This window comes from Schistocerca cancellata, chromosome 4 (genome assembly GCF_023864275.1).
Source record: "Schistocerca cancellata isolate TAMUIC-IGC-003103 chromosome 4, iqSchCanc2.1, whole genome shotgun sequence".
Taxonomy (NCBI): domain Eukaryota; kingdom Metazoa; phylum Arthropoda; class Insecta; order Orthoptera; family Acrididae; genus Schistocerca; species Schistocerca cancellata.
Genome location: NC_064629.1, coordinates 714,362,346 through 714,650,703, shown reverse-complemented (window position 1 = coordinate 714,650,703; position 288,358 = coordinate 714,362,346). Strand labels below are relative to the sequence as shown.

General features: G+C 41.4%; 1 long non-coding RNA gene across 1 annotated transcript; it reads left to right on the top strand.

Annotated features, from left to right (window-relative positions):
• The first annotated feature begins 33,897 nt into the window (after window positions 1–33,897).
• Window positions 33,898–35,139, top strand: LOC126185218 (uncharacterized). The gene is made up of 3 exons (XR_007536985.1): window positions 33,898–33,945; window positions 34,046–34,140; window positions 35,061–35,139. It is a non-coding gene; the product is annotated as an uncharacterized LOC126185218 (long non-coding RNA).
• The last annotated feature ends 253,219 nt before the right edge of the window (window positions 35,140–288,358 follow it).

Here is a 288,358-nt window from a genome sequence, read left to right as displayed (position 1 = left end):
TTAGATTAATACTAGTTCCATGGATCATGAATACGATATTTCGTAATGATATGGAACGAGTCAAATTTTCCAATACAAGGCATAATTAAGTTAATTTAACAACATACTTAAGTTAATATAACAACTTTTTCATTTTTTGTTTTTTATTTTTATTTTTTTATTTTTTATTTTTTTATTAATATTTTTTTGTTTTTTTTTTTAAATTTATATCTAAAAATTCCTCTATGGAGTAGAAGGAGTTGTCATTCAGAAATTCTTTTAATTTCTTCTTAAATACTTGTTGGTTATCTGTCAGACTTTTGATACTATTTGGTAAGTGACCAAAGACTTTTGTGCCAGTATAATTCACCCCTTTCTGTGCCAAAGTTAGATTTAATCTTGAATAGTGAAGATCATCCTTTCTCCTAGTATTGTAGTTATGCACACTGCTATTACTTTTGAATTGGGTTTGGTTGTTAATAACAAATTTCATAAGAGAGTATATATACTGAGAAGCTACTGTGAATATCCCTAGATCCTTAAATAAATGTCTGCAGGATGATCTTGGGTGGACTCCAGCTATTATTCTGATTACACACTTTTGTGCAATAAATACTTTATTCCTCAGTGATGAATTACCCCAAAATATGATTCCATATGAAAGCAATGAGTGAAAATAGGCGTAGTAAGCTAATTTACTAAGATGTTTATCACCAAAATTTGCAATGACCCTTATTGCATAAGTAGCTGAACTCAAATGTTTCAGCAGATCATCAATGTGTTTCTTCCAATTTAATCTCTCATCAATGGACACATCTAAAAATTTGGAATAATCTACCTTAGCTATATGCTTCTGATTAAGGTCTATATTTATTAATGGTGTCATACCATTCACTGTACGGAACTGTATGTACTGTGTCTTATCAAAATTCAGTGAGAGTCCGTTTACAAGGAACCACTCAGTAATTTTCTGAAAGACAGTATTGACAATTTCATCAGTTAAGTCTTGTTTGTCAGGTGTGATTACTATACTTGTATCATCAGCAAAGAGAACTAACTTTGCCTCTTCATGAATATAGAATGGCAAGTCATTAATATATATTAAGAACAGCAAAGGACCCAAGACTGACCCTTGTGGAACCCCATTCTTGATAGTTCCACAGTTTAAGGAATGTGCTGATCTTTGGATATTATGAGAACTACTTATTTCAACTTTCTGCACTCTTCCAGTTAGGTACGAATTAAACCATTTGTGCACTGTCCCACTCATGCCACAGTACTTGAGCTTGTCTAGCAGAATTTCATGATTTACACAATCAAAAGCCTTTGAGAGATCACAAAAAATCCCAATGGGTGGTGTTCGGTTATTCAGATCATTCAAAATTTGATTGGTGAAAGCATATATGGCATTTTCTGTTGAAAAACCTTTCTGGAAACCAAACTGACATTTTGTTAGTACTTGTTTGTTACAGATATGTGAAGCTACTCTTGAATACATTACTTTCTCAAAAATTTTGGATAAAGCTGTTAGAAGGGAGATTGGACAGTAATTGTTGACATCAGATCTATCCCCCTTTTTATGCAAAGGTATAACAATAGCATATTTCAGTCTATCAGGGAAAATGCCCCGTTCCAGAGAGCTATTACACAAGTGGCTGAGAATCTTACTTATCTGTTGAGAACAAGCTTTTAGTATTTTGCTGGAAATGCCGTCAATTCCATGTGAGTTTTTGCTTTTAAGCAAGTTTATTATTTTCCTAATTTCAGAGGGAGAAGTGGGTGAGATTTCAATTGTATCAAATTGCATAGGTATGGCCTCTTCCATTAACAGCCTAGCATCTCCTAATGAACACCTGGATCCTACTATATCCACAACATTTAGAAAATGATTATTAAAAATATTTTCAACTTCTGACTTTTTGTTCGTAAAGTTTTCATTCAATTTGATGGTAATACTGTCTTCCTGTGCTCTTGGTTGACCTGTTTCTCTTTTAATAATATTCCAAATTGTTTTAATTTTGTTATCAGAGTTGCTGATTTCAGACATGGTACACATACTTGTGGATTTTTTAATAACTTTTCTTAATATAACACAGTAGTTTTTATAATGTTTGATAGTTTCTGGGTCACTACTCTTTCTTGCTGTCAGATACATTTCCCTTTTCCGGTTACAAGATATTTTTATACCCTTAGTAAGCCATGGTTTGTTACAAGGTTTCTTACGCGTATATTTAACTATTTTCTTGGGGAAGCAGTTGTCAAATGCATTTACAAAAATGTCATGAAATAAATTATATTTTAAATTGGCATCAGGTTCACGGTACACGTCATCCCAGTCTAACTGCTGTAGGCTTTCCCTGAAATTTGCAATTGTTAAATTGTTGACTGAACGTACTACTTTGGAGGACTGTTTAGTATTGCTGAATGGAGCTATGTCATATATTGTAACTAGCTCTGCACCATGATCAGAAAGACCATCCTCAACAGGCTGAGCATTTATCTGGTTAAACTTATCTTGGTCTATAAAGAAGTGAGCTGCTATCCTTTACCACCCGAGTAAGAAAATCAATAACGGGTGTCAAATTGTAAGAACCGAGTAATACTTCAAGGTCATTTTTTCTATTACCCTCTTTCAGAGAATCTACATGAAGTCCCCACAAATAATAATTTGCTTCCCCCTGTCTGACAGATAGCACAACAAGGAGTCCAAATTTTTCAGAAATAGATGAAAATTTCCTGATGGGGACCTATATACAGTTACAATTATAAATGTGTCTTTATTTAATTTAAGCTCACAGGCACATGCTTCTATATGTTTCTCTATACAAAACTTTTTTGTTTCTATACTTTTTGCACAATGATGACTTTTGACATATATGGCAACTCCTCCTTTCTCCATATTTTCTCTCATTACATGTGCAGAGAGCTTATATCCACTTACATTTACCTTATCCATATCAGTAACAATGTGATGCTCAGACAGGCATAGTATATCTATTTCATCCTCAGCTTCTAAATCTTCTAAGCAAACCAGAAGCTCATCTATTTTATTCTTTAAACTCCCAATATTTTGATGAAATATACTTACATTATTTTTAATTATACTTTTATGAGAACCTTTCCTTATTCTAACATTTGCAGTACTCTCCTGTCTGAGTTTCTCATTGTGCTTAGGCCTAGTTGCTATACCAGTGGTCACATGGTGTTCAGAGAGGCAGATTATGTCAACTGGGTTGGGTGACTTTAATTCATCAATGCAATTACCTAGGACTGAGATACAACTTGGTGGAGATAAAATTTCTGGTGATTGGTGAAAATTTATAATTGACAGCTGTGATTGGTGATCCAATGTGCTAGAATTGTGCTGTTTAATTTCTTTCCTAAACTGAAGATTTGTTTCAAACCTGATCTCTCGTAGAACTTGACATCTTTCTGTCTTACCTATCCTAAAGAAGGTGCTGCTCCAACACCTGTAACCACTGGTATTTTACCATTCATGGCAGTGCCTCCCCCCCCTTAAATTTCCTGCTATTACCCCAGCCAGTTTCCCCTTCCCTTTCCTGTTGAGATGTAGGCCGTGCCTGGTATAGTCCCACCTACTGAGAGAATCAACAGGAACCACACCAATATGAGCCCCCGCACCCGACCCAAGCAGCCGTTCCAACTCCAAATTAACTCTCCCAACAGAAGAGTTCAAATGAGGCCGGTCATGGCGTTTCAGGACAGATACAAATTCAACACTGGTGTGTCTCGATGCCGACGCAATCTTCACCAGGTCACACTCTATACTGTACCCAGGATCTCTGTCGATGCTGTTCCCTGGCCCTCCCACAATAACCACGGTGTCTTCCCTGGTAAATCCTTTACAGAGTGAACCTAAATCCTCTGTCACCTGATGCAGACTAGCACTTGGTTTGAAAAAATTTGTGACCTGGTATTCTGGTCCTAATTCCTCCTGCAGAAGTTGGCCTACACCTCTGGCATGAGAACTGCCTAACAACAAAACTTTCTTCCTTTTCAATGGCTTTCCTATATTCTTTTTCAATTTCCTATTGAAAGTTTGTTGTGTCCTGTCTACACCTACCTCTGCTTGAGGCTTGTCAGTTTCTAACTGAAGCAACAGGTCAAACTTATTTTTGACATTCATCACAAAACTGTCAGACTTAGTTCTAGGCCTGTTCCTTCTGCTACCCGTTGCCACTTCCCACCTCTCTTTGCCCTTCTCCCTCCTTAACCTGTCCAGATCTTCCCTAGCCTGATCTAGCTCAGCCTGAAGGGCAGCAATTTTCCCCTCCTGTTCCACTATCTTCCTATCTCTGCTGCAAATCCTACAGAACCACTGATGAGCCTGATCCACTTTCCCAACACCCACGCCACTGCAGTCCCCCCAGTGAAAAAAACTACTGCATCCATCACACCAAATTCCGGAACTAACAATTCTACGGCAAGTCTGGCACTTCTCACTCATGGCAAAAATAATACTTTAGCTAGAATAAATCAATTAAATTACCGAAAATCAAAAAAAGACGTTACAAGAATTAAGCCTATTCACAAATGTATATAAGCAAGTTTCTGATTTAAAATTCCGCTGTTTTTCTGAGATCTGTATTAAAACAATGAAGGTATACGCTATTTATTTTATATTTCACTCGATGGAATGAAAAAAAGGACAATTAAACGAGATACTTTGATTCTTCAAAAACGTTACGAGAATTAGGTCTATAAACAAATGTATATAAGCAAGTTTCTGATATAAAGTTACGCTGTTTTTCTGAAATCTGTATTAAAACAATGAAGTTATACGCTATTTACGGTAGTTTACTTATTTGTTACCAAGAAATTAGTTAAATTACCGTGAAACAAGAAACAAACACGTTTACAAAATTTAAGCCTAAGCGCGACTTCGCGAAGTTACGATCTTTTCGTGTTTTCTGAAAAAAATACGCAAAGAAAAGTCAAACCTTTAACGGCAAGACTAAATGATACACTAATGCATGTATTTAATTTGTTGTCGGCGTTAAACTAAATTATATTCCTGTCTAAATCACTTAACTTTCTGGAAATGGTTTCTGGCGTCACTTACTCGGCGGCCATCTTGGAAGATGCCAGTGTATACCACGAATTTTAGGACCATTCCAGTGGGAATTCTCAAAATATATAGCATTATGCCATATTTGCACTTTTTATTTTTGATGTATCGGCGGAAAAGAAATTTCCACGCCAAAGGATCATTGATTCGTCCAGTGACAGTTCCCGTCCAGGGTAATACTCTTGGCTCATCCTTTCATTGAAAAAAAAATGATAACTGGACGTATTTTATACAACCTGTCGGATGGTTTTGTTTCGCCCTGTTCTGGATTTTCAGAAAAATACAATGCGCGTAGTATTAGAAGAAAACGATTTCGTGAAATAATATCGGCAATTCCTTTCACGTGAAATAAAGGGTCCTTTTTCTAATAGTCCTGCAACTTCCTCATCTTTACATTTCCCATGTGCAGGAAAACTCCAAAAAACACTAACAATTCGCCAACCGTCACATCTTTCCAACAATTTATTCGTAATTGTTCTTTGGTTGCCACAGAAAGGAATAATTCAATTACGTTTCGATTTGTTCCTTCTACAACTTTCAATAGAAATTCGTCCGTCAGCAAAAGACGAAAATAATCTAAGGGAGTGTTTCCTGTTGGTTGAATTAGCAGTCCCTCATTTTTTATAAAGGGGCAATTTACCATTCCAACTGGCTCGCTTTCCCATGCAACAATTGTATCAGCTACATTACCACTTGTCACCACTCCTTCTGCCCTTTCCCTGTCGCTTGGATTCTTCACAGCCATTTTTACAGTCTCATCTAAAGCAAACCTGGCTCCAACAGACTCTTCACTGGATTCCCACCCGTCCTCCCCACTGGCCAATTCCGTTTCCGAATCGCTTTCTTCTAATATTCGTAATTTATTTTTATTTATTTATTGTTCCGTGGGACCAAATTAAGGAGAAGTCTCCTTGGTCATGGAACGAGTCAATATATGAAATTATAACACAATATTAGAAACAGATAAAACGAAATATAAAAAAACATATTCAGGTGACAAGTCGTAAATTTAAATAAAGAAAATCAACAATGTAACACTGGAGTTTGCTTAATTTTTCAGCTCTTCCAGGAGCTCATCGACAGAATAGAAGGAGTGAGCCATGAGGAAACTCTTCAGTTTAGACTTAAAAGAGTTTGGGCTACTGCTAAGATTTTTGAGTTCTTGTGGTAGCTTATTGAAAATGGATGCAGCAGAATACTGCACTCCTTTCTGCACAAGAGTCAAGGAAGTGCATTCCACATGCAGATTGGATTTGTGCCTAGTATTAACTGAGTGAAAGCTGCTAACTCTTGGGAATAGGCTGATATTGCTAACAACAAGCGACATTAAAGAAAATTGCTGTGAGGGCAATGTCAGAATTCCCAGACTATTGAATAGGGGTCGACAAGAGGTTCTCGGACTTACACCACATACAGCTCGAACAGCCCGTTTTTGAGCCAAAAATACCCATTTTGAATCAGAAGAATTACCCCAAAAATAATACCATACGACATAAGCGTATGAAAATATGCGAAGTAGACTACTTTTCGTGTTGAAGTGTCACTTATTTCAGATACTGTTCTAATGGTAAATAAAGCAGCATTTAGCTTCTGAACAAGATCCTGGACATGGGCTTTCCACAACAACTTACTATCTATCCGAACGCCTAGGAACTTGAACTGCTCCGTCTCGCTTATAATATGCCCATTCTGTCTTATCAAAATATCGGTTCTTGTTAAATTGTGAGTTAGAAACAGCAAAAACTGAGTCTTACTGTGATTTAGCATCAAATTACGCGTATTTTCCGCAAGCTATGAACTTATTTCATGAACTACATTATTTGATACTGTTTCAATATTACACACATGATCCTTCACTATCAAGCTGGTGTCATCAGCAAACAGAAATATTTTTGAATCACCTGTAATACTAGAAGGCATAGCATTTATATAAATAAGAAACATCAGTGGCCCCAGCACTGACCCTTGGGGAACGCCCCACTTAACAGTGCCCCATTGGGACTGAACGTCACTACCACTCTCAATATTGCGGAGAATTACCTTCTGCTCTCTGTTCTTAAAGTAAGAGGCGAACCAATTGTAAGCTACTCCCCTTACTCCATAATGGTCCAACTTCTGCAGTAATATTTTGTGTCAACACAGTCAAAAGCCTTCGTTAAATCAAAGAAAACACCTAGCGTTCGCGACCTTTTATTTAATCCGTCCAAAGCCTCACAGAGAAAAGAGAATATAGAATTTTCAGTTGTTAAACCATTTCTAAAACCAAACTGAACATTTGACAGCAAATTATAAGAATTTAAATGCTCCAGTAACCTTGTATATACAACCTTCTCGATAACTTTAGCAAACACCGATGGCATAGAAATAGGTCTATAATTGTCAACATTATCCCTGTCTCCCTTTTTATAAAGTGGCTTCACTACCGAGTACTTTAATCGGTCAGGAAACCGACCACTCCTAAAGGAAAAGTTTCAGATATGGCTAAGTACTGGGCTAACATACATAGAACAATACTTCAGTATTCTGCTAGATACCCCGTCATATCCATGAGAGTTCTTGGTCTTTAGTGATTTAATTATTAACTCAATCTCCCTTTTGTCAGTATCATGGAGAAGCATTTCAGGTAACAGTCTCGGAACACTTTTTTCTAAGAGCGCTATATGATTCCCTGTTGGGACTAGGTTTCTATTTAGTTCACCTGCTATATTCAGAAAGTGATTATTAAATACTGTACATACACTCCTGGAAATTGAAATAAGAACACCGTGAATTCATTGTCCCAGGAAGGGGAAACTTTATTGACACATTCCTGGGGTCAGATACATCACATGATCACACTGACAGAACCACAGGCACATAGACACAGGCAACAGAGCATGCACAATGTCGGCACTAGTACAGTGTATATCCACCTTTCGCAGCAATGCAGGCTGCTATTCTCCCATGGAGACAATCGTAGAGATGCTGGATGTAGTCCTGTGGAACGGCTTGCCATGCCATTTCCACCTGGCGCCTCAGTTGGACCAGCGTTCGTGCTGGACGTGCAGACCGCGTGAGACGACGCTTCATCCAGTCCCAAACATGCTCAATGGGGGACAGATCCGGAGATCTTGCTGGCCAGGGTAGTTGACTTACACCTTATAGAGCACGTTGGGTGGCACGGGATACATGCGGACGTGCATTGTCCTGTTGGAACAGCAAGTTCCCTTGCCGGTCTAGGAATGGTAGAACGATGGGTTCGATGACGGTTTGGATGTACCGTGCACTATTCAGTGTCCCCTCGACGATCACCAGTGGTGTACGGCCAGTGTAGGAGATCGCTACCCACACCATGATGCCGGGTGTTGGCCCTGTGTGCCTCGGTCGTATGCAGTCCTGATTGTGGCGCTCACCTGCACGGCGCCAAACACGCATACGACCATCATTGGCACCAAGGCAGAAGCGACTCTCATCGCTGAAGACGACACGTCTCCATTCGTCCCTCCATTCACGCCTGTCGCGACACCACTGGAGGCGGGCTGCACGATGTTGGGGCGTGAGCGGAAGACGGCCTAACGGTGTGCGGGACCGTAGCCCAGCTTCATGGAGACGGTTGCGAATGTCCTCGCCGATACCCCAGGAGCAACAGTGTCCCTAATTTGCTGGGAAGTGGCGGTGCGGTCCCCTACGGCACTGCGTAGGATCCTACGGTCTTGGCGTGCATCCGTGCGTCGCTGCGGTCCGGTCCCAGGTCGACGGGCACGTGCACCTTCCGCCGACCACTGGCGACAACATCGATGTACTGTGGAGACCTCACGCCCCACGTGTTGAGCAATTCGGCGGTACGTCCACCCGGCCTCCCGCATGCCCACTATACGCCCTCGCTCAAAGTCCGTCAACTGCACATACGGTTCACGTCCACGCTGTCGCGGCATGCTACCAGTGTTAAAGACTGCGATGGAGCTCCGTATGCCACGGTAAACTGGCTGACACTGACGGCGGCGGTGCACAAATGCTGCGCAGCTAGCGCCATTCGACGGCCAACACCGCGGTTCCTGTTGTGTCCGCTGTGCCGTGCGTGTGATCATTGCTTGTACAGCCCTCTCGCAGTGTCCGGAGCAAGTATGGTGGGCCTGACACACCGGTGTCAATGTGTTCTTTTTTCCATTTCCAGGAGTGTAGAGCTGCTGACCACTTCAGATCTTTCTTTTTTAAAAGTTCTATAGAATTCCTAAGTTGACTGGTTTTCTCAGTTACACCAGGACGAAGGAAGAAGGAGGAAAGGATCTGTCGTGCGATAAGATAGTAACAACAACAAATACCGCTGCAATACATTGAGAAGCACTAAACACGACACACTTAAACCACGAACCAGTCCATAGCAGTAGTTGTCATCGGTAGATGTCAGAGATCGCTGAAAGACTTGCACATCCCGCGTGCTCATGTTCCGATGTTCAAATGCAACGCTCTAATCCCCTCATACACCACCAGCGCCAACGCTTAGAGGTCAGTGACAACTACCGACACGATCGCAGCCGAAGTCGTGACGCACGTGTATGACAGAGTGCACCATCCCAGGCCATGGAGGGCATCCGGGGATGACTGGAGTGGTAGGAATTCGGATGTTATCAACACGTCCAGCACAAATACCCATCACTTTGAATCTTCTCTCACACAACACACACGTCCGCTTCTATTCCTGCTGACCCAACACGCTGGTTACCTCGCTAGCCTCTGCTGCCACAGGCTAGATCAGACAAATGGGCGCATTTTTTGTACATAACTGCCCGTCACAGGTTGAGCTAATCCGTTACTTGCGGATGCCGACTCTTCGTAAGCAGCTCTGCCACCAGCCGCAGCCAGCAGCCGCACTGCACTGCGAAAGAAACAGCTGCAGCCTGGATGTATACAGTAATTCTAACAAGCTCCACCCCGACGTTAACTCCCCTACACCCAGTTCAAAAAATTCACTTTACCCTATCCGAGACAACGATGTTATTGATCATACACCTCGCATTTCTCACACAAAAATATCCTCATTATTCTACCCATCGTTTCCACCTGCGAGGCAGTACGTTATTGATTTAGAATTGACAGGCTAATTAATTAAATTGATCATGAGTCACTTTGCGTGGCGAGTAATTTTTCTTTTTCAGCAGTTGGTTTACGCTCATCAGGAAGCTGAAATAGAAATCCCTGGAGGGAATGCGATGTTCTTTTCGAGGAACACTATTAAGAACCGACATTTGAAGCTGACTGCAGGATTCTACCGCCGGCTACGTACATTTCGCGTAAGGACCGCGCTCTTTAAAACATGATAACTACGACTGTGTTACAATCACCCTGCATAAAAAGCCGTTTTGGGTCCACACATAGAAATTTATTACTCTGTTTTTGATGGCATCCACATTAAACACTCTTTTCTTATGGCTGTCGACGAAAAATGACTGTTTTCCTGGTTCCCGGTGCATCCAAGTCAACTTTTTCTTGAATTTCTCTTGCTGTGAAAGAGTCTTTGTCTGTGTCTGTTCATGTGTCATGGATGGCTCCCATAACCCAGAGTAGACCTGAGTTAACATTCCGAGTGTGGATCCACCACATGTTATATCCAGAGCAATGTTGAGATGCGGATCTACAGTATGCCACGTCTGGGATAGGGTTTGAAGGTTGGTCCGCTTTGTGTTTTATCTCTGGAGCGATGTTCAGAGGCTTGATCCACAGTACACCACCTCCAGGATAGGGTTTGAAGGTGGATCCACTGTGCGTTATATCCAGAACGATGTTCAGAGGTGGATCCTCAATATGCCACGTTCGGGATAGGGTTTGAAGCTGGATCCATCATGTGTTACGTCCAGAGATGTGTTCTGTGTCCGAAGTTGGATCCACCAGAGGGAGAACTGGACCATGGGAGCCCTCCGTGACACATGCATAGACACAGACGTACTGAAAAAAGGGCATATGCACTGCAACTGTAGAATATATGGTTGGAGGTGACTGGATGCATTCGAGTACAGTGCTGTACTATACCGTCCGACCAGAAAAATAGTGCATGCGCACTGGCTGTTGACAACTGTACTACATTTACAAGAAATTTTAGAGTATGTGGCGAGCAGTGGTGACATGATCACATGACAGGAGTGACATAAAATCAATAAAATTACACAAAAAGACGGAAAATACGAATAAACTGAAAGAAAATACGCGAAAATGCAGGGGAAATAAGGGAGCACTTGCATGTCTTCGACTAGCTGCAGAAAAATTCTTGTACGTGGAAACGAGTATGCGACGGCAATATAAATTCGAGTAAAAGTTGACATGGATGCACCGGGAACAAGGAAAACAGTCATTTTTCGTCGACAGTGATAAGACGGCTGGAAAAGAGTGTTTAATGTGGATGCCACCAAATACAGAGTAATAAATTTCTATGTGTTGGATCACAAGTATCATGGAGGAGCATTTAAGGTAACAGTCTCGGAACACATTTTTCTAAGAGCACTAAATGATTCCCTGTTGGGACTAGGTTTCTATTTAGTTCACCTGCTATATTCAGAAAGTGATTACTAAATACTGTACATATATGCGACTTATCAGTAACACGGAAATTCCCACTACGCACTGATTCTATATCCTCGACCTGTCTCTGCAGACCAGCCGCTTCCTTTACGACTGACCATATGGTTTTAATTTTATCCTGAGACTTAGCTATTCTATCTGCATACCACATACTTTTTGCCTTCCTAATAATATTTTTAAGCACCTTACAATACTGTTTGTAATGGGCTGCTGCATTTAGATTTTGACTGTTTCTAACATCTGATATAATTGCCACTTTGTTCTACAAGATATTCTTATCCCTCTATTCAGCCACCCAGGCTGCCTGTTTGTGCTAATACCCTGTTTTGAACGTTCTAACGGAAAGCAACTTTCAAAGAGCACGAGAAAAGTCTTGATAAAAGCATTATATTTATCGTCTACTGTATCAGCGCTATAAACATCTTGCCACTCTTGTTCCTTGATAATGTTTACAAAGGTCTCTACAGCAACTGGATCAGCTTTCCTAAACAGCTGATGACTATATTTAACACGTGTTGCAGCACAAAAATCTTTTAGAGTTAAAATTTGTGCATCATGATCTGAAAGGCCATTCACCATTTTGCTAACAGAATGCCCTTCTAGTAATGAGGAATGAACAAAAATGTTGTCTATGGTTGTTCTACTGTTCCCTTGCGTTCTCGTTGGAAAGAATACGGTTTGCATAAGATTATATGAATTAAGGAGGTCTACCAGCATCCTCTTCCTTGCCCAATCACTTATACAATTAATATTGAAGTCACCACATATAACTAACTTTTTGTATTTCCTATAAATTGAACCAAGAACCTCCTCTAGCTTTTGCAAAAATATTGTGAAATCGGAGTCTGGGGATCTATAAATAACAAAAGTTAGAAGTTTAGCTCCGTTAAATTTAACCACACCTGCACAACATTCAAACACCTTTTCAGTGCAGTACTTTGAGACATCAATTGACTCAAATGGGATGCCGTTTTTCACACACATGGCTACTCCCCTACACCGCAAAGAGCTCCTCGAAAAGCTGCCAGTTAACCAGTATCCTGGTAAAGGAAGCCTCTGAATTATCTCCTTATTTAAGAAGTGTTCAGATATACCAATAATTTCAGAGTCAACATCTATAAGCAGTTCACTAACTTTATCTCTAATACCTTGTATATTTTGATGAAATATACTAATTCCCTCATTACTCGGATACCTAAGCTTTGTCAAAAGTGGTTCCTTTGTTAGAGAGACTTCCCTTAAGCAGGAATACCTATCAGCTGACTTCAATCTAAAAAAGGTGCAGCACTAACACCCACTACTGTAGGAATTTTCCCATGAGTGATCCTACCAACCCCAGCTATGCTGTCACGTATAAGTTTTGCCAATCTCCCCTTCCAATACCTGTCGAGGTGCAGGCCATGTCTAGTGAAACCCGTCCTGCTGATAGACTCCACCGACACCACTGAAATGTGACCCATGCTTTCTGTCATCAGCGCACCCCCAAGTCTCATGTTATTACGCCTGACGGCTGTATTAAGATGAGGCCGATCGTGACGTTGAAACAGTTCCACGAAATGCACATTCGTGTTGCCAGTCTGAGTGGCTATCTTTTCCAGGTCACCATCTATGTCATACTCCCCATCCTTATCAATGCTATTAACAGCTCCACCCACAATCACTACCTGATCCTCTTTAGTAAAATCCCTACATAACCCCCCTATTTTAACAGTCACCTGAGCCAGTCCTGCATTAGGCTTCACAATGCTGGTGACCTGGTAATAATTCCGCATCCGTTAGTTTTTGTACGTTTACTGTGTCTCGTATTTTACGTTTCTTAGGTTCTGAAGGGCCCGCCGTGTCACGATTGTTTTCCATTTTCTGTCCCACAACAGAGAAAAACTTTAGGGAAAAAACACGAACGCCACCCGTAAAACTGAAAACAATACGTTCTTAGAGTGCCTGCGCAATAAACCACACCAAATGGCTGTGCCCGACTAAACCGTGGTGCCTCGTAACAGCTGAGTCTTTCGCCGCGCTGGCGCGTCACGCCATGTGCACCAGTATCGGCCGGGCGCGCTGGTGTGCTGATGGCAGCGAACGTGTTAACAAACCACTGGTCATAACCTTTTATGCAGATGAAGTTGACTTCCCAGTTTGGTACAGGGCTACTGACTTCTAAACACCGCCTCGTTCCTGTCGTGAAATGGTGACACCAGTCTCATAGTATAAATGGGAGTTCAAAATCGGTTGGATTCTTTTTAAAACTGTAGAATTATTACTGGTAGTTTGTTTATGTATTTGTTCTCTGTCGGTGTTCAACAAATGCGTTACCAATTTCGTACAACGCTTTTTTATAGCAAATTGTTCATGTAAAATTTATCCTACCATGTGGTTATGGGTCGATCTTGACGTGGATCATCTTCAACAGAAGTACGGACGCGTTTGAAGTCAGATGTCCATTTTGTTTTTATTGTTAGAAATAAAGGACCACACTACCGACAAACCTTCGGCGGGTTGAGATGAATTTCCGTTGGTGATAAAGCGACTATGGCGAGCAGTTCTAAGCGCTTTAGTCTGGAACTGCGGGACCGCTACGGTCGCAGGTTCGAATCCTGCCTCGGGCATAGTTGTGTGTGATGTCCTTAGGTTAGTTAGGTTTAAGTAGTTCTAAGTTCTAGGGGACTGATGACCTCAGATGTTAAGTCCCATAGAGCCATTTTGATAAAGCGACTGAAACTGTCGTAAGGTCTCATGGGACCAAACTGCTGAGGTCACCGGTCCCTAAGCTTATACACTACTTAATCTAACTTAAATTAATTTACACTAAGGACAACACACACACACACACACACACACACACACACACACACATGCCCATGGGAGGACTCGAACCTCCGACGGGGGAGCTGCGCGGACCGTGACAAGGCACCCTAAGACCGCGCGGCCAGCACGCGCGGCAAAGCGACTGAAACAAGCAGTTCTATGACGACACGATTTTTTCGTTTACCCATTTGAACCCATCCACCACCCACTCACCCACTCACACACACACACACACACACACACACACACAACACGACTAAATTCAAATAAACAAACGTATTTAACTGATCATCTTTGTTCTTGTCCTCGTATTTGTTTTTGCAATCGATTTTTCCTGTTTTTTACTAACTGATCATCATAAAGTTTTCGTTTTAACTTGTTGTTTCACCATAAGAGCTGCCATTTCGAATTTACATAATGTTTTGGAACTGCTATATGCAGTTACACTGAGCATGACTTAACAATGGTTAAGTAACGTAGAAGAGCTCAGTCCTGATGTTAATTAAGGAGTTATACAGTTTTTTTTTCAGGAATAAACACACGAGAAACTTAATTAAAATCAGTGATACTGGAATCCGCGCACCATTCTAAGCCTACATCAGCAGGTTCGATGGGAGAGAAAAGTGTTGCAGTTAGGGTGCCCAACTGATGCACGATTTCTATTCCCTCTTGTGCAATGGGAGAATATATTGTAGGACGAAGAACACTGAAATTGGCTCATAATTTTTCTGCTTTCTTAAGAAAGTAATCACCTGCTACATCTACTGATTGTTTGAGGTTATTTGTATTTCGTTTTCATCAGTAGGAACACTAATTTAGAACGTACAAAATAATGGGAGTTGTCAGTGCCTTAACTTCTTCAGATGATGAGTTGTGGTGACCCTATCTCCGACATAACACTTTTCTGTGAGATAATGCTGCTGCCATATTCCAGATTGGAAAAGTGCTTGCCTTTAAAGAAAACATTTGAGAATACTGATATTAATTTTGTGTTTTAGACTGAATGACACGTAAAGTTATGGGTGTAATTTTTAGAATATTGAGAATCAAATGAAAACAGTACAAGAGCATTTTATTTCCATAGAAAATATAAGCTAGGATTGTAACTATTAGAGATGGTTCACTGAGAGCAACGCTCTAATCACTGTTCTACAAAAGGAGAAATCAGCTATCTTTGAATATAATAATCAATAAATCGTCTTAAGGAACATGCTACTGCGAAATGTTTGGTGGCGCTACACCCCTGTTTCTGTGGGTTGATTAACGAAATGGTTATAGCTGTACCTGTAATCTCTGCACTGAAAAAATACAATAGGATAATGTCAAATCGGTGACAACCATTCCACTAAAGAAATTTCACTGACTAAGAGAGAAATAGAAGTTTTTTTTGACTTTGTTGTTTAATATATATATATATATATATATATATATATATATATATATATATATATATATATATATATAACCAACAGTTTACGTGTAGTGAGAAATGGGAAGAACTGATGCTACACTAAGTGCTATTCTTTTTTTTTTAAGTTGCAGTAGGTAGTAACTAGTAGAATTAAAAGACTGCGATACTGTTGTAAGTAAATAAGGCATGTCGCAGTTGTCTCTATGATGCAACCAACATTCCATTATGAATACTACATCTCCCCCGATGGAACGCCGTTTGTGGCAATGAGTTATCGAAAAATAGAAAAAAAAATGCTAGTTTTATAAGCTCTTTTATCCCGTGAGTACTCGTCAGGGACAATAAATCACTAACTTTGTTTTTCTTTGTTCTGTTTTCGCTCTTAATGTAGAAACTAAATCGATGTCTTTGTTCCAGAAGCTTTTGGGATTGTTACCGTAATTTAACGTACACATGTGCCGGGTTGATTGCTGTTGATATAACTGCGGTTTAAATTAAAAGTATTCAGGAATCGTACAGCTCCGCAATTTTTGAAATAATAAATTTCTCCCTTTGCCATTAACAATTGTCTTTTCTTATGTGCGCATAGCCTTGACCCAAGCGCAGAGTCGTTTCAGCATATCTACGTGTGGGCGGCTTGTGCAATATACAGTATCTTAATCTGCCTGGCCTTGCCTGCACGAAATTGACGCTGAATTTAAAAGCTTCACCAGACGCTATCAGTCACGAACAATGTCTTGGAGTTCGACATTTTATAACCCCAATAAATTTTTACATATATCAGCTAACTGCTCACTGTTCTAGAAAGACAGGATCTGCGACTGCGTGATACACCAATCAACAATAACGACAATTCATTGTTTTCTGTGGAAATAAGTCTACAAATGTAAACTTTTTGTTTTCTAGTATTCACATTTCGCTTTACCTAATTTAAAATTTTAACAGTTGTTGAAGAAGTAAAATATTTTCTGATATCCAAATACTCAGAAACAACTCTGTATTTGTATTAATGTATATAGCGGCTAGTTTTATGGGATTCACATTTCGCTTTACGAATTTAAAATTTTAACAGTTGGTGAAGAAGTAAAATATATTTCTGATGTTCAAATACATAGAAACAACCCTGTCTTTATATTGATGTATATAGTGGCGAGCTTTGCTGCGTGCGGTGAAGTGGAGTGGTTTGGGCCTCTGCCTGACGTGTTACTAGATGCTTTCTTAAACCAGTTTACCAACAGTTCTTTGTTATTTAGTATTTTTCATATTTGGAAAGTTCTAGAAATATCTTATATCTGTAATATTTGTATACTTTGGAATTTCGGTGTTTGTAGAAATACCAGCATTCTGGAATATTCGATTTTTGTATAGGTGGACTCTCCGTCCAAGAGGTTATTTCAGTTTCGCTGTACATCGGTAGCAGTAATAAATGTGCTTCCAGTGCTAAGTGTTGTATTTCGTTGATGACCCCGTCTTCGGATTTGGTCTTCATTGTGATTTCGACGTTTCAGTACTGCATACTGGCTTAGAGTGTCAACGACTTATCTTGGATGATTTCCTTTACATGCTTATTTCAGGTTGCACAATAATGAAAAGTAAACAATGTCTCAGATTAAGAAAACATTTTGACGATAATTTTATTAATTTCCACATCCGATGTAGCCTCGACGCATTTTTGATAAGCTTAACAGCATAGAAAAAACAACTATCTAGGCTCCTAAATGAAACTAGATCCGATTTCTGCCAGCAAAGACGGCACATTTGTGCTATGTAAAATTTTTGTTGGGGAAGAAACATCAAACTACAATGGCGAAGAACTCGAATAAGCCACTTGTACTAATACGAAACAACGTCCAATGTGTTCGAGCTCCTTCCACGTACACAAACATCCATTAAGTTTATTTGAAAAATCTGTAGTAATATATACAGTCTCCATACTCTTGGTTCAGTTCCATCAAAAACAGTTGCAACTGACGATGAAATAATGCGCGTGACTTCAGAAAATTTACTATTCGCATCACAAATTCCACCACATATTCCACACCTGCATATTTAACACAAAATGCTTCTTGATGTACCGAACAATGAAGCCTGTACAAATCGTCTGTCGATAGTTACAATTTTTGCTCTTTCATCGTCAACTAAATCTTCAAATTCTTTCTGTATGGTGTTGTAACGCTGTTTCATAGCAATTTTGCGGTACCCGTCGATTATGCAGACTGAGATTTCTCATCCTTCTCCTTTATGATTTATATCCTTTTAAAGGATCGTTAGCCGGTCTTACGTTGAAATACCTAGACTACCTCTTTTTAGGCAAATAACCATTGCACCTGTGAACTTCCTCTATACCACGAACAACACCACGATCCTGTCGAGCTCGAGAAAGTCGTGCCGACCAAAATAAGCCGCACTAAATTCTGGAACAAAGTGTCACATCGCACTTCTAAATGAAATGTCGCGCTATGCCAACGACCGAACAATACCGAGACATACCGAATAATGCCGGGAGAGGCCGAAACACGAACCACACACGGGCAGCACACTGTGCACATGTGAAGTTTTGCACGCCATGGCCGACCCTGCTACGCATGCTGAACTCATCCGTATTGTTTTGTAAGAACTAGGTTTGTGTCTGAACTAAGAGAGGGTCTGCTTCAGCGTTACATATAATGTGTAACAGTTATCAGTATTTTCGGTTATATAAAGCAGTTGTGTCATGATGTCGAGTCGAACTGTCCGAAAGACGAACTGTTATAGGCTTTTAATACTCACATTGGTGAAAAACATTGTTTTAGACTGCGACCATTGGTTAAACTTTAAAAGTAATAATCCAAAGAAATACTCGTAGTTCACATCTATTTAATTTTGTTTCACCACTGCTGTGACATCGAATGTGGTTTGCTTTTTACTGTTTACTCAAGCCTAGAGTACACGGCGACATTAGGTTGCAGGCCGGCCATTGCTCAAGCGCGCCGCACGTTTGCGCAACTCGGTGAAACTAAACATCTTCGGCGTGTTCCAACTTTGGCGACACTAGTTGCATGAATTTAGAGGTTATGTGTGTTCGTTGAGCGTAGACAAACTGAAATATGAAGTCGGAAACGGAGAATAATGTTCGCTTTTTGGATATCTCTGCTTTTCGTAGGCGTTTGTGGGATTTCAGTGATGCTCAAAAAATGTTCAAATGTGTGTGAAATCTTATGGGACTTAACTGCTAAGGTCATCAGTCACTAAGCTTACACACTACTTAAACTAAATTATCCTAAGGACAAACACGCACATCCATGCCCGAGGGAGGACTCGAACTTCCGCTGGGACCAGCCGCACAGTCCATGACTGCAGCGCCCTAGACCGCTCGGCTAATCCTGAGCGGCTCAGTGATGCTGATTACAAAAATTAGCAACATATTGCTGCTCCTGAGACCTTCATGTGCGATCATAACGTAGATGGTTTGACAATATCTGAGCTGCAGGGCAACATTTATTGAGTTAGGAGCACATATACAACTGAATTAAGAAAAATACAAACAAGTGTAATTCTAGCTGTGGCAATGCTCTCGTCTACATGACTAAAGTCCCATCGTTCGAGTTGGGCAACTCTTTGTTAAGCAATATTGTTGACAGGAGGGAAGGCTCTACAAATTCAAGAAGTTGCATTCTTTATTTAATATTCACCTATTTAAATCGTCGCTGCAGTACTCCCCATTCACATATGTTAGAATATTGAAATAATGCCACTGTACAGATCTACCTTCAAGAGAGTAGTTTGCGAACCATTCTCTTCTTAATATTGCCTGATTCGAATAATCATTGTTGCTAATGTTAATAGTTGTTACTGTAAATGTTAATAATTATTAGTGTTAATGAAATAGCGTCATCACCAAATAAAACCGTATCTTATAGCATTCCGAGTGTTCTCGATTGTAATGCACGCAATATGATATGTAATTTCAGGTCTGGCGACAGTGCTTCATGCATTACAGTACCTTTATTCCTTATCGCATAATTAACTCTATTTAGAAGAAACGTGAACAGTTCTGGTGACATTCTAAGATAACTAAAAAAACTTCTTGGATCTTCCATTATAAATTATTTCAGCAAGGATGCTGAGCAACCGAGCAGACGTCTTTTCTTCATCCAGTCACGAATCGAAACACATTTCTTATTTTTTTCTTATGCAGTGATTCCACGCAACAAGCTTTAACTCCATCACAACGTGTGCGACGTACAGCTGCCAAAACTTTCATTTCAGACACGACTTAGGGACCTACAAAACGACAAACTGAAGTGTAGACAGGTGTCGCCCGTGTCCACAGTCATATATGAAACCACTTGCGTGCACTCATTCCACGCAACGAGTGGCGCAACCCAATGTCGTCGTGTAAACTAGGCTTCATAAATATTAATATTTGTTAACACTGTTGCACTTTTTTACAATTATACGTCATTTTAATTTATAACCAGTCACATGATTGCATATTTTGATGACAACGTCACCTTTCATGCTTCCAACAATTTCATCTGCAATACGACTCTAATCAAGGATGTTCGAAATTTTGCATTTAATACACTCTAAGACAAAAAAAGACGCACAACGAAGGTATTACCCGACGGAAATCGGTAGATGTGATGTACATATACGGACAAACAAATTATTTCATTTCAGAAAAATTGGATGATTTATTGAAAAGAAAGAGTTTCACAAATTGAACAATCTCAATGACTGGAGTAGAATTGTCTTCAGTGATGAGTCCCATTACGAAATGAGCCCCTATGAGAAGCGAAGACGTGTCTGAAGACGTCACGGACAGCGGTGAGATACCAAGCTGACTGTCGCCAGTCATACGGCCCGACAACTAGGAATTAAAGGACTATTCCCCATACAACCACGAGTAATGGTCTGGTGTGCCAATTCTTTTCATAGAAGGACCAGTTTGTCATCCACGGCATCCTTACATTTGACAATATTCTATTCCTCGTTTTGTTGCCCTTCATGCAAGCCATCCTGGGCTTACATTTCAGCAAGATACTGCCTGCACGCACACAGTGAGAGTTTCTACTGTTTGTTATCGTGCTTGCCAAACCCTACCTTGATAAGCAAGGTGGTGGGATCTCTTCCCAGTTGAGAACGTCTTGAAGCAGGGCTCTCCAACCAGCTGCAGATTTTGATGATCTAATCATCCAAGTGGACAGAATTTAGATCGATATCCTTTGAGAGGATATCCAAAAACTCTACAATCAATGTCAAGCTGAATAACAGCCTGCATAAGGGACAGAGGTTGACCAATGCTTTACTGACTAAAATAGCTCAGTTTTTTGAAGCTCTTTCTCTTGAAAACATCATTCAATTTTTCTGAAACTGTAATCATTTGTTTGTATGTACATGTACATCACATCTACGATTTCTGTACCAATCGGATAATTTCTTCGTGGTGCGCCGTGAGGATTTTTCCTCATAGAGTGTATGTCGTCTTGGAAACCTTAATATCTGTATTTTTGATTAGACGACCTGAGCACGAAACGTTAGGTGCCTGAGGTGTAGGGCTACATCCATGTATTCAAGTAAATACAACGTTCAGCTTAATAAGATACATGAACGGGGATCTTTAATACCATTTTGTAGCACTGCAATCCATTGTAAGCACAAAAAGAGGTACAACATTCGAAGCTATTCAAAGTGGTGACCGTGTATAGTGATACATTGGTCCACGCGTGGAAGGAAAGAGTCCATCACTGATTCCAGTGTTGCCTGCTGTAGTGAATTACAAGCAAATACAACACGTTCCTGCATTGTCTCTGGAGTTGGAATATCACGATAGACACAGTCTTTTATGCATCCCCAAAGAAAAAAAGTCAGAGGACTCGACTCAGGAGATCGAGCAGACCAATCTACCGTTCCTCCACGAATCATTCATTTGGCAGGATAACGTCGGTACAGACCACGATGTGCATGCAAGGCATTATGGCTGCACATTCATTGCACTGGTACCATATAAGCATTCTATTTGTCAACTGCGCTTCATCCAGAAGACGAAGAAGATTTCGAGTGAGAAAATTGGCATATGCCCCGCTGTTTAGGTTACCACCAATGAAATAATGTCTAATAATTGTAATACCAAGGACCTCACACCAGACATTAGCTCTCCAGTGTCATGGATCTTCCACCTGCGTAGGCCATCACGCGTTTTAACTGGACCAATAAAGCACATTCTTTGTATTTGCATGTCTTTTGTTTCAGAAGGAAGATTCGTCACTGAGAAGAACACTGGAGAAACAGTTCTGGTTCGCTGAAATGCCCACTTAGATAACTGTACAGGATCCCGGCAATCATTCCCATGCAAACCTCGGTGTAAATGTAAATAATAATAATAATAATAATAATAATAACTTTATTCGACATCGAATAATCAGACAAAACCCCAGAAATAAAATAGTTTTAGAACATCATACAGATTATTCTTCTGAATACGTCAGTTCACAAATTAAAAACTAAAAAATTGTGTGTAACAATTTATATACAAATAAAATGTTACGAGTATTTATATTATCATTAGATCACTTGTGAATTTTTTAAAACTATGAGCTTGATATACTTACTAAGCACTTTCATATACAGTAGATAAAGTACTCATCTCAGGAATGTATTGGATTTTTAGTTAAAATTCTTTTTAGATGGTCTTTTAATTTGCTAGTAGGAAGATTTGTGAGACGTCAGGGTATTGGCTAGCTTCAGCCCAGCATGAAGGGCAATTTTTTCATATAAAACTGTTCTGCGGGTATTTCGATGAAATCTGAATTTTTGTCTTGCATCCCACTGGTGTAGGTCACTGTTGAAGTTTGGATTTATTGTTTTCACAAGCAGTATTGCTTTCAATACATACACACGTATAACAGTAAGCACACCTTATTTCGGAAACAGGTTCTGACGTTATTCTCTAGGTTTGCCACCACAAATAATTCTGATAATTTTTCCTGTAGTGCTAATAACGTGCTTAGGTTGGATTATGTTGTTACACACCATATTTGTACCGCACAGTTTAAATTTGATGAGAATGACGAATGATACGCAGTTTTTAGGACACACATATCTTCACAATATTTGCCAATTATGTTTATGGCAAATAAATTTTTGGACAACTTACAGGCTAAGGAATCTATATGCATGTCGCATTTGAATGTGATTCCCAAGGATTTTGTCCGTTTCTCCTTTTTTACAATGCCACTTCCTATTTGTTTCCGAGTGTTAAATTGCATTATAGCTGTCTTTGAAGCACTTACATTTAGATGATTTTCACTGAAATACTTGACTATTTCATTGGTTGCACTGTTACACAGAACATCCAGACTGTCATAGGCTTTGTGTTTGCGCACAAGTGTTATATCATCTACATACAATATTTTTTTAGAGATAGGAGAACAGAACTGTATATCATTAATGCAAATCAAGAAAAGAAGGGGTCCCAAGACTTGATGCACTCCATATTTGATATCAGTAATTTTGGATTTGACGGACCTGTTGTTTGTTTTAAGCAATAAAATTGTTTTCTGTTGCTCATATATGATTTTATTAATTCATAGCCAGTTCCTCTAACATCCAATTTCCACAGCTTGTCAGGTAATATGATGATTCTGACACAATCAAAAGCTTTTCAAATGGTTCAAATGGCTCTGAGCACTATGGGACTTAACATCGTAGGTCATCAGTCCCCTAGAACTTAGAACTACTTAAACCTAACTAACCTAAGGACATCACACACATCCATGCCCGAGGCAGGATTCGAACCTGCGACCGTAGCAGGCCCACGGTTCCGGACTGAAGCTCAAAAGCTATTACTAGGTCAAGGAACACTCCAGTAACATACTCCTTGTTCTCTATTGCAGTTATTACTTCGTCTATTAATTTTACTGTGGTTACTGAAGTTGACTTGTTTTCCATAAACCCAGTTTGATTTTTCAGTATTAAATTGTATTTATGCCTTATAAATTGCAGGCAAGACTGCGATGAAGCGATAGTTTTCAATATTGGTTTTATCACCTTTCTTGTAAGTCAGTGTTACTTGTGCTAGCTTTCGACTGTCTAGGAAACTATCCGATGCAATTACATCATTTACTGCTGTGGCCATGGCATCAGATATCTTGTCTATACACCTTTTTAATGTGTTGATAGATAATCCATCATAGACTGGTGAGTTTGTATTTTTAGTGACCCTATTATGTGTTTTATTTCCTTGCGACTACCTGGAGCCAAATATATGCTTTGTTATATATATATATATATATATATATATATATATATATATATATATATATATACTGAAGATTGTTGAAATGGCCATTCATGTGCTTTCCAACAGAATGAAAGTACTCATTAAAAACATTTGCGCACTGGTTTTGGTATTTGCTGGTACTCCATTTATAGCTTATGATAAGATCAATATTTGATTTGTCCTTAAAATCCCTAAAGCTATTTATTATTTTCGAAACAGCTAAGCCTGTGTCGGTAGATTTTCTTCGCATCGTGTCTACATATTTACTTTTAGTTTCTAGCAGCAGATCTTTATAATAATCATGATAATTCTTAACTTCTACCTTTAGTCTTTTATTATTGCCATTCTTTAGCATTGCACATTCGAAAAATCTACGTCTTTCTATTGCTGTTTTCTCCTCATGATTTGTCCAGTTATTTTTTGTGTATTTTGCAGTTATTTACTGCAAAGGTCATTTCTGGGCACATGGCATTGAAACAACAATAAAAATATGATGGAAATTCACTAAAAGCAATGCATTTACTTTGACACGATTGTGAGCTTTTTAGCATACTTGAGATGTTTAACATTGTCATGGCTGGTTCTTTTTGTCACATATTGTTTCTTTTTGTTGCTGACATGATTTTCAGCTTTTCACCTGTACAGCATGACAGTCAGAAATGGCAAGCTTCAGAAATGATGTATTGTACATAAACATGTAGTTATAATGTTGTCAATGCATGATTTGATGCTATTGACCTCTCTAGTGGGCTCATTTATCAGAAAAGTTAAGTTAAATTGAGCTAGTATTAGCACTAGTTTTTTCGTGCTAGAGTCAGTAGACGGAAAGTCAGTGTTTGTATCTCCAGTTAGTGTGATGATAACTCAGTCATTTTTATTACAGTGTTTACTGCCTGTGTCAACAAGCAGGCATTTAAGAACATCAAAGAAAATATCTAAACTACCAGATGGAGGGCTGTATAAACTTACACTTATGAGCCAAAACATTACGTCTACATGATAAATAACTTGTTTGTTCGTCTTTGAGACGAAATACATAATTGATTCTGCGGTTTGTTGGTAAGTTTGTGGAGGTATGTGGCATTAGATACCTACGGACAGATCATGTAATACGTGTGAGTAACGGGTAAGTGATTTTAGAGCGAAAGCTGTCTGAAACCCGAACTGGAAAGCTCTGACATATTTAGTGAGTCGTGGAACGTATATCGATAAGATTGATTAGAGCTCATAGGAGGGTGTTGACAAAAATATAGTCTCTTTTGCGGTCTAAGTTGAGTGTGACACTGAAGTCATTTGGTGGCGTATAACAGTTGTAAGTGAAACCAATTTAATTTTTGGCTGCTTTTACCGGCCACCCGATTCTGCTGTGAAAGTTCTAGAGTCATTCAAAGAAAGTCTTCAGTTAAAAGAGCGTAAATGGCCAAATCATGCAATATTAACAGCGCGTAAATACCCAGATCATGCAATATTAACAGCGCGTAAATACCCAGATCATGCAATACTAGTTGGAGGTGTCTTTAACTTATCTAGTATAGATTGGGATATCGATGGATTTATTGAGGTGTTACAGACAGACAGTCATGCGAAATACTTTTGAACACGTTCTCTGAAAAGTGTATTGAGCAGCTGGCTCGGCAGTGGAAATATCTTAGACCTTGTAGCTACAAATAGGCCGGAACTTATAGATACTGTCGGTATAGAAACGAGGATTAGCGATCATGATGTCATATAGCAACTATGATTACAAAAGTTAAGAAATCAGTCAAGAAGGCTGAGAGAGTGTTTCTGCTACACAGAGCAGATAAGCAGTTAAAGAGTCGAACTTAGACCGTGAACTGGCATCACTTAGTTCCAGTAAAATGGATGTAGAGGAATTTGGGCAAAGTTTAAGCCGATTGTAAATGGTGGGCTAGTAAGTGGATAAAGGATGAAAAGGACCCACCACTGTTTAATAACGAAATTCGAAGGACGCTGAGGAAGCAGAGGCTCTTGCACTCTCGTCTCAAAAGGGAACGCACAAATGACGACAAGCGAAGATTAGTAGGGAGTCATGCGTCTGTAAAAAGATCTATGCGTGAAGCATACAGCAACAACCACTGTCACTCTTTATCATAAGATCTGGAAGTGACCCAGAGAAAATTCTGGTCCTATGTAAAATCGCTAAGCGTGTCTAAGGTTTCTATTCAGTCCCTTGTTGACCAGTCTGGTGTGTCAGTTGAAGATAGCAAAACGAAAGCCGAAGCTTTAAATCTGAGTTTCAAGAAATCATTCACACGGAAGAATCATACAGAAATACCGTCATTTGACCATCGGACAGTCTCCCGTATGGATGACATAGTAATAAGCATCCCTGGCGTAGAGAAACAACTGAAAGATATGAAAGCAAATATATCAGCAGGTCCCGATGGAATCCCAGTTTGATTTTATGAAGAGTATTCACTGCATTGGTCCCTTAGCTAGCTTGAATTTATCAAGAATCTCTCGTCCAGCACAAAGTCCCAAGTGACTGAAAAAAGTGCAGGTGACTCCAGTATATAAGATGGGAAAATAATGGACCCGCAAAATTACAGACCAATATCCTGAACTTCGGTTTGCTGCAGAGTCCTTGAACATATTATCAGTTACAATATAATGAACAATATTGAGACTGAGAAGCTTATGTCCCTGAATCAACATGGTTTTAGAAAGCATCGCTCGTGCGAAACTCAGCTTGCCCTATTCTCACATGCTATACTGCGAACTGTGGATGAAGGGCAACAGGCACAGCCCATATTTCTTGATTTCCGGAAAGCATTTGACCCGGTGCCCCATTGCAGGTTGTTAACGAAGGTTCGAACATATGGAAAAAATTCACAGACATGTGAATGGCTCGAAGACTTCTTAAATAGCAGAAGCTATTATGTTGTCCTCGACGGTGAGTGTTCATCAGAGACAAGAATATCATCAGGAGTGCCCCAGGGAAGTGTGAAAGGACCGCCGTTGTTCTCTGTATACATAAATGACTGGCGGACAGGTTTGCCAGCCGCGCGGTTTAGGGTGCCTTGTCACGATTCGCGGGGCTCCCCCCGTCGGAGGTTCGAGTCCTCCCTTGGGCCTGGGTGTGTATGTTGTCCTTAGCGTAAGTTAGTTTAAGTTAGATTAAGTAGTGTGTAAGCTTAGGGACCGATGACCTCAGCAGTTTGGTCCCTTAGAACTTACTACAAATTTCCAAAAAATTTACAGGGTGCCCAGAAATCTGCGGTTGTTTGCTGATGATGCCGTGGTGTATGGTAAGGTATCGAAGTTGAGTGACTGTAGTAAGGTACAAGACGACTCAGACAAAATTTCCATTTGTTATGATGAATGGCAGCTTGCCCTAAACATAAAAAATGGAAGTTGATGCAGATCAGTAGGAAGATCAGACCCGTAATGTTCAAATACAGTATTACTAGTATCCTGCTTGACACAGTCACGTCGTTTAAATACCTGGGCATGACGTTGCAAAGCGGTATCAGATGGAACGAGCATATGAGAACTGTGATAGGGAAGGTGAATGGTCGACTTCGGTTTACTGGGAGAATTTTAGGAAAGAGTGGTTCACCTGTAAAGGTGACGGGCTGGCCGCAGTGGCCGAGCGATTCTAGGCAGTTCATTCCGGAACCATGCTACCGCTACGGTCGCAGGTCCGATTCCTGCCTCGGGCATGGATGTGTGTGATGTCCTTAGGTTAGTTAGGTATAAGTAGTTCTAAGTTCTAGGGGACTGATGACCTCAGATTTTAAGTCTCATAGTGCTCAGAGTCATTTGAACATTTGTAAAGGAGGCTACATACAGGACGCTGGTGCTACCGGTTCTTGAGTGTTGCTCGAGTGTTTGGGATCCGTACCAGGTCGAGTTGTAGGAAGACATCGAAGCAATTCAGAGGCGGGCTGCTAGATTTGTTACCGGTAGGTTCGAACAACACGTAAGTGTCACAGAGATGCTTCGGGAACTCAAAGGGGAGTTCCTGGAGGGAAGGCGACGTTCTTTTGGTGAAACGCTATTGAGGAAATTTAGAGAACCTAATATATGAAGCTGATTTCCGAACGATTCTATCGTCGCCAACATACATTGCGCGTAAGGACCACGAAGGTAAGATACGAGAAATTAAGGCTCATACGGAGGCATATAGATAGTCGTTATTCCCTCGTTCTATTTGCGAGTGGAACAGAAAAGGTTACTAGTAGTGGTACAGGGTGCCCTCCGCGACGCACCGCACTGTGGCTTTCGGAGTATCTGTGTAGATGTAGATGTAAATGCGAACGCTGTGATGGTGCCCGATAGCGACCCAGAAGGGTTCCACAGGATTTACATCAGGCGAATTTGGTCACCGAGACAACGATCAACGTGAGTTCACTACAATACTCCTGAAACAGCTGCAGCACGGTTCTGCCTCCGAGACAGGGGCAATTGCGCTGCTGAAAGATGACATCGCCGTCGGGGAAGACATCAATCATGAAGGGATGCTGGTGGTTCGCAGCTGTCATCGTGTCTTCGATTACTACCACAAGTAACAAGCAAGAGTAGGAGAATGTCTCTCGTAGCATAATAGCATAATATTGCTTCTACCGGCCTGCTTCTGTGCCGCGCTGAACGTTTCAAGCCACCGTTTACCTCGATGACGGCGTTTGTGGAGACGACCATCGACCTACGATAGCAAAAACGTTACTCACCCAAAAGCCGATACGTTTACATTGATCGATGATCTAATCCCGATGGCCCCGTGCCAACTGCAGTCGTAATTGACGATGTTGTTGGGTCAACATGTGAACACGTAAGAGCGGTCTGCTCCTGAACTCCATGTTCGACAATGTACACTGAACAGTGTGCTCCGAAACACTTGTGGGTGCACCAGTATTGTGCTCTTTCGGCAAAGGTGCCACAGATCACCATCTATCCTACGTTACAGAGCTGACAACCCTCCGAACCTCATGTTCTGTAAAGAGTCGTGGAAGTCCAACCATTTAGCGCCTAGTGGTAGTTTCACTGCCCGTCTACCTCTTTCTGTAGATTCAACGATAGCAGCACTTGAACATTCGACTAGCTTTGCCATTTTTGAGATACGAGTTCGCAGGCTTTGCGGAATAATAATCTGTCCTTTGATAAAGTCACTCTGTGGATTTTACCAAGGTGATTCCCATACGTCTCTGCTGCGCTTACATGCTTTTCATAGCGCGTCACGTATGCACAACGTCATCATGGGGCATCCAGCCTCGTGCTGGACAGTGGTCATAATGTTTTGGCCTATCAGTGTATAAGAATAACGTTCTCTTTTCTCCACTCGTAATTAATCGCTGGTAGTTATATTATACACTCCTGGAAATGGAAAAAAGAACACATTGACACCGGTGTGTCAGACCCACCATACTTGCTCCGGACACTGCGAGAGGGCTGTACAAGCAATGATCACACGCACGGCACAGCGGACACACCAGGAACCGCGGTCTTGGCCGTCGAATGGCGCTAGCTGCGCAGCATTTGTACACCGCCGCCGTCAGTGTCAGCCAGTTTGCCGTGGCATACGGAGCTCCATCGCAGTCTTTAACACTGGTAGCATGCCGCGACAGCGTGGATGTGAACCGTATGTGCAGTTGACGGACTTTGAGCGAGGGCGTGTAGTGGGCATGCGGGAGGCCGGGTGGACGTACCGCCGAATTGCTCAACACGTGGGGCGTGAGGTCTCCACAGTACATCGATGTTGTCGCCAGTGGTCGTCGGAAGGTGCACGTGCCCGTCGACCTGGGACCGGACCGCAGTGACGCACGGATGCACGCCAAGACCGTAGGATCCTACGCAGTGCCGTAGGGGACCGCACCGCCACTTCCCAGCAAATTAGGGACACTGTTGCTCCTGGGGTATCGGCGAGGACCATTCGCAACCGTCTCCATGAAGCTGGGCTACGGTCCCGCACACCGTTAGGCCGTCTTCCGCTCACGCCCCAACATCGTGCAGCCCGCCTCCAGTGCTGTCGCGACAGGCGTGAGTGGAGGGACGAATGAAGACGTGTAGTCTTCAGCGATGAGAGTTGCTTCTGCCTTGGTGCCAATGATGGTCGTATGCGTGTTTGGCGTCGTGCAGGTGAGCGCCACAATCAGGACTGCATACGACCGAGGCACACAGGGCCAACACCCGGCATCATGGTGTGGGGAGCGATCTCCTACACTGGCCGTACACCACTGGTGATCGTCGAGGGGACACTGAATAGTGCACGGTACATCCAAACCGTAATCGAACCCATCGTTCTACCATTCCTAGACCGGCAAGGGAACTTGCTGTTCCAACAGGACAATGCACGTCCGCATGTATCCCGTGCCACCCAACGTGCTCTAGAAGGTGTAAGTCATCTACCCTGGCCAGCAAGATCTCCGGATCTGTCCCCCATTGAGCATGTTTGAGACTGGATGAAGCGTCGTCTCACGCGGTCTGCACGTCCAGCACGAACGCTGGTCCAACTGAGGCGCCAGGTGGAAATGGCATGGCAAGCCGTTCCACAGGACTACATCCAGCATCTCTACGATCGTGTCCATGGGAGAATAGCAGCCTGCATTGCTGCGAAAGGTGGATATACACTGTACTAGTGCCGACATTGTGCATGCTCTGTTGCCTGTGTCTATGTGCCTGTGGTTCTGTCAGTGTGATCATGTGATGTATCTGACCCCAGGAATGTGTCAATAACGTTTCCCCTTCCTGGGACAATGAATTCACGGTGTTCTTATTTCAATTTCCAGGAGTGTACCTATACATGTCAAGGATGGAACTGATAATGTGTCAGAATACAATGTCACTGGCTTTAAGAACGCCTGTCTCCTGTTCAAACTGCCTTTATTGTATGAAACATATAGTTCTAAATTAATATAACACTGTACTGCGTCTACCGATATTGTAACTAATAACACATTATTGCAATTACTGTTCAGCAAACTTACATTCTCCAGAGATGAGTAGGATTTCTACCTTATCATCTTTGAAGTACATTGTACTCACACAAGCCTTCAACCGAAGACGGATGGCTGAATGACCGGTGCGCATTTTCCTAGTAAAAACTAAATTCCGTCCAAACAGGCCTCGTAACGCACAACGATTCCGACCGACCGCCGTTTCATCCTCATCCAATAGGCGTCAGTGGATGTGATATGGAGGGGCACGTGATCAGCACACCGCTCTCCCGACCTTTGCCAGTTTTAGTGACCGGAGCCGCTAATTCTCAATCAAGTAGCGTCTCAATTGGTCTCACAAAGGTTGAATGCACTCCACTTGCCAACAGCATTTGGCAGACCCGAACTGTCACCCATCCAATTGTTAGCCAAGTCCGACAGCAACTGACTTCCATGATTTAACGTGAACTGGTGTTATCACTTGCGGCAGGTCTGTTGGTGCATTTTTCTGGAGTTTCCACTCATTTACTGTCATCTCTAGAAGGTGGATCAGTTACGTTACCCGAGGCAAATTCTTTGTGTGCTAGTACAGGAAACTCAAATTCAGTTTCTCGTTACTTTTTTGGAAACGTCGTATTACGTGAATGATACATTGTGATACGTTTTTTAACAGGTCCTGAGGAGAGGAAATGGATTACAGAAAAAAATATAGGTTACTATTTAAAAAAAACATAGAGCTGTTTATAATTCGTAACAAACAATTTTTTTAAATTTGTGATAAGTTCCTATGTTACCAAACTGCTGAGTTCATCTGTCCCTTGGCTTACACACTGCTTAAACTAACTTATGCTAAGGACAACATACACACCCATGCCCGAAGGAGGACTCGAACCGACGGGAGGGGGGCAGCCAGGCGAACCGTGGCGAGACGCCATAGACCTCGCGGAGTAACAAACAAAGTTACAAGAAAGCCAATAATGTTGATTGATGTGTCCCTGGTAGCTAATACGATTTTGTTGATACATTTTTTATTTTGCTTCTGGACCAAAAGTTGTACGGGAGGTCAAGATAAATGGGACGTCCTGTACAGTACTGAAGAACCCATGGAGGCCAGGTCAAAGTTCGTGGACATACCGTACAGCGTTCACCGTCAGAGCTCTCCATAGACTACCCGGTCCATGCATGGTGGTAACTGAATACGACAAAAGTAGAGATGTGCGACAGAGGTAACGTGTAAGTGTCGGTGGTGACTCGTCACCAGTTGTAAATGCTGGAGCAATTATTTAAGGTGACGGAATTTGCTAGCGTATGATGTTAGTTTGTTGCCACGACTTAGCCACTCGACAGAATGCAGGCTGTTTACTAAAAAATTGGCTAAGGATTATGGAATATCCAGTGTTATGGTGAAAACTTTCCACTACTGTTTAATTTAACCTGTGATTTAATAAGAGATTAGGCGCCGGTTTTTATGTCCAGAAACGTTACGCCTTTATACAAATCCGACTCATATGAAAATTAACGCTGAAGTATCTGGCGCAGGCGCTTAAAAGGTAAAAGGTCCAGATATACAATAAACACTAAGTTTAAAAAACGAGTTACGAGAACACAATCTCCTTTTCTGGAAGTAAAGTATAAAACAGTCCTGAACAAAATAAACTCTTCTGGTTTGAATGCAAAACAGTACTCTAGGCTGAACTCCTAGTAATGGAGAAAGCTAAGAGTTCTTAATTAAAGTTCTTGGCACACTTAGTGCAGAAGCGAAGTCTTAAAGCCACTTGTTACAATAAACGTTCACAATAAGAAATTTTGTGAGTCTGTCAAAGCCGTATTCCCTGTCTCACTCGCTTCCCAACTACTGATTCCCTTTCATGCCCCTCGACTTTTATAACTGCCATCTCATTTCTGTACAAATTGTAAATAGCCTTTCGCTCCGTGTATTTTACCCCTGCCACCTTCAGAATTTGAAAGAGAGTATTCCAATCAACATTGTCAAAAGCTTTCTCTAAGTCTACAAATGCTAGAAACGTAGGTTTGTCTTTCCTTAATCTGTCTTCTAAGATAAGTCATAGATTCAGTTCTGCCTCACGTGTTCCAACATTTCTACGGAATCCAAACTGATCTTCCCCGACGTCAGCTTCTACCAGTTTTTCCATTCGTCTGTAAAGAATTCGTGTTAGTATTTTGCCGCAGTGACTTATTAAACTGATAGTTCGGTAATTTTCACATCTGTCAACGCCTGCTTTCTTTGGGATGGGAATTATTATATTCTTCTTGAAGTCTGAGGGTATTTCGCCTGTCTCATACATCTTGCTCACCAGATGGTAGAGTTTTGTCAGGGCTGGCTCTCCCAAGGCTATCAGTAGTTCTCATGGAATGTTGTCTACTCCCGGGGCCTTGTTTCGACTTAGGTCTTTCAGTGCTCTGTCAAACTCTTCACGCAGTATCATATCTCCCATTTCATCTTCATCTACATCATCTTCCATTTCCATAATATTGTCCTCAAGTACATTGCTCCCTGCCGCCGTCGAATAAGCAGCTGCCAGCAGCAAGTCGTATACTCTTAGCTCACTTATTTGTTACATAGTTTAATTCTTAATTTCTTTGCGTGTTTTGGGGTACTTGCATTGTTTAATTCATAAATTTTGGGCGTATTATAGTATTTGAGAGTTGTAGCATCGCGCTTTAGTACCTAAATAGTGTAAATTCGCGTAGTCGTCTGTCTTGTTTTTGCTTTGAACGGCCAGTGTCGGTTGGTCACAGCCAGTGTGCTCCCCAGGGGGGTTAAACTCATATAGGGATTTCCGGTAACACGATGTTGGTTTGGTCCCAGGCCACTTGGAGCGCTGCAAGTTTAGCAATTTATAGTATCGTGTTCCTATTGGATGACGTAGTCTTCCATAATTGTTTTTGGTATCGTAGCAACGTGATCGTGATTTTTCGTTTAAATTGCAGTGTAAGTATGTTGCTATTATTCTGCTTAATTTTTGGATGTATTCGTAATATTTGATGGTGTGATGATTCAGTATTTACTTTTTTACTTTTGTTTCATATAGAACACGAGGTTGTATCATCACATTACGTTCTGTGGACTCTTGTATATTTGTTCCTGCAAAGAAATACAATTTCCGTTGCTCAGTTTACTTAAAGGGTAAGTATATTTCTTATTTCTGTTCATATTTCCTTGTATTTCATAGAGAATCCCATGCTAGCAGCTTTTGACATAGTTGGTATTCAACTTTCCGAATCCTGTAATGGAATATAATTCTGGCTTTGATTCATCTTCCTTTTCGCCACGAAGTACTCTTAGTGACATAATAAGTACCATTTATTGTGCCGTTTACTACATACCAAATATTGGACGTGTTACAATTGATTCGTAATGCCTCGAGTGTGTTCTATTTCCCGTTTTCGACAGTAAATATTCTGTACAGTATATAACACTCTATCCAGGTAAAAAGTGTTTGTTGCTGTTGTATCTACAAAGGTTGTGTTCTCACATAATAAGACATTTGTTTGGAAGTCAGACAAAGCAGGTCCTTCAAGCAGTTGAACATTTACACGTATTATTGTGGCAATATCCAATGCAGTAGAATTCTTCTCGCACTTTAATGCTCAACACAATGTAATACAGATTTACAGCTGTAACTGTTACTGATAATGTACAGTTGAATTTGGTATCTACCATGGTATCTAGATGCTGAAATATACTGAAATGGTACAATAAGCAGTGTTTCTACTGCCTGATAGCACTGTTTAACGAAGTTGTGTTGAATATAGAATATAGTGCAACTACGCTCACGCAGTTATATATAGAGTGATGTGCATATCCGTAGTAGAAATGAGAATTTGTTTCGTTTTTTCACTATTTTGTAGCAATACCACATCAGATTACAAGCCATGATAACAGTTATCAATACTTCAGTACAGGATAGCTGCATTTAGACATAAGCTAATATGATTTTTGATAGTGAAATTAATTTCACATTGAGTTTTCTTTAACATTAATCAAGGTAAACCATACCTGATCTTTTTTCTCGTTCCCAATTTTTGGTTTGAATAACATTTCAGACACATGAGGATGGATCATACAGGAAGAGAAGAATCCAGTTTGAGATTGAAATACTCGTGCAAGTTTCCCAGATGCAGGAGTAGTTATTATGTAAAAACAAATTCCAAACACAAGAATAAACATTTCTATAAATTTCCAGTTGCATCAAAAAGTGAGACTTTAAAGAAGGGGAAATTGATCTGTAATATAGATGAAGGTGTGAACTGTAGTTATTATTATGTGTGTGAGGATCATTTTTATGAAGCAGATTTTGTGAACTTTACTAGACACAGGCTAAATCCTGATGTTATACCAAAGCACATGGAATTGGTGTTGTATCACCCTCCCCCCACCCATCTGTGTTACACTGGTGGTGGTGGTGGAGGAGGTGGCGGTTTCACCACATCGAGTGCAAATATAAGTGTGCACAAGGCAGGTCACAATGCAAAATCTACAGTAATACAACGAAGCAGTCCTCCTTTACAGAGCACAGATGATGGTGAGTACAGCTTTTTATCCTCACCTGTTTATGATGTTGAAAGTAGTCCAGGTATAATGGGATCTGGCGTTTCTAAACGTGATTTAACTCCAAGAAAACACAAAATGTATAAACCGCATAGAATTACAGTTTCCAGAGTGTGTAAACTGAAAAAACAGCTACAGAATGAGAGGAATAAATTGAAAATTCTAAAAGAGTTGTATGATGACAGGAAATTTCAGTTAATTGAAGAAGATTTGAATGATGTGACTAAAATTTTATTAATAGTCAGTTAAGAAATGCCAACATGCAGCCCACAGCAGTACGGTGGTCTATACAAGATAAGGCATTTGCTTTCTCTATTTATAAGCGTAGTCCCCAGTTGTACAGATATTTGGCCACATACTTCTCCCTTCCATCTGTCAGGCTGCTCAAGGGAGTGCTTTCCCACATACTATTTGATACAGGACTTAATCCAGCTTTATTAAACTTTTTAGCAAGGGAAGTAAGTAATGTGCATGAAAATGACAAGTATTGTGCTCTACTTTTTGATGAAATGTCTCTGGATGATGGTATGTACTATGATGCACACAAACAGCTAATCTATGGGTATCAGGACTTGGGTCATTTAGGACGTTCACCTGTAGCTGCTAGTCAAGCATTGGTTTTTATGCTGAAAGGCATTCACAGAACTTGGAAACAAGTTCTAGTATATTACTTTACCGCAACCACTTTCCACTACACCCATTTGAAATCACTCATTGTTCACATCATAAGTGAACTACAGAATATTGGGTTCAAAGTGGTTTGTACTGTATGTGACCAGAATGCAACAAACCAAAAGGCCTTTAAGCAACTGTGTGAAGCAAATTTGTTGAAGCCCAGTATATTTCATTTTGTCGTCAATAACCAACCAATTGTTACCATTTATGATGTACCACATCTGCTCAAAAACACTAGAAATTTTTTGATAGATAATAAAATTCAATTTGAACCTCACAAAGCAGCAAAGTTTGAGTACATCAGTACAGTGTTCTTTTTGGATAAAAAAAAAACGGTTCAAAACTCTACCCAAATTAAAAGCACAACACTTTAGCTTTTCTGATTCCCATGTCAAAAGGAAGGTAAAAGTTGCTGCTGCACAAATGAGCCATACTGTTGCAGCTGCAATTGAAACATATGTTTCTACTCACACATTACCATCTGAAGCTATACACACAGCTGAGTTTGTGGAAAAGGTAAATAATCTCTTTGATTCACTCAACAGTAACGACCAATATCCCAGAGATGGAAAACAATTTAGGTGTGCTTTATCAGAAAATTCGCCACATTTAGAAATGTGGTATAGCATGTTGAAGGAAATAGGCAGCTGGCAAATAATAGATTTAAAAACGGGAAGAAACAAGACTAATATGTTTAGCTTCATGAAAGGTTGGCAGATTACATTACAGTCTATTATTTTCTTGTGGAAGACCTTGAAAGTGGTTGGCTTTAAGTACTTAAATTTAAAGGCGTTCAATCAAGATGCTTTAGAAAATTTATTTTGTTGTATAAGACAGCATGGTATTGCTAATACAAACCGAACTTGTTTTCAGTTTGTACAAGCTCTGAAGACCTGTGTTGTCAATCATATGACTTTGCCTTTCAAAGCCATCAGTGTAAGTAACTGTGAAGATGATGATTACACTCCCTTGAGCAGTTAGTGTCACTTTTTGGCAGCTAGTGGTAGGAGTGAACATTTAAGTGAATGTCAGATGAATGACACTGATACACCTGAGCAAATTTATTCTTACTCAGATGGTATCATCGAGTCTGTAGAAGATCAACAATCCTTAGCCTATGTAGCAGGCTATGTACTAAAAGTGATAGATGTACCAGATGATTGTGAAACATGTAATACCAGTCTCTACTCCTCTGTTGTGACTGAAAATCATTTGTTTACCTCATTTAAAGAGAATGGTGAGGAGCATTCTCATTTGAAATATGCAAGTGAAAGAGTCATGATTTTCCTAAGGGCACTCCATGATCAGCTGTATGAGTATCTAAATAGTCATAGTCACACAACAAGACTACATGATAATTTTAAAAAAACATTTGTTCTGTCTCATACAACAATTTATAATAAACATGACATTGAAGAGAGACTTCTGAAGACAAGTATTCCATTTATAATATACTAGTATGTAAAAGAAAAGAAATTTACAAACAAGAGGAAATTGTGTATGCAACAACTTAAAAAGAAGTTCGAATCATGTTAAAAGACTTTGTATTTTGTTTATTATGTGTACAATGAGAGTGAGCTCCCTATACATATACAAATGTTGTGTTAAAAGCAGAGAATTACACGTTCTTGTATCAAAATCATGCCTTTGATTTGTTATGACAAAATCTGTTAATTCAGCAGGAACATAACTTAACACTTTCTAGATGTGATGATTGGATTCTAAAAGTATAATGAATAAAGTGCTGTCAAGGGGAATTTGTGTTAATTGTCAGTAGTGTACCAAACAAAGTTTTCAAAGAGGAAGTAAATAAATAAAAATGTTAAAAACAAATGTTGTACTAGCGTCTTCTTTCATTATTTAAACATGATGGGTGTTGCCAAAATAACAGCCAAGTTTGGGAAAAAAGAAAAAAAAACTTATGTGTTGCAGTTCATTTTCTTTGTATATCTCATTGGCAAAAACATTTTGGCTACATTCATGGAGTGTTTACCTGCTCTGCTCCCAATTTGTTTTTCAGTTGATCTAAAGTAGTATTTTGTGTGTTTCATAAATTTATTTGAACTGTGCAGAAGTTCAATTTCAGATGACTGAATATCCATAAATAGCAATCAACGGAAAAAAAAGAAATCGGATTTTGTAGACTTTACAGTACATCTTTGGTTTGTAGCACAGATTTTTTTGTAAATGCCCTCTTGGTTATCCATTAGCTGTGTAGTTATTTATTTGTGTAACCTACTATTCCACTTTAGATCATGCGAGTGGACATAATGTGCTTTAGGATATGTGGAAACGTAAAAATCATTTATATATGCATGCAATGTCAGATGATTTTTTAGTCTGACATGTGCTAAAGCTCGTTTATTTCCACATGATAATGGCCACACGGCCAAATTCGCAATATTGAGTTTTACAAAAAAATTTCACAGTCAAAAGGTGACGCCGTAATTTACGAAAATTTTCGCAATGTAAACTGCCGCTACGAGTAGTTAATGTTTGTTTTTTATTGAGATTTCTTTTATATATTACTTTGCAAGATCTCAAAAACCTTTATTACTGCACTATGCGGCCCACATTCAAAGATTAAATGAAAAATATTGTCATCTAATTTGCGTATTTAGAAATAAACATAAGAGATTTTCGCGCCATATTTTTTCGTATTGAAGTTCACAGCCAGGCCACAAGTAGCGCTGGTGTCGTTCTGTGTTTCCGTATAATAACGTGGTCTTTGCACTTCTACTATATTGGTGTTCTGTGGTGCTCCCTGCCGCCGTTGGATAAGCAGCTGCCAGCAGCAAGTCGTATACTCTTAGCTCACTTATTTGTTACATAGTTTAATTCTTAATTTCTTTGCGTGTTTTTGGGTACTTGCATTGTTTAATTCATAAATTTCGGGCGTATTATAGTATTTGAGAGTTGTTGCATCGCGCTTTAGTACCTGAATAGTGTAAATTCGCGTAGTCGTCTGTCTTCTGTTTTTGCTTTGAACGTCCAGTGTCGGTTGGTCACAGCCTGTGTGCTCCTACCGCCGTTGGATAAGCAGATGCCAGCAGCAAGTCGTATACTCTTAGCTCACTTATTTGTTACATAGTTTAATTCTTAATTTCTTTGCGTGTTTTTGGGTACTTGCAATGTTTAATTCATAAATTTCGGGCGTATTATAATATTTGAGAGTTGTAGCATCGCGTTTTAGTACCTGAATAGTGTAAAATCGCGTAGTCTCCTTCTGCCGCCGAGCAGTGTGACAGCAGTGTGCAAGTAGCAGCATTACTGCATTTAATAGGCAATCTTGTATTTTAATAACCGTTTAAATTTAGTGTCGAATTGTTTGTGCTCTCTGTAGATTAGTTCAGACGTTCTTTGCCCAACAGTATTTAGCATTGGATAGGGACTGCGACTGCTGTGTTCGGATGCGGGCTGAGTTGGCATCCCTTCGCTCCCAGCCTCAGGCAGTGTTGGCTTCAGTCACACAGCTTGAGGCTGTTGCCAATGGGCATCACTGTGGGCGTCCGGAAGGGGGTTTGTCCTGGACGGCCAGCTCATCCCATGCATCCCCTGATCGGACTATGGCTGTGGCTGCCCGGGATACTGCCCACATTGAGGCTGACCCCTCACCCGTGGTAGAGTGGGAGGTCGTCTCGAGGTGTGGCAGGGGCGAAAGACATTCCAGAGGGCTGAACGGAAGGCCTCTCCAGTTTATCTGACGAATCGGTTTCAGGCTCTGCCTCCGGCAGATACTGATCTTTGGCCAGACATGGCTGCTTGTCCTGTTCCAGAGGTTGCCCCTCAGTATGCAAGATCCGGGTAGTTGCAGAGGGTGGGCTTATTGGTAGTTGGGAGCTCCAACGTCAGGCGCGTAATGGGGTCCCTTAGGGATATGGCAGCAAGAGAGGGGGAAAAACCAATGTGCACTCTGTGTGCATACCGGGGGGAGTCATTCCAGATGTGGAAAGGGTCCTTCTGGATGCCATGAAGGGTACAGGGTGCACCCATCTGCAGGTGGTCGCTCATATCGGCACCAATGATGTGTTTCGCTATGGACCGGAGGAAATCCTCTCTGGCTTCCGGCGGCTACCTGATTTGGTGAAGACTGCCAGTCTCGCTAGTGGGATGAAAGCAGAGCTCACCATCTGCAGCTGCGTCAACAGGACTGACTGCGGACCTTTGGTACAGAGCCAAGTGGAGGGCCTGAATCAGAGGTTGAGACGGTTCTGCGACCGTGTGGGCTGCAGATTCCTCGACTTGCGCCATAGGGTGGTAGGGTCTCGGGTTCCGCTGGCTTGGTCAGGAGTCCACTACACACAGCAGGCGGCTACACGGGTAGCAGGGGTTGTGTGGCGTTGACTGGGCGGTTTTTTTTAGGTTAGATGGCCTCGGGCAAGTACAGAAAGGGCAACAGCCTCAAAGGGTGCGGGGCAAAGTCAGAACATGCGGGGACCAAGCAGCAATCGGTATTGAAATTGCAACTGTCGAAGCTGCGTTGGTAAAGTACCGGAACTTCAAGCGCAGATAGAAAGCACCGAAGCTGAAATCGTTATAGGTACGGAAAGCTGGCTGAAGCCAGAGATAAATTCTACCGAAACTTTTAAAAAAATTGTTCAAATGGCTCTGAGCACTATGGGATTTAACTTCTGAGGTCATCAGTCCCCTAGAACTTAGAACTACTTAAACCTAACCAACCTAAGGACATCACACACATCCATGCGGGAGGCAGGATTCGAAACTGCGACCGTAGCGGTCGCGCGGTTCCAGACTGTAGCGCCTATAACCGCTCGGCCACCGCGGCCGGCTCCGAAACTTTTACAAGGTTACAGACGGTGTTTAGAAAGGATAGATCGCATGCAACCGGTGGTGGCGTGTTTGTCGATGTTAGTAGTAGTTTATCCTGTAGTGAAGTAGAAGTGGATAGTTCCTGTGAATTATTATGGGTGGAGGTTACACTCAACAACCGAGCTAGGTTAATCATTGGCTCCTTTTACCGACCTCCCGACTCAGGAGCATTAGTAGCTGAACAACTGAGAGAAAATCTGGAATACATTTCACATAAATTGATTGAGACACTCAGATGTTTAGGACGGGTGGTAGGTACAGAGCATCGAGTGACATTATACTGAGTGCACTATCCGAAAATTATCTCGAGCAATTAAACAGAGAACCGACTCGTTGAGATAATGTCTTGGACCTACTGATAACAAACAGACCCGAACTTTTCGACTCTGTAAGCGCAGAACAGGGAATCAGTGATCGTAAGGCCGTTGCAGCATCCCTGAATATAGAAATAAATAGGAATATAAAAAAAGGGAGAAAGGTTTATCTGTTTAGCAATAGTAATAAAAGGCAGATTTCAGACTACCTAACAGATCAAAACGAAAATATCTGTTCCGACACTGACAATGTTGAGTGTTTATGGAAAAAGTTCAAGGCAATCGTAAAATGCGTTTTAGTCAGGTACGTGCCTAGTAAAACTGTGAGGGACGGGAAAATCCCCCCGTGGTTCAACAACAAAGTTAGGAAACTACTGGGAAAGCAAAGAGAGCTTCACTGCAAGTTTAAACACAGCCAAAACCTATCCGACAAACAGAAGCTAAACGATGTCAAAGTTAGCGTAAGGAGGGCTATGCGTGAAGCGTTCAGTGAATTCGAAAGTAAAATTGTATGTACCTACTTGACAGAAAATTCTAGGAAGTTCTTGTCTTACGTTAAATCAGTAAGTGACTCGAAACAGCATATCCAGACGCTCTGGGATGATAATGGCATTGAAACAGAGGATGACACGCGTAAAGCTCAAATACTAAACACTTTTTTCCAAAGCTGTTTCACAGAGGAAGACCGCACTGCAGTTTCTTTTCTAAATCCTCGCACAAACGAAAAAAATGGCTGACATCGAAATAAGTGTCCAAGGAATAGAAAAGCAACTGAAATCACTCAACAGAGGAAAGTCCACTGGACCTGACGGGATACCAATTCGATTCTACACAGAGTACGCGAAAGAACTTGCCCCCCTTCTAACAGCCGTGTACCGCAAGTCTCTAGAGGAACGGAAGGTTCCAAATGATTGGAAAAGAGCTCAAGAAGGGTCGTCGAGCAAATGCGCAAAACTATAGACCTATATCTCTGACGTCGATCTGTTGTAGAATTTTAGAACATGTTTTTTGCTCGCGTATCATGTCATTTCTGGAAACCCAGAATGTACTCTGTAGGAATCAACATGGATTCCGGAAACAGCGATCGTGTAAAGCCCAACGCGCTTTATTTGTTCATGAGACCCAGAAAATGTTAGATACAGGCTCCCAGGTAGTTGCCAGTTTCCTTGACTTCCGGAAAGCGTTCGATGCAGTTCCGCACTGTCGCCTGATAAACAAAGTAAGAGCCTACGGAATATCAGACCAGCTGTGTGGCTGGATTGAAGAGTTTTTAGCAAACAGAACACAGCATGTTGTTCTCAATGGAGAGACGTCTACAGACGTTAAAGTAACCTCTGACGTGCCACAGGGGAGTGTTATGGGACCATTTCTCTTCACTATGTATATAAATGATCTAGTAGATAGTGTCGGAAGTTCCATGCGGCTTTTCGCGGATGATGCTGTAGTATACAGAGAAGTTGCAGCATTAGAAAGTTGCAATGAAATGCAGGAAGATCTGCAGCGGATAGGCACTTGGTGCAGTGAGTGGCAACTGACCCTTAACATAGACAAATGTAATGTATTGCGAATACATAGAAAGAAGGATCATTTATTGTATGATTATTTGATAGCGGAACAAACACTGGCAGCAGTGACTTCTGTAAAATATCTGGGAGTATGCGTGCGGAACGATTTGAAGTGGAATGATCATATAAAATTAATTGTTGGTAAGGCGGGTGCCAGGTTGAGTTTCATTGGGAGAGTCCTTAGAAAATGTAGTCCATCAACAAAGGAGGTGCCTTACAAAACACTCGTTCGACCTATACTTGAGTATTGCTCGTCAGTGTGGGATCCATACCAGGTCGGGTTGACAAAGGAGATAGAGAAGATCCAAAGAAGAGCGGCGCGTTTCGTCACAGGGTTATTTGGTAAGCGTGATAGCGCTACGGAGATGTTTAGCAAACTCTAGTGGCAGACTCTGCAAGAGAGGCGCTCTGCATCGCGTTGTAGCTTGCTGTCCAGGTTTCTAGAGGGTGCGTTTCTGGACGAGGTATTGAATATATTGCTTGCCCCTACTTATACCTCCCGAGGAGATCACGAATGTAAAATTAGAGAGATTCGAGAGCGCACGGAGGCTTTCCGGCTGTCGTTCTTCTCGCGAACCATATGCGACTGGAACAGGAATGGGAGGTAATGACAGTGGCACGTAAAGTGCCCTCCGCCACACACCGTTGGGTGGCCTTCGGAGTATAAGTGTAGATGTAGATCGCCCTTGTATAGACTCTCTATATACTCCTTCCACCTTTCTGTCTTCCCTTCTTTGCTTAGAACTGGGTTTCCATCTGAGCTCTTGATATTCATACAAGTGGTTCTCTTTTCTCCAAAGGTCTCTTTAATTTTCCTGTAGGCAGTATCTATCTTTACCCTAGTGATATATGCCTCTACAGCCTTACATTCGTCCTGTAGCGATCCCTGCTTAGCCATTTTGCACTTCCTGTCGATCACATTTTTGAGACGTTTGCATTTTTATATTTTCTCTTTTCATCAATTAGATTCAATGTCTTCTGTTACCCAAGGATTTCTACCGGCCCTCGTCTTTTTACCTACTTGATCCTCTGTTACCTTCACTATTTCATCTCTCAAAGCCACCCATTCTTCTTCTGCTGTATTTCTTTCCCCCATTGTTGTCAACTGTTCCCTTATGATCTCCCTGAAACTGGTTTAGTCAGTTTATCCCGCTCCCATGTCCTTAAATTCCCACCTTTTTGCAGTTTCTTCAGTTTTTATCTACAGTTCATAACCAATAGATTGTGGTCAGAGTGCATATCTGCCCCTGGAAATGTCTTACAATTTAAAACCTGGTTCCTAAATCTCTGTCTTACCATTACATAATCTATCTGATACCTTCTAGTACCTTCAGGCTACTTCCGTGTGTACGACCTTCTTTCAAGATTCTTGAACCAAGTGTTCGCTATGATTAAGTTATGCTCTGTGCAAAATTCTACCAGGCGGCTTCCTCTTTCATTTCGTACCCTAACCCATATTCACCTACTATGTTTCCTTCTCTTCCTTTTCCTACTATCGAATTCCAGTCAACCATAACTATTTAATTTTCGTCTCCCTTCACTATCTGAATAATTTCTTTTATCTCATCATACATTTCATCAATCTCTTCGTCATAAGAGGAGCTAGTTGGCATATAAAGTTGTACTGCTGTCGTAGGCGTGGGCTTCGTATCTATCTTGGCCACAATAATGCGTTCACTAATCTGTTTGTAGTAGGTTACCCGAACTCCAATTTTTTATTCATTATTAAACCTACTCCTGCATTACCCCTATCTGATTTTGTATTTATAACCCTGTATTCGCCTAACCAGAAGTCCTGTCACTCCTGCCACCGAACTTCACTAATTCCCATTACATCTAACTCTAACCTATCCATTTCCTTTTTTAAATTTTCTAACCTACCTGTCCGATTAAGGGAACTGACATTCCACGCTCCGATCCATAGAACGCCAGTTTTCTTTCTCCTGATAACAACGTCCTCTTGAGTAGTCCCCGCCCGGAGATCCGAATGAGGGACTATTTTACCTCCGGAATATTTTACCCAAGAGGACGCCATCATCATTTAACCATACAGTAAAGCTGCATGCTCTCGGGAAAAATTACGGCCGTAGTTTCCCTTTGCTTTCAGCCGTTCGCAGTACCACAACAGCAAGGCCGTTTTGGTTAGTGTTACAAGGCCAGATCAGTCAATTATCCAGACTGTTGCCCCTGCAACTACTGAAAAGGCTGGTGTCCCTCTTCAGGAACCACACGTTTGTCTGGCCTCTCAACAGATACCCCTCCGTTGTGGTTGCACCTACGGTACGGCTATCTGTATCGCTGAGGCACGGAAGCCTCCCCACCAACGACAAGGTCCATTCTTCATTGGGGGGAGGGGAGGGGGGTCTTCCAATATTAGAAATCCTATTAATTTTGCTGTTGATTTTTTTCTCATTGAAGCTCATTTGTTTCTTCGTCACTTTTTGGAAATATACCATTTTAGTTATGATCTACTAAATTTTTCTCTTCTACTTCATATTACAAGCTACTAATCCTATATTCTACCTACTGTAGTTTTGTCATTAAATTTTACGTATTTCTCCTTCGCTCCATCGTAAAACCTCATTTCGTGTCACCGTGATCTATCGCCTCAATTCATGTTACAAATTAAGCATTACTCGTGTTATGCTTCTGTTTCAGCCTGCAACATTACCTGGTAGTTGCCGGTCGTTGTGGCCGAGCGGTTGTAGGCGCTTCAGTCCGGAACGGCGCGACTGCTACTTTCGCCGGTTCGAATCCTGCCTCGGGCATGGATGTGTGTGATGTCCTTAGGTTAGTTAGGTTTAAGTAGTTCCAAGTTCTAGGGGACTGACGACCTCCAATGTTAAGTCCCATAGTGCTCAGAGCCATTTGAACCATTTTGAACCTGGATTTTATTTTGAATCCACTGACTAGTAAACTAAGTATTTCATCACCTGATTTCAGTAGTTCGATATACACGTTGTCTGATATTGCATGGCTTTCTGAGTCGGCTAATGATTTAGTCACATACACACATATTTTAACTTCGGTTATAGCGGTGATTACTGCCTTATCTTTCAATATAACATCTTCTTCCAACGGGTCTTCCTGTTCGTCACTTAATTTTTCTCCTTTTTTACGTAAATATTTTTCTGTGCTTGGGACCCATCCATACATGTTTTGCGCTCTCTCATTCTCGGCTGGTCCTGCACCTCCTCTAAACCTCCATCCTTCGAACCTGTCTTCGCTCTAGACGCGCTCTTCTTCTTCTTCTTGTCCGCCTGTCCCTCTCTCTTCGTAGCATCTGAAGGTATAACTGCCATGGCCGTGGCTTCTCCTGTTTCTCTGTTCATTTCTCGATTCTTGTTCATGTCGCAGCCCGTGTTGCGGTGGTACATCACATAAGTTATCTGTTTGCATTTCTGGCTGCATATCCTCGCGTTCTGATTGCACAAATATGATTCTGGCCTGCTCCACCAAGTCAATTATTGTTCCTATTAAATGGCTACGTACTTTTCGTGGTAATCTTTGTACCACCCATCGCACAATATTTTTCTTTCGTAGTAAGGTGTTTCAGGACATTAATTTCTCTCCAATTCCTTTTCCAAGAACTCACGGTAAGCTCCATCCATTCTCCTATTATATTGCAAAAAACCCAAAGAAACAGCATAGAGTTTTCTTGTTTGGGAAAGCAAATAAAAAGTGTCATTAATGAATATCTTCATAGTCAGCTCCAAGTATTCACCGCGGGACAGAAAGATATTGAGCATCTTTGGTCGGAATTTAAAGGTATTGTCCACAATGTGCTAGAGAAGTATGTGCCTAGCAAAAGTATAGGGGAGGGAAAGGATCCATCTTGGTACAACAAACATATTAGGAAGTTGCTTAGAAAGCAGAGAATTTAACACAGTCGTTTTAAACGTAGTCATTGCCCCGCTGACAAACAGAAATTATGCGAAATGAAAGCAGCTGTCAGAAGGACATTAGGAAGTTGCTGAGGAAGCAGAGAATTTAACACAGTCGTTTTAAACGTAGTCACTGGCCCGCTGACAAACCGAAATTATGCGAAATGAAAGCAGCTGTCAGAAGGACAATGAGGGATTATTTTAACGAATTTGAAAGCAATATTTTATCTGCAGATTCTAAATAACCCCAAAAACTTGTGGTCGTACGTAAAATCTATGAACGCTACAAATAATTCAATACCTTCTCTTGCTGACAGTATGGATAATGTTACTGATGATGATAAACAAAAGGCCGAAATTCTAAACCTAGCCTTCAAAAACTCGTTTTCGGTAGAGGACTGCAGCACCATTCCCCCTTTCAATTATCGAACAAACGAAAGGATGGCAGACATAGTGTTTAGCGTATCTGGGATTGTAAAACAGTTAAGATCCTTAGACGCTAGGAAGGCATCTGGCCCAAACGGTATCCCCGTAAGATTTTATGTTGACTATGCTACAAATATAGCACCATTCTTATCCATCATCTATCAGAGATCACTGGAACAGCGGAAGGTTTCACGAGACTGGAAGAAGGCCCAGGTCATAGCAATCTACAAAAAGGGTAGAAAATCGGATGCACATAATTACCGGCCAATTTCACTGACATCGATATGTTGTAGAATCATGGAACATATTTTGTGTTCAGACATAACGACCTTTCTAGGCTCTGAGAAGCTCATCTGTAGAAACGAGCACGGTTTTAGGAAACAGCGGTCATGCGAAACACAGCTGGCCCTCTTTGTGCATGATATACAACGGGCTCTAGATTCCGGCTCCCAGGTTCATGTCATATTTCTCGACTTTCGAAAGGCGTTCGACTCAGTTCCGCACTGTCGCTTGCTACAAAAAGTGCGTGCTTACGGTCTATCCGATGACACGTGCGGTTGGACAGAAAGTTATCTAACAGACATGAAGCAGTATGTCGTCCTGAACGGGGTGACTTCAACAGAAACAAGAGTGACTTCAGGTGTGCCCCAGGGCAGTATAATATGTCCTCTGCTTTTTACGATTTACTGCAACGATCTGGTTGATGATATTGACAGTGGCCTTAGACTGTTTGCCGATGATGCTGTAGTCTGCAGGAAAGTTGTGAACAAATCATTGACGATTTTCAGAAAATAAATGCGTGGTGTAATGACTGGCAGTTATCTCTCAGTATTAGTAAGTGTAACCTACTTCGTATAACAAGGCGAAAATCCCCATTAATTTATTTATTTATTTATTTATGCATTTATTTTACCTGGCAAGATTAGGGCCTTCAGGCCCTCTCTTACACCTAACCAGGCATACTCAGATTCAACAAATTTCAGTTTCCACAGAACATTAAGGACATATAACATGTTATACAGTATTAATGTTACAGAAAAAATTAGAGATTATAAAAGTACTACAATGATAATTATAACAATCAAAAAGTAATTATAATAATCAAGAATAATAATAATAGTAATGACTATGTATAGGAAAGTGAACATATTTTTTCTTTTATGAATGTCAGTCCTATTGCTAGTTGGGAATTTTCTCGTTATATTCTTGCAGCTTGTGAGTTATTCTCATCAAGCAGAGACATAAGACGATAGAATGGGGTGAAAGACATATAGAAAAGGTGGATAAGTTAGAGGAGGAGAAATAGAATGGTAAAATTCGAAGCTATGATGGAGAGGAGAAAGAAAAAGATGAGAGGGGCACGACAATGGTGGCTATACCGTCCCTAATATGTAAGTCTTGAGTTCCCTCTTGAATGTTAAGTGGTTCTGGATAAGACGCAGATCACAGGGGAGCGCGTTCCATAGTCGTATGGCTGAGATGGAGAATGACACAGAGAAAGATTTTGTGTTATGTAAAGGTACAGCCAAGATGCTAGATGTATCCGATCTAGTATTGCGGTTGTGGAATGATGATAGGTGTTTAATGTGAGAAGATAAGTATTGGGGGCACCAGTGGCTAAGAAATCGTTGAAGTAAGCACATCGTGTGAAGATCGCGTGCCTTATGTGGGCGTATCCAACCTAGCTGGGAGTATGAAGAACTGATATGATCATACAACCGTATATTGCATACGTATCTAACGCAAGCATTCATCACTAGCTCGAGGCATCTCGAATTTTCACTATTTGTGCCGTGTTGAACTACATCACAGTAGTAAAGATTAGGCAAGACTAGTGTTTGGACTAATTTTTGTTTAACATGGGTTGGAAATATTTTTCTAAATTTTTGAATTGCATGTAGGGAGGAGAGCGATTTCCGGCAAGCTGTGACTGTTTGTTCTTCCCAGTTTAGGTGTTCATCCAAGATTATTCCAAGGTCTTTTACTGTTTTTTGGTATGGTAGTTGGGTACCATTGAGGAGTATTTGAGGGACTGTTTCGCGAAAGTACCGACTGATTAGCTTTGGATGAGATATAAGTATGACCTGGGATTTCTTGGGGTTTAGTTTCAGACCTAGGTTCTGTGCCCATCGAGAAACAGAGCAAAGATCTGCGTTCATACTCGCTACTGCGTCAGCAATGTTCTTGGGGCTTGCACTTATGTACAGTTGGATGTCGTCGGCATATAGATGGTAGTTGCAGGAGTGAATCACTGAAGAAATATCATTAATGTACAGTGAGAAGAGTAATGGACCAAGGACGGAGCCTTGGGGAACTCCAGAGCGCACGTTTTTCCATGATGACTTTTCCGACCCACAAATGACTTGTTGACTTCTGTTTTTGAGGTAGCTGTCGAACCAGTGTATAGCGCTGTTTGAGAAATTCAGCTGTTTCATTTTAATTAGTAATATATCAAAGTCAACTGTATCAAAAGCCTTGCTAAAGTCAAGCAGTGTTAGGATGGTAGCTTCACGTCTGTCCATAGCATGTTTAATGTCATCAGTTACTTTGATTAATGCAGTTGCTGTACTATGGTGCTTTCGAAAGCCTGACTGATATTTGTTGTGGATGTTATGAGTTTTGAGGTAATCCGTCAGTTGTTCATGGACGATGTATTCTAGGGCTTTAGATATTGCAGGTAGTATGCTGATCGGCCTGTAATCACCTGGCGACTTAGGGTTGTCAGTCTTGGGTATAGGTTGAATTAAACTTTGCTTCCACTCAGTAGGATATGTACTACTGACAAGAGACAGGTTGAAGATGTCTGTGATAACTGGAGTAATAGTGTCTCCGACGTTCTTAATCATGCCAATGCTGACTCCATCATTTCCTACTGCCTCGGAAGAGATTCTCATAATTGCCTTGTGTACTGTGCCAGTAGTTACATGTTTTAGGTAAAACTTGTCTCTCGAGAGATTGATATCTTGGGGCTGGTAATTTGTCGCTGCGTGGCAGTTTATAGCTGTTGAGAAGAAATCATTGAATTCTTCTGCAGACGCTTGATAAACAGCGTCAGATCTTCGCTTCCCTATACCGAAACTGCGCAGCTTTTTCCACAGTGCAGCAGGTTTTGTTATACCGCATACGACAGAGCGGGCATGTCTGATTTTGGCATTCCTCACGCTTTGCTTGGTTCTATTTCGGAGTTTCCTATAAGCTTCGTACGCCTCGGGAGTTGGGTTACGCTTGAAGGCCCTATGTGCAGCATCACGTTTATTCATTAACTGGCGCAATGCAGTGGTGAGCCACGGAGCGGGAGCTCTCTTTACCTTGACAGTGCGTTGAGGAGCATGTTTATCATACAGTGTAATAATTTTGCAACATAATTCCCGAATTTTTCCGTCTAAAGTCGGTTCATTGCTTATATCATGCCAAGGGATATCTGAGCAATCCTTTTGAAGAGCGTCATGGTTAACATTTTTTAGGTTTCTGTAGGTTACCAGGTGAGATTTTTCTTTGGTAGTATGCACTGAGTAATTTAAGAATATCACGTCGTGAGCAGAGAGTCCTGGAGCGGATGTCTGATTGGCGCGAATTATTTTATCTGGTCGCTTTGTTGCTATTATATCTATGAGTGTATGGCTGTGTGGCGTGTGATGAGTTGGGTCCAGCGGTGTTAAACTCATATCATTGGAGTGGAACAGTCTCCTTAGTTTTTCTGCAGAGGGAGATTTTAACTGTAAGTCGATGTTTGTGTCGCCCATAATGATTATGTGTTCATACAGTGTCACGAGCGAGGACAGGGCAGACTGAAAGGAGGACATAGCACCGACGTTTGGAGGTTTGTAGATTACTCCAATTAGCAGTTTCTGATTTGATGTGTTTATTTCGAAAAACAAGTACTCTGCTTCTCCTTCGCCCTTTGCATCCGATGTGCATAGTACAGTAGGTCTGAGATCAGAGCGAACATAGGCACCCACACCACCTCCGCGTCGTGTTTCACGATCTGCTCTTAGGAGAGAGTAACCATTGATTCGGATAGCGTCGGAAGAAATGTTTGGTTTCAACCAAGTTTCAGAGACGAGGATAACATGGAACAGCGATTGGCAGAACAGGTCACAGAACTCGTCGAAGTGAGCCGTTAGCGACTGGGCGTTCGCGTGGGCCACAAAGAGCCCGTCGCCGGAACCGGTCCGTCCCATTGTGGCCGCCTGTAGGACCGAGCGCGCTCCGTCTACCTGCTGGCCGGAAGAGGGACAAAAGCTGGATTTCGCGGGGGAAGACATGTTTACAGGTGTGTCCAAGGTCGTGACTGACTCAAGCGTCTGTGAGCTAAGGGTGAAAGACAAGCTGGAGGTATCGGAGAAAGGAGCAAAAAGAAAGATGGAAAGTGGCAGTAGTGGTTACGGAAAAGATAATAGTAGTAGTAGTGGTAGTGACGAGGATGAAAATGACAGATATAGAAAGGCGGTTTTAAGGAGATTCCTGTTAATGGACAATGTTAATTCCCGTTTGACTGATAATATGAATATGCATGAGCACTTATGATAGACAAATAAAGAAGCAATATTTATGTGAAACAATTGACTGATTTTAAAGAGAGTACTTATGGTGCTTATAGAAATAACAAAGCAATATTTACGTAAAAAAAATGAAAAAAAGAATAAAAATTAACTTATATTAACAGAGTACAATATGAGACTTTGTGTCTCGCGAGATTTCGCTCAGACTTTCAGTTCGGACATGTTCGTCACCGTTTTCCTCCCTCCTTCCGTCTTGACTACGATCCTGCCATCCTGGGTCCATACATTTTGAAGGCCGAACTGTGTGATCGCAGTGTTCAAAACTTTTAGTCTTTCGCGCGTCAGATCTTCCCTCAGGGTAACCCCACTCTTGGCGAGTTTTCTTTTCTGGGCAAACACTTCAGCTCTTTTTCGGTATGACACAAATTTAATTATTATGGGCCTGGGTTTCATGGCACCTGGTATCCTGCGCCCAACACGGTGGCTTCTGTCAATGTCGGTCACGTCGATCTGCACGCCAAGTTTCTCACGCACGAGGCTAATGGCCAGGTCGTCGGTGTTTTCACGATCGTTCTCAGCTACCCCGAACAAGCGCAAGCTGTTCCTTCGCTGATACTGCTCAATTTCATCGGTGGCCGCAGACAGTTTAACTTCTAGGTCGGCGGCTTTTTTCTCTTGTGCGGCCAGGGACTTTTTAAGAGACTGGATTTCGGTGCTGTTGCGCCCGACAGACTCTTGCAGTTTTTCCATGACCGCGGCCGTCACAGAGTCCGTGATGGACTGCACGATTACGTCTAGCGTGTCTTTACTGTGCAGCGCCGCACTCACCTGGGACCGGACGAGCTCCCCGATGTCGGGAAGCGAGGCCTCACCTGGCGCCGGAGACCGGGCGCCCGCGCTGCCTGCGCCCCTGTAGCCTCGCCTGCTGCCGCTTACTCGTGCTCTTCCCATTTTTCACTCACTTATCACTTATCACTTGTGGTAATCAACGGAGAACAACACACCACGGCAAGTAACACTTGTTTAGTCGTATGCACACGTTGTGGACTGCCGCACTTCTCTGTAACACCTTCAATGAGCGGAAAAACTCGCGAGCCAAAGAAACGCGCGTCACTCAGTGGCCGCCATCTTACTTTATGTACTAGTACAAAATAAATTCCCAGTCTTTGGAAGCGGTAACGTCTGTCAAGTGTCTGGGTGTGACTATTCGACATGATCTCAAATAGAATGATCTGATTACACAAGTAACGGGTAAGGCGAACTCTAGATTGCGGTTTATTGGTAGAATCCTGAAGCGATGCAGTCCTTCAACAAAGGAAATAGCTTACAATACGTTAGTTCGTCCAGTCTGGGAGTATTGTTCGTCTGTATGGGACCCTTACCAGTTGGGTCTGATTCAAGAGATTGAGAAGATCCAAAGAAGAGCGGCAAGATTCATGACTGGTACAGTTAGCCATCGCGAGAGAGTTACAAATCTCACAGAAAATTTGAAGTGGGACACTCTTGCAGGTAGACGGCGCACTAAACAGAAGGGGGTGCTCACTAAATTCCGAAATCCGATCTTCGCCGAGGATGTAGAGCATATTTTATTACCACCAACTTGCAAATCGCGCAATGATCACCATCTAAAGATAAGGGAAATAAGAGCTCGTACTGAGGTGTTCAGACAGTCGTTTTCCCTCGCGCGATCCGCGAGTGGAACAGAGAGGGGGGGGGGGGGAATATGACTTTGGCGCGAATTGTGCCCTCCTCCACACACCACTTGGGGGCTAGCGGAGTATGTATGTAGATGTAGAATGATTACATAATAGAATTTAGACTATCGTCTTGTTCTTGGTCCAATATTTATTTGCTTAGGAGTATTTTTTTTTTCAAATTTTGCATACGTTCATGGTCTAACCACGTAATTCAGGTTTTTTCATCCCATATTTCTGGCAATAACCCATGAAAATTTGTTATGAATGCAACGAGCTGCAACTTACCTTTGGGATCGAATTTACTGAATTTACAACTATGTATAAATTCCACTTGTGGGTTACTCTTGGCCGCTATTTCAGTTTGACTACTTGCTGACTTTGCTTCATTGCGTAGTTTGCTATTGACTACCTGTTCAACTTGTTGTTGAATGGTTCTTTCTGTACTTTCGCTACCATCTGGTTCGTGACTTCTACTTTTTGCTTGAGCTCCTTTATGTCTTTACTAGTTTCCTCTTGCTTTTGCACAGCTATATGTGCCAGAACTGCTACTGCATCTACTTCTTTCGTTACCTTCTCCTACTACTGTCTTTGATGTTCCTTTATTTTACTATTTGCGGTTTCCTGTTTCTCTAGTTGTTACTTCTTCATTTATTTTCTTTTATTCTTCCCTTACTTCCTTCATTTTCTCATCCGCCCTTTCCTCCCATGTTCAAACATTTCTTTGATATTCTCCTCTTGTTTCTCCAATTTTTTCATCAGTTTTCTCTAATATTGATGACTCGATTAATTTGCTTGACAAATTAACTTCTTTAATATCTTTCTTTTGTTCCCTCCGCATTTTTTCCCTTCCATTACTTGTTTGAGATCAATACTGGTTTCTACTCTTGTTTCTGGTGCTTCTAAGAATGCGTCATACCCACTATCTTTCCTCGCTGCTGCTGTATTGCTCCTTTCTGTTCTGGGTGTGCTCACTTTGTTATAAATGTTATTATCAGCATAACCTGAAGTTCCAAACGACCTATGCATATTGCTTTTAATGTCATGATAAATATTTGAGGTAGTTACGTGATACAGTAAGCTATCCATATCTGTGTAACACATTTTTAACATTTTTTTTGCCTCACATTTCTTCAACATTTACCTGTAATAGACATCTACGAGATGCGTTTTAGAAATATCTGCAACAGACGTTCCTACAACTATGGGTTTCTAAAAAATGTTAAGTTTACTTAATTAAATAGCTACCAAATTCTCCTTAAAGACAACACTGTGCTTGAAATTCGGACCTGTAATCAGAGCAACAGCTCCGCAGCTACCTTAGCAACTATTTTACTAGCTCTAAGTCACTTATTTTTCGCACATTCTGCATAGTTCATATGTCATATCCCAGAGTATTGATCATTCCTCCTGGGACAACTTCTAAACAGCTGAATTATTTGTAGCAGCTCCTCTTCTATACCAACAGCTTGCAAATAGTGATGTCACAGTAATCTGGAATTTTGTGGTCATGTTTTGTAGCTGCAATAAGAAGAAAATTCCGTGAACACTGCAGTCAAAAATAGGAAGTGAGAATACTGGTGGTAACAACCTTTACACTTATATTTTGAAGTTGGAGAGAGCTGTGCATGTACGACACTCGCACACAGAATAAGCAACGGTATCAGTGACTTACTAGTACTAGTGTTTGCTTTTAACATTTATCTTCTTGCTTTCTCAGCAAGGTCTTAGACAAGTCAAGACCTTTTGACGTCTGCACGTATGAATTCAAGCATTACTTGACACAGTCTCCAAATTTGTCACATTTCGCCAAGTCAACTTAAATGCACGTTCGGGAAGCGTTTGTCTCGTCAGCTATGAGCTGCGTAACTTAATGCAACAATTATATTTCCGACATTTGTAACGAAATTCCGATTCTTTCAGTGTTTCCATAACTTTTCGATAATTTTCAACACTTTTCGATATTTTTCGATACTTTACAAAATGGTTTGTAGCGATAACCAGTGCCCTCATAGAAACAATTGAATTTATAGGAATAGCTACTCGCTCTGTAGAATTATCGATGGGAGTTACATCTGATAATTATCTTGGTGTGCAAGTATGAATGTCTGAAAGTACTTCATGCAGACACAGCAAGCTACACTACGATTATGTGAGGAGATGTAGGGAGTGGGCACTCTTTGACGTGGCATCCAGTCACTTACACCCCATCAGCCACACTTAAATCTGAGAGTATAGGAGATTTGTGCATAATATGTTACTCAGAACTTGCAGGAGTTACGCCTCATATACTTCCAAAGATTAAATTTCAAGATAAGCCTCTGATGAATTCTGTTTTCATTGTTTTGATTACATCACCTGAAGCATCTTCAGAACATAATTTCTCAGTCAACTAAGCAATTCAGGATGGGTTAAACGTTTTTATCGTCAGTTCTTATTCCTCTGCTGCACGCATGTGCACTTCAGTTTGTGAAAGGTAGAGTCGTTGTTTTGGGCGGTTGGGGGGAAAGCTGTAAGATAAGTAGCATCATATAAGCGAACTCCTCATATGCTTCCTTCTGAATGTTTTGTGTCAGACTGAGTAAGAAGGGGAGAACGAAGAAAGCATGCACATCCACAACTCGCAAATCGAGAGTTGACAGTATGTACAGTAATTTAAGAGTTCACAATTTTACTGTCGTTAGCATTCGAATTAAGATCGCGTTTTTAAATAAATTACTTCATGGATTTTTTATTTTTCTTAACGGTAACAGATCTCATTACAGATGGAGGCAATGACGAGACGTTTCATCGTGTTGGGTGGATTTTGCAACAGAACACTGAGCACTGGCGTGAATATTTGTAAATAATGTGTGTAATGTTACAGATAACAAACGATATAAAATAGTATCTGTTGTTACTATCGATGAACTATGTTCAGTGCATCATGTCGGAGTAAAATAAAATGCTGGATATATTACTCACAGACTTCTCAGTTTTCATGGAAACACTGTTGACGATATGTTTATGCACTTCTTATGAAGTAATCAGGTTTTGTCGCGTACGTGGTATACACGGTGTTTGTGAAAGTGGATTAGAAACTTGTATTAATCCGAAATTAATGCAGTGAAGTGAACCATTACTGAAAAACTTCTAAAAAAATTCCCCACCCTCTTCTCCAACCCCCACTCTCGCATCACAGACAACATTATCTTCAGAATTCAGCGCATTTTACTTGGTATAGCGCAGAACTATAGTATACATTAAGTGAAAGTAAACGAACCGTTTTACATTTTTCCAGGAGTTATAATTAAAGTGCTACTAATCTCAGAGGTCCAATGTGGGCTGCAATTATCGTATGGCAGCAAAACGTGGTAGGCATTCTAATGCGTTAATGCAGGACCGATTTACGCTGAAAAAAATTAGTCCCAATTTGGGCCACCAGGTGTAAATCTGGCGCTGTGAATGCAAGAAAAACGTATAGAAATATTTCAGTATGTAACGGATTAGGAATGAGACGTGGACAGAAAAGGTCAAATAAGTGAGAACGGCATAATGTTGATTTTATTGTGTTCAATATGAGCACCGGAGACGTCGACAAGATGCTGTACAGCTCCAGATTTGCATCTGATGGCCCAAATTAAAACTTTTTTTTTTACAGCGTAAATCGGTTCCTCATTAACATATTAGAATATCTATCAACTTTCGCTACCATATGATAATTACTGCCCACGTTGGACTTATGTGAGCAGCTGCACTTTAATTATAACCACCTGGTACTTTCAGATATAGCAAAACAAAAATTGGTGATTGATTTATCTATGGAAATGACTGTAGTTTCAAAACTTTTTTCTCGTTAAGGTTTACAATACAAATAAAAATCGACTAGATTAGAGGTGGTGAGGGGGTAGATGGAACGGGAAAGAAGTTTACAATCATATGTTATCCAAAGTTGTTAATAACATTCTAAACATGAAGACATACGCCGCACGGGGTAGCCACGCGGTTTTGGGCGCCTTGCCATGGTTCGCGGCGCGGCTCCCCCCGTCGGAGGTTCGAGTCCTCCCTCGGGCCTGGGTGTTTGTGTTGTCCTTGGCGTAAGTTAGTTTAAGTTAGATTAAGCAGTGTGTAAGCCTAGGGAACGATGACCTCAGCAGTTTGGTCCTATAGTAACTTACAACAAATTTCCAAGACATACGCTATTTAGGTAACTTGGAAGAACGCTTGCAAGCGATATATATTGAAGGTGCGATTTTCACGTAGTCATACATCGATTTTCTTTACAGCGACGGCAACCTCAACGACAAAAGATTAGCAGCATGGATTATTGGTATAGCTTGCCAAGCAATCTCCATTTCAGGTGATCAATGGTTCAACTGATTTCTTAGAATTAAATTATGGTTGTCAGTGGGTGGATGGGTGAAAGTAAATGGATCAGTTTTTACTGTAAAAAGTAATAACACATTCAGAGGAGAAGCAAGACTGTAAATATAGTCACTGCTCGGTTCAGTGGCAGCTATATGTCACGATTTTCGAGAATGCGGCTAGGCTGGAACCTAATAGCATAGCTTTCATTGATCTACATCTACATGGATACTCTGCAAATCACATTTAAGTGCCTGGCAGAGGTTTCATTGAACCATCTTCACAATTCTCTATTATTCCAATCTCTTTTGCACAAGCACTGGGTCAGAACCCATCATACCTTTACAGTTGATACAACAGGAACGAAAACTGTCAAGCAAACGGTTTTGGATACTCATATGAGGAAGATAATTTTATTAGATGTCTTACAGCAGCAGTGGGACCCCTTATAACATAAAAGCTGATTTTAAAAATACCATATATCCAAACTAGGCCATAATAATTAATCTAAAATGCAAGTTGTGGATAAGTGGTAATATACATCGTACATTAAGAAAAAACGTCATAAGGTAGGAAAGGTAACAGTACAAATTATACCCCAAATATACGTCGCACTGCAGGCAAATTAGAGCCAGATAACGCACATTTTCCCGCAATTACTTACTAAAGCAATTAAAATTATCTTCTTCATATGAGTACCCAAAACCGTTTGCTTGACAGTTTTCATTTCTGTTGTATCAACTGTAAAGGTATGATGGGTTCTGACCAAGTGCTTGTGCAAAAGGGTATAACTAGAGTGAGATGTATTTTTTTGGGACAAAGCTTTTATACTTTTGCCGGCCGGTTGGCCGAGCGGTTCTAGGCGCTACAGTCTGGAGCCGCGCGGCCGCTTCGATCACAGGTTCGAATCCTGCCTCGGGCATGGATGTTTGTGATATCCTTAAGTTAGTTAGGTTTAAGTAGTTTTAAGTTCTAGGGGACTGATGACCTCAGAAGTTAAGTCCCATAGTGCTCAGAGCCATTTGAAACATTTTTTTTATACTTGAAAGAGAACACTGTTTCCTTCTACCGAAGTTCTGTTTGTATCATACGAGAAATTTTTCTATAAGTAATAGATGTGATAGTGGAGGTATCTACTAAGCTAGCGTATTTCATACACTTGTCTCTAGCCAACATATAATTAATTCTTCGCAATTTGTAACGGTAGTTTTCACTCACGAGTGCGTTAAACGATCTCTGCATCCACAAAGTGCTTTTAAAACATTCTGCTTTCATAATTACGATGATTTTTTTATTTATGTAAATTACTCACATGTCCCAACGGGGACGAATGAGATGTGTGTATCATCACGTCGTTAAATACGATAAAAAATTGTTAGTCTGCACCTTAAAAAAAATTATAACACAGTAACCGGCATTTTGACCTGCTATATTGTGACATTCATTGTATAATTACCACTATTTATGTATTTTCTTCTTGGTTTCTGTGGTGTCACCGCCAGACACCACACTTGCTAGGTGGTAGCGTTTAAATCGGCCGCGGTCCGTTAGTATACGTCGGACCCGCGTGTCGCCACTGTCAGTGATTGCAGACCGAGCGCCGCCACACGGCAGGTCTAGAGATAGATCCTAGCACTCGCCCCAGTTGTACAGCCGACTTGCTAGCGAAGCTATATTGACAAATACGCTCTCATTTGCCGAGACGATAGTTAGCATAGCCTTCAGCTACGTCATTTGCTACGACCTAGCAAGGCGCCATAGTATTTGATAATTAATATGGTGAAGCCTGTACAGTAACGAGAGATGTTCACCAATTGTGGATTAAAGTTAAGTATTCTACCAGTTACTCTTGTTTTGCTAGTCTTATTTCTCTGACCTGTTCCAGACCTCACGCCCGCCTGCGTGAGCTTAATCGCGTGCTTTTCGGCTTCCTCCAAACTCCGTGAATTGGCTCCTGCCAATTCACAACAGTTTCAATGTAATATTTTACGTAAATTAAGAACTTTATATCTCTGGCTCCCTACACCAGATGGCGGTTACCGTGTTATAGCAAATTCTGTTATATTTGATGTCCATGTCATGTTATTTGTGTATTTTTCTTCCTTACTAGTCCTATAATCTGACACCATATAATTTTACCTGTTGATTTTTTATTCTTACATGTTTTTTAAGTTGTTAGAAAATAACACGCCAGCATATGTTGGCAAGATGTGCATTTCCCCCTTTTTTGCTATGCGTTTTTAATGTGCAGTTTTAAAATTGAAATAGTCACGCCACATAGTGGGCGTTCCAAGACCCTGTTACACCGAAGTCTGCTGTATAGGTGAATGCAAACAGCGGCTTCAGTTATTGTGATCGTTTCTCAGTTTTTGTTACTGATAACAACTTGATACCAGTGCCTATGAGTTAAATTTGTACACTACAGGCATGTTCTTTCCAACAGTTGGTTTATACTCAAGTGTATTTGTGGTATTTGTTTTTTATTCACTGATCGCTATGTCAAATTTTTAAACATCTACCCTTCCTACCAACTCTAATCCCATCCTCCTGCCTCCTCCTCCTCAGGGCTCCCTCTCCTCCCCCTCCATTCTCCTGAGTGGCTTTCCCCTCCCTCTCTTGTGCTCCCCTTCAGTGTCTCTGCACTCCCTTCTCCCTTGTCTTCCCTCTTCATCTCCTGCCTCTTAGTACCCGCTGACGCCCCTACTCTCTTCAACCCGCCGCCTCCCCTGCTGCCTCTTGCTCTCTCCTCCTTTTCCGGCCTCTCCCTCGGCAGGTCCCACATGGCAGTTTTATTCTTCATCGTGTGTGCTCCAAGTGGGTTTTATGTGTGTTGTTCTGGAGTGTTTTTAATACTGTGGCCGACTTTTAACCTGTGCATGTGCCTTCAGTGTCTTCTTTGTGTTTTAAGAATCGCCAACTGTGTTTTTTTAACTTTATGACGACATTTTTAATTGTCCCCCCCCCCCCAGAATGTCTCCATGTCAGTGTATTTGTTACCTCCATTATCTGGCCTTACTCTGTTTTTTGTTCCCCTTTTTTATCGCCTTATATATGTAACATTTTATGCTTGTCTTAGTTGTCATGTCACTCGGCTGAAGAGCGGCGGATTGTGCTGCTGACAGCCATCCTCTGCCCATATGGGGCTGGGGAATGAAATCACAATAAAGGAACAAAAATGAAATTTTTAACCTCCAGCACTGGAGATGATCACTATGTGATTGAAAATCGATTTTGCTATCAATAAACCATCAATTTTACGGCCAACGCTGACCTTCCTTTTAACTTTTAATAATTTCCACAACGAAACTCTGTCTCGGAATATGACAGAAAACTCAAAGAGATTCTGGTCATATCTAAAGCACGCCAGTGGCAAGACGCAATCAATACCTTCACTGCGCGATAACAACGGTGAAGTCACTGATGACAGTGCCACCAAAGCAGAGTTATTAAACTCGGTTTTCCGAAACTCCTTCACCAAAGAAGACGAAGTAAATACTCCTGAATTCTAATCGAGAACAACTGCGAAGATGGGAAACATAGAAGTAGATATCTTCGGTGTAGCAAAGCAGCTTAAATCACTTAATAAAGCCAAGGCTTCCGGTCCAGATGGTATACCAGTCTGGTTGCTTTCAGAGTATGCTGATACAATAGCTCCATATTTAGCAATTATCTACAACCTCTCGCTAACAAAGTTCTGTACCTAAAGACTGGAAAGTTGCTGAAGTCACACCAATACCCATAAAGGGATATAGGAGCAATCCGCTGGATTAGACCCATTACACTAACGTCGATTTACAGTAGGGTTTTGAACATATACTGTATTCGAACATTTGAAGTACCTCGATGAAAACGATTTACTGACACATAGTTAGCACAGATTCAGAAAATGTCGTTCTTGCGAACCATAACTAGCTCTTTATACTGATGAAGCAATGAGTGCTATCGACAGGGGATGTCAAACTGACTCCATATTTTTAGGTTTTCAGAAGGCTTTCGGTCCCGTTCGTCACAAGCGTCTTATAACCAAACTGTGTGCGTATGGAATATCGCGTCAGTTGTGCGACTGGATTCGTGATTTCCTGTCAGAAAGGTCACAATTCGTAGTAATAGACGGAAAGTCATCGAGTAAAACAGAATTAATATCCGGCGTTCCGCAAGGAAGTGTTATAGGCCCTCTATTGTTCCTGATCTATATTAACGACATGGGAGACAATGTGAGTAGTCCTCTTAGATTATTTGCAGATGATGCTGTCATTTACCGTCTTGTAAAGTCATCAGATGACCAAAACGAATTGCAAAATGAATTAGATAAGATATCTGTATGGTGCGAAAAGTGGCAATTGCCCCTGAATAAAGAAAAGTGTGAAGTTAGTCACATGAATACTAAAAGAAATTCGCTAAATTTCGATTACGCGATAAGTCACACAAACCTGAAGGCTGTAAATTCAACTAAATACTTAGGCATTACAATTACAAATAACCTAAATTGGAGCGATCCGTGCGGTTCTAGGCGCTTCAGTCCGGAACCGCGAGACTGCTACGGTCGCAGGTTCGAATCCTGCCTCGGGCATGGAAGTGTGTGATGTCCTTAGGTTAGTTAGGTTTAAGTAGTTCTAAGTTCTAGGGGACTGATGACCTCAGATGTTAAGTCCCGTAGTGCTCAGAGCCATTTGAACCATTTTTTTTTTTTGGAGCGATCACGTAGATAATGTTGCGGGTAGAGCAAACCAAAGACTGCGATTAATTGGCAGAACACTTAGAAGGTGCAACAGATCTACTAAAGAGACTGCTTACACTACACTTGTCCGCCCTATTCTGGAGTATGGCTGTGCGGTGTGGGATCCGTATCAGGTTGGACTGACGGGTGATACTGAAAAAGTTCAAAGAACGGCAGCTGGTTTTGTATTACCGCGAAATACAGGAGATAGTGCCACAGACACGATACGTGAATTGGAGTGGCAATCATTAAAACAAAGGCGTTCTCTTTGCGACGGTACCTTCTCATGAAATTTCAATCACCAGTTTTCTCCTACGATTGCGAAAATATTCTATTGGCACCCACCTACATAGGGAGAAATGATGATCGCGATAAAATAAGAGAAATCAGGACTCGCACAGAAAAGTTTCAGTGCTCGTTTCTCCCACGCGCCGTTTTGGAGTGGAACGGTAGAGAGATAGCTTGAAGGTGGCTCATTGAAGCCTCTGCCAGGCATTTTATTGTGAATAGCAGAGTAATCACATAGATGTAGATGTAGATGAAGACTCATGTCATACTGCTGCGTGGTCTGAGGTTTGAGCGTCGTATTACATAGCAAATTACGAGCGTTGACCCAGCGGCTGTGCTTTGATGAAAACCTGAGCCATTTCTCTAATGCCTTGCTCCCTCGATGTCTTATGACCCTCTTTACAAGGAACACATCTGATTCACAGCTTTTCGTCTGTGTAAAAACTCCCTGCACTTTCTTCACCATCACCATCCTGAAAGGTCTCTACAATATCCGTTTCACGGCACCACCTCAACCCTGAGAGCCGTTTTGTGGCGTCCTTTCGATTTAAAGAATCAATTCCCGTGCCCCTAAGTTGGTGCTGTTCTCTTTTTCCTGTGAGAAGTCTAACCCGTGGAACTATTTCACAGCCGGCCGCGGTGGCCGTGCGGTTCTGGCGCTGCAGTGCGGGACTGCTACGGTCGCAGGTTCGAATCCTGCCTCGGGCATGGGTGTGTGTGATGTCCTTAGGTTAGTTAGGTTTAAGTAGTTCTAAGATGTTGAGTCCCATAGTGCTCAGAGCCATTTGAACCATTTTTGAACTATTTCACAATTGACAGATTAATATAATGCAAACAACTTGTCCTCTGTTTTTTCATTGAGAATTATTTCAAATTTCACAGATTAATGCAAACAACTTGTGCTCTGCATCTATGTTAGGAATTATTTCACATTTGGCATATTAATGCAAGCAACTTGTGCTTGCATCTTTATTAGGATTTATTTTATAATCACTTTGTGTACATACGTATACCATGTGCATGCTATTTTATCCTGTGTACTCTGCATTATCATGTTTCATTCCTAATCCCTTATGGTGTGAACGTACTTGCTGTTTTCCGTCTGCTATCGGTGTGGGTCTTGTACCTTGGTATAGGGTAACCAACTTTGGGAACCTATCAGTAAGCAAAGAGGTTTATCTCCACTGTCCGAGGGTAGGCTTTGGGTTAAGTTGGTGGCGGAAGGGACACTCTGGTCACTTCAGTTTTCCTGGGAGTAGATGTGGGCAAACTGAAAGACGTAACTGTTTCGAAACCAATGGTACAGTACAGTGTAATGTTTCGATACGCTGTTTCGAAACAGTGAAACAATTTGTGTTTTGTAAATTGACTTACACATTTTATCATCTTGAATGTGTACTGTATAATTATGTCCGGGAGGTGCGAGAGTGCTAATCATATCGCATAAACTATGAAACTTACACTTAGGTGTCTTGGCAGTTTCGTATTTCCTGCAGCAAATGCACTGCTTTCGTGTCGTGTGACTTTCAAACTTTTCAATTGGACAGAGTATGTATGTTTGACATAATAGATTTTGCCAAACACGTTTCCCTCTATTCTAGCTCCTAATGTTGATAGGTTTTATGAGTGAAAATCCGTATGTGCTCTTGAAAAGGTATATCATGAGATGTAATTTATTGAGATAGCATTCTGGGAAGCGAGGCACTGAATTAACATTTATGAGTGTGCCACTCACACTTTTCTTACAGTTAAATTTTCCGTTTTTTGTCACACAGAGCAGGCCTGCAAGGTCACTGATGCATACAGATCAAAAAATTATCGTAACAGACTGGAGCATATAACGCAATGGTCAAGTATGGCAGTTTTTCATCAAACATTCACAAGTCAGCTGAATACAGCTCTTTATATGTACACTTGATAGAAGCGGAAAACATGTTAAAATATTTTAAGGTAACTGAAATGCAGAGATCGGTATGTTTCCTTGAAGTATAAAATCCAAACTAAAATTTAAAACAGTTTATACAGTGAAATGCCCTTGTGATACCTACATCACGGCAGATCTGGCCCTACACCACTTACAATTCTTGCTAAAGAAGTTTGTCTGATGTACAGTGATTTGGAGATCACTCAAGTACTCACAACAAGCAGATATATTTTCACTTTATTGTAAACATCTCCAGGAAATCAGAGATGAAGTTAAGTTGCTGTTGGAACGCAATTTTTATCATAGTATACGAACGACAAAAACAGAAGTATCAAAGCACCATCGTTGAATTGCCTGAGAATTATTTATGATACACAAGTATTCAGACGCCTATATTGTGTGATAACCAAACATAGCACATTTACAAAAATAAGCACACAAACATATACATACATATATCAGATAATTATTCTCAAACCCATAAATAAACGTACTTAAAAAATTAAACTTACTGAATGTTGAAGAAAAACGTGTCTTCTATGTGCAACAAATCTGAGAAATATGTTCTTGTAAGGTAGTTATATGTAAGATTTAGTGGACTAAACAAAATAAAGACGGATACAAATTCAGTGCACATTGTCCAGAGAAGAACAGAATCAACTGAAATTTTACTGTTTCATTTCTGAGTAGATCTACTGTACCTATTCTAACAAGGGAACCTCCCCATCGCACCCCCCTCAGATTTAGTTATAAGTTGGCACAGTGGATAGGCCTTGAAAAACTGAACACAGATCAATCGAGAAAACAGGAAGAAGTTGTGTGGAAGTATGAAAAAAAGAAGCAAAATATACAAACTGAGTAGTCCATGCGGAGTATAAGCAACATCAAGGATAATGTGAGCTCAGGAGCGCCGTGGTCCCGTGGTTAGCGTGAGCAGCTGCGGAACGAGAGGTCTTTGGTTCAAGTCTTCCCTCGCGTGAAAAGTTTACGTTCTTTATTTGCGCAAAGTTGTGATCTGTCCGTTCGTTCACTGACGTCTCTGCTCACTGTAATAAGTTTAGTGTCTGTGTTTCGCGGCCGCACCACAAAACCGTGCGATTAGTAGACGAAAGGACGTGCCTCTCCAATGGGATGGGAACCGAAAACATTTGATCACAAGGTCATAGGTCAACCGATTCCTCCACAGGAAAACACGTCTGATATATTCTATACGACACTGGTGACGGCATGTGCGTGATATGACAGGAATATGTTGTCGACCCACCTAACTTGTACACTTGGCGAATGGGTAAAAAGATTCTTCTACCTTGCCCGATTTAGGTTTTCTTGTGGATGTGATAATTACTCCCAAAAAAGTGATCTCATCGAATGGACGGACGGACAGATTTTTTATTTTCAGACAATTATTAATTGTCTGAAAATAAAAAATTAAACTTCTCACTCTAGGGAAGACTTGAATCAAGGTCCTCTCGTTCCGTCGCTGCTCACGCTAACCACGGGACCACGGCGCTCCTGAGCTCATATTATCCTTGATGTTGCCTATCTTTCGCTTGGACTACTCAGTTTGTATATTTTGCTTATTTTTTTCATAGTTCCACACAACTTCTTCCTGTTTTCTCGATTGATCTGTGTTCAGTTTTTCAAGGCCCATCCACTGTTCCAACTTATAAGTAAATCTGAGGGGGGTGCGATGGGGAGGTTGTAAGTTGTAGTTTAGAAATATCATTTTCGATACTTTTTCGTTGAAGGACGGGATCGTCTGTCTTTTATTGTTTGCTCCTGCTTTGAAAATATGCGCTCACATAGAACAGAGGTGACCATACTACAAAGACATCGTTTCATTATTTCAAACAGCGAAGAAAACAACACACAATTTTCTTCCCACCACAGCAATGGATCTTGTGATTTGGCATCTTCATATATTTATCAAGCTCGACTATACTTGCAGCACGTGGATTATCTACACTTCGGATCAACCCTCCTACAGCTTGGTCAAAATCTTGCCAAATGTTGCCACTGTTAGAGTTGAATGTCCTCACCTCAACTGGTTTGGCTGGTGGTGGATTTTCTGTAGAACACCGAGTGGGTTTCTATTGTATTCCACAACATTTGTTAATTATGGCATCTTTTGCTTCTTTTAATGGATGCCCAGTTTTTGGAAATCCATGCTCCCTGAAGCGAGGATCCAATAAAGTTGCTTCACAAGCAATTGCTTTATCTGCAAACTTTTGAACGAGGCGGGTACAGATTGCATCATCAAGCTTAGCAATTACTGTTTTAATGGCTTCATTGCTGTAATCTGAGATTTTAAGTCTCAGACATTGACTTTGTAAACCTTTGCTTAATAAGACAACTTTTGACAAGGTTATATTTCTTTTTCTGCTAATTTCTGTTGTGACTCGCTCAAATGGAGATTGTATTTCACTAGATTTGTCAATAATTGACCAGTCTTCATTGGACAGTTTTGTCTATGAATCCAAGCTGAGGATGGTGAGGGTGCAAAGGCTGTTTGATTTTCAAAAGCCTGTCAACCATTTCATACATGGAATTCCATCTCGTAGGGCAATCTTGTTTCGGCGTTAAAATACAGAAGCCCATTTGCTTCTCAATATGTGTAATTTCTCAAATGCTCGAGGACTTCTTTTGAAAAATTCCACTACTGACTTCACTTTTGTCCTTGCTGTGTAATTGGTTCAAGACTTGCTTGCACAATTAAATTCAGTGTATGTGCAAAGTAAGCACTTGCCACCATTTGCACATCATCACTGCCTTCACCATATTAGGTGTATTATCTGTAGTGCAAGCTATAATTTTACTGGTAATACCCCAAGCTGAAACCTCATTTTGTACTTCATTGGAAATGTTTTCAGACGTATGCTTGTTGTGGAATTTAAAACTAGATAAGAAATATGACTTCAAATTGCAGTTTGCATCAATGAAGTGAGCAGTCACTGAAATATAATTCTCATTTTTCACAGATGTCCATCAAGCAGTCGTAATGCAGATGGAGGATACAGCTTGCACTACAGATCTTGTCGAACACTTGAGAGAGCAAGCTTTTGGAAACGGTTTTCCTACTGGGAGATATACAGTTTTCATTTAATAAATAAGTCATTTCTCTAAACTCTACACTTTCAACTACATTAAATGGAAGATATTCTTTAACAACAAGTATTAAAATCTGTTCGTCTATTATGGCTCGTTTGGGTGAAAGCACTGGTCTTGATGCAAATCCATTAATCTTTGTTTGTCTACCACACCTACGCAGAACTGAATCGGCAGATTCCTGTCAGATGCTGTCAAAGTTGAACTGACTTCGTCCTGCCCAGATTCATAAAAACTGTTTCGAACGAGTTTCACTTAAATTAATTGTTGGATGCTTATGTCGCAAATGTCTGTTTAAACAAGAGGTTGAACTACACTAATGACCATTAAAATTGCTACAGCACGAAGATGACGTGCTACAGACGCGAAATTTAACCGACAGGAAGAAGATGCTGTGATATGCAAATGATTAGCTTTTCAGAGCATTCGCACAAGGTTGGCGCCGGTGGTGACACCTACAACGTGCTGACATGAGGAAAGTTTCCAACCGATTTCTCATACACAAACAGCAGTTGACTGGCGTTGCCTGGTGAAACGTTGCTGTGATGCCTCGTGTAAGGAGGAGAAATGCGTACCATCACGTTTCCGACTTTGATAAAACTCGGATTGTAGCCTCGTTTAACTAGCAGTCGAGATTCAAAAATGGTTCAAATGGCTCTGAGCACTATGGGACTCAACTTCTGAGGTCATTAGTCCCCTAGAACTTAGAACTAGTTAAACCTAACTAACCTAAGGACATCACACACATCCATGCCCGAGGCAGGATTCGAACCTGCGACCGTAGCGGTCTCGCGGTTCCAGACTGCAGCGCCAGAACCGCGCGGCCACTTCGGCCGGCAGCAGTCGAGAAACCGGCATCTTATCCGCATGGCTGTAACAGATCGTGCAGCCACGTCTCGATCCCTGAGTCAACAGATGGGGACGTTTGCAAGACTACAACCATCTGCACGAACAGTTCGACGACGTTTGCAGCAGCATGGACTATCAGCTCGGAGACCGTGGCTGCGGTTACCCTTGACGCTGCATCATAGACAGGAGCGCCTGCGATGGTATACTCAACGACGAACCTGGGTGCATGAATGGCAAATCGCCATTTTTTCGAATGAATCCAGGTTCTGTGTACAGCATCATGATGGTCGCATCCGTGTTTGGCGTCATCGCGGTGAACGTACATTGGAAGCGCGTATTCGTCATCACCCGGCGTGATGGTATGGGGTGCCATTGGTTACACGTCTCGGTCACCTCTTGTTCGCATTGACGGCACTTCGAACAGTGGACGTTACATTTCAGACGTGTTACGACCCGTGGCTCTACCCTTCATTCGATCCCTGCGAAACCCTACAATTCAGCAGGATAATGCACGACCTCATGTTGCAGGTCCTGTACGGGCCTTCCTGGATACAGAAAATGTTCGACTGCTGCCCTGGCCAGCACATTCTCCAGATCTGTAACCAATTGAAAACGTCTGGTCAATGGTGGATGAGCAACTGGCTCGTCACAATACGCCAATCACTACTCTTGATGAACTGTGGTATCGTATTGAAGCTGCATGGGCAGCTGTACCTGTACACGCCATCCAAGCTCTGTTTGACTCAATGCCCAGGCGTATCAAGGCCGTTATTACGGCCAGAGGTGGTTGTTCTGGGTACTGATTTCTCAGGATCTATGCACCCAAATTGCGTGAAAATGTAATCACATGTCAGTTCTAGTATAATATATTTGTCCAATGAATACCCGTTTATCATCTGCATTTCTTCTTGGTGTAGCAATTTTAATGGCCAGTAGTGTACTTTTAAACGACAACACAAGTTACACTTAATTTCCTCAGAATTCATCTTCATAAAATAATCTCACACCGTGCTTTGTAACGCCATAGCTGAAGACAGAACAACCACCGCGAACGAAACTGGACTTGGAAGCAGACGGCAGAAACAACGGATACGCTACTGGGATTCGCACATTCCGTTAGTATAGTTAATATACCCATCCTGCTAATTTCCATCATTTCCATCATCAGGAATCATTGTGGATAATAGGCACAGTGACTATAGACTCATAAATAACGCCAAGTATTACGAATAAATAACAAAATATAACAGAAAGAATTGTTGTCTTTCGAGGTATTTCGGAACATCATTGTAAATTCACCATACTTCCCAGCCCTTCCCATTCACCATTACACTATCAGTGATACGTCAAACAGATTGCTTGCAATTACACTCCTGGAAATGGAAAAAAGAACACATTGACACCGGTGTGTCAGACCCACCATACTTGCTCCGGACACTGCGAGAGGGCTGTACAAGCAATGATCACACGCACGGCACAGCGGACACACCAGGAACCGCGGTGTTGGCCGTCGAATGGCGCTAGCTGCGCAGCATTTGTGCACCGCCGCCGTCAGTGTCAGCCAGTTTGCCGTGGCATACGGAGCTCCATCGCAGTCTTTAACACTGGTAGCATGCCGCGACAGCGTGGACGTGAACCGTATGTGCAGTTGACGGACTTTGAGCGAGGGCGTATAGTGGGCATGCGGGAGGCCGGGTGGACGTACCGCCGAATTGCTCAACACGTGGGGCGTGAGGTCTCCACAGTACATCGATGTTGTCGCCAGTGGTCGGCGGAAGGTGCACGTGCCCGTCGACCTGGGACCGGACCGCAGCGACGCACGGATGCACGCCAAGACCGTAGGATCCTACGCAGTGCCGTAGGGGACCGCACCGCCACTTCCCAGCAAATTAGGGACACTGTTGCTCCTGGGGTATCGGCGAGGACCATTCGCAACCGTCTCCATGAAGCTGGGCTACGGTCCCGCACACCGTTAGGCCGTCTTCCGCTCACGCCCCAACATCGTGCAGCCCGCCTCCAGTGGTGTCGCGACAGGCGTGAATGGAGGGACGAATGGAGGCGTGTCGTCTTCAGCGATGAGAGTCGCTTCTGCCTTGGTGCCAATGATGGTCGTATGCGTGTTTGGCACCGTGCAGGTGAGCGCCACAATCAGGACTGGATACGACCGAGGCACACAGGGCCAACACCCGGCATCATGGTGTGGGGAGCGATCTCCTACACTGGCCGTACACCACTGGTGATCGTCGAGGGGACACTGAATAGTGCACGGTACATCCAAACCGTCATCGAACCCATCGTTCTACCATTCCTAGACCGGCAAGGGAACTTGCTGTTCCAACAGGACAATGCACGTCCGCATGTATCCCGTGCCACCCAACGTGCTCTAGAAGGTGTAAGTCAACTACCCTGGCCAGCAAGATCTCCGGATCTGTCCCCCATTGAGCATGTTTGGGACTGGATGAAGCGTCGTCTCACGCGGTCTGGACGTCCAGCACGAACGCTGGTCCAACTGAGGCGCCAGGTGGAAATGGCATGGCAAGCTGTTCCACAGGACTACATCCAGCATCTCTACGATCGTCTCCATGGGAGAATAGCAGCCTGCATTGCTGCGAAAGGTGGATATACACTGTACTAGTGCCAACATTGTGCATGCTCTGTTGGCTGTGTCTATGTGCCTGTGGTACTGTCAGTGTGATCATGTGATGTATCTGACCCCAGGAATGTGTCAATAAAGTTTCCCCCTCCTGGGACAATGAATTCACGGTGTTCTTATTTCAATTTCCAGGAGTGTATACCTACATCAGATTTATGTATATGTCTAATAACTGTCGCTCTACGCCTTTTTTTATTCAAAATGTTGTAGGCTTACTTGCGTTTCTTAGTATGATTACGGTACTGGACATGAACAGAGAAGCGTAAGTTATAACAAAATATGTAATTTAACTGAATCATTTTCACATACTTATTATTTTGAATGTGAGTAGTGTGCGTTATTTTATTGTTTGGTTAGTGTTTATAAAGCAGATGTTACGCCATTTCGGAATAGGGCAGTCAGCTAGAAACGAAGCTTTATTTTCGGAGATCTTAAGCATCATGCTGTTGCTTGTCAAAAAGATTCCGACACTCTTGAAAGTGTTTGATGAAGTGGTATGTTAAATGTGTTTCAGTACCCGTGCCGGACACGTATCTCGTCCGACACAGAGAGGAATGAAATATCACTGTTTCGAAACAATTAGTCCGTTCCAAGCACAGGTGGAATGAAACAACCTTATTTTGAAACGACGATACAGTTTCTGTGTGTAGCTCGAGGTCGAATCTGGTCCGGTTATCCGAGATAGGAACGGAATGAAACACCACTGTTTCGAACCAGTGAACCATAGCCAATCCCAAACACTGAAACAGTTCCAAGAATCGATACACTGTATCGAAACATAGAAACAGTGGCCAAGTCTAGCTGGGAGCTCGCTCTCCAGCGACTGTTCAAAAAATGTTTAAAAAAATGGTTCAAATGGCTCTGAGCACTATGGGACTTAACATCTGTGGTCATCAGTCCCCTAGAACTCAGAACTACTTAAACCTAACTAACCTAAGGACATCACACACATCCATGCCCGAGGCAGGATTCGAACCTGCGACCGTAGCGGTCACGCGGCTCCAGACTGACGCGCCTAGAACCGCACGGCCACACAGGCCGACAGCGGCTGTGATGAAGGCACTCTGTCCTGGTGATTTCACTTCATATTTGTTAAGTACGGTCTTGGTCTTGTTAATTTCGGTTGAGAAATGTGTAAGTTTGCTTCAGACTAACTGGAGTGGTCTAATTTTCTCTTCCAGTTATTGATGGTGAAGTGCTGTGCTTACACATTTCAGGGAAATGTTAGAAGTGCCAGATTTAATAATTACTTCGAAGCCGCATTGTTCTTTCAGAACACTGCGTGGCGGAGAACGGCCAAGTAGATTGGTCTAAAGCCCTTTTAATATGGTTGAATGTGAGAATGATAGTGTCTTCGTATGCGTGTGCTATCTATGTTCTTTTCCTGACTTTTTTACGTATTTGAGATGTGGATTTGCCAGTTGATCTGTTTCCACATTTGTCTTGTAACGAGCCCTCAGCTTAGGACTCATTTACTAAATAAGTAAACTTTTTCTTGCATTTCATGTCTCCGTGAGTGATGGCTACTTTGCAACCTTTCTACATGATAATCTGCGTGATTTGTTGGTATTAGCGAGCTCCTTTGTTAGTGAGAACCACGTGGTATTCACTCAGCGAATACTCAGGTAAAGGTTGTTTGAGTGTCGAAATTTACATGTAATTGACTATTAGTTTGGTTTGCAGATGGAGTTGGCATTCATGTATAAATTTTACCGCCTTTACATTTCAGTGGCATTTTCTTGGATTCATTGTACTTACCGTGGGAACTAGTATGCTTTTTCCCTAAGTACCAAATTGTGTTCAAATTATCTTGTTTTCGATTCAGATTCAGCGTTAACCCAGCAGTAGGTACAGACCTCCTTGTCGTAGTTTCATTTATATAACTTTGGTGGAGGTCTGATCCAAACATATCTTATTCTGTATGTCTGTGAATGAATGTACGATACGTTCTCCTCCCTTTCCTCATGACTTTTCCGTGTAGCCTATGAAATTGTGAATTAATACGTAATGATTAAATTGTCATGTGATTTTCTGTTCAGGGACCAGGGAAATTTTGTGTATGTTGTCTCTCCTTGAGCCCAGCATATTCGCTTTATGACCAAATAACTTTGTATAGCTCTATGAATCCAACAAAGCTCCTTTACTAAACCATTTTATTTGAAATTATTCTCTTTTATTAATTCTGAGTGATGCATAATTTAAATTTTGTTGGTCATTCGCCTATAGAACCCTGAAATCAATTAATGCAGCGGTATAAATCTTTCCAGTCCAGTTTTCTTTATATGTACATATAGAGTAGGGTATGGGCCGCTGGCGACCCTGCAATTTAAATTTCAATCAATTTTAGAAGTAACTTTCTTTCTGAGCAGTAGTAGCACCTTCACATGATGTTATATATGACGCTCCCAGCCATAGTAGTCATCAAGAATCATTTAGAATGTAACAGCAATCACTTAGAACCTTACAGTCCTTTAAGATGTAAGTTCTCACATTCGCGTGCTGCACCTTGGAAACTGTATTTGCGTTCACCAATTTGGTAGGTAGAGCTTCTCAAACGCATTTTTTATTTCGAAGTGTGTACCAAATCACCTACATTGAACTTCAGCCTGTGTGGATTCGCCATCTTTATACACTTATATACTGTATTTAGAAGCCCATTATCCCTATATTAATAGGCCTCTTCTTAGGTGCAGGATGAGTAGTGCAGCTATACTCGTCAATGATTTGTGGTTGAATGTTTAATCGTTACTACCCTGGAAGATTAAACTGGTTTCACATCTGGTTCTTGATCTTCCTCTTCAACCGTTCAACAATATATTTTCCAAATGGGAGAATTTCGATTAGTAGTTTATCCAGTATCGTCCCATATCTGCTTTGAAATGCTTCATGTAAAATTCACATTAATGGTTGGTTTGAATGTTGGGACTGTATTTTGTTCCAGTCTGCAGGTATTGTTCAAAAACATCCACAACCTTCTTCCTCATCTTTATCTTCACAGGCAGAGCCCAAGCGAATTTGGAATATGTACACTCCCGGAAATTGAAATAAGAACACCGTGAATTCATTGTCCCAGGAAGGGGAAACTTTATTGACACATTCCTGGGGTCAGATACATCACATGATCACACTGACAGAACCACAGGCACATAGACACGGGCAACAGAGCATGCACAATGTCGGCACTAGTACAGTGTATATCCACCTTTCGCAGCAATGCAGGCTGCTATTCTCCCATGGAGACGATCGTAGAGATGCTGGATGTAGTCCTGTGGAACGGCTTGCCATGCCATTTCCACCTGGCGCCTCAGTTGGACCAGCGTTCGTGCTGGACGTGCAGACCGCGTGAGACGACGCTTCATCCAGTCCCAAACATGCTCAATGGGGGACAGATCCGGAGATCTTGCTGGCCAGGGTAGTTGACTTACACCTTCTAGAGCACGTTGGGTGGCACGGGATACATGCGGACGTGCATTGTCCTGTTGGAACAGCAAGTTCCCTTGCCGGTCTAGGAATGGTAGAACGATGGGTTCGATGACGGTTTGGATGTGCCGTGCACTATTCAGTGTCCCCTCGACGATCACCAGTGGTGTACGGCCAGTGTAGGAGATCGCTCCCCACACCATGATGCCGGGTGTTGGCCCTGTGTGCCTCGGTCGTATGCAGTCCTGATTGTGGCGCTCACCTGCACGGCGCCAAACACGCATACGACCATCATTGGCACCAAGGCAGAAGCGACTCTCATCGCTGAAGACGACACGTCTCCATTCGTCCCTCCATTCACGCCTGTCACGACACCACTGGAGGCGGGCTGCACGATGTTGGGGCGTGAGCGGAAGACGGCCTAACGGTGTGCGGGACCGTAGCCCAGCTTCATGGAGACGGTTGCGAATGGTCCTCGCCGATACCCCAGGAGCAACAGTGTCCCTAATTTGCTGGGAAGTGGCGGTGCGGTCCCCTAGGGCACTGCGTGTGATCCTACGGTCTTGGCGTGCATCCGTGCGTCGCTGCGGTCCGGTCCCAGGTCGACGGGCACGTGCACCTTCCGCCGACCACTGGCGACAACATCGATGTACTGTGGAGACCTCACGCCCCACGTGTTGAGCAATTCGGCGGTACGTCCACCCGGCCTCCCGCATGCCCACTATACGCCCTCGCTCAAAGTCCGTCAACTGCACATACGGTTCACGTCCACGCTGTCGCGGCGTGCTACCAGTGTTAAAGACTGCGATGGAGCTCCGTATGCCACGGCAAACTGGCTGACACTGACTGCGGCGGTGCACAAATGCTGCGCAGCTAGCGCCATTCGACGGCCAACACCGCGGTTCCTGGTGTGTCCGCTGTGCCGTGCGTGTGATCATTGCTTGTACAGCCCTCTCGCAGTGTCCGGAGCAAGTATGGTGGGTCTGACACACCGGTGTCAATGTGTTCTTTTTTCCATTTCCAGGAGTGTATTTTAGGACCACTAGAATTTACTTGAAATCTTTATTCGACAGTGAATATTCTCACAAAGTTTTGAGACCATCCTGCCAGAAATCATCCAGTCTATGTCGGTCTCTGCATCGAATGTTGGACATTATTTCATGTGGTATATGAACCACACAATATTGAGCAGATGTCGTGTGCAGGGGTGAGACATGGTAAGCAACGTAATGTTCTGAAGCAAGCTTGAGGACTTGGAGAAGAATAAAGGATAGTATCAGTCTACCTATCATTTACAGTAATATTAACAAGTTGAGGAGTTTCAGTGCGGTACTGTCTTCAATGAAACGACCTATAGTACTCTCAATTTTATCAAATACACTCCTGGAAATGGAAAAAAGAACACATTGACACCGGTGTGTCAGACCCACCATACTTGCTCCGGACACTGCGAGAGGGCTGTACAAGCAATGATCACACGCACGGCACAGCGGACACACCAGGAACCGCGGTGTTGGCCGTCGAATGGCGCTAGCTGCGCAGCATTTGTGCACCGCCGCCGTCAGTGTCAGCCAGTTTGCCGTGGCATACGGAGCTCCATCGCAGTCTTTAACACTGGTAGCATGCCGCGACAGCGTGGACGTGAACCGTATGTGCAGTTGACGGACTTTGAGCGAGGGCGTATAGTGGGCATGCGGGAGGCCGGGTGGACGTACCGCCGAATTGCTCAACACTTGGGGCGTGAGGTCTCCACAGTACATCGATGTTGTCGCCAGTGGTCGGCGGAAGGTGCACGTGCCCGTCGACCTGGGACCGGACCGCAGCGACGCACGGATGCATGCCAAGACCGTAGGATCCTACGCAGTGCCGTAGGGGACCGCACCGCCACTTCCCAGCAAATTAGGGACACTGTTGCTCCTGGGGTATCGGCGAGGACCATTCGCAACCGTCTCCATGAAGCTGGGCTACGGTCCCGCACACCGTTAGGCCGTCTTCCGCTCACGCCCCAACATCGTGCAGCCCGCCTCCAGTGGTGTCGCGACAGGCGTGAATGGAGGGACGAATGGAGACGTGTCGTCTTCAGCGATGAGAGTCGCTTCTGCCTTGGTGCCAATGATAGTCGTATGCGTGTTTGGCGCCGTGCAGGTGAGCGCCACAATCAGGACTGCTTACGACCGAGGCACACAGGGCCAACACCCGGCATCATGGTGTGGGGAGCGATCCCCTACACTGGCTGTACACCACTGGTGATCGTCGAGGGGACACTGAATAGTGCACGGTACATCCAAACCGTCATCGAACCCATCGTTCTACCATTCCTAGACCGGCAAGGGAACTTGCTGTTCCAACAGGACAATGCACGTCCGCATGTATCCCGTGCCACCCAACGTGCTCTAGAAGGTGTAAGTCAACTACCCTGGCCAGCAAGATCTCCGGATCTGTCCCCCATTGAGCATGTTTGGGACTGGATGAAGCGTCGTCTCACGCGGTCTGGACGTCCAGCACGAACGCTGGTCCAACTGAGGCGCCAGGTGGAAATGGCATGGCAAGCTGTTCCACAGGACTACATCCAGCATCTCTACGATCGTCTCCATGGGAGAATAGCAGCCTGCATTGCTGCGAAAGGTGGATATACACTGTACTAGTGCCGACATTGTGCATGCTCTGTTGCCTGTGTCTATGTGCCTGTGGTTCTGTCAGTGTGATCATGTGATGTATCTGACCCCAGGAATGTGTCAATAAAGTTTCCCCTTCCTGGGACAATGAATTCTCGGTGTTCTTATTTCAATTTCCAGGAGTGTAGTATTCAAACCACTAAATTAACTCGAGAAAGGGCATTGTAAGTGTAATCACGGGAAGATGATTTGTGTTTAACGTCCTCTCGACATCAAGGTCATTAGAGTCGGAGCACAACTCAGACTGGGGAAGGAAATCGGCTGTGCCCTTTGAAAGGAATCATCCCAACATTCGCGATAAGTGATTTATGGAAATCTTGAGAAAGCTAAATCTAAATGGTCAGACGGGGATTTGAGCCATGGTCCTCCCGTGTACTAGTCCTGCATCTTACCACTGCGTCATTTGGTGTATGAAGTTTTAAGAGCTCTCATATGTACTATATAGTTTGTAGAGAAGAGATTTCATGATACGAACTGACTACAGAAGATCGTGATCTGAATTTAACTGTGTGTTTATGGAATGCTTCTAAACATAATATAGACATAAAATATCAAAGAACCTTTATAGAAGTCCACAAACAGTGGTATCCCATCACCAGGGAAACTTAACACCATGTAATCACTAGCATGTCTACGAGAGTGCAGACTGTAATTAAAGCAAACGGCGAATCGAAATGCTGTTACAGATCAGTAAATGAGTTGGAGCCATGACTGCATTTTAACTGTAATTACCTTTGAACAAATAGGCCACAATTATAATGATTTTCTGCAAATCGTCCGCAAACAACTACCGGAATTTCTCTCGGTTTGAAATATGAAGAACATATAAGAATGAAAGTCATTTTCTGAAACGCTGAGTAAAAAATTGCTGAACACAGACACGTGCAATTCCCTGTAATCTCCACAGCAAAGTTTTCCATATGACAGATCTTTGAAAGCATTTATGGACGCTGAAAAATAGGATTTCCATCACGTTTCCCTTAGGCATATGTTTCTAGCGACATCTATTCGTCTAGAAAGTCAGACAGTACTCTCCTACGCAAGAATTACTCAGTCCTGTAACATATCTAGGTAAATTTTCATTCCGATCTATGCTTGTTATTGAATGTTGTGGCAACGGCTGCTTACAAGGTTATTGGCAATCAACGATCACGGTAGCTAGCATCAGCGCCGTGATCTACAGCATTCTCAATTTTATAATCAAAGAAAGAGAAATAGATGTCATACAACTGCTTCTGTAATGACACAATAATTTAAACAGAAGTGAATGAGATTTAAGAGAAGAGATGGCTTTTAAACACAAAAAAGTCTGTAGTTTTGCATGTGTGTACCATAATATTTCTAAGAAAAAGGAATGCCATGCTCTTTTTCAGTCAAATATGTGAGCAATGTTTCTACTTTAGAGAAAATAGCATGAAATGGATTAGTTATGAAGGAATTGTTTTTTTCTGTGGCCCTAAACTGCTTTTCGACACCGTAGATATTTCTTCCTTTATCATTCGTCCTATTAAAGCTGCAGAGGAAATGCAGGAATAATTTTAGTCCACTACAGTACTACCGTGTGACAAGAGCACAGCAACATATTATTCCTATCCTTCGACTGGTTTTAAGCTCTGAATGGAGGCTATTTAGACAATTGTATGAAGACTGCACCCAGAATCTCCTCTTAAAATATAATGATTAACATGCTCGGTTTTATTGCCGAAACTCTGTTGTATCTTTTCTTTTGGATAAAAGTGTTGTCTTCGTTACATCTGAAAAAATAATTAGAAAAAAATTTAAAATCGACATCGTGCACATTGAATTTATCGCTACTGTTTACAGTATCTTCTGCTTATTGTATCTCAGTTCAGTGGAAACTTCCTGTTACCTGTCACTTCCTATCTATTTCAGTTACAGTATTACAAAAACTTGCAGCACGTAATTTGCAACACCGGACTGCTGAGACATCTCTACCGGATATCAGATCTGCATTTTAAAATCAAACAATACATATAAAATTAAGAAACGTTTGCGTATGCCATATTTAACACTTATTATTGCTATGACGTACGTGCTCTGAGTCAGTCTTCATTTAAGTAAATTAAGTATATTTAGCTTCTTGTGAAAGATAACTCAGAATGATTTACTGACTGTATATCTTGATGTGGATCTGTGGTGAGGTCCATTTATGTTAACCGCATGATATACCAGAGTCCCAGATTAGATTAAATTAGAGTAGATATTCTTTTGGTTCCATAGATTTATACTGAGGACAGCCTCAAGGATATAGAACTTGTCATAAAACAATAGTACATAAAATGACAGTCACAAAAATAAAGAGATACATAAATGTTCCTACCACACATTCTTCGTGAAATGGTCCTCATGGATGTCGAAAAGTAAAATATCTGAAACATGTTTTCATTTAAGAGGTAATACCGAACTTGTCAGAAATATGTAAATGTATAACTCCGAACAGCATAAGATAATGCTTAGGCTATTGCAGTCATGCATAGTCACACAGGGAGCAGTTTACAACATTCGATTACATCGATTATATTACTGCAATGAAGATGGGAATAAATCAGATTTTATGTAACATAATCCCATAGGTCGATTGTGTGATGCTGCTTCTCCACCGCGTCATCAGGGGCTTGTTGCATTGTGGAAGAAATAATAATGGTATAATAATGAGCAGTGAGAAAGGAAGGATTAATAGTGCTTATATTCGTATGTGACAATCTTCTTTTTCTTCTTTTTATTCTCTCTGGGATGGTGGCTGACGTCTGATGATAGTTCATTATGATGGACTGACGTACAGAGCATTAATGACGAGTCCATTTCGTAATGTTAAAAAAAAATAGTTCAAATGGCTCTGAGCACTAAGGGACTTAACATTTGAAGTCATCAGTCCCCTAGAACTTAGAACGGCTTAAACATAACTAACCTAAGGACATCACACACATCCATGCCCGAGGCAGGATTCGAACCTGCGACCGTAGCGGTAGCACGATTCCAAACAGAAGCGCCTAGAACCGCTTGGAGACTTCGGCCGGCTCGTAATGTTAGCTACCATACCCCAGACAGTGGTGGGGGGACTGGTGGTGGGGGTCAAATCTCATCAAATGGATAACGCCTCAAGATTAGAGGAGTGGGGTACGGTAGGTGGCCCTTTTTTTTGGTCATAAAGTATGGTAATTAAGTTTAGGCTAAAACCTTCTTACACTTGAATAAACATAAGAACACAAGTGGACTACTCGAAGAGGAGTGGTGGGAGCCAGTCATTTCCATTCATAAGTAATGGAACTATGATTAAGCTAAAAGCATGGCCATATGGCCATATGTTAGATACACACAAATACAACTACGAAGGTACGTACCCAGTCTGTTTATGTCAGAGTAATAAATTAGCATAAATATGGGGGGTACCCAAAAAAAAAAAGGGAATAACATTGCAGTGTGCGGAGCTTGCGTAGTACGCATTTCTGCCACTAGGCGTGTAGAGTGCAAATAATTGCCAGTTCGGTGCCGGATGTGTTGTCTATCTGGCTTGTTCTGTTCATCTGCGGTGATTGTTTTTGCTGGCACTGTTTTGTTCTTGTTTCGTTTTTTATAATGGCAGATTTAAGTGAACAACTTGCAACTGTGAAATTTTGTTTTCTACTCGGCAAAAATGCTGCTGAAATTGTTTTAATGTTGAAAAAAGCTTACCAAGATGACGCTACGGGAAAAAACTGAAGTGTACAAGTACCGGGTGATCAAAAAGTCAGTATAAATTTGAAAACTGAATAAATCACGGAATAATGTAGATAGAGAGGTACAAATTGACACATATGCTTGTAATGACATGGGGTTTTATTAGAACCAAAAAAATACAAACGTTCATAAATGTCCGACAGATGGCGCTTCATCTGATCAGAATAGCAATAATTAGCATAACAAAGTAAAACAAAGCAAAGATGATGTTCTTTACAGGAAATGCTCCACCATCATTCCTTAACAATAGCTGTAGTCGAGGAATAATGTTGTGAACAGCACTGTAAAGCATGTCCGGAGTTACGGTGAGGCATTGGCGTCGGATGTTGTCTTTCAGTATGCCTAGAGATGTCGGTCGATCACGATACACTTGCGACTTCAGGTAACCCCAAAGCCAATAATCGCACGGACTGAGGTCTGGGGACCTGGGAGGCCAAGCATGACGAAAGTGGCGGCTGAGCACACGATCATCACCAAACGACGCGCGCAAGAGATCTTTCACGCGTCTAGCAATATGGGGTGGAGCGCCATCCTGCATAAACATCGTACGTTCCAGCAGGTGTTTATCAGCCAGGCTGGGGATGATGCGATTCTGTAACATATCGGCGTACCTGTCACTCGTCACGGTAGCAGTTTTGCTATCCAGCGCCATCTGTCGGACATTTTGTGAAGTTTTTTTTTGTTCTAATACAACCCCATGTCATTCCAAGCATATGTGTCAATTTTTACCTCTCGATCTACATTATTCCGTGGTTTTTTAAGTTTTCAAATTTATACTGACTTTTTGATCACCCTGTAGTTTGCTCAATTTAAAAATGGTGATATGTCGATTGATGACAAACTTCGTTCTGGAGTCCATCAAATGCCCGAATCGACGAAAATGTTGAGAAAATTTGAGAGCTCGTGCTCACAGACCGTCGACAGACAATTGATCATCTGTCAGACAATAGTGGGTTATTTTGGATATCGGTCCAGCGAATTTTTACGGAAGATTTGGGAATGAAGAGCTTTTATGCCAAGTTTGTTCTTTGGTGTCTGACTGACAATCAAAAGGAACTTTCAGTTGAAACAGGTCGTGCTTTAAAACAACAGCTTGAAACTGATTAAGATTTTCTGTCAAAGGTGATGAGTCATGGTGCTATGGTTATGACCCAGAAACAAAGCAACAGTCAAGCCAATGGAAGATGTCATCGTCACCCCGTCCAAAAAATGTGGTCAAGTCAAATCAAACATCAAAGAACGCTGATTTGCTTTTTTGATGCCAGGGTTGTAGTTCATTCAGAGTTAGTTCCCCCAGCTCAGGCCTTTAATCAGAACTTTTATTTGGAAGTTTTAAGAAGATTGCCCGACAGAGTTTGTCGAAAAAGACCCGATTTGTGGCAGACAGGAGACTGGTTCGTCCACTACGACAACGCATCTGCACACACAGCCATTTCTGTTTGACAGTTTTTGACTAAAAATGGCATATTTCCGCTGCCTCACGAACCTTATTCACCTGACCCGGCTCCGTACGACTTTTTCTTATTTCCACTCATGGAAAGGGGCATGAAAGGACACCGATTTGATGATATTGAAGAAGTCAAGAAAAAAGCAAGGGAGGAGCTGTGAGCCATTTCTAAAGATGACTACAAAAAATGTTTCGTACAGTGTAAGTACCGGTGGGACAAATGTATTAGTTGTAGTGGAAAGTATTTTGAAGGGGTTAAGGTTATTTTGTAAACAATTTGAAAATATATAACTTTTAAAAAATAATTCCGTTTTTTTGGGTACCCCTAGTAACTAATGAAGTGGTTTTCTGGAGAGCTGTTTGTTTACATCAGGGGTCTAGGCCATGTGGCCGGTTTGTTTGCGTAAGGACAACAGTGGGTCTATTGCACCAGAAACTCCTCTTCTTCACTGCTAGTACCAAACTTGTTTTGCCATGATTTTCTTAAAAAATTATGGGCTACGCGCTAAGGAAGTATTCAAACCTAAATTATCACCAAATGATAGAAAAAAATATGCTTGCAAGTACTGTTTGAAGCCATCAATGACTCTAAGCTCTCCACTTATTATCTATTTGAAATGTTTACACTCAGCTATATAGGACACTAGTAACTGAACTCCACTAGTGATGTTTCCTTTAACCAATTTCCTAGAGCCGGCCGCGGTGGCCTTGCGGTTCTAGGCGCTGCAGTCCGGAACCGCGGGACTGCTACGGTCGCAGGTTCGAATCCTGCCTCGGGCATGGATGTGTGTGATGTCCTTAGGTTAGTTAGGTTTAAGTAGTTCTAAGTTCTAGGGGACTGATGACCTAAGATGTTAAGTCCCATAGTGCTCAGAGCCATTTGAACCCTTTTGAATTTCCTAGAAGCAGATTATTATAATCAAACCGTCAATGTCATTTTTAAAGATCTCTGTCACTGAGATATATGAATATAACTTCAGTCGTGCCATTGACATGAAATTCAAGGTTTTACCACCGTGGGCAGCCGTCAATCCAACTGTTCCAGATAATTTTCAGATAACGCTTTCGTAGAATCCTTATCTCTCTTGTCATCAGCACATGCATATTTCTCCCTGGTATTTGTTCGAAAATTTAAATCTCTTGCTGTTGCCATGACAACGACAAACATTTAGTCTTTCTATCTTACATAAAAAACTCATGCGATTAATCCACAAAATCAAATAGACTAGACCATACACGAGTTGCTTACAGATGATATAACCCGTCCCTGACGGCATAAGTTGAGTTGTTTTTGCGACAGAAGTGCACTGATTAATACAAATCATAATAATCGTCAGTAGACAAAAATCCCACCTCCCGTTTCTGACTGGCGATGTAATGAGTGGGACAGCTTTTTTTTGCGGACACGCTTTGTAGCTTTGACTTTTGTGCACATGGCTGTCAGTGACAGCCTTGTGGACCATATTAAGAGTGGTGGACGCAAACAGTATATTTTCACAACTGAGGGGCTTTCTAATTGTGTAGTTCAGAAACCGAGGACTGGACTTGTCTTGTTCGAGACTAATATTTGGGCTCTAAGCATATCCCTCAAGGACTGACTCACCGCTATTGAATTGTTCTTGTTCTAGTCGAAATGTGTGCCCGTTTTGACATATGTTCGTTCGAATATCTTATTTTTTACGTTTTAGGAATGCTTTTGTATTGTACGTACTTGAATGTTTCGTCTTAAACTACAGTTCATCACAAATTAATTTTCGTTTCGCGTTTTTCTTCCCTTCTAGTTCAGCACTAGGAGCTAAATTTCTATCCCAGTTGCAGTATTCCGAGACACGAGTCGGAATTAGCTAATGGGGCTTCCCTCATCTCGATGACGCGTTTGAACGATGTTGCTAGTAAGCAATAAGTGGAAGCTGTGTTTGTATAGCCCTGTTTGCACTGTAACATTAAGTTGCTGTTTTACACTCCTGGAAATTGAAATAAGAACACGGTCAATTCATTGTCCCAGGAAGGGGAAACTTTATTGACACATTCCTGGGGTCAGATACATCACATGATCACACTGACAGAACCACAGGCACATAGACACAGGCAACAGAGCATGCAAAATGTCGGCACTAGTACAGTGTATATCCACCTTTCGCAGCAATGCAGGCTGCTATTCTCCCATGGAGACGATCGTAGAGATGCTGGATGTAGTCCTGTGGAACAGCTTGCCATGCCATTTCCACCTGGCGCCTCAGTTGGACCAGCGTTCGTGCTGGACGTGCAGACCGCGTGAGACGACGCTTCATCCAGTCCCAAACATGCTCAATGGGGGACAGATCCGGAGATCTTGCTGGCCAGGGTAGTTGACTTACACCTTCTAGAGCACGTTGGGTGGCACGGGATACATGCGGACGTGCATTGTCCTGTTGGAACAGCAAGTTCCCTTGCCGGTCTAGGAATGGTAGAACGATGGGTTCGATGACGATTTGGATGTACCGTGCACTATTCAGTGTCCCCTCGACGATCACCAGTGGTGTACGGCCAGTGTAGGAGATCGCTCCCCACACCATGATGCCGGGTGTTGGCCCTGTGTGCCTCGGTCGTATGCAGTCCTGATTGTGGCGCTCACCTACACGGCGCCAAACACGCATACGACCATCATTGGCACCAAGGCAGAAGCGACTCTCATCGCTGAAGACGACACGCCTCCATTCGTCCCTCCATTCACGCCTGTCGCGACACCACTGGAGGCGGGCTGCACGATGTTGGGGCGTGAGCGGAAGACGGCCTAACGGTGTGCGGGACCGTAGCCCAGCTTCATGGAGACGGTTGCGAATGGTCCTCGCCGATACCCCAGGAGCAACAGTGTCCCTAATTTGCTGGGAAGTGGCGGTGCGGTCCCCTACGGCACTGCGTAGGATCCTACGGTCTTGGCGTGCATCCGTGCGTCGCTGCGGTCCGGTCCCAGGTCGACGGGCACGTGCACCTTCCGCCGACCACTGGCGACAACATTGATGTACTGTGGAGACCTCACGCCCCACGTGTTGAGCAATTCGGCGGTACGTCCACCCGGCCTCCCGCATGCCCACTATACGCCCTCGCTCAAAGTCCGTCAACTGCACATACGGTTCACGTCCACGCTGTCGCGGCATGCTACCAGTGTTAAAGACTGCGATGGAGCTCCGTATGCCACGGCAAACTGGCTGACACTGACGGCGGCGGTGCACAAATGCTGCGCAGCTAGCGCCATTCGACGGCCAACACCACGGTTCCTGGTGTGTCCGCTGTGCCGTGCGTGTGATCATTGCTTGTACAGCCCTCTCGCAGTGTCCGGAGCAAGTATGGTGGGTCTGACACACCGTTGTCAATGTGTTCTTTTTTCCGTTTCCAGGAGTGTAACTTCATAACCGCTGCCATGTTGTTTATGAGAGGCGGTATTTTTTAAGTGAATACGACCAACGGATCTACGTCCCGCTACCAATTAAACAGTCTGATCGTCAAAACCAGTTAAACTGTGATAGCGATTTAGTGGCAGATAGTTTATACTGGCCCCCTTGTCATGAACAGGGGGGGGGGGGGGGTGGGCGCTTGGGGGGGGGGGGGGAAGCTCATGGCCAGTTAGGTGATCTTAAGCACTTTATGCGTGCTATTTCTCAGCCCACCAGGCTGGCGGTTTCTATGTGGATGGGGTTACTGTGTTGGAAATTGCGTTCTCCATTTTATTCTAGTATGACACGACTAACATGACTATCCAAGCTGTCGTTCATACTTCTCTCAAAAAGACGCAGTCCCACATTGGGACAGTGAGTTGAACTTCTTTAATGCAGGCAAAAAGTTGGTAGTGACGGATTCTTCCTCCAGAAATTTGTAGTAGACACTGCTTTGAATCAGTTAACCAACCGTCATCGCTGGGAAATTGCTACTTGGGTTCAAGTGTTTTTTTTTTTATCGCTGTTTTCCATGCTCGGCTTGGCGATTTTGCTGCTATAACACCATGTGTTGAAACCACATTTTTAACCAAAATATTTACAGGTAGTAGAGTGTGTTGTTATTGGTATAGTCCAGATACGAAACAACTGTGGACCCATTGTAAGACTGCTCCATCACCACGAAAGCAAAAAAGACGAGAAAAAATGCTCAAAGAACGTGAGTTTGTTTCTTAGGCGTGAAGAGGATAGTCCAAGATGAATTCATTGCAGGAGGTACTACAGTTTCTCAGCTATCGGGTCTCACCATTGTAGAGAACAATAGATTTATTACAGTCACTGTGGGCTGAGATGTAGGCAGTTTCTTCACCAGGAACAAAATATCAGTAGTTTTACACCCACAAGCAGAATACTGTCAGTAGTTTTGCACCCACATGCAGAATATGTCTCTCTGACTTTTTTTCTGATTCCCCGGAACGAAGTGATTGTTAAAAGGGAAGCGTTATGAGGACCTGAAACAAAACTCATTGAACACATGATACGAGTTTGCACTAATAAATATTCTGACCTAAATGATGCTTCTCCTTGGAAGACGTTTGGCCAACTGCTCCAAAACAATGTGTAGTAGCGGCCTCTTTCAGGAGAACCGGTCACAACAACCTCTTCACACGCGGTACACATCCTCCAAAAGAGTTGTCTCACTGAATAGGTAAGCCTCCACCAAATTTTCAGTGCCTTCTTTTAATAACAGATGGTCTGAAAAGTGTCCACTCTTGTTTCATAATCAAAGCGCAGTGGATGAACTCACAAATAAAAGATGCATATAACTCTTAATTAGATTTTTTAAACTTTTCCTTATGATTTGAGAATTTTTATACATTTTAATGTTGTCTTTAACTATTACGACTCTCAAGAGGTTTTTATAAACAGCTGAAGATGTTCGCGATAGACTTCTGTAGGTACTGTAAGGAAACATACGAGGGTAATCCCAAAAGTCAGGTCTCCTATTTTTTATAAGTACATAGACCTGTTTATTTCTACAATGGTTTACATCAGTTTACAGCTTGAACATTTAGCTATTTTTCGACATAATCACCATTTCTGTCGATGCATTTTTATAGACGCTGTGGCAGTTTTTGTATGCCCAGGTCATACCAGCTCGCCGCCATGCTGTTCAGAAAGTTACGAACCTCTTCTTTCATCTCGTCGTCGGAGTTGAATCGCTTTCCGGCCAAATGTTCTTTTAACCTAGGGAACAGGTGATAGTCACTGGGCGCCAAGTCAGGATTATAGGGTGGGTGAGTGATTATGTTCCACTGAAACTTGCAGGAGAGCAACGGTTTACCGAGCTATGTGTGGGCGAGCGTTCTCTTGGAGAATGTGTACGCCCTTGCTCAATATTCCTCTTCTCCGGTTCTGAATTGCCCGTTTGAGCTTTTTCACAGTCTCACAGTACCTGTCAGCGTTGATTGTACACATTTTCTCTGCGTTGTTTGCTGATATTCACTGTGCACTGATAACTCTTAGCGCATGCGTAACTTATATTGTTAGTATTACTGGTATAGGAATGGCCAAAGACATCAGGAAAACCGCGAGAAAGTTCATTTTCACTGAAGAAATATTAAATAACATACATGCTAGAATTAAAAAGGACGAAAGGAAGAGGCAATTTGCAAAATCTTTGGCATTCCGGGAGTATACTCTTTGAAAGAGTATTAAAATGGTAAGAATTTAAATTGTAGATGTAACCCATAAAAAAGTAATTGTTCCCCCCTGGTGTTAGTATTGAAGTGCTATTCAATAAGTGTAGTTCCATCTTTTTTCAGGAGATTGTTCTTACTTCTCTTGGGAGGTTGAAGAAGCTTTTTTCTGATGAAATCGAAGAACAGCTGGCAAATTATGTAGAGATTTGGATCATGGTTTTACGGTTTGATAAGGAAGAAAACATGCAAATTGCTTATCAGTTTGAAGTTGATGGTTTAAGTGATCGAGGTAATATTGTAAAGCAAATGGCTGGAAAAATGGGGTCAAAATATTTGTGAAAAGACCCAGGATGTAATTCAGAAAGCCAGAAAATTATGGCGTGGAAAGTGCAATTGGTAATAAAGGAATGTCTACGGTTTCTTCAGGAGAAAGAGTTCAAAATGTTACTATTGGTGCCTGTTTTAATGCTTCAGGTATTTATATACGACCAGCTATGATATTTTCCAGAGAGAGGGTGAAACAGAAATTTGACTCTGAAGCACCAGCTGAAACGTTGCCCCTTACCTCTAACAGTGGCTGTATGACTGCTGAAATCTTAGTTGACTGGCTGAAGAAATTTGCTCATCATAGAAAATCAAGTGAAACAGACCCATTTTTGTTACTTCTGGGTAGTCACACTACTCATCTAAGTCTATTGGCTGTGAAATTTTACAGGTAAAATTTTGTAACAGCTGCCGCTCCATGCTAGCCATAATATATAACCTTTGACAAGAGTTTTAAGGTCCTCTGAAAACTGCATACTCTACAGAGGTGGAGAAATGGATGGTGACCCATCCAGGACTTGCTGTTGCCCAATCATACTTCAGCGCAATATTTAGAGAATCATACAACGGGATCTCAGCTGCTGAGATAGCTGTTAAACGGTTTAAAATAACTGGAACATACCTACTCAGCCTACATGTGTTTACTACCGAAGGTTTGGCCCGTTGTACAGTGACTGAGAAACATCCCCCTGTTTCTGAAAGCATGACAAATTACTCTGAAGAAGAAGAAGCAGAAGACTATCCAGCTGTCCTTATTCAGGACGACTTGTTTGGTGTCCCTGTAGGCCTTGATGAAAACATGCCTGAGGTTTCTCATTGCAACATGGATATTATTATTATTCTCGAGTCAGAAACATACAAATTTACAGTATCCATACACATCAATAAATATGTGCATATACATATGTATACGAATTGTATTTATCTTACATGTGCCCAGTGCTTTGCAACCTCCAAAGCGCTTGGAGTGGCTTGCAGAATATCAATCTTCGTGCAGGATGTGGGGTACAAAAGGCACTGGAGCATGTGGTTTGTGGTTTGTTCTTGTCCACAATCACAGGACGTATCTTCTGTTATGAAGCCCCATCTCTTCAGGTTGTCTCTGGATCGTCCAACTCCTGATCGTAATCTGTTTAAAGATTTCCTCACCAGCCAGCTCTCGTTGTGTCCAGGTGGCAGTTCTTCAGCTTCTGGCGTCTGCAGGTGAGGCGTCGACTTCTTTCATAACTCCAGCCTTGCCTTCTCTGGTGAAATGGTGAGCTTCTCGGATGTTCTCAGGAAGCTCTTTCGCGATCTCAGCCGTTGCTGTGGTGGATTATGTCCGTGCAGTGGATGGGAACCGTCCTGTTCCACTTTCAGTCTCTCCTTGTTGGCAGCCACTGTTCTGCGTATCCATGGTGGCGCTATTCCAGCCAGGCAGCAGAGCTTATCAGTTGGGGTAGGTCTTAAGCAACCTGTGATCAACCTGCAGGTTTGATTGAGAGCAATATCTACTTGTCTGGCATGAGATGACCTGTACCAGACTGGAGAAGCATATTCAGCAGTAGAAAAGCACAGCGCCATTGCAGAACAGCGAATAGTTTGTGGATGTGATCCCCACTGTGTCCCCGATAGTTTGCGAATTGGGTTGCTTCGAGCGGAGATTTTCATTTTGGTGTTCTTGTAGTGAGTTTTGAATGTCAGAGTTCTATCGAGAGTGACTCCCAAGTATTTAGGTGCGTGATGATGCTGGAGTCGGATGCCTCACCATGCAATATGTAGCTCACGATTAGCTTCCCTGTTCCTTAAATGAAAGGCACACACTTGTGTCTTCGAAGGGTTTGGTCTGAGTTGGTTTCGACTGTAGTAGCTTGACAATGTTCTAATTGCTGTTGTCAGGTTTCTTTCCACTCTTTCAAAGCATGAGCTCTGCGTAGCAAGGGCTAGGTCATCTGTATATAAGAATAAGATATTCAAAGCTTACCAATTTTAAGGAAGCGTGACAAAAATGGAAATGCTTTCGAATGAAAGGGTTAATGATTCCATCTCTCCGCCAGATCCATCGTTAAGATAAATTAGAGCTTAAACTGCTGTTAAGATGAAAATTAAACTTAAACAGTAACGAGGGAAATTTGAAAATAACGGTAGTGAAATGTTCAAAGCGATCCAGAAACCAAAAAACGAAATCTGTTTGTTCATATGTCCCTACTAACACCAAAAACAATGCAAAAGAAACCTCTCAGCTTCTTGATGATGTACAAAGTTGAGGAAAAGCAAGTCATGCACAAAAGTCTGAAGCAGTATGAATTTCGTCGTTTCAAATTATGAAGGAAGAAAAAAAAAGCAGAAAAAGAACAAGAATTTCGAAAAAAAGGAAGAAAAGAGATAAGAAACAGGTAAGAAGTTGGAAGGAAAAATCTGTGAAAAGGAAGTATGACAGAGAAAAAAATAAGAGCTCAAATTCTCTCAAATCGAAATTATGTGCCAACTGCGACGTGAAGAAACAAAGAAAAGAAGGAGAAGAAACCTTTCGTACGAATTGCTGTGAGAGCTTTGAAGATTGGTGTGTACAGTGTGAAGAGTATCAACAATGCTGTCACGAGGTGGGGTCTGACTATGAAGGCTCAGGACTTTATACTTGTGATCACTGTTGAACATTAAAGACTCTGCAGTCCTAACAACCACCCTGGGCAGTCTTATCCGACAAGGCGGCTAAGATTGTACAAAGGTAAACTTTTAAAAAGTTGGTAAAATAAATAACTTGTAGCTAGATTTAGTTTTAATAAAATTGATGAAGTTAGACTCTTAGATAAAGTACACATTGAAAGGATTTTCATGTGTTTTGGAATAAAACTGGTTTTAGCACATCAAAAAATAAGGTAAGCGAGCATCCTTGCGCGACTCTTCCCTACAGGCCTTGTTTGTTATAGTACGTCTGCATTATGATAGTCTCAGACTGTGCAAGGTGGAGATAATCACATATTCCTCGCAGCTCAAGCAAGTTCCACACCTCGTGGAAAACTCGCTGCCACCAAATCAGCGTTAATCCCAGAATCTGAAAGCAGATTTGCTGGAGATCTACAGGTAACTCGTTGAAGGGATAATATTCCCGGGAAACGACAATTTGGGCTTGTCAGTTGCTGATGTTTCAAAATTTTAAGAAAACGATAGCCATGTTTGTCATTCGAACGACTGTTTAGTCGATGTAGATACACAAAACTGCAACCAGCCATTTTTTTTAAAAATAGTTATTCATTCCATGAAACGGTTTTGGAACTTTTTCGGGCTATCTTCAGATGGTGTAGCGGAGGCTACATAACTATTTTGAAACGTAATTTGTGAGTGCTTGTGTACGACAGTATGGGCGGCTTTTGTAGTTAATATCCATCTGTCTGCAGCCACTCTGATGGACAGTTGGTACCACATCACTCACTTTTGCAGAATATGTATGCATATACACTGAAATAACGAAACTTTGCTGGCATCCAGAAAGTACTATAAAACTGAATAGTATACAGCAATTATATAGCACATGTTGGACGCTGGCAAAGTTTTGTTATTTCAGTGTATATGCATACATATTCTGTAAAAGTGAGTGACGTGGTACGAACTGTCCACCACAGCGGTAGCAGACAGATGGATATTAACTACAAAAGCTGCCCATACTGTCACAGGCCAGCACCCAGCATTACACTCTGAAATAGCATTGTAACCTCCCATACAGCATCTGAAGATGAGCCTAAAATGGTTCCAAAACCGGCTCATGGAACGAATAACTATTTTTTTTAAAGTGACTGGTTGCAAATACTGTATTAACCTGTCAATACTCTATTTAGTTGTCTGTCTGTTAAATTATTACTCTACTATTAACCAATAATCAGTAAGTGAAATCAAATTAATCAGAAATATCATCAAAAGCCAGGTACAAGTTGAATACGTTTTGAAATTTGTACGGTTGGAAACGAACATAAATTTCCATTTTCATGACAGGTAAAAGTGAATGACTTTAGAGAAACTCATTTTATTTGTAAATATCACATATTCGATGGTAGAAGACCTTCCGTTTCCAGGTATAACAATTTATTCCAAATACTTTTAACATACAGTACTCAAATGTGTAGAACTCGGAACATTTACAAATGGTGCTCAACAACAAATTCATGTCTGATGATAATGAGGTCCTATACTCCTAGGAGCGTTGGGGACGATGCGGGAGACCCGCACCACCGTACTAGGCAAGGTCCTAGTGAAGGTGGTTTGCCATTACCTTCCTCCGACCGTAATGGGGATGAATGATGAAGATGACGACGACACAACAACACCCAGTCATCTCGAGGCAGGAAAAATCCCAGACCCCGCCGGGAATCGAACCCGGGACCCCGTACGTGGGAAGCGAGAACGCTACCGCAAGACAACGAGCTGCGGACAACCTCATGTCTAGCAATATCAATACTGTAGAAAATGTAGGAAAACGCTTGTGCCAGTCTCAATTGTAAGTTCTTTTTTGTGGTTCTAAAATCAGTAACTAGATTGAAGTACCGACCAAATAACATGATGTGTTCTTAGATACACTATCATCAAGGTGCAACCCTTACTCTTGCTATATAAATTTACAGAAATAATTTCAAGTTTTTGGCTGAACTTAAACAAAGAATAAGATTAAAACTAACTATTTACGGGTAAGTAAGTGGTATTAACAATAACTATTTATGATGTACACCGTCCAGAAATCTACTTCCCTTGCCCACATGGACGCAAACTTTTCAGTTTAAAGAACCGTTAGGGATTAAGCTTTATCTATGCCAGATCGAAAGTTACAACTGTTAATGACAACTCAAAGATCTCATCAAGAGCTTTCAGTGGTAGCTATTGGGTGGTGGACTGAGCTTATAGAGTTGTTGTTGTGATCGTCAGTCGGAAGACTGGTTTGATGCAGCTGTATACGCTAGTCTATCCTGTGCAACCCTCTTCATCTCCGAGTAACTACAGCAACCTCCTTTTGAGTCTGCTTACTGTACATGTCTGTTGGTCTCCCTCTACGATTTTAACCCGCCGCACTACACTCCAGTACTAAATTGGTGATCCCCTGACGTCTCAGAATATGTCTTACCAACCGATCCTTTCTTCTAGGCAGGTTGTGCAACAAATTTCTTTGCTCCCCAGTTCAGTTCAGCACGTCCTTATTAGTTCCGTCATTTACCCACCTAATCTTGGCATTCTTCTGTAGCACCACATTTCAGAAGATTCTATTCTCTTCTTGCCTAAACTGTTTATCGTCCATGTTTTACTTCCATACATGGCTACACTCCAGACAAATAACTACAGAAAAGACTTCCCTGCACTTAAATCTATACTTGATGTTAACAAATGTCTCTTCTTCAGAAATGCTTTTCTTGCCGTTGCCAGTCTACGTTTTATATCGTCTCTACTTCGGCCATCATCAGTCATTTTGCTGCGCAAATAGCAAAACTCATCTACCACTTTAATTGTATCGTTTCCTAATCTAATTGCCGCAACATCACCTTATTAAATTCGACTACACTGAATTTTCCTTGTTTTGCTTTTGTTTATGTTCATCTTCTATCCTCCTGTCCATTCCGTTCAACTGCTTTTCCGAGTCCTTTGCTGTCTCTGAGAGAATTACAGTGTCATCGGCAGACATCAAACTTTTTATTTCTTCTCCATGTACTTTAATTCCCACTCCATATTTTTCTTTTGTTTCCTTTACTTTTTACTCAGTGTGCAGATTGAACAACACTAGGGACTGCTTCCCTTTCATGCCCCTCGACTCTTTATAACTGCTGTCTGGTTTCTGTACAAGTTGTAAATAGTCTTGAGCTTCTTGTATTCAGAATTTCTTGAACTCACAATTTCGAAGAGAGTGTTCCAGTCAACATTGTCAGAAGCTTTCTCTAAGTCTAGGGAAACATAATAATACTTGGCACTGCACTGAACAGGTATTTGAATGTTGTGCAGGGGCAGTTGATGTTAGTGAAACTCAACTTCTAATTGTTGTTGTTTATAAGTCCTCTAACTCTGACTTCAGGCAATTTTTTCTAAAGCTACAGAGGTTTGTTGGTTCACTTTATAGGGCGTACCAGAAATTAGTTTTATGTGGTGACTTCAATATTAATTTTGTATGTGATTGTACAAGAAAAAGGATGTTGGAAGATCTAAATTCATATGATCTGATCCAGACTGTGTTTTTTGCAACCAGGGTGCAGGGGAACAGTAGTACAGCCATAGACAATATATTTATTCATTCTTCATTACCAGATGGGCATTCTGTTAGTAAATGGATGAATGGCCTTTCAGACCACGATGCACAAATTTTAACACTAAAAGGTTTTTGTATTCAAACAAATGTTACATATAATTACAAACAATGTAGAAAAGCTATTCCAACAGCAATATATAGTTTTTTAAACCTCGAGGAACAAAAGTGGCAGGATCTTTATAGTGCCAAAAACATAGATTAAAATATAATAATTTCCATAAAATATTTCTCATGCTCTTTGAGTGTTGCTTCCGATTAGAACGACCTAAACAGGGTACTAGCAGGTAAAAGCCAGCAGGGTGGCTGATAATTGGGAAAAGAATATCATGCAAAAGAAAGCATTGTAAGGTGCTTAAAATGTTATTAGGGAGGCAAGAGCATTTGGTACACAAATAGAATACCTAATTCACAGAATAAATTTAAAATCATATGGTCAGTTGTGAAGGAAGTGTCTGGTCGGCGACACAAGGTCGACGATATAAACTCAGTTCACAGTAAAAATATTTCTGTTACTGATAAGCCAGATATATGTCCGGATTTAACGATGACTTCCTCATAATTGCTTTGACAGGGAATCATATAATCTATTGGAAAATGCCTTTCCGAGACTGATATCTGAAATACTCCTCTCTGATACTGACAAGGGGGAGACAGAGTCAATAATCAAATCACGGAAGACTAGGCACTCTCATGGATTGATGGCGTACCTAGGAGAATATTAAAGTACTGTGTTGCATATTTTAGCCCTGTATTTAGCCATATTTGTAATTTTTCCTTTATGAGTGGTCAGTTTACTGAACGATTAAAGTACTCAGTAGTAAAGCCGCTTTATAAAAAGGGAGAAAGGGGTAAAATAGACAATTTTTGAGCTATTTCTATGCCATCAGTGTTTGCTGAAGTTATTGAAACGGCTGTGTATGTAAGGATAATTGATCATTTTATTTCACATAATTTTCCATCAAATGTGCAGTTCTGTTTTAGAAGTGGTTTAACAAGTGAAAATGCTACGAGTATGTTCTCTTTTCTCTGTGAGGTACTGGATGGATTAAACAAAAGGTTTCGAACGCTAGTCATCATTTTTGATTTAGCTAAGGCGTTTGATTGTGTTGATCACAAAATATTGCTCCAGAAGTTGGACTATTATGGAATATGGGGAGAAGCTCACATTTGGTTCACCTGTTACTTTAACAACAGACAGCAAAAGGTCATTATGCACAGTGTTGAGTGTGGCTATGATGTGGGGTCTGAGTGGGGCATGGTGAAATGGGGGAGGGGGGGGGTGCCCCAGGGATTGGTGCTGGGGACATTCCTGTAGTTTATTTATATAAATGATGTGCCCTCTAGTATTACGGTACTCGTGATTCTAAAATACAGTATATCTGTTTACTGATGACACTAGCTTGGCAGTAAAGGACGTTGTGTGCAATATTGGCACTGTTTCAAATAGTGCAGTTCATGACATAAGTTCGTGGCTTGTAGAAAATAAATTAACACTAAATCAAAGTAAGGCTCAGTTTATCCGTTTTCAGACACAGAATTCAACAAAACCAGACGTTTTAATTTCACAGAATGGGCATATGATTAGTGGAACTGCACGGTTCAAATTTCTCGGTGTGCGGATAGATGGTAAACTGTCGTGAAAAGACCACGTCAGGATCTTGTTCAAGGACTAAATCATGGCGTTTTTACTATTCGAACGGTATCTGAAGTAAATGATAGCTCGACACGAAAAGTAGTATACTTTGCTTATTTTCATTTGCTTATGACGTATGGTATTATGTTTTGGGGTTTCCTCTTCCCGTTCTCAAAGGATGTTTTTGTCTTAGAAACGGGTGGTTTGGGCAATGAGTGGTGTAATTTCGCGAACCTCTTGTCGCCCTCAACTCACTAGCCTGGGTATTCTGATACTGGCCTCTCGATATATATATTCTTTACTGTCGTTTCTTGTTAACGATATCAGCTTATTCCCAAGTTTTTACTCAGTTAATACTAGGCAGAAATTCAATCTGCATTTGGATCGAATTTCCTTAACTCTTGTGCAGAAAAGCGTGCAGTGTATTGCTGCATCCATTTTCAGTAAGCTACCACAAGAATTCAAAAATCTTAGCAGTAATCCACGCGCTTTCAAAGAGTTTCCTCATGGGTCACTCCTCCTATTCTGTCGAGACGTTCCTTGAAAAATTAAGCTGATTCCTGTGTTATATTGTTCATTGCGTTTCAATAAACGCATGGCTTGTCTTTTTTGGGTTCATAAACATTTTATTTTCTCTGTTAATAAATTTTTATTTTGTAATTTCATGTACTGAAACATTCCATGACCTTGGAGATTTGCTTCTCAATTTGGCTCTACGGAACTAAAAAAAAAAATAAAAATAAATAAAATACAGATGAAAGACATATACTGCCTCACTGGCTTTTTGTCTGAAGTCCACTTCATGTTTCGATGGTCATGTCAGCACCACCAGGTGGTTTCAGATCTTTTTGAACCGTGGAACGTATGTATTAATGTAACTAAAACCACCTAGTGTCGATGGGACGGCGATCTAAATAAGGACCGGCGTCCAAACCGCACGCGAAACGAAAGTGTGCGTGAGTCTCGGCCTGTCTCATTCACCTTTGCTCAGTACTTCTCGTAAGTGTCCCGTACAGTGTGAAATTTTGTTTAGTATATAGAGATGGTGAAACTGAAACACATGTTTCGAAACAAATGAAACAGTACAATGTAATGTTTCAAAGCGCTGTTTCGAAGCAGTGAAACAGTTTGTGTTTTGTAATAGTATAGGCCTTCACATTATATCATGTTGAGTGTGTACTGTATAAATATTGTCATAAAAACACAAATGAGGTGCGAGAGCGCCAATCATATCGCAGGAAGTATGAAACTTTCACTTAGGCGTCTTTGCAGTTCCGCATTTCCTGTAGCAAATGTGCTGCTTTCGTGTCATGTGACTTTCATACTTTCCAATTGGCCGAGCTCAGACTAAATATGTTTGACATAACAGATTTTGCCAAACTCGTTTCCTTGTATTCTAGAGCATAATTTTGATAGGTTTTATGAGTGATAATCTGTATGTGCTCTTGAAAAGGCTTATCATGAGATATAATTTATTGAGATAACATTCTGGGAACCGAGGCACTGAATTAACATTTATGAGTGTGCCACTCACACTTTTACTACTCACAGTTACATTTCCCATTGTTTGTCACACAGAGCAGGATGCAAAGTGACTGATGCACACAGGTCAAAAAATTACCATAACAGACTGGAGGATATAGCACAATGGTCAGGTATGGCAGTTTCTCATCAAACATGCACAAGGTAGCTGGATACATCTCATAATAAGTACACTTGAGAGAACTGGAAAACATTTCAAGGTAACTGAAATGCAGAGATAGGTATATTACTTTGAAGTATAAAATCCAGACTAAAATTTAAAACAATTCATACAGTGTAAAGCCTTTGTGATACCTATATCATGACAGATCTGCCTCTACACCACTCATAGTTCTTGCTAAAGAAGTTTGTTTGAGGTACAGGTACATGGAGTTCCCTCAAGTACTCACAGCAAGCAGATGTATTACCATTATATTATAAACTTCCCCACAAAATCAGAGATGAAGTTACGTTGCTGTTGAAATGCAATTTTTATCACAGTATCTGAGCGCCAAAAACAAAAGTATCGAAGTACCATCGTTGATTTGCCTCAGAATGATTTATGATATACAAGTATCAAGATGCCTATAGTGTAATAACCAAACATAGCACATTTACAAAAATAAACACACAAACATATACATACACAAATCAGATAATTATTCTCAAACACATAAATGAATAAATAACATACTCAGAAAAATTAAACTCACGGAATGGTGAACAAAAACGTGTCTTCTGGGTGCAACAGATTTGAGAAAAATGTTCTTGTAAGGTAGCTACATGCACGATTTAGTAGACTAAACAAAATACAATCAAATATAAATTCAGTGCACACTGTCCAGAGAAGAACAAAATCAATTGAAGTTTTACTGTTTCATTTCTGAGTAGATCTGCTGTACCTATTCTAAGTTGTAGTTCAGAATTTCATTTTCGATACTTTTACGCTTGAAAGACAGGATCGTCTGTCTGTTATTGTTTGCCTCTGCTTTGAAAATATGCACTCACATGGAATAGATGTGACCACAATACAAAGATGTCGTTTCATTATTTCAAACAGTGTTGGAAACAACACATGATTTTCTTTCCACCACTGCAATGGATCTTGTGATCTGTGTATCAGTGGCATCTTCATATATTTGTCAAGTTCCACTATACTTCCAGCACGTGCATTGTCTACACTTTGGACCAAGCCACCTACAGCTTGGTCAAAATCTTGCCAAAAGTTGCCACTGCTGGAGATGAATGTGCTCACCACAACTGGTTTGGCTGGTGGTGGATTTTCTGTGGAACGCCGAGTGGGTTTCTGTCGTATTGCACAACATTTGTTAATTATGGCATCTTTTGTTTATTTTGATCGATACCCAGTTTTTGGAAATCCATGCTTCCCGGGAAACGACAATTTGGGCTTGTCAGTTGCTGATGTTTCAAAATTTTAAGAAAACGATAGCCATGTTTGTCATTCGAACGACTGTTTAGTCGATGTAGATACACAAAACTGCAACCAGCCATTTTTTTTAAAAATAGTTATTCATTCCATGAAACGGTTTTGGAACTTTTTCGGGCTATCTTCAGATGGTGTAGCGGAGGCTACATAACTATTTTGAAACGTAATTTGTGAGTGCTTGTGTACGACAGTATGGGCGGCTTTTGTAGTTAATATCCATCTGTCTGCAGCCACTCTGATGGACAGTTGGTACCACATCACTCACTTTTGCAGAATATGTATGCATATACACTGAAATAACGAAACTTTGCTGGCATCCAGAAAGTACTATAAAACTGAATAGTATACAACAATTATATAGCACATGTTGGACGCTGGCAAAGTTTTGTTATTTCAGTGTATATGCATACATATTCTGTAAAAGTGAGTGACGTGGTACGAACTGTCCACCACAGCGGTAGCAGACAGATGGATATTAACTACAAAAGCTGCCCATACTGTCACAGGCCAGCACCCAGCATTACACTCTGAAATAGCATTGTAACCTCCCATACAGCATCTGAAGATGAGCCTAAAATGGTTCCAAAACCGGCTCATGGAACGAATAACTATTTTTTTTAAAGTGACTGGTTGCAAATACTGTATTAACCTGTCAATACTCTATTTAGTTGTCTGTCTGTTAAATTATTACTCTACTATTAACCAATAATCAGTAAGTGAAATCAAATTAATCAGAAATATCATCAAAAGCCAGGTACAAGTTGAATACGTTTTGAAATTTGTACGGTTGGAAACGAACATAAATTTCCATTTTCATGACAGGTAAAAGTGAATGACTTTAGAGAAACTCATTTTATTTGTAAATATCACATATTCGATGGTAGAAGACCTTCCGTTTCCAGGTATAACAATTTATTCCAAATACTTTTAACATACAGTACTCAAATGTGTAGAACTCGGAACATTTACAAATGGTGCTCAACAACAAATTCATGTCTGATGATAATGAGGTCCTATACTCCTAGGAGCGTTGGGGACGATGCGGGAGACCCGCACCACCGTACTAGGCAAGGTCCTAGTGAAGGTGGTTTGCCATTACCTTCCTCCGACCGTAATGGGGATGAATGATGAAGATGACGACGACACAACAACACCCAGTCATCTCGAGGCAGGAAAAATCCCAGACCCCGCCGGGAATCGAACCCGGGACCCCGTACGTGGGAAGCGAGAACGCTACCGCAAGACAACGAGCTGCGGACAACCTCATGTCTAGCAATATCAATACTGTAGAAAATGTAGGAAAACGCTTGTGCCAGTCTCAATTGTAAGTTCTTTTTTGTGGTTCTAAAATCAGTAACTAGATTGAAGTACCGACCAAATAACATGATGTGTTCTTAGATACACTATCATCAAGGTGCAACCCTTACTCTTGCTATATAAATTTACAGAAATAATTTCAAGTTTTTGGCTGAACTTAAACAAAGAATAAGATTAAAACTAACTATTTACGGGTAAGTAAGTGGTATTAACAATAACTATTTATGATGTACACCGTCCAGAAATCTACTTCCCTTGCCCACATGGACGCAAACTTTTCAGTTTAAAGAACCGTTAGGGATTAAGCTTTATCTATGCCAGATCGAAAGTTACAACTGTTAATGACAACTCAAAGATCTCATCAAGAGCTTTCAGTGGTAGCTATTGGGTGGTGGACTGAGCTTATAGAGTTGTTGTTGTGATCGTCAGTCGGAAGACTGGTTTGATGCAGCTGTATACGCTAGTCTATCCTGTGCAACCCTCTTCATCTCCGAGTAACTACAGCAACCTCCTTTTGAGTCTGCTTACTGTACATGTCTGTTGGTCTCCCTCTACGATTTTAACCCGCCGCACTACACTCCAGTACTAAATTGGTGATCCCCTGACGTCTCAGAATATGTCTTACCAACCGATCCTTTCTTCTAGGCAGGTTGTGCAACAAATTTCTTTGCTCCCCAGTTCAGTTCAGCACGTCCTTATTAGTTCCGTCATTTACCCACCTAATCTTGGCATTCTTCTGTAGCACCACATTTCAGAAGATTCTATTCTCTTCTTGCCTAAACTGTTTATCGTCCATGTTTTACTTCCATACATGGCTACACTCCAGACAAATAACTACAGAAAAGACTTCCCTGCACTTAAATCTATACTTGATGTTAACAAATGTCTCTTCTTCAGAAATGCTTTTCTTGCCGTTGCCAGTCTACGTTTTATATCGTCTCTACTTCGGCCATCATCAGTCATTTTGCTGCGCAAATAGCAAAACTCATCTACCACTTTAATTGTATCGTTTCCTAATCTAATTGCCGCAACATCACCTTATTAAATTCGACTACACTGAATTTTCCTTGTTTTGCTTTTGTTTATGTTCATCTTCTATCCTCCTGTCCATTCCGTTCAACTGCTTTTCCGAGTCCTTTGCTGTCTCTGAGAGAATTACAGTGTCATCGGCAGACATCAAACTTTTTATTTCTTCTCCATGTACTTTAATTCCCACTCCATATTTTTCTTTTGTTTCCTTTACTTTTTACTCAGTGTGCAGATTGAACAACACTAGGGACTGCTTCCCTTTCATGCCCCTCGACTCTTTATAACTGCTGTCTGGTTTCTGTACAAGTTGTAAATAGTCTTGAGCTTCTTGTATTCAGAATTTCTTGAACTCACAATTTCGAAGAGAGTGTTCCAGTCAACATTGTCAGAAGCTTTCTCTAAGTCTAGGGAAACATAATAATACTTGGCACTGCACTGAACAGGTATTTGAATGTTGTGCAGGGGCAGTTGATGTTAGTGAAACTCAACTTCTAATTGTTGTTGTTTATAAGTCCTCTAACTCTGACTTCAGGCAATTTTTTCTAAAGCTACAGAGGTTTGTTGGTTCACTTTATAGGGCGTACCAGAAATTAGTTTTATGTGGTGACTTCAATATTAATTTTGTATGTGATTGTACAAGAAAAAGGATGTTGGAAGATCTAAATTCATATGATCTGATCCAGACTGTGTTTTTTGCAACCAGGGTGCAGGGGAACAGTAGTACAGCCATAGACAATATATTTATTCATTCTTCATTACCAGATGGGCATTCTGTTAGTAAATGGATGAATGGCCTTTCAGACCACGATGCACAAATTTTAACACTAAAAGGTTTTTGTATTCAAACAAATGTTACATATAATTACAAACAATGTAGAAAAGCTATTCCAACAGCAATATATAGTTTTTTAAACCTCGAGGAACAAAAGTGGCAGGATCTTTATAGTGCCAAAAACATAGATTAAAATATAATAATTTCCATAAAATATTTCTCATGCTCTTTGAGTGTTGCTTCCGATTAGAACGACCTAAACAGGGTACTAGCAGGTAAAAGCCAGCAGGGTGGCTGATAATTGGGAAAAGAATATCATGCAAAAGAAAGCATTGTAAGGTGCTTAAAATGTTATTAGGGAGGCAAGAGCATTTGGTACACAAATAGAATACCTAATTCACAGAATAAATTTAAAATCATATGGTCAGTTGTGAAGGAAGTGTCTGGTCGGCGACACAAGGTCGACGATATAAACTCAGTTCACAGTAAAAATATTTCTGTTACTGATAAGCCAGATATATGTCCGGATTTAACGATGACTTCCTCATAATTGCTTTGACAGGGAATCATATAATCTATTGGAAAATGCCTTTCCGAGACTGATATCTGAAATACTCCTCTCTGATACTGACAAGGGGGAGACAGAGTCAATAATCAAATCACGGAAGACTAGGCACTCTCATGGATTGATGGCGTACCTAGGAGAATATTAAAGTACTGTGTTGCATATTTTAGCCCTGTATTTAGCCATATTTGTAATTTTTCCTTTATGAGTGGTCAGTTTACTGAACGATTAAAGTACTCAGTAGTAAAGCCGCTTTATAAAAAGGGAGAAAGGGGTAAAATAGACAATTTTTGAGCTATTTCTATGCCATCAGTGTTTGCTGAAGTTATTGAAACGGCTGTGTATGTAAGGATAATTGATCATTTTATTTCACATAATTTTCCATCAAATGTGCAGTTCTGTTTTAGAAGTGGTTTAACAAGTGAAAATGCTACGAGTATGTTCTCTTTTCTCTGTGAGGTACTGGATGGATTAAACAAAAGGTTTCGAACGCTAGTCATCATTTTTGATTTAGCTAAGGCGTTTGATTGTGTTGATCACAAAATATTGCTCCAGAAGTTGGACTATTATGGAATATGGGGAGAAGCTCACATTTGGTTCACCTGTTACTTTAACAACAGACAGCAAAAGGTCATTATGCACAGTGTTGAGTGTGGCTATGATGTGGGGTCTGAGTGGGGCATGGTGAAATGGGGGAGGGGGGGGGGTGCCCCAGGGATTGGTGCTGGGGACATTCCTGTAGTTTATTTATATAAATGATGTGCCCTCTAGTATTACGGTACTCGTGATTCTAAAATACAGTATATCTGTTTACTGATGACACTAGCTTGGCAGTAAAGGACGTTGTGTGCAATATTGGCACTGTTTCAAATAGTGCAGTTCATGACATAAGTTCGTGGCTTGTAGAAAATAAATTAACACTAAATCAAAGTAAGGCTCAGTTTATCCGTTTTCAGACACAGAATTCAACAAAACCAGACGTTTTAATTTCACAGAATGGGCATATGATTAGTGGAACTGCACGGTTCAAATTTCTCGGTGTGCGGATAGATGGTAAACTGTCGTGAAAAGACCACGTCAGGATCTTGTTCAAGGACTAAATCATGGCGTTTTTACTATTCGAACGGTATCTGAAGTAAATGATAGCTCGACACGAAAAGTAGTATACTTTGCTTATTTTCATTTGCTTATGACGTATGGTATTATGTTTTGGGGTTTCCTCTTCCCGTTCTCAAAGGATGTTTTTGTCTTAGAAACGGGTGGTTTGGGCAATGAGTGGTGTAATTTCGCGAACCTCTTGTCGCCCTCAACTCACTAGCCTGGGTATTCTGATACTGGCCTCTCGATATATATATTCTTTACTGTCGTTTCTTGTTAACGATATCAGCTTATTCCCAAGTTTTTACTCAGTTAATACTAGGCAGAAATTCAATCTGCATTTGGATCGCATTTCCTTAACTCTTGTGCAGAAAAGCGTGCAGTGTATTGCTGCATCCATTTTCAGTAAGCTACCACAAGAATTCAAAAATCTTAGCAGTAATCCACGCGCTTTCAAAGAGTTTCCTCATGGGTCACTCCTCCTATTCTGTCGAGACGTTCCTTGAAAAATTAAGCTGATTCCTGTGTTATATTGTTCATTGCGTTTCAATAAACGCATGGCTTGTCTTTTTTGGGTTCATAAACATTTTATTTTCTCTGTTAATAAATTTTTATTTTGTAATTTCATGTACTGAAACATTCCATGACCTTGGAGATTTGCTTCTCAATTTGGCTCTACGCAACTAAAAAAAAAATAAAAATAAATAAAATACAGATGAAAGACATATACTGCCTCACTGGCTTTTTGTCTGAAGTCCACTTCATGTTTCGATGGTCATGTCAGCACCACCAGGTGGTTTCAGATCTTTTTGAACCGTGGAACGTATGTATTAATGTAACTAAAACCACCTAGTGTCGATGGGACGGCGATCTAAATAAGGACCGGCGTCCAAACCGCACGCGAAACGAAAGTGTGCGTGAGTCTCGGCCTGTCTCATTCACCTTTGCTCAGTACTTCTCGTAAGTGTCCCGTACAGTGTGAAATTTTGTTTAGTATATAGAGATGGTGAAACTGAAACACATGTTTCGAAACAAATGAAACAGTACAATGTAATGTTTCAAAGCGCTGTTTCGAAGCAGTGAAACAGTTTGTGTTTTGTAATAGTATAGGCCTTCACATTATATCATGTTGAGTGTGTACTGTATAAATATTGTCATAAAAACACAAATGAGGTGCGAGAGCGCCAATCATATCGCAGGAAGTATGAAACTTTCACTTAGGCGTCTTTGCAGTTCCGCATTTCCTGTAGCAAATGTGCTGCTTTCGTGTCATGTGACTTTCATACTTTCCAATTGGCCGAGCTCAGACTAAATATGTTTGACATAACAGATTTTGCCAAACTCGTTTCCTTGTATTCTAGAGCATAATTTTGATAGGTTTTATGAGTGATAATCTGTATGTGCTCTTGAAAAGGCTTATCATGAGATATAATTTATTGAGATAACATTCTGGGAACCGAGGCACTGAATTAACATTTATGAGTGTGCCACTCACACTTTTACTACTCACAGTTACATTTCCCATTGTTTGTCACACAGAGCAGGATGCAAAGTGACTGATGCACACAGGTCAAAAAATTACCATAACAGACTGGAGGATATAGCACAATGGTCAGGTATGGCAGTTTCTCATCAAACATGCACAAGGTAGCTGGATACATCTCATAATAAGTACACTTGAGAGAACTGGAAAACATTTCAAGGTAACTGAAATGCAGAGATAGGTATATTACTTTGAAGTATAAAATCCAGACTAAAATTTAAAACAATTCATACAGTGTAAAGCCTTTGTGATACCTATATCATGACAGATCTGCCTCTACACCACTCATAGTTCTTGCTAAAGAAGTTTGTTTGAGGTACAGGTACATGGAGTTCCCTCAAGTACTCACAGCAAGCAGATGTATTACCATTATATTATAAACTTCCCCACAAAATCAGAGATGAAGTTACGTTGCTGTTGAAATGCAATTTTTATCACAGTATCTGAGCGCCAAAAACAAAAGTATCGAAGTACCATCGTTGATTTGCCTCAGAATGATTTATGATATACAAGTATCAAGATGCCTATAGTGTAATAACCAAACATAGCACATTTACAAAAATAAACACACAAACATATACATACACAAATCAGATAATTATTCTCAAACACATAAATGAATAAATAACATACTCAGAAAAATTAAACTCACGGAATGGTGAACAAAAACGTGTCTTCTGGGTGCAACAGATTTGAGAAAAATGTTCTTGTAAGGTAGCTACATGCACGATTTAGTAGACTAAACAAAATACAATCAAATATAAATTCAGTGCACACTGTCCAGAGAAGAACAAAATCAATTGAAGTTTTACTGTTTCATTTCTGAGTAGATCTGCTGTACCTATTCTAAGTTGTAGTTCAGAATTTCATTTTCGATACTTTTACGCTTGAAAGACAGGATCGTCTGTCTGTTATTGTTTGCCTCTGCTTTGAAAATATGCACTCACATGGAATAGATGTGACCACAATACAAAGATGTCGTTTCATTATTTCAAACAGTGTTGGAAACAACACATGATTTTCTTTCCACCACTGCAATGGATCTTGTGATCTGTGTATCAGTGGCATCTTCATATATTTGTCAAGTTCCACTATACTTCCAGCACGTGCATTGTCTACACTTTGGACCAAGCCACCTACAGCTTGGTCAAAATCTTGCCAAAAGTTGCCACTGCTGGAGATGAATGTGCTCACCACAACTGGTTTGGCTGGTGGTGGATTTTCTGTGGAACGCCGAGTGGGTTTCTGTCGTATTGCACAACATTTGTTAATTATGGCATCTTTTGTTTATTTTGATCGATACCCAGTTTTTGGAAATCCATGCTCCCTGAAGCGAGGATCCAATAAAGTTGATTCACAAGCAATTGCTTTATCTGCAGACTTTTGAACGAGGTGGGTACAGATTCCGTCCTTAAGTTTAGCAATTACTTTTTTAGTGGCTTCATTGCTGTGACCTGAGTTTTTCAGTCTCAGACAGTGACTTTGTCAACCTCTCTTAATAAGACAACTTTTGACAACGTTACATTTCTTTCACTGCTAATTTCTGTTGTGACTTGCTCAAAATGAGAGAGCATGTCACAAGATTTTTCAGTAACTGACCAGTCTTCATTGGACAGTTTTGTTCGTGAATCCACTCTGAGGATGGCGAGGGTGCTTTGTAAAGGCTCTTTGATTTTCAACAGCCTGTCAAACAATTCATACGTGGAATTCCATCTCGTAGGGCAGTCTTGTTTCAGTGTTAAAATAGGGAAGCCCATTTGCTTCTGAATATTGTGTAATTTCTCAAGTGCTTGAGGACTTCTTTTGAAAAATTCCGCTATTGACTTCACTTTTCCCCTTGTGTCTGTAATTGGTTCAAGTCTTGCTTGCACAATTAAATTCAGTGTATTTGCAAAACAAGGTACATGCCAGCATTTGCACATCACTGCCTTCACCATATTAGGTGCATTATCTGTAGTGCAAGCTACAATTTTATTGGTAATACCCCAAATTGCAGTCACATACAGGGCTATTACAAATGATTGAAGCGATTTCATAAATTCGCTGTAGCTCCATTCATTGACATATGGTCACGACACACTACAGATACGTAGAAAAACTCATAAAGTTTTGTTCGGCTGAAGGTTTCTGCCGCCAGAGCGCTCGAGAGCGCAGTGAGACAAAATAGCGACAGGAGCCGAGAAAGCGTGTGTCGTGCTTGAAATGCACTCACATCAGTCAGTCATAACAGTGCAACGACACTTCAGGACGACGTTCAACAAAGATCCACTAACTGCTAACTCCATTCGGCGATGGTATGCGCAGTTTAAAGCTTCTGGATGCCTCTGTAAGGGGAAATCGACGGGTCGGCCTGCAGTGAGCGAAGAAACGGTTGAATGCGTGCGGGCAAGTTTCACGCGTAGCCCGCGGAAGTCGACGAATAAAGCGAGCAGGGAGCTAAACGTACCACAGCCGACGGTTTGTAAAATCTTACGGAAAAGGCTAAAGCAGAAGCCTTACCGTCTACAATTGCTACAAGCCCTGACACCCGATGACAAAGTCAAACGCTTCGAATTTTCGGCGCGGTTGCAACATCTCGTGGAAGAGGATGCGTTCAGTGCGAAACTTGTTTTCAGTGATGAAGCTACATTTTTTCTTAATGGTGAAGTGAACAGACACAATGTGCGAATCTAGGCGGTAGAGAATCCTCACGAATTCGTGCAGCAAATTCGTAATTCACCAAAAGTTAACGTGTTTTGTGCAATCTCACGGTTTAAAGTTTACGGCCCCTTTTTCTTCTGTGAAAAAAACGTTACAGGACACGTGTATCTGGACATGCTGGAAAATTGGCTCACGCCACAACTGGAGACCGACAGCGCCGACTTCATCTTTCAACAGGATGGTGCTCCACCGCACTTCCATCACGATGTTCGGCATTTCTTAAACAGGAGATTGGAAAACCGATGGATCGGTCGTGGTGGAGATCACGATCAGCAATTCATGTCCCGGCCTCCACGCTCTCCCGACTTAACCCCATGCGATTTCTTTCTGTGGGGTTATGTGAAAGATTCAGTGTTTAAACCTCCTCTACCAAGAAACGTGCCAGAACTGCGAGCTCGCATCGACGATGCTTTCGAACTCATCGATGGGGACATGCTGCGCCGAGTGTGGGAGGAACTCGATTATCGGCTAGATGTCTGCCGAATCACTAAAGGGGCACATATTGAACATTTGTGAATGCCTAAAAAAACTTTTTGAGTTTTTGTATGTGTGTGCAAAGCATTGTGAAAATATCTCAAATAATAAAGTTATTGTAGAGCTGTGAAATCGCTTCAATCATTTGTAATAACCCTGTAGTGTAATTCACTGGAAATGTTTGTTGCCGTATGCTTGTCATGGAATTTAAAACTAGATAGCAAATAAGATTTCAGATTGCAGTTTTCATCAATGAAGTGAACAGTCATTGCAATATAAGCCTCATTATTCACAGATGTCCATCCATCAGTCGTAATCCAGGCGTAAGATGCAGCTTGCACTGCAAATCTTACTCGCACTAGTGTGCTGTCGAACATTTGAGAGAGTAATCTGTGGGAGTGTTTTTCTACTGGGATGTACATAGTTTTCATTTAATAAATAAGTAATTTTTCTAAAGTCTACACTCTCAACTACATTAAATGGAAAGTATTCTTTAACAACAAGTCTTAAAATCTGTTCGTCTATTTTGGCTCGTTTGGATGAAGGCACTGGTCTTGATGCAAATCCAGTAATCTTTGTTTGTCTACCATACGTACCCAGAACTGAACCGGTGGAAGTGCTGGGTATTTCTTACACAGATTGTTCATCTTGACTCGCAGGCACTGAAATGGCAGATTCCTGAACAGTTGCTGTGTAAACTGAACTGGCTTCGTCACTGCCCAGATTCATAAAAACTGATTTCGAACGAGTTTCACTTAAATTAAGTGTTGGATGCTTATGCTGCAAGTGTCTGTTTAAGCAAGAAGTTGAACTACTTTTAAACAACACTGTCGAGCACAAGTTACACTTAATTTTCTCAGGATTTTTGTTCATAAAATAATCCCACACCGGGCTTCGTAACGCCATAGCTGGAGACAGAAGAACCAACACGAACGGAACTGGAGGCGGGAGCAAACTGCAGAAACAACGGATACGCTACTGCGATTCCCACATTTCGTTAGTATGTATAATATATACCCGTCCTGCTAATTTCCACACACACAAAATAAATCAATGTGGAAAATGGGCACATGGACTATAGACTCACAAATAAAGCCACATAATTCGATTAAATAACAAAATAGAAGAGAAAAAAATTTTTGTCCCCCAAGGTGTTTCGAACCATTACTATAATCCACAATGCTTCCCAGCCCTTCCCGTTCACCATTACATCATCAATGATCCGTCAATCACATTGCTTGAAAGTACGTCCAATTTACGTGTATGTCTAGAAACTGCCACTCTAAGCCTTTTTTAATTCAAAATGTTGTAGCTTTACTTGCGTTTTTTAATATGATTACTGTACATGAATAGAGAAGCGTATGTTATAGGAGATGTGTAACTTCACTGAATGTTTTTTACACTTTTATTATTTTGAATGCGAATAGTGTGCTTTATTTTATTGTGTATTAGTGTTTATAATGCATATATTACGCCATTCCGGAATAGAGCAGTCAATTAGAAACGAAGCTTTATTTTCGGAAATCTTAAGCTTCATGCTGTTGTGTGTCAAAAAGATTTCGACATTCTTGAGAGTGTTTTATGAAGTAGTACATTAAACGTATTTCAGTATCTGTGCCGTGCCAGAATCTCGTCCGAGACAAAGCGAAATGAAACATCACTGTTTCGGTACAATTAGTCCGTTCCAAGCACAAGTGGACTGAAACAGCGTTGTTTTGATCAACGGTGCAGTTTCTGTGCCTGACTCGAGATCGAATCTGGTCCCGTTATCCGACACAGAGCGGAATGAAACACAATTGTCTCGAAACAGTGAAACATAGCCGTTCCTAAACACTGAAATAGTTCCACGTATCGATACACTCTATCGAAACATAGAAACAGTGGACAAGTCTATTAGTATAGAGGTGTGGCATTTTTCGGTCGGCGCAGCTCTCTTCAGTTCGACAGAATCTTGGTGTAAACGCTATTTACCCGTCGCTATTTGTTCGTGATATGACGGATGCTCACAGATCCTGTGGCTATTTGCACAAAAAGAGGTAGTCTATCTGTTATCAGAAGCCCTTAAAATGGATGGGATTGGCAGAAGAGAGGTATGAGGATTCTTAATTATGGAATTGCATTATTCAGTGGTTCTCAAATGTTTTTCTTCTGGGGCCCCCATCATGGCGAAATAATATTAGCCCCCCCCGCCCCCCGCCATGTTATTAACAAAATTAGTTCTTTTTAATTTTTTTGCTTTATTTCCTGCTGGACTAATTTCAGTTTTCACGGACTTTACGCAGTAGAAACAAAAATACATGAATTATTATGACAAAAATACTTAAAAAATTGTTTATCTTTATCACATTTTCATTTATTCGAAAAATATGAAATATTACGAAGGTCAGCGTGATGGATGAGCTTGTTTTTCAGCAGAACAATTTAAAAGGCGTGGTGTAATAGCAGACGCAGCCCCTCGAAATTCTTTGCTTACACTTAGTTTTCAACGAAAGTTCAACTTCATAGCTGCCGAAGCTGAAGAGCGAGTGTAGCGCAAGTATGTTGTTGCAAAAGGAACCAGGATCTTCATTGCATTTTGGCTCAGCGTTGGGAATTCCTTGCTTATTTGAACCCTAAACTCCAACAAAGATACTACATTAAATTTGCTCTTCACTGAAGTATCACAAGTGAGATCAGTAAGTTGTTCCTGCTCTTATATTTAGACGTGATGGTCCAGAAGCATTGTAATGGCTTTATAATCGAATTAAATTTATCAAAATCATCGCTGAAATACAGTGAGAAGTGAACTTTTAGTGTTGCAAGGTGATGATGTAGGTAGGCTTTTATCTCCACTGGAAGTATCGGATTATCTGTGCCCTCTAACAGTGAAACTAGACTACAGCACATATCTAGCATACCAAATTCCATTTGATTTTGCCACAGCTCTAATTTCTTTATGGAATTCTTCACTTTTTCATCCCAAGATAGTATAGTGGCCTGATTGCCTTGAAGTGATGTGTTAAGAATAATTAGTAGGCCATTTTGAATATTTTGCTGCTGAAGCAGTCTGATATAAGGTGACTTTTCTTCCTTTCTTCCTCAGTTCAAACGTCTTTAGTCTTTACCCCTTGAAAGACATCGAGTATTACTAAAAAAGAACTGAGTGTGTTCAGTACCCATCTCCTAAAATAGCACTTTAAAACATCCTTGAACTTATAGATTTTGTCTTAATTACAACAACTGTTTATTTAACAGTTTGGAGCACTACGTGAAAGAGTGGGTGAAGTTTTTTAGCGGCCAGAGTCTCCAGATGCATCACGCTGTGATACATCAGGATGCATCAGTAACTACAGCTTTAACTTTCCCTTGCCATCTACCATGAATTCCAGACATTGAGCGAGCTCGAAATGCGCATACTCCAATGCACTTAGTCCATGATATAGTGTTTTCATTTAAAAACCGACTGATTTTGTCAAAAATGCTTTGAACTACAGCTATTTTCAGTATCAGATCACAGAAAAAAAGTTCCTCTAGAATGTTAAACCAATCAGCGAAATGAACATAAGCAATCAAATGAGTATTTTTGTGAATAACAGTCACTTCGTCCACCTGAAGTGCAAAACAGCCGTTACGCAATTTATCGATTAACTGCTCGAGTAAATCGTCAGAGATATCTAATATTCTTCTACGCACTGCGTTATTAACGATAGGTATGTTTCTCAATTGTTGAGATAACGAGTCACCGAACGTTGTTGATGCTATATCAGTCGTTATCGGCAAAACCAGAGTTTTTGCAAGCGGTTTCTTGCGTTTAGCAATCCTATTGAGAAATCTGGAAAGAGGCTGAGAGAACTTTAGAAGTCAGATTCATCGTTTTAGCAAAGTTCGTCTGGAAATGAAATAAAAGATTTAGTTTCCGGTTAAAAAGTTCCTATGGTTATCCCGTTAATTCAGGAAGTTTGGTTCCAAGATGTTTCTTTAATATGTTAGGCTTCTTGCTATCAGCACCTAAAATAGTTTAACAAATTACACTCTACGGAAGTTCTTCACTGCTGATTGTAGTTTTCATGAAGCTTAGCAATAAATAGTTTTCATCAGACCTTCTCGTTTTCGCCTTTGGGTTATCTCCCTGCCCTCCGCTAGCTGATGGACCACTGACGTCACTAACCAGCAACCGATTCACACTGCAGTCAAGTCTTCCTCACGATTTCTGCAAGAAGGCGTCGAGACACACAAGCCAAAGCTTGCACTGCTAGCGATAGTTAAGAATACAGTCAATGCAGCCGACAAAGGGCAATTCCGAAAACAGCCGACGTCCTTCAGCTTGCCTGATCATTTCAAACTGTACGAAAAATATGCAGCAGTTTCTTTGTCGTCGACCGCGTCTGGTGTAACACCGACGTCGGGCGGAATTCAATCCAGCTAAATGGCATCGTCTTTGCTCGAAAGAAAAATCAACTAAATTGTTACTAAGATTTTTTTCAATATACCGCACCCTCCTTGTGCGCCATTTCCCCATCCCCCCCCCCCCCCCCCCCCCCCCCCCGGGGATCGCACCTCACCTTTTGAAAACCAACGGCATAATCGATCGCGTGCTGCAAATTTACTATGAGACGACATTACAACACCATGCAGAACGAATTTGAAGATTTAGTTGATAATGAAAGAGCAAAAATTACAATGATTGACAGACGGGATTCATTGCTCTGTACATCAAAAAGCACTTTGTGCTAAATAGGCAGACCGGGAGCATGCGAAGAAATTGGTGGTACGAAAAGTAAAATTTCTGAAGTCTCACATGTTATTCCACTGTCATTTGCAACACTTTTCTACGGTACTGAAAGAAGACTATCGAGACTTTATACGAGTATACTGCAAAGTAGGTTGCTTCAGTCATGGGGCATACCTGGAACGATTTTTCGATTTAAAACCCGCTATTGTGGAATTTATGAAGGAAAAAGAAGTGCAGGAACGAAAATTAGAACATCCAGAATCGATTCTGTACCTCGCATTTTAAGTGGACTTCACTACACACCTCCCACAGTTAGGCTTTGCAAGGTGTGATGCAACTTATTTCTGACAAGTTTCTTGTGGTGGCCTTTTCTGCAGCAGCTGTCTATAAATTGCAGGAGTTCAAAAAAATGTAGACGCCCTGGAAAGTTTGGACGTAAAGCGATTTTCCTTTAAATGGGAATTACACACCTCAAAAAAAGTTTGTAATATCATAGAGTTTATTACAATGCTTCTAGTACAGCCATTGATGTTTGTACAATAAATTATTGATAAAATGAACATAATTCCTTCTGAAAACGAGAACGATTTTGGTTAATTACAAAAAATCGTTACAAAACATATCATACTGTCAACTAAGCGAACATCTTGAAAACAAAAACAGTGAAAATCTTTATCTCATGATGATGTTTATCAGCCTTTAGTAGTGAGTACGTCCTCCCCGCACACAGATGAGTTCTTCCAGTCGGCGAGGCATGCTTTGATGAGATCATCAAGTTCATCTAGGGGTGTGAGGTCCCACTCCTCAAAGACAGCTTGAGTGAGGTTCTGCAGATTGTCAGGTGGATTCGGACGCTGTGCACTGGGTACCTTCAACAGGTTCCATGCGTGCTCAGTTGCTGCGCAGTGTAGCCGCGTAGTCTAAGGCGTCTTCCCACGGTTCGCGCGGCTTACCTCGTCGGAGGTTCGGGTCCTCCCTCGGGAAATGATGTGCGTGTGTGTTGTTCTTACGGTAACTTAGTTTAAGTTCGATTAAGTAGTGTGTAAGCCTATGGACCGACAACCTCAGCAGTTTGGTCCCACAGGAACTTACAACCGATTTCCAACTTCCATGCATTCACGTCAGCGGACTGTGTTGGCCAATACATTTGGCTGATCTTGCATCTTTGAAGATACCGTGTCACTGCAAGAATATGGTGCCATCTTGCATTGTCATCGACTAGGATGAAACTGAAACTTCCTGGCAGATCAAAACAGTGTGCCGGAACCAGACACAATCTGATCTCCCAGGAAGTTTCATATTAGTGCACACTCCGCTGCAGAGTGAAAATTTCAGTTTGGAAACACCCACCAGGCTGTGGCTAAGCCATATCTCCTCAATACCCTTTCTTCCAGGAGTGCTAGTTCTGCAAGTTCCGCAGGAGGACTTCAGTGAAGTTTGGAAGATAGGAGTCGAGATACTTGCGGAAGTAAAGCTATGAGGGCGGATCGTGAGTCGTGCTCGGATAGCTCAATCGGTGGAGCACTTGCCCGCAAAAGGAAAAGGTCCCGAGTTCGAGTGTCAGTCCGGCACAGAGTGATGATCTGCAATAAGGTTTCGTATCACCGCACACTCCACTGCAGAGTGAAGATTTCATTCTAGGATGAAGTTTTTACCAACTTCACGTCTCTAGGGCCTTACAATAGTTTGTAGGACTTCTTGTAGGTACTGGGGACCAGTCAAATTGCCATAGATGGGAATTGGAGCTCGCCGTCCCATCATTGTTGTCGCCGAGAACATTATCCTTCCACTTGCAAACAGATGGACGTCCTGAAACTATCGGCGTTCCCGGTGTCGTATAGCGCTTCACCAAACGATGACACGTCTAGTGTACGGTCGCAAACCAATTCTGCTGTCGTCAGCAAACATGACATTACTCCATTCTGCAATCGTCCACTGTTGACGTGCAAGAGCCCAGGTTCTTCGACTGCGTCGGTTCCGTTGGTTCAGCGTAAAACTTCTCATTGTTCTTCTGGAATTAAGAGCATCCTGACGCAATCTTCTACGCACTGTTTGGTCTTAGACACGCATTCCTGTTGCATTCCTGTTGTCGTTGGAGGAAACGATCTTGCATTGGGGTTGTCATACGAGGACTACCACTGCGAGGTCTATCGCTCACATTTCTTGTCTCTCTACATTTTCTCTTCAACCTTCCATACATCACTTTGAGTGACATGTAACCGATCGGCAACATTTTTCTGCGTATGACCTGCTGAAAGTAAAGCCACTATCCTGACACTGTCAAAGTGTTGTATGCCACTACGAGACGTGTTATTGTAGTGCTGAACAAAAGATGAATAAAGCTGTTGTTAGGTTAGATTAGATTAGATTTACTTTCATTTCAATTGATCCGTAGTGAGGCGGTCCTCCAGGATCTCAGAACATGTCAGAAAAACAATAGTACATGACAAATATTTACAACTAAAACAAATAAGTTAATGTACTTTCCACAGGTCCCAAGCTGAATGATCGTCTTTTTTTGTTGTTGTAATGAACACTATATGGAAGGATCAGTTCACAATATTCATTTACTAAGATCGCATTAATGCACTGAATTTAAAAAAAGTTTATTTTTTATTTTTAAGGTAATAAACATATAACAGAACTACTACAATACTTATTTACAATAAACACATTACTGCACTGAAATGGTGCAGAAGTTACATTGTACTTTATATATAGAAAAAAAAAACAGTTGGTTCTACTGAGAAATTCATCAATGGAGTAGAAGGAGTTGGCCCTCAATAAATCCTTTAGGCTTATTTTAAACTGAATTTCATTGGTTGTTAAGCTTTTTATGGCTGTTGGCAAGTTATTGGAAATGTGTGTTCCTGAGTAATGTACACCCTTTTGTACAAAAGTAAGTGACTTTAAATCCTTGTGAAGATTATTCTTATTTCTAGTACTGATTTCATGAACTGAGGATTTGAAAAAGTGATATATTTTTAATGAAAAATTTCATTAAGGAATAAATATATTGGGAAGCAATAGTTAGTATCCCTAGTTCCCTAAACAGCCTCTGCTGGATGTTTTTGAGTTCACACCACATATAACTCTTATTGCACCATTTTGTGCCAGGAAAATTTTTGCTTTGCTTGGTGAAATACCCCAAAAAATAATCCCATACGACATTATGGAATGAAAGTAAGCATAGTATGCCAGCTTTTTCATTTTTACATCCCCTATGTCTGACAGAATTCGCAAGGCAAATAGAGACTTGTTTAGACACTTCAGCAGTTCTGTGGTATGCACTTCCCAGTTGAATTTGTTATCAAGCTGTAATCCCAAGAATTTAACACTGTCCACTGCTTATATCTGCATGTCATCATATGCAAGGCATATACTCGTGGGACACCACTTACAAGTTCTGAACTGCATGTAGTATGTTTTTTCAAAGTTTAGTGACAAAGAATTGGCGAGGAACCAGTGATTAATGTCCACTTAAATTTTACTAGCCGATCTTTCTAAGACTACACTCGATTTGCTATTTGTTGTAATGTTTGTATTATTGGCAAACAAAACAAACTTGGCACCTGGTAATCTTACTGATGAATGGTCCTTGATATACATAAGAAAAAGTAACGGCCCTAAGATGGAACCTTGTGGGACCCCCTTGTAACTAGTTCCCAATTGGATGATAGCTTAATACATGTCTCTTTCCTAATAACACCCTTTGTTTCCTGCCAGAGACATAAGATTTGAACCATTTTGCAGCATTTCCTGTTACACCATAATTTACTTAAAAGGATATTGTGATTTACACAGTCAAATGCCTTTGACAGATCACAAAATATACCAGCTGCCTGCAATTTTTTGTTTAATGAATTAAGTACATTTTCGCTGTAAGTGTAGATAGCCTTCTCAATATCAGAATCCTTTAGAAATCCGAAATGAGACTTCGACAGTAAGTTATTTTTGATAAGATGGTTATAAAGCCGATTGCGCATTATCTTTTCTAAAATTTTTGAGAATTCTGGAAAAAGTGAAATTGGACGGAAATTTGATGCTATTTCGTTATCTCCCTTCTTAAACAGTGACTTAACTTTAGCATATTTCAACCATCCAGGAAATATTCCACTGATAAACGACTGGTTACACAGATAGCTTAATATGTTACTTATCTCATAATCACATTCTTTAATTAACTTTGTTGGTATTTCATCATATCCACTAGATGTTTTTTATTTTAAAGATTTTATGATGGACATTACTTCGGATGGGTAGTGAGGGTCATATTCATATCATGGAAGTTACTTGAAATGTCTGGTCTGAGGTATCCCATGGCAGCATCTACAGAACCAGACAACCCCATCTTTTCAGTAACACTTATACAATGTTTGTTAAAAATTTCTGCAATACTATACACATCTGTCACAAATGCATCATTTACTCTTAATGCTATTTGCCCCTCTTTATGTCTGGTTCTATCGGTTTCCTCCTTCACTATATCCCATATTGTCTTAATTTTGTAATCTTAAATGACTATCTTTTCTTTGTAATACATTTGCTTTGATGTTCATATTCCAGTCTTTATTATTTTGCAGTATTTCTTGTAATATGCTATAGCACGTATTAAGCTATCAGGCATCATGCAACTGGGAACTAGTTACAAGGGGCTCCCACAAGGTTCCATCTTAGGGCCCTTACTTTTTCTTATGTATATCAATGACCTTTCATCAGTAAGATTACCAGGTGCCAAGTTTGTTCTGTTTGCCAATAATACAAACATTGCAATAAATAGCAAATCAGTGCTATAGCACTGTTTCAGATTGAGAGATAGTTTTTGTTTTGTTTCGCAAGCTACCTCTATTCCTTGTTAATCCATGGCTTCTTTGTAGACTTTGCTCTAACCTTGGTTAGTTTTGGGGGAGAACAGTGTTCAACTCAGGTAAGTATTTGATACTGGACTGCTCGTGGTGTACCGATATGGCAGCAATACGTTTACATGACTGGTTAAAAGGCCACAAAGCATGCCGGTAGTAAACACCGTCCTGTATGTGGGCTCTAGCTGGATAACGCATGAAGTGCCTAGGTTAGTGAGACCTCTAGTATCGGGACTACATTTTATGATAATATTCCAAACTTTTCTTGAGCAGTGTAAATTGTAGATCAGTCTGTTACATCTGTGCATACATAGGAACGCTTTCAATTTTAACGGCAAGTGGTCTGGAAAACAGATCGAAAACACCTATAAGACTGACAGTGCTATCAAAACGTTTAGAAAACTACCCTTGTAATTCTTTCAAGGCCACAATGAATTCTTCAGACCTCACATTTCCCTTAACGCCAGTAAGCTTACGGAACTGGTCTGTTTTTCTCAGAATTTTTTCCTTCTACAATGCGATTTTCTTTTGAAATGCATCCCTATCAAATCTGAAATAAATTTCAGTAGTTCAAAAGAAAAACGCACTTTGCATGTTGCACATTAGGTTTCTTTGTTGCAAGGCATCTTCAGCGGATGTCCTGAAATATTACACGATTTTACGTTTGTAAATCTTTTGCACACATAGGTTAAAGACTTAAAAGGGTTTATTTAAGGTTTTTTAATAAAATGGTAAAGTATGCACAGAGCAGTGTTCAATTCATTATTTATAAGCCAAACAGATTTCTCTCGTGTGGCAAACTGATTGAAAGTTTACAATTTTCCTTGTGGTTACTGTTTTAGAAACATAGCCCTGTAACTTCATTTTATTTGTCAAGGATGTCATTCGTCCCTGAAAGCATTACCAGCTTTCTCATATTCTATTTTCAAATATTTTTTCGTTGACTGTATGTGTGCTGTTATAAGTTATGTCTGTGTGAGTGCGGCAGCTGGTCGCGGTTCTACCCCCACCTGACCACCTCCAAGCCTCCCTATTGGTCGGTCAGATCGCAAGACACGCAGTTCTGTAGTTTACCTCGTGTTTGGAGATGGAGGGGTTTGCACGTTGTGTGCACCTAGTTTCACATACATTTTTTATTTTTACTGTTTATTATTATTACTTTTCTTTTCCATTTATATTCTCTTGAGAGAGAAATGGGATTTGGGATCATTTTTTGGGATTTACCCAAGACTGATGAATCTCACAGCCACACAGCTAAACAATGAAGGAAAAGAGCTATTATAAAGAGGATTGAAATGTAATGTGAACGCAAAAGTACATGAAGAATCCATAGAAAACCTCATCATACAGTCAGAAGTTATTTTAAAATGGGAGGAGGAAAACATGACAACCAAATAAACTTCTCAGATATAACCATTAAAAAAGAAAACAATCAGCATAGCTTTGAAATTTACCATAAACCTACAGCAAATGATACAATCATACACTAGACACCAAATCACTCACACTCACAGAAGCAATCACCACTCAGATACATGCTTCGCAGACTCAACACAGTACCATACAGCACAGAAAACTACCAGAAGGAACTAGACATCGTCACATAAACAGCAACAAACAATGGGTATAATGGGAACCCAGTCACAAAATTATACAAAAAATTAATCAACAAATACAGACAATAATCACTGCACATACACATCCTAAAACGACACCTAACAAAGAACCACACAAGAAAGCAGACACAGCAACAGAACAACAACAACACAAAGAATACATGGAAACAAGAAAGAAGATTCAAGATGGTACATAATGACCTACAAGCACAAACACACAACTAAAATAACAAACATTTTCAAAAGGCAAGGCATAAACGTATCATTCAAAACAGGCAGTTCAACAGAAAAGTACATTCCAAAAATAACGAAAGACATAGACATCTACCAGAAAGCAGGACTATACCAACTACAGTGCAACCCATGTGATGGAGGACAAGTAGGATGAACCAGCGGAATATTCGATACCCGGTACATATTAACATATCAGAGCATGGAAATACCGGAAAAGCCACACTACTTTAGCAGGATATAAAAAAAAAAAAATCGCGAACCTACCACAAACGAGAAAGACATGAAAACAGTTAGAATAAATAATAAAAGACGCTTCCTAACTGCACATGAAAATTATCACATATTCCAAACAAAGGCTGAAAAGAAACTATTACTAAATGACTAAATAAATATAAGTAAGCACTCACTGTTTACACTGATTGATCATATAATAGGACAGTAATCCCCATGGAGGATCACAAATCCTATTTATATCACAAGTAAGTACACATAAAATGAAAAATAAATAATAATAAACAGTATATATATATATATATATATATATATGCACAGAGCAGTGTTATATATATATATATATATATATATATATATATATATATATATATATATATATATACTTGGAAAAAAGGTGCCCGCCCCACTCACACACAGAACTTATGTCGGCACACGTATAGTCAACGAAAAAAAAAACAACTTGAAAGCAAAACATGAGAAAGCCGGTTACACTTACAGAAACGAATGACACTCTAGACACAGAAAATGGCAGTTACAGGGCCATATTTCGAAAATAGTAATCACAACGGAAACTGTAAACTTCCAATTAGTTTGCCACATCAGAGAAAGCTGTTTGGCTTACAAATAGTTAATTAGATCCTGATGTGTAAATACATTCCCATTTTAGTATAAAAACTTCAGTGAACTGTCTTAAGTCTCTATCCTATATGTGTAAACGATAACCTGTATATGCAAACGAAAAATCGTGTAATATTTCAGGACACCCACTGAAGATGCCTGGGAACCAAGGTGAAATGCATCTGGGTGTACAAGTTAAACAAAAAAGCTTAATGCGAAACATGCAAAATGCGTTTTTTTGGAACTACTGAAACTAATTTCCGATTTTATGAGGATACATTTAAAAAGTCGTGTTATAGAAGGGGTAAATTCTGATAAATACAGACCAGTTCCTTATGCTCGCTGGCGCTACAGAAAACTCGAGGTTTCAGAATTCATTGTGGCCTTGAAATAATTACAAGGGCAGTTCTCTAAATGTTTTGAGAACACTGTAAATCTTACATCTGTTTTCGAGACTTTTGCTGTTCAAATTGAAAGCAGCCATGTGTTCGTGCAGAAGCAATTGATTGGTCTGCAATATAATCCCAATTTAAAAAAAATCCTTTTACGTTAAATCTTTCCAGGACGTCTACATTGTTTCAGTCAGTGAGTGTTTCCATGTCTACATAATGGAGTTGCAAAACTATATGTGTGTGAAAGACCTTTTCTCGATTATGAAACTAATGAACTCATATTACGAGGCAACCTGAGTGTGAAAGTCTGTTGCTATGGCGACAGTTTGTACCACATAAAAATTATATTATGTCATCAACTCACCAAAAATAATTAAATAGTACTAAAAAGTTGTTTTGTTTGTGATATATGTTGATGAGAAATGTAAAATATAAAACCAAGTCGTATCCAGTGCAACTGCATTACCATTTAAATGCAGTGCGTTCGCATTTGCTTTCCCCTCCTCATGCTGAGACAGTGTGCCATTTCAGTGGGGAAGTATGGAGTCAGGCTGAGAGCTATGGCACTTATACCGGGGAACGGCTCGTTAGCTGAATTCTCGGCTATCCCTGATCTAAACGCTTTGTGGATTTTGAATAAAAAGTAATTAATGTTGTAAACCTATGTATTTGTGTGGTATCTAATCACTCACAGATCTCGACAGACGGATGGAAACGCGCTTTTGGTATGGGCTCAGTCCAGACTTGTGCTAGATTCCACAAGTGTATCAGGTATGACAATTTTAGATACTTTGCAAACTTCGTTTGATATTCTTCATATTAATTTGTATTTTAGACAAAACTGCAGAGACTGAAATGGTAATAATATCAGATCTAGACAGGGAAGATAAAATTTCCTGGAACATAAACAGACCACCGCATCTCCAACTGAAATTGGTACTTGGAAAGAGGTAGGGAATTTCTCCAACACCCGAATGCGAGGTTATTTTCCAGTTTAAATATTCGAGAGGGGATTATCATAATGCACAAACAACCAAGCGTTGGTGTCTGCCAGTAGTTAATGCAGAATGAATAAACCGTATTTAATTAAAACAATCATTGTGCGCAATATTTATCTCAGTAGGGGAGTGGCAGCCGCATGATAGTCTGTCCACTCATCATGCTCATAATCCTCATCACCATTGCTACACTTTTTAATAGACCGTGAAAAGATAGTGGGAAGCTGATTAATGTGAGAATAGCGCTGGAGGGAATGCACGTATTCTGTGGAAGAAGAAAAGTGGCATTTTCCTACATACTCAGCATGACAACAGTAACTGAAATTTGAGAGTATTCTACGGAAGTAGCTTTTGTAAACCACCTCTTAGTCTTCGGATATGAAGCAGAGTGTGTAAGGGGGAGGGGAATGGGGGAGTATTATACAGATGATAAGAAGCTGTTGTGGTATTCATTCTGAAGACTGGTTTAAAGCAGTGCTCCACTCCAGTCTATGCTGCGCAAGCCTCTTAATCTCTGTATAACTACTGAAAGCCACATCCATTTCAACCTGCTTATTATAGTTAACCCTTAGTCTCCCTCTACAATTATTACGCCATACACACACTTTCCACCATAACCAAACTGACGATTCCTTGACGCATCAGGATGTGTTCTAGTCAAGCTGTGCCATAACCTTTTCATTAGTTATTCCATTTACCCTGTAATCTTCAGCATTCTTCTGTAGCACAACGTTTCAAAAGCTTTTGTACTCTTCTTGTCTGAACTGTGTTTCGTCCATCTTTTCCTTCAGTACAAGGATATACTCCAAACAAATACCTTCAGAAAGAGTTCCTTACACTTAAATTTTTATTCAGTGTCAAGAAATTTCTCTCTTTCAGAGACGCTTTCCTCTTATTGCCAGTTTGCATTTTATATCCTCTCAACTTAGGCCATCGTCACTTATTTTGCCAGTACGTCAGGTTTCAATTTCAAGCTATACTCTATAACTCGAGTACATCTACATCTACATCTACATCCATACTCTGCAAGCCACCTGACGGTGTGTGGCGGAGGGTACCTTGAGTACCTCTATCGGTTCTCCCTTCTATCCCAGTCTCGTATTGATCGTGGAAAGAAGGATTGTCGGTATACCTCTGTGTGGGCTCTAATCTCTCTGATTTTATCCTCATGGTCTCTTCGCGAGATATACGTAGGAGGGAGCAATATACTGCTTGACTCTTCGGTGAAGGTATGTTCTCGAAAATTTGACAAAAGCCCGTACTGAGCTACTGAGCGTCTCTCCTGCAGAGTCTTCCACTGTAGTTTATCTATCATCTCCGTAACGCTTTCGCGATTACTAAACGATCCTGTAACGAAGCGCGCTGCTCTCCGTTGGATCTTCTCTATATCTTCTATCAACCCTATCTGGTACGGATCCCACACTGCTGAGCAGTATTCAAGCAGTGGGCGAACAAGCGTACTGTAACCTACTTCCTTTGTTTTCGGATTGCATTTCCTTAGGATTCTTCCAATGAATCTCAGTGTGGCATCTGCTTTACCGACGATCAACATTATATGATCATACCATTTTAAATCACTCCTAATGCGTACTCCCAGATAATTTATGGTATTAACTGCTTCAAGTTGCTGACTTGCTATTTTGTAGCTAAATGATAAAGGATCTATCTTTCTGTGTATTCGCAGCACATTACACTTGTCTACATTGAGATTCAATTGCCATTCCCTGCACCATGCGTCAATTCGCTGCAGATCCTCCTGCATTTCAGTGCAATTTTCCATTGTTACAACCTCTCGATACACCACAGCATCATCTGCAAAAAGCCTCAGTGAACTTCCGATGTCATCCACAAGGTCATTTATGTATATTGTGAATAGCAACGGTCCTATGACACTCCCCTGCGGCACACTTGAAATCACTCTTACTTCGGAAGAGTTCTCTCCATTGAGAATGACATGCTGCGTCCTGTTATCTAGGAACTCCTCAATCCAATCACACAATTGGTCTGATAGTTCATATGCTCTTACTTTGTTCATTAAACGACTGCGGGGAACTGTATCGAACGCCTTGCGGAAGTCAAGAAACACGGCATCTACCTGTGAACCCGTGTCTATGGCCCTCTGAGTCTCGTGGACGAATAGCGCGAGCTGGGTTTCACATGACCGTCTTTTTCGAAACCCATGCTGATTCCTACAGAGTAGATTTCTAGTCTCCAGAAAAGTCATTATACTCGAACACAATACGTGTTCCAAAATTCTACAACTGATCGACGTTAGAGATATAGGTCTATAGTTCTGCACATCTATTCGACGTCCCTTCTTGAAAACGGGGATGACCTGTGCCCTTTTCCAATCCTTTGGAACGCTACGCTCTTCTAGAGACCTACGGTACACCGCTGCAAGAAGGGGGACAAGTTCCTTCGTGTACTCTGTGTAAAATTGAACTGGTATCCCATCAGGTCCAGAGGCCGTTCCTCTTTTGAGCGATTTTAATTGTTTCTCTATCCCTCTGTCGTCTATTTCGATATCTACCATTTTGTCATCTGTGCGACAATCTAGAGAAGGAACTACAGTGCAATCTTCCTCTGTGAAACAACTTTGGAAAAAGACATTTAGTATTTCGGCCTTTAGTCTGTCATCCTCTGTTTCAGTACCATTTTGGTCACAGAGTGTCTGGACATTTTGTTTTGATCCACCTACCGCTTTGACATAAGACCAAAATTTCTTAGGATTTTCTGCCAAGTCAGTACATAGAACTTTACTTTCGAATTAATTGAACGCCTCTCGCATAGCCCTCCTCACACTACATTTCGCTTCGCGTAATTTTTGTTTGTCTGCAAGGCTTTGGCTATGTTTATGTTTGCTGTGAAGTTCCCTTTGCTTCCGCAGCAGTTTTCTAACTCGGTTGTTGTACCACGGTGACTCTTTTCCATCTCTTACGATCTTGCTTGGCACATACTCATCTAACGCATTATGTACGACGGTTTTGAACTTTGTCCACTGATCCTCAACACTATCTGGACTTGAGACAAAACTTTTGTGTTGAGCCAACAGGTACTCTGAAATCTGCTTTTTGTCACTTTTTCTAAACGGAAAAATCTTCCTACCCTTTTTAATATTCCTATTTACGGCTGAAATCATCGATGCCGTAACCGCTTTATGATCGCTGATTCCCTGTTCTGCGTTAACTTTTTCAAATAGTTCGGGTCTGTTTGTCACCAGAAGGTCTAATATGTTATCGCCACGAGTCGGTTCTCTGTTTAACTGATCAAGGTAGTTTTCAGATAAAGCACTTAAAAAAAATTTCACTGGATTCTTTGTCCCTGCCACCCGTTATGAACGTCTGAGTCTCCCAGTCTATATCCGGCAAATTAAAATCTCCACCCAGAACTATAACATGGTGGGGAAATCTACTCGAAATATTTTCCAACCACCATCCTTCGAATTTGCGCTTCACAATCACATCACTAACAGTCAATTTGGGCATGTCTGGAAGGGTTGAAATGTCGCTGATGGATTTATTACTTAGGTGAGCTTCAGTACCTAGTCAATGTTTGAAATCACTGAGCTCTCCAGAGCTACCGACTTTGCTCTTCCTGCTTCTCTACTGACATAATAGGGCACCTCGTCTCCATTTATACTGGCAGGTCCGCCTCTCGTGACATCTAGTAATCAATTCCGCATTACATTAGGTTGTCAGGATGTTTTTGATCGGGTAGTGTATTTGGGCGGATACGGGCTCGTTTCTCATCTCTGCCTCTAAAAGAGCATGCAAACAGTTAATCTTTCGGACATGTGGCAGATCAAATCTGAGCAGCTGTTGATCAACTGCACACCTTGTAAAACGGGGCGACACAGCATCACGAAAAGAGAAAACGAATAATTTAAGTAGCAGCTGCACAAAAGTAACGTATAATATTCTATTTTAGCCGGCCGGTGTGGCCTTGCGGTTCTAGTGCTTCAGTTTGGAACCGCGTGACCGCTACGGTCGCAGGTTCAAATCCTGCCTCGGGCATGGATGGGTGTGATGTCCTTAGGTTAGTTAGGTTTAATTAGTTCTAAGTTCTAGGCGACTGATGACCTCAGCAGTTAAGTCGCATAGTGCTCAGAGCCATTCTATTTTACGTAGAGAAGGTAACATTCGAACAACATAGTTAAGATTTATCATAATTTTAACTGCAGTATTACCTAACCAAGGAAAATGTGATTCACGTTATATTTTTTTCCTCAGTCGATATAGCATTTTATTTTTATCATTCATTTTATTTATTTATTATTTACCGTTTTACGTATAACTTGGTCTCTAGAGGGAATTTCAGATGGTGTTTCACAGTTATTTTTAATATATTTACAATCCAAACAATACTAATAAATTGGTTCCTTCTTTTACAAATAGTTATCTGTACACCTCTAAAAACCAACACTCCATTGTTCTATTTAACTACTTAAAACACCTCCAAAAACCAACACTCCTTTGTTCTATTTAACTACTTAAAAAGAAGAAAAAGAGTTAACGAAAAGGAACTGATGTAGTTTAGAAACAAAGACAGGAGGAAGGAGAGAATGAGCTTAGGGAAAGCAAGTTACTATCTGGCTCAAACGCTAAAAATAATCTAGAGAGATTACCGGTAAGGACGGAACTTTGTTGGATAATGCACGGCGCAGCTAGGAATTCTTTATATTCTGTTGCTGTTTTATCTGCACTTGACGAACGACAATCCACTAGTCGCAGTCCATTGTTATATATTCTTTTTAACTCTCTATGCAGTCATTGTGCTAGCTGCACTGCGTCGCATTACGAGAAAGTGCCCTTCTTCATACTGACAGATGCACACACTGATCATCTTATTGGCGCATACGGTATCATCCATCGGATTGGACTGGAGTCTTCCCTTATCTCCGGCACTGCAGATACTGTTGACGTAATGTACTGTCTCCACTCTTCTGCTGATTTTATACACTGAACAGCCAAAGAAAGTAGTACACCTGCCTAATATCATGTAGGGCCGCTGCGAGCACGCAGAAGTGCCGCAACACGATGTGGCATGGACTCGACTAATGTCTGAAGTGATGCTGGAGGGAACTGACACCATGAATCCTACAGGTTTGTCGATAAATCCGTAAGAGTAAGAGGGGGTGGAGATCTCTTCTGAACAGCACGCTGCAAGGCATCCCAGATACGCTCAAGAATGATCATGTCTGGGGAGTTTGGTGGCCAGCGGAAACGTTTAAACTCAGAAGACTGTTTCTGGAGCAACTTTGTAGCAATTATGGACGTTGTGGGGTGTCGCATTGTCCTGCTGGAATTGCCCAAGTCCGTCGGAATGCACAATGGACATGAATGGATGCAGGTGATCAGATAAAACGCTTACGTACGTTTCACCTGTCAAAGTCGTATCTAGACGTATCAGGGGTCCCATATCACTCCAACCGCACACGCCCCACGCCATTACAGAGCCTCCAGCATCTTGAACAGCCCCCTGCTGAGATGCAGGGTCCATGGATTCATGAGGTTGTCTCCGTACCCGTACACGTTCATCCGCTCGATAGAATTTGAAACGAGACTCGTCCGACCAGGCAACATGTTTCCAGTAATCAGCAGTCCAGTGTTGGTGTTGACGGGCCTAGGCGAGGCGTAAAGCTTTGTGTCGTGCACTCATCAAGCGTATACGAGTGAGCCTTCGACTCCGAAAGCCCATATCGATGATGTTTCGTTGAATGGTTCGCCCGCTGACACTTGTTGATGGCCCAGCACTGAAATCTACAGCAATTTGTGGAAGGGTTGCACTTCTGTCATGTTGAAGGGTTCTCTTGTGTCTTCGTTGGTCCTGTTCTTGCAGAATCTTTTTCCAGCCGGAGAAATGTCGGAGATTTGATGTTTAACCGAATTTCTTGTACTCACGGTACACTCTTGAAATGGTCATGTGGGAAAATCCCCATTTCAAAGCTACTTCGGAGATATTGTGTCCCATCGCTCGTGCGAACAGCACGTTTGAACTCACTTCATTCTTGATAACCTGCCATTGTAGCAACTGTAACCGATCTAACAACGGCGCTAGACACTTGTTTTCTTATGTAGGCGTTGCCAGCCGCAGCGTCGTATTCTACCTGTTTGCATATCTCTGTATTTGAATACGCATGCCTATACCAGTTTCTTTGCCGCTTCAGTGTACATGTTTTCATCTCTGGTCGGAAACCTGCGATATTTCAATGTAATGTTGTTCAAATGTTCTGTCGAAAGTCATCCTACATATTGACTGACATTGTTTAGAGCTTTCTTCATTCTCGTCTTGTAAACGGACTCGGTAACGTTAAATTTTCATGTGAAGGGTGTACGAGAAGCTTCCAAAAATAACAATTCCTAAAAGATAACAGAAGTGTGATAGTTTTCGGTCATTTTATGATTATGCTGTAGCTGTATTTCTCTGAATAAGATCTTTATTTACAACTACCCCTTCCTTAAGTTTCGATTTTGGTTCGTAGTTCTAGGTTACGTATTTAACTTATTAATTTACAGTTCTTCGATTCATAATTCGTAGCACAGTATCGCAAAAACCCAAAAGCGCATCTTGTTTCAGATTAATTTTTTTTTTTTAGTCCTCTGCATTTTCGTATTACCAGGAGTTTCCGACACACTATAAGTTATCTAAAACTTCTTGCGACATTATCGATTTTCTTACATTTGTCCATATTGTAAGGAATTGGTTGAGTTCGGCGACCGTATTACGAAACTGATAAAGCAACACTTTACCGACTTCAGTCAAGCTTTTACTTCAGTATTTTTTTCTCAAGGCGCGTTTCGGCACGATTCTGCCACCATCAGTTACTTAACTTACTTATCACAATATAGAATGACGGGAAAAAAATCGCAACATCAAGAAGGAGTTATGCGACATAAATGAGAGTTGGTAGGCATGTTCCTAGATCGGGTAGATGATGTCTATTCAAATTTCGCGCTAGTCGCACAAGAGTGGCGCTAGTAGCGACACTATGAGGATGAAAATTAGTTGTTTTTTTTGTTTTTTTGAATCTCGTTGTAACGGTCGTGAGTGTGAGTTACCTTTGAGACTGGTTGTGATGAGCTGAAGTTAGTTAAGAATGCCGTTAAGGCGAGGAAGCCCCTGTTATCAACACCTCACTGAATTTGAACGAGGTCGTGTAATAGGGCTACTAGAAGGTGGCTGTTCCTCTTGCGATATTGCAGAAAGATTTCGCTGTAATGTAACCACTGTACATGATAGGTGGCAGTGGTGGTCACGAGAACGTATGGTCACAAGAAGACCGGGCTTCGGAATGCCGAGTGGCACTACCAAAAGGATAGACCGCAGTATTCGGTGTATGGCTCTGGCGCATCCTTAATGCATCTGTGGCAGCAATTTGAGGAGCGGTTGTCACCACAGTTACACAACGAACTGCTACAAATCGGTTACTTCAAGGACAGCTACGAGACAGAAGCCTTGTAGCTTGTATTCTACTGACTCCATACCACCGTTATTTGCGACCTCACTGGTGTCGAGTGAGGGCTCATTGGATACAGGGTGGAGGTCTTTTGAGTTTTTTGATGAAAGCTGGTTCTGCCTCGATGCCAGTGATGGACCGTGTGTTGGTTAGAAGGAGGATAATTGAGGGCCTGCAACAAACCTGTCTGTGTGCTAGCCGCTCTAGACCTACACCTGGAGTTATGGTCTGGGGTATATTTCGTATGGTTTCAGGGGCACTCTCGGGGTTACACTGCACACTCTGCCTGCAAATTTGTACGTCAATCTGATGATTCGACCTGTTGTGCTGCCATTCATGAACAGCATTCCAGGCGATGCTTTCCAACAGGATAACGCTCGCCCAAATACCGCTGTTGCAATCCAACATGTTCTACAGAGTGTCGATAGGTTGCCTTGGTCTGTTTGATCACCAGATCTGCCTCCAATTGAGCACGTACGGAACATCATTGGACGACAACTCCAGTGTTATTCACAACCGGCATTAACTGTCCCTGTATTGACCGACGAAGTGCTACAGGTATGGGACTCAATACCACAAACTGACATCCGTTACCTGTACAACAGAATGTGTGCACGTTTGCATGCTTGCATTCAACTTTCTGGCGCTTACACCGGTTATAATGTACCAGCACTTCACATTTGCAATGGCTTATCTCGTACATTCATTAATCTCTGATCTTGCAACATTAATCACTTAAATATGTTACCTAGAAAAATGTATTTCCGACATTTCATTACTCTGCATTAATTATTTTTTCGAGTTTCGATTTTTTCCTTAAGTGTATGAGCGCTCGAAAGTCCATCAGGCTTTTCGCATGCGATGCTGTTGTATACAGAGAAGTCGCAACATCAGAAAACTGTAGCGAAATGCAGGAAGTGACAACTGATCCTCAACATTAAAAAATTGCGAGTACATAGACACAAAGACACTTTAATGTGTGATTACACGATTGCAGAACAGTCACTGGAAGCAGTTACTTCCATGAAACAGCTAGTAGTATGAGTACGGAGCGATCTGAAGTTGAACGACGACGTAAAATTAATCGCGGGTAAGTCAGATTCACTGGAAGAATACTCAGTGCAGACATGTAGCCCATTAACAAAATAAATAGTTTACAAAACACTGGTTCGACCGCTACTTGAAGCCTGATCGTCAGTCTGGGATCCGTACTAGATAGGATTGAGAGAGGAAATGGAGAAAATCCAAAGAAGAGCAGCACATTTCGTTAGTTTCATTTAGTAAGCGCGAAAGCGTGACAGAGATGTTCGGTCATCTCCAGTGGCAGAGGCTGAAAGAAAGACGTTCTGTATCACGATGAGGTTTCCTGTTAAAATTCCAAGAGTGAGTGTTACTAGAAGAGTCAGCGAATTTATTGCTTCTTTCTGTGTATATCTCACCAAAAGATCATGAAGATAAAATTATAGAGATTCGAGCTCAAATAGAGGCTTTTCAGCAATCGCTCTTTCCGCGAAACATTCGCGACTGGAACAGGAAAAGTAAGAAGTTACATAAAGTACCATCCGCCATAAATCGTAAAGTTGCTTGTAGATTATACATGTAGATGTAGATATAATTGTAACTTATTTATACATCAGTTGTTATCTTACACATTTCTCAGAAATGTGAAAGAATGTTTGCTGGGTGTTCCAATGACGTTATGTTGCCTCTGTCAAAGAAGTTTAATTATTGTTACTGAGCACCCTTTTGTGTGGAATGTTTTAAATAATCTCAAAGACAATTCTACTTACATGTAGCACGAATGTACACCGTCAGCCTAAAAAGTTTCGAAAATGGACTAATAAAAATATAGAGCTTTTAATGCGAGAGGGGTATTTTACCTAGTTTTCCCCCAACTTGAGTACAAAGCACAGAACGTTCATAAAACCAGGTGAAACTGTCAGAAAAGTCTTTATTTTGGATGTTGTTCAACTCGCACGTCACATTGATTTTAATGTGGATTATTTTGTCAAAGCGTCGACTCTTCATGTGAACTTCTGTTCTTTGTCTTTTGTGGTCGGTTCGTATTGACAGCACCAAGTCTCGCCACCCGTGATGCCTTTTCCAGAAAAGAATTTTCCGGAGTTTGCATTTCACTTACGTCGTGGCAGGCGTCCATGCGTGATTATTTTCATTCGAGAGTAAAGTTGTGCGGGACAACTTTGTAGACACTTTCCTGTTCTGCAAAATATTCTTAGGAATGACTTGAACACTTGGTTTAGAGATGTTGCTCCATTGCGATTTGTGACAATTTTGATACACTACGGCTGCGCGTCCACTACTTACTGCTGCCCGCACACAACTGGTCGAACGTACATCCGTTGTTTACTGTTGTTAGTCCAAACTGCACATCATAGTTACTCGTCTATACGACAGGAATAAAAGCAGATTGACTTTTGGACCGAGGGTGTAACATTTCTGGCACACAGAACACAAGGACAGGCACGACACCACCATTTCAGATTTCAAAAATGTTCAAATGTGTGTGAAATCTTATGGGACTTAACTGCTGCTGTCATCAGTCCCTAAGCTTACACACTACTTAACCTAAATTATCCTAAGGACAAACACACACACCCATGCCCGAGAGAGGACTCGAACCTCCGCCGGGACCAGCCGCACAGTCCATGACTGCAGCGCCCCTGACCTCTCCGCTAATCCCGCGCGGCATTTCAGATTTCCTCATACAGTTGTTTACAGTGAAGTGACTGCATAATAACAAATATTCTGCAGCTACTAAGACAGTTGATATACTATGGATACAAATGATTATTAAAAAAAATTTATTCGGGTGACGGCTGTCAGATTTGAGGAGATGGCAGTTACAGCACTGATATTTGTGAGGTGTACCTTCCACGATGTAATTGTGGCTGTCAGAAAGGCGACAGGTATACTGAAGGGTTATTGCATTTGGTATACTATGACGAGTGGCTATGTGGAGGCGATGAATGGTGTGAGGGGCCTAAATGGTGGGAACCCGAGCTAGTTATGGTTTGTTTCACAGATCCCAAAAGAATAAAATCAAAACTAATAAATTTAATAGACAGCCAATAGTGTCATATGAAAGAGAATAAACAAGACGAGGAAGAAAGTTTAAAATTCTATTCTGTAGGTGAAATAGTATAAGGGGCGATAAGAAGTTTTCATTTCAGTGCATTGCTGCAACACATATGCAACTTAGCGCGACTCCGATGCGGGTATGTAAGTACCGACAAGTAGGCAAGAGATTACTGTGGCATTCGTGTCTTTCCGACATGTTTAAGAGAAACGCGATAATGTGAACTACGGCGATTTTCTTACCAGATGCGTCCAAACAGGACCAACGTGCTGTTACTCTTTTCTTGCCTGCCGAAGGAGAAACACTGGTAGTCATCCGTAGGCGAATGAAGCATGTGTATGGGGCAGAATACACTACTGGCCATTAAAATTGCTACACCACGAGTATGACGTGCTACAGACGCGAAATTTAACCGACAGGAACAAGATGCTGTGATATGCAAATGATTAGCTTTTCAGAGCATTCACATAAGGTTGGCGCCGGTGGCGACACCTACAACGTGCTGACATGAGGAAAGTTTCCAACCGATTTCTCATGCACAAACAGCAGTTGACCGGCGTTGCCTGGTGAAACGTTATTGTGATGCCTCGTGTAAGGAGGAGAAATGCGTACCATCACGTTTCCGACTTTGATAAAGGTCGGATTGTAGCCTATCGCGATTGCGGTTTATCGTATCGCGACATTGCTGCTCGCGTTGGTCGAGATCCAATGAATGTTAGCAGAATATGGAATCGGTGGATTCAGGAGAGGAATACGGAACGCCGTGCTGGATCCCAACGGCCTCGTATCACTGGCAGTCGAGATGGCAGGCATCTCATCCGTATGGCTGTAACGGATCGTACAGCCACGTCTCGAACCCTGACTCAACAGATGGGGACGTTTGCAAGACAACGACCATCTGCACGAACAGTTCGACGACGTTTGCAGCAGCATGGACTATCAGCTCAGAGACCATGGCTGCGGTTACCCTTGGCGCTGCATCACAGACAGAAGCGCCCTCGATGGTGTACCCAACGACGAACATGGGTGCACGAATGGCAAAATGTCATTTTTTCGGATGAATCCAGGTTCTGTTTACAGCATCATGATGGTCGCTTCCGTGTTTGGCGACATCGTGGTGAACGCACATTGAAAGCGTGTAGTCGTCATCGCCATACTGGTGTATCACGCGGCGTGATGGTATGGGGTGCCATTGATTACACGTCTCGGTCACCTCTTGTTCGCATTGACGGCACTTTGAACAGAGGACGTTACATTTCAGATGTTATTACGACCCGTGGCTCTATCCTTCATTCGACCCCTGCGAAACCCTACATTTCAGCCGCATAATGCACGACCGCACGTTGCAGGTCCTGTACGGGCCTTTCTAGATACAGAAAATGTTCGACTGCTGTCCTGGCCAGCACATTCTCCAGATCTCTCACCAACTGAAAACGTCTGGTCAATGGTGACAGAGCACCTGGCTCGTCACAATACACCAGTCACTACTCTTGATGAACTGTGGTATCGTGTTGAAGCTGCTTGGGCAGCTATACCTGTACACGCCATCCAAGCTCTGTTTGACTCAACGCCCAGGCGTATCAAGGCCGTTATTAGGGCCAGAGGTGGTTGTTCTGGGTACTGATTTCTCAGGATCTATGCACCCAAATTGCGTGAAAATGTAATCACATGTCAGTTCTAGTATAATATATTTGTTCAATGAATGCCCGTTTATCATCTGCATTTCTTCTTCGTGTTGCAGTTTTAATGGCCAGTAGTGTATAAGAGGCGATAAAAAGTTTCCGTTTGAGGGCGTTGTTGCAACGCATATGCAACGTAGCGCGACTCCGATGCGGGTATGTAAGTACCGACAAGTAGGCAAGAGATTAGTGTGGCATTCGTGTCTTTCCGACGTGTTTGAGGTAAATGCGATAGCGTGAACTACGGCGACTTTTTTACCAAATGCATCCAAACAGGACCAACGCGCTGTTATTCTTTTCTTGGCTGCCGAAGGAAAAACATTGGTAGTCATTCGTCGGCGAATGAAGCATGTGTGTGGGGCAGAATATTTGTCGAAAACCGCCGTCGTGTAATGGTGTGCCAAGTTCCGAGCATGTAATGTCGTAAAGCAGAAGTTACGCCAAGTCAAGTGAGAGGTATTCGAGCACCCGTCCTGTAGCCTGTATTTCTCCACACGCGATTATCGCGTCTTCGGTCCGTTAAAAAAGGCCTTGAAGGGCTAACGATTCCTAGCGGACAAGAATGTGCAGCAGGCAACTACGGACTTCTTCACGCACATGATACAGTATTTTGCCAAACGGGTATCTTAAACGTGGTGCGTCGACGGGATGATTGCCTCAATGCTCACGGCGATTGTGCGTGATTGGCATACAGATACTGGACTGTGCGACCACCGCGCGGAAACCTTTTGATCGATTCTTATATATTAAGATGTAGGCTTACCTTTTTCCTTAACAAATTAACGCCCAAATAAATGAATGTTCACTCTGCAGAGGAGTGTACGCTTATCTGAAACTTAATTGCAGAATTAAACTATGTACCGTAGCAGGACTCGAACCCAGAACTTTTTGGATTCACGAGTAAATCCTCTAACGATTGAGCTAGCTTTGCTTACGCCAGAATGTTTCTCTCCAATTTCCATAGAAGATCTCCCGTATACCTTGCGGGACTAGCACTTCTAGAGTGATGCATTTCTATCATTTTATATAGAGCAATACAAACACATGCATAATACACAACATTGTACACATGCTGCACACTATACTTGCACAGATTCATATGTCGGAAGAGATCATAAAATTATATTTATTTTGTTGTTTCCTGAAAAATGAAGAGGTATTAAGATCTTCACTAGATTTTGCAGCCATATTTATTGTGGTGTCTTACTATATTCAGGAATAAAGATGCATTTCATCATTTACTTACATTTCTCACTATTGATTAATGTGAGTTATTAACATTTGGTTGGTCTTAACCCATTTATTGTAGTAGGTGTCATTTAAGAAGTATATTTACACATATTATCTGAAGGAGCGTGTTTCGGAATATTTTCGTAAGTGGTATACTGTATAAACTTATTCTGCGATATCATAGGTTAATTTGTGTCTTTAGTTCACTTTTTGTCTTACCGATCGATGTAGCGCTTTGGTTAGCACACTGGACTCACATTCGGCGGGACGAAGGTTCAAATCACCGTCCCGTCATCCTGATTTAGGTTTCTCATTACTTGCGTAAGTCTCCTAAGGAAAATGCTGGGATGGTTTGTTCGAAAGTGCACAGCCCAATTCGTTCCCCATCTCTCCTTAGTCGAGTTGTGCTCTGGTACAAATGGTTCAAATGGCTCTGAACACTGTGAGACTTAACATCTGAGGTCATCAGTACCCTAGAACTTAAAACTACTTTAACCTAACTAACCTAAGGAAATCACACACATCCATGTCCGAGGCAGGATTCGAACCTGCGACGGTAGCTGCTCTGTTTCGAATGACCTCGTTGTCGATGAGGCGTTAAACAATAATCGGCCTGTTTACGTGTTGTCTCTGTAAGATCTGCTTGAATGTTATTCCATGAGTGAAGTAGAAACTGTCAGTGGGTTAATTAGCAACATTTATCTTAATTCAGAATACAATTTATGGCACATACGTCGCAGAACATTCAATATCCTTAAGATGTTAAGTAGATCCTTAGTTTATGTTTCTCTTTTATATTTCAGAAACATTCTTCACCACCATCGGAAACGCTCTTGCTGAGGATAGTGGATCATAACTTTTTGCTCTTCTTTTAAATGCGAAATGTGGTCACTTTTCACGGTGTCCGTGTTGGCGCACTGACAAGCGGAACCACCCAGAAACACTTACCATATCATTATGGTAAGTATGAGTTGAGATCTAATGAACTAGCACACTGGACTCGCATTCCGGAGGATGACGGTTCAATCCCGCATCCGGCCATCCTGATTTAGGTTTTCCGTGATTTCCTTAAATCGCTCCAGGCTAATGCCGGGATGGTTCCTTTGAAAGGGCACGGCCGACTTCCTTCCCCGTCCTTCCCTAATCCGACGAGACCGGTGACCTCGCAGTTTGCTCTCTTCCCCCAAACAACCCAACCCTCTAATGAACTAGATCTTAGTTTTGTAGCAGTATTTAACAACTGCTACTTACATCTTGAAAATTGCACGAGGTTGTTTAACGTGAAAACAAATGTTACTTTATTTTAGACCCTTTGAAGTTCCAAATGATGATAAAAAGCAGAGAGCGTTCATAGTGCAGAACTGAGATTTCCTTAGGGAATGTGTAATTAAAATTCGTTGGCTCTGCATAAACTGTTCGCAACGACACTTTCTGCAATCTTCAGGTGACCTCTGAGGATTGATGGATTGTTCTTATTGGTACGTGAAACAAAGACGGCGGCTACACTTCGTCAAGCTACTAAAATAATGTCAGAACCAATTGGTGCGGAAATGAGACAAAACAGTCCAGATCCATCCTTCGAGAACTACTTGAGGTTGCAAATAAATCTGAAGGCGTCACTTTTAACAATTATGTCTTGGAGGCGTACCTTGCAGGTTAAGTAATCTTTCTTGCAAATGCCCACATTTTATGAAAATAAGGATTTACGGGGAATTACACATTTGGCAACTTCCGATGGTTGACCAAAAGTGTAACGTAAGATTTTTACTTTATTTACTAAGCTTTCTTCCCATCCCTACCTGGTTTTAGTGCACATTCAGTGGAGAACAGCCTGCTGAGAAAATAAACGGCCAATACCGGCAACAACACCAAAGAAGGAGAAGACGAAAGTACAAGAAATCACAGTAACGAATTAAAGAGGACCCACCTTCTTGCAAAACCACAGATTTTGTTTTGTTTAATCCCCAAACATGTTTGACCACAGTAGTGGTATCCTGAGTGGGTGCCTTCTTTTATTGATTCTGAAAAATGTACGTACAAATTTTAAGTAGGTTACGAATATGTTGATATCACATTTTGTTGTTGTATAGATAACATGTGTCCCATCACCGTTTTTCTGCGCTTTGTGTGTCGTGTGCCGACAGAAATCACCCTCAAGTCTAAATACACAACGCCATCTACAAGAAAGGCATGTTACGGCAACGTCTGCATTGATCTTATGTTTAGAATATAAGCTTTAGACTACATATTCCGGTAAAATAGTGGCGTATGCTCCATTACGGCTCCTGCTATTGTTGTAGCTGACCTGTCCTGAGGTGTACTTTGTTTTTATGTACCTGATAAATGTGTTTTTGTTGTTGTTTTTATGTTTAAAACGAACCGCGGACATCGATAAAATTTCGCGAGAGTTTCGTTTGGAAAATTATTACGCGCGGTTTGTTATTTATAGATTGTGTTTTCTTAACTGTGTCCACTTACCTTTTCTCGTGCTCTTTATTTAATTGCAACATAGCAACATTCAGATTTACCAATGAGCAAGAGGAAACGTAAATTAATGCTGTCAAAAATACACAACACGGTCGATAAATAACAAACCACACCAAACAGTTTTCCCAATATTGCAACATAGTAAGACCCAGAATTTAACGGTAAATAGACGAGAACGTAAGAAAATGCTCAATAACAAATCACACGTAACAGTTCTCCAAACGAAAACCTCACAGGTGGTTTTAAAGATAAAAGCAACAAAAAATATATATTTAGTATCCATATAAAAATCAGACACGGCTCAGAACAGGTCAACTGTTGCAGTAGCAAGCATTAAAATGGGGCATTTGTCACTATTTTACCGGAATACATATCCAAAGTTATATTCTAAACAAAAATTCAATCCAGATGTTGCCGTAACATGCATTTGTTGTATTAATTTAAACGTCTGGCTGATTTCTGTTGGCAGCCACAGTGCAGACACAGAGTACAAAATGTAAAGTACATATTTACTCTAAACAACAAAATCTGATGCCAACATATTCATATAATTGCCAACATATTCATATATATTTCGGTAACAACGAAAAAAGCCCACTGAGGCTGCCACAACTATGGTGAAACATGTTTTGGAATTAAACAAAAAAAAAGTGTTCTTGCAAGAAGGCGAACCTTCTTCCACTCATCATTTTTTTTCTGCAAGCGTGGGAATAAAGCTTGAAATTCCATTATGATAACACGAAACAACAATTTGTGACAATAGTCATATATATCTGTACGGCTATATGTTTTGTTACAGTTAAGAGGAGGAGGAGATTAGTGTTTAACGTCCCGTCGACAACGAGGTCATTAGAGACGGAGCGCAAGCTCGGGTGAGGGAAGGATGGGGAAGGAAATCGGCCGTGCCCTTTCAAAGGAACCATCCCGGCATTTGCCTGAAGCGATTTAGGGAAATCACGGAAAACCTAAACCAGGATGGCCGGAGACGGGATTGAACCGTCGTCCTCCCGAATGCGAGTCCAGTGTGCTAACCACTGCGCCACCTCGCTCGGTGTTACAGTTAAGAAATGAGAAATATTCTGTCTTTAAAGACACTAAATAGCTTCCGGCGGCGTATGTTTTAGTAGCGGTAGGATATTAACTCTTAATATGTACAGTGAGAGCACGAAGGCTTTCACTTACAAATCTGCAAAATCGCCTCTGCGTGGCATACACGGTAAAAATGAACAACTATCCAGAGACACTAGGCCATAGAGCAATGTCGTTCTTTGAACTCACAGTCTACACAACACATGTTTGCGATTCTTAAGCTGACACTTTCCTGGAATTACAATGAAAAATTTACGAGTTGACGTGTAATTAAATTAACTGTCACTTAAGATAACGTCCACAGTGATGTCTGTTAGTCACGCGCTGTTGCAATGCAGCCGCAAAAAACGGAACTGATAATCATCTTTGAAAAGCTGACTGCAATCGGCGCGTTCCATATGTCGTCATTCATTACGTGACGGATGGGGTCTGGGGAATGGGAGGGACGGGAAACCTTGGGAAGTGTCAAGTCTGCAATCTTCTTCGAGATAAAAAAATTCTCGGGAAATCAGGTTCCTGCCAGAGACATAGTGGTTGTTTGCTTGCACAACATGCAAATGGGTGAGATGTAATATCGAATAATCCTATGAAAGATTGTGTTGTTTGGATGGAGCTGAAGGTGAAGTTGATTATTGTGGCATACGTGTGAAAAATTAATGTGTTCAGACGACTACACTTACAGCGTCAATTTCTAAATAAGTCGTAACTAAGTGAAGCTGTCCTCGGCTCGGAGGTTGGTTTGAACAACCTCAGTGCTTTCCTATGCATGTTCCTATTGGAGATTCTACGCCCTTGCCTTCCTGTAAAGTTAAACTGACGTATCCAGCTAATTACAGACAGAGCTACAGTTTAACACGCACTCTGAACCACAGTGCCACTTGGCATATTTCACATTCACAAGAAGCAAAAATGGTCAGGAAAAACGATCCAGCGAATGACGTATGAACGAATTCAGGGGTTAAGTTCTGTGAAAAATTTATTGGAGTTTATTAATATTATAAATTGCGCAGTCGTTGACGGCACATACTACAGGAACAACTGATGGACTTTGAACTGGTTTTGGAAAGCTGGAGTGTTATTGTTGTGAATTGGCAGGAGCCAATTCATGGAGTTTGGAGGAAGCTGGAAGGCACGCGTTTAAGCTCACGCAGGCTGGCGGGAGGTCTGGAAAATGACAAGGAATTATAGTAGCCAAAAATAGTACATAGCTTCTGGAATACTTAACTTTAATCCATAATTGGAGATCATCGCTCTTGTTGATACATTAATAACAATCTCAATATAAACTGATAATGGCGCCTTGCTAGAAAATGACGTAGCAAATGACGTAGCTGAAGGCTATGCTAACTATCGTCTCGGCAAATGAGAGCGTATTTGTCAGTGTAGCATCGCTAGCAAAGTCGGCTGTACAACTGGGGCGAGTGCTAGGACGTCTCTCTAGACCTACCGTGTGGCGGGGCTCGGTCTGCAATCACTGACAGTGGCGACACGCGGGTCCGACGTATACTAACGGACCGCGGCCGATTCAAAGGCTACCACCTAGCAAGTGTGGTGTCTGGCGGTGACACCACAGTTATGATGACGAAAGCATCGTCGCCAATGTGAATGACTGGTGACCAATGCTAGACAGGAACATACAAATATCTTCTTTGCATATACAGCAGGTTTGTCAGTGAAGTCGATAAGGAGCTAGCTGCATGATCTGGCTCTACAACGACTAAAATAATTAGAAGTCGTTGGTAAAAAATAATATATTGTACTTAACTGGTGGTACATTAGTCTTCATAGTCAGGAGGAATATAATTACAAATAGAGAGCTATAGAGGCATCACATAGGCCATACTTCAACTAAGCGCCTTGTTAGAAGTTGCATCTTATCAGCTGAAAGTAATACTACTTTCCTAATTCACGTCCCGAGCAAGAGTGGCCGAGCGCACGCTAGAGACTTGTTGCAAGCCGCGGAGCGGCGCTAGTCTCGACTCGCGGGTCCAGAGATACTAGTACGGACAGCGGTCGATAAACTGCAACCCCTAACAAGTATGGTATCGAACGTTGATACCACATGGAGACTTAACGTCGTGGCTCACTGCTTATGACGATGCTAATCCAGCCATCCTAATGCACAATTTCTGTAATTTGCCCCTACGACTTCATGTGAGAGCCAGGATATTCTTTTTAACAAGGAAATTTACGACTGACACCGTATTACAGTTTTGTCAGTTTGCGCTACTTCAGCACTTCCCAAGGAACAACAGCGCTGTGATGCTCTCTGACTAGTCTCTCTGAAACTATCAGCATCACTTTACATCCCACTGAATCGACTGCATATCAAAGCTAGTCTCAATTTGTTCAATAACTTATAGTTTTTCACTAATTATGCGCTCTCAAAGTACAGAGTGTTCCAAATTTACCTTTACAACTTTGATCACGTATATTTCAGAAATGGTGGTAGGCAGGAAAGTGTAGTTCGTGGCGTAATATATAAGGCAGCAAGATTTTGTCATTATAATTTAATATTCTTTTCGATTTATGTTAGATCACTGTTTGTGACGTACAGTTGGATTATTAATCATTTCATTGACTGATACTGTCTAGCACCACATACTAACAATTCCTACAGTACTGCATGTCTGGGAGTTATTAGGGTTGAGCACTGACAAAAAAAGCGAAATCGGCCACATGTTCCTCAGAAGAATTGGTTCAAAAGCACTATGGGACTCAACATCTGAGGTCATCAGTCCTCTAGACTTAGAAACTACTTAAACCTAACTAAGCTAAGGACATCACACACATCCATGCCCGAGGCAGGATTCGAACCTGCGACCGTAGCAGCAACGCGGTTCCGGACTGAAGCGCCTAGAACTGCTCGGCCACCGCGGCCGGCTCCTCAGAAGACACTATCAGCTAAAGAAGTTCTGGGAAGAGACTTGTCGTACTCTGCAGAGGCGAACATTTATTGCCCTGAGAGAGAGCAGAGTGTGGCAGTAGCGGTTTACAATGCTAGAGACAGCATTATCCCATAGTGCGGGTAGGAGGTTGCTCTCTGATGCAACAAAAAAAATTTCGGATTCCCGTATCTGGAGAAAGAGCATCAAGGGCGGGAGAAGGTGAAAAAGCAAGCACTCCGTCTTCAGGCCACAAGTGGCCCATCGGGACCATCCGACCGCCGTGTCATCCTCAGCTGAGGATGCGCATAGGAGGGGCGTTACGATGGTTTTCTGTGATCGGAGCCGCTACTATTCGGTCGAGTAGTTCCTCAATTGGCATCACGAGGCTGAGTGCACCCCGAAAAACGGCAACAGCGCATGGCGGCCCGGATAGTCACCCATCCAAGTGCCGGCCACATCCAACAGTGCTTAACTTCGGTGATCTGACGGGAACCGGTGTATCTACTGCGGCAAGGCCGTTGCGAGAAGGTGAAAGGACATCCTTTCATTGTGAAGGAATGCACGGGGACATAAACGACAGTCGCGAGCTGAACTCCAAGGAATCTTCTCACAGGAGGCACTGGGCCATGTACCCTGCCAAAGAGCGGACATGTGTTTCTGGTTGGCGGAGTGCTAAGGAAGTAGGAGGGGAGATGGAACCTTCTAGAAAATCTTATGAAAAGAGTATGAGATTCGGGTGATTAGCTAGCATATTCATGACCCATGTAGTGGGAGGTAATGCTTGAGTAACACCCGCTCGGATTCGTCGCCTGTGCGCAAACGTAAATGCCGCGTGTTCAGGAGGGAGCAGAGTAATGACAGGACGATCGAAAACAATTCCCTGCAGGGATCGAGCTAGGGACTAGACTGGCGACAGCCACAGTGCAGAATCAGAAGGTTGGATTTTGATAAGTGTTCCTTTCAACACAGGGAGCGTGTTAAGTCTTTTCTCCATGACAGAGTTTTTATTCTGTTGACTCGAGTGATGATTCTTAAGCTGTCTGTGGAGTGTGACACACACTGTGTAAGTAGGCTATTTAGGTTTTCTTATTGGTAACACCACGTAGCGCTCTGTATGAAAATCACTGGCTGTGCTGTGTGCAGTCTGTGGCTGGGTGGCATTGTTGGAATCTGCCATTGTAGTGTTGGGCAGTTGGCTGTTAACAGCGCGTAGCGTTGCGCAGTTGGAGGTGAGCCGCCAGCAGTGGTGGATGTGGGGAAGTGAGATGGCAGGTTTTTGAGAGCGGATGATCTGGACGTGTGTCCATCAGAGACAGTACATTTGTAAGACTGGTTGTATTGAACTGATACATATAATATGACTTTTGAACAATATTAAGGTAAATACATTGTTTGTTCTCTATCAAAATCTTTTTTCTGCTAACTGTGCCTATCAGTAGTTAGTGCCTTCAGTAGTTTGAATCTTTTATTTAGCTGGCAGTAGTGGCGCTCGCTGTATTGCAGTAGTTCGAGTAACGAAGATTTTTGTGAGGCAAGTGATTTGTGAAACGTATAGGTTAATTTAGTCAGGGCCATCCTCTTGTAGGGATTACTGAAAGTCAGATTGCGTTGCGCTAAAAAAAATATTGTGTGTCAGTTTAAGCACAGTCATGTATAATTTTTCTAAGGGGACGTTTCATAACTGAAGTGCTTCTTTACTGGAGAGTATTTGAGTCGAATTTCGGTTCCTGGCTAGTGAGTAAACGGAAATATTGACTCGTGTTATCTCTTTTACTGGGGTAATTTCAGCCCTAGAAGTTTGTAGACGGCTTATTGCGTCCACTGTGTAGGCAGAGAATTGCAGGTGCACCACGTACACCGCCAGTACAGTTGCCGTCGTTCCAGTGAGTAGACCATCGCTGCAGTACAACTACTGCCCGTACTTCAACAGGTGATATGCTCACTCTGATTTGGCAGATAGGAAAACACTCACAGTAAATGTGTTGAGTTCCATTTGTTTGTCCACTGGACGTTCTTTGAAGATGACAGTCATGGCGAAGATCTTCTGTTTCTCACCACTAGACTAGAACTCTGTGTCTATCTGATAACGGAGAATGCAATCTAAAGAAAGTCAGACATATGTTCTGCCATCTCAAAATTACATGTAGGGTAGAATACGATACTGTGTACTTCATACTTATACAATTTATGCAATCTGCATGCTTTTTTGAGACTAAATAATTTACAGTATCTACATTTTGATTCATGCTAGTAGCATTCCGAAAGGAATCATTGGTTTGATGTTCTAAATTGAAGTAAATAAAAACTGCAACACGATACTACATTTTAACCAAATCCCTAGGTGTAAGCTGTCAGTGGTAGGGACGTCTTAATCATTCATAGGCGCGATAATTCCATTCTGGAGACAACATTAGGCAACATCATATACACATGCCACATGTGAAAACACCATGGTCTTTCTAAATGATCACGCACACCTAAAGGTTTTTCTCTCTGTTTTTGCCAGTTAGTTACTGGTGAAAATGGCAACCCCTAGCAGATGGCACAGTGTGTGGAATCGCCGATAGAGCTCAATCTGCCACCTAGGTTCTGCAGAACTTCCAGACAACTTTCAGAAGCACACCACCATAACGTCCGACCATTCGATAGTGGTACACGAGGTTCAAGTGATTCGCAGGTGTCATGAACAGGACGAGCGTTGCAGGTGTGAGGTCGGTGCAACAGACATTTATCTGGAGCTCAACCAAATTAAACCGTCAAGCGTCTCCACAGTTGCAGCTTCCACCAATCATGGTGCACAGGGTGCTACACAAGAGACTTAAGCTTCATGCCCACAAGGTGCAGCTGGCGCATATTCTTCAACCTGATGACGGGCCAAAGGGCAAAGCATTGCAATTGAGATTCTGAATCACATCGACGATGACCCGAGTATCTGAAATAGGTGATATTTATGGGCAAAGCTTGCATTCACGTGTCCAGGAAGATAAACCATCGCAATGTGATGATCTGGGACTCTGAGAACCTCCACTTTATCATGGAAACTATGCGCAGCCACCCAAATGTAAATGGGTGGTGTGGTCTGCTCCATGGTCGTGTAATATGTGACGACTTGTCACCTTTTCCATCTTCTCCAGCATCATTATTGCTAGTTTATCCGTCTTTGTCAGCTTACTCGAACTTTGACTGTGGCATACTAGCGCTCTCAAAGTCTTGCTGTGTTATTGTCAATGCCCACTCGAGATGTTGTAGAGTATCGCCGACGTACCGCTGTGCTGTAAGGGTGCCGTGGATAACAACCAAAGGGGTTCGGCTATGAAAAGAAATGGCACCCCAGACCACCACTCCTGGTTGTTGGGCTGTATGGTATCCCAGCGCTATATGGGTCATCACCGGACACGTCTTTGGCCTGGAATCTCACTGACTGGAGTAGAATTGTCTCCAGTGATGAGTCCTGTTTCGCAAACTGAGTCCCAATGACCAGTAAAGATGTGTCTGCAGCCGCGTTGGACAGTAGTAGGATGTTGTTGTTGTGGTCTGCGACTGGTTTGATTCCGCTCTCCATGCTACTCTATCCTGTGCAAGCTTCTTCCTCTCCCAGTACGTACTGCAGCCTACATCCTTCTGAATCTGCTTAGTGTATTCATCTCTTGGTCTCCCTCTACGATTTTTACCCTCCACGCTGCCCTCCAATACTAAATTTGTGATCCCTTGATGCCTCAGAACATGTCCTACCAACCGATCCCTTCTTCTAGTCAAGTTGTGCCACAAACACCTCTTCTCCCCAATCCTATTCAGTACACCCTCATTAGTTATGTGATCTACCCATCTAATCTTCAGCATTCTTCTGTAGCACCACATTTCGAAAGCTTCTATTCTCTTCTTATCCAAACTATTTGTTGTCCATGTTTCACTTCCATATATGGCTACACTTCATGCAAATACTTTCAGAAACGTCTTCTTGACACTTAAATCTATACTCGATGTTAACAAATTTCTCTTCTTCAGAAACGCTTTCCTTGCCATTGCCAGTCTACATTTTATATCCTCTCTACTTCGACCATTATCAGTTATTTTGCTCCCCAGGTAGCAAAACTCCTTTACTACTTTAAGTATCTCATTTCCTAATCTAATTCCCGCAGCATCACCCGACTTAATTCGACTACATTTCATTATCCTCGTTTTGCTTTTGTTGATGTTCATCTTATATCCTCCTTTCAAGACACTGTCCATTCCGTTCAACTGCTCTTCCAAGTCCTTTGCTGTCTCTGACAGAATTACAATGTCATCGGCGAACCTCAAAGTTTTTATTTTTTCTCCCTGGATTTTAATACCTACTCCAAATTTTTCTTTTGTTTCCTTTACTGCTTGCTCAATATACAGATTGCACAACATCGGGGAGAGGCTACAACCATGTCTCACTCCCTTCCCAACCACTGCTTCCTTTTCGTGTCCCTCGGCTCTTATAACTGCCATCTGGTTTTTGTACAAATTGTAAATAGACTTTCGCTCCCTGTATGTTACCCCTGCCACCTTCAGAATTTGAAAGAGAGTATTCCAGTCAACATTGTCAAAAGCTTTTTCTAAGTTTACAAATGCTAGAAACGTAGGTTTGCCTTTTCTTAATATAGATTCTAAAATAAGTCGTAGGGTCAGTATTGCCTCACGTGTTCCAACATTTCTACGGAATCCAAACTGATCTTCCCCGAGGTCGGCTTCTACCAGTTTTTACATTCGTCTGTAAAGAATTCGCGTTAGTATTTTGTAGCTGTGACTTATTAAACTGATAGTTCGGTAATTTTCACATCTGTCAACGCCTGCTTTCTTTTGGATTGGAAATATCCTATTCTTCTTGAAGTCTGAGGGTATTTCGCCTGACTCATACATTTTGCTCACCAGATGGTAGAGTTTTGTCAGGACTGGCTCTCCCAAGGCTGTCAGTAGTTCTAATGGAATGTTATCTACTCTCGGGGCGTTGTTTCGACTTAGGTCTTTCAGTGCTTTATCAAACTCTTCACGCAGTATCATATCTCCCATTTCATCTTCATCTACATCCTCTTCCATTTCTATAACATTGCCCTCAAGTACATCGCCCTTGTATAGACCATCTATATGCTCCTTCCACCTTTCTGCTTTCCCTTCTTTGCTTAGAACTGGGTTTCCATCTGAGCTCCTGATATTCATACAAATGGTTCTCTTTTCTCCTAAGGTCTGTTTAACTTTCCTGTAGGCAGTATCTATTTTACTCCTACTGAGATAAGCCTCTACATCCTTACATTTGTCCTCTAGCCATGCCTGCTTAGCCATTTAGCACTTCCTGTCGTTCTCATTTTTGAGACGTTTGTAATCCTTTTTGTCTGCTTCATTTACTGCATTTTTATATTTTCTCCTTTCGTCAATTAAATTCAATATTTCTTCTGTCACCCAAGGATTTCTACTAGCCCTCGTCTTTTTACCTACTTGATCCTCTGCTGCCTTCACTACTTCATCCCTCAAAGCTACCCATTCTTCTTCTACTGTATTGCTTTCCCCCATTCTCGTCAATTGTTCCCTTATGCGCTCCCTGAAACTCTGTACAACCTCTGGTTTAGTCAGTTTGTCCAGGTCCCATCTCCTTAAATTCCCACCTTTTTGCAGTTTCTTCAGTTTTAATCTGCAGTTCATAACCAATAGATTGTGGTCAGATTCCACACCTGCCCCTGGAAATGTCATACAATTTAAAACCTGGTTCCTAAATCTCTGTTTTACCACAATATAGTCTATCTGAAACCTGTCAGTATCTCCAGGCTTCTTCCATGTATACAACCTTCTTTTATGATTCTTGAACCAAGTGTTAGCCATGATTAAGTTGTGCTCTGTGCAAAATTCCACCAGGCGGCTTCCTCTTTCATTTCTTACCCCCAATCCATATTCACCTACTACGTTTCCTTCTCTTCCTTTTACTACTATCGAATTCCAGTCATCCATGACTATTAAATTTTCGTCTCCCTTCACTATCTGAATAATTTCTTTTATCTCATCATACATTTATTCAATTTCTTCGTCATCTGCAGAGCTAGTTGGCATATAGACTTGTACTACTGTCGTAGGCGTGGACTTCGTGTCTATCTTGGCCACAACAATGCGTTCGCTGTGCTGTTTGTAGTAGCTTACTTGCATTCCTATTGTTTTATTCATTATTAAACCTACTCCTGCAATACCCCTATTTGATTTTGTATTTATAACCCTGCATTCACCTGACCAAAAGCTTGATTCCTCCTGCCACCGAACTTCACTAATTCCCACTATATCCAACTTTAACCTATCCATTTCTCTTTTTAAATTTTATAAACAACCTGCCCGATTAAGGGATGTGACATTCCACGCTCCGATCCGTAGAACGCCGGTTTTCTTTCTCCTAATAACGACGTCGTCCTGCGTATTAGGATACCAAGCTGATTGTTGACCGCCATATGGCCCAACAACCAGAAGTGATGATCTGGATTGCAATTTCTTTTCACAGCAGGACCCCTTTGGCCTTCACCTGCAGCATCCTTACAGCACAACGGTACGTCGACAATACTCTGCGCCGCGTTTTATTGATCATCATGGCAAGCCATCCTGGACTTACATTTCAGCTAGACAATACTTGCTGGCACACGACGAGAGTTTCTGTTGCTTGTTTTCGTGCTTGCCAAACAACACCTTGGCCGGCGTGGTCACCAGATCTCCCCAATTGAGAAAGTTTGCAACATTATGGGAAGGGTTCTGACGATCTTACTGGCCAACTGGACAGACTCACATGATATTCCTCAGGATATTCAACATCTCTATCAATCAATACAAAGCCGAATAACTGCTTGCTGAAGGGCCAGAAGTGGACCAATGTATTACTGATCTGCTCAGTTTGTGAAACTCTTTCCCTTGACTAAACAGCACAGTTGTTCTGAAATCGCACTCATTTGTTTCTCTGTGCATGTACATCACATCTACAGATTTCCGTCCTATTTGGATAATTCCTTCATGGTACATCTTTTTTTTTGTCAACTACTTATAGTGGTCTACCAACTGTCTCACAAGAGGAATTTTTGTTCAGTTTGTTTTTGGGAAATATCGACAAATCAAACACTTAAATCTGTGCAAGAAATATGTCCTAACTTCTTATGTTCACATGAACAAATAATAATTAATAATTTTTAAGGTTACAGTAAGTGAAAATCTTATATTAAAACTTAGCCTTCTGATTCGCCACTTCCACTTACAAAACCTGTGCATTCAGACTGTTCAGTACAGATACAGATCATATCGGAGAAAACACATTGTTCAAATTGTTATGAACTATGTCGACGCTGGGTCCACGTTTTCGACTGTCAGGCTCCTCAAGCACCTCCACAAGTAAGGGTGGGGTACCTATACTTCTTGTTCAGACATGAGGAACTGATGCTGTTCATCATCCTTATAGTTTATCATAAATCAGTCATAGTCGATCCCCCTCAGTTTAGCACAATCACATCATGTTATCTGTGTGTATTATCCACTTATTTTGGTCTTGGTTCGTGCTGTTCTTATGATGCATTTTTTAAATTTCCCTTCGTCTTTGATTACTAATTGTCAACATGGAAAAAAATTCCTTTACTACATAAAACACTGCCATACTTACAGAAAAAAACAGTTTATTGGACAATTCTCACCATACTTTTTTCTTTTTACAAGCACCAGACTTCGGAAGATTAATTAACACATTATTTTTTATTAACAGTTACTATTACTGACATTTTCATTGCAACTCAGTTGAGACACCTTCCAGAAATTAGATATAAGAAGTGGTTTTCAGCCCTACACAAACTATTTCTGTTTATAGTCTGTCATGTTTCTATTTGTAGTGTTTTAGGTCAACAACATTTCTCACTCCTAATGGTATTAATGACTGTGGGTACACTAACACATACACCAGGGCTTCACAACTGGCCGGTTTTGAGTGCAAGTACTTGCTCAGGCACGTGCTCGCGAGCAGGTGCAAGGTCGTGGAGTAGGGCGGCAGGGGAGGGAGGGGAAATGCGCGAGCACGCTTGAATAGGGCCGCAGCGTGCCTATTGAATTCGCGCCGACTGTGTAACGTTTAAAGTACTACGATCAAACAGTCACTTCGCTGGTTAAGAATCACGTCAAGTCGCCGTTGTGTAACCCCAACCATGCTTTCGCAGTTCAACCCCCATTGGGATGAATTGTATCGGTTTACAGAAAAAGATGGTGTTGCAAAATGTTTAGTATGTCACAAAACGCTGAATTCTTTTAGGAAATTTAATTTGCAGCGACATTATATGTCGTACCACGCTTAAGACCACGGAAGTGGAAAATGTGATGGACTAGATCGTGCACAGGAAGTTATTAAACTTAAAAGGAAGCTATCCCAAGAAGATCTGGACGACGAAGAAAAATCAACCGAGGCAGCTCTCAGAGTGAGTTACAAAATTGCTTTGCTTTTAGCAAAAGCCCTGCGCCCCTTCACTGATGGCGATTTAATAAAAGAATGTTTGGTAGTTGCAGCGGAACATTTGTGTCAATCTCAAGTTGAGCAGTTTCGGATTGTGCCATTATCTAACATGACCATTATGTGTCGCATACAGGACATGGCAGACGACGTCCAGAGCCAGCTTGCAAATATCTGTAAAGATTTTATGGCGTATTCTCTAGCTCTGGACGAAAGTGTTGATATCACTGGAACAGCACAGCTTGCCATATTTATTAGAGGTGTTAATAGAGATCTTCAGGTGAGGGAGGAGCTCCTCGATGTAGTAGCCATGAAGAACACTACAACCGGAGGTGATATTTTAAGTAGTGTTGAAGAAAGTGTTGAAAATATAGGATTGTCGTGGAATTCTTTAGTTTCAGTGTCTACAGACGGTGCACCAGCGATGACAGGGAAAAAATTAGGTTTCGTTGCGCTGTTGAAGGAGAAAATGCAAAAACTGACCGTGCCGAATGAAATAAGGGGCGTTCACTGTATGATCCACCAGGAAAACTTATGTGCAAAGAGTATCGCTCTAAAAAATGTGATGAGTGTTGTTGTTCGTACAACCAATTATATAAGGAAGCATGGGCTACAACACAGGCAATTTAAAAGCTTTCTTGAGGATGTAGAAAGCCAGTATGGTAGCCTGCCTTAATACAGCGAGGTCCGCTGGCTTAGTCGTGGCGAATTATTAAATCGATTTTTTTGCCTATTAGATAAGATAAATATGTTCATGGAAATAAATAACATGTGTGTTCCTGAATTGAAAGAGCCTTCATGGATATGTGATCTCGCGTTCTTAGCAGATCTAACTAGCCATCTGAATGCTTTGAACATTTCACTACACGGTAAAGATCTGCTAATTACTCATTTCATAGATCGAATACGAGCTTTTAAAATTAAATTCACACTTTGGGTGAGTCAGCTGGAATCAGGAAATCTAGCTCATTTTCCTAAATTATTATCCATGCAAGATGTTCACAAAGACTGTGAACGTAATTCACATAGTTTAGTTGCCCTTAAGGGAGAATTTGATCAACGCTTTCAAGATCTGACAGCTCTAGACAGCGATTTTGAACTGTTCTCCTCTCCATATTCGGCGAATATTCAAGAGATTCGTCCTGAGCTGCAACTAGAAATTATTGACCTGCAGTGTGACAGAGAATACAGAGACAAATTTCAGAACAAGAAAAACATTTTGGAATTCTACAGACACTTCCCTCAGGATAGATTTCCTCGTTTGCACAAACTGGCCGCTACAATTATATCAATGTTCGGTTCCACGTATGTTTGTGAACGACTGTTCTCTGCAATGAAATGTAACAAGACGCGCCTGAGAAACGCATTGTCTGATCGAAATTTAAACTGCACGCTGCGCCTACAATGCAAAAGAACAATTACTCCAAGAAGCAGAATTAGTTCTTTTTGTTGATGACACTAGTATTGTGATCAATCCAAGCATTCTTCAACAAAAGAATTGGTAAACAGTGTTCTTAAAAGAATCATTCCCTGATTTCCTGCAAATGGTTCCACCCTCAATTTAAAAAGAAAAAAAAATCAGTCTTGCACATCCAGGTGTGTACTACACCAGTGATAAGTTAATAGATGGTGAGGAAATAATGAATTGGTTGGAAACTTCAAAAATTTTAGGTGTCCATATTGATGAAAATTTAAACTGGTAAAAGCACATTTTGGATTCCTAGAACAACTCAGTTCATCGACATTTGAACTTAAAATCATTGGGGAGAGACAAATCAGTAAGTTTACATATTTTCATAGAGTGTTATATGGAACAGTGCTCTGGGGGCAACTCATATCTAAGTAAGAAAGTCTTCATTGTCCAAAAGTGTGCTATAAGAATAATACCTGATGCTCACCCACAATCATCCTGTACACGCCCGTTTAAGGTATTGGGCATTCTGACTACTGCTTCACAGTATATGTATGCCTTAATGAAATTACATTCATTACTCTAAAGTTGTCTTCAGCGCAAAAAGGTGTGCACCATGCTGCAACTAAAAGTTTTGACTACTTACACAGTGATATGAAGTGTCTGCCAGGTAGCAAAGTAAAAAATTGAAAGCAAACTGAAAAAGTTTCTCCTTGACAACTCCTTTTCCGTAAAAGAATTTCTTTTACTGTGATGTGCAGTAGGTGGTGGGTACTAACTAGTTTGTATATTATAGACTTTTATGGATATAAAAAATATATACACCTTATAAATGTTCAGCATGTAGACATGTTCATAAATTAATTTGCTATGTAAAATGACTCCTTCCACATCATTACAATTTATCATGCTAAATGATCCACGTAACATGAAACTAACTAACTATATCAGTCTCTGCAAATATGATTGCCATGTGGAATTATACATTTGCAGTAAGATCATTAGACATAGTATTGAGTAGATCCAATTTTCGGGAATGTAAACAAATTATTTTCATAATACCATCACCAACAGAACCAGGGCTTGTAAAGCCCTGTGATGTTCAAAACAATCTTTTAATTGCTGACTGTTTTACTTAATACACGATAGTTGTTCTCGCATAACATTAACACAGATAGTACAAAATAGTATAATTAATATGTATTAGTCACATTTTACATTGTGAACTTAAATTATAATAACCTTAACTGTCTTTTGGTTGTAGTATGAGCAATATGCTTCCACTGAAGTCTATCAACACTGTATGGAAACTTAGTTATGTTCCATTTGTTTGCCTCTTGTATTCCTTGATCTGCTGTTAAATTCAATTTTGTTATTTTTTGCAGGAAGAAGAAATAGTTACAGGAGATGATGTGCCTGTTGCTGATGAGGGGAAGAAACGAAAAAGAAAGGAGAGTAAAGGAAGTGGTAATGAGCTCATTGAAAAGGCAAAAAAAATTCTGGGCCAGGAAATTGATGCTTTCCAAACCTTTGGAGATTACGTAGCTAGTGAGCTGCGGTCACTAAAGAATGAAAAAATCTAAACAAACTGAAAATAATGGTTCTGAAAAACATCATTGACATAAGTGGGATTGATAGTGCAGAAATACATTCAGCTCCAGTTTCGCCAGTGAGAGAGAGAAGTGCTGCCAGTCAATGCATAATTAATGTTACAGATTTTATAAACATAGATTAATGATAATAGAATATCTGTATGATACCGAAATAAAACATTATTTTATTTTCAGAATGTAGTGTTTATTCAATAATCTTTCCAACCTTAAAAAAATGGCTCAGTAAACCTGTAATGATTGGTGAATTTAGGCTCACTGGAATGTGTACATTGTGGGCTTTTGTTAAGGTCTTACAAATAACATCTTCAGAAATTGATTTTTTAAATGTTTGACATATAGGAACAGTAAATGCTTATTAAATCTGTATGATTATTAGCTAGAAACTTAAATATGGTACACTAACACTGATTGTATGAGAAGTTGTTGTATTCCAATTCTGTGCCAAAATAATTAGCCACAAATGTAAGTGATCCTTTCTTCGCCTCCACAGCTCCTTGTGTAAATTGTATTGTGCAGACTATAGTTTATTTCAAAATTGAAATGTTTGGTTGCATGTCAAATACAGTCTATCGGGCATATTTGCTGCCATTTCCCATGTTACCCTCCAGTAAAAAAGATTGCCTACATATTGCTACCATCCAGAACAAAATAGTGAACATAAATTGCCAAGTATTATGAATACCATTCCTGCTGACATTACGCAGCTGAATTTCTTTACTAAAAGGCCGGGAATATCCAATTTGCAGTAATGTTGGAGGAACCTGTTTACATATTGATTCCTCAAATAACTTAAATGCAGTTGGGCCAGTGCCATTATGTTACTTTGTACTGTCGCTGACTACATCTACAATTTCTATAAATAAAATAGTATACAGTTCTCCAAATGTGATATTTTATACAAGACAGGAGTACCATAATGTAAATGGAATATGAATGAATATTTTCCTGTTTCTAAAAATGTGTTAAGGGTTGGAATGGAATAAGCATATAAGACACAAAGTTCACAGTTTAAAGGTATTACACAAAGGTAAGATAAGTTCTGTAAAGAAACCAAAATATAGACTGATTCCTTGTTTGTTCATCATAATTGTTTGTTAAATTGTAAATATATTATTCATTAATAGTTGATTTCATGGAATATTGATAGGCTTTATACTTCTTTTAACTGCAGCCAATCTTTGCAATTTAACATTAAGTAAATAAGTGTTCAACTGGTCCTGCAGTAAATTGCATTTACAAAAAAATACTCAAAATTACTGAGAAACTTTACTATAAAGTCTGGGAACATGTATGTAATGTCAGAAACCAGTAATTTCGAAAACATGCTTAGGGCCACATGGAATGTAGTGAAATGAGTGCTGCGACAGGCAGCCACAGAAAAGGAGAACATCACTATTGAACTTAATGGTAAGGCTGTAAATGATAAGTCGCAAACAGCAAATATATTTTCCAAGTGTACAGTTTACATTTTAAATGTATTTGTACTGCCTAGGTACTTCACTTAATGGCGATACAAAGTAATGCATGAATTCTTCACGAATTGCTCTAGTATCATTAGAATTACTGTTACATTGTCCTGTTTGAATGGGGATTAAATTGTGCGTTTATTGCTCTTCATTCCTCCATGAGGCTCCTATTACCTCACCATTCTGTACATCCTCTACATCAAAATTACTTCGGTTTGCATAATTGCCATCTTTCCTGTCCATTAAGAAATTGTGTAGGGCACATATAGCTGAAACTATTGTTACAGTTTTTACAGGGCCTTGTAACAATGGACGCCTCAATATCCTAAACCGTTGTGCAATGTGTCCAAAAAAATTTTCCACAACTCTTATGGCCCTCGATAACCTGTAATTGAACACGCTGTTCGGACCAGGTTGGTTATGGAATGGATAGGGCTTCATTAAATATGACCTCATTGGAAATGCATCATCTGCAATGATTACATAGGGGGTGTCCTTTTCTCTGCCAGGGAGTGGTTTGGGCAGAGGAATGTCAAGATGTCCTTGCTCCAAGGCTGAAGATAAGAAACAGGTACTGCATACACCACCATCCGAAACTCTTCCATTGCAGCCTACATCCATGTATAACAACTTGTAACTGGCATCTACAAGTCTTTTGGAGCTTGCATCACAATATGCTTCCCATCCAATTCCCCAATGCAGCGTGGAAAGTTCCAGTTCTCTTCAAACCCCTTTGCCACCTGCATCCACTCGCTTGTTGTTTTAGGAGTCTAGAAACAGATGATGTGTAATTATTACATGTTCTATTTAATTAGCTAGTCACTTTCCATTTTATGAGCATTAGAAAAAAATTTATAAGTATATTATTCTGTAAAATGCACTTTATTTCAATAAAAATTTAATTTCATTTTTGTGTTTTCACATACCTTCAAATAATTTTCCCTTTTCAATATGTCAAAAATGGCTCTACATACGTCCGGTACGATCAGAGAAATCGTGCTTACCGGAATATGAAACAAGTACATCAGGAACTTGTATGAGTCTCCTACAAAGAAAAGATTTCAAAATTTAAACTTTTTTTGGTTGTATGTTTCACACAAATAAATGAAAAGGCCTATTTTATTCGTAGCTCACCTGTAGCTATAAATCGTAGAGTGACAAGCAAACGTTCCTTTGCTGAAATAGCAGTACAGAACTTTGTGTCTCGTTTTGATATGACGGGCGCTATTAACGTCAACAAACACTCCAGATCATTTGAGGACATTCTGCAAAAGTTTTCAAAAGTATCCATGCTCTCGATACTAAGTTCCTGCAAAAGCTTATTATAGGCACCATATTGCGATCTTCTGATTATCCACTCTCTAACCCAAATACTTCTCTTTTTCTTTTTCACGTTTTTCATTTCAATTACAAGAGCTGCAGCATATCTCACACGCCTACTTGTCATTTTATACTTCGGCAGACACTCGTAGTGGTACTGAAAGCAAATGTAAACAGTATCAGCAACTTGTTGACGCAAGTTTCTTGCCAAAGAACTTGCGGAAGAATCTTGCTTAATTCTTGCGTTGTAGTGTAAACACAGCTGCAAGTGGATCGCAGTAACTTGCAGCAATAATTTCTGCAAGCGACTTGCTAGTGTAAACCCAGCTTAACAGGTCGGATTCAGCACTGCTCTAGCAGTATAGCGTATTTAAGTGCAGAATCGTTTAGCCTTTGGAATGTGTTTATTTTCCACGCCCATTTCTCTCTTTCCGATAGCTTCTTGGTATTAACACCAAACACCAGAACAATACTTTAGAATTTATAGCACAGTTAATTTACGTAAAATGTTTCAAACACGGTCCGTTTGGAGCGCCGTGAGTAAGATTGGTATGGAATAGTCTTGGCTGAACAGCAGTTACGGACTCGGTTCATTCTGTTACTTCACGAGGCGTGGAATGTAGCTTGTATAGGACCCTACTACTTCTGATCAGCTGCATATTAAATCGGTGACAGTGCTGCAAGGAGTATTGGTCAAAAACAATGCAGGGAGGTCTTTCAATCTCCAACTTTATTCTAAAAATGCGAGCAAGCTCTATGACTTCCCTCTGCACAGACATAGATGGGAAATCGTTATCGTAAATTACGCACTAAGATCGAAGTGTTAGAAAAATGTAGATCGTTATAGGACGTTGTCTGGTATACTTTGGTATATATGTTCGAGAGCTGACCGTGAATAGACGTACTTCACAGTCATCTATCTACATTCACAGTCTACTATATTGTATTCGCAAAATAGTGGAGGGGTGTATGTCATTGGTCGGTGTTGAAACTACAGAAAAACTCGTAAAATTGTTTGCACTATCAACTTTGGTGTTTATTACGGTACATTGTCCAATATTGATGGTGTCTTTTACATCGCATCAAACCACTCGTATGCTGTTGATTACCACACACTGGCTGGCTGATGCCACTTGTTTGAGATGGTGATAGAGTCTTGGTGGGAACAACACCTTCTGGCGATGGCCTACATGAAACAGTGATCGCATACACGATTACAGTATGAGGAATCAGTTGAAATGGGACACCAAGACATCTGCTACCATATCGCTGTGAATGATGAGTTTAATTGCAGAGGTCATCAATCATCTTTGGGCAGCTGTTTGGAAACTTCCCACAATGCAAACTCTTCTAGTTTCCATATGTCACAATGTCTTCTGCATTTTTGTCAATATGAAACACCATCTCTGTCTTTTATTTTAATCATCCTGTGTATTGTGGGAGCAGCAGCATAATTTACACCATGTGATGTCCAGCTTTCTGTGAGAGCCAATGGATCAAGATATGTTAATGTTAGTTTAGCACCTGACACAGACCTCGAAGTCGTGGTGGAAAAACAAAATGTATGGCAGTTTAAAAAGCTGTAGTCATGCACTGCTTGTATATTTTACAGCAGGAAAAATAAAACAAATCATCAAACTGCTAATGAAAGAACAACACAGATACCCTCTCTTGTGATTGATAGTCTGTGGGATCTGATCCTCCTACAGTACAGGTGGTCTGTGGAAGGGACTTCGATCACTGGGCACCTGCTCATGTATATTTAATGGGATCAACACATATGGTCAATGTCAGCGTGTCGATGTTATTTGTTTCCTGATATATTGGAAGACAGGGATGTGGTAATATCTTATCGAGTTCTCTATTAGATGATGTTAGCGGAGTTTTTATAGTTCATAGTTTTTCTCTGTTCGATGGTACAAAATAACGATGACAGAGAGAATGATTGGGTGTCAGACATGAATGTACCCTGAGGAATGTAGATCTCCTTAAGATTGTAGTAGTGTCTGTTGTTTGGAGACGTACCGCAATGCAGTAGCAAAATCCTCATCCTTCTTCCACTTTCCATAACTGCTCATACTGTCTTTTCCACTACCTCGTCTTGCAGGAGAAAGATTCGTTTGGCGCTGGCCTTACACATCATACACAGTTCGTGGAGCTATGACAAAACGTTCCCATTTCCACCAAGTGGTCAAAACATGGTCCTGTCGCATTAACTCAGCTCTTTCTGTTTCTCCATGGCATGCAGAAGGTCTTAGATAAAGCGTTCTCTGTCTTCCATTTAGTTATGACTTAAACTGGAGCAATCACATCGACAAAGCTGGAGGTAGGACGGGCCAGAGACTAAGGAACAGTTACAAGATGAAGAAGGTCTGTCTAAAAACCATGCTGGAGTTTTGCTGTATGGGAATCTTATCAGATAAGTTCGAAAAAGATGGCTCGTTTCGAGATATGAGAGTGGCGTGAATACGATTCACCAGTGGCTATAATCATTAAAAGACATCTCCGTATGATCCAACGCAAGTATGTGGTTGAATGGATTGACTTGACTCCAAATTGCAGACAGTATTTTTACCAGAAAGCACAACACTATCCGTGACTCTTGCGTGTGCCTCTAAAACCAAGACTGCTCTTTATCCGGGGTGACTGTAACGTAGTCATTGTGATCGGTTTTGAATAGCACGGTCCTTAGTGAAACGCATGTTGCTGATGGTAGAATCCTTCTGCGATCAGCTTCAAATGTCGGCTCTCAATAGTGTTCCTCGAAAAGAACATCGCCTTTCCTCCGGGGATTTCCGTTTGTACTACCTGGTGGATGTAACCTGAGTGCTGAAAAAGAAAAATTTCTCGCCATGCAAAACGACTCTCATGATTAATTTAATTAATTAGCCCCTCAATTTCATATCAATGATGTGCTGCCTGGTAGATTGAAGCGATGGCTAGAGTACTGAGGATATTATTCCTTAATTGGAGAGCTAATCATGCTTTTTTTTTGTTGGGGCGATATCTTTTAATGAAATTTCAATCTCCCACCTACACAGGGAGAAACGCCCATCGTAATAAAATCAGATGTATTACCGAATTTATGAAGTCATACATAGTATAAATTTGATATTTACAACTTCTCTGTGCTGTCACCCTTACTTGTGCTGCTACCCTTCGTATGCGATGAGGCATTTGGTTACTTCCAGAGGAGTTCGAAAGTGAGATGGCGTCCAGTGACACAGGTTAATCTTAGCACTCTCTTATGAGCCAAACGCGTAATCAATATTCCAAGCCTGTGATGCATAACACAACAGATAGGAAAAGACATTTTTCTACCTGATGAGAAAATACTTTAAGAAAATGTAGCCTAAGCCATACCGTTACAGGATGTTCACAACAAGTAACGGTACTTTAACAATGTGAAAACGTGTGTATGTTCTGATTTCTTCTGTCTTCGAAAATAATATTATAAAAGGGAGTAATCTACATTGTGTGTGACAAATGCGAGGCGTATGGTCAAAAACATCGTTGTCTCGGATAGGGTAAAGTGGATTTTTTAAATTGGGAGGAAGGGGGGGGTGGTATCTGACGTTCCCCACTGACGTATTATAGGCCCTCTAATATTTTTAATCTAGATAAACGATTAGCAGACAATCAGAGAAGCCGTATTAGAAGGAATTGTTCCAGTCCGACATGTCGAAACCTACCCTGTAATTTTCCACACAGGAAGAGCACACCAAAAGAAATGCACAGCAAAATTTAAGGGTTTACGGTACACTGCAAGTTCAAAAAAATCAATGAATTATTTTCTGAAACTGGTAAGAAGACGTTTCGGATGTGATATAGAACCTTATTCTCTCCCACTTTTCCACATTTTTCCTATGTCGATTACAAAATCTTTGCCACTAAACAGTCCTTTTTTTAATTTTTAGTACCAATTTGCCTTGAGATTCCGGAAGACAGATGTAGAGCTGAACCAACACTAATCCGCTCATACTTATCACTGGTACTGGTATGGACGACATAATAATAAGCACCCCGTGCGTAGAGAAACAACTGAAAAATTTGATGGAAAAAAAATCATCAGGTCCAGATGGAATCCCAGTTCGATTTTACAAAGAGTATTCTACGGCACTGGTCCCTTACCTAGCTCGCATTTATCGTGAATCTCTTACCCAGCATAAAGTCCCAAGCGACTGAAAAAAGTCGCGGGTAACGCCAGTGTGCACGAAGGTTAACAGAATGGACCGGCAAAATTACCAAAGTCTCTAGCTTCTGTCTGCTGCAGAATCGTTGAACATATACTCAGAATATAATAAATTTTCTTGAGACTGAGAAGCTCATGTCCACGAATCGCGAATCAGCTTGGTTTTAGAAAGCATCGCTCGTGTGAAACTCAGCTTGCGCTTTTCTCACATGATATACCGCGAACTATGAATGAAGGGCAACAGGCAGATTCCATATTTCTAGATTTCCTGACAACATTTGATACGGTGCCCCATTGCAAGCTCTTAACAAAGGTACGAGCATATCGAATAAGGTCGCAGTTATGTGAGTGGCTTGATGACTTCTTAAACAATAGAACCCAGCATGTTGTCCTCGACGGCGAGTGTTCATCAGAGACAAGGAAGTCGTCAGGAGTGCCCCAGGAAAGTGCGACAGGCCCGCTGTTGTTCTGTATGTACATACATACATGATTTGGCGGACTGGGTGGGCAGCAATTCGCGGTTGTTTGTTGATGATGCCGTGGTGTACGGTAAGGTGTCGAAATTGTGCGACTGTAGGAAGATACGAGACGACTTAGACAAAATTTTCAGTTGGTATGATGAATGGCAGCTAGCCCTAAATGTGGAAAAATGTAAGTTAATGCGGATGAGTAAGAAGAACAAACCTGTAATGTTGGGATCCAGTGTTACTACTGTATCGGATACAGTGTTACTACTGTTTACGAACATTACATTCTGATATATATATAAATATCTGCTTGACACAGTCAACTCGTTTAAATATCTGGGTGCAACGTTGCAAAGCGATATGAAATAGCACGAGCATGTGGGAACTGTCATAGAAAAGTCGAATGGTCGATTTCGGTTTATTGGGAGAATTTTAGGAAATAATGGTTGACCTGTAAAAGAGACCGCATATAGGACGCTGGTGCGGCCTATTCTTGAGTGCTGCTTGAGTGTTTGGGATCCGTATTAGGTCGGATTAAAGGAAGAAATCTAAGCAGTTCAAAGGTGCGCTGCTAGATTTGTTACCGGTAGGTTCGAACAACGCTTTATTGTTACGGAAATGCTTCGGAAACTCAAATGGGAATTCTTGGAGGGAAGGCGACGTTCTTTTCGAGAAATTCTATTGAGAAAATTTAGAGAACCAACGTTTGAAGCTGAGTGCGGAACGATTCTACTGCCGCTCACATACATGACGCGTATAGACCACGATGATAATATAGGAGTAATTAGGGCTCATACGGAGGCATACAGGCAGTCGTTTTTTCCTCGCTCTATTTGTTAGTGGAACAGGAAAGGAAATAACTAGTAGTGGTACAGGGTAAACTCCGCCACGCACCTTATGGTGGCTTGCTGAGTGTCTGTGTAGATGCAGATGTAGATGTAGATACGAATGTGTCACGGCATTCATTGGCAGAAAAACGACTATGTCTTTTTTTCACTCAAAATAATAAAGTGCGGTTTGCACGCAGTTCTTGCACGAAACCTGACTTACTGTCTTTATACACAGTACTTTAGGGAATAGCAAGAAACCTCGTCAACCCGTTAGTTACGAATTTCGATGTAGTATTACCTATTAATTACATCTTCTCTACACGTTTACTTGAAATAAGCTTCGAAAGTTAAGACTTCCTTTTTCGTATAATTTCCTGAATCTGTTTAACTACTCACTTCCAATTCAGGTGACAGAGTCTCTTAGATCTCCACGAGTAACAGTGCACTGACTATCACGATCAGTTCTAAATCTTTAGAATAACTTTTGCTTAAGACTTTTTGTGTTTTTCATTTTGGCGCATATTTCATAGATCGTGTAAATCTTTCTTCCATTTATACAATTCACTTTCAGATTTCACGAAAGGAAACTAACTTTGTACACTACTTATTTTTAAGCGTTTCTCCCGCCATCGGGAGCCGTACTGCTTTCCTTTGTCAATGAAAGATATTACTGGTATGTTTTCTTTGGGCTAGGAATGTATTGTATTTTTGTTCTGTACTTTGATTAGTACTATAATCATCCTTCGAACTATAAGTCTCAGAATCATCAGAGCTATTTCCTGTTTCTTCTAATGTTTCCAAATTTCTAATGAAATGCCGACATCACTCGAATGAATGTCAAAGAAATTAACTAGCAAGTAACATGTAAGTACATATTTAGGAGAAATAGGCGAGTTCGATTGCATGACATTTCTTCATATTTTGTCTTTGAGATGTTGAAAACATTCAGCGGATTCCACATACCTCTTTACCAATGCGTCATTATCTAAGGGTATGCACCTGCTATGTTGTGCATGTGCTCTCTGCTACAGCTCTGGTAAGGGTGTAACTTTCTCCCACACCTGGCAAACTAAGAATCAGGCAATTTTCAAATTAAAAAAAAATACTTGCAGTGTGTCTTAGCAACTATAATTTTGACGTACGTTTTTTTCGTGTATTCTTCCTGTATAAAAAATTTCAGGGCAGGTTTCGACATGTTGGATTGGATTGTTCCCTTGTTAGTTTGTTTGCAGATGATGCTGTTATTTACCGTCCAGTAAAGTCATCATAAGATCAGAACAATTGCAAAATGGTTTAGACAAGTATATGCATGGTGCGAAAAGTGGCAATTGACCCCAAATAATGAAAAGTCTGAGATCATCAACATTAGTACTAAAAGGAATTTGATAAATTTCAGATACACGATAAATCACACAAATCTAAAGGCTGTCAATTAAATTATATACCTAAGAGTTACGATTACGAACAACTTAGCCGGCCGGAGTGGCCGAGCGGTTCTAGGCGCTTCAGTCTGGAACCGCGCGACCGCTACAGTCGCAGGTTCGAATCCGGCCTTGGGCATGGATGTGTGTGATGTCCTTAGGTTAGTTAGGTTTAAGTAGTTCTAAGTTCTAGGGGACTGATGACCTCAGAAGTTAAGTCCCATAGTGCTCAGGGCCATACGAACAACTTAAACTGGAATGGTCAACATAGATAACCTGTCAGAAAGGGAAACCAACGGCAGCGTTTTATTTGCAGAATACTTAGAAGATCCAAGAGGTCTACTAAAGAGACTGACTACTGTACGCTTGTCCGTTCTCTGCTAGAGTACTGCCATCAGTATCGGAACCTTAGTAGATAGGACTGACGGAGGACATCGAAAAAGTTCGAAGAAGGTCAACTTACGTTGTATAATCCCGAAATAGGAGGAGGAGGAGGAGGAGATTAGTGTTTAACGTCCCGTCGACAACGAGGTCATTAGAGACGGAGCACAAGTTCGGGTGAGGGAAGGATGGGGAAGGAAATCGGCCGTGCCCTTTCAAAGGAACCATCCCGGCATTTGCCTGAAGCGATTTAGGGAAATCACGGAAAACCTAAATCAGGATGGCCGGAGACGGGATTGAACCGTCGTCCTCCCAAATGCGAGTCCAGTGTGCTAACCACTGCGCCACCTCGCTCGGTCCCGAAATAGGGGAGAGAGTGCCACAGATATTATTCGCGGGTTGTGATGTCAACCATTGATGTCAATCATTAAAAGGAAGGTGTTTTTTGTTGCAGCTAGGTCTTTTCACGATATTTCAATCTCCAACGTCCTCCCCCTACGCGAAAATATTTTGCTAACGCCTACTTACATGGGGAGAAATGATTATTGCAATAAAATAAGAGAAATAAGAGCTCACACGGGAAGATTTAAGTGTTCATTTATCTCGCGGTCTGTTCTTTAGTGGGAACGTAGAGAAAGCCTCTGCAAGGCACAAGCGTCAATTGCAGAGTAGTCATGTGCAGTAGATGTAGAACTGCACTGGAGAAGAGGGCGCATGAGAGTGACTGTTCAGGTTAAATTGATTAATAAAGAGCTGTTTATGTTCACCCATTGTTTGCCTATAGCTTTCCACGCCATTCCTGTCTCCAAGTCATCAAAGGCACGCACATCTTCCTAGGGTGGGAGAGCCCCCGAATCGTGAAAACGGCTCTTCCATTCCCTTGTAGCGGCCATTTCATCACAGACCCTCTGCAGTTTGACGCCCAACGTGCAGCACCACTGCACCGCTACATTTTTGGGCCCAATGGCATGTCACCATCCGTGTTGCTGCACACTCCCTAGTCTCACCTCCGCGCACCAAACCCCTGTTATGATAGCATCTTTCTTCCAAAAACAAACAATTTTAATATGCATACGAACAATAATAACAGTGAAAGCCCTGCCAGTTCTCTCCAGCCTCCTGCATATGAAATATTAGGGAGGCCGGAAAGTAATGTCGTTTCTGCTTATGCGGCATTCGTTTGTCATGAGTCCATTATGTACTTTAAAATCATGCCAAAGACATTTTAAGGTTAGAGTAACTTGTTTGCTTGTAATTAATAAAACCTCAATTTTTTGCGAGATATGGTAGTGAAATGGCCAGCCATATATAAGAAGAGGTACACATATGTCATCATAAGCGTTTTGAGTTTCGCAAGCGTAGCACTGCAACAGTAGCTCCCAAAAACGTGTTTATCCAAGTGGATTAGATGTTCATAAATGCCAAAGCTCAAATCCAATAATTTTGATCTTTCCGGCTCGTATCGATCAGTAAGACCAACAGATTTAGACAATGATATGTTAAGGGCGTAAGTGGAAGCAAATCTGCGTCAGAAAATCTAGGAACTGAAACATCCTGGCAGATTAATACTGTGTGCCTGACACAGACTCAAACTCGGGACCTCTGCATTTCTACCGTCTGAACTACCCAAGGACGGCTCACGACCCCTCCTCACACTTGTTCTTCCACCAGTACCTCACCTAATACCTTCCATACTTCACAGAAGTGCCCGCGAAAGGCAAAAGTCCCGAGATCGAGTCTCGGTCCGGCACACAGTTTTAATCTGTCAGGAGCTTTCATATCAGCGCAAACTGAGCTGCAGAGTGAAAATTCATTCTGGAAATCGAGGAAGTGTCAAACAATTTTAACCAACCTTAATCGAGCATCCAAGAACTTTTGCAGCAGATTGGTAAAGACAAACAAAACTAGCCGATCCACCACATGAAACTTATTACTTCTGCGGCCCACTATAGAAGCGTTTTTTGATCGCTTGATCACTAGAAATGAAAAATTCGTCCTCTATGATAATCCAAAACGCAAAAGGCAGTGCCTGCCTCCGAATGAACCCCCACGAAGTAAAGCTAAGCCAAGTTTACATCCCAAAAGGCGTTATTATATATTTGGTGGAGTATTCGCGGGGTCGTTTATTCTTAAGTGCTGAAACCTGAACAAACTGTGAAGGTAGAACTTTACTTTGGAAAATTAGATGGAGTAAATCAATCTTTAATTGAAAATTGCCCAGCGATTGTCAACAGAAAAGGCGTTATTCTGCAACACCATAATGTAATACCGCACCGCGCAAAATGAACGCTGAAAAATATGAACTGAAACATCCTGGCTCGATATTGAGCCATCAGATTTCCATTTATTCTGATCACTAAAAGACTTTCTAGGTGGCAAAATATACGATAGTGTGGTTGATGTCCAAAATGTCATCTCCAGATATTTCGCTCAAAAACCAATTGATATTTACCGATCCGGCATTATAAATTTTCATACTAGATGGCAAACGTTGTTGGTGATGAGGGTGATTACATCATTAATTAAAAATCAAAAGTTGTTAACAATTCATCTTTTTGAATTTAATATAAGGAATTACGTTACTTCCCAGACGCATATGCACATTTGCTGCTGTAAAAATGGAAATGCCGTGTGGCTAGGGCCTCCCGTCGGGTAGACTGTTCGCCTGGTGCAAGTCTTTCGAGTTGATGCCACTTCGGCGACTTGCGTGTCGGTGGGGATGATGATGACAAGGACAACACAACACCCAGCCCCTGAGCGGAGAAAATGTCCGACCCAGCCGGGAATCGAAACCGGGCCGTTAGGTATGACATTCCGTCGTGCTGACTACTCAGCGACCAGGGACGGACATTTGCTGCAGTGGTTGCACGCATCAATAATACATCATTAAAATAAGAATTTTGCAGTGCTAGCCGACACATCATTACACTTTTAGTTCTGTATGTAAAGACACAGTTCCGTTATATTTCGCAGTCCCAGAGGTTTCTTCATCACTGGATGTTAAACAACTCACTATCACCGGCAAAATATGATAAAAAAAAGATATTATTCTGCCCCAAATTTAAACTGAATACAAGCAGATAATCAACATACAACTACATCGATATTTACGCTTATTAAGTCACCTCACAATGCGCGACGAAGGATACTTGTGGTACGGCTATATTTTCCCCAGGCCCCCACAACCGCACGAGTGGTCGACTGTGAAGAGCGGACAAATTGAATAGCTGGCCGGCGGCCATTAGAGTGGTAAACTGACGCGCGGATTTCGAATGTTTATACATCGCTTTTGGTTATAAAATGCCTTCCCTAGAGTTAGGTCACAAACATAATGCCTCATTTAAATACGTTACTACAATATAGTTTTTAATTTATGAACAAACAGCAAGTAGTCACTGTTTATGAATTTATGTTACGTAGTACATGGAATCTGCCGTAGCTAAAAGTTATGCACTGGACCCCTAGCATTTTTCGTAGTTCATTTACGATAGATGTACGCAAAATGCATCAAAATACTCGAAGATTTGCCCACTATGTTAATAGATATTTTCTGACTCTACCTTGCTTTAGATTTTATGACGAAAAGTGCGTTATACATGGCGTAGTGCTTTGGCAACTCACGACCAAATTATCAAGTTTCAACCTAACCTAGACCATGAAAACACTACCGATCAGCCAGCTACAACAAACAAGACTTCAGGCAGGCATCCAGTATCGCATTAGTCACAATATTTACTTTCGAAGATGTACACTTCAGTTTATATGTGTGGTTTTTTCATATAATAAATAAAACTCAACAACTGTTCCATCGAGAGAAGTTGTGAAATCAGATTACAATTACACACATTCAGTTGCATTTTATAACGATAAAAAGCCTGCTAACTCAAATTTCGTGTTGCTTGCAACTCAACTTTTATAGCTAAAATAAAATGTATATGGTCTGGAAAACGAAAGATAGATGGAACAGCATCATCTTTCAGCTTTCTGCGATTTACGTAATTTTCAAGGAAACAACTTTCTTCAAAATGATCGGAACATATAAAATGGTATTCTGTCGGTCGGAAATCTTCCCTCCTGACAGCGTGTAACCATTTTTGTAACAGCTGTGGTTTTGAGAAAGGAAACCTGCAAATATATGCACAGACATTATGCTAATACAGTGTTACAAAAACATTTACTAAGCAAGTGCACTGACATACAAAACAACTTAAAATATCCACATACCTGTGAAATGTAATATTCGTTCCTTTCTCGAATTCATTTGTACAATTAATCGCTGCACATCTCTTCACCATTGTACTTCTTTTGATTGGAACGTACAGACAGTAGAATTACGAGTAACAAATGCTGTATGTACGCCCCAACAAATATACAACGTTGAATCAGGGTCTTCATAAACAACAGCACTACACAACACATCAGACTACCACCACTATAATGGCGTCCAGCCGAAGGTTCAAATTATCCCGCGACTGCAGCGCCAACAGTGAGTCTAGTTATTTTTTACAAGGTCTTTGATTTTCCCCCTCTCCTGTTCAATTCGCAAATGGCGCGTGGGAAAGATGATTGTCGATGAGACTCTGTATTAATTTATACGCTCTTCTCGTCGTAGTCAAATCGCGGGATGTGTGTGTGAGGAAAAGCAAAACTGGAATTCTACAGTTTGGTAAGCAGAAGTGTTAGATCCCTTAATTGGGTATGTAGTTTGTAAAATTTTAAATGGGAAATGGATCGGTTGAATTTAGATATAGCAGAGATTTGTTAAAAATCAATGGCAGGAAGTAAAAGACGACTGGTCAGGTGAGTTCAGGGTTAAAAATACAAAATCAAATTAAAGTAATGCAGGGGTAGGTCTGATAATGAGTTAGAGAACAGACACGCCAGTAAGACAGTATGAGCAGCATAGTGAACTTATTATCGTAGGCAGGATACATACAAGTCAACACCAACCATAGTAGCACGAGATTGTATGCCAACTAGATCCGCAGATTATGAAGAGATTGAAATAATGTGTGATGAGATTAAAGAAATGATTCAGATACTTAAGGAAGCGGAAAACTTCATTATGATACGTGATTGAAGTTCGATAGTAGGAAGAGAAAGAGATGGGAAAATAGTAGGAAAATATGGACTGGCGGAAAATAATGAAAGAGGAAGCTGCCTGGTAGAATTTTGAAAAGGACATAATTTAATCATCAGTAACAATTGCTTTAAGAATCGTGAAAGAAAGCTGTATACTTGGAAGAGACCTGAAGATTCCGGAAGGCTTCCGGCTGCTTATATAGTGGTAAGACAGATATGGGAACAAGATTTCAAACTGTAAGACATTTCCAGGGGAAGATAAGGCTTATGAGCATAATTTATTGGTTCTGAACTGCAAATTGAAGAATTTGGAAAAAGATGGTAAATTAAGGAGATGGGGCCTTGATAAGTTGAAAGAAGCAGAGGTTATCTAGAGTTTCAAAGTGGCTGTTAGGCAACGATTGACTGAATCTGGGGAAAGGAATGCAGTAGAAGACGAATGGGGAGCTCTGAGTGTTGAAATAGTGATGGCAGCAAAGGATCAAATAGGTGAAAATATAAGGCCTAACGGAAATCCTTGGATATCAAACACGATATTAAATTTAATTGACGAATGTACAAAATACAAAAATGCAGCAAATGAATCGGGTGGAATGGAATACAAGCGGCAAAAAGTGAAATTTTCAGGAATTGCAAAATCCCTGAGCAGGAGTGGCTAGGGAACAAATCAGCAATTTGGCTACTGCACCCTCCCTTTCCTCCACTTCCCGGTTACCAATAAGGAATCAGAAGGTGCCCCTGAACCGTTTGCTGTTAAACTTCTGCAACCTATTGCATACTGGTCAGATCATATTTATGACGACTGCCCTCTTTATTGCTTGGCTTATTATTGGAGGGACTGCGGCTATAGAATAGATTGAGAGTGAATTATATTTAGGAAAGTTCTTGTGCTTCGCTGCTGACAGTCGGACTGCTTTGACTACTGTTTATACTCTGTTATTCTGGTTTTCGGAACTAAGTTGAATAAACCATAGCGTAGACGCAGCAGAATATTTGCAATGGGCTAGTTGCGATTGTGTGAGTGAAGTCTTTTGCATCAAGATGGATTAAGCAATTATCAAACGCCTGGAACTACAGCATCGACGACTGCAATTAATGCTGAAGTCCCTGCAGTTTCTACAACAGCCCCACTGTTGGCACCATTGCTCCATAATTCAGTGAGATAAAGATGGATGGAGCGAGTGAGGTGGAGCAGTGGTTAGCACACTGGACTTGCATTCGGGAGAATGACGGTTCAAACCCCCATCCGGCCATTCTGATATAGGTTTTCCGTGATTTCCCTAATCCTCTACAGGCAAATTCCGGGACGGTCCCTTTGAAAGGGCGTGGCCGATTTCCTCAGCCATCCTTCTCTAACCCGATGGGATCGATGACCTTGCTGTTGGGTCCCCTCTCCCACATTAACAACCAAAGATGGTTGGGACTCGTACGCCTACAGCAACACAACACGTCTCTCAGTGTTACTGATCTGGGAAGCCAGGAGACCATTTCACTTTTTGTGGTCAGCGCCTGAGATTTCACAATTCTTACGAAAACTTTCCTTATCACCAGGCGCCAAATGTCTCACATTCGCATAAATATGTGACTTGTTTGGAACTCACTATAGGAAACAAACAAATTAATAGCTACTGGGTTATGCTTGTATGAAACAGTAGGTAGATGGACATCGCGGCCTAATCCACAGAGGTAATTTCGTGTGGCAGAACTGCCACGAATCACTTGTAGATTTGCTGTTCTGTGGAATATTTGTCTAATATGCCACATACAGTAAAGTTTCTCACGAAGAATTAATGTTGACGGATCACTCAGCTCGCTCAAAACATCGGGCACTTGACATGAACCTCGGACTTGACAGCTGTCAGTACCCTCGAAAGCATAAAGGCGGGGCTCACTTTCCTCCTACGTCGCAACGGCTGTCTAACATTTTTAAGTTTTGCTTGTGCGTCATGCAGACAGCGCAATAATATACCGCCTCAGCGTCCTTTCACAACACCATTGTCAGAATGGGCATAACGCAGTAAGTCAACATTGTGCACACTTCGGCACCTCCAAACAGTTGCGTCTTGACCTAAGTGTTTTCTTGATCATAGGTAACAGGAATGTAATTTCCACTTTAACACGTTTTTATTAGGTTCCTTCTTATCTGACTCTCTGTTCGGTACAAATTTTGCAGTTGATTTTAAAATAACTTTCCGATGAGATGGAGACTCGAAATTTTAAACGTAGCGATGAACTCCATGAGAGTGCATCAGCGTTGGTGTAAGAAGCACCTACCTGCATTAGGGGAGGGCGAGGGGGTGAAAACGGTGTAACAAAAAGGCATAACACAGAGCACCGACTGTCCAGTGCGAGTTCCTGCACGGTGATTACGGTTAGCAGATTGCATCACAGCTACTACAGGTGCAATGTACGTAAATTACCTGCTGCAGAAGGAGTCTGTGGCAATTCATTCGATTTATAGGCATATCTCTGTAATCCCCCAAGAAATTTCCACCAAAGTGGGTGCACGTATCACTTGCAACCTGCGAAAAAAAATATTGTGACAGTGAGACCCCAATAGCATCCCTACAGCCGAGGGTAAAGATCAGAGCTTTTCTCTCCGCCTCAACAGGCCTCGGAATCATGGAGGTAAGAATAAGGGGAGACGGCGCTACGTATCCCAGCCGTACTACGTTTTGAAGCCATGGGGGCGTGGCTCGCTGCCATGACACTCTGACCAAAACATTGCCAGTGTGCTATAGCGCCGCGTGTATTACAGTCGCTAATTGCACCATATACGCATGTACCTTCATCAGATTGGTTGTTTCAAATTTTTGTTTAAAATAGAATCTCGTAAAGGCGAAATTCCGCGTTTCTTCTGATTAAAAATAGTTTTTAATGTAATATTACGAATAGCTAGCCTTCAATGTAAACGATACAATTTTGTTAATTCAGTAATAAACGTGTATCACAAACTAAATAATAGAAACTGAAAACTAAGTTAGCTATACCCTCCCTCCAAAGCCCCATAAATACATCTTGTTTGTAATACGTACTGAGACATTTCAGTTACGTTACACTACTGGGAAACACTGTTCATTACCACCAATATTTACTGAAATACAGTACATAGAATGGCAAATCTACACAGTGTCCTATTTAGGCCTATACTTTACGCCAGTTAATGTAGTGTTTGCTTTTAATTTGCTACATGATGAAGACAAAGTGAGTTACTCAACACTTCGATTATCGACGATACGTACGTATTATACTGAAACGTGAACTTGAAAACTAAGAATTTAATTCTTTGAATTAACATACCTTTTGCAAATGTTTTGGGTGTGTAGGGAAAACTGATGGTACAGCATTTCCTCGGAGCCTTACTGTTGAAAGGGAAGTTCGGTCTATGTCCTCTTCTCGGAAATGCTGAGAACATATAGCGCTCCATTTAGACGCACGCCAATTCTTCCTCGTCACGGCATTCTCCCACAGAGCTTTCCGACTTTCATTTTTAGGAAATCTAAAATCATACAGGAGAAAAACACGCTATAGTACAAGTACCGATGTAGCAAACGTTCATTCACAATGAAGTTGTAAAATCACACTTAACGAGACAACTTACGCATGAAATGTTATTCCCTTCGATTTCGGATCACAATCAGAATGATTCGTACATCCGAACACCAAACAAGTCACCATAATAGCGCAAAATCGTTCCAAAAGCGAGCGACAAGCCTATGCACACAAGCTTACAGCAGCAGTGTTTTGGTCGGATTGAGATGGCTACCCTCGGCTTCACATAGCTTCACAGCTGTGACGTCACGGCGTCTCCCTCTATTCTTACCTCCATGCTCGGAATGCCCAAAGGTATCGACCGCTCGCAGTGTCACTGGATGCGGATATGGAGGGGCATGTGGTCAACACATCGCTCTGCCGGCCGTTGTCAGATTTCATGACCGGAGCCGTTACTTCTCGATAAAGTAGCTCGTCAGTTGGCCCCACAAGGGCTGGGGCCAGGAGATAAAGAGGGTTGATATGAAAGCATAACTTAAAGACTCCTGCAGCAGTTTCCACCAAATTAACTGGCTCGCTTGTCTCTTAGTTTGTCTGTTCGGTAAAAATCTTGCACTTGATTTTAGGTTAAGTTCCACATAAGCTATAGACTAGAAGCTTTCAACATAGCTCAGAACTGGATGTCAATGCAATATGAACTCGCTTTCTTGTCTGGTTTGTGACGGGGGCACTTTGCGTATCACTGCCATTTTCCCATTTTCCCGATCCTGTCCTGAATGTTTAACGGGAAGGACGGTTGCTAGTAAGCCATCTCGTTAGCTCGAATATCTCTATTTTTTCCTTTACGGTCTTTTTGCGAGATATAAGTAGGAGGAAGCAACATATTTGTTGGGCCAGGTGAAGAGAAACTGAAATAAACTTGAAATTTACCACAAGCCTCTATTGTAATCTTATCAAGATGTTTGAAATTGACTGAAAAATTTCACACACACACACACACACACACACACACACACACACACACGACTAAAAAGCAGAAATAGTGATTTAAATAAAACTAAATTTTTAATATAACATATTTTCTTAAATCTAACTAAAAGTATAACAATTTCTCCTAGCCCCATACAGATTCATAACTCCATACAGATAGTTCTGAAAACTTATGATTGTAAATTTTTAGTATCTATAAAAATTCTTGTAATATTTATAACGAAAAACTCGGGGCGTATGCAGTATGTGATTGATACAGAAATAGCTCACGCCGTAACTATTATCTATTGCGTGCGCCCCGCATTTTTCGTTATAAATCTTACATCTTTTCATAGCCATTACAAAATTCACAATCATATATTTTATGTTATCTGTATGGGGTTAGGAATATGTATGGGGCTAGGAAAAGTTATTCTATACTTTTTAGCCGGCCGTGGTGACCGAGCGGTTCTAGGCGCTTCAGTCCGGAACCGCTCGACCGCTACGGTCGCAGGTTCGAATCCTGCCTCGGGCATGGATGTGTGTGATGTCCTTTGGTTAGTTCGGTTTAAGTAGCTCTAAGTTCTAGGGGACTGATGACCTCAGATGTTGAGTCCCATAGTGCTCAGAGCCATTTGGACCATTTTGAGCCATATACTTTTTAGTCCGATTTAAAAACGTGTTATATTTAAATTTTATTTTTTATGTAAATAATTTTATGTCGTGTAGTCGTTGACACAAGCACATCCGTATCGACAGTGAATTTTGTATTGAGGCGCCTAACTGATGCGCACGGAAACCACTTGATTCCCAACACATACGAACTCCCTAGACACCAAGTGTTATCCTGACTAGAGTAATCATTGCAAAATGTTCGTAGTACTCACCACAAATTGCTATTCAGCTTCTTTTGGGGTGGACGTCATGCTACTCAACATATAAATCTTATCAGTATGGAGAGCGGAAGTCGTCACTTGCGTAGCAGTGACTGGTTTTATGCAAGAGACATTCTGTTTTGATTAAAATAATTTTTACCACGGATACCCTGTACAAATAGGTCTCTCTCAGAATCAACATGCATGTAATTACATCAGAGTCAGTTGCAAATATTTCTAAGCCAAACGTCATCACGTTTGGTTTCGCTGTTCAATATTATGTCAGCTTAATCGCTTTAGACATTTCTTTTCACATTTTGTACTTTGAATGACAAGAATTTTTCACAGTGTTGGTACTTTGAAGCATATTTATTTCTTAAACTGTCAGCAGTCAAACTGAAGTTTCGCAGGACGACTCTTGCTCACTGTTGTGGAATCTGCTGTGAAAGAAGGAATGGATCTTTTCGAGGCCTTGAGGGTCCTCGAGCCTTTAAGTTCCATCAACTAGACTGCACAGAAATCTAATGGCTCACACGGAGTGTTTGGTGATTTTAAACCTAAAGTAAATGTAGAATAAAGTATGGACTCCTACACCCCCAATTATTGGAAGAACTACTATCCATATTGGCAGGTGGCAAGTATTTTTCGAAAACTCATTTATCGGATGCATATGTGCTGTTACCTTCAGGCTTAAGCTCTAAAGATGGGATGGTTGTTAACAAACACTTGTGCTCTATCATTACCTTTGCCTCTCATCCGAAGCTACTAGTGCGCCGCCTTTTCCTCAACGTTATTTGTAATAGCTCACGGCCTCCATCACCATTCGCATAAATTACCTGAATGATATTACTGTATAACCGATTAAGAAAGTAACTGATGCAATCTGTTCATGCGGTTATTAGAGACTACTAAACGTAGGGGCTACTAAAAAGAGGAATAGCTGAGACATCTTTCTCAGTGCGACGGTAAATGTTTCGACCGTCTCAAAGATTCCTTAATTTATAGATATTATTATGATTGTCGCCTTCTCCTAGACATAGCTGGAATGGAGCATTCGTCAGAGATTACGTAATTTCGAACAGTGATTTCACTGAGATGGATCTTTAAAACAATAAATCAGAGAACTGAATGTCTCATCTGCATCAATATAATGAGAATACCAGTTGGTAGGGCGGGAATCGGAAAGAAAATCCTAAGAAAAACACCTTGGAGGAACCATGTCAGCATGTACCTCAATGATTTGAATAAATCACAAAGATTCTAAATTTGGATTGCTGCTTGAAGAGTTGAAGTCCGCTCTTTCCGGATTCCAGTTAAATGGCCCAACGGTAGCATCAGTTCACAACGTCTTCAGCAAATATCCAATATGTAAGTGACAACTATGATGGGAGAGCTATCTTGAAATTCCAGCAGCAACTTCAAGAAGTCAGAACTGTGACTGACAGCACAAAGACGCTCACATTGAAATCTGTAAGCCTGTCACAGTGATCAGTGGGAAAGAATATCGATTTAGACACACGAGATGTTAATCAGAGCGAGGACTAATAAGATAAGTGCTTCTGGTTCTCAAGCTGAAACTTTCAGGATTTAAAATAATTACTTAATGAGGTAACACGAAATTAAGGGACACTTCACTATTGAACTTGCTGATGTTCTGTTCTAAAATAATATGAAGTACAAAATATTCGTTTCGTGTGTCGTGTTATTTTGGAGAGATTCGCTTTGTCTACATACTTTAGATTAATACTTGTTCCATAGATCATGAATACGAGATTTCGTAATGATGTGGAATGTGTCAGTGTAACATAAATTTCCGATACACAATGTTATATATATATATATATATATATATATATATATATATTTACAGTTACTACTTCATACCTAAAAATTCGTCTATTGACTAGAAGGTATTGTCACTCAGGAATTCTTTAATTTGCTTTTTAAAGTTGTTTGACTGTCTGCCAGACTTTTAACGCTACTTGGCAAAGAACCAAAGATTTTTATGGCAGCATAATTCACCCCTTTCTTTCCCGAAGTCAAATTTTACCCAGAATAGTGAAGATCATACTTTCTTCTAGTGTTGTAGCTATGCACTTCGCTATTATTCTTTAACTGGGATGGATTATTAATAAGAAATTTCGTAAGTGAATGAATGTATTGCGAAGGTACTGCGAATATCCAGAGTTACTAAATAAATGTCTGGAAGGTGATCTAGTGTGGACTCCAACTACAGTATTATTCTGATCACATGCTTTTGTGCAATGAATACTGTTTCTCTTAATGATGAAAAATCAGAAAATATGATGCCACATGAAAGCAGTGAATAAAAATAGGCATATTAAGCTAATTTACTGATTTGTTTATCACAAAAATTTGCAATAACCGTAATAGCATAAGTAGCTGAACCTAACCGTTTCAGCAGATCATCAATGTGTTTCTTCCAGTTCTATCTCCGATAAATGTACACGCCCAGAAATTTTGAATATTCTGCCTTAGCAACAGACTTCTGTTAAAAGTCTATATTTTTCATGGTGTTATGCTATTTATTGTAGAGAATTGTATATAGTGTGTTTTCTCAGGATTTAATGAGACTCCATTTGCAGAGACCCACTTAATAATTTTCTAAGAGACATTGTTTACAATTTCCTCTGCTAATTCGTGTTTGTTGGGTGTGATTACTATGCTTATATCATCATCAAAAATAACTAGCTTTGCATCTTCATGAATACAGAGTGGCAAGTCATTAATATATATTAAGAAGAATAAGAGACCCAAGACTTAACACTATTGGACGTCATTCTTCATACCTCCCCAGTTACAGACTGCTGATTTTTGCAGACTCTCTGTGCTGTTAATTTCAACCTTCTGCATTCTTCCAGTTTAATATGAATTAAACCATTTGTGCACTGTCCCACGCATATCACAATAGTTAAGCTTATCTATAAGAATTCCACGATTCACACAGTCAAAAGGCTTTGAAAGATCACAAAATATCCCAGTGGGTGATGTTAGCTTATTCAGAGCATTTAGTATTTTATCCATGAAAGCGTATGTAGCATTTTCCGTTGAAAAGCCTTTCTGAAACCCAAACTGACATTTTGTTAGTACTTCATTTTTATAAATATGTGAAGCTACTCTTGAATATATTACATTTTCAAGAATTTTGGATAAAGTTGTCAGTAGTGGGATATGGCCATATTCGTTAGCATCAGGCCTATCCCCTTTTTTATGTAATGGTTTGATAATAGTATATTTTAGTTTATGTGGAAAAATGCATTGTTTCAGTGAGCTACTACATATGTGGCTGAGAATCCTACTTATTTGTTGGATACAAGCTTTTAGCACTCTCTTGGAAATGCCATCAATTCCATGCGAGCTTTTACTTTTGAGTGAGTTTATCATTTTCCTTATTTGAGTAGGACAGGTGGGCTGAATTTCAGTTTTATCAAATTGCAGGGCATTGCCTCTTCCATATAGAGCCTTACATTTTCTAATGAACAGCTGGATCCTATCTCTCTATCTCTCTATAACACTTAAAAATGATTATTAAAAATATTTTCTATTTTTGCCTTTTTGTTAACAAACTTTTCATTGTGTCTGACATAAATACAGTCTTCCTGTGTTCTTGGTTTTCTGTTTCGCTTTTAACAATACTGTATTCCAAATTAATTTAATTTTATTGTCAGGAGCGCTAATCTCTGACATAATGCACGTACTCTGGACTTTTTAATAAATTTCCTTAATATGGTGCAGTAGTTTTTACAATGTATAACTGTTTCTGGATCTTTACTCCTTCTAGCTATAAGATACATTTCCCATTTCTGTTTGCAAGATACTTTTATCCCTCCAATAAGCTATGGCTTTTTAGATGGTTTATTACAATTATGTTTCACTGTTTTCTTAGGGAAACCGTTTTCAAATATATTCACAATGTTATAATGAAATAGGTTAAATTTTAAATTAGCATCAGGTTCCCTGTACACACCATCCCAATCTAACAGTGGAAAGTTTTCCCTAAAATTTGCAATTGTTAAACCGTTAATTGGATGCAATGCTTTGGAGGATTGTTTTGCATTACTGTATGGAGCTATGTCAAGTACTGTAACTAGCTGCGCATCATTATCAGAGAGGCCATTCTTAAAAGGAAAAAATTTTATTTGATTCACTTTATCTTGGTCTATAAAAAATTATCTGTCAGTGAGCTCCTTTCCTGTACCACCTGAGTAGGAAAATCAATAACTGACATCAGATTGACAGAACCAAGTAACAGCCCTTGAAGGTCAAGCTTTCTATCGGACTCCTTCAGAAAATTTACATTGAAATCCCCACACGCAAAAATCTGCTTCCCTCTGTTTGACAGATAGCACAACAAAGAATCAAAGTTTTTCAAAAGCAGCTGAAAGTTTGCCAATGGGGACCTATACACACTATAACTATAAAAGTACCACCGAGTCTAATCCCTTGTCCAGCCATTCTGATTTAGGTTTTCCGTGATTTCCTTAAATCGCTTCAGGCAAATGCCGGGATGGTACATTTGAAAGGACACCGCCGACTTCCTTCCCCAGCCTTCCCTAATCTAATGAGACCGATGACCTCGCTGTTGGGTCTCTTCCCCAAACAACCCAACCCCAACCCCAACCATAATTTAAAAAATGGCTCTGAGCATTATGGGACTTAACATCTGAGGTCATCAGTCCCCTAGAACTTAGAACTACTTAAACCTAACCAACCTAAGGACATCACACACATCCATTCTCGAGGCAGGATTCGAACCTGCGACCGTAGCGGTCGCGCGGTTCCAGACTGAAGCGCCTAGAACCGCTCGGCCACACTGGCCGGCCTAACCATTATTTAGTTTAACTTCACATGTACTTGCTTCTATTTGTTGCTCTGCATTAAATTTTTTAGTTTCTAAATTTTTCACACTATGATAAATTTTAACACATATGGCAAATCCTCCTCTCTATATAGTATCTCTATATAGTGTGCTGAAAGCTTATGTCCATCTATATTTACTTTTTCCATATCTGTACCTATATGATGTTCAGACAGGCATAGTACATCAATTTCACCCCCAGTTCCTAAAACTTCTAAACAAACAAGAAGGTCATTTATTTTGTTTTTTAATCCCCTGCTTTCTGATGCAATATACTAACATTATTTTTCACTCTACTTTTATGAGAATCTTGTGACACAGAATCTTGTGTATTTTTCACTGTTATTTTAAGAGAATCTTGTGGTATTTTAACATCTCTAGTACTTGCCTGTCCGAGCTTCTTATTAAGCTTAATTTCATTCAATGTTAAATCATTGGACAGTGATATTAGCCTAAAAAAGAGGTACTCCCATGAGTTTCAGTGCCCCCCTTAAAAATTTTGCTATTCATCCAAGCCAATTTACCATTTCCTTTTCTACTTAGATGCAGGCCATGCCTTGTGAGGTCCCACCTAGCAATAGCATCAACGAGAACCAAACCTGTGCATGATAAAGTTACTGCCCAAAGCAGCTGATCCAGCTCCATATTGACCCTCCTGACAGAGCTGTTCATTTGGGGCCAATAATACTGCATGAATGCAGGAACCAATCCAACATTTGTATGGATTGTTGCAGATGCTATTTTTACCAGGTCACACTCAATATTGTAGCCCTGATCCCTAACAATACTATCTCCTGCTTCACCCAATATCAAACATGATCCAGCTTTGTAAAACCCTTGCACAGTGACCCTGCATCCTCTATCACTTGGCCAAGATGTAAAGTGTACCTGTCAATTTTCCCTTCAAGATCTGGCCCATACTTCTTCCATGGCTACTACCCAACAGTGGAACTATTCTCCTACATTCTACATAAAAAATACAGAATTCGAAACGAGTAGTTCTTTACTGAAACAACGTCTCAAACCCACAGTGGCTCTCACTGACAGGTAGTGGTCACAGCTTCATTGTTCAGCTGTTGCTCAGCTGCTCAAGCAGTTCTGGAATACACGGTCCAGTCACATTAATGTGATCACCGACTGTGTTCGATGTCAACGTGCGATAACCACTCATGGACGGCAGGTGGCAGCACTAGCAATGGAGGGTATATAAAGTGTTTAGGGGGAACGCCGAAAAGAGGACAGTCGTTCACGTAATTCAGACACGGAGCGATTTATCTGACGTCCAAAAGGGCATGATCATTGTCTTTCGAGCCAAGAGTGTAAGGATTCCCGAAACGGCTAAGTTTGTAAACTATTGTCGTCCGCCATGGTTAAAGCATACTGTGCAGGGCAAAATGGCACTACCCCAAACAAGAGCCAAGGCAACTGTGCTGCACCACGGGCCATAGATGACAAGGATGAACAACGGTTGTGGAGATGTGTACCCGGCGAATAGACGTGCAACTGCTGAGGAACTGCCCGCCCAGTTGAACCTAGGGTAGGGAGTCCATTCGTCCCGCTTTTCCCGGGACAGTCCCGTTTTTTACCAAAATGTCCCGTTTTTTTATGATTCCGCTTGGCTAGAGTATTTTACGCTGTTGGTTGTTTGACTTGCTATTAACTGCACAATTATTTACGCTAGGATGACTTTCAGCATACCCCAAACATGTACCGAACTGTTTCATTATGCCAAAACGAAAGTGTAATTTAACAGCAATATAAAAAGCGAGTTTCCTTTTATCACTGGCAGTGAAGAAACTGTAGAATGTACGTTGTGCAGATCAAAATTTGCTATTGGTCGTGGTGGACGTTCTGACATTGCGAATCACATTAAGACGAAGAAACATCGCATGAGTGATCAAACGAAAAGAGCAAATAAATGCGTGAGTGACTACTATGTAAACGTAAAATCAATAACAGAAATGGATAGGCAGTTGGCAGCACAAGAAGCTACGTTTGCATACCACAGTGCAATGCATAACCATAGCTTTGAGTCAATGGACTGTAGTACAGCAGTTGTTAAAAGCTTTTCAATCCTACATGTGGACACACAAAATGTAATGCTATCATTTCAAATGTTATTGCACCGTATGCAGCTCAGCAGGTTTTAAATGAACTGAAAAGTGCTCGATTAATTTCTGTAATGATTGATACATCGAATCATCTGGATTTGAAGTTGATTCCTCTCCTTATCAGGTATTTTCACCCTGAAAATGGCATCACGGTGAAAGTGCTCGAATTGGTTAATTTAGCTGGAGAAACTTCAGATTTCTTCAGAATTATGTGCTGGAGGTTTTAAAGAAATATGATCTTGAGGGAAAGGTGATTGCAGTTTCTGCAGACAACACCAACACCAATTTTGGTGGTAAGCAGAGGAAAGGAAAAAACAATTTGTTCTATAAATTGCAACAGAACACAGTGAATAATATAGTAGGTGTTGGCTGTCCAGCATATGTGGTGCACAATTCCTTAAAAACTGGCTCAGATTGCTTCCCATCGACTGCCAATTAATTGTAAACAAAATCTACCAGCATTTCCACATATATACAATAAGGGTTGAATCTCTGAAGTCAGTCTGTAAGTTTATTGAAACTGAATACAAAATTGTACTTGGGCACAGCAAGACAAGGTGGCTATCTCTGCTAGCAGCATTTGAAAGAATTGAAGAGATATTGCCTGCTTTGCAATCATATTGCGTTTCCCTTGATAAGTGTCCTGTTATCCTTAAACAATTTTTGATAACCCTGTGTCTATTGTTCTTCTACATATTCTTGTTAGCCAGCTAAAACCTTTCTCCACAACAATTAAATGTATTGAGAAACAAGAAATCACAATAGTGGAAATTTATCAAGAAATAAACAAATTATTGGGCAAATTACAATGTAGAAAATCTGAAAGATTTCTCACATCCTTTGTACATGCGACTCTAAGAAAGCTGGAAGAAGAGGGTGAAATTACTGTAAAACAATTCCGTATTTATGCTGACATCTTCTATGACTCTTGCATTGAGTGTATTAAAGACTGGTGTTTACCATTTCTCACACCTTTTAAAGCATTTGACTGGGTCAATACTGAAAAGGAGCAGCTACAGTGGAAGGATATCCATGACTGTTGTGTTTTTGTTAAAAGTATTGTACCAAATTTTCCTGTTGATGAAGACGAACTGTTAGATGAATTTTCATGTGTACAGAACTTCGTAAAAAGTCAAGAAGGAGACAAGGAAAGTGTTAGTGAAACGTGGTGTAAAATATTTGCTTATTTCGAAAGTAAAAACATTAACATGAAAAACATGATTCATTTGGTGGAGTTTTGTCTGGCAATTCCTCGGTCAAATGCTGCTGTGGAAAGTGTGTTTTCGTTAGTGAACTCTTTTTGGTCAGATGAAAAAAACAGAATGGGAGTTGAAATAGTGAAGGCCTTGCTCATTGTCAAAACACATTTTAATGGTGTATCATGTACTGACTTTTATGATAGAATTTCAAACGAAAATGCACTTCTTGATAAAGTACATAAAAGTGAAAAGTACGGTGATAGTGTGGCAGAATAACTGTAAAAAGTGATTTGGGATCATCTGAGTGCACGTTGTAAAGGTAAACTTTTATGTGTATTAAATTTAGTCAATACAGTATTTATGTCCCGTTTTTTTTCTTCATTGTTCCAGGTTTTTCTCTAATTTATTTTAAATGTCCCCTTTTTCAATGGAAATGAAATGGACACCCTAACCTAGGGCCTACGAACAATGTCTCGTGAACGACCGTTCTGGGAACGTTGCTGCGTATGGGTGTCTGTAGCAGGCGCCTGGTTCATGCAACTATGTTGGCTGCTGTTCGTTGGTGAGAAAGGCTGCAATTTGTACACCAGTACCGCAACTAGGCATCCACCGAGAGGCCATAGATGGCTTTTCAGATTAATCGCGTTTTATGCTCTACTGGACATATGACCGTTGGCGTGTACGGCCATGCAACAATAATCGGAACGGTCCAGGCCGGAGGAAAGAGCGTTGTGTTCTGGGAAATGTTTTCGTAGGATTCCCTTAGTGATCTCTCTTTCTGGATGTCACACTGGATCAACACTAGAATGAAATATCTCTGGGACCATGTCCACCACTACACGAAGTTTGTTTTACATTGGCACGATGGCACCTACCACAGGAGAATGCCACATGTCACACAGCTCGCAGTTTACATGCGTGGTTCGAAGAGCACCAGGATGGCCACAAAACCGCCGGATTAAAGCCCTGTCGAGAATCTATGGTAAGACCTCGATTGGGTTGTTCGTGCCATGCATCCCCAGTCGAGAAACATAGCGCAGCTGGCGACGGCAATGGGATCAGCAAGGCTCCACATCCTTGACAGTACCTTCCAGAACCTCACCGACACTCTTTCTGCAAGTCTGCGATTTGAAAGACGGGTACGCAAGCGTTTGTCAGGTGTTCACATTAATGTGGCTGGACCATGTAATTCTGGAGCGATGCCTCATTTTCTTGCTTGATTAATATGAGTGACCACGTGCCCAAAGATATTATGACATTCTACTCTACTGGCCATTAAAATTGCTACACCACGAAGATGACGTGCTACAGACGCGAAATTTAACCGACAGGAACAAGATGCTGTGATATGCAAATGATTAGCTTTTCAGAGCAATCACACAATGTTGGAGCCGTTGGCGACACCTACAACGTGCTGACATGAGGGAAGTTTCCAACCGATTTCTCATACACAAACAGCAGTTGACCGGCGTTGCCTGGTGAAACGTTGTTGTGATGCCTCGTGTAAGGAGGAGAAATGCGTACCATGACGTTTCCGATTTTGATAAAGGTCGGATTGTACCCTATCGCGATTGCGGTTTATCGTATCGCGACATTGCTGCTCGCGTTGGTCGAGATCCAGTGACTGTTAGCAGAATATGGAATCGGTGGGTTCAGGAGGGTAATACGGACCGCCGTGCTGGATCCCAATGGCCTCGTATCACTAGCAGTCGAGATGACAGGCATCTTATCCGCATGGCTGTAACGGATCGTGCAGCCACGTGTCGATCCCTGAGTCAACAGATGGGGATGTTTGCAAGACAAAAACCATCTGCACGAACAATTCGACGACGTTTGCAGCAGCATGGACTATCAGCTCGGAGACCATGGCTGCGGTTACCCTTGACGCTGCATCACAGACAGAAGTGCCTGCGATGGTGTACTCAACGACAAATGGCAAAAGGACGAATGGCAACACGTCATTTGTTCGGATGAATCCAGGTTCGGTTTACAGCGTCATGATGGTCGCATCCATGTTTGACGATATCGCGGTGAACGCATATTTGAAGCGTGTATTCGTCATCGCCATACTGGCGTATCACCCTGCGTAATGGTATGGGGTGCCATTGGTTACACGTCTCGATCACCTCTTGTTCGCATTGACGGCACTTTGAACAGTGGACGTTACATTTCAGATGTGTTACGACCTGTGGCTCTACCCTCCAATCGATCCCTGCGAAACCCTACATTTCAGTAGGATAAGGCATGACCGCATTTTGCCGGTGCTGTACGGGCCTATCTGGATACAGAAAATGTTGGACTGCTGCCCTGGCCAGCACATTCTCCAGATCTCTCACCAGTTGAAAACGTCTGGTCAATGGTGGCCAAGCAACTGGCTCGTCACAATACGCCAGTCACTACTCTTGATGAACTGTGGTATCGTGTTGAAGCTGCATGGACAGCTGTACCTGTACACACCATCCAAGCTCTGTTTGACTCAATGGCCAGGCGTATCAAGGCTGTTATTACGGCCAGTGGTGGTTGTTCTGGGTACTGATTTCTCAGGATGTATGCACCCAAACTGCATGTAATCACATGTCAGTTCTAGTATAATATATTTGTTCAATGAATACCCGTTTATCATCTGCATTTCTTCTTTGTGTAGCAATTTCAATGGCCAGTAGTGTAGTATCTATAACATGGAGTGTATTATCTGTGAGATGACTACATTTACAACAGTTTAAAGATTTGCCACTATGAGCTTCTTTGGATGCCTGAATACATGAGTGAAACTTATTCTTTGGTTACCAGAGATGTATTATTAGTAGAGCACGAAACAGTGAGTATGTTGTAGAGACTAGAGACAGTGAGTGTTGAGTCGCCGCTAAGTGAGGAGCTTTGATGGTCGACGTGCCTTACAGGAAATGAATTGTATTTGAGATGCTCGCTGGTGTGATTGAATATAGAGGTTAAATTTCTGAGATGATTTTATAGAGAGACGATACTTTTGGAATAAGGTATTACGCATTCAATTTTTATTTGCTGGAAGCGCTAGCAGAGTAGTTATTGTACAGTTAAGATTGCATTGTACTTAACAATATCTACGTTTTGGTTTCCAGGGGGCACCGTCGGCCACGTGTTCAGAATCTTAATTATTTTTCTTCAGCCTCCACCTTCAATAAAAGGTATTTTATTAGAAAAAAAAGAGTAAAAGTTACGTAATATTAATTGTATGGGTTAATTTTTGTGGTGTATGACAATGAAAACAATCACAGTTCATGTTAGTACAAGTCAGTTCTGTGTTATTAAAATGATTTTAATAAAATTCCAAAATTCCCTTTTATTCATTTGCAAACATTCCACTGAACCTTGTCCTCACTGTTTTAATGAAAAGTGTAACGTTACTGACTTGTTAGGCCTTGTACTATTTCGTGGATAGCTAGTTGTATGTTGGAAATATAACAATATTCTCATTTGGCAACGCAGCCTAAAGTAAGATAAGACAAAAAGACGTGCAGTGATTTACTTTAGTATCATGCAGTTCATCATTCCATTTTCTTACAATTGAATAAGACAGAACAGTGCTGAGTTATCCGTTGCAAGGTAAGAAACAATTTTAGGACCTAAACGAACTTCCCGAGATGAAATTAGGAACTGCTTTCGCTTTCAAAATTTTCGTATAAATTTAGTAGATGTTTTTTTCTAGCAGGGTATAGTTTTAATACTCAACAGTTATCCACTGTGTGTGATTGTTTGATTAGATGATGAGAGAGCCATTCTGCGCATATTGATAAACATTCTTTGTCTTTAATTTCATATACAAATAGTCGGATATAGTTTAGTGTAATTGGCATCATGCATATTAAAAGTAATTTACATAATTAATGTTCCTATTCAAAAGTAGGTTTAAGCTTATTCTAGGGCAGAATACATGAACGACACTATGATCGCAATTTAAAAGTACGTGCTTTCACATTTCTTGTGAGAGGTTGTGGCACCCACGCTTTCCAATTACGAAGTTTAAGAATAAAAGTTTCACTGTTACAGAAAGAAACAAAAAGACGTAATTTCTTATGATTGACTAGGGGGAAAAAGAAAAAAAAATACAGAGTCATGTAGAACTAAGGATCACTTTTGCAATAAATTCATAATATATTAATTGAAAATAAGGGACTGTACAAAATCAAAGTAACGAAAGAGATGAATGGAATGTGGATATTTAAGGCACATAACCTATCGTAAAAAAACTTACGAATTGTGAAATAAAAGCAACTTTCACAGGCACTACAAGCAGCTTTAATCTGCTGGAAAGGTTATGGTCAGTGAATTTTTTATTATATGTTTCAACCTCAGGTTACGCAAATGACATAATTACCAGTTTTGACTCCTTGAAAAGTCCTCATCATATGGTTTGAACACGTTACATAGTAAATCTTCATAGTAGAACTGTAATGGCCAGGAGAGAGGCTCACAATGTGTGAGAATAGTTTAACTGTTTAATACAATATGGGGACTATTAACGTTTATTTTCATGAGAAAAGAATACCAAGCTTTTAGGAAACATAGTAAAAGTTGTTAGACAAACACAATGGAAAATTAAGATGTGAAGTGGCTGGCGCCTATGAATGTAATCCAGATTGATAACTAGTTTAGACGTTAGGTGATCTGTGAACTTTTCGTTCGTCACACAAATCTGTGATCGGCAATCCAACATGTCCGACAGACGGCTATATCAGCTGTCAGAACAGAAATATTGACATACATGAAAACAACCCGAAGTCCGCTTATCTCTCCAATAGATGAAGGCGTGATTTGTTACTTCCTTTCTTGAGAAGAAACCATAGAACTGCTCTAGAAGTGAATAGTTGTTTAATAATTGATGAACGGATCATACATGCAACTAATTTCATTATTTACGTGGGGTTTTCCTCGGTATGTTTGCTTTCAGTAAGAGAATCGAATATAACTGGCAACTAAACGACATAGCTTATTTGGCTGGTTTGGACTTGTCAACCAGCAAAGCAAATACAACCAGTTACGCTTCTTTTTATTTTCATTTCGCAAACATTCACGCCACTTTATTTTCCCGTTCTTTCTCTCAGCCACCCCTTCTGCATGGCCATTGCTGCTAGCTCTCTTATTCATTGGTGTGCAAAACTTCAGCATGAGGTGTCACTGCCAAACAACATAAGTCGATGAAATTCGGACCGTACATAGAAAGGACAGCTACAGTATCGTACAGAACTGAAACAAATACGTCATGAAAGGAACAAAAACACAATAATTACACTAAATTCACCGCAGTTTGTGAAGATCCCCTGGGCATTACAGAAGGTGGGACATGGTTCTTAATAGAGCGTATAATCACCACGGACGGCAATGCAGACTCTGCAGTGTGCTCCCATGCTGGTCTGAAGGTTGGTAAGGAGTGCTTGTGGTAGAGCGATCCTCAACCAGCGCGGTTGACAACTGTTGGATAGGCTTGATGCATGTAGATGTGCAGCAAACGTCTCCGGAATACATCCCACTCGTAGATGGGAAACGGACAGGCCAATGCATTTGTTGGATATCCACTCATTCCAAGAGCTCCTCCGCCTGCGCTGTTAGATGTGGAGGTGTATTGTCATCCACAAAAATGACGCCAGGGCCGAATGCACCCATGAAAAGTCTAACTTGGGCAAGGAATACAGTGTCACAATAACACTGGTGGGTCAGTGTGCCGTGTTCAAAGACCTGAAGGTCAGTACCCTCGTGCAGCATTATGCTTTCCACACTACAACAAAAAATGGCTCTGAGCGCTATGGGACTTAACATCTATGGTCATCAGTCCCCTAGAACTTAGAACTACTTAAACCTAACTAACCTAAGGACAGCACACAACACCCAGCCATCACGAGGCAGAGAAAATCCCTGACCCCGCCGGGAATCGAACCCGGGAACCCGGGCGTGGGAAGCGAGAACGCTACCGCACGACCACGAGATGCGGGCCACACTACAACAGATGGGCCCCAAAAGATCATATGCGACAATTTTCCTGGCTGCATTACGTGTTTCTTCCTATCGCTATGTGAGGGAACGTCTAGAATTGTCGAACATGATCATTTTGGTGTTCGAGGTGTGGGGACGTACTGACTTTCAAATCTTTGAATACGATACACTCATCGGCCACCTTTATTGTGACACCGTGTCAGGCGCCAAAAAATACGGATATTTATGTCACATATTTTGGTACTCGAAAACTCACACATCAATACCTATAGAGTGCTTCCCGCTGCCCAAGAATCATCAAATTTGGTAAAAAGCAAGGGTTCATAGTACAAGTAAAGGAAAAATCCAAAAATGGTTAATTTGTAATTAAGTGTTACAGGTCCTTTGCTGTTCCTTATGTATATAAACGATTTGGGAGACAGTCTGAGCAGCCGTCTTCGGTTGTTTGGGGTGGACATCATTAAAAGAAAGGCGTTCTTCGTTGCGACGGAATCTTCTCACAAAATTCCAGTCACTAACTTTCTCCTCTGAATGCGAAAATATTTTGTTGACACGAGCCTACACAGGGAGGAACGTTTACCACGTTAAAATAAGGGAAATCAGAGTTCGTACAAGAGAGACATAGGTGTTCATTCTTTCCGCGCGCTATACGAGTTTGGAATGATACAGAATTGAAAAGGTGGTTCGATGAACCCTCTACCAGGCACTTAAATGTGATTTGCAGAGTATCCATGTAGATGTAGATGTCACACGAAAATACATCTTTTTGGTCATTTTTATATGACCATCTGTCTGCACATCTTTTAAGAACAACTTTCCTCTGGAACAGGTTGTCGTATCAAGATAAAATTTATGTCACATACTAAAATCTATGGTTCCTTGCTGGTGCAAAAAATTTAAGCAAAGTCGTTGCAGTCGAAAGATTCGGTCGTTTATGTCACATATTTTGAAACTCGCATACTCACTCATCACAACCTATCAGGTACTTCCGGTTGACCTAGAATCGTGAAATTCGGTAAGAAGTAAGGTTTCACAGTACAAGTTAAGTAAAAAATCTGAAACTTGTTGAACTGTAATTATATCACATAAATATCTTTTGCCATTTGAACATCAGCCGTGAAAAACGCTATTGACGAATATTACTGCATGCAAACATAAAATTAAGTTGTAGTCATGATTTAGTGAGTGAATAAAAATGTTTTAAAAATCTTCTCTCTCTATAAATGTAAAACGAAGTTTCCTGCTAGCTTCTTTTTGTACGTCCGGGCTCGTCTGAAGAGCTACTGTAGAGATTTTGAAACAGTGTTGGAATTCCTGGAACCAGTATCTTGCCAGTACCGAAATCGATAACAGGCAAAAATCGTTGATATTTTCGATTTGCAGGATAGTTGAAGTATACAGGGTGGTCCACTGATAGTGACCGGGCCAAATATCTCACGAAATAAGCATCAAACGAAAAAACTACAAAGAACGAAACTCGTCTAGCTTGAAGGGGGAAACCAGGTGGCGCTATGGTTGGCCCGCTAGATGGCGTTGCCATAGGTCAAACGGGTATCAACTGCGTTTTTTTTAAAAATAGGAACCCCCATTTTTAATACATATTCGTGTAGCAAGTAAAGAAATATGAATGTTTTAGTTGGACCACTTTTTTCGCTTTGTAATATATGGCGCTGTAATAGTCACAAACGTATAAGTACGTGGTATCACGTAACATTCCGCCAGTGCGTACGATATTTACTTCGTGACACATTACCCGTGCTAAAATGGACCGTTTACCAATTGCGGAAAAGGTCGATATCGTGTTGATGTGTGGCTATTGTGATCAAAATGCCCAACGGGCGTTTGCTATGTATGCTGCTCGGCATCCTGGACGACATCATCAAAGTGTCCGGACTGTTCGCCGGATATTTACGTTATTTAAGGGAACAGGAAGTGTTCAGCCTCATGTGAAACGTCAACCACGACCTGCAACAAATGATGATGCCCAAGTAGGTGTTTTAGCTGCTGTCGCGGCTAATCCGCACACCAGTAGCAGACAAATTGCGCGAGAATCTGGAATCTCAAAAACGTCGGTGTTGAGAATGATACATCAACATCGATTGCACCCGTACCATATTTCTGTGCACCAGGAATTGCATGGCGACGACTTTGAACGTCGTGTACAGTTCTGCCACTGGACACAAGAGAAATTACGGGACGATTACAGATTTTTTGCACGCGTTCTATCTAGCGACGAAGCGTCGTTCACCAACAGCGGTAACGTAAACCGGCATAATATGCACTATTGGGCAACGGAAAATCCACGATGGCTGCGACAAGTGGAACATCAGCGACCTTGGCGGGCTAATGTACGGTGCGGCATTATGGGAGGAAAGATAATTGGCCCCCATTTTGTCGATGGCAATCTAAATGATGCAATTTATGCTGATTTCCTACGTTATGTTCTACCGATGTTACTACAAGATGTTTCACTGCATGACAGAATGGCGATGTACTTCCAACATGATGGATGTCCTGCACATAGCTCGCATGCGGTTGAAGCAGTATTGAATAGCATATTTCATGACAGGTGGATTGGTCGTCGAAGCACCGCACGTTCACCGGATCTGACGTCCCCGGATTTCCTTCTGTGGGTAAAGTTGAAGGATATTTGCTATCGTGATCCACCGAAAACGCCTGACAACATGCGTCAGCGCATTGTCAGTGCATGTGTGAACATTACGGAAGGCGAACCACTCGCTGTTGAGAGGAATGTCGTTACACGTATTGCCAAATGAATTGAGGTTGACGGACATCATTTTGAGCATTTATTGCATTAATGTGGTATTTACAGGTAATCACGCTATAACAGCATGCATTATGAGAAATGATAAGTTCACAACGGTACATGTGTCACATTGGGACATACGAAATAAAATTTTCAAACGTACCTACGTTCTGTATTTTAATTTTAAAAACCTACCTGTTACCAACTGTTGGTCCAAAATTGTGAGCCATATGTTTGTGACTATTACAGTGCCATCTATCACAAAGCGAAAAAAGTGGTCCAACTAAAACATCCATATTTCTTTACGTACTGCACGAATATGTAGAGCAAAAATGGGGGTTCCCATTTAAAAAAAAAAAGCAGTTTATATCCGTTTGACCTATGGCAGCGCCATATAGCGGACCAACCATAGCGCCATCTGATTTCCCCCTTGAAGCTAGACAAGTTTCGTTCTTTGTAGTTTTTTTCGTTTGACGCTTATTTCGTGAGATATTTGGCCCGGTCAGGATCAATGGACCATATATACACAATCTAGTTTGTACGGAACTCTCGCCGCACGAGTGCTACTCGCATTTGGTTAATTTTTATGGATGACAGTGCATGACCGCATTGTACAGCCCGGGTGGAGGAGGTCTTGGGACGAGATATTAGGCGAACTGACTGGCCTGCGCGTTCCCCTGACTTAACTCCCATCGATCACGTGTGGAGCGTATTGCAGCACTACCACATGTATCAACGACCATCGAACAGTTATCAGACACACTGGTGGAAGAATGAAACGCTCTACCACAAGAACTTCTTACTGAAATGACACCAGCATGGGAGCACCTTGCAGAGCATGCACTGCCGTCCATGGTGATCACACACCCTATTAAGAACTATGCCAATAGGAGCATCATAAATCGCAATGACTTCAGTGTCATTGTTGTATTTGAATAAAAATGTCATTTCTGTTCGAATAACTACGTATTTATTTCAATTACGTTCTGCACTATACTGTAGTAGCTCTTTTACGTACGGTCCAAGTTCCATTGAGTTACACTACTGGGCATTAAAATTTCTACACCAAGAAGAAATGCAGATGATAAACGGGTATTCATTGGACAAATATATTATACTAGAACTAACATGTGATTATATTTTGACGCAATTTGGGTGCATAGATCCTGAGAAATCAGTACCCAGAATAATCACCTCTGGCCGTAATAACGGCCTTGATACGCCTGGGCATTGAGTCAAACAGAGCGTTGATGCCGTGTACAGGTACAGCTGCCCATGCAGCTTCAACACGATACCACAGTTTATCGAGAGAGGTGACTGGCGTATTGTGACGAGCCAGTTGCTCGGTCACCATTGACCGTACATTTTCAATTGGTGAGAGATCTGGAGAATGTTCTGGCCAGGGCAAAAGTCGAACATTTTCTGTATCCAGAAAGGCCCGTACAGGACCTGCAACATGCGGTCGTGCATTATCCTGCTAAAATGTAGGGTTTCGCAGGGATCGAATGAAGGGTAGAGCCACGGGTCGTAACACATCTGAAATGTAACGTCCACTGTTCAAAGTGCCGTCAGTGCGAACAAGAGGTGACCGAGACGTGTAACCAATGGCGCCTCATACCATCACGCTGGGTGATACGCCAGTATGGCGATGACGAATACACGCTTCCAATGTGCGTTCGCCGCGATGTCGCCAAACAGGGATGCGACCATCATGATGCTGTAAACAGAACCTAAATTCATCCGAAAAAATGACGTTTTGCCATTCGTGCACCCAGGTTCGTCGTTGAGTACACCATCGCAGGCGCTCCTATCTGTGATGCAGCGTCAAGGGTAACCGCAGCCATGGTCTCCGAGATGATAGTGCATACTGCTGCAAACGTCGTCGAACTGTTCGTGCAGATGGTAGTTGTCTTGCAAACGTCCCCATCTCTTGACTCAGTGATCGAGACGTGGCTGCACGATCCGTTACAGCCATGCGGATAAGATGCCTGTCATCTCGACTGCTAGTGATACGAGGCCGTTGGGATCCAGCACGGCGTTCCGTATTACCCTCCTGAACCCACCGATTCCATATTCTGCTAACAGTCATTGGATCTCGACCAACGCGGGCAGCCATGTCGCGATAGGATAAACCGCAATCGCGATAGGCTACAATCCGACCTTTATCAAAGTCGGAAACGGGACGGTACGTCAACTGCTGTTTGTGTATGAGAAATCGGTTGGAAACGTTGCTCATGTCAGCACGTTGTAGGTGTCGCCACCGGCGCCAACCTTGTGTGAATGCTGTGAAAAGCTAACCATTTGCATATCACAGCATCTTCTTGCTGGCAGTTAAATTTCGCGACTCTAGCACGTCATCTTCGTGGTGTAGCAATTTTAATGGCCAGTAGTGTATATTACTTGCCGGTGATACATCATGCGAAAGCTTTTTTCGTCCTTAAGTGTTGCTCACCAGTGTTCTAAATCTACCTGCCTGTAGTTTGTCATAGCTGCTAATTTGTAATGAGTCCCACTGCCGAAAAAAATTTGTACACCAAAGACGACGTCGATTTTGATCCGATGACAGCATATGCCACCTGGGGAATAGCAGACACACAGATATTGCCGTCGTCCATCAACCGATAGCGTAGTGGCATAGCTACCAGAGGGCCATATGTCTCTACCCTCGAATAAGGAATGCTTACAGCCAGAAGGCTCGGTGTGGTGCAAACATGTGAAGCAAACAGGCAACTATGAAACGTGTGAATCAAGCAGGTAACCATGCCACAGAGATACACTCGTGCTTCCTACAGCCAAATGAACGAGTTTGAAATGGGTCATATTGTGATCTTCTGACAAGGGAAACTCCCGTTGCACCCCCTCAGATTTTGTTGTAAGAAGGCCTAGTGCATAGCCCGTCACAAACTGAGCAGAGATCAGGTACGAAAACAGGAAGAAGGTGTACTAAACTGATGCAAAACAGAAACAGTGGACGGTCCAAGCTCAAGATGTGTCAACGGAAACTGTTGCGAACCGCTTATTAGTAGTGGGACTACAGGCACGCACGCCTCTAGCCCGTCCTCCACTCACGCCACACCATCGAGTTGCACAGCTCGACTAGCGCCGTCATAGGATCACTTACAGCACAGGCGGGCACAGATAAGCTCAATGACCATCGCTCCAGCTCAGGTAAGAAAAAGAGTAGAGTTTGCGCTCTGGCGGGAGTTAACCTTGTAGGTGCTTGCACAGCTTGCTGTAACAACTGGAGAAGGGACGTGTGTAAAACCAGATGTAAATTTGTGACATTGATGTGATGTCTAATGTCTCGTTCTATTCAATGCAATAGATTACGGTGCTAAGTAAATACGTTTAATTATACTCCTTTCATTAGATTACGCGTAGGAAACAAAAGTAATTACTTTGACATCTGATAACTAATTACTCCTTCGACTATCTATACTCATGAAAATACAGTAGGCAAAAAAAAAAGCTTATATGAAGTACAAAATAACCAATGAACTACAAACTAACTCATGTTAAGCACAGAAATAAATAAAAGAATAAATATAATCCACCATAAACAAAACATAGGCTTACGTGTTCTTATATCTCTGTAATGTCATTCAGCAGATGATGTGGAGGTGTGCGTCTCTTTTCGCTGAAGAAGGTGAGTTATATTTGGTGCGATCTCGCACTTGCAATTCGCAGAGATGTGCGTCAGAGTGGCTCCTCATGGAGATTTATTTATCTTCATTACAGAGAACAGTTTTCCGCACAGATATGTTAAGCCGAACATTGACAGTAATTTGACAGCCATTTGGTGCATATTTGGGAAATATGTTTGTGAAAAATGCTCACAAAAATGTGATAGTCTTGTTCAAGATTCATATTTAGCCTTCAATTCAATATCACCTCGAAACATGAGCAACTCGCACTGTAGAGCAGACGAAACGTCATCAATTATTATAGTATTTGAAAAGGGCGCAGCAAACTTTTTCAGATCCATCGATAAATCGTCCAGATCTCTAAATCGGATGGAAAATTCCTTCACAAGACTCGCAAGAGTATCTGAAAATGTCTGCAGTTGATCTTGAATTAAGCCAGATTTCCGCATTGATAATTTGGGAAAAGGAGCCAACTCACCTTTCAACAGCTATCGCTGCCAAAGTTCCGACATTTGCTTCAAAAAGCAATAATACTGTCTACAAAATGAGTAATAAGTATGTTCCCTCCCTGCAACTTTATTCATTTGGGATGTGATGTCGGTGAGAAATACTAACTCATTTATCCATTTAGGATCATTGAATTCATGGACGGAACGTCCCTTCGTTTCCGTGAATAAAATTATTTCGTCCAACAAATCAAACTCTACAGATTACCTCTACTGTGCCAACGAACTTTACAAAAGTACGCAATATCACCAAATTCGCACTCAATATCCTTCAGTACAGCTTTAAACCGTCTGTGGTTCAGTCCATGACTCTTAATAAAATTAACTGTTCTCACTGCTACGGTCATTACGTTTGTCATTGTGACGTTTTCTGCGCACAGGTTTTGTCAGTGAATCAAAGCATGCACAGGCATGAACCTCACTTAGTGTTGCAGTAGCTTGCTTCTCAGACGACCTATAAGCCCTGCTCTACATCCGACCATGCAGGGTGTCCCATCAGTGACAACTGAACCAAGATTTTTCCACGGTAGACCAAACCTGACAAATACATCTTCCACTCACTACAGTATGTCATCACCTGTCGTGGCGTCTTTGAGAGGACATAAATCTAGGAATTCCTCCCTTACTACTAAGTTTTTATCAGCACATCTAATAAATATTGCCAGCTGAGCTGTGTCATATAAATCGGTACTCTCATCGAATGCAATACAAAACACCAAGACGTTCGAAATGACATCCATTAATTCTTCCACAATATCACCTGACAAACGATCGATAAGCCGTGCGCCGCGACAGACTCAAACTTTCGAAAGAACGTGATAATTGTGGACACAGCTCGTCTGCTATGACTTCCAAACTCGGCTTCACAAATTCTCCATCACAAAATTGGTCGGGAAGAACGGGCGAACAGCAAAGCTATTCTGTAACTATCACGAACACCTGCATCGGGAGAGGAGGCATCACATTCCTGTGTAAGAAATTAACGCATTTGTCATTTCAAAGGAAAATTTAGTTTATTAGGCACCATAATTAAGTTATGTCATATGTAGGTACAACATTGTACTACATACCTTTACTTTAGTTCCTTTCTCCTATAGATTATTTAGAAGATTAAGTCGTATTTCACCCTCTACTTTTCCATACTTGTTGAAGTGATGTGTGCTGTGGTGACGTTCCAAATTGTACTTTTTTATGCCTAGTATTTTACCACATATCAGACATTGTGCTCCTCCTTGGCTTTCGCTGAACAAGTAATCACATTCCCAACTAGAGTTGAGCTGTCAAATAGAACATGTTAAGTCCCACAGTGCTCAGAGCCATTTGTCAAATAGAACGCTGCTTTACCGCATTGCTTTGACTACCCATTTCAACTAAACAAAACTCTGTACCATAACGTAATGTACTCAGCCAGGTACGTCGCCATGGCTATGCTTGCGCCTTGGCTGTGCATATCACCATCTAGTCCTTACAGGACAAACTATAATATAGCAGTCAGCTGCTATCGGCTCCTTGGCTCTGCCTGCATTCATCCAGGTGGCTCAGGGAGCGTGGCTCTCTCATTTCCCACCTATGACTTAGAAGATGGAAAGGCGCGCCGTGGTCTTCAGCGATGAAAGCAGATTCTGCTTGCCCGAAAGTGATAGTGGACAACGGCCTTGCCGCAGTGGATACACCAGTTCCTGTCAGATCGCCGAAGATAAGCGCTGTCAGGTGTGGTCGGCGCTTGGATGGGTCACCATCTGGGCCGCCATGCGCTGTTGCCGTTTTTCGGGGTGCACTCAGCCTCGTGATGCCAATTGAGGAGCTACTCGACCGAATAGTAGCATTTCCGGTCACAGAAAACCATTGTAACGACCGGGAGAGCGGTGTGCTGACCACACGCCCCTCCTATCCGCATCCTTAGCTGAGGATGACACGGCGCTCGGATGGTCCCGATGGGCCACTTGTGGCCTGAAGACGGGGTGCAAGTGACGGTCGTTTGCACGTAGAACGTAGACCTGGTGCCCGCTGTCTCGAAGAGTGCATTCCAAGACACTCTAGGCCCACTCCAAGCCTTACAGTCCAGCGTGCGATAAGCTACAGCTTTCGTTCACCTTTGGTGTTTCTGGAGGGGACGCTAACCAGCTCTAGGTAAGTGCAGAATGTTGTTCTTTTGCCGTTCTTACGATAGTAAGGTGATGTGTTGTTCCAACAAGATAATGGTCGGCCACACACTGCCCGTGAAACTCAACGTGCTCTGCAAGATGTGCAGCAACTTCCCTGGCCAGCTCGATCTCTGGATGAGTCTTCAGTCTAGCACGTGTGTCATATGATGGGACGAGAAGTGGCTCGTGTGACCCGTCAACCAACAACTCATACAGGACTACGTGAACAGGTCCAGCAGGCATGGCATAACGTATCCGGGGCAGTATTTGCAGTCTGTACGATCGATTAGAGTAAGCGCCTGCATTCCCGCCTGTAAAGACTGTACCATGTAGTAGTATGGATGTTTCAGCATATCTGGTACCTGAGAAACGTTTGTGCTTTTGATATATAATGTAATAATTTCACGAATTCCATTTGCAATGCTGCAACAATAAATCTTGAGTGAACCGGAAACTTACAAAAAGCGTGTGCTAATTTTTTTTTCAGCAGTGTATAAAAATTAATTTTAAAATGTTTCACAAAATTTGACCTTTATTATTATACTGAACAATGAATACAAAGCGATATTGCAAAAAGTATACAACCAGTCGTCTTAAGGTTGTGGTTTAACTTTGGAACCACTGGGACATATAATTTTCAATCATCCATCATTTCATGAGATATATTTGAAAGCAGTTTTGCATGTTTTCTAGACACAGTCCCACGTCTCGAAACTTTTATAAACTCATTGTACCCAAAACAAATTAAGTCGCAATTTAAAACCACAAATGGCCCTAAAATATACACTCATGCTCATAAATTAAGGATAATGCTGATACACGGTGAAACAACACTCTGGTGGGCTGTTTGAGGGTTTAAATCACCTCGGGGTATGACCATGCGGTGCATTTGACCTGCGGTCGTCGTACGATGGCGCTGGCAGCAGTCCACATACGCAGAGGAGTGTTGGTGCATGTTAGAGTACGATGCAGCGAGTAAGTGTGCAGACGTTTTCAGACGTGCTAATGGTGACTGTGTGTTGAAAATGGCTCAAAGAGCACATATTGATGACGTTATAAGGGGTAGAATACTAGGGCGACTGGAGGCTGGTCAAACACAGCAGATCGTAGCACGGGCCCTCTGTGCGCCACAAAGAGTGATCTCAAGATTATGGCAACGATTCCAGCAGATTGGAAACGTATCCAGACGCCATAGTACGGGACGTCCACAGGGTACAACACCACAAGAAGAACGATATCTCACCATCAGTGCCCGCAGACGGCCACGGAGCACTGCAGGTAGCCTTGCTCGGGACCTTACCGCAGCCACTGGAACAGTTATTTCCAGACACACAGTCTACAGACGACTGAGCAGACATGGTTTATTCGCCTGGACACCTGCAAGGTGCATTCCACTGACCCCTGGTCACAGGAGAGTCCGTAAAGCCTGGTGTCAAGGACACAGTACATGGTCATTGGAACAGTGGTCCCAGGTTATGTTCACGGACGAGTCCAGGTATAGTCTGAACAGTGATTCTCGCCGGGTTTTCATCTGGCTTGATCCAGGACCCAGATACCAACCTCTTAATGTCCTTGAAAGGGACCTGTATGGAGGTTGTGGTTTGATGGTGTGGGGTGGAATTATGATTGGTGCACGTACACCCCCGCACTTCTTTGACAGAGGAACTGTAAAAGGTCAGGTGTATCGGGACGCCATTTTGCATTAGTATGTCCACCTTTTCAGGGGTGCAGTGGGTTCTACCTTCCTCCTGATGGATGATAACGCACGACCCCACCGAGCTGCCATCGTGGAAGAGTATCTTGAAACAGAAGATATCAGGCGAATGGAGTGGCCTGCCTGTTCTCCAGACCTAAACCCCATCGAGCACGACTGGGATGTTATCAGTCGACGTATCACTGCACGCCTTCAAACCCCTACGACACTTCAGGAGCTCGGACAGGCACTGGTGGAAGAATGGAACGCTATACCCCAGCAGCTTCTCGACCACCTGATCCAGAGTGTGCCAACCCGTTTTGCGGCCTGTGTACGTGTGCATGGTGATCATATGCCATATTGATGTCGGGGTACATGCTCAAGAAAGAGTGGCGTTTTGTAACATATGTGTTTCGGGACGGTTTTCTCATCTTATCACCAATACCGTGGACATACAGATCTGTGTCGTGTGCGTTCCCTGTGTGCCTATGCTATTAGCGACAGTTTAGTGTAGTGCCACGTTGTGTGGCACCACATTCTGAAATTATTCTTAATTTATGAGCATGAGTGTAGTAAATTTAGATCAAAAGTGAATTCTGTTCCTGAAATTTACGTTACAGTAACTTTAGATGTACCTACTTTCACTGTCAATGATCTCCTCAACATGATCACTATAAAAATACTCATTCCAGTCTGCTACAATCACGTAGCATAATCTCCTCGCCGGCTGTTGTTTTGAACCCTCTAAGTGACAGCTGCAACGAACAACATTTCTAGAAGTACCTCTCATTACCACTAGATGTCTCTGTCTTGCAATAGTTGCAACAGTTGTGGTTTCAAGGGAACTGGTACCTAAAAAAATAATATAATGGTAGTTTCAAGCAGGAACCAATGGTACACGAAGGGTTAAATGTGCGCATTGTCAATTATCCAGTGTTTCAGGCCTGGTGGATAGCGAGGCCATGCTACCGGAAGTTCTCGACCAATCCATCACCCATGAGATGTTAAGGTGAGGTACTGTGGCTCAATGCACAGAAAATAGGGTGGTGCCTCGTAGTTCATAAACCACAATAGCAAATCGTTGCACTGTTCTGACTGGCGTCAGCGCCACCATTATTGTCCTGCAAATTACACCCATTGAGACACGCACAACCAACTGAAACAGAAGGACGACCTATACCACCGAATACTAAACCCGACTTAGCATAAGTAAAATGGCACGTATCTCAACAGGTATTGCTTTCCGGACATAAAATTCTAGAAACTAGTTTTGACCAATATTACCTCCTATAGGAAAATGTGACACTTTCTTTTAAAACACCCTCTATGTGAACAGACAGATGCACGTGATCGGCCAGAATGTTCCTGTATGAGTTGCCGGTGAAAGAAGGTAACACCAGGTCAGAGCCCTCATATGGAAATGAAATGAGCGTTTGGCGTCATTGGCCGGGAGGCCCCTTGCATGGCAGGTCCGGTCACCTTGGTACAGGTCTTATTACAACCCAGTCATCATGGCGCTTCATGGTGGAACGTGGCTCATCTGTCAGGGTAACCTTTCACATACTTCCTGTGTCCAGTGCCATGGTAATTCCTGTATCTTGTGTCGTGTGCTGATCCGAGGTGCACGTGTACAGGCGATGGCTTTTGTGCTCCGTAAAGAGGTCACTCCAGACAGCAATAATGATCTCCGATTGCTGTTTTCCAGCATGGAACAGGCACTGCCGTCGTAGCAGAGGTCGCTAACGCACCCCTGAGCAGCACGATCCGAGGGCAACTAGTTCGAATCCTATTCGTAGAAGAAATTTTCACTCTAGTATTTAGCTTGTAAGGACAGGAGAGATAGTGGCATAAATTTGCTGCTCGCCAGTGTCGTGGATTAAAAGCGAAACTTCTCCGAAGTGTCTCATGAATGAGAGCATGTGTCATTACTGATGGCGATCCGTCGGTCAGATGAGACATTAAGCCCAGTAGCACCACTTGGTGCAATTCGGAGGGGAGTAGCCTTTGGCACAAGAACCCTTTCCTTTTCTCACCATCAAACAGCACAAACATGACACCAGACTAAACAAAGATACCTCTTACAGTCCCATACACTCCACACCTCCACACACATACTTTATACAGAACTATCAATCTTTGTAAAGGAAAGATATCATTGTGCACCTAAAAAGCAAATTCTTTCCAGTTAGGTGGCTGAACATACCTCTCGACGCTTCCCATCAACCACGCTATATCACTTCACATTTACATTATCTGATCAAAAGTATCCAAACACCTACATAGTCCAATTACATTATTGTGGCCACCGCATACGTTCGACGTCAGCGTGCAATAACCCCTCGCAGACGGTATGTGGCAACACTAGCAGTGGAGCGTATATGAGGTGTGAGACAGGGGCATGGAAAATAGTGGAACCGTGGTTAAAATATACCGTGGATGGAAAAATGGAGCTACCCAAAACTGGCGCCGAGGCAGCTGAGTTGCATCACAGGCCACAGGTGACAGGGGTTAACGATTGCTGTGAAAATGTGTAGAGGTGAACAGATGTGCAACTGTTCAGCAACTGACTGCCCAGATAAACCGAGAGGCTACCAACAGTGTCTCGTAAACGACTATTCAGCGAACATTACTGTGTATGGACCTCCACAGCAGCCACCTGGTTCAGGCACCCATGCTGACTGCTGTTCATCAGTGAGAAACACCGGAATTTGCACACCACAGCCGGACGTCTACCGAGTGGCGAGAGGTGGCCTCTTCAGATGAATCACATTTTATGCTCCATCGCACAGATGGTAAATGCCCTGCAACAATATTCGGAAGAGTCCAGGCCAGAGACAGAGGAGGGAGCATTGTCGTCTGGGGAATGTTTTCGTGGCCTTTCCTGGGTGACCTCGTCTTTTTGGAAGGCACAGTGGATCAATAGAAGTATGCATCTCTCCTTGGGGACCATCTCCATCCCTACAAGCAGTTTGTTTTTCCTTGGCACAATGGTGTCTATGAGCAGGACAATGCTCACAGTGTTTGGCGTGATTCGAAGAGCGCCTGGCCACCAAATTCCCCCGATTTAAACCCAAACGTGGGGACCACCTCGATCGGGCTGTTTCCACCATAGATCCTCAGCCCTGTAACCTGGCCATGGCATTAGAGTCAGCATGGCTCCACATCCCTGTCGGTACCTTCCAGAACCTCACTGACACTCTTCCTGCACATTTCGCAGCGATCCGCGCTGCAAAATGTTGTTGCTCGGGCTTTTGAGAGGTGGTCGCGTTAATGTGATTGGACTGTGCAGTAGTGGACATTATGGGATGTCTTCATCCTTCGCCTTTATCAAGGCTTGAACTCTTTTGGGAACACAGAATGAGGTGCCCAAATGTCTCTGGAGGAATGGCAGGCCATTCTTCCACAGAAGTTGAAACCAGAGAAGATAGTTATGTTGGACGCTGGGATTTGGAGCAAAGTCATCGTACTCACTCATGCAAAATGTTTTCTTTTAGGTTCTGGTGAGGACTCTGGCACGCCTGTCCGTTTCAGGAGGTTATTATCCACAAACAATTCCCTCAAATTTGCTTCTTTATGACAAAGTGCGTTGTCATGCTAATACATACATCATCGTCTCCAAACTGTTCTGCACAGTAGGCAGTATATAATGCTGTAAAATGTGCCCGTATCTTATGGCATTTAGTGTTTTCTTAAGCGCAATGCAAGGACGTAAAGCACCTCCATGTCACAAATCAGCTCCCCTGTACTTCACTGTTGGCAGTAATCATGATGTCAGGTAACGTCCTCCAGGCACTCACCAAGCCCAAACCGTTCCATTAGACTGTCCCATTGTGCAGGGTGATTCATCGCTTCAAATCACTCGTTTTGCAATCATCCACTTGAACGTGGCATCTCTCTTTACACTACATCAAGGATCACCTAACACTGACGGCAAAATACGTAAGTTATAAGGAGCTGTTCGACCACTGTGCGTCATTCTATTTGACTCCCTGTGCAGACTAATTGTGCTGGCTGGACTGCTGGTTATACTTGTTATACTTTGAAACATACGAGTTATTATTTCGGTTTCATCCGCTTTTTTTTAAAGCACCTTTCTTAATTCCTGATAGTCGCTTTCCGTCAGTACGTGAAGTCTGACTGGCCTTGGTTTAGCTGTGGTTGTTTCTTTACGTTTCCACTTCACAATCACATCACCAACGGTTGACTTGCGCAGCCTAGAAGGGTTGAAATATCCCTGACGAATCTGTTACTCAGGTGACATCCAAATCATTCGAAGTCACAGAGCCCTGCCGACTGAGCCATTGCGCTGTTACTGCTTCTCTACTGCACTGCGCGGAGAAAAAGGTTGCCCGACACAATATTAGGCGGTATCCCATGACTTTTGATACTTCAGTGTTTATCACTCGTCTTGAACTCTCGCACTATCGACGTGTGACGAACGATAGATCGTCACACCCCTATGGCATACACCGATGTATAAAAAAATACTTAAATAGCAAGGTTTATCAGCGAAAGTAGGGCTACGTCCACAACATCGTCGTCAAGTAAATAACTTGTGCGCGTTGAAACAGACTAATAAAAACGTGGTATATTTTATACCATTATCATTAATATTAACTTTTAATAGTCCACGACAAGTTAAGAAAGAGACCGTTGGGTGAGTCAGAAGTATGGAGGAATCATTGTAATATTTGTCTTGACTTATTAAGCGCAGAAAACTTAAAGCAGAACTCTCTGTACAGAGCCTTGATGTAGTTTCTTCTGACAAAAGTGGTTCATTACGCAGAAGTTTTTAAACTGTTGCGATGCAGTGGTCATCACAATATGATTATATTCCTGCTGACGTGACTGTCAGATTGGACACAGTTTCATACAAACTTTTATCATAAACGACTCGGATTACTGTCGCGAAAAATTATTCAGTTTATATTAATATCTGTATAGTCTTTAAGGTCGTCCTGTATGCTGCTGGGCTATCCTTTACTCAGCAGCGATAGCTTGGCACCTTTGTCGTAGGGTCGTAACACACACACAAATGTTTCCCTCTTCCTACCAGTAGATCCATGCAGTCTGCAAATTAATGTAATGATTCATCTGATCTCGTCTACAACTAGCAGCCCTCAAGTTTTAAGGGCATTTCGTACAGTGTGAATAGACTGATGTAATCATTAACTGCAAAGTCGCGAAAAGTGTTGAACAAACCAATTTTTAAAAAATGACCTGGTTACTGTCCTCAACGGGCACTCTACGTAAACTTATTCTAAAATATCTAGCCACTGTAAGTCTGCATACATTTCCTGACGTAGTCACAGACCACAGCTTAATGCATCGTGTCTTATGAATTCACCTTCGCCACAGTCAGATAGTGGAATATACTAGCACCTAAGCCTAGTTAGCATTAACCATAGTCAACCTGAGTTGTGGGATATTTTTTAAGTATTGGAAGAAACGTAAGTACTGTTTTTCTTCCCTGGCTGCGAATATCACTGAGTCGAAATCGCCACATCACTTTGTAGTTGGTTCTACATCTGCTGGTTCACTTTCATTCATAAAAAGGTAAACGTAGCAACGTATCAAAAATATAGAAAAATCATGCTTATAGCTACAATATGCAGTTTTTAAGTCACTTTTATTGCCTTTTCATCAATGTCATGAAACTTTACATGTTTCACGCCATTTTTGAATTACAGTCAATTTTGAATTTAGTATTACCTTTTTCATTCGTGTTGTAGCGTTTGAACCCCTTGACCAATCGCCGACATATTTTGATTACATGTAGCTGTTGACAGTAGCCACTATTTTACGTATTGTATGTCTCTGTAGTTATATGGATGTAACAGTAATTAAAGTTTTATTGGTTAGTGTAACGCTGAATATAGGCTTGCTCTAGAGTTTTCCTTGCATACGACCTCCAAATACATGGTGGCCAGAAACAGTCTAAAAAGCTTGTCGCTGTAGTGTTTGGTTTTAAGAAACAAAACGAAGAACACCTTTGGTGACACCATCTCTTTCGGGCGGCATCAATTTTCACGCGCAATGGTATGATTGGCTAACATCAATGCTAATTCACTCGGAAATGGCGCAACGTATCGAACATTTTTCTTAACAATTATTTCTCAGTGGAACCTACACTGCAATATCCTGACAAACTTTTCAGACTGCTTTTCCCTATCTTGTACACTCACCCATGCCGTTCCAGCACGTTTCCTGTCATCCACTCACCTTAAGTTATGTCGTCATCTCGGTTACTCTTTAAGAGTATGCATGCAGGTGCTCCAGAAAATAAGTTACACATGTCGTCCGATGCTGAGACCATTACGCAACAAGAGTGATGCATTGCCATAAGAAAGTACACGTTCAGGATTTCCTGAAGAGACAGTTCTGCTGCAACAGGTGCATCACACTGTGCGAGAGAAAAGGCATGGCAAATGGAAACATACTCATTCTTGAAGTATGTGATATAGTATGGTTCTTGTGGGCAAAATATCCAATTTACATACATATTCACTATGAAATTCTGATGACATAAGAACCACATGCTATGTCACGTCTAGCTGTAGCAAAATGGTGTCAACAATTTGACCAAGAACACACAGGTGTGGACGAGGTTGACTGGGAAGTCCAGATCTTGCACCATAAGATTTTCACCTTTTCGACAAGCTGATAGAACATCTAGTGGAAAAGAGATTTTCCGACAATGAGCATGTTCGCAAAGCAGTTCTCGAATGGCTCCATGACAAAGAGGCAGATTTCTGTCTATGAGGAATTGGACGATTGGTATAACTTTCCGATGGTTGTTTGCAGGAACTTGGTGACTATGTTGAAAAATAGTGTCATGTATCTGTGTCACTTTGAAGTTTAGTGCAGCATTAAGTAAAACTTACTTGGCCAGCCATAATAATATGTAACTTACTTTTTGAAGTCCGGTATTTGCTCTCCAAATTTTGCCATTCTTATTAATGACAAATTAATCCATTCGAAAATTATGCCAACTAAACCCCAAAGAAGTAGTTTTCAAGTAGTGATTTGTGACACCAATACGTTAACAATTTCTGCTTTTTGAGCAATGTTAATGATGTTGGATGCACCATGGAGTACAAAGGGCTGATCTCTATGTTGGTAGGAACATTAGAGTTAAAATGAAGGCACGTTGTGTGATTTTTTGCGTAGAGATAAAATAGGGCTATCAGCACACTTTAAGTGTGTGGGCCCCATTTTATCATTATTCATTCAATTTTAGCCAATAAAATTAAATAAAACTCTGCTAATATTAATCCATTTAATTATTTCAATTTAACTCAATTACATCAAATGAAATTTATAATTTTAACTCAATATGAAACCATCAAAAACCAACATATAAAAAAATTAAATTTTTTAGGAGTAGATATAAAAAAACACATTTTTCTAATATACAATTTCTTTATTTTTCTTTAAAAAAAGTAATATTTTTTATTTCACTTTAAAAATTTAACAATTTTGGTTTTTTAAAATTCAATACAATATGTTATTTTTCATTTTTTAAAACTCTAAGAATTTTATTTACATTTTTAAAAATGTAATAAATGTTCTATTTTTCATTCTCAAGAATTCATAAAATTATTTATACGTTCTTCGATTCCTAAGCTATGCTCCCAATCATCATAATCTTCTTTTAAACTCTTAACTGCAATAAAATTTAAATTTTTTTCATGTTTCTGAATATATAATGTGTATGTGATCATTAACATTTTTGTAGATTTATCAAAAATCACTTTTGATGTTTCTTTTGAAATATATTTCATCTTAAATTTGTCTATCTAGTCAAAAACTTTAAAAAACACCCATGTACATAGAATTGATTTTTTTATTTCTAATATATTTCAAGAGTTATCATAAGTTGTTGTATTTTTATAAACACGATTTAAATCTTTAATTTCTTCACAATTCATACATGTGTAATTTATATGTTCTTTTTCATTTTTGTTTTTATCATTTTTAAACGATAGTAACATATTCATATGTTTATCAATTGGAATTTGCTTTAAATGTTCTTTGTGTTAATATTAGAAACCTATTTTCCACACACACAATGAATTTGAAATTTATTATATATTTCTTTCAGATATTCATTTAAGGAAGGTCTACACATTGCTGTGTAAATATATTTCCAAATTTCTGTCAAGTAAATTTGTCAATTAATTTTACAACCTTACAATTTTTACAAATGTTAGATTTGACAGGTTCCATTTATTAAGAAAATTATTTATTAGAAAAAATAAAAAAATTGTAATAAATTTATTTATATGCAATGGAATAGTTGAAAATAATGATAAACAATTTTTTTAAATTCTTCTTTTTATTTTATATTATTATATGCCAACAGAAAAATTTAACAAAATTTTAACACTTTCTTTTTTATAACTTTTCAACAAGTTACACATGTTGTAATTTAGGTTTTTGCAATTCTTCACTGCAAAAATTCCCTCTCACTTCATCTCTATCAAAAGCTTTTAATTCAATTGTGAGCGGATTCCAATGAATAACTTTTCCAATTTCGAAAATTTCTGGTGCCCAATGAACTATATAGCGATTTTCATAAATTCCTTTTAATTTACTTATTCTTACTTTATCGCCTGTTTCGTATTTAAGTTTACTATCTTCAAAATTTGTTAGATAAATAGTTTGCAATAAAAAAATTTCAGTTTTTCTACTATTTATCTTTTGGCTTCTTTTTACTGTTAAATGTTTTGTATCATTATGCTTATCAGTTAATTTAGAAACTACATCAGTTCATTTATAATTGCCTTCTAACCCAATTTTTCCACTATATTATTTTAATGTTCTTTTATATCTTTCAACAACAGGTGTTTTTAACTCTGTAGCAGCTGAGTAATGAATATTTTTTTTATTTTTTATAAGTTCTTGAAAATCTTTATTTAAAAATTCTTTTCCATTATCTGTGTGTAAATTTCTTGTGCATATTTTCTTTAAAATTTTTTACAATGTCTGAACTACATTTTACCCCATTTTATCCTCAACTGGAAGAATCCCAACATATTTTGAGAAAATATCAATTATAGTTAATAAATATTTGTATCCTTTATTTATTTTCGAAATTCCCTTTGAGTTACCTGAATCCATTTCTATTAGATCAGCTTGCAGTAAATGATCAGTACCAAAAGAAATAAAATTTCCTTTTGTAATAGTTTTTCTTATATAGTTACGTGATTCTTTAATTATTTCTTCTCGAATATTATTATTATTCCATGTTCCAGCACCTACCAATTTTTAAAGAACTAACTTTCTTTAGCTTTACAAACTGAACACACTCGTTCAATTCTTTGTCTTCCATTGTTTGGTGATATTCTATTTGGAGGATGTGCATCGGCAAATTTGTTACAGTGTAGACGCCAAATATGACTGAAAGATGATTAATGTTATTCATCTATATGCTCAAAAATTATTTGTAAATTTTTGAAATCTTGTTATAAAATTTTACGAATCATAATTTTATTAATTTTCAATTAAATAATGACTATAGAGTAATGCATGTATTTTGTTTTCTAAAATATATATTTTATTATCATTATCAAAGACTTTCTATTGACTTCAACTGAATAAAACTTTGTGTTCGTCACTTTGCATTAAATTTATACTTCTATGTTGTTCTTTATACTTAGATAAACAATCTTTATAGTGTTTTAAACATATTTTATTTTTAACAACACATTTAGTTAGTTTTTTGAGTTTCCTCTTTTTATCATCAAATTATCGCCCTCAAAATGAAAAATTCTACCATTATTTTTCCTTTATACCACCTTTCATTTTTCTGAATACTTGTTTATTAATTTGGGGAATATTTTATGTATTTTTGAGGATAATTACTAGTATCAAAACAATGAGCCATAGACTTTGTGTCTACATAAATATCTCAGTTTTTATATTATAGATACAACTATCAGCATCTTGAAAGCAAAGTTCAAAATTTTCTCCAAATTTCCGTTTCATAATATTATACAGAAAAATGAAACATTTCTTTCAATAAGTCAAGTAGAGCTGTTCTAGTATAAATAGGTTTGTAAAACAAAATTTCAGTTTTATTCATATAAACGGCTACTAAGTTTTCATTAAATATTCATTTTTTTAAAATTTTGTTACCTAATAACGTATCACAACTATTCACATTTGAAACTAATTTTGTATCTACACTGATTCTTATGTTCTCCGTCGTTATTTCAAATACAGAATTAATCATCAATTTATAAAAATCTTTTTCAAAAGTATTTTTTGCATTCATTCTTATTTCTGTGTTTAATTCTTTATACATTTTTAAGCAATCAGACTGTTCAAATTTTAAAATTTCATGTATTTTCTTATTCATCCCTTGAGACATAATTATAACTATTATCTAAGGTCTGAGGGTTGCCTAGAAAGTAATGCACCACATTTCCTTATCAACAATTTTTTATTGAACATAATGACAATTGCACACACCAAAAAATGGTGTTTTATCTACACACCCTATTTTTCTACATAATTTCCATCCCATTCTATGGCCTTCCTCCAGTGCAAAACAAGAGCATGTATGCCCTGTCAGTAGCAATCCGCATCCTGGTGTCAGAGTCAGTCCTTCACTGTTTGAGTCTCCTCCTCATTGGCCACAAAATCTCTTCCACAAATGGTATATTTTAATGGCTCAAACAAGTGGAAGTCTGAGGGGGCTGTGTCAGGTGTGACAGCCATAGATGGTGTCCCCGACTTCAAATTGTGGATCTATGTATAACTACCTAGACCTCACCTTCTATGTCCAGATTCTGTTCACAGCAGATGCTCAATAGACTTTGCACAAGCGTTTGTGAATATTCCCCACAGTTCCTTTCTCTGCAATGAGAAATTCAATGACAGCACATTGCTTGTAATGTACGTCACCTACAGACACCATTTTGAAACTGTCCTGCAGCTAAATCATCTGTCACAAGTGATGGAAATTTGGTGTACTCACTCAGGAGACTTCACATGACACATACATAATGTTTCACATTCGTAGCATTGTTTACAGGTGAGAAAAAATGGGCTGCATTACGTTCTGTGCAAACCTTGTAGTTAATAATTTCGTTCATTAGTTTTTGTTATAATTTTATGTTTGGATGCTAATGAAAATCTTTATTTCAATCATGTAATTCTTTCTGGTATTCTAAATCTATTTAGAAATTATAGCCTATTTCAGATGTATCTGAAATTTCTATTATTTTTCAGAATTGATTGTTTTGGTTCATCCCATTGAAATCCACCATACGGTAAATATTAACTCAAAGCATAACCACATATATTAATTTCATCTATACATTCTAAAAGATTTCATATAAACTTTTATTAAAATTATTCATGTATTTATTATTTACTTTAACATATCCTTCAAAGCACTATAATATTCCACCTTTCATTACTTTTTTAATATTATAACCACATTATAATCATCTTATAACTGTAATTTAACTTTTGTCATTTATAACACAGTGTCCTAAGATAACCCAGGTATGAATAAGACAGATAGGTCTAAAATATATCTCCTTTCCCACAATTTTGAAGAACATCAGCCAATAAAAAACATCCTTTATTAAATATATAATATGATACTAACCATGATTTTTTATATTACATAATTCTATAATTATTTTAGCATGATTTTTATCACATCGCTTATTTTGTAGTCCTCAGTTTACTGTACAATTCCTTTTCTGCAGGAAGAAAATTTTAGTCATTCAGCTTACTGTAAAATTCCTTTTCTGCTTGAAGTTTCTTCAAATTTTTCCAAACTATATATATAATCATTAGGACAATCTCGTTTTTTAGTTGGCAAATTTGTAGTTATTTTTTTCCAAAAATTTTACTGGTGTTTTTCATTAGATTCTTTTTTAAATTTCCATAAAATGTTTATCAAGACCTAAAAGCTTACATTTAATTGCATCAGTATATGTCATTTTTAAATTTTCTGTTTGTTTACCAAAACAAATATTCTACCTTCAGTATTTGGTATTAAAGCAATGTTTTTCGTCATAACCAAGTTCTTTTACAAATAAATGATAATCATATCCTGATAAATTGAAACAAAACTAGGATGTGTTAATAGAAAATTAAACATATTATGTAATGGATTTATATATTTTCCCATTAAATGATTGTGGTGATAATCTGTTTTACTTTTGTAATGTATTTTTTACATAAAGTACATTTTAGTCATTTAACGGTTTTACGTTTTCCAATGTTTTTCTTTTTTTTTGATTGCCTCAGTTGCAGAATAACTGTCACCACCATTTTCAACTTTTGCTTTCATACATTCTATAAATTTTTATGACAGTTGAGCCCTTTATTTAACACTGGATTTATATGGAGACTACTGACATATTTACCATAATAACAGAGACCACTTGGTTCATGTTTTGATATTCACAGTTCATGTTTTTTTTTGTCTTAGTTGAGACTTATCAATTTTTAACAGTAAATATTCGAAATCAGTATATATAATGAAAGGAAGATTTGGCTAAATTTATAAGTTTTGAGTTGTATTTATTCATCTTTTTGGTAATTCTAATTTTACTGAGTTATTAATTAAACAATTTTATGGCTGATTATCATATTTTTCATTGTTATTAAAATTTAATAAACTCATATGACAAATAAATTTCCATTATTTAAATTTTGTCATTTGATTTTAAACTAGTCAATTAGAATCTGTTACCCAACAGCTGTGAGAATTATTTCCCTTTTTAAAAAATAATAAATCGATATGTTTTTCTTTCATAGGAAATGATTCAAAACTTTAATTTTTTGGTAACAGGGAATAAAAAATTTTCTTATTTAATAACTCTTCACAGATTTTTGACTTTTTTGTTTCAAAATGAAATAATGCCAATTTACACATCACAAAAACACTTTTTGATGATTACTTTGTACATTAATAGAAGCCCATTGTTCTTTTTGTTTTTTGGGTAACTCAGCATAAAGTGAAGCTCTTGAAGGAATGTAACTTGGAACTGGTAAGTGAATTCCATCAATACTATTTAATAAACATCTAGAACTCTGAGTTTGAAAATTGGAGATTTTTGTTAAAATATATCGAATCTATTTAAAAATTTTTTAAATATATCTGTTTCAACAAGAATTACATAATTTTGAGTATGATGACCAAATTCTTTAACTTAATTGGTTTTTGGTATTTTATATTAACAACAAATCAGAATTTAATTTTAAGTACTAAATGTTTTTAAAATTTATAAACTGTAAATTTTTAAAATTCTTTTTTGACTAAATGTTGTTTAATTGTTTTCCTTTTTTTTCCAAAAAGTAAAATTTACAAAATGGAAACATTTCTTGCAATGGCTAATGTTTGTCATTTTTAAAAACTTTATCTTTGTTTTCGGTTTTTAAATAAGATAATTATGTCCAATCGTTTCTTTCATTTATTTTGCTTCAACTTATATGATCTGTTTAAATACAGACAAAGTTTGTTTATTTAATTTGTACTACCACTTTAAATTTTTTATATTACAGTAATCCTTAATTTCATTTATGGTGAAATTACTTTCTACAAAATCATGAACCTTAATCTCCCTGAATATATTAGTGATTTCTAGATTGGAACACTTAGTTTTTATTACATTTCAGCTTGACAACCATATCCTTAAAAAACTGAAAATTATATTTAGTAATTAATTTATTAAAAAATTTTGGCAAATAATTTTTAATTCATTATTGATTTCTAAAATTTTCTTTCACCATGTTTTATTTTGATGTATTAGTCGTTAATAGTATGGTATAAAAACTTTAATTCTTACTCACTAAAGGTTTTAATGAAATCAGAATTCCTTTTGTATTTGACATTATCAATTATAGGAAAAAATGTAAGAAGGTTTTTGAAAAATACATACTTACCTGATTTCTTTTGATCATAGCTTCCTAAAATATTCACAACCACATATATATGTAAAAAAAAATTATTCAATAAATTTCTTTAAATAAATTAAAATTTGTTTGCCAACAATTGTTTATTACAACAATTATTCAAATGAAGTAATTTTCAAATCAACTGAAAGAGTTTTAATTTTATCTTTTAGTCATATGGGTTGATAACTTCACTTACGTACAATTTTTGCTGATTCGTTAGCAGTCATTATTTTGTAAAGTATCACAAACAAATAACTAGATACTAAAACTAACTAAAGTTAAATCATTAAAATATCTCTTTTTATATTTTTACATCAACAAAAGCAAAATGAGGATAATGGAATGTAGTCGAATTAAGTTGGGTGATGCTGAGGGAATTAGATTAGGAAATGAGATACTTAAAGTAGTAAAGGAGTTTTGCTATTTGGGGAGCAAAATAACTGATGATGGTCGAAGTAGAGAGGATATAAAATGTAGATTGGCAATGACAAGGAAAGCGTTTCTGAAGAAGAGAAATTTTTTAACATTGAGTATAGATTTAAGTGTCAAGATGTCGTTTCTGAAAGTATTTGTATGGACTGTAGCCATGTATGGAAGTGAAACATGGACGAAAAATAGTTTGGACAAAAAGAGAATAGAAGCTTTTCAAATGTGGTGCTGAAGATTAGATGGGTAGATCACATAACTAATGAGGAAGTACTGAATAGGATTGGGGAGAAGAGAAGTTCATGGCACAACTTGACTAGAAGAAGGGATCGGTTGGTAGGACATGTGTTGAGGCATCAAGGGATCACCAATTTAGTATTAGAGGGCTGCATGCATGGTAAAAATCGTAGATTGAGAACAAGAGATGTATACATTAAGCAGATTCAGAAGGATGTAGGTTGCAGCAGGTACTGGAGATGAAGAAGTTTGCACAGGATAGAGTAGCATGGAGAGCTGAATCAAACCAGTCTCAGGACTGAAGACCACAACGACAACAACATAATTTTACCAACAATACTTTTTTAGAATAAAATTATGCTCATGACCGTATGAAGTTTTTATTTATTGCCACTCATAGGTGTAAATTCAGTTATTCATTTATGACATATTTTATGATTACATGAATGGCTTATATTATGAAATTCAACCTGTGTTAAATTCATAGTATAATATAATAATATATAATAATAAATTTTGATTATTTAAAATTTCAAAAACATCTTTAGACAAGATGATACAAATGTAAATCATATATTTCATAATTTTGTTTGTGACGATTGAAGATATGATGAATATGAAGAAATGCATAATAAGAGAAATTTACAAAGTATAATATAGAAACTAAATTAAAGATTTTAAAAACATAGATGTTTTAATGCGTTTTCTAAATATTGTTTGGTAACAGATTCATAACCACTAATTGCATTTCCCACTTCTACTGATCTTCTGTGTTTAAAACTAACATAAAATTTTACTTAATTCATTCCAAAAAATTTTAATTGCACTTTCTATTTAGTTTATTATTTTTTTCTAAATCATTTCAATCAATTATATATTAGAGTTTGTTTCTAAATCTTGATTAAACTTTGATTCTTATGATACAAAGTTTTTTAATCTTTCATTAAATTTTTTATTCTTTCTATATTTCATTTTTAATTAAATTTTGTATTTCATTTCGTATTTTCCAATTCATTTTTATCCATATAAGTATTACTTTTGAATTTATTTATGATACACTTTTAATTAACTTTCTATATCCTTTTTGTATTTCTTCTAATTGATTTTTATTAATTTTTGTAGTTATTTTTATTCTATTTTAATTCATGACTAATTACATTTTCTGTTTCACTTTTTATTTTATTTTCTCTTTGATTTATATTAATTTTTGATTATAATTTATTTTTCAGTGTTGTTTTTATTTTATTTTTCATTGCTTGTTATTCAGTTTTTTGAAAATTAATATTAATTTTTTATTATAATTTTTTATTAAATTTAGTTCTTATTACATTTGCCTCAAATTCTTATTCAGTAATTTTAATTTATTTTAAAAATACCCATTTATTATATTTCAAACATCCTGAAATTTGTAATTACCTGATAATGGTGTTAACATTGATATACATAAGTTACCCAAACAAATTCTTTGTAATTTTGTACTCTTTCAGCTTTAGAAAATAAATCATTTTTCCCCTAAGAATTAATTGATTCTTTTTGTATATTGCAGCCAAATGAATCAAATACAAATTTAGGATTACTTGTTTGATAATAACATATCGAATAATTGCCAACATTATCAGGTGTACCTCAGTTAACTATATCAGACTCATTTTTTTGTTTCTTAGGTAATTAATAATCGTAAAAACATTTCTTAGATATCCTTTATCAAAATCTGATAATGTTAATTACTTGAATTTTTGAATATTTTAATTCCAGTTCCTTTCTTATCCATTGGTAAATTATCCATATTTTGTTTTTTATTTCTTCATAATACTTTTGTTTACTGGAATCAAATGATGGAGTACCTGCTGCACCACCAGCTAATGAATGAAGTGCATCTAATGCTCCTAATAAAATTGGTATAAATTGGTCTTCATGATTTGCTAGTCCACAACATGTTTTTCCTTTTTATAAGATGTTGAATATTTTTTCAAATCTGGAATGTTATAAGAAAATTTCCATTAATGTTTTCCCTCATTTCTGTTTGAGCAAGTGTTAATAATTATCAGTACTATTTAATTGATTATTATTTAGTTTATTTTTAATTTCTTTAAGCTCAGTTTTACCAATTGGCAACAAAGGATAGTCAATTTAAAATTGTTCTTTCACACTTATTTATATAGATATAATAAAATTAATACTTTAAAAAAATAATGAAATTCTTATATTTAAAAAATATTTTAATTCATTTGTAAAATAACTATTGCATTAGGCTTACTGTAATCAATTAAACTATTATTGTAATCACTCATAGTTTTTTCTACATCTGAAATTTTGTATGAATAGGAACAATGAATAAATTTTTCGAGCAACAAATATTAATTCTGGTTAAGAAGAAGTAATAATATCTGTCCCTTGGTGAGAATAATCATTAAATTTGATCCCCATTTCAGCAGCTAAATTGGAATTACTATTAACTAATTCAAAGGGAATAATTGTTGGCAAATTATTAGTAAGAGTTTTTTGATTCAGTGTAATAGTCTGATTATTAAAAAGAAAAAATCTTCCAGTGCTATCTCTTATATCCATATATAACTTAACATTGGTTTCAATAGAAATGTTATTTAAAATTTTATCTTCTTAAATATGCATTTTATTTTTCTCTGTATGAATAATTATTTTAAATTTTTTGCCGAGGTGAAATTGTTATTTTTTCTCCACCACAGCATCATTTATTATTTTTTGATGTATTATTTAGTACTAAAAAGTTGTATAAAAGGATTGTATAAAGGAACAACTAAAAGAAGAATTTAAAAACAAAAAACAACCTAGAACTAAACATGAAAAATTAAAAAAGGGAAGCAACCCATTGTTCATAAAATAGGAGATATTGGAGATGATGGTTTAAAGGCAATATAAAAAATAAATTTGAAAAACAAATCGTTCCTTAGCATCATCAACAACAAGAGTGTAATGACATACCAAACATCAAACAATAAAAGAGATTATACTTTCAGCGAATGAGAAATGCATGACTTTTTGAACAAATATAAAGATTTATCAAATTATGTGGCTATATTATATAATTCATGAGCATTATATAGTGAAAATTATCCAGATAAAATAAAAACAGGTAAAGATAATAAATATAAAAATTGATAACAGATTTATTGGATGTTTAATTACCAGTAAATTTAGACTGAAAATTATTGAAAATATCTCTCTTTCACGTACATAAATCACCAGATGCCACAAAAAATATAATTTTGTATTACATATAAGCAATCATTATAATCCAGCAGAACTTGATATGACTTTTTTTATTTTTGTTGCTTTTTCAAACAACACGAAAAAGAATCATTTGATTGATTGTTCATTATTTGATTAAGTTAAATTTCAAAATATTTGTTAAAAATTGGTTGAAGTGAAATGTATCCTAAATAAATGTGGTATTTAGATCAGCCAAATAATTTTTGGAAGCTTACAGTCCATTTCCTTATTTTAAAGGAGTAACACAATTAAAAGGAGACACTGATATAAATCCATATAATTTCATTATCCTATTTATGGTACAAATAGGACTCAAAGCAAAAATATTTTTGCAAATCAAAAAACAACTATGAAAGTATATGCGACTTCTGATGACAAAATTGCTAATCATACTATAACTTATACTATTTTTCATGGATAAAAGATGTTATCTTATGATGTTTGACATAGAATACTGGTTGAAAAGTTTCCATTTTTGGTTGTTGACTGAGAAATGTTTAAAAATAGTATGTGAACGTAAATGTAATATTTTAATATTTTTGGTAAATTGCAGTAGTCTTTCAATATTTATCATAAATAAAACCAGTATTTATATGGTAATTCACAATTTTTAAGTTATAGAAAGACAGTTTCGTTTTTTATGTTTCCAATATTTCTATGATATTTTTATTATAGCTATAGAATTAAAATTTGTGTGTGTCTTCACCATAAATTCCTTTAATATAACCAATGCCAACATTATATTTTACACTTTTGAAATGGTCTATAGTTATAGATGGTGTAAAATAATTTTTGCAAACATAACATTTAACTAGTTTCTCCCTTGTTTTACTATGTTGTTCATCAAAAATTTTGTTTTAAATTTGAATTCGTTCCATACTTTAGTTCTATTTTTATTTATTATAAAATGTTAGATTCTTAAAAATGGAAAAAAATTGAATACTATTTTATCAGATGCTTTGTTATAATTTATAAGAGAAAGACTTTTATTAATTTTTACAAATAAAAATAAAAATTAGATTTTTGCAAATAAAAACTAAAAAATTTATTAGGCTTTAAGAAATGAAAAAATAAATTAAAAAATTTAAAAATGAAAGAATATGTTTTTATATTTAATTTTTAATTTATTTCTATCATGTGGACGTTTTTTAATGGTTTTAGATCCATTTATAATTAATAATTTTAATTGATATATTTAACTATGTAATTCAGTTAAATTTGATAGAGCAGATTGGATTAATATTAGCAGAAAGAAAGGATATTGTGGAGACATGCTTGGGTCGCTCAGATGGCAGAGCACTGGACCGCGAAAGGCAAAGGTCCCGAGTTCGAGTCACAGTCCGGCACACAGTTGTAATCTGCCAGGAAGTTTCATATCAGCGCACACTCTGCTGTAGAGTGAATCTCATTCTGGGATCTTAACATGTTTCTACATGCTGTTATTTTATGTATTCCTATGTGACAGTATATATATCACACATGATTTAATAAGCATAGATATACTGAATGAATAAAGTATGGGTATTCTTGCATTGTGGACTACACTGCTTTTTCATCCCTATCCCTTTGATAGGTGGGTGGTTCTTACCACCACAGTGATTCTTCTCCGACATGTCTCCTGCAGAATTTACTTTACAAACCTTTTTTCTGTGCACATTGTCCTGTAAGTCATCATATTACCATGTGCACAACATGTAAACTACTCGCATCCATGCCATTCCGTCATGCAACTCGACCTAGTGCCCGCAATACCCAGGCCATTCAGTTATTAACTGAATGTTTGGTATGTTATAACTGTTCGCAAAATAATGACTGCATGGTAACCTAAATGTTGCAATTACATGACCAAATTTGTAGTGCTGGAATTCACTTGCCAAATCTCCTGAACTGTATAAGGCACATCCAGGTTAAATGGATTATCAACTATGTGATCAAAAGTATCCGGACACCTCCAAAAATATACGTTTTTCATATTAGGTGCATTGTGCTGCCACCTACTGTCAGGTACTCCATATCAGAGACCTCAGATATACATCGTGAGAGAGCAGAATGTGGCGCATCGTAGAACTCACGGACTTTGAACATTGTCAGATGATTGGGTGTCACTTCTGTCATACATCTGTATGCGAGATTTCCACACTCCTAAACATCCCTAGGTCCACTGTTTCCAATGTGATTGTGAAGTGGAAACGTCAAGAGACACGTACAGCACAAAAGCATACAGACCGACCTCGTCTGTTGACTGACAGAGACCGCTGACAGTTGAAGAGGGTCTTAGGATGCAATAGGCAGCCATCTATCTAGACCATCACATAGGAATTCCAAACTGTATCAGGATCCACTGGAAGTACTATGACAATTAGCCCGCTCGGCTAGCCGCACGGTCTAACGCACTGCTTCCTGGGTGGGTCCCCAGCAATAATACGCCCAGCGGATTAGTGTCGAGGTCCGGTGTGCCGGCCAGCCTGTGGATGGTTTTTAAGGCGGGTTCCCATCTGCCTCGGCGAATGCGGGCTGGTTCCCCTTATTCTGTCTCAGTTACACTTGTCGGCGATAGCTGCGCAAACACTGTCTCCACGTATGCGTACGCCATAATTACTCAACCACGCAAACATTTGGGTTTGCACACGTCTGGTATGAGACGTTCTCGGGGGTGTCCACTGGGTGCCGAACCGCACAATAACCCTGGGTTCGGGGTTGGGCGGCGGCGGGTTGGGTGGACTGGTGTGGCCTGTTGTGGGATTGTGGACCACTGTGGGCTACGGCGGGACGAAGCCTCTCCATCGCTTCTAGGTCCCCGGTTCAATACACAATACACACATCCAATACAATACACTATGACAGTTAGGCGGGAGGTGAGAAAACTTGGATTTCATGGCCGAGTGGCTGCTCAAAAGTCACACACACGCCGGTAAATGCCAAACGACGCCTCGCTTGGTGTAAGGAGCGTAAACAACAGTGGAAAAACGTTTGTGGAGTGACGAATCACGGTACACAATGTGGCGATCCGATGGAAGGGTGTGGATGTGGTAAATGCCTGGTGAACATTATCTGCCAGTGTGTGTATGCCAACAGTAAAATTCGGAGGCGGTGGTGTTATGGTGTGGTCGTGTTTTGCAAGGAGGGGGCTTATACCCCTTGTTGTTCTGCGTGGCACTATGACAGCACAGGCCTACATTGATGTTTTAATCACTTTATTGCTTCCCACCGTTGAAGAGCAATTGGGGGATGGCAATTTCATCTTTCAACACGCTCCAGCACCTGTTCATAATGCACGGCCTGTGGGGGAGTGGTTACACGACAGTAACATCCCTGTAATGGACTGGCCTGCACAGAGTCCTGACCTGAATCCTGTAGAACACCTTTGGGATGTTTTGAAACGCCGACATCGTGCCAGGCCTCACCGGCCGACATCGATATCTCTTCTCAGTGCAACACTCCGTGAAGAATGGGCTGCCATTCTCCACCTGATTGAACGTATGCCTGCGAGAGTGGAAGCTGTCATCAAGGTTAAGTGTGGGTCAACACCATATTGAAATCCAACATTACCAATGGAGTGCGCCACGACCTTGTAAGTCATTTTCAACCAGTTGTCCGGATACTTTTGATCACATAGTGTACGTAGTGTCCAGCGTCATGTTCACTGCTCGTTGACTACGACGTACGATGGCTACTTGTTGAAACCTTATATTAGTGACAAGGTCTGCACGTTTGTTTATACAGCAAAATTATCCAATAGTTATTGAAGAATCTCCTGCCCTGCAAATTTTAACAGAATATCGTCTCACGACTAATTGTGGTTTACACATATTTTAGAAACGATAATGATACAGCGAAAATGATTGACGTACTTATTTCTGATTTGTATAGAAAATTTAGCGACTACTTATGTCTACCGACGAAGAGACAGCTAATTATGATTCCAACATACTTAGAAGCGGCAACTATGGATCGTTACAGCCCTAGACGTTCGATGCAGCCCACAGCAGATACTTCTGTTACCCTACGTAAACAGCCGACGTACGTCGCGGTGGAAAATTAACATAGGTTTGCAATATTTAGAAACATTAATGACAGAGGCGGCTAATGACTGCTACCGCAGAAATCTAACAACTCCTGGCTAAATACGCGCAGGGGACAGCTCGATGCGTTTCATCACAATGAATTTATTGAGGTAAGTGTTGTCTCCAAATATTAACTATTTATATCTTTCTCACGTCTTCCGGCTAACTGGGCTTTCGACAAATTTAGGAAACTTACTGTAAAAATGTAAAAGCCACGTCCGCCCTCGGGTTAACAGCTTTCAGTTACTTATGTGTTCGTGTCCTTAAGCACCTGGCGTAGCGACTATAATTGTGGTTACATGGTTCCAACACGTCGTGGAGTGTCACTTCCGTGTCAGTCTTACGTTGAGACGTCAGGGTGAGTTAGGAAAAGCTCTGTTTTATTAAGAAAAACAATTACCTGTCATCCATTTTATAGAATTAAAACAGTTTCAAATGCTGTCATAGTTAAAGCTTATGAAGACGTGAGATCAATATAGTTCAGTCAGTAAAGTGACTGATTTTTAATCAAAGGTATTGGTAAAGGTTTATACAAAATTGCATACACTGTTGCTATCTTGATATGATTATCTAACATTTTGTTTCGTATAATAAGAAAGTGAGATTTGCAAAAAGTTCACCAAACAATAGCATATCATTTGTGTTTAATTTTATGGCAATGTCATTTTAGCAACGTATGAAACTTGTGCTTATTTTAGCATAACGAGTGATAAAAATTTTCAGGACCACCTGAAAAATATCCCAAAAGGGCTACATAAGAAGGGAATTTAGTACAGTGCATTTATTTTGTATGTTAGTGGGATCATGTTCATTACTTGTTTTTCACAATAATGTCACCAATACCATAAAACCATGTGCTTTTTGTAAAAGCAGTGTCTCGTTCACTATCAGCAACATTAAATAATCGTGTGATTCATCTGTCATTTCCCGACATAATTACGCATATGAGCTACATTGTTCGAAACAAAAAAATTCTTGGAAGAGATCGCAGTATCGTTATGTAGAATGAGAACGCTCATCAAAAACATGTAGTAGCTCAAGTCAATGTCAGACTATTCAGAATTTGTTGTTCTGTCGTTTTTGTGGTCATAAATAATCATAGCTAAATGTGACTACGATGTCCTGGAAGAATAACGTTTCTATTCATGCATCAAGGTTGTTTCCTGTAGTGATGCGTGGGTTCTAAAGGTAGAAAGCAAAGAGTGGGAAACAACAATTATGTAAAAATCGTGTACTCAATTCAAAGCGTTGCTGAACACGAATGCAGTAAGATCGAAACAGAGTATCCAGAAAGTTCCAGTTCCGCAACTAAATCTGTAGTGCACTAACCGTGGGTAGCGGCTGAGTACTCACAGGCGTAGCAGGCACTAGCCTGAAGAAGGCTGACAACGGCTTGCGGCGGCCTCTTATACACTTCGACAGTGGCGCTGCCTGCAAACTGAAGAGGGCGTTTCCGTGGTATGGACGTCGGTTGGTGGTCCCTCAGACCTCTCCACCATCTTTATGTACTGGCTTCACAAATAACGAGGAGTGAGAATGGGAAGGGGGGTTGGGGGGAGGGGGGAGGTTTGGACGTAGGAGTCATTGAGGAGGCATGAGCTGGAATTGTGGCTGACGGTAAGCTCCCGCCAGCACAATATTTAAAAGATGTTCAAATGTGTGTGAAATTTTATGGGACTTAACTGCTAAGGTCATCAGTCCCTAAGCTTACACACTACTTAACCTAAATTATCCTAAGGACAAACACACACACCCGTGCCTGAGGGAGGAATCGAACCTCCGCCGGGACCAGCCGCACAGTCCATGACTGCAGTGCCTTAGACTGCACAATATCCGCCTTCCAAATGACTGGGAACACCGACCGAGAAACAAGTCGTAGGGTGCACATCTGCACCCAGGGACGGGTGCGACTTGGTGAACTGGCGATAACGCAGCCCGGACAAACCCTATATAAGATACAGAGAGCTGTCCAAGACTTGAGTGATGACACCCCATTCCCAGCGTCTCTCTCTGCCAAACACGCTGAAAAAGACGTGATAATTAACATCAAAGTTAGTGTACTGCGGAGTAAGGCCGACCGCTATGGGTGATGCAGTAGTGCAGCAGAGTTCTGTGTCTGCATCCACGCAGTAGTTCCGCAGACGAATAGCAGTTCAGTGGCTGGGGACGGTATAAGGATAGGAAAATTACTAGAGCTTGCTTCCGTGTGTAGTAGACACATAACTTATCCATTTGCTGTTTAAATGTTCTCACAAAGCTTTCTCCTTCGCCACTGGATTACGGATGAAATGCTGTGCTTCACACATGTTGAATGCCGCTGGGGTTACAAAATTGCTTGAAGTCTGCTAATGTAAACTGTTGTCCTTCATCTGAGACTATAATTTCTGAGAGACCTTCAAGACAGATAACTGACGTGAGAGTTTTGATGTTATTTGCAGTTGTAGTCGATTGCATCGACACGACAAAAGGGGAATTTGCTACAAGCGTCCACAACAACTAGCCAATGGGTGTTCCAAAATGAACCCTGAAAATCATGGTGTAGTCACTGAAAAGGGGTGCTGGGCTTGGGTCAATAGAAGAACCTTTCTACATCTACATGTACAACTACATCTACAACTACATGATTACTATGCAATTTACAATTAAGTGCCTGGCAGATGGTTCATCGAATCACCTTTAAGTTACTTCTCTACCGTTACGCTCTGGAACAGTGCGCGGGGAAAACGAACACTTAAATCTTTCCCAGCGAGCTCTGATTACTCTTATTTTATTATGATGATCATTTCTCCTTATTTGGGTGACAACAAAATTTTTCACACTGTGAGGTCAAAGTTAGAGATTGAACTTTCATGAGAAGGTCCTGGCCCGCATCTCGTGGTCGTGCGGTAGCGTTCTCGCTTCCCACGCCCGGGTTCCCGGGTTCGATTCCTGGCGGGTCAGGGATTTTCTCTGCCTCGTGATGGCTGGGTGTTGTGTGCTGTCCTTAGGTTAGTTAGGTTTAAGTAGTTCTAAGTTCTAGGGGACTGATGACCATAGCTGTTAAGTCCCATAGTGCTCAGAGCCATTTGAACCATTTTGAAGAAGGTCCTGCCACACCGAGAAACGTCTTTGTTTCAATGACTGTCACTCCAGTTCACATATCATATCCGTGGCACTCTCTCCCCCATTTCGCGATAACAGAAAACGAGGTGCTGTTACTTGAAGTTTTTCGTTCTCCGTCAATCCTATCTCATGCGGATCTCACACCACACAGAAATACTCCAGAAGATGGCGGACAAGCGTACTGTAAGCAGTCTCCTTAGTAGACCTGTCACATTTTCTAAGTGTCCTGCCAATAAATTTTAGTCTTTGGTTTACTTTCCCCACAACATTATATATGTGATCGTTCCAGTTTATGTTATTCGTAATTGTAATGCCTATGTACTTAGTTGAGTTTACAGCCTTTAGATTTGTGTGATTTATCATGTAACTGAAATTTAGCGGATTCCCTTTAATGCTCATGTGGATGATTCACACTTTTCATGATTTAGAGTCAATTGCCACTTTTTGCACCATGCAGATACAGGATGACAATTACTGAAATTGCAAGATGGCAAGGATTATGGCCCTTACATGAAGTCATTAAAGATCACTGAACTCACATTGTGCGGACAGTAGTGCTGAACAAAAATGACTGACAAGGCACAATGCATCTTGTAGAGGGTATAGTATGGACGTATTGGAATAATTAATGTTGGATGATGGTTTTAAAGTAATTCACGTGACATGAAAACTTTGTGGAAGCGCGTCGATTTACTGGAGGTTAGTTTATCCCAGGGAAGTATTTAGAGTTGACTGCGGCTGGGGGCGCACGCGGCTGGGGAGCAGCGAAGGGAAGCGACAATAGGCATCTTAGGGCGGTTCAAACTCTGAGAAAGTGGTAACGGGGTGTGGCCTCCAGCTGCCTTAAGATGAGTGACAGTGACGGGGTGGTTGACCCAATGCTGGTGTACCGGGAAGCAGACGGAGAACTTGTATGCCTGTTGATAAATGTCCGTTGTCCTGTTTTCAGTGAAACATGCGAGAAAGCCACACAAAGCTACGGTGAGGCCAAAACATGCGTGTTCGTGACTATAGCAACTTCATGCTGAATTCACGGTCCGCAGAGTCTGATGTAAATCAGGTGAAGAGCGACAGAATGAAATATGCCAGCCTCTGATGGGAACGTAGGACCAAGGGATTTGAAGTACTCTCCTGGGAGTCGGAATTCCGGAAAAATGGGTGTTTTGTGCAGACGCTAACCTTGATGGTTGGCCTGGGAGGAGCTAAATAGCAGAAGTTGAGAGGAAGGGAAATTTTGGGGGAATTTGTTCACTTCCCAGAGCAGGCATTGGTTGGCACTGGGAAGCGACGCAGAATTAACGCGTCTTGCGCTGCAATTGGCGTAAGTGATTTTGCTGGAGAGGAAACCGAGGTGAAGAGCAGACTGGCAGAAGTCTCTGTAGAGGTCTTCCGTTCCCAGCTTGCCTAGAGTTCGGATGTGGCGTTCTTTACTCAGCTTGCCTGAGAGAGAGTGAACATCTCTGCAGTTTAGGACCAAGCAAATGGAACGATTCAGCTTGGAGATAGAAAGTTTTGGTTCAGCTATGTACTGAGCAAGATAGCTAGGAGTGAATAGATGAGCGCAGCCTTGCAGCACCACGAGGCGTCCTCACAACAATGCCGCCCCGCCACGCTGAATTCGGTAATATTGCACCCGCTTCGGCTTGAATTAGGCCACTAATTAATTTGTTGGATCACGTCGGCAAAGTTTCCACGAGGGTGTCATGGGCCGTGAATTGGGGAATTCTTCTCGCACTTCGCATTACGCCTGGGTCAGTCGATAGGAATTAATTTTGATTTATCGTGCTTTACTCCACATAAACGCAATTTATTACCACTGCCTGTTAGGAGAGTCATGTAATGTGATGATTGAAGGTCGGGAGTTAAAATAAATTTGTGCTAATCGACTGCATCTGTTTTCAATCAAGTAGTTGAAATCCCAAGTCACTTTCTTAATTAATTTTATGTTCAAAATTTGCATCTGGTGTTCAATAGCTGAATATAACATCAATGTGCACCCCTTTTTAATTAAAAGTGATCAATTCTGAATCAATGAATGTCAACACTGCCACCGCAGTTCAATTAGGAGTCACAGGGACTTATTACTTTCTTTGCGTTATCCGATATTGCGACAGTTTTGCACTCTTTGTTGATCTGTTAGACAATTAGCTGGGGTGTAAACACGCCAAAACCAGATATGTGATGGGTGGGGCGTTACAAAATATTTGAAAAAAAAACGTAAATTAGTTAAAAACTACTGCGAGCACACACTTTATTCAATATGTAAACGCTGCTCCAGATATCCGGATTTAGGTTACGACATGTTCGATATGCCTGCCATCATTGGCGATGATGTGACGCAGATGAATAGCGAAATTCTGTATGACCCTCTGAAGTGTCAGAACATAGATGCTGTCGATGACCTCCTGAATGGCTGTTTTCATCTCAGCGATGGTTTTGGGGTTATTGCTGTACACTTTATCTTTAATAAAGCTCCCCCAAAAAGGAATTGCTTGTGTTCAGATCCGGAGAATATGGCAGCCAATCGAGGCTCATGCCAGTAGCCTCTGGGTAACCCAGAGCCAGAATGCGGGCCCCTAAAGTGCTCCTCCAGGACAACAAACACTCTCCTGCTTCGATGGGGTCGAGCTCCGTCTTGCATGAACCACGTTTTGTCGAAATCGGGGTCACTTTGGATGATGGGGATGAAGTCATCTTCCAAAACCTTGGTCACCGTGCCATCAAGGAATATCGCACCGGTAATTCCTTGACTGGACACTGCACACCATACAGTTACCCGTTGTGGGTGAAGAGACTTCTCGATCGCGAAATGCGATTTCTCAGTCCGTGAAATGCGCCAATTTTGCTTATTGAGGAACCTATCCTAATGAAAGTGGGCTTCGTCGCTAAACCAAACAATAATGCGCATACTAATTTCCATCATGCCCCGCGGCCAACCGTGCAACTTGAACGTCCCAACGCAAAACGTTCGAAAGTTATGACGATTTTATTCCATATAGTTCAATAACTGTCACCCTTTATCTTGTCTAAATCATTTTGCAATTCGTTTTGATCATCTAATGACTTTACATGGTGATAAATGACAGCCTCATCTTTAAACAATGTAAGAGAACTGGTCATATTGTGTCCTAAATCGTTTATGTAGCTCAGGAACAACAAAGGGCATATCACACTCCCCTGGGGACGCCAGATATTACTTCCGTTCTACGCAACGACTTCCCATCAGTTATTATAAACTGTATAATTCTGACAGAAAATCACGAATCAAGTCACACAACTGCGACGATACTCCAAACGAAAGCAATTTAATTAGAAGTAACTTGTGAGGAATCTAAAAACATGGAATCAATTTGACGTCCCCTGTCGATACCACTCATTATTTTGAGAAAATAAAGAGCTAACTGGGTTTCTCCAGAACGATATTTTCTGAATCCATATTGGCTATTTGTCAATAAACTGTTTTGTTCGAGGTGATTTATAATGTTCGAGCACAGCCTATGTTCCAATTTCCTACAGTAAATCGTCAGTGGTATGGGTCTGTAATCCAGCGTATTACTCCTATTTCCTTTCTTAGGTATTGGTGTGACTTGAGCCATTTTCCAGTCTTTGAGTGCGGATTTTTCTACAAGCGAGCGGTTGTATATGATTGCTAAGTATGGAGCTATTGTATCAGCAAACTCTGAAAAGAATCTGACTGGTATACAATCTGGACCGGAAGTATGTTTTCTCAACTATTTACACTTCGAGTGGGCTTCTGAACTAGTTGCTCAAAATAATTTTCTGAGGAGGAATTCAGTACGATATCGGACGACGTTTTATGCCTACCACCGACATTAAACATGTATTTTAGGCAACATGTCGATGTTAGATTGAAGTCACCACCAACTATAATTGTATGAGTGGGGTACCTATTTGAAATGACATTCACGTTTTCTTTGAACTGTTCAACAACTGTGTCATGTGAGTTGGAGGGTCGGTAAAAGGAACCAATTATTAATTTATTTCGGTTGTCAAGTATAACTTCTACCCATACTAGCTCACAGGAACTATCCACTTCAATTTCAGCACAAGGTAAAGTTCTTCTGACAACAATAAACACTCCATCACCAACTGTATTTAATTTGTCCCTTCTAAACACGATTAAGTCCTTTGTAAAAATTTCTGCTGAACTTATTTCCGGCTTTCTGTACGTACCTGTATAACAATTTGAGATTCAATGATTATTATTAGCGCTTGGAGCTCTGGTTCTTTTCCAGCACAGCTACTACGGTTTACAACCACAATATTGATTGTTCCTATGCCTACCCTCCTCTGGTGCCTGTCCTGCAGCCACGAAATTGAAGCTCTTTATGCACTTTCCGGACACCTTCTAACCTAAAAAAACCGCCCAGTCTCCTCTACGTCGCACCCACTACGTGCGTAGCCGCCTCGTGCGTGAAGCGGACTCCTGACCTATTTAGCGGAATGTGGAAACCAACCACCATATGGCGCGAGTAGAGGGATCTACAACCTGCACATTCGCAGAACAGTCTGAGCACCTGATACAGATCGTCCACTCGGCTCTTTAAACAAGGACCACTGTCGATTCTGTCAACGATGTTGCAGATGGTGAGCTCCGCCTTCAGCTCACAAGCAAGACTAGCATTCGTTACTACTTCAGCTAGCCACCTGAAATCAGAGAGAATCGCTTCCGATCCAAATCGACAGACATCGTTAGCACCGACATGAGCCACCATCTGCAGTTGGCTACACTCTGTGCTCTTCATGGCATTCGGAAGCACCTGTTACACATCTGGAAGACTCCTCCTGGTATGCATACAGAGTGCACATTAAATTCCTTCTCTCCTTCGCATCCATATCCCTAAGGGGCCCCTTTATGCATGTAATGTTGGAGCTCCCACCCTCTTGAATGCCCAGACTTTGCAGGCCGAGAGGATTCCTCTGGAACTGTTCGAGTAACTTCATCTGGCTCAGAGACTTGGTTAGCCACAGACAATGCCCTAAACCTGTTCGTCAGACGAATGAGGGAGGCCCTCTGTTCAGCCTCTCGGAAAGTCTTTCTCTGCTGGCTACACCTCGGAACGACCTCCCGCTCGACCACGGGTGAGGGATCATTATTACTACGGGCAGTACCCAGGGCAGCCACAGTAGTGGTCCGACTGGGGGACATGTGGGTCGTACTAGACATCCCTCAGATCGCCCCGTCTGGCCCCACACAGTAATGTCCACTGGAAACAGCCTCAAGCAGCATGACTGAAGCCAACACTACCTGGAGCTGTGTGCAAAGTGTCACCAACTCAGATCGTACGTGAACACAGCAATCACAGTTCCTATCCATACTAAATGCCTGATAAATACACACACATGAAATATGGGAGTTCAAGGTAAAGAACACTGCCGAAATGTAAAGTAAGTCACTTGTTATGAGAAGCTGTGTTAACTCACAGTACTCTGATGCGCTGCTACTACCTCAAAGGTCTTGATGCAAGAGGCGAAGAACTTTCTGTAGAGACGTACTATCACGCGAAGATGATCATTATATGAGTGAAACAGAATGACCCTATTGTACTGAAAATCCACGCCAAAGCACAAAGTATCTGCGAATCGCTGCATTGGTAACAGTTTTGACAGTATGTGTCCAACCGGTGTGGATGTACTGCAGCAAATATTAGGATCTGTAGCCACCATCTGAGCAATCCGGCGATGATCAATACGAAGTTTCACGATCCCATACATCAACATGGAAACAGGAGTCTTCAGATGCGTCGAAATCTATATCCTTGCCCATTGGTAAACGAGGGAATATATTGGTCTGTACGTGAATTTATACTGGTAATTTGACACTATCAAAGAGTGACATTCCAGCTTCTGTGTTGTGCGTGTCGGGATAGTACATTAACGGTTTGTGATCTGTCACAGAAAGTTCCTTCCATAAAGATAATGGTGGAATTTCGTCACGCCGTAGATAATGGCAAGAGCTTCCTTGTCTAGCTGAGCCTTGGTCAAGAGCAGGGATCCAAAAGCAATCTGTGTGTCCATAGGTCCATCCCTGTGCGAAAGCACTGCACAAATCCTGTGTGATGAAGTGTCGACCGCTAGTATAACTGGCTTAGCGGGATCAAAATGCATTAAACAGCTATCACTCAAAGTGTCTTTCAATGGCTGAAAAAGAGTTTGACACTCTGGACAAAATTTAAATGGAATATTTTTTCTGCGCAGTTTGCACTACATTCGGAATGAAACGAATGTGAGTGAGTTTTCCTGGTACAGCTTGAAGTTCTTTCATATTGCAAAAAGCTAGGAAGTCACGAGTTGCAGTTAAATGAGGCTCGAAGTGTAGAGGCTCTGATCATTGATTACATGGCCTTAGCGCTCGATTTCAGTTTGTGAAAAGAGCACCTGTCTTTGTTGCACTTGAGTCCAGCAGCAGAGAGAACTTTAAATAAACTTCTCAGATACGCGAGATGTTCTACGATAGTATGTCCCGAAACCGCAAAATCATCCAAATAATCCGTACACGTAGGCACTGTAGGAATCATCTGTTCAACATAGGCCTGAAAAATTGCAGGCGCTTAAGCATTGCCGATGGGCAAACATAAAAACTTAAATAACGACGTGTGAGTATTGATCACAAAAAGTTTGAGACTGCTCGTCCAATGGAATCTGCAAATAGGCATCCTGTAAGTCTATTTTAGAGAAGAAGCGACCTGATCCTAGCTTATCCATCAGTTCACCAGGCGGTGGTGACGAATATGAGTCAATCACCGTTTGAAGATTCACCGTTGAATTTAAATCGGCACACAGTCTTTATTTCCCGGACTATTTCGTGATGACTACTGGAGAAGATGCCCACAAACTGGCTGCTACTGGAGTTATTACGCATTTTCCCTGCCAGGATAACGACTGATTTCCCACTGGATCCCTACTTGCCTGAGGGACGGGCTGCGACCTATAAGACCGAATAAAAATGGTTCAAATGGCTCTGAGCACTATGGGACTTAACATCTGTGGTCATCAGTCCCCTAGAACTTAGAACTACTTAAACCTAACTAACCTAAGGACATCACACACATCCATGCCCGAGGCAGGATTCGAACCTGCGACCGTAGCAGTCGCGCGGTTCCGGACTGAGCGCCTTAACCGCGAGACCACCGCGGCCGGCTTTATAAGACCGAGGTTGTACATTTTCTTTTATAGTAATATGAGCCTGAAAACGGGTTGCTTTGCCCAGGCCGTTTTGAAACTCTGTCTTAAGGCACAGGAAAATTCAGAGAAAGTACATTGTTCTCAATTTGCAACCCAAAATGATGCATACAGTAGAATGTACACATTACTGCAAAAATGCATACCTTAAGAGTTATGAGGTCTTGTTCATCATCACTGCTGTGAAACACATTTCTTCTATTGCAAGCTCTGTGCTTTGAATATTTTGGGAAGACGTAATATGAACCAAAACAAGGAAACAATGCCTACTAAAAGTGGGCTCTAAAATGCATATTTTAATTGCTTTGAGTACTTGTTCATCTTCGTTTCTGTGAAATTTATCTCTTCTACTGAACTAGTGTTCATAGCTTCTAAGATATGCATTTTAGAGCCGGCCGGGGTGGCAGAGCGGTTCTAGGCGCTACAGTCTGGAAACGGGTTGCTACAGTCGCAGGTTCGAATCCTGCCTCGGGCATTGATGTGTGTGATGTCCTTCGGTTAGTTAGATTTAAGTAGTTCTGAGTTCTAGGGGGCTGATGACCTCAGAAGTTAAGTCCCATAGTGCTCAGAGCCATTTGAACCATTAAGCATTTTAGAGCCCATGTTTACTAGTCTTTTTAGCTTCCGGTACAGTGTGCCATCAACCGCCTGCGTTTACGCAATTAATTATAATACACCCAGTATGCCAAAACAGTTCTTTATACTGTTGTTGTTGTCGCATTCAGTCCAGGGACTGGTTTGATGCAGCTCTCCATGCAAGCATCTTCATCTCCCAGTTCCTACTGCAACCTACACTTCTTCTGAATCTGCTTAGTGTATTCATCTATTGGTATCCCTCTACGGTTTTTACTCTCCCCGCTGCCCTACAGTATTAAACTGGTGATCCCTTGATGCCTCAGAACATGTTCTACCAACCGATCCCTTCTTCTAGTCAAGTTGTACCATAAATTTCTCTTCTCCCCAATTCTGTTCAGTACCTCCTCATTAGTTATGTGATTTACCCATCTAATCTTAAGCATTCTTCTGTAGCACCACATTTCGAAAGCTTCTATTCTATTCCTGTCTAAACTATTTATCGTCCATGTTTTACTTCCATACATGACTACACTTCATACAACGATTTCCTGACACTTAAATCTATACCCGATGTTAACAAATTTCTCTTCTTCAGAAATGCTTCCCTTGCCATTACCAGTCTACATTTTATATCCTCTCTACTTCGACCATCATAAGTTATTTTGCTCCCCAAATAGCAAAATTCATCCGCTACTGTAAGAGTCTCGTTTCCTAATCTAATTCCCTCAGTATCACCCGATTTAATTCGACTACATTCCAATATCCTCGTTTTGCTTTTGTTGATGTTCGTCTTATATCCTCCTTTCAAGACACTGTCCATTCCGTTCAACTGCTCTTCTAGGTCCTTTGCTGTCTATGACAGAATTACAATGTCATCGGCAAACGAAGTTTTTATTTCTTCTCCATTGATTTTAATTCCTACTTCGAATTTTTCTTTTGTTTCCTTTACTGTTTGCTCAGTATACATTGGGGATAGTCTACAACCCTGTCTCACTCCCTTCACAACCACTGTTTCCCTTTCATTCCCCTCGACTCTTATAACTGCCATACGGTTTCTGTACAAATTGTAAATAGCGTTTCGCTCCCTGTATTAAACCCCAGCTCCTCCAGAATTTGAAAGAGAGTATTCCAGTGAACACTGTCAAAAGCTTTCTCTAAGTCTACAAATGCTAGAAACGTAGGTTTACCTTTCCTTAATCTATTTTCTAAGATAGGTCGTAGGGTCAGTATTGCCTCATGTATTCCAACATTTCTATGGAATCCAAACTGATCTTCTCCGAGGTCGGCTTCTACCAGATTTTCCATTCGTCTGTATAAATTCATGTTAGTATTTTGCATCCGTGACTTATTAAACTAATAGTTAGGTAATTTTCACATCTGTCAACACCTGCTTTATTTGGGATTGGAATTATTATATTCTTCTTGAAGTCTGAGAGTATTTCGCCTGTCTCATACATCTTGCTCACCAGATGGTAGAGTTTTGTCAGGGATGGCTCTCCCAAGGCTACTAGTAATTCTAATGGAATGTTCTCTACTCCCGGGGCCTTGTATCGACTTAGGTCTTTGAATGCTCTGTCAAACTCTTCACGCAGTATCATACCTCCCATTTCATCTTCATCTACGCCATCTTCCATTTCCATAATATTGTCCTCAAGTACACCTCCTTTGTGTAGACCCTCTATATGCTCCTTACACCTTTCTGCTTTCCCTTCTTTGCTTAGAACTGGGTTTTCATCTGAGCTCTTGATATTCATATAGGTGGTTCTCTTTTCTCCAAAGGTCTCTTTAATTTTCCTGTAGGCAGTATCTATCTTACCCCTAGTAATTTATGCTCCTACATCCTTACATTTGTCCTCTAGCCATCCCTGCTTAGCCATTTTGCACTTCCTGTCGATCTCATTGCTGAGACATTTGTATTCCTTTTTGCCTGCTTCATTTACTGCATTTTTATATTTTCCCCTTTCATCAATCAAATTCAATATTTCTTCTGTTACCAATGGTAGTTACAGTTTATCCATGTCCCATCTCCTTAAATTCCCACATTTTGGCAGTTTCTTCAGTTTTAATCTACAGTTCATAACCAATAGATTGTGGTCAGAGTCCACATCTGCCCCTGGAAATGTCTTACAATTTAAAATCTGGTTCCTAAACCTCTATCTTACCATTATATAATCTATTTGAAACCTTTCACTGTCTCCAGGCCTCCTCCTTGCATACAACCTTCTTTCATGATTCTTGAACTAAGTGTTAGCTATGATTAAGTTATTCTCTGTGCAAAATTCTACCAGGCGGATTCCTCTTTCATTCCTTACCCCCATTCCATATTCACCTACTACATTTCCTTCCCTTCCTTTACCTACTCTCGAATTCCAGTCACCCATGACTATTAAATTTTCGTTTCCCCTCACTATCTGAATAATTTCTTTTATCTCATCATACATTTCATCAATCCTTCGTCATCTGAGGAGCCAGTTGACATATAAACTTGTACATCTGTGCTAGGCGTGGGCTTCGTGTCTGTCTTGGCGACAATAATGCGTTCACTGTGCTGTTCGTAGTAGCTTACCCGCACTCCTATTTTTTATACATTATTAAACCTACTCCTGCATTACCCCTATTTGCTTTTGTATTTATAACCCTGTTTTCACCTGAACAGAAGTCTTGTCCCTCCTGCCACCGAACTTCACTATTTCCCACTATATCTAACTTTAACCTACCTATTTCCATTTTTAAATTTTCTAGCCTACCTACCCGCTTAAAGGTCTGACATTCCACCCTCCGATACGTAGAACGCCAGTTTTCTTTCTCCAGATAATGACGTCCTCCTGTGTAGTCCCCTCCCGGAGATCCGAATGGGGGGCTATTTTACCTACGGAATATTTTACCCAAGAGGACGCCATCATGGTTTAACCATACAGTAAAGCTGCATGCCCTCGAGGAAAATTACGGCTTTAGTTTCCCTTTGGTTTCAGCCGTTCGCAGTACCAGCACAGCAAGGCCGTTTTGGTTAATGTTACAAGGCCAGATCAGTCAATCATCCAGACTGTTGTCCCTGCATCTACTAAAAAGGCCGCTGCCCCTCTTCAGGAACCACACGTTTGGCTGGCCTCTCAACAGATACCGCCCCGGCCTCTGTGACCGATCGGTTCTAGGCGCTTCAGTCTGGAACCACGCGATCGCTACGGTCGCAAGTTCGAATCCTGCCTCGGGCATGGATGTGTGTGATGTCCTTCGGTCAGTAAGGTTTAAGTAGTTCTAAGTTCTAGGGGACTCATGACCTCAGATGTTGAGTCCCATAGTGCTCAGAGCCATTTTCTTTTTCTTTTTTTTTAACAGATTCTGCTCCCGTTGTGGTCGCACCTACGGTACGGCTATCTGTATCGCTGAGGCACGCAAGCCTCCCACCAACGGCAAGGTCAATGGTTCATGGAGGAGGGGTCGTTTATACTAACTACTGAAAACTGTTATTATGACAAAATGTTCTTACTGCAACTGAAACACGTTTCCAACACACATCGTCCTGTGAACTAGAAGATGCACATTTAATGCAGGCAAGAATGTGTCTGCATGGAAGGACTAGGACTCCTTTGTCTTCCTGCCAATAAATTTTATTCAGGTGAGGATTGTCCCTCCCCCTCTCAGTACCTATAACAGTTAAGTGACTCGGGCAAAGCCAGCCGTGGTGGCCGAGCGGTACTAGGCGCTACAGTCTGGAACCGCATGACCGCTACGGTCGCATGTTCGAATCTTGTGATGTCCTTAGGTTAGTTAGGTTTAAGTAGTTCTAAGTTCTAGAGGACTGATGGCCTCAGAAGTTAAGTCCCATAGTGCTCAGAGCCATTTGAACCACTTTACACGGGCAACGAGACCCTGTTTTCAGGTTACCAAATTTGACAGTTTTCTGAAGAGTTGTTGGAAGTTTTATATTATTTGCCTCTTTTGCAGTAATTGTTGTGTCTTTGTTCTGACATATAATATCCACAAGATCTTTGCCATTCACGGAGAATCACAATCAAGCACTTGGAAAACAACCGAGCATGTTGAGTCGATGGATCATGAGTTTCTTCTCAAACTTACAAGCCTCCTCCACAATGGAAACACATGATTTTATCTCCATACCCAGTGTAAATTAATCTACCTTCGTTGAGTTTTCGTGGGCGCTGGCTTGTAGCAAGCACCCAGTCGTCAAAGGACGCTAGCCTAAGCTTTATGTGGCATAGTTAGGCTAAGCTACCGTTATGTCCTGCGTATCATGAGTTGAATTCCATTCAGGACATCTATATCTACGTGGATACTCTGCAAACGACATTTAACTGCCTGACAGAGGGTTCATCGAACCACCTTCAAAATAATTCTCTGTTATTCCAGTCTCGAACAGTGCGTGAAAAAAAAAAAAACAACATCTATATATTTCCGTGCGAGCTCTGATTTCCCTTATTTTATTATGATGATCGTTTCTCCCTGTGTTGTTCGGCGTTAAGAAAATATTTTCGTATTCGGAGGAGAAAGTTGGTAATTGAAATTTCATGTGAAGATCCCACCGCCACGAAAAACACTTTTGTTTTAATGATGTCCACCCCAAACCTTGTACCATGTCAGTGACACTCTCTTCCCTATTTCTCGATAATGCAAAACGTGCTGCTCTTCTTTGAACTTTCTCGGTATACTCCGTTAATCCTACGTGTTGAGGATCCCACACAGCGCAGCAGTATTCCAAAGGAGGACGGACAAGGGTAGTGTAGACAATCTCTTTAGTAGGTCTGTTATATTTTCAAAGTATTCTGGCAATAAAACGCAGTCTTTGGTTGCCTTCCACGGAACATTTTCTATGTGTTCTTTCCAATTTATATTGTTCGAAATTGTAATTCCTAGGTATTTACTTGAATTTATGGCCTTATTTGACTGATTTATCTGGTAACCGAAGTTTAACGGATTCCTTTTAGCACTCATGTACATTACCTCACACTTTTCATTATTTAGAGTCCATTGCCATTGCACCATACACACATATTTTCTAAAACGTTTTGCAATTTGTTTTGATCTTCTGATGAGTTTACTGGACGATAAGCGACAGCATCATCTGCAAACGACCTAAGACGGCTGCTCAGATTGTCTCCTTAATCATATATATATATATATATATATATATATATATATATATGTCACAAAATCTGTTACTTCCCTGTTGCTGCTTGTGTCTCGGTCGGCTGCTTACAAGTATCATACGAAAATGGATTAAGGTGCAACATGCTTGCTCTATATGTATGTGAGAGCGAGAACTAATGCTTAACAAATTCTAGGCCAATAAGCTTATTCCCATTCGTTGCACTACGGTTCTGTTCAGCAGACTTGGCTATGACGTGTTGGTGAACTCTGCTTAGAGCTGTGCCTTCTTCGTAAATGTTTCTCAGTACGATGAGAGAGATCGAACGAAGATCTGAAGTTTTTCAAACCTAAATTAAACCAAGCCGATCATCCACATGAATTAATCGTAACATATTCTTTCGTGAAACCACACTTGATGGAGAGAGAAAGACACAGAGAGAAAGAGAAAGAAAGAGAGAAAGAGAGAGAGAGAGAGATTAGTGTTAAAAGTCCCGTCGACAACGAGATCATTAGAGACGGAGCACAAGCTCGGACTAAGGGAAGGAAATTGGCCGTGCCCTTTCAAAGGGACCACCCTGGCATTTGCCTGGAACGATTTAGGGAAATCACGGAAACCTAAACCAGGATGGCCGGACGGCTCTGCCGTCGCCGTCCCTAATGCGAGTCCAGTGTGCTAACCACTGCGCCGCCTCGCTCTGTCACAGCTGTTGGACATTAGTGTTGTATATATATTAAAAGTACAGATACGCGATTCAAACTTCCACTCATATTCTAGCTTGACACGCAGTGTTTCCAGTAAAGACTTACAGCTTCTGCTGTAAATTCCGATTACTTCCTCTGACTACTGTTTTTTTTTTCTATGTTTATCGATGATATGTATAAATCAGTGCAATATTACTAAGGCGAGAATTGTAAAGGATTATGATATGTAGGTGTAGGCAGCATGAATTTTCGCACTGGCGTTCTCAAAAGGTTTGTGTGTATACATTATGGGGACGGAATTCAATATTTCCAGTTCCTTCCTTACTTACGCTAGGTTACACGTGTCACAGTGGTATTATGATGTCGCACGTCTGCTGACACTTGCTGTCAGCTATTTGCAAATTCTGAAATTCTCATAAGTTTTTGCATTAAAATCTTGGTTCTTTAACGTTAATCAGATGTTGGTCAGTTTTTTCGAAGGAACTGTTTGAAACTGTAAGCACTCCGGAATGACGTGACGTATTAGAACTGGTGTTCAGCATCTGGGGATGGGTTTCACATGTGAATACAAACCCACCAGTTCGCGATCCATCTAGTAAGTTCTTTCACTCGTTTTCGAAACAATGTTGCTGTTTCACCAGCATATACAGTATACGTTTACTAGGCTTTTTAGCTTCCGGTACAGTGTGACTTTAACCATCTGCGTTTATGCCATTAATTATGATACACCCAGTGTGTCAAATTGTGAACCTGGAACAAAACTATGGGAATTAATATCCCAACAATGCATGCAGAGAGCACTACATTGGTTACACTACAAATAAAGATCGTCGTATTGCAGGCCAAATATTAGCTGATAAGGCTGGACAGATATGTCGAAGGAAAGATGTTGGTATAGGCCAAAGTATTGCTGCATTTGTAGTAGATAAGGTGATATGTGCCAAACATAAACTGGGTGCGGAGATAACCTTCAAGCAATTAATGACTACAGTTCGTCGCACACAACATCTAATCTACGAGATGTTTAAAAGAATTGCATCCTGTCAGCGGTGACAGTAGTGACAAGTATCTTGAGGATGAAAGGAGGAAGGACAAGACGTGTTAAAACACGCAGGGCCTTGCCAATACAAAAGACATCTGGCGGAATAACTCCGCTTCTTATCTTGCATTTTCTTGGCTTTCAACCATTGGTTCGTTAATTGGGGAAGCTGCTTTCATAACTCAAGTAGAAAGGGGACATGGAACATACTGGGTTGCATATGTTAAAGAAAACAGAGTTGCAACTGTTCTTTTGACTCGATCGGCGATTTAAGACCGCCTGAAGAATTGTGTTGTTACTTCACTGACAGGAACCGGGTGTTGTATAATTTTCGACGCTACCGACACTTCAATTCATACATCTGTGGACATTTCTGCCCAACATTTCTTCTGAAAAATGTATAAAAACGAGCAGTAACCACGTCACTGCATCATTTGAGGTCGAGATACGATATCGTTCACTCTAACTCTAAAAGAACATTCGTCTACATTAAAAATGAACTACTTTCCTCCAATAGATACGAGGAAAGGGAAGTGGAGTATAACAATGAAACGCCTGGAAACATACAACAGCATAGCCAATGTCAGCGAGGGAAATAATAAACTGCATCTAGGGAGTGGGGAAGTTGTGGTTAATAACTCCTGACTCCTACAACATTGACGATTTAAATGCAAATATAAAACGATTTGTAACAGGGTTTGAGTTACATCCAAAAGTTAATACGTTTAAAACAGAGATAAGACCAACTGAAGGGACAATGGACTTAAGCCACGTAGGTTCAATAGGATTGCTATTAGGTTTCTGAAGGTTTCAAGTGCTGACACATACACTTTGTGATAAAAAGTATCCGGACACCCCCAAAAACAAACGTTTGTCATATTAGATGCATTGTGCTGCCACCTATTGCCAGGTACTCCATATCAGCGACCTCAGTAGTCATTAGACATCGTGAGAGAACAGAATGGGGCGCTCCGCGGGAATCACTGACTTCGAACGTGGTTTGGTGATTAGGTGTCACTTGTGTCATGCGTCTGTGCGCTAAATTTCCACACTCCTAAACATCCCTAGGTCCACTGTTTCCTATATGATAGTGAAGTGGAAACGTGAAGGGACACGTACAGCACAAAAGCGCGGACAGAAACCGCCGACAGTTGAATAGGATCGTAATGTGTAATAGGCAGACATCTGTCCAGACCACCACACAGGCATTCCAAACTGCACCAGGATCCACCGCAAGTACTATGACAGTTAGGCGGGAGATGAGAAAACTTTGATTTCATTGTCGAGCGGCTCCTCATAAGCCACACATCACGCCGGTAAATGCCAAACGACGCCTCGCTTGATGTAAGGAGCGTAATCATTGGACGACTGAACCGTGGAAAAATGTTGTGTGGAGTGACGAATCACGGTACACAATGTGGCGATCCGATGGAAGGGTGTGGGTATGGCAAATGGCAGGTGAACGTCATTTGCTAGCATGTGTAGTGCCAACAGCAAAATTCCGAGGCGGTGGTGTTATGGTGTGGTTGTGTTTTTCATGAAGGGGGCTTGCACTCCTTTTTGTTTTGCGTGGCACTATCACAGCACAGGCCTACATTGTTTTAAGCACCATCTTGATTCCCACTGCTGAAGAGAAATTCGGGGATGGTGATTCGATCTTTCAACACGATCGAGCACCTGTTCATAATGCGCCTTTGGCGAAGTGGTTACACGGCAATGATATTCCTTAATGGACTGGCCTGCACACAGTCCTGACCTGAATCATACAGTACACCTTTGGGATGTTTTGGAACGTCGACTTCGTGCCAGGCCTCACCGACCGACATCGATACCTCTCCTCAATGCAGCACTCCGTGAAGAATGGGCTGCCATTCCCCAAGAAACCTTCCAGCACCTGATTGAACGTATGACTGAGAGAGTGGAGCTGTCATCAAGGCTAAGGGTGGGCCAACACCATACTGAAATCCAGCGTTGCCGATGGAAGGCGCCAATAACTTGTAAGTTATTTTCAGCCAGGTGTCCGAATACTTGTCTTGTGACAGCCAGAGCGAGAGCACCAGCAGCAGCGAGTACTGTTTGTATAAAGCGTTTTTGTACTTATTTGCTGCGCTTAGCTTTTAAATAGTTTTTCTGGGAAAACCTAGCGTAGTTTTCGCGTCTCGTATTTCAGTGAGTGTTTCTTGATTATCAGAGTAGCTCATCAGAAGATTATCTTGGGAATTTGTCATCGTATAGAGTAGGGTAAACATAGTCATGTGTAGGGACTGTGGTTGTTGTGAGCGGACGCAAGGAGAATTGGCCACTCTTCGGGGGCAGGTGGAGGCTTTGTCTGTTAGGCTCATCGAGCTCGAGGCGCAGGCGTCGGCTCGTAGTGGCGTTGGGGCAACTGTGGTGAGACCTATGCCTACTTCGGTGGCCTTGGAATCACATGGAACCCCTGATGTCGCTGCGTCTTCCGGCAGTGAGCATCTTACCGGTCAGCCATCACTCCAGGGTGAATGGCGGACAGTGGTGGGCTCGCGCGTGCCTGGCCGAAAGGCGAAGGTGGGATCTGGCCGCGTGGCAGCTGCCTTACCCCTTTCCAACAGGTACGGGGTGCTTCCTAGTGGTGATGACATCGTTTCCGAGCCACCACAGGATGCCTCGCCTGTTGGGCCAGTGGCCGATTCTCCGGCAAGGTCCCGACAGTCACAGAGGGCGGGCCTATTAGTTATAGGGAGCTCCAACGTTAGGCGGGTAATGGAGCCCCTCAGGAAAATAGCGGGTAGGTCGGGGAAGAATGCCAGTGTGCACTCGGTGTGCTTGCCGGGGGGTCTCGTCCGTAATGTGGAGGAGGCCCTTCCGGCAGCTATTGAACGCACTGGGTGTGACCGGCTGCAGATAGTAGCACATGTCGGAACGAATGACGCCTGCCGCTTGGGTTCTGAGGCCATCCTTGGTTCCTTCCGGCGGCTGGCTGATTTGGTGAAGACAACCAGCATCGCACGCGGAGTGCAAGCTGAGCTTAATATCTGCAGCATAGTGCCCAGAGTCGATCGCGGTCCTCTGGTTTGGAGCCGTGTGGAGGGTCTAAACCAGAGGCTCAGACGACTCTGCGACTATAATGGTTGCAAATTCATCGACCTCCGTTATTGGGTGGAGAACTGTAGGGCCCCCCTAGACAGGTCAGGCGTGCACTACACACCGGAAGCAGCTACTAGGGTAGCAGAGTACGTGTGGCGTGCACACGGGGGTTTTTTAGGTTAGAGGGACCCCCCTTGGGCGAAACGATAAAATACCTGACGGCTTACCAGAGAGGACATTATCATCGTTGATAAAGAACGTCCGTCCTCAGAGACCAAAAACAGGAAAAGTTAACGTAATATTGGTAAACTGCAGGAGTATCCAGGGCAAGGTTCCTGAATTAGTATCTCTTATTGAAGGAAATAGTGCGCATATAGTATTAGGAACGGAAAGTTGGTTAAAACCGGAAGTGAACAGTAACGAAATCCTAGACACAGAATGGAATATATACCGCAAGGATAGGATAAACGCCAATGGTGGAGGAGTATTTATAGCAGTAAAGAATTCAATAATATCCAGTGAAGTTATTAGCGAATGCGAATGTGAAATAATCTGGGTTAAGCTAAGTATCAAAGGTGGGTCAGATATGATAGTCGGATGCTTCTATAGACCACCTGCATCAGCAACTGTAGTAGTTGAGCGCCTCAGAGAGAACCTGCAGAACGTCGTGAAGAAGTTTCGTGATCATACTATTGTAATAGGGGGAGACTTCAATCTACCAGGTATAGAATGGGACAGTCACACAATCAGAACTGGAGCCAGGGACAGAGACTCTTGTGACATTATCCTGACTGCCTTGTCCGAGAATTACTTCGAGCAGATAGTTAGAGAACCAACTCGTGAAGCTAACGTTTTAGACCTCATAGCAACAAATAGACCGGAACTTTTCGACTCCGTGAATGTAGAAGAGGGTATCAGTGATCATAAGTCAGTGGTTGCATCAATGACTACAAGTGTAATAAGAAATGCCAAGAAAGGAAGGAAAATATATTTGCTTAACAAGAGTGATAGGGCACAAATCGCAGAATATCTGAGTGACCACCATCAAACGTTCATTTCTGAGGAAGAGGATGTGGAACAAAAATGGAAAAAATTCAGAAACATCGTCCAGTACGCCTTAGATAAGTTCGTACCGACTAAGGTCCAAAGCGAGGGGAAAGATCCACCGTGGTATAACAATCATGTACGAAAGGTACTACGGAAACAAAGAAAGCTTCATCATAGGTTTAAGAGTAGTCGAATCATAGCTGATAAGGAAAAGCTGAACGAAGCGAAAAAGAGCGTAAAGAGAGCAATGAGAGAAGCATTCAACGAATTCGAACATAAAACATTGGCAAACAATCTAAACAAGAACCCTAAAAAGTTTTGGTCATATGTAAAATCGGTAAGCGGATCTAAATCCCCTATTCAGTCACTCGTTGACCACGATGGCACCGAAACAGAGGACGACCGAAGAAAGGCAGAAATACTGAATTCAGTGTTCCGAAACTGTTTCACTGCGGAAAATCGTAACACGGTCCCTGACTTCAGCCGTCGCACGGACGCCAAAATGGAAAATATTGAAATAAACGATATCGGAATTGAAAAACAACTGCTATCACTTAGTAGCGGAAAAGCATCCGGACCAGACGATATACCCTTAAGATTCTACAGTGATTATGCTAAAGAACTTGCCCCCTTTCTATCAGCAATTTATCGTAGATCGCTGGAAGAACGTAAAGTACCTAGCGACTGGAAGAAAGCGCAGGTCGTTCCCATTTTCAAGAAGGGTCATAAATCAGATGCGAATAATTATAGGCCTATTTCGCTTACGTCAATCTATTGTAGAATAATGGAACATGTTTTGTGTTCTCGTATTATGACGTTCTTAGATAATACAAATCTCCTTCATCATAACCAACATGGATTCCGCAAACAGAGATCATGTGAAACTCAGCTCGCCCTATTTGCCCAAGAAATTCACAGTGCCGTAGACACTGGCGAGCAGATTGATGCCGTATTCCTGGACTTCAGGAAGGCATTTGATATGGTTCCGCACTTACGTTTAGTGAAAAAAATACGAGCTTACGGAATATCGGACCAGGTTTGTGATTGGATTCAGGATTTCCTAGAAGAAAGAACACAACATGTCATTCTTAACGGTTCAAAATCTGCAGATGTAGAGGTAATTTCGGGAGTACCGCAAGGAAGCGTGATAGGACCTTTATTGTTTACAATATACATAAATGACTTAGTTGACAACATCGGTAGCTCCGTGAGGCTATTTGCAGATGACACGGTTGTCTACAAGAAAGTAGTAACATCAGAAGACTCGTACGTACTCCAGGAAGACCTGCAGAGGATTAATGCATGGTGCGACAGCTGGCAGCTTTCCGTAAACGTAGATAAATGTAATATAATGCGCATACATAGGGGCAGAAATCCATTCCAGTACGATTATGCCATAGGTGGTAAATCATTGGAAGCGGTAACGACCGTAAAATACTTAGGAGTTACTATCCGGAGCGATCTGAAGTGGAATGATCACATAAAACAAATAGTGGGAAAAGCAGGCGCCAGGTTGAGATTCATAGGAAGAATTCTAAGAAAATGTGACTCATCGACGAAAGAAGTAGCTTACAAAACGCTTGTTCGTCCGATTCTTGAGTATTGCTCATCAGTATGGGACCCTTACCAGGTTGGATTAATAGAAGAGATAGACATGATCCAGCGAAAAGCAGCGCGATTCGTCATGGGGACATTTAGTCAGCGCGAGAGCGTTACGGAGATGCTGAACAAGCTCCAGTGGCGGACACTTCAAGAAAGGCGTTAGGCAATACGGAGAGGTTTATTATCGAAATTACGAGAGAGCACATTCCGGGAAGAGATGGGCAACATATTACTACCGCCCACATATATCTCGCGTAATGATCACAACGAAAAGATCCGAGAAATTAGAGCAAATACGGAGACTTACAAGCAGTCGTTCTTCCCACGCACAATTCGTGAATGGAACAGGGAAGGGGGGATCAGATAGTGGTACAATAAGTACCCTCCGCCACACACCGTAAGGTGGCTCGCGGAGTATAGATGTAGATGTAGATGTAGATGTACTTTTGATTACATAGTCTAATACTGATAAAATTTACGAGTTGAATCAGCAAGTGAACATACTGCTAGTCAGTGCGATTCATGTAGAGTGTAACATCATGACGAATTCATACCGTAATGACATATTAGAACATACTGTTTTCTCATTTTTTTCTACGGTCGACAATGGGAATTGGAAATTTGTGGTATGGTCTTACGGGACCATACTGCTGTGGTCATCGGTCCCTAAGCTTACACACTAAGTAATCTAACTTAAACTAATTTACACCTAGGACGACACACACACACCCATGCCCAAGGGAGGACTCGAACCTCCGACGGGGGAAGCCGGTCGACAATGGACGTAAGTCACAAAGGTTCAGTAGGATTACCACTAGGTTTCTGAAGGTGTCAAGTGCTGACACATAATACTGATGAAATTTACGAGTTGAATCAGCTAGTGTACATAGTGCTAGTCAGCACGATTCATGTAGAGTGTAACATCACGACGAATTCGTACCTTAATGACAGAATGGCGCATACTGTATGCACATTTTTCCTACAAGGGTTCTGGTTATAAAATGCGGAGGTTCCCAGTAATCCAATGTATCTCCCTGTGTCTGTTCAGACATTAGACCATCTCGAGTAGAGTATCGCAGATCAGAACGTGAATGTAGTCGATTTTCGCGGTGAGGAAATTATAGTAGTCTTCATCTGAAGCAAAATTATGGATAATAAGTATAAATACAGCATATTTAACGATCAGAAAAACTTTTCAGCCGAGGCAGAAAGCGATAAGACTTGAGAATTAAGAGTTTCTTATATCCACTGGATTGAAACTTCACAATGACTTCACTAAATGTCACAAGTCCAGTTCAGTATGATGAGCGTATCATTAGCCAGGAATATTATCCGCCGGCCGGAGTGGCCGTGCGGTTCTAGGCGCTACAGTCTGGAGCCGAGCGACCGCTTCGGTCGCAGGTTCGAATCCTGCCTCGGGCATGGATGTGTGTGATGTCCTTAGGTTAGTTAGGTGTAATTAGTTCTAAGTTCTAGGCAACTGATGACCTCAGAAGTTAAGTCGCATAGTGCTCAGAGCCATTTGAACCATTTGAATATTATCCCACAAACCGTTTGCCTCGGCAACGTTTAATAACAGTAACGAGGTACGGATTCTTATTCAGAGTCAAGATAGATCGACAATTTGCAGCAACAGCTTCATGCATTTCGAGGGGTATCTGCAGCTAAGTAGGCTTCAGTGACATCAGTAACATCGCGCCTTATACATAATGCATTCGACTTTTTGTTTCAAGAAATAATTTACGAACTTAATGGGCCTGAAAACGACTTCACCAGAAACAATGGGATCACTTCAACTCTCAAAAGATACATCTCTGCATAAGAAGAGCATAAAATGGTGCTGAATGAATTGGTAGGGAAAGTACCACACCTACCTCTATCCGATCAAGAGAAACTGCAACTTTTTCGTATTCTGAATTCAGGAGTGTAACTGTACTTAACTTCCCATTGATGTGATTTGTTTGAAAATCCCATCCTTCTACAGTCACCTCATCAAGCATTGACTCTTAAGACTTCTATGCAGCTAGAAACGCCATGCTTTGCTATTCTGCCGCTGCAGACAGGAAGAGGAATCTTGAAATGGATTCGAACTTATTTGGCAACTGTAAACTAACCAGTTCTACAGTTTTACTATTCTACCAATTTTTTTCATGCAGTAATTTACAGCTGAGTTGGAACAGAAACATATATGGATATTACGTGACATGTATGCAAGATTTTGCATGTCTTATTATGAGATTGATGTCAGTTTTGGATGCACACTTAGCCCACAGTAGTTTAAGGGATTATCATCCATAGTGATGATCGGTTGTTCAAAGCAACACTATAGACTGTAAATGTGATTGTAGATATTGAATTCGAATCATCCAAAAACTTCTTGCGGTCGCTGCAGTGTATGCATTAACACAACACAACTGCCTCGTAAACAACTGTCGCTAACAGGAATTGTACAATATGCAGTATAAATGTAGAGGCATTACACAACAGACAACCCGTTATAGCATGATGCCTAAAAGAGCAAAGTTTGTTGCAGACAAACAGGGGTTTTACAATGAGTGTCAACATGTGTTTGAAGACGTTGCATTCCTTGCATTCACAGACGCTGTACAAGTACTAAGGAGCTATTCTACTATCGTTGCTTCAGCCAAACCGTTTAGCTAAGTGCCAAATGGTAAAACACGAAAAACACCGGCGTGGTTGACACGATTTACCACGAAAATCGCTGGGATGATGAGTGGGTGGCTTATAAAGATATGGTGTCATCGTTACAAATGTACGATCATAGAGACTGCTAGTTTACATCAAAGGTTGTGAGAAGATTACCTGGTTTCAATAAATTTATTGAAGTGCATCTGTCCAGAATTTGTAAACAGAACGATGTCCCGCCCTCAGGTAGTTGAAGGAGAGAAACGTACAACATTGAGGATAGTATCAGTCAGCAAAGTTAGATTTTACTTATGTACGGGTGTGAACTATAGCTACCTCTCACTCCCGCGGACAGCGCGAATGTTATGGTACATGTAGATGAGAGCTACATATGAGGGGGAAAACAATGGCGTCAGAGCTGTGCTAGATTCACATGAACGCAGACATCTGCCTCTCTCGATACATGTGTACTCACGTCTAGATGCGTGTGACATCTGTATCTAAATTATCAGCGCTGAACGGCTCGTACATACTTCAGTCTGATAAGTAATAAGGCGTTTGCACAAGCTGATGTCAAAGGCGCTAGTAAGCGTGCTCATTTGTCATACGCTGACAACTTGGTTCCAAGCATAACGTCATAACTTTTTGATGACGAGACAATGGCATTTCTCAGGAATGATTTACGTGATAGCGAACGCAAGAATTTTTTTCTACATGCATGTAATTTGTTTTTTCCTTGTTTGCTTGTAATACTTATACTAAGGTAACAAAAATCATCGGATACCTTCTAAATTCTTGTTGGCCCTCCTTTTTCACGGTATAGTACAGCAACTCGACGCGGCATGGACTTAACAAGTCTTTGGAAGTCCCATGCAGAAATATTGAACCATGCTGTCTCTATAGCCACCCATAAAATGCTAAAGTGTTGCCAGTGCAGGATTTTGTGCACAAGCTGACCACTTAGTTATGTCCCATAAATGTTCCATGGGATTCACGTTGGGCGATGTTGGAGGCAAACTGTTCACTCGAACTGTCCAGAATGTTCATCAAACCAATCGCAAACAAATGTTACCTGGTGACAAGACGCATTGGCATCCATAAAAATTCTATCGTTGTTTGGGAACATAAAGTCCATGAATGGTTGCTAATGACCTCCAAGTAGCCGAACATAACCATTTCCAGTCACTGATCGGTTTAGTTGGATAAGAGGACTCAGTCCATTCCATGTAAACACAGCCCACACCATTACGGAACAATCACGAGCTTGCACAGTGCCTTGTTGACAACTTGGTTCTATGGCTTCGTGGGGTCTGCGCCACATCCGAAAAACTTACCATCAGCTCTTAGTAACTAAAATTGGGACTCATCTGACCAGGTCGCAGTTTTCCAGTCGTCTAGGGTCCAACTGATATGGTCATGAACCCAGGAGAGGCGCTCCAGACGACGTTGTGCTGTATCTAAGGTACTCGAGTGGGTCGTCTGCTACCATACCCCATAACACCAAATTTCGCCGACTTGTCCAAGTGGATGCATTCGTCGTACGTCCCACATTTATTTCTGAAGTAATTTCACATAGGGTTGCTTGTCTTTTAACACTGACAACACTACGCAAACGCCACTGCTCTCGGTCGCTAAGTGAAGACCGTCTGCCACTGTGTTGTCTGTGGTGAGAGGTAACACCTAAAATTTGGTATTCTCGGCACACTCTTGACACTGTGGATCTCGGAATATTGAATCCGATAACGACCTCAGAAACAGAATGTGCCATGCGTCTAACTCCGACTACCATTCCGCGTTCAATGTCTGTCAATTCCCTTCGTGCGGGTGTAATCACGTGTGAAACCTTTTCACATGAATCACCTAAGTACAAATGACAGCTCCGCAAATGCACTGCCCTGTTATACCTTGTGTACGCGATACTATCTCCAACTGTATATGTGCATATCACTATCCATGAGTTTTTGTCACCTCAGTGTGTGTGTTCCATGCTTTTGTTTTTTGGTTTTGCTTCTTTTTGTTTTTTGCTATAGGTGAACAGCTGTATACTGATCTGTAATGCCCTTTTCCACCCATAGATCGTAGGATTTCGGTGGTTCGTTTTTGGCTGATCAGATACATGCCATCGACACTGAGCTAATGCTGTTTTCCAATCAGAGCTCATGAGGATTTGATCAAGGTGTTGATGAGCTACCACAAATAACGACGCCGTTTCCTCCTAGTCAGAGCTCATGAATGACTAGCGTCATCGTCTGGCAGATAGGTGTATACAGTATTACAGCTTCTTCTATCAATAATAATAATAACTTTTGTTATACTTATATACAGTGAATTCCTCTACTTCGAAAGCACTTGCTGCTGATATTGCAAGGGAAGTGGAAATCGGGCTAGTCCGAAAATTATTACAATATACCTTACCTAATATAACAAATTATAATGAGGATGATGAGTAGCTTAAAGTACTTACCGATGAACCTCGATGTAACTGTGAGAACTTAATTACTATTGGTGGGTGTACATCTTTATTGGTTGTGTCTGTGCACGATACTTATAAATTTATCTTCTTTTTGCGTTGCAAGAGTGCTGAAAGCCTTTGGTGGTGCACTTACAATACCGCTGTCGGACACTTCTTTGGTACGACCATCGACGCCTGTGACACGTCGGTCTAGCACTAGCACAACGGTGCCGCCGAGGTTTATGTCACCTGTTCCGGGGACGTCAGGCCACCGCCCCCAGTCCAGGAGTAGCAGGGTTGTGCCAACGACGTCCTCGTCACGTTGTCAGGAGCTGTCAGGCACCTGTCCTCAGCCTAGCTTAGCAGGGTGGTACCATCGACATCCTCGCCACGTTGCTAGCGGCTGTCAGGATGCTGCTCTCAGCATAGAAGCAGCAGGGTGGTGCCGTCGACGTCCTCGTAATGTTGTCAGGGGCTGTCAGGCAGCTGCCCTCAGCATAGCAGTAGCAGAGTTGTGCCATCGACGTCCTCGTCACATTGTCGGCTGCTGTGACGCAGCCACCCTCATAGCAGAGGTAGCAGCGTGGTGAAATCGACGTCCTCGTCATGTTGTCAGGAGCTGTCAGGCAGCTTCCCCCAGTCTAGCAGTAGCAGGGTTGGCACCATCGAATCCTCGTCACGTTGTCAAGGACTATCAGGCAGCTGCCCACAGCATGGCAGTAGAAGGGTGGTGCCATCGACGTCGTCGTCACGTTGTGAGGGGCTGTTAGGCAGATGCCCTGAGCATAGCAGTACCAGGGTTGTGCCATCGACGTCCTCGTCACATTGTCAGGGGCTGCCAAGTAGCTGCCCCCAGTCTAGCAGTAGCAGGGTGGCGCCATCGAATCCTCGTCCGGTTGGCAGGGACCATCAGGCAGCTGCCCTCAGCATAGCAGTAGCAAGGTAGTACCATCGACATCATCATCACGTTGTCAGGGGCTGCCAGCATGAGGGGCTGCCAGCATGCGGCTCTCAGCATAGCAGCAGCAGGGTGGTGCCATTAACGTCCTCGCAGTTGTCAGGGGCTGTCAGGCAGCTGACCTCAGCACAGCAGTACCAGGGTTGTGCCAACGAAGTCCTCATCTCGTTGTCAGGGGCTGTCAGACAGCTGTCCTCAGACTAGCATTACCAGGGTGATGCTATCGACATCCTCGTCACGTTGCCAGGGGCTGTCAGCATGCTGCCCTCAGCATAGCAGTAGCAGGGTAGAGCCATCGACATCCTCATCCCGTCTTCAGGGGCTGCCAGCATGAGGGGCTGCCAGCATGCTGCTCTCAGCATAGCAGCAGCAGGGTGGTGCCATCGACGTCCTCGTAACGTTGTTAGCGGCTGTCAGGCGGCTGCCCTCAGAATAGCAGAAGTAGGATTGTCCCATCGATGTCCTCGTCACATTGTGAAATGCTGTGAAGCAGCTACCCTCAGCATAGCAGTAGCAGGATTGTGCCGTCGGCGTCCTAATCACGTAGTCGGGGGCTGTCAGGCAGCTGCCCTTACCCGAGGTGTGGCAGGGAGGTACCATCGACGTCCTAGTCATATGGTCAGGGACTGTCAGGCAGCTGCCATTATCCTAGCAGTAGCATGATGGTGCAATCGATGTCCTAGAACCGTAGGGAGGGGCTGTCATTCAGTTGCCCTCAGCCTAGCAGTAGCAGGGTGACGCCATAGAAGTCCTCGTCACATTGTTAGAAGCTCTTAGGCAGCTGCCCTGAGCCTAGCAGTTGCAGGGTGGTGCGATCACCGTCCTCATTACGTTGTCAGGAGCTGTCAGGCAGCTGCAATCAGCCTAGCAGTAGCAGGGTGCTGTCATCGACGTTCTCGTCATGTTGTCAGGGGCTGTCAGGCAGCTGCCCTAAGTTCTGCAGTAGCAGATTGGTGCCATCGATGTCCTCGTCACGTTGTCAGGGGAGTCAAGCAGCTGCCCTTACCCTAGCAGTAGCAGTGTGGTGCCATCTACGTCCTAGTCACGTTCTCTGGGTCTGTCAGGCAGCAGCCCTCAGTGTAGCAGTAGTAGGGTGGGGACATTCACGTCCTCGTCACATTGTCAGTTGCCGTCAGGCAGACACTCTCAGCACGTCAGTAGCATGGTAATCCCATCGACGTCCTCATCACGTTATCAGGGTCTTTCAGGCAGCTGCCCTTGTCCTAGCTGTAGTAGAGTGGTGCCACCGACATCCTCGTCACATTGTCAGGGGCTGTCAGGCAGCTGCCCTCATCCTAGCAGTAGCAGGGTGGGGCCATTGGCGTCCTAATCACGTTGTCAGGGGCTGCAGTTAGCTGCTTTCAGCCTGGCATTACAAGGTTAGTGCCATCGACATGCTCGTCACGTTGACAGGGGCTGTCAGACAGCTGCCCTCAGGTTAGAAGTTGCGGGGTGGTGGCATCGACGTCGACGTCACATTGTGTGGGGGTGTCAGGAAGTTTCCATCATCCTAGCAGTAGTAGGGTGATGCCATCAACGTCATCGTCACGTTGTCAGGGGCTGTCAGGCAGCTCCCTCCAGTCTATCATTAGCAGGATGGTGCCATCGACAACCTCGTCACGTTGTCAGGGGCAGTCAGGCAGCTGCCGTCAGCACAGCGGAAGCGAGGTGGTGCCATCGACGTCCTCTTGATGTACAGCGGCTGTCAGGCAGCTGCCCTTATCCTAGTAGTAGGACGGTTGTGCCATCGTCGTCATAGTCAGTTTGGCAGGGGCTGTCATTCAGTTGCCTTCAGCCTAGGAGTAGCACGGTGATGCCCACGACGTCTTCGTCACGTTGTCAGAGGCTGTAAGACAGCTGCCCTCAGCACAGCAGGAGCAGGGTGGTGCTATCGACATCCTCGTCATATTGTCAGCTGCTGTGAGGCAGCCGATCTCAGCACAGCGGTAGCACGCTGGTGAAATCTACGTCCTCGTCACGTGTCAGGGGCTGTGAGGCAGCTGGCCTCAGCCTATCAGTAGGAGGGTGGTGCCACGGTCGTCCTCTATAAAGCAGAGCTCACCATCTGCAGCATCGTCGACAGTACTGACTGCTGACCTTTGGTACAGAGCCGAGTGGAGGGTCTGAATCAGAGGCTGAGACGGTTCTGCGACCGCGTGGGCTGCAGATTCCTCGACTTGCGCCATAGGGTGGTGGGGTTTCGGGTTCCGCTGGATAGGTCAGGAGTCCACTACACGCAGCAAGCGGCTACACGGGTAGCAGGGGTTGTGTGGCGTGGACTGGGCGGTGTTTTAGGTTAGATGGCCTCGGGCAAGTACAGAAAGGGCAACAGCCTCAAAGGGTGCGGGGCAAAGTCAGGACATGCGGGGACCAAGCAGCAATCGGTATTGTAATTGTGAACTGTCGAAGCTGCATTGGTAAAGTACCGGAACTTCAAGCGCTGATAGAAAGCACTGAAGCTGAAATCGTTATAGGTACAGAAAGCTGGTTGAAGCCAGAGATACATTCTGCCGAAATTTTTACAAAGGCATAGACGGTGTTTAGAAACGATAGATTGCATGCAACCGGTGGTGGCGTGTTTGTCGCTGTTAGTAGTAGTTTATCCTGTAGTGAGGTAGAAGTGGATAGTTCCTGTGAATTATTATGGGTGCACTCAACAACCGAGCTAGGTTAATAGTTGGCTCCTTTACCGACCTCCCGACTCAGCAGCATTAGTGGCAGAACAACTGAGAGAAAATTTGGAACACATTTCACATAAATTTTCTCAGCATGTTATAGTCTTAGGTGGAGATTTCAATTTACCAGATATAGACTGGGACACTCAGATGTTTAGGACGGGTGGTAGGGACAGAGCATCGAGTGACATTATACTGAGTGCACTATCCGAAAATTACCTCGAGCAATTAAACGGAGAACCGACTCGTGCAGATAACATCTTGGACCTACTGATAACAAACAGACCAGAACTTTTCGACTCTGTAAGCGTAGAACAGGGAATCAGTGATCATAAGGCCGTTGCAGCATCCCTGAATATGGAAGTAAATAGGAATATAAAAAAAGGGAGGAAGGTTTATCTGTTTAGCAAGAGTAATAGAAGGCAGATTTCAGACTACCTAACAGATCAAAACGAAAATTTCTGTTCCGACACTGACAATGTTGAGTGTTTATGGAAAAAGTTCAAGGCAATTGTAAAATGCGTTTTAGACAGGTACGTGCCGAGTAAATCTGTGAGGGACGGAAAAAACCCACCGTGGTTCAACAACAAAATTAGGAAACTACTGCGAAAGCAAAGAGAGCTTCACTCCAAGTTTAAACGCAGCCAAAACCTCTCAGACAAACAGAAGCTAAACGAAGTCAAAGTTAGCGTAAGGAGGGCTTGAAACGTCCCCTTAGAAAAATTATACATGACTGTGCTTAAACTGACACACAATATTTTTAGCGCAACGCAATCTGACTTTCAAAAATCCCTACAAAAGAATGGCCCTGACTAACATTAACCTATACGTTTCACAAATCACTTACCTCACAAAAATCTTCGTTACTCGAACTACTGCAATACAGCGAGCGCCACTACTGCCAGCTAAATAAAAGATTCAAACTACGGAAGGCACTAACTACTGATAAGCATAGTTAGCAAATGAAAGATTTTAATAGAGGACAAACAATGTATTTACCTTAATAGTGTTCAAAAGTCAATATATATATATATATATATATATATATATATATATATATATATATATATATATATATGTATATGACATGACATGAACCAGTTCATGACATTCAGTCTTACAAATTTCAAAACTCCGCCATTTCTCTCCCCACATCCACCACTGCTGGCGGCTCACCTCTAACTGCACAACGCTACGCACTGTTAACAGCCAACTGCCCAACGCTACAATGGCGAGTATTACAACAATGCAAAACAGCCACAGACTGCACACAGCACAGCCAGTGATTTTCATACAGAGCGCTATGTGGCGTTACCAATATAAAAACCTAAATACCCTACTTACATAGCCCCCATGCTCCCCACAGCAAAAGTTTACAAATTGTTTTGGGCAGTGGCCAATACAGATTTGAAAAAAATTTTAAAAATTACAATAACAAGAAAATCAAATGCACACACTTATTGATACAATGTTGGTTAAAAGCTAAAATTTTCTCACAGTCCATAAAGACAGTTCTGATCATCCATCACAGTAAAATTGCAGTGATTTTTTTTTCAAAGTCTGACCAGTAAAAGAAAATGCACACGGAAGTAGTGAATTTCCATGCAGTCTTGAACAAGTAGTGTTGTCCTTCCAACGGAAAGACAGTGCTGACTCTTGACATGCAGACAGGTAATGGGCCACAACAGAGCAAACCCACAGCAGAGTCAGTCGAAGTTTTGAAGAATATTGGTAGGTAGGTCATCACAGAGCAGACCCACTGTAGTCCTGGTAGAGATTATGGTATTGGTGGGCCACCAGAGTTGCAGACCCACTGCAGTCCTTGTAGAAATAATGATGTTGGTGAGTCATCAAAGGTGTAGGCCCACTTTAGTCCTTGTAGAGATGGCCAGCAGCCATCTGTTGCGACTGTGTAGGTGCACAATCACCATTGAAGAGTCTTGCGGAGATTATAGCAAGTCCATAAACCACCACTTGTGCACACACTAAGTTTTTGGAATTGTCCTTAGAACCAGCAATGCTGTTAACTAGTCCCTTGCTGAATTATCAACACACGTGCAAACACTAACAGTCCCAACTTCTCACATACTGTGCATATATTATGACCAACAGAAATGTGTGCAGTGAAATGAATGCTTACAGGTTACTTAATTTGATGAAATAGTGTCAATTACAATTTTATAACATGCGAATACAATAACAAAGGTACAAAATACATCACTAAAGAACATAACAATACAGATAACATTTGTAGTAATATGGGCTTTACAAAAGAATAGAAATAACATATACATCAGTGTTACAGGAATTATGACATAAGTACATACAGGAAAGATCAGAATAACTTTTGAAACATCAACTTCACACATGAGCAACAAAACAGAACAGATAAATAATGTCTACACATCTTTACAAAGTAAATAACATAGTATTAGAATAATTCTACAAAATAACTCTCATCAGCTAAAGACATAAAGACAGGAAAACCGAAAATACACAAGAGTACACAAACATATAGCAGAATAACACAAGAGGAAAGGGCAGGGTTTGTTTTCAGTGTAACATTTGGTACTGCAGTCCAACCCAAAACTTCATTCCATAGATCTTTCGTCTTATTTCAACATTTGTCTCCACAAAAAAAAAAAAAAAATCCTATCCAAGCATGCTTTCTGTATCTGTTCACATCCTCTTTCAAAAATAGTTTTTCTCCACTGTACACTACTTTTTTGGCCAAACCATTTTCTTATAGCTTCTCAATGCATTTCTTCCAATTTATCACAACTCGTTCTCTCATATAGCCTACCCCATCTTAAGCTAACTTAAATCTACTGAGCTCAGATGCTAAACTAAGGGACGAGGCAATGCAGCAGCACAAAACAATTAACACAAACATCAATGACAAAAAATTCAAATTTGCAAAGCAATTGCAATATTACAACTAATATAAGGCACTGGGCAGCAAACAAGAAAAATAAATCCGTAGTAAAACTGGCTTATTTATCACAACTCGTTCTCTCATATAGCCTACCCCATCTTAAGCTAACTTAAATCTACTGAGCTCAGATGCTAAACTAAGGGACGAGGCAATGCAGCAGCACAAAACAATTAACACAAACATCAATGACAAAAAATTCAAATTTGCAAAGCAATTGCAATATTACAACTAATATAAGGCACTGGGCAGCAAACAAGAAAAATAAATCCGTAGTAAAACTGGCTTAACAGCGTAATACAAAGTGAAATTCAGTAGCACTATGCCTGGAACACAGCAGCAGCAAATGCAATAACTTATACCTAAACATGACAAAGCTCAAGCAGAAAAATTATTACAGTAAAAATGGCCATGTTTAATACCTATGTCACATCTTAACACTAGAGTGATGCATCACAACAACTTACTCTAGCAGACAAGTTACCAAACCGTTAAAAAATTATTTTTGCAATTCCTGTGAAGGGAAATGTCTATTTGTGCTCTCTTTTCTACGAAAGTACATCATGAAATTATTCTTTACTGGGTCTGTAGACAGAAAATAGTGATATTAGCACATCTATTAAATTTTATTATAACCAATGCTGCAGTGCAGCTAGAAACTAAATATTAAACAAAATGAGCAATTTCTCAACTAGAAAGACAATAGATGTAAAATGTTTCTCATCATTTCATTAGGCATTTTAGTAAATATCATAAACTAAGAGCTCCGCAGTGAAATCATATGTTTTCAAGTTTGAGTGTGTCGTATTTGCGATGCTTTCTACGAAGAAATGTCAATAGCGAGGATAATGGCCTCCTTTTTTCTCCACCTGTGGCTCTGAAAGGCACACACTAATGGCTTTTTTTCCAGGTGACTGTCGCTCAGCTGGGTCTCCACAGCACATTACGTCAGGGTCATCTACCTTCTTTACTGAAATATTTACGTCAGTTACCGCTACAGTGACAGTTTGATACAAATAAGATTTCACAGGTCGCAATATTTGCGTTACAAATCTGTAGAAACAAGATCTTATAAATATAACAGTGTCCAAAAAATTTTCGCCGGCATTGTGATACATTCACGCATTTACACACATTTCATAACTCTTAAAGTACGATTCTTGGTTTCCAACATCCTTTTTCACAAATCAGAGTCCCTAACCACTACTCATTATTCCTTACCTTATTACACATACACATATTCGTTGATACTTCTTCAATATTTCATCATGACAGATATGTAGCATAATCAAATTCCTCATATAGCATCAGCTTATTGATCATAAATATACCTCAACAGCATAATACACATCATCATCGTAATAATAACATATAACAAATCAATCACATCTCAAAATCGTTGCAGCTTCTTTCAATAATTTCAAGACCTTCAATAAAGTCATCTACCTCAAACGTACTTTAAAAATCATGATCCCATACCGAATACATCATTCAAAGCTCTCATAGTATCACAATGGTTCCGAAAAAATACGAATAGTTCACAAAGTACAGACAAAATACAATTTCATAAGTGTGAAGTTATCCAACTATGTAATTGCATAAACATGTGTCACTGACATAGTAGAAAAAATGTTTGTCTCTCTCAATTAAATGATCAGATAGCTGTGTAATTTATGTGTTAGAGAAATATGGTACCGATGTGTAAAGTTGTATAAGCAAATACCATATTAGCTAGGGCTCCTTGTGCTTGCCAAACACATGATACACAAAGTAAGTGTGTACCCCCCTGAGGATTAATGTAATTATACCCTCAGGTGTTACAGATTACAGAAATGGAATAAAATGTATCACGGAAAACTTTCTTTATAATTCAAAAATCTTTAAAAAAATAAATGTTTTAAGTACAAAATTAATCACTCAAATACGTGTCCTTTAGCGCTAAATGTGCGTCTTGCCATAAGATAATTCTGTGGAAGTGTCATAGTTATCAACCTCTGTAAGCAAAGTTCTGCTGAAGTCAATGTACTCACCTCATAATAAACAAAAGTGAAATGCTTTGCGTACAGATATCGTAGTTATTATGCTTATTCCCGTGATGAAGAAAGTACTGTACTGTAACGTATTGTTGTGCTATGGAAAAGGCTGTCTCATTGTAGCTATACCACAAAAGTTACTACTAAAACATGTTTTACTTTCCAGAATAATAAATAAAAACTGTGCAGATATAAAACAGATACACCGCAAAAGCAACAATGTAAATTGTGTCACACATTAGTAGCGTCGTGATATAATCGTGTAGCTGTCAAAGAAACCAAATAGTAAGTCATCATTAATCTCACAGAAAGTACTTTAAATCCAGCATGTATTTTCAAGTAAACCAAAATGTTGCATTAAAATCTCATTAGCAGTACTGGTAAATGTTCTAAGTATGTGAGCCTTATAGTCGTTACGTAATCATGCAACTAATAAGCAAGAATGTACACACAAAATAACACTGTGTCGTCTGTTCACAATAACAATGCATTCGTAATTTCTGTTTAAATAAGTTCTCTTGGTTCTTGACTGGATATTTAACTTCCAACATTGTTGCATGTTAACAGATTCTCAGTGTGACAAATTGTACTGGTAGCGTGAAGTGAAAAATTTTATGGCAAAGATCAAGTTAAATAGCAGATTATCTCTCAATAAACGGTTTTACATGTGAAATGTGGTGCAATCCTTTACTCTTCCTAGTGCTCAGAGTTAACTTCAAAGCAATTATCATGTTGTATACATCGGTAAGGAATGCTAAAATTTTTCTCAAGGTTAGCGTCTATGTTATTTTTCTCTGAGCCAGCCGGCGCACGTGGCTGCCTGCGGTGCGAGTCATTGTCTGCTATCTCTTTGTTGGCGTGCGTCGTTATTGGGATTAGGAGACCTAACTTCTACAAATTCACCTTGACGAGAAGGCCCTGCCCTGTTTGAGGCTCGCCAGTTCTAATGCAATTCAGGTCTGTCATTACGATTATATCATCTGTCGTCATGTCGGTAGTTTCCACAGTTTCTTTCTTGCCAGTCACGTGGTGGGGAATTTCTTCCTGAATAGTAACTGCGCACTGAACTATTGCATCTGAAGTTATTCTGTCTCCCTTGATAATAATTGGTTTTGTTCCCATATTGTCTGTTTCTATGGTAATCCCTGTCATATTCATTACTACAGAAATGCGATCTTTCTCTGTAACTATTATTACTCTGCCAATGGTTGGCATATGGGTGGTGTCTGTTTTGGTCACGATTTCCGTTGTAAGAATAGACTTGTCATGTCCAGTTATTGTTTCTTTCGTCAGGGAATTGTGACGGATGTGACCTGTAATTGTTGTGCTCCTGTTTTCACGTTCCGTGATTGTCAGTGTCAATTTCTAATTCTTGTAAGAGACCCTGAAAAGCTTCGATGTCGTCTTTGCAACGGCCTGCCAAAATAATATTTCTTAAATGTTCAGGCAATTTCATTAAGCAAATGCGGATGAGTTCTGAAGGGCTGTATGGGTTTGAAAGATATTGATTCTTATGCAACATGTCTTCAAAATATTTGACAAGACTGGAAAATTCAGATTGTTCAAAGTGTTTCATCATCATGATGCTATGTTTTACTCGGTCTCGTGTAGCTTGAGACCAATATGCTGAGAGGAACGCGTGATAAAATTCTCCTTCACTGTGGCAATCGTGAATGACCGATCGCATTCTTACAGCTGGTTCATTCTCTAAATAGCCACACATAAATTCTAATCTGTGCTCTAATGACCTGTTGGGGGGAAAACAATGAGAGAATTGTCGAAGCCACGCTTGTGGATGAATGTCGTTGCCGGAATTCTTAAATGTTTTGAATTTACGTGTAGTAATGAACAGCTTATAGTCAAAAATCGCATGTCGGTCCATTGTTACGTCGTGTCGGCGGTTCCATCTCAAAATTCGGTGCACATTGCCAATTTCTTTCATAACTTCTGAAATGCCCTGTGTTATTATTTTGCGGCTTTTCCGTATTTCTAAGTCCCTCTTCCTGTGTTGGAGCGCGAGTGTCCTCTGAAATTTGTAATTTTTGTATTACTTGTGCCAACTGATCTTGTACTTCCCGGATTTCTCTTTTGTGTTGCGTATTAATTTGATTCTGATTTTGTTTGAATTTCTTAATTTTTTCATACTCTTCTGTGTCAGTGATGGCTACAGGTCTTGTGTTATTCAGATCATCATCAACCTTTGCAGATAAGTTAGTGAACTGATCCGCAAGTTCGGCTACTTTCTCCGATAGTGTACTTATTCCCTCAGTGTGTTTTTCTGAACCAAGTTTCAGAGTGTCCATTTGTGTTGAAATCGTATCTACTGTGTCCTTTATGTTTTCCTGAGTTTTTGCAAGTAGCGTAACCGAATCGGTAGATGCAACTGAGTCAATTTTAGCCCACAAGGTCTCATGATTTTCATGAACAATGGTTTGCAGTTCTTTTATGGCTGCTTCGTGATTCTGTAATGCATTTTCATTCCGCGAGAAAATAGGTTGAAAATGCTCACAAATTTGTGTTTTTACGTCATTACAGACATTTTGACATTTCGATTCAATGTTATGTAACTCAGTAGTTAAATCTTCATGTGTTTGTTCAAGTGTGGTGTCTAACTTTTGAAGCTTTTGCTGTGTTTGTCTCTGGTGTTGTTCCATTGTGTCTAACTTTTGAAGATTTTGTTCCATTGTGTCTAACTGTTGCTGTGTTTGACTCTGGTGTTGTTCCATTGTGTCTAACTTTTGAAGCTTTTGTCCCATTTGTTGCATTAATTGTAATAACAATGCACTGGTGTCTGAAACATATTCCTCAGTGTTATTCGGCAATGCATTTGAACCGGCAATATTCGCATTTTGAAAAGCAGGAAATGTGTCTTGACTTATTTGAGAAAACGGTGAGGACGCAAAACCTGAATCTACAGTATTGGCAAGATTGTGTCCTGTCATTTCGGATACCTGAGACGAGCTGTTGCCGACCGATCGATCGATAATGCTTCCCTGTTCACTAATTGTTTCACTGCCTACACCATTATTTGCAGCCTGCTCCATTTCTCTATGCACAATTACCAAATTACTACTTTAAACATTAGTTAATTCATTACAGGTGGCGCTAACACACTGCTTTCGTCTTCACTGTCATTTCTCAGTTTACTTTGGAGCCTAGTATTACGTTTTTCACAAGCCATTATTGTCACAATATTTCACACGACAACACAGAAAAGCACAATTTGAAGAGCAAAATAAGAAAACACATTAACATAGCATTGAAAATAATATCTCGTTAATTGCAAGCGCAGCTGCGAAATACTTGGTGCAAATCTATATGCATGCCACAACTGTTTACTGTACAACAATGAAAAACTACTACTGCAAAGGAAATTCCGTCTACAATTACGCGCTAGCAATAAACAAAGGCTGCACTAATTGCACAAACTACAAGAAAAAATCAGAAGATTCCAGTGAGGTATCCTGGCAGGGTCGCCATGTGAAACGTCGCCTTAGAAAAATTATACATGACTGTGCTTAAACTGACACACAATATTTTTAGCGCAACGCAATCTGACTTTCAAAAATCCCTACAAAAGAATGGTCCTGACTAACATTAACCTATACGTTTCACAAATCACTTACCTCACAAAAATCTTGGTTACTCGAACTACTGCAATACAGTGAGCGCCACTACTGCCAGCTAAATAAAAGATTCAAACTATGGAAGGCACTAACTACTGATAGGCATAGTTAGCAAATGAAAGATTTTAATAGAGAACAAACAATGTATTTACCTTAATAGTGTTCAAAAGTCATAATATATATATAGCAGTTCATGACATCCAGTCTTACAAATTTCAAAACTCTGCCATTTCTCTCTCCAAATCCACCGCTGCTGGCGGCTCACCTCCAACTGCGCAAAGCTACGCGCTGTTAACAGCCAACTAACCAACGCTAAAATGGCGAGTATTACAACAATGCAAACCAGCCACAGACTCCACACCGCACAGCCAGTGATTTTCATACAGAGCGCTATGTGGCGTTACCAATATAAAAACCTAAACAGCCTACTTACAGGCTATGCGTGAAGCGTTCAGTGAATTCGAAAGTAAAATTCTATGTACCGACTTGACAGAAAATCCTAGGAAGTTCTGGTCTTACGTTAAATCAGTAAGTGGCTCGAAACAGCATATCCAGACACTCCGGGATGATGATGGCATTGAAACAGAGGGTGACACGCGTAAAGCTGAAATACTAAACACCTTTTTCCAAAGCTGTTTCACAGAGGAAGACCGCACGGCAGTTCCTTCTCTAAATCCTCGCACAAACGAAAAAATGGCTGACATCGAAATAAGTGTCCAAGGAATAGAAAAGCAACTGGAATCACTCAACAGAGGAAAGTCCACTGGACCTGACGGGATACCAGTTCGATTCTACACAGAGTACGCAAAAGAACTTGCCCCCCTTCTAACAGCCGTGTACCGCAAATCTCTAGAGGAACGCAAGGTTCCAAATGATTGGAAAAGAGCACAGGTATCCCAGTCTTCAAGAAGGGTCGTCGAGCAGATGCGCAAAACTATAGACCTATATCTCTGACGGCGATCTGTTGTAGAATTTTAGAACATGTTTTTTGCTCGCGTATCATGTCGTTTTTGGAAACCCAGAATCTACTCTGTAGGAATCAACATGGATTCCGGAAACAGCGATCGTGTGAGACCCAGCTCGCTTTATTTGTTCACGAGACCCAGAAAATATTACATACAGGCTCCCAGGTAGATGCTACTTTCCTTGACTTCCGCAAGGCATTCGAAACAGTTCCGCACTGTCGCCTGATAAACAAAGTAAGAGCCTACGGAGTATCAGACCAGCTGTGTGGCTGGATTGAAGAGTTTTTAGCAAACAGAACACAGCATGTTGTTATCAATGGAGAGACGTCTACAGACGTTAAAGTAACCTCTGGCGTGCCACAGGAGAGTGTTATGGGACCATTGCTTTTCACAATATATATAAATGACCTAGTAGATAGTGTCGGAAGTTCCATGCGGCTTTTCGCGGATGATGCTGTAGTATACAGAGAAGTTGCAGCATTAGAAAATTGTAGCGAATGCAGGAAGATTTGCAGCGGATAGGTACTTGGTGCAGGGAGTGGCAACTGACACTTAACATAGACAAATGTAATGTATTGCGAATACATAGAAAGAAGGATCCTTTATTATATGATTATATGATAGCGGAACAAACACTGGTAGCAGTTACTTCTGTAAAATATCTGGGAGTATGCGTGCGGAACGATTTGAAGTGGAATGATCACATAAAATTAATTGTTGGTAAGGCGGGTACCAGGTTGAGATTCATTGGGGGAGTCCTTAGAAAATGTAGTCCATCAACAAAGGAGGTGGCTTACAAAACACTCGTTCGACCTATACTTGAGTATTGCTCATCAGTGTGGGATCCGTACCAGATCGGGTTGACGGAGGAGATAGAGAAGATCCAAAGAAGAGCGGCGCGTTTCGTCACAGGGTTATTTGGTAACCGTGATAGCGTTACGGAGATGTTTAGCAAACTCAAGTGGCAGACTCTGCAAGAGAGGCACTCTGCATCGCGGTGTAGCTTACTGTCCAGGTTTCGAGAGGGTGCGTTTCTGGATGAGGTATCGAATATATTGCTTCCCCCTACTTATACCTCCCGAGGAGATCACGAATGTAAAATTAGAGAGATTCGAGCGCGCACGGAGGCTTTCCGGCAGTCGTTCTTCCCGCGAACCATACGCGACTGGAACAGAAAAGGGAGGTAATGACAGTGGCACGTAAAGTGCCCTCCGCCACACACCGTTGGGTGGCTTGCGGAGTATAAATGTAGATGTATACATTGTCAGAGGCTAACAGGCAGATTTCTTCAGCGTAGCAGCAGCAGGGTGGTCCCATCGACGTCCTCGTCACGTTGTCAGGGGTATCAGGCAGCTGCCCTTATCCTAGCAGTAGCAGGGTGGTGCCATCTATGTCCTAGTCTCGTTGTCTGGGGCTGTCAGGCAGCTGCTCCCAGCCTAGCAGTAGCAGGGTGGTGCCATCGACGTCCTCACCACGTTAGCATGGACTGTCAGGCAGCTGCCCCCCAGCATAGCAAGAGCAGGGTGGTGCTATCGACGTCCTCGTCACGTTGTCAGGGGCTGTCAGGTCGTTAGCCTCAGCTTATCAGCAGCAGGGTGGTGCTTTCGATGTCCTCTTCACTTTGTCAGGGGCTGTCTGGCAGATGCGCTCAGCCTAGCAGTAGCAGGGTGTACCATCGACGTCTGCATCTGTCTGCCGACCTATGATCTAGCAGTAGCTGCCGCAGCCCGTCTTTTTTACCAATTGCAGCTAAATCATTCTGCCACATCAGATGATTCTGTGGTTGCTGGTACATCCAGGGACAAGTCCTGACTGTCCCACACTGGCAATGTCAATTCTGCTTTTCGAGATCAGTGTAACTTTCTTCGTGGATGCCAAGCGGTGTTGGAAAGGGAGCTTCCTGAAATCACCAACGACCAGCGACATCCCGCCATCAGTTGTAAAGCAGTTCTCCACTGGCACATGCATGGGTCGTCGGCTGCGGGGGCCAATTGTTAGGAATGTTCGTTTTACTGAGTGTGCAGACACAGTTTTTCTCCGTCCAGCATTAAAATCTGATGTTAATTCCACCATAAGTCGCCGCCTCTTCTGTTTTGACAGTCTGCCCAGTCTACGACGTCCGACATCTGTAATAACGGGAGCCGCCAACCCCACGATGTCTGGACGTGGTTCCACCTTGGTTTTGCCACTCTTTGAAGACATTAACCACAGCATTTCTTGTTCACCGGCAATTCGTGCAGTTTCAAAAATGGTCGTGCCGAGCCTCCAGACCATCGCAATCTGCCCTCGGTCAAACTTAGATAGATCGCGCGCCTTCTCTATTCTATAAACGGACAGTACGCTCACTGATTATATATGTACCGTTCGTGTGTCTGACTAGGAGTCATTCCTCGCCAGGTGACGCTGTTATGGCCTGGACGGGTTTATATCGATAGTAGGTCGATGGTCATAATGTTTTGGTTGTTGAGTGTCCCACGAATGATTAGAAGTTAGATAAGAATATTAAATTTTAAGGAGGAAAATTTATAAAAGTTAAAAATTCGGAGATAAAAAGTGGTACACACATATAGCCATCGAATTATTAGCAAGAGTAAAAAATAAGATACATGCAGAATATCACTATGGACCTAAAAGTACAAGAGCAATATTAAGACAATAATGAATCCATTAACTCAAAAAGAGCTCCTGAATGCTTACATCTGATTTATAGCGCCTGTACTAAAATGATATAAGGAAGCCAAGTAACAAGTGCAGACATCATGTCAGAACTGGAGCTAACCAGCTAATTACATGCGTATCGGCCGGCCGGTGTGGCCGAGCGGTTCTAGGCACTTCAGTCTGGAGCTGCGAGACCGCTACGGTCGCAGGTTCGAATCCTACCTCGGGCATGGATGTTTGTGATGTCCTTAGGTTAGTTAGGTTTAAGTAGTTCTAAGTTCTAGGGGACTGATGACCTCAGATGTTAAGTCCCATAGTGCTCAGAGCCATTTGAACCATTTGAACATGCGTATCTTGAGGATGGACTCAGGGTGGTGGTAAAAGTACGATAAAAAAATAAAGCAAAATCTTGCAAAACTACAGTTGTCATAAGGCATAAACAAAAATGTAAGTATGCATTAGCGGCATAATAAGAAATACATAAGAAACCTAATGATAAATAAAATAAATTAATACTAGCGACAAGTGGTGTCATGGATGGCAAATTTGGGGACAAATCTCCAAATAGCTGTAGTGAGGTCAGTAGCAGGGAACCTGTCAGCAAAAACAAAAGTACGAAGCGCATCATGGGCCTGGAAAATGTAACTGGAGTAAGTAGAGAGTCAATTCTCAATCATTAGCTAATATTAAGTGTCGGAAAGCAACTACAGAGGAAACGAGGCGTGGGAATAATTGTATACTTCTATTATAGTGAAAATTCTAGTACTGGAATACATGCAGGTCGCAAGTATGATTCGTGAAAGAACTGTAACTGGTTACTTTCATACCAGTTGTATGGTACCGTAAGTTTTAGAATACATCACTGAAATGGTGTAGAGATGTCAGTTGCGTGCTGATAAGAAATACGGCCGCGCAAACAGCGCGTGAGATGCATCAAGGGGCGCGAAGGAATAACTGGAGTAAATGGAGAAACATTTCTTAGTCATTGGCAAAATAAAGAGCCAAAAATAACTATTGGAGTAAGGAAACTCGGGCTTCATTGTATATTTTTGTTACAGTGGAATAATTAGTACAGAAATGTAAACAAAGTCCTAAATACCCTTCGTGAAGGAAATATAACTATTTTTTTTTCTAGCGACATTCACATTAGTTGTGTGAAATAGGTGCAATATATTTGCCTGCCTAACTATGAATGACTAACTGTGTTTATTAACCGTAAACACTATACTTGTAACTATAAAACAGAGCATCTGTAACTTTAAGAACAGAATGTTTTATAGATCTTTGTTTACATATAGCTAACCACCTGTAGCAGAAATGAATCACCACCTGTAGGTTGTAAATGACGTAGTATTTGCAATAATAAATAGTTAACTACCTGGTAATGTAAGTGGGAACTACTTACGGCTGAAAATACATCACTACTTATAACTATAGATGCCTAAAATCTTACTAAAAAAGCTGGGTAAAAAGATAAAAAAATGGTTCAAATGGCTCTGAGCACTATGGGACTCAACTGCTGAGGTCATTAGTCCCCTAGAACTTAGAACTAGTTAAACCTAACTAACCAAAGGACATCACAAACATCCATGCCCGAGGCAGGATTCGAACCTGCGACCGTAGCAAAAAGATAAAAAACTGACGATATGTGGGAAATGTTTGGAATAGTAAAAGGTTGACTGATTGTAGCTGTGAGCCTTTGTTTGAATGTGAATATATACAGGGTGTTACAAAAAGGTATGGCCAAACTTTCAGGAAACATTCCTCACACCCAAATAAAGAACAGATGTTATGTGGACATGTGTCCGGAAACGCTTAATTTCCATGTTAGAGCTCATTTTAGTTTCGTCAGTATGTACTGTACTTCCTCGATTCACCGCCAGTTGGCCCAATTGAAGGAAGGTAATGTTGTCTTCGGTGCTAGTGTTGACATGCGACTCATTGCTCTACAGTATGTTCAAATGGCTCTGAGCACTATGGGACTTAACATCTATGGTCATCAGTCCCCTAGAACTTAGAACTACTTAAACCTAACTAACCTAAGGACATCACACAACACCCAGTCATCACGAGGCAGAGAAAATCCCTGACCCCGCCGGGAATCGAACCCGGGAACCCGGGCGCGGGAAGCGAGAACGCTGCCGCACGACCACGAGCTGCGGACGCTCTACAGTACTAGCATCAAGCACATCAGTACGTAGCATCAACTGGTTAGTGTTCATCACGAACGTGGGTTTGCAGTCAGTGCAATGTTTACAAATGCGGAGTTGGCAGATGCCCATTTGATGTATGGATTAGCACGGGGCAATAGCCGTGGCGCGGAACGTTTGTATCGAGACAGATTTCCAGAACGAAGGTGTCCCGACAGGAAGACGTTCGAAGCAATTGATCGGCGTCTTAGGGAGCACGGAACATTCCAGCCTATGACTCGCGACTGGGGAAGACCTAGAACGACTAGGACACCTGCAATGGACGAGGCAATTCTTCGTGCAGTTGACGATAACCCTAATGTCAGCGTAAGAGAAGTTGCTGCTGTACAAGTTAACGTTGACCACGTCACTGTATGGAGAGTGCTACGGGAGAACCAGTTGTTTCCGTACCATGTACAGCGTGTGTAGGCACTATCAGCAGCTGATTGGCCTCCACGGGTACACTTCTGCGAATGGTTCATCCAACAATGTGTCAATCCTCATTTCAGTGCAAATGTTCTCTTTACGGATGAGGCTTCATTCCAGCGTGATCAAATTGTAAATTTTCACAATCAACATGCGTGGGCTGACGAGAATCCGCACGCAATTGTGCAATCACGTCATCAACATAGATTGTGAACGTTTGGGCAGGTGGTGATGTCTTGATTGGACCCCATGTTCTTCCACCTACGCTCAATGGAGCACGTTATCATGATTTCATACGGGATGCTATACCTGTGCTGCTAGGACATGTGCCTTTACAAGTACGACACAACATGTGGTTCATGCACGATGGAGCTCCTGCACATTTCAGTCGAAGAGTTCGTACGCTTCTCAACAACAGATTCGGTGACCGATGGATTGGTAGAGGCGGACCAATTCCATGGCCTCCACGCTCTCCTGACCTCAACCCTCTTGACTTTCATTTATGGGGGCATTTGAAAGCTCTTGTCTACGCAACCCCGGTATCAAATGTAGAGACTCTTCGTGCTCGTATTGTGGACGGCTGTGATACAATACGCCATTCTCCAGGGCTGCATCAGCGCATCAGGGATTCCATGCGACGGAGGGTGGATGCATGTATCCTCGCTAACGCAGGACATTTTGAACATTTCCTGTAACAAAGTGTATGAAGTCACGCTGGTACGTTCTGTTGCTGTGTGTTTCCATTCCGTGATTAATGTGATTTGAAGAGAAGTAATAAAATGAGCTCTAACATGGATAGTAAGCGTTTCTGGACACATTTCCACATAACATATTTTCTTTCTTTGTGTGTGAGGAATGTTTCCTGAAAGTTTGGCCGTACCTTTTTGTAACACCCTGTATATAGCTAAGTAACAGCAATGGAAAGCAACAGTGGACAGCCAAGCTATAGTGTATAAATACTACCAATATTACCAATAACAAGAAAGACTCTGTACTTATCCCCTTTCCCAATCCGCTATTCTTCCAACTCTCCTCCCCCCATCATTAATTCCCCCAACTACATCCCACCATGTCTTTCTTATTATTAGTTTATTACGACAGCAGTGCTGTGCAATTAGTTTGTAATGTATAACTGGATTCTCTAGGTGTAGATGGTTAATTATATTAACCTATTAATTATCATAGGTAGGAAATTGTCACTTGGGAGGCTACAGTCGCTATTACAACTACTTGTTTGCAGTTACATTCAGTAAGTTGCAGTCAGTAGTTTGCAATTAATGCGCTAGTTTCAATAATTTGCAGTAAGTGGCTATACGCGGATGGTCACTAATTTGCTATTTACAACTATTAAATCGTATTTCTTGTTATTGGTAATATTAATTTAGTTTACTGTTGGGGGTGGTCGTTGTGGTGTAAGAGATTACGTCACCAGGTCAAATTTCAACCAGCCATAATATTCAACGAAGAAATAGTCTCTGTGGAGATGGCTAAGGTTTCAGTGGAGCTTAAGAAGCGAGTCTATATCGCTATGTCTGTTCTGGACGTCTCCAAACTCCACATGTACCGATTCCACTACAAATTTGCTATACCAAACTTCGCTGACGTCAAGTTACTCTATATGGATACAGGCAGTTTTATCTGCTACGTGAAAGACTGGAATCCATATGCAGTAATTAGTTGCAATTCCGAGGAACTCGGTACTCTAGATGTGTGGTCGATAATCATTACGCCATAACATCTCGGTTATTGGCCTGATGAAAGACGAGGCGAATGGCTCGCAGATTGTGGAGTTCGTAGGGCTAAGATCGAAGCTGTATGCATACCGTGTAGCCGCCGAAGTGGCCGTGCGGTTCAAGGCGCTGCAGTCTGGAACCGCAAGACCGCTACGGTCGCAGGTTCGAATCCTGCCTCGGGCATGGATGTTTGTGATGTCCTTAGGTTAGTTAGGTTTAACTAGTTCTAAGTTCTAGGGGCCTAATGACCTCAGCAGTTGAGTCCCATAGTGCTCAGAGCCATTTGAACCATTTGAACCATACCGTGTAGATGCAGGTGCCACTCAGAAATTGACAGGTGCTCACGATCGAAGGCGGTAAGGAGTAGCTGTCTGCTGATGATGTGTCTCCTCATATAGTGTAGCAAGAAGTCTTTCTGTCGCGTAGCTAAGAGATAGCTACTGCACTCCAGCAGAAAGTACGTCTGTTGCGTCATGACGACAAACGCTTCCTTTGTGCAGATCGGATCACGAGCCTCCCGTTCTCACATTATTCGCTTGAGTGATTTTGTGTGTGTGTGTGTGTGTGTGTGTGTGTGTGTGCGCGTGTTAGAGAGACGAAGCGTTTGTCATACTTGTATATAATGTGTGTGTGCATCTGAATTGTATATTATTATCAGTACCATGTACTCGATTGCATACTACATGCACTTTTATAAAAGTACTCGATGATTTCGTTTTTGTGTGTTTGTGTACCTGCTCCTGCTAGTTTCTGTGCACTGTAAATATTGCAGATAAATAAAATCATCTTAGTACAATGTATCTCTGATGCTGCAGATATTGTAAAGTTGATCAGTTGCTATTATATAAATAAAATCTCTTTTTGAAAAAAAGACCTAAAACTCCTTCAGGTGGTACAAAATAGGAAGCTAAAGTGGGTACTCCATCTCCCACGGGACTTCACCAGTGAAGAACTGCACAATATGACAGACATGGCGGGGCTGCGAGAAAAGTTTGTAGACACTGCTGCAGTCTTTCACACGACTGCTGAGAGATCGCGAAGCACAAAATAAGCAAGTAGTTGGAATGCAATGGTCTTTCTGGGTCAAGACTGCACAATGGCTATTCCTCGAACTCTGACAGTTGGCAAGACGCACTATTTAATGCTGAGTTAGCATGGCTTTTAAAGATACGAGTGCTATCTAACACTGAGCTGGCGAGATCTTCACAGACGTAATCCAGTGCTATTACAGTGCTTCATGCCAGCCGTTAATTTCACGACCCAAGCATCTCAGAAAACTCCCACACGTCTATAATCACAGGCCACGAAATTTTTCTAATATAACTCCAATTGATATTTCTACTAAACCAGTAGTTATTGCTATAAAGTCAGTTGATGTTCTTATAAAATAAATGTCGTGTGACTAGGGCCTCCCGTCGGGTAAACCGTTCGGGGGGTGCGTCTTTCGATTTGACGCGACTTCAGCGACTTGCGCGTCGAGTTCTTATAAAGCCGCTTGTGATCAATATAAACCATTTGGGAAAGTATTGAAAAATATCGGTAAGGTTTGGAAATGCCGAAATAATCATATTTTCGTTATGCGTGTCCCAAAGAAATTTGTTGTATGAAGTTACACAGCTCAGAGGTGACGAGGCAAACGCTTCTTGTTCGCGAACTTTGTCAGTCTTAGAGATTTTTTCAGCTGTTCCTTGATTGCACATGTGCAGTATAACAACTCCCGACTTCCACGTGACCCTGTAGCGATAGCAGGAAGAGAGATATTAAAAGTCAGGGAGCCATTATTAGCAAGTGATTGATGCAGTTACTGTCATCTACTCGTGCGTCGTTGAGAGATTGAGTACGCTCACACACATACAGTGTGTAAACTCTTAGATGGCAGACCTCTCCCTAGTCCTGAATCGGTAGAAGTCGGTAAACGTCGGGAGGCTTCGGTAGGCACATAGTTTAGACTGCTGCCAATATTACGTAGCTGACTGTGTTGTACAAGGTAGCCATTGTCGTCTGCTCCGTTATTGTTTTGCTTGTTTTTGTTGTGCAGTTGTGCTAAACATTATCAAAATGAGTGAGGAGGCAGTTGTTGGCCCATCTCGGGAGTCGCCAACAACCCCTACAGGTAGGCCTACGGTTAGAAGGAAACCAGTATTACGTAGCGATGCTCGCAAAATTATATTGCGTGTGATTGAATGCTGCGAAAGGGAAAGGGAGCAGAAAAAATTGCTTCACCCCATTTACAAATCTACAGTGAGAGCTGCTACATACACAGGACAAAGCATGCGTAGCATTGGAAGATTCAAACAGTTTTCCAAGAATCATCCTGGCGTATCACTACAAACGCCTGGCAAGAAAAGGTGAGTTTCCATTTCAGATATTTTGTTCGCGATCACTTTGAAGGAGCCCCCTATTTCGTCCGAATTACCTTATATTTCATTTCTCCTTGCTACCATATTGCTTTGTATGGAAACACCACTGGTTACTGTATTATTTCGGAACACATTCATATTACTGTACATTGCAATCGGATGAATTGTTTTTGAGCTCATAGTAGACAAACATATATATACACTCCTGGAAATTGAAATAAGAACACCGTGAATTCATTGTCCCAGGAAGGGGAAACTTTATTGACACATTCCTGGGGTCAGATACATCACATGATCACACTGACAGAACCACAGGCACATAGACACAGGCAACAGAGCATGCACAATGTCGGCACTCGTACAGTGTATATCCACCTTTCGCAGCAATGCAGGCTGCTATTCTCCCATGGAGACGATCGTAGAGATGCTGGATGTAGTCCTGTGGAACGGCTTGCCATGCCATTTCCACCTGGCGCCTCAGTTGGACCAGCGTTCGTGCTGGACGTGCAGACCGCGTGAGACGACGCTTCATCCAGTCCCAAACATGCTCAATGGGGGACAGATCCGGAGATCTTGCTGGCCAGGGTAGTTGACTTACACCTTCTAGAGCACGTTGGGTGGCACGGGATACATGCGGACGTGCATTGTCCTGTTGGAACAGCAAGTTCCCTTGCCGGTCTAGGAATGGTAGAACGATGGGTTCGATGACGGTTTGGATGTACCGTGCACTATTCAGTGTCCCCTCGACGATCACCAGTGGAGTACGGCCAGTGTAGGAGATCGCTCCCCACACCATGATGCCGGGTGTTGGCCCTGTGTGCCTCGGTCGTATGCAGTCCTGATTGTGGCGCTCACCTGCACGGCGCCAAACACGCATACGACCATCATTGGCACCAAGGCAGAAGCGACTCTCATCGCTGAAGACGACACGTCTCCATTCGTCCCTCCATTCACGCCTGTCGCGACACCACTGGAGGCGGGCTGCACGATGTTGGGGCGTGAGCGGAAGACGGCCTAACGGTGTGCGGGACCGTAGCCCAGCTTCATGGAGACGGTTGCGAATGGTCCTCGCCGATACCCCAGGAGCAACAGTGTCCCTAATTTGCTGGGAAGTGGCGGTGCGGTCCCCTACGGCACTGCGTAGGATCCTACGGTCTTGGCGTGCATCCGTGCGTCGCTGCGGTCCGGTCCCAGGTCGACGGGCACGTGCACCTTCCGCCGACCACTGGCGACAACATCGATGTACTGTGGAGACCTCACGCCCCACGTGTTGAGCAATTCGGCGGTACGTCCACCCGGCCTCCCGCATGCCCACTATACGCCCTCGCTCAAAGTCCGTCAACTGCACATACGGTTCACGTCCACGCTGTCGCGGCATGCTACCAGTGTTAAAGACTGCGTTGGAGCTCCGTATGCCACGGCAAACTGGCTGACACTGACGGCGGCGGTGCACAAATGCTGCGCAGCTAGCGCCATTCGACGGCCAACACCGCGGTTCCTGGTGTGTCCACTGTGCCGTGCGTGTGATCATTGCTTGTACAGCCCTCTCGCAGTGTCCGGAGCAAGTATGGTGGGTCTGACACACCGGTGTCAATGTGTTCTTTTTCCATTTCCAGGAGTGTATATGTACATGACGATTTCAGTTTCGTTTAGGAACAACTTTTAAAGCGAGTTTTACTTCCAAGCCTTTCGTCTACTTTCGTGTAAGCATGACGTGCAATTTGTAGTGCCAGCACTGCAACTGCTAGGCGTGCCTTGTCTCCCCCCCCCCCCCCCCCCACTTAACGGCTCCTCTCCACTCGCCAGACAATGCTTGCTTCCTCCTCTCCCCGCACTCCCCTCACAACTCTGCCGTCTTACAGTTAACACACTGTAACTCTCTTCAGTTTCAAAACGTTTCAACATGTTACTACCAGTAGTCTCAGTTCTTATGTTTCTCTGCACTAGTGTGTTCATATACACTCCTGGAAATGGAAAAAAGAACACATTGGCACCGGTGTGTCAGACCCGCCATACTTGCTCCGGACACTGCGAGAGGGCTGTACAAGCAATGATCACACGCACGGCACAGCGGACACACCAGGAACCGCGGTGTTGGCCGTCGAATGGCGCTAGCTGCGCAGCAGTTTGCCGTGGCATACGGAGCTCCATCGCAGTCTTTAACACTGGTAGCATGCCGCGACAGCGTGGACGTGAACCGTATGTGCAGTTGACGGACTTTGAGCGAGGGCGTATAGTGGGCATGCGGGAGGCCGGGTGGACGTACCGCCGAATTGCTCAACACGTGGGGCGTGAGGTCTCCACAGTACATCGATGTTGTCGCCAGTGGTCGGCGGAAGGTGCACGTGCCCGTCGACCTGGGACCGGACCGCAGCGACGCACGGATGCACGCCAAGACCGTAGGATCCTACGCAGTGCCGTAGGGGACCGCACCGCCACTTCCCAGCAAATTAGGGACACTGTTGCTCCTGGGGTATCGGCGAGGACCATTCGCAACCGTCTCCATGAAGCTGGGCTTCGGTCCCGCACACCGTTAGGCCGTCTTCCGCTCACGCCCCAACATCGTGCAGCCCGCCTCCAGTGGTGTCGCGACAGGCGTGAATGGAGGGACGAATGGAGACGTGTCGTCTTCAGCGATGAGAGTCGCTTCTGCCTTGGTGCCAATGATGGTCGTATGCGTGTTTGGCGCCGTGCAGGTGAGCGCCACAATCAGGACTGCATACGACCGAGGCACACAGGGCCAACACCCGGCATCATGGTGTGGGGAGCGATCTCCTACACTGGCCGTACACCACTGGTGATCGTCGAGGGGACACTGAATAGTGCACGGTACATCCAAACCGTCATCGAACCCATCGTTCTACCATTCCTAGACCGGCAAGGGAACTTGCTGTTCCAACAGGACAATGCACGTCCGCATGTATCCCGTGCCACCCAACGTGCTCTAGAAGGTGTAAGTCAACTACCCTGGCCAGCAAGATCTCCGGATCTGTCCCCCATTGAGCATGTTTGGGACTGGATGAAGCGTCGTCTCACGCGATCTGCACGTCCAGCACGAACGCTGGTCCAACTGAGGCGCCAGGTGGAAATGGCATGGCAAGCCGTTCCACAGGACTACATCCAGCATCTCTACGATCGTCTCCATGGGAGAATAGCAGCCTGCATTGCTGCGAAAGGTGGATATACACTGTACGAGTGCCGACATTGTGCATGCTCTGTTGCCTGTGTCTATGTGCCTGTGGTTCTGTCAGTGTGATCATGTGATGTATCTGACCCCAGGAACGTGTCAATAAAGTTTCCCCTTCCTGGGACAATGAATTCACGGTGTTCTTATTTCAATTTCCAGGAGTGTAGCTTAAGTGAATCTCTTTCTTCTTGCAGCTAGCAAACATAACCACTACATTCCAGAATACTGTGACATCTCGATTAGTAAACTGCTGCGAAGAAGGGGAGCTGCTACAGATAGATTAGTAGTCTGAGTAATAGCATATAATTTTAAATAAAGGGTGAATCATCTCTTCAACGGATTTGCGTGAATTCTGCGTTCAAAAGTCGAATATGCACCACCGGCGTAATAGCTAATCGAGACTGGTTTAACGACCCCAAACACTTTCTTGATAATTGTCGTCTAGTTTTCACCAACAGAGTCCACGAACTCAATTGGCTGCTTCAGATAAGTGTCTCGACTGTCTGTAAATTCCTATTCCCCAAGCCAGATGAGGTTAACAAAATGTACATGAATAACAAGAATGCATCTCTGTTGCTGTCTGATAACATAAATCAATGGTATTCAGCCAGTGTTACAAACTATTTACCAAATAAGCTGTAAATTCTCCAAGTTCGTGATTCTGGTTGGGTATTAAAAGAAATTATGAAAGTTTGCATTAATCTATATCTATATTTGTTACCGGTAGGTTCGAAAAACACGCAAGTATGACGGAGATGCTTGGGGAACTCAAACTGTAATTACTAGAGGGAGTGCGATTTTTTTTTTTTCGAACATCTCTACTGAGAAAATTCAGAGAATGCAGAACGATTGTGTTAATGGCGACCCACATTGCGCGTAAGGACCATGAAGATAAGATCAGAGAGATTAGGGTTCGTATGTAGGCATATAGATAGTCGTTTTTCCCTTGCTCTTTTTGCGAGAGGAACCCTCTTCAACGCACCATACGGTGACTCGAGCTGTTTAACGTCGTTACTGAAAATCTCAAAAAGCTTTTGACCACTTTACTGCAAATTTTCACACGGTACTGTAACAAACGTTCGGACGGACATAGCCTACGTATTTTTTAAATATATATCGTATATAAATGCATATACATATATACCATGTAAAGGAGAAATACTGTTATCAAAAATCTCCAAATGTTCTTCAATTATTTACTTCAGACTTTTACACGATACTCTAATAAACATTTTAATATACATAATATATGCACAGGAATTATTGTTAGCAAAATTTTCTAAAAGTTCTTGACTTATTAACTTCAAATTATTGCACAATACTCTAATAAACATTCAGACGGACATAGACTACATAATTTTTAAACAAAAATGTACAGCTTTCCTGTTAAAACTGACTGCAAGAAAGAAAGTGTTGTGGTGTGATAATGCACGGTTTCGTTTTCCTTCTCGCAGTGAATTTTAACACGAAAACCGTGTATATCGATGGATGGATGATTTGGGGGAGCGGACCTAACAGCGAGGCCATAGGTCCCACTGGATTAGGGAAGGATGGTGAAGGAAGTCGTCTGCGCCCTTTCAAAGCAACCATCCCGGCATTTGCCTGAACCTCTTTAGACAAATCACGGAAAACCTAAATCAGGACGACCGGACGCGGCCTTGAACTGACGTCCTCCCGAATGCGAGTCCAATGTGCTAACCACTGCGCCACCTCGCTCGGTACGAAAGCTGTACATATGGCTTAACACATTATGATTAGCATATTACACAGAAGAGGCAAAGGTACACCTGCCTAATATCGTGTGGGGCCTCCACGAACACGCAGAAGCGCCACAACACAACGTGGCATGGACTCGACTAATGTCTGAAGTAGCGCTGGAGGGAATTGACACCATGAATCCTGCAGGGCTGTCCATTAATCCATAAGATTACGAGGGGGTAGAGATCTCTTCTGAATAGCACGTTGCAAGGTATCCCAGATATGCTCAATAATGTTCACGTCTGGGGAGTTTGGTGGCCAGAGGAAGTCTTTAAACACAGAGGAGTGTTCCTGGAGCCTCTATGTAGCAATTCTGGTCGTGTGGGGGGTCGCATGGCCCTGCTGGAGTTGCACAAGTCCGTCGGAATACACAATGGACATGAATGGATGCAGGTGATCAGACACGAGGCTTATGTAAATGTCACCTGTCAGAGTCGTATCCAGCTGCACACGCCCCACACCATTACAGAGCCTCCATCAACTTGAACAGTCCACTGCTGACATGCAGGGTCCATGAATTCATGAGGTTGTCTCCATACCACCACCCGTCCACCCGCTCGACACAATTTGAAACGAGACTCGTACGACCAGGCAACGTGTTTTCAGTCATCGACAGTCCAATGTCGGTGTTGATGGGCCCACGAGAGGCGTAAAGCTTTATGTCACGCAGTCATCAAGGGTTCACGAGTGGGCCCTCGGTTCCGAAAGCCCATATCGATGATGTTTCGTTGAATGGTTCGCACGCTGACACTTGTTGATGGCCCAGCATTGAAATCTGCAGCAATTTGCCGAAGGGTTGCACTTATGTAACGTTGAACGATTGTCTTCAGTCGTCGTTGGTCCCGTTCTTGCAGGATCTTTTTCCGGCCGCAGCGATGTCGGAGATTTGATGATTTACCGGATTTCTGATGTTCACGGTACACTCGAGTAATGGTCGTACGGGAAAATCCCCACTTCACCGCTACCTCGGAGATGCTGGTCCCATCGCTCGTGCGCTGACTGTAACACCACGTTCAAACTCACTTAAATCGTGATAACCTGCCATTGTAGCAGCAGTAACCGATCTAACAACTGCGCCAAACGCTTGTTGTCTTACATAGGCATTGCCGACCGCAGTGCCATATTCTGCTTGTTTAAATATCTCTGTATTTGAACAGGCATGCCTATACCAGTTTCTTTGGCACTTCAGTGTAGTAAGGAATCTGTATCGTGGAAAACTTTGTAATCCTATCGATACGCAGATTTTACTATACAACATAGTGTGATTGTAGTTATTATCTTCACAGATCCAGCAGCATGAGAGATCTCTCGTACTGCATATACCAATGACGCCAACCGATTTACCCATTTATTTCAAGCATTTTCAGTTCCCAGTCAAGGCTCAAGGTCAACGGGTGGGGGGAAGACCAGATGGAGCGAGAGGGGAGGGGGGGGAAATAAATAGAGAGAGGGAGGAAAAAAATGGACAGTGAGGGGGGGGGATTAAATAGACATAAAGAGAGGGAAGGGGGAGATGGACAAAGAGGGGAGGAGGGAGAACATGGAGAAAGATAGCAGGAAGAGGAGATGGAGACGGCGGGATGGGGGAGGAGATGTTGGACAGATTGAGCCGGAAGAAGGAGACTAGGACATATATCCAGTTCTCATACATACTTATCAATTGAAAAGCATTGCCGGGTTCGCTAGTGTGAATATGAATAAAGGATTTTACGTGAAAACACAAAGAAAATTACCAAAAGTGATTGCAAACAAACATGTCGTGATCAGTGTTTAGTAACACAACGAAAATTATTGCTTCAAGTGGTCAAATAAAGCTGATTTGCTGCCATCATATGATCATGTGATGAGTGTGTCCAATTACATTACTAACGTAGAGGCTTCAGACTTTAAGAATATTTCAATTCCTCCTTAATTAAAATAAGTGGAAAAATTTGAGAAAAACAACGCAGATATATTGTGATTCTTGAGTTTCTCCCGGCGTATTTGATAATCAAAATATCCACGGGTATGCTGCCGGTCTATAGTGTCCAACGGGCACAATATTTCGGCGATCATACATGTCGACATCATCAGGTGAACTGACGGACTGAGCTCCTGTGAACGTGCCGGCACGGAGATCCGTACGCTATGGCTGCTCAGAGGGAACTGGGTTCGGTCGCGGCGGCGGCCGATTTAAATACCCTCCGCCCGCGGCGCGCTCCCTCCGCCGTCCGCACCCCGCGCCACGGTCGCGCAGTGGAACAGATTGCGACGGCGTCTGAAATGACGTCGGTGTGGTGGCTCTGTCCGCCGTGGTCGTCACAACTATACGTTTGCTAGATTTACTCTTGATTAACCCAATCGCTGGTTCCCAAGCCTTGCTAAGATTATAGCCACAGTCACGGTTTACGAGGTCGTCATTGGTGCGAATTTCGATGGCCTCTCTAACAACGCTGTCCCAGTATCTCGACGTCTGTACCAGAATCCTCGTGCGGTCATACTCCATGGCGTGATTTTCCGACAAACAATCTTCAGCGACCGCCGACTTGCTCGGATACATCAGTCGGGTGTGCCTCTGGTGTTCACGGCATCGATCCTCGACGGTACGCATCGTCTGACCAATATACGACTTGCCACATTGACACGGAATCTGGTACACGCCGGCCTTCCTCAAACCGAGGTCATCTTTAGCGCTCCCCACCAGTGCACGAGTTTTATTTGGAGGACAAAACACAGTTCCGACCAGGTATTTCTTCAGAATGCGGGCGATTTTCCCCGAGAGTGCGCCTGTGTATGGAATAAATGCAGTGCCTACCTCCTCCCTCGTGACTTCATCCATGTCAACAGGTTGTGCTGCAGTTGTTGGGCGGAGAGCACGTTGAATCTGCCACTCTGAGTACCCATTTTTTCGAAATACAGTTCTCAGGTGTTCCAATTCCTGGGGTAGACTCTCTGCGTCAGAGATAGTGCGCGCCCTATGTACTAGAGATTTAAGTAGCCCGTTCCTCTGTAAAGGGTGGTGGCAGCTGTATGCGTGCAAATACAGATCAGTGTGCGTTGTCTTCCGATACACCCCATGACCTAGGGTGCCGTCAGCCCTTCTCTTGACCAAGACGTCAAGGAAAGGTAATTTACCCTCCGTTTCAGTCTCCATAGTGAATTTGATGTTGGGGTGTATGGAGTTTAGATGTGTAAGGAAGTCAACGAGTTTATCCATACCATGTGGCCAGATGACGAACGTGTCGTCCACGTAACGGAAAAAGCAAGTAGGTTTCCATACGGATGACGACAGGGCTTCCTCCTCGAAGTTCTCCATGTACAAATTCGCTACCACCGGTGAGAGTGGGCTACCCATGGCGACTCCCTCCGTTTGTTCGTAGTATTCTCCATTAAAAAGAAAATACGTGGAAGTCAAGACATGCCTAAAAAGTTCAGTGGTCTTCTCGTCAAACTTCTGACTAATCAATTCTAGTGACTCTCGAAGGGGTACCCTCGTAAACAAGGAAACGACGTCAAAACTCACCATGATATCTGACTCATCCAGCCTGAAGCTATCAAGGCGTTTAACAAAATCCACGGAATTACGGATGTGATGAGGGCATTTACCCACATAAGGACTTAATATTCCCGTCAGGTATTTGGCCAACAAATATGTAGGTGCCCTGATGTTGCTGACAATGGGGCGTAATGGTACCCCCTCTTTGTGAACCTTCGGGAGTCCATATAGTCTAGGCGGTACCGGACCTTGGGGTAACAATTTCTTAGCGTCACCCTCCGGTAAATCTGCGTCCTTGAGAAGCGCCCACGTCTTGTTCTCCACCTTCTTTGTAGGGTCAACGCTGATCTTCCGGTAGGAATCGTCATTTAGCAGGCTCTGCATCTTATCAGTGTAGTCCTTATGGTAGACAACAACTGTAGCATTGCCTTTGTCAGCCGGTAAGACAACAATTTCAGAGCGCTCCCTCAGGTCACGAATGGCCGCCCTCTCTTTACTGCTGATATTTGACTTCATCGGCTTGGATTTCGTCAACGCACGACAAGTTTCACGACGTATTTCCTCGGCTGATTCTGGCGGGAGTCGAGCTGCAACCTGTTCAACGGCACTAACAATTTCTGCGACCGGAGTGAACTTGGGGGTGGGAGCGAAGTTGAGACCTTTCTGCAAAACCGAGACCGCATCATCACTCAACACCATGCCACTCAAATTGATGACCCGCCGGAGCCTTGAGTTTATCTCACAGGAATTACTCAAACTACATTTGCAACTGGCTAGTAAGTTCACTTCTTTTTCCTGGGATTGGATTGATGGTGTCACCTGGGTGTCAGCTGATTCCGCCCATAAGAAGGCTACGTGACGTCAAGCAGCTAAGTTCTCACGTCTCCTTGACAAACCATCTCTGCAGGTTCCGTGCAAGACTGTCATCATTTTTCTGAATAGCAGAAATATGCCACAGCTGCAAGGAATGTTTCAAGCAATTTATTGTGAGACACAGAGATCATTCTCAATTTACAGGCAAATGTCGAGGAGCTGCACATGCTAGCTGTAATTAGAATTATAGACCTAATTTCACAGTGCCTGTTATACACTCCTGGAAATTGAAATAAGAACACCGTGAATTCATTGTCCCAGGAAGGGGAAACTTTATTGACACATTCCTGGGGTCAGATACATCACATGATCACACTGACAGAACCACAGGCACATAGACACAGGCAACAGAGCATGCACAATGTCGGCACTAGTACAGTGTATATCCACCTTTCGCAGCAATGCAGGCTGCTATTCTCCCATGGAGACGATCGTAGAGATGCTGGATGTAGTCCTGTGGAACGGCTTGCCATGCCATTTCCACCTGGCGCCTCAGTTGGACCAGCGTTCGTGCTGGACGTGCAGACCGCGTGAGACGACGCTTCATCCAGTCCCAAACATGTTCAATGGGGAACAGATCCGGAGATCTTGCTGGCCAGGGTAGTTGACTTACACCTTCTAGAGCACGTTGGGTGGCACGGGATACATGCGGACGTGCATTGTCCTGTTGGAACAGCAAGTTCCCTTGCCGGTCTAGGAATGGTAGAACGATGGGTTCGATGACGGATTGGATGTACCGTGCACTATTCAGTGTCCCCTCGACGATCACCAGTGGTGTACGGCCAGTGTAGGAGATCGCTCCCCACACCATGATGCCGGGTGTTGGCCCTGTGTGCCTCGGTCGTATGCAGTCCTGATTGTGGTGCTCACCTGCACGGCGCCAAACACGCATACGACCATCATTGGCACCAAGGCAGAAGCGACTCTCATCGCTGAAGACGACACGTCTCCATTCGTCTCTCCATTCACGCCTGTCGCGACACCACTGGAGGCGGGCTGCACGATGTTGGGGCGTGAGCGGAAGACGGCCTAACGGTGTGCGGGACAGTAGCCCAGCTTCATGGAGACGGTTGCGAATGGTCCTCGCCGATACCCCAGGAGCAACAGTGTCCCTAATTTGCTGGGAAGTGGCGGTGCGGTCCCCTACGGCACTGCGTAGGATCCTACGGTCTTGGCGTGCATCCGTGCGTCGCTGCGGTCCGGTCCCAGGTCGACGGGCACGTGCACCTTCCGCCGACCACTGGCGACAACATCGATGTACTGTGGAGACCTCACGCCCCACGTGTTGAGCAATTCGGCGGTACGTCCACCCGGCCTCCCGCATGCCCACTATACGCCCTCGCTCAAACTCCGTCAACTGCACATACGGTTCACGTCCACGCTGTCGCGGCATGCTACCAGTGTTAAAGACTGCGATGGAGCTCCGTATGCCACGGCAAACTGGCTGACACTGACGGCGGCGGTGCACAAATGCTGCGCAGCTAGCGCCATTCGACGGCCAACACCGCGGTTCCTGGTGTGTCCGCTGTGCCGTGCGTGTGATCATTGCTTGTACAGCCCTCTCGCAGTGTCCGGAACAAGTATGGTGGGTCTGACACACCGGTGTCAATGTGTTCTTTTTTCCATTTCCAGGAGTGTATTTCACAAGCCGCGCGGGATTAGCCGAGCAGTCTAAGGCGCTGCAGTCATGGACTGTGCAGCTGGTCCCGGCGGAGTTTCGAGTACTCCCTCGGACATGGGTGTGTGTGTTTGTCCTTAGGATAATTTAGGTTAAATAGTGTGTAAGCTTAGGGCCTGATGACCTTAGCAGTTAAGTCCCATAAGATTTCACACACATTTGAACGTTTTTGTATTTCACAATCTGATGAGTTACGACGCTCATTTTATAATAATTAATGTAAGCAAACAAGTAGAAGAAACTGACCATAAAAACGACAAAAATAAATCGAAACGGTGTTTCTGCGATCATAGAAATGTACCAAACAGTTACTAAATATATCGCAGTGGGACATCTTGCGACATAAAATTTTGGTTTATGGATTCCTTTGACTTTCTGACGTGTTTCTCTAGAAATATGAGTATCAATTTAAAACCTAATAGAGCTGAAGGGAAGGAGGGGTCCAACACACTGAGGCACGGATTCCCAGCATAGTATAAACACGGTAGCAATAAATATGCCCCTCATCCGATCTCATTTCCCACAAGGATGGCCCCTTTCCTTGTTGCACAAGGCAATCTAAAAGCCAGTTTAACGTATGTCTGTGATTGCTTGCTGATTCTGCATATTGTTTTTCAAAACAAAGCATTCAGAGTAGACTGCCAAGATCACGCATTTGCTATACAGCATGTGTGGCTATCTATACTTCATCTATGGATTAAAACGCATCTGTTGTAAAAATTAAAATACCATTTTCTGCCAGAATGAGATTTTCACTCTGCAGCGGAGTGTGCGCTGATATGAAACTTCCTGGCAGATTAAAACTGTGTGCCCGACCGAGACTCGAACTCGGGACCTTTGCCTTTCGCGGGCAAGTGCTCTATCATCTGAGCTACCGAAGCACGACTCACGCCCGGTACTCACAGCTTTACTTCTGCCAGTATCTCGTCTCCTACCTTCCAAACTTTACAGAAGCTCTCCTGCGAACCTTGCAGAACTAGCACTCCTGAAAGAAAGGATATTGCGGAGACATGGCTTAGCCACAGCCTGGGGGATGTTTCCAGAATGAGATTTTCGCTCTGCAGCGGAGTGTGCGCTGATATGAAACTTCCTGGCAGATTAAAACTGTGTGCCCGACCGAGACTCGAACTCGGGACCATTGCCTTTCGCGGGCAAGTGCTCTACCATTCATATCTGCGTTCGAAAAGAGAAAAAAAGATGGAATTATAAAGTCGAAAATATCTCTAGGGATTTGAATCGTCTCAGTCTCTATTAGGTGCAGCACAGCGTCACATAGTCATATAGTTACGAATTCTGTAGTGCTGTTGGCGTGGCTGCACAAGGATATGACGGACTGGACAGATGACTACACCGGATCAGTTCCATGGTGTTAAAACTCAGATTTAATGGCTAATTTGAGGATGGTTTCACGAGGTTTACCACATCAGTCTGTTCATATTCTGAGTCTGTGTTGCATTTTATGTAGGTTTCAAAGATACTTTGTTCGTCTTTTGTTATGATGATAACATTACAAAACAGAAAGCATGAAAGTAACGCTGTAAATCTCTTCATATGATCCTCTGTGAAATTGTGTAAGAAAACAAGGTGTTAGACGTGGTATCATTGTTGAATAAGGTTTTTTAACGTTTATTCCCCGTTTCTACACTTCGAAGCGTATTTATATGGAATTTGTGTTGATACAAGGCAGGAATTTTCAATCACACTTTTTTAGCTTTTCATATTATTTATTTTCAGTTTGACCTACAATCACTGGACTACGAATAAATTTCCTTTGTGAATATTTTCTAGCATTATTCTATAACACATCTGATAACTTGTATACAGTCATATTGATACTGTGGTCTTCATTTCGAAAACTGGTTTGATGCGGCGCTCCACTTTAGTCTATCCTGTTCAAGTCTCTCCATCTCTACACACCTGCTGTCACCTACATCCATTTGACCTAACTTACTGTATTCAAGCCTCGTTCCCGCTCTATAGTTTTTAGGCTCCAAGCATCCACTTACTAAGAAATAGACGATTTCTTAATGCTTCAGGAATCAGGATGTTCTTTCAGTCACTCCTTTTCATAAATGCTTTTCTGGCAATTACCGGTCTGTATATTATATTCTTTCTACTTCTGCTATGATCAGCTATTTTGCGACCCAAATACTAAAACTCATCTGCTACTCTGGGTGTCTCAATTTCCTAATCTAATTCTCCCAGCATCGTCTGATTTTAATCGAATACATTCCATTACTCTAGTTTTACTTTTACTGATGTTCATCTTATAACTTATTTTAAAGATTCTATCCATTTAGTTCAGCGGCTCCTCCATGTCTTTTGCTGACTCTGATAGAATTGCAAACTCGTCGACAAAACTCAAAGTTTTTCTTCTTCTCCCAGTCCTTCAATCCCTTTCCAAATTTGTCTTTGGTTTTTCTTTACTGCTTGTTCACTGTACAGACAGGAAACATTGGGTATAGCCTACATTCCACTCTCACTCCTTCCTCAACCAATGCTTCCTTTCAAGTCATTCCAATCTTATAACTACAGCTTGGTTTCTGTAAGAGCGGCAGATAACCTTTCGCTCCCTTTATTTATCCTTACTGCCTTCATAACTTCAAAGAGCGCAATCAATTTAACACTGTCAGAAGCATTTTCCAGCTATGCAGATGCTATAAATGAAGTCTTAACTTTCTTTTTCGGTCAACACAAGGACGGTTAATGCTGTTCATGGATGACGCTGGAGGTTTTGTCCAATGACGTCCCATCTGTACATAATTGGAAACAGATCTGGTGATCGAGCAGGCCAAGGCGACATGTCGACACTCTGTAGAGCATGTTGGATTACAACAGCGGTATGTGGATGAGAGTTATCTTGTTGGAAAGCACCCCCTAGGCTATTGTTCATGAATGGCAACACAACAGGTCGAATCATCAAACTGACATACAGATTTGCAGTCAGGGTGCGTAGGATAACCCCTAGAATGCTTCTGCTGTCATATGAAATCGCACCCCACACCATAACTCCAGGTGTAGGTCCAGTGTGTCTACCATGCAAACAGGTTGGTTGCTGGCCCTGAACTGACCTCCTCCTAAACAACACACGGCCACCACTGGCATAGAGGCAGAACCAGCTTTCATAAGAAAACACAACAGACCTCTACCCTGCCCCGCCATGAGGTTTCACTTGACACCACTGACGTCGCAATTGACGGTGGTTTGAGATTAGTGTAATGCACGCTTCAGCGCGCCTGGCCAGGAGCTATTCTTGAAGTAACCGATTTGTACAGATCGTTGTGTCACTGTGGTGCCAACTGCTGCTCAGATTGCTGTTGCAGATGCAGTACAATGCGCCAGAGCCATACGCTGAACACGGTGGTCTTCCCTCTCGGTAGTGCCATGTGGCCGTCAGGAGCCCGGTCTTCTAGCGACCGTACATCCTTGTAATCACCGCTGCCAACTATCATGTACAGTGGCCACATTTCTGCCACGCCTTAATGCAGTGTCGTGGAAGGAACGTCCATCATCTCGTAGCCCTTTTACACGATATCGTTCGAACTCAGCGTTGTGTTAATAATTGCATCTTTAACGTTCAAAAATGGTTCAAATGGCTCTGAGTACTATGGGACTTAACTGCTGAGGTCATCAGTCCTCTAGAACTTATAACTACTTAAACTTAACTAAACTAAGGACATCACACACATCCATGCCCGAGGCAGGATTCGAACCTGCGACCGTAGCGGTAGCGCGGTTCCAGACTGCAGCGCCTAGAGCTGCTCGGCCACTCTGACCGGCCATCTTTATCGTCTTCTTGACTAACATCACGTCACCTCGTGCAGTCTCAAAGGTTACTAACGCTCAAGACCGTTACAGCGCGTATTTAAAGGAAACTTGATTTGCATCCTCATAGTTGCGCTAACAGCCCCACTATTATGTGACTGGCTCTAAATTTGATTAGACAACATCTTTCAGATGTAGAAAAACGCCTACCAACTTAGGTTTATGTCGCACAACTCCTTCATGGTGGTGCGATTTTTTTTCCATCAGTGTAATTCGTGTCATTGTTTTGTAAACCTGTGTAATTAATCTGTTAGTTCGATGATATTCAGATCTGTAAACACATGCCGTCTTTGAAATCGAAATTGTTACATTTTTCTTGAAGTCTGTGCGTACTTCGCGAGTCTCATATAACTTTTTTTTTAAAAAAAAGGTGCAACTTAGGTCATGACTGACTCTCCGAAGGATCTCAAGAATGGACTGTGCGGCTGGTCCCGGCGGAGGTTCGAGTCCTCCCTCGGGCATGGGTGTATGTGTTTGTCCTTAGGATAATTTAGGTTAAGTAGTGTGTAAGCTTAGGGACTGATGACCTTAGCAGTTAAGTCCCATAAGATTTCACACACATTTGAACATTTTTGATCTCAAGAATGCTGAGGGGATGTTGTTTAATCCGGGCGCCAATTTGGACATACGTCTTTCAGTGGTCTGTCAGATTATTACCGCAGTATCATATCTCCTGCCTCAAGTCGTCTACATCCTTTTCACTTGCTATAATACACTTGTGTCCAAAATTAAAGCAACAAAAGGAAATTTTGCAAGGTTGCCTTTATTTTGGCACAAAACAGTATAAAAAGGTGATAGTAAAGTAGAAATCATATAAAGAATACAGAAGGCAAACAACTGCAACATGCCTAACGGTAGGCAAAAATGTTCTTCGTTTTCTTCCATCTTAACAAATTTGCATACATGTTCCGACAACTGGTTAATGTGCTCAGCATCAGGTGTGACTACCACTGGCAGCAATATAGGCCTGACAACGACGGGGCATGCTGTGAATATTGTCATCAGTATCATGGTGAGGCAGTAACGCCCATTCTTCCTGCAGAGCTGCTCGCAGTGTTGGAGAGTGGTTGGTGGATGCTGACGCGATGTAGCCGTCTCCTCAGTGCATCCGAGACAGGCTGCATGGGATTCAAATCCAGTGTGCGAGCATGCCACTCCATGCGCGCAATATC